The sequence below is a fragment of the Tachysurus vachellii genome, chromosome 16 (genome assembly GCF_030014155.1).
Source record: "Tachysurus vachellii isolate PV-2020 chromosome 16, HZAU_Pvac_v1, whole genome shotgun sequence".
Lineage (NCBI taxonomy): Eukaryota > Metazoa > Chordata > Actinopteri > Siluriformes > Bagridae > Tachysurus > Tachysurus vachellii.
In genome coordinates this window covers 12,549,134-12,779,192 of record NC_083475.1, presented here as the reverse complement: position 1 = coordinate 12,779,192, position 230,059 = coordinate 12,549,134, and the positions used below count along the sequence as shown (strand labels likewise).

Genomic DNA, 230,059 nt, shown 5'->3' with positions numbered 1-230,059 from the left:
TGTCTATTTGTGCGTAGTTACGTTCTGCTGCCGTTAGTGATCTCGATGCAAAGGCTATCGGTTTTTCTGTGCCTTCTGGAAACTTGTGTGACAGCACAGCGCCAATTCCATACGGCGATGCGTCACATGCCAGCCTGATGGGTATGGATGGATCGAAATGAGTCAGCACTATATCAGAAGTTATGAGCATCTTGGTCTTCTGAAAAGCTTGTTCGCAACTGTCTGACCATTTCCACTGTGTTCTTGTTTGCAACAGTGTATTCAATGGGTGTAGCACGGTCGAGAGGTTTGGAAGAAATTTGTGATAATAGTTCACAAGTCCGAGATATGATCGGAGTTGAGACACATTCTGTGGGTGTGGTGCATTTAACACAGCTTCGATTTTGTCCTGTGACTTGTGTAGACCATCTTTGTCTATCACATGACCACAATAAGAAATCCGAGACTTGAAGAACTCACATTTCTCTTTGTTAGCTCTTAGTCCATACTCACACAGTCGAGTCAGCACACGTTGTAAGTTTTGGAGGTGATCTGCATCGTCCTTCCCTGTTACAATGATATCGTCCAGGTAACACTGCGTTCCTGGAATACCCTGCAGCACCTGGTCCATCGCTCTCTGCCACAAGGCAGGGGCTGATGCAATTCCAAAAACAAGACGGTTGTACTGATAGAGCCCTTTATGTGTGTTGATGGTCAAGAATTTCTTGGATTGCTCATCCATCTCCATCTGGAGGTATGCTTTGGCCAGGTCAATTTTTGAGAAGTGTTCTCCCCTGGACAAGGATGCGAAAATATCTTCAATGCGTGGCAGGGGATACTGTACTACATGAAGAGCTGGATTAACGGTCACTTTAAAGTCCCCACAAATACGCACATCCCCTGTCTTACCCTTTTTGATCACAGGAACTATGGGCGTTGCCCATTCACTCCGTTCAATTTTAGTCAGGATTCCTGTTCTTTCCAAATGATCCAGCTCTGCCTCCACCTTGGGACGAATTGCATATGGGACTGGGCGGGCTTTAAAGAATTTTGGAGAAGTGTCTTCTTTTAACTCCAGAGTCCCTTTTATTCCTTTAAGTGTTCCTATCCCTTTCCGAAACACAGCTTCTGCATTTTGTACAATTTGCGTTAAAGTAATTTGTGTCTCTTTGTTTGTAATTTGCTGGGACATATCCAAGTTTTTTATTGCGTGCCAGTCCAGAGGTATTTTCCTCAGCCATTCACGTCCGAACAATGCAGGCCCTCCATTTTCCAGTACATACAGGTTGAGCTGTTGCTGATTTTCTTTGTAATTCACAGTTACTGGTAATTTTCCTTTTGGAGACACTTTTTCACCAGTATAAGTCTTTAATATCACTGATGTCTGTTGCAGTGGTATTTTTGAAAACAGTCGTTTGTAATCAGCTGCTGAGATGACCGATAAGGCAGATCCAGTGTCTAACTCCATCTTGAGTTTAACACCTGATACTTCTGGCGTAAGCCAAATAACTCTTCGATCTGTCTCTTTAATACTGTACAGTTCCAGGCATGAGAGATCATCAGTATCTGAACTTGTGTTCGCTTCATTTTCAGTTACTTGATGTACAGTGGCAGATTTACGTTTCACTTTGTACATTCTGTCTTTCTGTACCTTCTGTTTATCCATTTTGCATGCTCTCTCGATGTGCCCCTTTTTATGGCATCTTCTACACTCTTTATCCTTGAACCAGCAGTCATTTGCATCATGAGACATTTTTCCACAGCGATAGCATTTTTGTTTTCTTTCCGATTTCAGTGCCAGTTTATTTGTTGCACATTCTATTGATTTTTGTTGCAATTCTAATGCATCTTTTGCTGCAGTCTCCATGGATATTGCAATGTTCAATGCACGATCGAGCGTCAAATCTTTTTCTGTCAGCAGTCTTTTTTGTGTACTTTCATTATGCATACCACAAACAAGTCTGTCTCTTAATGCATCTGCCAGCCCAGCTCCGAACTGACAATGCTCTGACAATCGGCGTAACTCAGCTATGTATTCGGAAACACTTTCTCCTTTAGCTTGGTTCCGCTTGTGGAATCTGAATCTTTCCGCAATTAGTAAAGGTTTGGGGCTCAAATGTTCATTTAAAATGTCCACTACTTGCTGGAACGATTTATCCGCTGGCCTTTCAGGGGTTAACAGACTACGAAGTAGTCCATAAGTTTTCGCTCCCATCACGCTCAGCAAAACAGCCACTTTCTTATCATTCTCAATGTCATTGGCCTCACAGTATAGCTCCACCCTTTCCACATAAGTTCCCCAATCCTCAGCATTACTATCAAATGCGGTGATAGTTCCAATCATTGACATTTTCGCTGGTTTGCAGTTTCACATGAGACATTAATTGGCTTCTCTTTCTGTTCAATGTAACTCACGCGCTCTTATCATGAATATTCCTTTCCGTTTCCAGACCATTCAGGTCTTTTTGTTGCATCCGTGTTTGTCGGTCCGAAAACTCGTCGCCAATTCTGTTGTGTCTGCAGTCAGATAAATAATAACACGACACCATCGCTTGCGGTGCAACTCAGTTATTTTCTATTTACTGAACCGGAACTGAATGGTAAAATAATACATCATTATATAGATCACCACTAGGGGGCAGGCTTATCACAAAACTATGACTCGCGTTATATAGTACATACATTACAACTTGCATTGTCAAAGCCAACATCAAAGTTTGTCGCGACGAACTTTACAAATCTAGTTTTATTTTGCGTTTTTTTTTCACTATCTATGTTTGAGTAACTGATTATTACGTTCAGTAGTTTTATTGATTTCTTATTAAACCTTAAACAAGAAAACAATAAGTCAGCACACACAACATACATTCAAACATATTAATAACAATATAACAACGATGTATTATTAATATGAGTGACTATTGAAAAGCTAAGGTCAAATCAAAACAAGTCAGGGTTGGGGTCTCACTTGTTCAAGTAAATCCCACAAAGTTGCCCATGTCCACCAGAGTAATTCGGATTTGTTCTGTAAGTCATGTGTAAGGGATGTGGTAGCCTAGTGGTTAAGGTGTTGGGCTACCAATCGGAAGGTTGTGAGTTTGATTCCTACATCCACCAAGCTGCCACTGCAGGGCCCCTGAGCAAGGCCCTTAACCCTCAATTGCTGTTGTATAAAAAAAAATGAGATAAAATGTAAGTTGCTTTGGATAAGGGCTGCTGTAAATGTGTAAATTTTTCCAAAGGGAGAAGATTAGCCACTTGTGCCAAACACATCTCCAATGTTAGAACCTGTGGTGATGTGAATTAAATTTTAACGTCATGGTGTAAATCCATGGCTCCCAATAGCGGACCCTTGGCTACGCCAATAAAATGTAATTTACATCATACTAATAAAACACAGAGATGTTTGAGAACTGTGTAACATTATTAATTGAATAATAAAGTTCACTGGTGGAAGATAAACAGGATTCATTTTATTGTCTTACTCAATCATCAAACAAAGTATATTTATGTGATGATTTCCATTGAAGGAATGAACATCAAGTGTATGTTCTGCTGTGTTCATTCTTTAATGACTTGCACCCCAATATCTGAGACTTGAGGTCTAGCTAACACATCATTAGTCCACTAAGAGTGATGACACTAAAATATACAATTGGAAATGAAAAAATATACATCATTCAAGTATTCCCATAATTTAAACAATCATAAAAAAAAATATTAAGCAAGTACTTTTAATAAGTTATGTTTAACAAAAAAAAAGTAACGGAAATAATGCCATTTTATAACCTCATAATTGAGCAGAAATATCTTGGTAACAAAATCTCATGCACATTAAAATCACAAATAATACAAAATAACAGCAGATCAGTAATATATATAAACCACTCTCACAGCAGGTGTAACAAGTTTCCATCACGACCATTTTCATGCAAATGCTTTATTTTAGTATTTTTCGCCATTGTTTTTGATGCAACAGTATGTGGCCACTATTAGTTTTTGCAGGCTTACCAAAATAAACACCAAAAGCTGCTGTTTCATGTTTTCTGATCAGAGGATATGCACATGCTGCGTTTGTCTGACTGAAACCTCGCTGCTCTTGCTTTACCCATTTTGCCACAATATGAAACAGAATGTTGGAGTGCTAAGAAAATTAACTAAAAAAAGTTGTTATGACTGACAAGGTGACACAAATCCTCTACCATCACTAAAAAGAAATGAAAAGTCCCATCACTTAGCTTGTAGGTGCCTTAGACAACTATTTATCTTTTAACATTAATGTAATGCAAAAAAAAAATTAAGAGATTAATGCACATATGACATCTATTCATATTGCATTGAATATGGCTCAGATTATGATCTTTTGTTTCTTAATATAAATAATTCACTGTCACAATAACTGTCACTGCACGCAAAACAAAAAAAAAAAAATCAGATGTCAGAATATAGTTAAATCCTATGTACTGTATGTACATAAATAATGTTAACAGGTTTTCCCCACACACTGAATGACTGTCAAACATTAACTTGTTCTGATATGGAATAACTGACTTATTTTTATTTCAGATGAGGCAACCACTTTTTAAATGAAGAAATGCAAAGACATTTCTAGAATAAGAGGCACATCATTGCATCATTTTTATGTTAAAACAGAACAAAATAGGAGGTGTATAGGTCCGGGGCAATCACAAGTGGTAGCTCAGTGGTTATGCTGTTGGACCGCTAATTGTGGGTTCAACCATTGCCAATCGTCCACTGTTGGGCCCTTGAGCAAGGCCCCTAACCCTCAACTGCTCTGTTGTATAAATGAGATCAATGTAAGTTGCTCTGGATAAGTTGGTCTGACTAATGGTGTAAGTACTTACTGTAATATGTACTGACAATTAGTGCCAATAGTGCATTTGGTTAAGGTGGCAAACTCCTCATGCCTGAGAGGAAGCTTGTGGCCTTCACCTGCCTGTGTTGGCAGTTCAATTGTAATAATGAATGAAAATACACAACTACACATACACAACATGGTGTATGGGAGAGATAGCTGGCTTAGGCAGCAGTGTCTTGTGTGCCTGATACTCCTCTCTATAGCGCCGTCATGGTGCCATGGCCACATTCATTTCCGGAAACTGCACTGTGCTATTTGCATTGTATCTAATACCTCATACCACTATACCAGTACACAGGCTTCATAAAAGGAAAACAATGTGTATTAAAGTAAGTACAATCAGTCTTTCAATAAATAAATCAATAAATAAGCAATAAATAAATACCAATGCAAATCTGCCCAAACTCATTCTAACCCCACAGTGATCCCCAGGAAGCACCAACTTTTTTCTCTCTCCTTAAGGGTTTCTGCTCTAGAAAGGGCTCCCATCTGTGTCTCTATGAGGCCTCTTTAGGTCATTAATGTGACCTTCTCACCTCTCTTTCTCAGTTTCCTTCTCTTTCACTCTCACTCTATCTCTCTCTTTCTCTCTCTCTCTCTCTCTCTACATGTGAGAAAGTGGACTCCAGTACTTTCATGAGCTGTGAAAGCCGGCGTCTGCGGAAGGATCCAAGTTTCCTAGTGTCTCTTCACACAGCCGTCTCTAAATCCTCACGTGTGGCTGGCTGTTCAGACTCCTTGCTCTCCAGATAGGAGGCCAAATCAGTGTCTCCAGCTTCCTGAGCACAGTCTTTGGGAGTTTTCCCCTGAAAAGACAGGAAGGATATAGAAGTATCTGTGTGACAAACATGAACCTATTTAACAGTAAATTTCTGGAGAGAGATTATGATCGTAGGACATCTTTATGTGAGCCATTTAAAATGCTGTGTTTGAATAATAATCACATTTACCCATTTAGTATGATACAGATGGTAAAAAATGCAATATCAGCTTTATCTCTGTTGCTTTATTGTTATCTCTAAATCAGGTGCTTTATGACAGAGTCACAAGGTACAGGTTGAAAGAGAAATGACTCACCATGAAGTTTGTTTTGTTGCGTGAAGCCCCAGCCTCCAGCAACAGTTTACAGACGTCATAATGTCTACCACAGGCCGCTTTGTGAAGTGCTGTATCACCGCTGTAAAAAAAAAAACAACAACAACTACTTTGAGACAACTTTCCTGCTAAAGAATTAGCAATTCTTAGCAAGTGATTAGTTGGAACTTACGTCTCTTTGTCGGTTAGATCCAGGATCAACTTAGAAACTAAAAAACAAAAACAGTAAATATTTAAAAATCATATATGATGATCAGAAAAGCAACAGAATACTTCTCAGTTGTCAGTTCATTCTTTTGTTCATTTCATTTCAGGTATGAGAATTATGTCACAAGGACTATAAGATGTCTGGCATTCAAAAAGACGGTATAGCCAAGAATAATTTTCAGTGGAGGATGAGGAAATTGATTTGAGGCATAAAATACTGTCACCCAATCTTGCCATATTAATAAGTATAGCATTGACATTATAACTGCATTATTGAGTCAACTGAAATTATTAAAATAAGATTTGAAAATTGTCTCCTACCTCTATGCTATGAGTATTTTCGATCGGAACTGACACAGAGTAAAATTGATTCACAGTGACTGTACAATAATCATGGTTATTAAAAAAGTATATACTATATAATGATGCTTGTTTGATGTATGTGTGTTAAGTATGCAGGAATATGCATTGGAATCTGGAACATATCTGAAGGGTGGCTCAGACCCAATCTCCAATTCTCTAGCTATACCTCGGGCACACACAGGTCAAAGCTGGAATGGTACCTTAAAATCCAAAGATGAATATCCTAGCAGGCAGAGAGCAGAAACCAAGCCGAGATGTGTGACACTTAGCAGTGAGAACTACAGAGGGTCTGATGTAACCAATATTTATTAATTAGCATTTCCTCTACTTTTTTATTGAATTTCCTTTTCGCTTGCTTCCTGTTGAAGTTCTGTGATGACCTGGTTGATGACATTTCACCTAGGTAAAATGGTTGCAAAGCAAAAGCAATTGCTACCTGAAACAAATGCATGTCTTTCCCATCCCGGATCATTTCCCTTTGTATGAACTGGCTTTTGTGTTGGGAGAATTTTATTTAAGATGGTTTTAATCACTGCATAATTTTGAAAAAGCAGTCATCTAGCTCTCTGTCAAAAATCATATAGCATATCTAAACCATAGATATTAGCACCTATTCCCTGCTATTCCATATAAGTACACAGGAAAGGATCTTATGACTTTTTAAACTTATGAAGTCAGCTATGACAGATATATCAGGTGACTGTATAAGTTGGGTGAAACTAATGTTAATGTATTTATATCTATTTTTGAAACTCTATTTATGAACAACAGCCAAATAGCACTGCTTTTCTCACACCCGGTCTTCTTAGTGTATGAATTTTTTTTCTCAATTCACACTCACAACTATTGTAGGATACGGCAAAACTGCCCTGGGAAGCTGTGCCTAAAAATAAGTTCAATAATCAGCTGATTTGACAGTTCGGTTGTGTAAAACGTAACATATAAACTTGTATAAACTTGTATAAACCTGTTATCATCAAGACTGTAACTAACGATGATATCCACAGATATGACTCTTTATAGGAACTATAAAGATCCTTTCAAATTTTCCATCACCTCCTAATGAAGTGCACTGATGTAGTGCAAAACAGGCATGTTATATACTAAACTTTACCGTGTTGCAGGATAAAGCTCACAACGTCAGCATGGCCATTCTGAGAGGCGAGGTGCAGAGCCGAATGTCCTCCTGTGTCCCTAACCAAAAAGCTGAGACCACTACTGCATGAGCTAGACAACTGAGAGACAGAAAAGTGTAGTTAAATGAAGAAGAAGGAATAATTAAGACAGAAAAATACTAATTGTGAATGTGTGTATAAATATAAATATATATATATATATATATATATATATATATATATATATATATATATATATATATATATAGTGGTGTAAAAAAGTGTTGGCCCCCTTCCTGACTTTTTTATTTTTTTGCACATTTGTCACACTATATGCACAACATGCAGTTTTTAAATGAAGGTTTTTATTATTAAGGGAAACAAAATCCAAACCAAAATCCAAAAGGTGTTTGCCCGCTAAACCTAATAACTGGTTGGGCCACCCTTAGCAGCAAGAACTGTAATCAAGTGTTTGCGATAACTTGCAGTGAGTCTGTTACAGCGCTGTGGAGGAATTTTGTTCCAATTCTTTGCAGAATTGTTGTAATTCAGCCACATTGGAGGGTTTTTGAGCATGAACCACCTTTTTAAAGTCATGCCACAGCATCTCAATAGGATTCAGGTCAGGACTTTGACTAGACCACTCTAAAGTCTTCATTTTGTTTTTCTTCAGCCATTCAGAGGTGGACTTGCTGGTGTGTTTTGTATCAGTGTCCTGCTGCAGAACCCAAGTTTGCTTCAGCTTTGAGGTCACGAACAGATTTTTCACTCAGGGCCATGTGGGTTTGTATTTTGTTTTCCCTTAATAATAAAAACCTTCATTTAAAAACTTGCATGTTGTGTTTTATTATATATATATTTATAGGGGATTTTTTTTTTGTCACACTGTTACATCATAACGAGGTACGAGTTTCAGTTTCATTTCCGTTTGTGACTCACCATGGGCAGGTCACCTGAGCTTGCAGCAGTCAGTAAAGCTGTAACATTCACAACAACACAGGGAAATGTGTCACGTAATTTCATTGCAGTCATGAACATGCACATTGCAGTCATGTGTCAATTAAATGAAAGACAACTGTGTGTGGAAATGACACAGAAATCAAGGTTTTTGGTTATAAACACCACTGGCGTGTTTGGTGCCAGGGCTGGTGTCTATAATATAATATTTAAGGGTGGCTATTAATAAATATCCTACAGTTTACTCTGTAATTTCCTCCTCCTACTTAGTCATGCAGACTTTCTGGAAACATTAGGCCCTAACCACTAGGAATAGTTATGAGAAACACATCTTCCAACACGTGTTAATCACTACTGTGTGAATAAATAGAAGTGTTATCTGCAATGTAGATTGTAAAACAAGATTATACCATTTTTCTATGATGAATAAGCTTGACCTTATATTGTACTTTGTTCCTCTGCAATTTAGTATGTAATACAATTTTGCAATTCTACTGTACCTTGTTCTTCTGTTGTCAGTGAAACCCTGCAAAGAGCAATAAGTAACAGAAACAGAATCAGAGTCTGGTCCCATAAGCAGATTAACTTTAGTAGAAAGAGGTCATATGCATATTCTCCTGTACATTAACTAGCCCATGAGGCAAGAGAAATCCCCACTGTGCTTGACTAATCATGTTAAATTTGGCCAGAAGTCCAATTAGTCTAGACTAAAAAGCAGCAAACAGTGTAGTTTAACTCAAATGTATGACAAGCTAACTATGTGCATTAATACAGACTAAGAAGAAGAAGAAGTGAGTACGTGAATCCCTGGGAGGAATGAGTTTGTGTAGTTTTATCCATGCCTGATGTTTCTGCTGATGAACCATTGTATCTGTGCCCAGGACAAATTCTGTACTGGCCAGCATTTTGGCTATGAGCTGTGGTACAGTCATACAGCTGTGGTACAGTCATAGCCACATGTTAACTTATTCATTTAGACTTGATAGAAAAAATGTTGTGTAACTAAATGTTGTGTGTGCATTGTAGTTACCTAACAGTTTTTATGCTGCACTGCAATGTTTTTTTTGTATTCCTAATTATGGAAATATATGAGTAAAAATAGTTCCTACCAACTTCTAGACCATGTTTTGTACACAGTGCAATAGGTTGCATTATTTAAAAAAATCAATAAAGATATCTACTCTTGTTGCTTTGGTTGTCTGGGCTACTGATTTGTCCAGCACTGTATCTGATGACATTCTCACCCTGAGCTGGGCTCCACCACAACGTCTGGCATTTCAGGGACTCTGGTCTGGCTCATTGCTGGTACATGGTCCAGGATGAACAGATCATCCTGGCAAATCTCTGTCACAAAATGCAGATGGTCCTACACACACACACACACACATACACACAAATGAACTGTATAATACATAACTATTAACTCTAATAACTAAGCATAACTCACTATCAAATCATCTAAAACCCACCTGAGCCTTATCTATACGGTAAAAGCGGTCAGCTGATGTAGCTAGAAAAGAAAACATTGTTAGGGTGTGTTATTATTATCATAAATTAGCATAGAATACAGAAAGAGTCATCAGCCCTGACTCACAGTCTAAAAAACTCCAGTTAGTGGAGAGTCTGTGTGCAGAAGCAGGCCAGGAAAAACCTCCGCTCTCATCCTGGGAAACATGGGAATTTTTGGGAAAACATTATACAAATGTCTAAAATTCTTTTAAAAATCTCAAAATATTTCCATTAAGAGCAATACAACAATAACAATAATACTGCATTGGTTAGTGACTAAGAAGCAAATAAGTGGAATTAAACAACAGCTGAATGAAAATCTTATAATTGTTAGCATTATAAAAAAAAAACTTACAAGACATAAGAAAAACAAGACATAAGATTTTTGTTTGTTTGTTTGCTTTTACTTTACAAAGTACTCTAAGCCTTCGGTGTCCAGTCTTATCCACAACGGCCCGGTGTGGGTGCAGGTTTCCATTCCAACCAAGCAGAAGCCACACCTGATTCCACCTGTTTAATCCGTTGTTCTTGGATTTTAGCAGACTCAGGTGTGGCTTCTGCTTGGTTGGAATGAAAACCTGCACCCACACCGGCCCTTTCCGGATATGATTGGATACCGCTGCTCTAAGCTCTTGTTGAAGAACGATAGCATTTGTGTGATTACCATGAATACTAGAAATGTATACAGATGAATCACAAGATGCTAGAAATGTCACATTTATAGCTCTAGATTTTTACAGCCATGTATTTTTATCATGTAGCCTACATATAATATTGAAATTCAGTAACTACCCTTAAGAGTTCTCCCAAAAGTGTGTGTTTTATTTGCTCTGTATAGAAACCTGTGTTAAAATTAATGTCAGTGCTCATGCACTATAGATACAATGAATGTAATGACAGAACTCCACCCGACACAGTTGCATCACTTTAGTGAATCACTGAAACATTTTAGTATACAGTATCTACCTGATAATGCACTCTATGGCCAACAGAAAGCGTCTGATGCAGATCCTATGAATGCAGGTGTTACACATAAAGGTTAATAGCATTTAAGGGAAAGCATGCAGTACACAATTAACTGTCACCTAATGTCAGTGTGCCTTGTGTGTTCAGAGCTTAAAGAGGTCATCTGGCAACACTCAATGATGGGAATAGTAGATCATACGCAATAAGGCTTGATGATTCACATGAGGTTTTATGCTTGTATTTTCCCATTAGACCTTTGAATCAGAAACCAGGTCTGGCTTTTGCAATGGCTTTTGCAAGAAATAAAATTGACATTTAAATGAATCTTCTATTATGACACATACGCCATTTGCATCCTGACTAACATCAGACCACACACATGAGAGTTTATGTGCCATTTATAAGTTAGGTAGAGACACATAATAAGTTAGCTAAAGTTACTTTTAGCTATGTTATGCAATCTATATCATATAATAATCAATATTACACCTGTGTATGTTAGAACAGTAATTTTTAGTTTTTTCAAATTTGACTTTAAAACACCTGCCAAATTCACTGCCTATTTGATTTTTCTGGTCCGTCAAAGCAGAATTTTTCCTGATTATTTTAGCTAAACAATATTACAGTGACTAAAACTCATGTGTTCGAATGAAGAATGTAAAGCATGTGTGTCTTCGAGTGGTTTGTCTTACACAGAGCGTTCAAAGGGTCCTCACAACTTGAACATTTACAATTAAAACTTTAATTTGAACTTATGTTTGCTAGCTGGATATTAAAATCTGTGAATGTACAGGTGCATACATGGTAGCCTGAGTTCATTCACAGCTACATCAGATGGGTTTTCCCAGATCACTACATATATCAGTGCCAATAATTTCCTGATTTAAAACTTTTATGCAAGATAGGTCACATTTTCTTCTATGACCTACAAGGCAGCACATTCTTCATTCCACTTATTTCAATATTAATGATGGCCAGTTGGTGAACGAATCGTTCTTTTGAACCGGTTCTTTTTAGTGAACTGGATGAACCAGTTCTCCAAATTGGACTGATTCGTTCTAAACAGTTCGCATCTTGAGTCCACAAGTTACTAAAGTTACTCACTTTCAGTCATGCCTGACAGCCCCTCCGACTCTAAATAAACTAATATCCCGGAGTATATGTAAACTCCTGTACACTGAACTGAGACATGTTGTGCTGAGAGAACTGTGAGCGCGAGCTGTTGATACTGCGCATGAATCACTGAACCGATACAGCGAATCATAGGTACAGAACTGAGAACTGTTTCTTTCAGACGTGTCCGAGAACCGATGAGCTGTTGATACTGCGCATGCTTGAATCAATGAACTGATACAGCGAATCATCAGTACACTGAACTGAGAACTGTTTCTTTCGGACGCGTCCGACATACCGAGAACCGATGAGCTGTTGTTACTGCGCATGCGTAAATCACTGAACTGATACAGCAACAAATGTAAATGGTTATGATTTAATGTCTTATCAACGTATGAGTGTTTAACTCAGTTGCATTAGTTTTTGAAACAACTGATGGAGCGAAAGAAACATTTCAAAATTATGCTTTTTTTGTAAGTTTTTGTAAGTTAAGTTTTTAATCCTTGAGTTGCATTTGTAGTTTTCTTTGTAAAAAAAAAGTTGTGTTAAAAAATTACTGACTTACTAACAAACATTATGCATTAGATCATTTAGATTCATATATCTTTCCTGTTTTTACTAGCAGGTGTAAAGCTATCCTGTTAATGTATAGAAACTGAGAATGGTAATAACTGTTCATTTACAGGCAGTGCAACATCATCCTGATTGTAGCTTTAGTTCAGTTTTCTCTGCCAAGAGACTCTGCTAATTGCTGCATGTCTTTGTTGATAGTGAGTCTGCCTTATAATGAGGCGAGTTAAAGTGCCTCAGAGGACACACTGCCCTAGTATTCATCAGCACTGAAGGCAGAACAGCTGCTCTGGATGAATATACACCCTCTGTGGAGAAAGATTCTCACCTCCTGCAGTCTGTCAATGTAGAGTCGACATGTTTCTAGGTCACAGTCTCCTCTTACCACCACGATGCCAACAGGGGTCGCTGTGCACACACACAAGCACACAATTAATATTGGTCACTAATGTGCAGTACAATCAGATCCGTAAGTATTTGGACAATGACCATTTTTGTACTTTTGTGTCCCTACAACATAACAATAAATCTAGAATGAAGCAGTGATTGACATGATTTCAAATTTAAATCAAAGTATTTAATGTAAAATGAAAAATTACAGCCGTGTTGTACATAGTCTCTCTATTGTCACAGGCACAAAATATCCATACAGTAAGACATCACCAAATGCTGAGATTCCTCTCTTGAGATGCTTGTTTGTGGATTTTTTTGCCCCTTTAGTAAATGAAATGCATGCTCATTTGGGTTCAGGTGACTGATTTGGTCATTTAATAACATTCAGTTTCTTTACTTTAACCTGTTCAACTCTAGGCCTATTTTTGAGCCTCTTGCTCAAATGAAAATGAGTATCACAAGCAATGTGTATTTGAAGAATTCTGTTACTTTTAGTATATTATATATATATATATATATATATATATATATATATATATATATATATATATATATATATATATATACACACACACACACACACACACATATACAGGTGAGGGTGAGAGAAGATGGAACAAAAATTATTTTTAAAGTTGTTTTTTTGTTTGGTCACAGAGAGCTCATCTTTATACTTTCAGTGTACATTTTGTCTGTGTGTTAAACAACTATGTAACCATAAGAACTACAGTAAAGTGCACGTTCCCGTTCATTACACCTTAATCATTATTGCTTCGGAAGATACATTACCCGTCAAAATAAAGGTTCCGCTTTAAACAAGCGGGCTCAATCCTTATAAATCTTTAAACTTAAAAATAGCAAATGAGTACAAAACAAATAATGCAAGTGAGGACAATTAAGTACGTTACACTACTATCACACTTCTATCAGCAGTCACATCACCAATAAACACCAGTGACACAGTTCCACTGGCAACCATACTGTAAATGCCCATGCCATAACCTTGCCACTGCCGTCTCTGACAAAGGATGTGGTATGCTTTGTGGAATTGATATGCTTGTCCATGTAGTATGAGCCCTTCCTTTCCTACCCTATACTCTTCTCTTCACATAATTCGGCTACAAGTTCATCTTGGATCCATCTTTCCAAAGAATCTTTTCCTAGAAGAGGAAAGGCTTTTTAGGTGTTTTCTAGCCTTTCAGTGCTTGAGTGTTACCACTGGTTTGCATCTTGAGGTAAAACCTCTGCAGACTTTGACAGTCACAGTCATACGCCTACCCTCTCGTGGCTGCGCTTGGCTTGGTGTGGATGTTGAGAAGGGGTTTGTATTCAGCAAGGAAAGAATCCGATATATCAGATATGCTTTTATATGCCACGTCAGCTACAAAGTCATTTTTTTAAATATATCTTAGTGGCCCAATATTATACTTAACAATTCATTTATTTAATTTTTTTCAGAATTTCCAGGGTATCTTTCATGACTGGAACACTGCAGGCTGTAAGTGAGGAAATGGTAAGTAGGCACTTACAGACTTCTCGCAGTCGCTCCTTGTCCAACTGCAAGCATTCGTATTCATGCCAGCCAATGCGATTGACACGCAGTCGTAGGCGTTCAGGCACTGCATGAGGGCTGCGCAGACACAAACACAAGCAAAAAGAATATGTATTCACAAATATTCTGGGGAAGAAAATAAATACTTCAAAAAACAGCATTGTTTACCCTCTCGATTTATCTGATTTACTGAGTTAGCCATAGCCACTTAAAACTAGCTTTAGTTTTACAATAAGCAGAAGATTCTTTTAAAATAATAGCGTTTGGACGATGTTTCATTACAACTGACATTCAGCTGCCACTGGAAAAATGTTTATCCAGTCATACAAGAAATAAACTGTAAAAAAAAAACTGTAAAACTGCAAATTAAGGTGAAGATGCTAAAAGAATGCTTAAACAATAAGTGGTCAAGTAACCCAAATGTTTTATTCTGTTATAATTAACACAAAACATGACTCTTTCATAAAGGGGAAGTCATTTAAACACCATGTACAGAAAGAGTTCATAAAATCTGTGGCTCTGTGGCTTATGTAAGTATGTAAGTAACCTAAACTGTTCAAATTTGTCTGTGTTAAAAATACTAAACACTAAACACAAACGTCGAGTACTTGATGAAAACACGCTTCATAACCACACAAAACACAGCACTAAATCACACTATGTGTAGCTGAATGAAATGTATATTAACACAAACACAAGAACACACATACGGTATTTTCTAGACAATAAGTCAGAAGTGACACATTCTATTCTGAATATTTCAGATTTCAAGTGATTTCCACAGAAACTTGTAATTGCTTGTGTATTAAATCAGTGCCAGTGTATCAGCAATGTAGAATTGGCTGCAGTTTGCACTTCTCACAGCTAAATATCGCTGACTATTATTTCACTACATGTGTCAGAAATAACCTAGTGTAAATGCTGGAGCATAACTTCTACCACAACCACATTTATAACTGGCATCTTCGAATTAAGCTCATGCAAAAATGACACCATTGCACTATAAATTGCTATAAAGTGATATAAAAATACAAGTTTTATAGTCTGGAAAATACAAGGTACAGAAAAACTTACACAAATGAATATGTGAATCTTGTGTGTGCAGTTTGTGCAATCACACAAGCAATCCTCCTTCCACCCTCACACAATGGTGCACACACAAATACACACACACACTCTCTCTGCATGGCTGAGGAGTGTGATGCAGGGTGTGTGAGCATGTGTGCGGTGAGGACCAGAGCAATACTTACACTGAGAAGGAGTCAGGGGGAGCAGAGAGGCGGCGCAGATCAGCTGCGCACACTTTCTGAATGCTGCACCAGCACAGGCAACACAGGAGCAAGCGAGAGAGAGAGAGAGAGAGAGAGAGAGAGAGAGAGAGAGAGAGAGAGAGAGAGAGAGAGAGAGAGCAGAGGTGGGGGGTGAGGGGGGTTGATGGGACACAAACATGGATAAGGAAGTTTTGTCATTAGCAAGGAAAGTGATGTGGAGAATTACAGACAGGTTAAAACACAGGAGAGAAAGAAACACTGCAGAGTGAAGGAGTGAAGAAAGGGATGGATATCAATACTGTTTAGAAAGCTCTTCACACAGGACACACAGAGGCAGGGAGCAGAGCTTAAGTCAGGGTACAAGCTTCAAATCACACAGGTTAGTTACACAACCTGAACCAGCCACTCAAGTGTATGAATGTGTGTGTAAAATAAATGTTCCAACAATACAAAACATGCAGTAGAACTGTAGAAATGAATTTTAATAATATTCACATTTTCATCAATTAGTCAACTGAAATGTTCTTTTATCTTGTCTCGTTCAACCCAAATAATCATTTATACCAGGAATAGTGTACATTTTAAAGAAATGTTTTTTATTTTTTTATTAATGTTTCAGGTGTCTGAAGAGAGTCTACCTGGAACATGATGTGGAAGGGAAACTTTCTGCTCTACCTAAGACCAGATGAAAAGCTCACTTTAGTGTACAACGTAGCCTACACTGTAGTTGTAGTACAGATTGAGATTTTCTGTGTTGAATACTGGGGCACTTACTCCTTATGGTGTAAAATAAAGCTAATAATAATTTTGAAAGATGGCCGCTGTATAAGCAGTTTTTGAACATGTTTCACTAGCTGCCTCGGCTACTTCATGCATAAAATGTCAATGATGTAAAATCATGTATCTAACCAACAAAGCTGAATGAAACAGCTGTGTCATTAGAGTGACAGTTTACAGTTATATATATATCACGTTGCAAATGGCATGCTTATTAGGCATATAATGTGTAGTGTACGTAGCACCCTAATGACTTGATCTGTTTCTCTTACACAGGGAACACCGATAGTGTTCCATGTAGAAAACTATGACAAAAAGTTTACTTTTCAGAAAACAATTATGTTAGTAAACATATGATTTACAGTAGTTTTATAGTTTGTATTAAAATTATGATGCGCCCATGTTTTTCTTTTTGCTTACAAGAGCAACAGAAGCATGCAATATAAATACTCAATGACATTTTTTTGACAGCCCTATTGTCTTTATGTGTGTGTGTCTCACTCATTGAGCAGTGGAACAGATGTGCGTCTCTTGCTCTTCTGCACCATGTTGGCTTGGTTACGGAGCGATATACGGAGTGTGGATGGTGCCAAGCGACATGGCTCTCCATCCACCTGCACAGGCACTGTTTTGTAGGTGGTGAGAATCACTTCTCTGCACTGATGCAGTCGCTCGCCATGACCTCCGACCTGAAGTGCTGCCTGGTGCACCAGGAGGATCAATGATTACACAGTCATATGATTATCAGCAAGACATATCCAGCCCTTTCATGACACATCCAGCACATAAAGTAGCCACTCACCAGGGAGGCCATAGTAAAGCCGATGACCTCAATACAGCCGTCATCGTGCCGCTGAGGTTCGAAGTCTCTGTGGTCACCTGTGTTACCCCAGGGCATGGTCCCTGCACAGTACCTGTAGAGGTGATGTCAAGAAATGTGACAAACAGTACAGGTTCTCAAAGCATTTGCAGTCAGACAAGCCAATTTTTATTCCACAGACCACCAAGACAATATTTTTAAACCTAATCCATCCATCCTTCCATTTTCTGTAGACAGGGTCATGGAGAACCTGGAGCCTAGGGATAGACATAATCCAACTAGTCAAGTAAATTAATGTGTACAGTAATATTCTGCTTATTTATTGAAACTATAGTATTTTGATTTCCAGACCTTTCCACTAAAAGAACACATTTTATATTTATTTCATAAGCCTTATATTTTGTGTCACTGATTAATTCGATTAAGCATTCAAATAGGCTAATAGCTTTAAAAACCTAATAATAAATACATTAACTATGATAATGGTTGTGATTCCCACAAAAATAAACAAAAATCTGAAACTCCACTTTGAGAAACACTGACATGTACAAACAGGCCAATTAGCATTAAGTCACATGACTGGATTTGTGGTATAAGTTTGTGACCCCATGTTTCATGACATCATAGATCACACCGCAGCAAGAAAATGCATCAAAACTAATTCAGCTTGCTGTCATGGTGAACTACATTACCCATCAGCATGTCACATGTTCTAATCACTATGACCTGTGTCTTGTCTTACTCTGATTTAACACCCCTGTATAAGTCTAGTTTATAGGCACTTCAGTGTCAAGCTTTTGCAGTTTCTGCATTTGTGTGTTGCATTTTCTCTCACTCATAATCTGCATGGTTTGCCTTGCATTCCCTAGATTTTTTGTATTTTTTCCTTCTTGTTTTCAGTAACTCTATTTGTTGGCACCGTTCACTAATAAACCTGCACTTGCATCCAACGCTGCTGACTCCATGTCCCTGACCGTGCATGACACCCACCAGATGGATGATGTACCAAAATTAAGGTTACACCACTACTGTGTCATTCTGCTACTTCACTAATAAATCAAGGACTAAAGTGACGCATTGTTCAAAATAATACATCTGTCCCAAAAGGTTTCCTGAGCTCTTCAGTCCACAGTCCACTCCAGTGAACCTTGAGTCCACCAGTCCTCAAGGTCATAGGTTACAGACTTGGCATCTCATTATTCACTATGCTTGTGCAAGTGCTTTTCAATAACTGATGAAACATTTTTAATGTTCCATACAAAGATCAAGATCACAGTTCAATTTATTCAGTCCTTTCGCTCAAACAGAATTTGGACAAGGTTTGAACATCGTGATTGTATACATAAGCTGTATATAAAGGGATTTTACAGTCGCTATTAGTTAGTGTCGCTATATCTGCTGTCTCCTACTGCTCTGTTATAACTGGTCCTGTTTTTGGTCAAGGTTCTGAATAGGAGGCTGTTGTTAAATCAGCACTAATGTACGCTTTGCCAAAGTGCACATTAATCATTTATATAGTGTGCTTATGAAAAATACTTTGTAAAATGTTAAGTCAAATGAATTGTTTGGGATAGAAACACTATACTTAGGAAAAATGGCTGCTCCAAGATTCTTTGGGTTTCAGGATGTTTAAAGAGGTTCTACATTATGAGAGCCTGTTTCGAGAGGAAAACCATCCATTATAGGCTTCAATATAAAACCTACATAACAGCATAGAAGCACAACATGGAGACCCTTTTAGTCTGCTAGGACATTTTATCCAGCATGTAATCTACAGAATGAGATTTTTGGGTGTTTTGAAGTATTGAGCAAACTCACTCCTAATGCTGGATCTTGAGGGTCTTATGAACAGAACACTAAATAAATCAATAGCACAGTAGCTGCTTCTTAAATCCATACACAAACCTGGGAATGTTTAAGAAGACAATGCACTGGAACTTCAGCTCCTGGATCTTGGCTGTGAGATCTGTTCCATCACACTTTAGGGGCCAATCAGTAGTAGACAGAAAGAAACATAGTGGGAAAAGGGGAACACAAAAGTGAAATTTGTGGTAGTAACAGGCAGAATTGTTTAAGCAAGAATGTCACACTTGGGTAAGATTAGCAGTGTGGCATGTGGGTGGTCTCCACTGCCACAAGGCTTAATGGATTGGACAGGGCACGTCAAACACCCGTGTCAAGGCCTCCTCACTAGCAAACTTTTCAGAAGACATGGGCCACTCACCACCACTCTGACGTGCTTGGACAGGTCCCTGGAGCTCCTCTGTAGGAAGTCAGAAAAGGCAGCCTGAGGACACACACACACACACACACACACACACACACACACACACACACACACACTCAGTTCCTTTTTCTCCCACTCTCTCTTATTACTCTGTCTCTGTGCAGTCCAGAGTCTCTCAGTTCTGGCACTCACCCCTGCATAGAACATCTTGTTGCGGAAACGGCTGTTGAATTTCTCAGGGTTGGCCTCTGCAGGAGAGACAAAAATGGCTGAGCTGCAAAAGAGCTATAAAATGAATTTCAATGCATTTGTAATTTTTGTTACATTCCACTGACCTCTAGATTCATGGAACTCGAGAGTGACATGAGCATCAAAGCCAAGACTGAAGTAGTTATTGAATACGTTCAGAGGAAGCTGGAGAAAGAGATAAAACGTGCAAATTTAAAGATGAATAGATTCTTTTCCCCCTACATCTACTTTATGTATGTGTCAAAAAAGAATTTTCACGTTCAAATAATAATTCGATTTTTCATATTATTTATTTAAAATCCGTTACATATTTGCCTCTAATATGAGTTCTCTGACTGTTTATGACAGTTAACAGTTCTCTCACCTTCTGTGTCCCCTCCTCAGGCTGTGCAGGTGAACACTCCACCTGCAGATTCCATCGGTCGAGTTGGACGACGGTTCCATCCTCAACATGACACAGGATCTTAGACACCGGTTCATCCGTGTAACCCTTAAGAAGCAAAGCAAGAGAGCGTGAGAGGGAGAGGGACAGAGATAGAGAAAGAGGATGACGGAGAGAGAGTGTCTGTATTAAGTGTGATGTCACTCTAAATCCCTTAGAAAGTCATTACCTGCCATTATGGTGACCCTAAAGGGATAAATAGAGCCCTTGAACACATCAATAAAGATGATTAAAGCATCTATTCTAATGTACAACAAGAGAGCGGCTGCAGGTGCCCTACTGCTATTATGGTGCCAATAACACTATTTCACCTGTAACAGTAGAGAGAAAGAGAAGAACTCCAGACTTGTCAAGGTCACGGCTTGCTAGTTTCCAGCTCCCGCTGGCAGCGTTAATAACAGCACATACTTAAGAATAAGGGCTTTTATATTTAGAGAATAATCACTCAGTTAGCCCTCTTCATAATCAAGCCTACTTCACCAGCCAAGCTATGTTTGGAAGGCCAACAAATCAAATTATACCATAAGCGTTTTTTGTTTCTATACCTAATATCCAAGCACACAAGTAAACAAAGCCTAGCTTGTTATGCCATGCTGTCTCATTTATGCAATTTGTAGAGAAACAATAATTGTGTTATTGTTACTGTGTACTGTATAGTCATCATGAGAATATAATTGCCACACAGATTTAATGCAGCATAACATTAATAAATATAATTATTACTGACAACCCTGTGCCTCCCCTCACCCAGGCTCCACTTCTCATCCCTTCTGTCTGCTTTGAAGCTGCCTGCCTCTAGAGAAGCTTCAAAGATGGTACACAGAAACCCGTCTCTCATTAGAAGAGGTGATAATTAGCATCAGAAACACACTTTCATTATACCCTTGCTCAAAGCTTCAGTCGCTGATTGTGAAGCAGAGCGAGCTGACGTGTGAAGGTTTTAATAGTTGCCCCTTATATTAAGCAATCCACAATAATAGTACAGACAGGGCTTTAACACATTACATCATGTGCAAGAACCATTATCACCCGAAAACCAGAAACACTTTAAACCTTCCAATCAACAACCCTGGGCCTGAACCAGTTGAGCTACCCCTTTAATACAATTACAGGACAAGAAGTACCATGGTTCAAGCTTGCAGCATTATTGGCTTCTAATTATTGGCTATGCAGGCTGCATTATACAGTGTAAAAACAAACACACACAATAGTCTACTCCACAGGTGTTGCTTATAAAACTGAAATAATGTTCTCCAATTTTATTTCTTACACATTATAAAATAATCTCTAAAGCTTCCAGGACCCATCAGTGAGCCTATTCATCATCACTCTCATTAATATATTACTACTGCTTTATTACTGTATATCTTTCCTATTTAATTCTTTGTAGTTACTGAATAATTCACGTCAGTTAGTGATTGATATGTACTATAATAAATAACTGAATAATAAGCAGAGATAACAAACACTAACAAACAGTAGTAGCACAAGCAAACCTCAAAGCACAAACTCTGTCTGATTTGAGATTTTTAATGAGTTGAAAGTCTACAACATTATTTCTATTTTGTCATATTGTCACCCAAAACAGGTTGAATTGACTGTAATTGTGAATTTCGTTTTTATGTTATTGTCGATTTAAGTTCTGTTTTGTCAACCATTTTTCCACGGCTACTAATGGCCAGATGCACACTTTCCACGTTAGACATTGCACACTAGAACAATGATGCGGCTGCTTTTGCAGTCGTCCAAGAAAAGAAACTAATACTAGAACTCCAAGTTTATTTTGTTCCGTCTTTGGCCCGTTCTTGTTTTGAGTGCACACGTATTCTGAACGGCAATGATTCTAGCATCAGCGCCAACTGAGTGCTCTCTGAAAGAAGCCAGGCTGCACACTGTTTATTAATCAATAGTTTTCAGTTCATGAATCATTCATATATATCTTTTTGCTAACTACAGTGTGAGGTCAGGAAGAAGATGACTCACTCCCCCCCAGTTGAGTGTCCTGGCGAGGTCATTTCCTGTGCCAAGAGGAAGAACAGCCACGGGAGGCTGTGGGTTCATCTGTAGTTCGTCCAGCACAGATAGGATCCAGCCCACCTGCAGCAATCGGCACACAGGCACATGCTGGATTCAGTGTGATCTGTATAACAACTACACATTTTGTACTAGGTGTTCGATAATATATGACACTAAAATTCAGGCGATTGAATAGATTGGAGTGGGCAAAGAGTATAAGTATAACTTATAGCAGTGTTACTCCATACTGGTCCTGAATTACCTTCCTCACATCACTCCAGATCAGGCTTGCTCTTTAGTTAATGAGTTTAATCTAGAAAGCTGAGAGCAGAGAATACACCTATAGTTGTTGAAATAGGATTGTCATGTGGTAAAGTATCACATGACCAGAGTATTAATGATTTCCCTATAACAGTATGCCCCATGCAGGGTTTCCTCCAGCTTCTCTTATATTCTCTCATCTCCTGAAATGGAGTCTGTTAAAAGTTTAATATTATTATATGTTTTTTATTATTAAGTTTAAATTATATGGAGTGTCTGCCCTATAATGTCACATGAATGATGACATTAATACATTAGAACGAGTGCATTAATATAATCAGCCACGCTGTTACAGACAATTAATCAACTCCTCCAGAATCATGAGATTTGAGAATTAAACAGTGTTGTGGTATCATAAGGGATATTTCTAGCTTGCTGTTCTGCACATCTCTCACCAGGGGGAGGTCTAATTTTAAAGTCAAAACTTACCGTCCCGTCACCTCCACAGGCAAGGATGCGAAGATTTGGCACTTTCCTGTACAATTCCAACCTGAGTCATAAAGGAAAAAGTCAAATAATATAGTTAAATCTGTGATTCTCTTACTCTATTTTCCTAAACAGGCACAGACCGATCAGTGTTTTGGTATCTGCTCCTGGCTAAAGACGCATGTTTTGGCAGGGAGGCTTTAATCACAGATCTGTCAGGCTAAGCTCAGCAGTAGGCACCACCAGCTGGGTCCTGCCCTCTTTTGCACTCTTTTTCTCTCTTTGTTTCCTCGTTTTTTCAGTATAGTCTCATGTGTGTTTGCATGCCACTTTCTCACTCCTTCTTTGTGTGTTGCTCTTTCTGCCTCTGTCTAACTTCATCCCTCCATGGCTCTCTTTCTGTTTCTTTTCCTTAAGCCCCTCTGTCAGCTCAGAACAAACAGCAGAGTCCCTCTGAGCACTGGGATGAGCGTCACTGCCCACAGAAAACAGCTCAATTTGGAGGCAAACCCAAGTGGGAACCTGGCATGATCTGAGACTAGATAGAAACTTCTGGAACATTGAACTCTCTCTCTCTCTCTCTCTCTCTCTCTCTCTCTCTCTCTCTCTCTCTCTATATATATATATATATATAAATATATATATATATATATATATATATATATAGATAGATAGATAGATAGATAGATAGATAGATAGATAGATAGATAGATAGATAGATAGATAGATAGATAGATAGATAGATGCTACTAATATTGTCTTTTAAAGCCTTTCAAAGATTGCATTCAAATTTTTCGACTTAGTATTTAAATGCATTTGAGGATTAAAGTAAAGTCTTGCATATTAATCTTTAGAATTATAAGGTGGTTCAAGTTTATTCTGTAATGACACTGAGTTGATGTTGGTCTACTTTTGCTTTGGTTAATGGTTTTCTACATTACATTAAATGCCTCTGATTACCTGCAGAGGTTTGCCACTGATATTTAGCCATGCTTTATCTTAACCAAAAATAAAAGACTGATGCAACTGTGCAACAACACATAACACTACCATGCATGACAGGAATCACAACCCAGCACTAGAATTATTAAACAAATCCATGTTTGCACAGTCTGTGGGTTTTCAGTAAAAAAAAAAAAAGAAAAGAAAAAGGAGGTAACACCAACATTTTTATCAAAGGGTGGGCAATATGACAATTTATGACAATATATTTACATATGACTGAAATCAGTTAAAATGAACTAAAACTAACTAAATAAAAAATCCAATAATTAATAATAGCAATAGTAATAAAATATTGACAATGCCTGAAATACATTAGATACTTACAACATTATGCTTTCATATTGCCCAGGCCTGATAAACATTGTAGTTTTAGACTCAACTTTGTTTAAAAAGTCTCGTCACTGATACGTAGCTAGGTTTTCCTTTTTAGGCAACCTACACAGTCCACAACACTGAAGCCATTTAAGATGTAGCCACAATAAAAACTTTAAAAACACCTGCTGAATATTATTAGCTACGTAGGATGTAAGCGTTGTTGGGTTTTTTACAATGATTTACAAGGTAGATACATCTTTCATTAACCTTTTTTTGCCTTTAAATGAACAGCTATGTAGATAACTTGACACCTTTACATGTTTTAGTGTGAAGGATTTAAGAACAGAATAATAGAAATCTAACAGGGCAAACAAGGCAATATAGTGGAGTTTTAGACATACGCATCTCTAGGCCCTCCCTGGGAGAGATCAAACACCTGCCGAGGATTCAGACTCCACATGAACATCTGCAGTAACTTGTTCCCCTAAAGGTAAGACAGCAGACATGAGAGGAAGAATAAGACAAACACAACATGTATTCCTCCTCTGTCAGTCTTGTCTAGAAGGTAAATATTTTCCCACCTGATTTCCCCCACTCTTAGGGTTAACGAATACCAGCACAGGCTTCATTAGTGGGGAAGGCACAGGCTTCAACATAAACGGTCGCCATTTCGCCTCCTGCAGAAACAGGAGGGTTATAAACAAAACACAAATACCTACACACACACACACTCACAGACACACAAGGTTGCTGTAAGGTGCTTCAACAGATGTCTCAGAGTAGGAGTTAGGGGAAGGGAAACGGAGAGGATAGAGAAAGATATTTTTTACAGGCACTAATCTTGTCCTCCAGTTTTAAAGGAAGTGTAAACTTTCCTTTTATGACATAAAGTATCTGTCCATGTCCAGCATTCCTAGGGATGTCATCGCATTGAGAGATGTAGTGGCTACTCACATCTGTGCCCTTTTTGCTGGTTCTTCGTTTGAAAGAGGTCCGTTTTTTCCTCCGAGCGGAGTTTTTGAACGAGCTCTGAGAGACAGGAGAAAGACGGGACTCATGTCTACATGTCTAATAGCACGTTCAGAGATACAAACTAGCCTAAAACCTAACAGTACTGAGAGAGGAAACGAGTGACCTCTGGTGCACTCCTGTTTTTGTACCTATATAAGGAAACATGATCAGATTCATTAGCTTCACTAACTCTCTTTCCCAGGAAGAGGTGTTCTATGAGAAGGCCATTCCCTGTAAATTACATCATGACCCTTTACATACTAGGTAAAAGCAGAATAAGCTAATCGTCCTTAAAAGAACAAAAAACACTCTTAAAACACCTCCTAAAATCAATCTTTACCGTACATGTATAAAAGGGGAGAAATATTCAAGTTGTCCTTTTTGGTAGAATAATATAGTGTGAGAGGCTTCCCTTCTATTAACCCCTGAATTGATTAATCAAAACACTGCCACACCCCCTCACACATCAGCCAATCATAGGTCAGAGCCTGGAAAGTCAAACGCTGTGATACTAAATTCAACGGCTTTAATAAAAGCTACATTTAAACTGCGAGAAAAAGTGATCTAAATCTGATGTTTTTTTCTTCATGTGTTACACAAATTAGTTTTCTGACATTTGTTGAATCTGACATTTTTAAATTCCAGTTACAAAACTGTGATACAGATGTTATATGTGGTAATCTAACCTCAGCCTGAACAGTCTGAACTAAAGTCAAGCAACTTTTAAGGTAATCCATCATTCATCATAACTTCGTTTCGTCAGGATTTAAATGCAGCGTTTAAATTAGACCTTTTTTGCACATATTGGTCAATTCAGAACTGTGTTCAGACTAGTGCCACATTACTAAAAAAAGTGTTTAGCCCTGCAGTGTGAATGTAACATGAGGGTGTGAGACAGTTGTTTGATCAATTCTATAAGCTTTAATGGAACAGATAAAATTCATGTTAAAAGTGCGGCAAATGCAACAAGCCTTTTTAACAGGTAGCATGTAATGGTAAAGACTGCATACAGTACATATAAATGGTTTTGTTATATCGAACAGTAGCACATTGAGAACAAGCTGCAGAAGACAAGACCATGCAGTCGAGCTCTTAACAGACCTTAATCTCAGTCTCACTTTTCCTTTACATGCAGGTGCATCAGGCTTTTTTTTTTTTTTTATACAACATCTCCTACAAATACATGTCTTAAAAACACAAGGCTTCTCTCTGTCTCAAAACAAACAATGTAGAGGCTCTCAGTTACTCAAGGCCTGCCGTACCTGTGGCTTCCTGACTTTAATAATCCAAGAAGGAGGTACAATGACCCCGGCATGTGCGCCCAGAGAGCAAGGTTCCTCGATCTGTTGCAGCATGAAACACGTCACCTTGTTGTGGAACTGAGAAGGAGAGCATCAGACACAGGAGTCAGCACCCGGTACACACATGAGCCACGGAGTCTGTAACAGTGTCACCTTCCACCTCAAACAACACTCACAGCCTGCTTGCACCACGAGCAGCTAATGGCGATAATCTCCTTACTGTGGAAGAACTTCTGCTGGAAACTCTGCAGATCAAACAGAATAGAAATGGAAGAATTCATATCTGGGGTGTGACTCATTTTCATAAGCCATTTTCTGAGTCTAAAGACAGCGATTCTGCTGATGAGGACAGATGAAGAAAATGAGTGTGTTCACATTTTATACCATCTGGATAGGAACTGCCTACTTTTACAGGAAGAGGAACGTTAACTAACACGGCAGATAAACAAACACAGATGCGGCTAGTAAACAAGCAAGATGATCTCAATTCTCTGCTTTATTACTGCTTCTAACAAAGCTCTTTAATAAATCTGCATACATTTTTTGCCTAAATAAACATATACACAGAATGATTTGTTTTGCTGCTGCCTCATTTGTTGACTGAAAAAAATTTTATATTCTGGCAAAGTGTATTGATTTTCCTTTAATCTGTCATCCATCTGTACATGTGCCTCTATTAGAGCCATCATGGTTTTTTTTAATCCTCCAATTTTATCCCCTATTATTCACCCACCAGTCAGCTCTCATTTATCACACAACAGCTACCAACTGCAGACACTGCAGACTAAAATCTTCTGAGATATCTGAAGCCAGCCACTGCACATTTTCCTACTGCTGCCCATGCAGTCAAAAGCAGCCTCTGCTTTATACACGATTCACACACACCCACAGTTAACTAGTGTTGCTGTAAGAACAGAGGATTCAAACATCCTTGCAATCTCTTGGTGATTTGGTGAATGCTAAGAAGCCGTAAATGGTCATTTTGATACCATTTAATAGCATTGATGAGGTTAGTGGTATAATGTTATTAATTGTGTTGATCTTGCAGGGTCACTCGTGTGACCTACCTTGCCACATTGACGGCATTTTCCCTCTTGCCGCCGTCGATGGACCCAGTGATGTCTTAACACGTTCTGTTCTCCCAAACACACAGAAACAATGACGTCAGTGAGCACATGGGAAGGTATATGCTTTTGTACATACACATATACTTTTCATTCGTCTAGTTGGAAGGTACTACGTACATCTCGGATGTTTCGAGAGTTTCCCTCTCTAAACGTAGGCTTACAGCGGAAATTGATCTGCAGGCAAAGAAACAACAAAACTGGATTAGGAGACTTTATGCTTGAGAGAAATGCCAGTAAATTAGGACATTTGTTCACTGTTGTATTCCCTTGATTGACTTTTCCGTAGGCTGGTAGTAAAATGACTCCCAGCGATAGAAATTAGGTGATTATATGTCTACCTTGTCCAGCTGCTCGATGCATGCTGTGTGAACGACGATCTTACACGCTGCACATTTCCTCCGGGGAGCCGACTTCTTAAGAGAACCAAACAGCACATGACACATTGCACATAAACCTACATTCACTTTCAAGCAGAGTTTAATATTAACACCAGCTTGAGATTTTACTGTTTAATGTACCAGGCAATTTGCCAATTTGCAAAGCATGAGTACATTATATAATATTTTATAGTTTCTGCATATAAAAAACTTCTTCTTTACTCAGCTTGTTCATGCTTCTGTAAGGTATACAGGTCACAGGATCTTCTCAATTTGTGTGAAATGAGCAAGTTAAATAATGTCAAAACAGACAGTGGCTTAGAATTGAATTGAGTAATGAGAGGAAAATAATAATAATAAATGGTTGATGATTTTCGTATTTATAATGTGCTCACTGGCGTCTGATTTAACACCAGTTAGGCCAAAGACAGTTGACAACAAAGGGACAGAAATAATTTATTATATCTCAGTGAGCGATACTTGTCCTCTAAAACTAATAGCAGGATGACACATGATTACATAAAATGCAGAATAGACAGAAAGCAATCATATAAAATACTGACTTGCTCAGTTATACCAGACTGTATAACAAGCTCTGTGTATAGTGAGGTGCAAAGTGAGGTGAGGTGCACACATGCTAATGGACAGAAAAAATGGCCTAATTACTGTCAGGTCATCTATGTCTGTAAACTGGAACACATGCTGACCTGCAAGAATGACAGACTACACTTCCCAAAGCACACAAACTCTGTCACCGGACATCTGACTACACTCATCTGTTGCCTATCTTGCACACACAAACACACACACAAAAGCATTCACTGTATGTGACTATTAGCAAACCTTATATTACTGTGATTGTTAGTCTGTGGTGGTTGTTTCTTTTTAATTTGCTAGATTCCTGCTTGGTTGGGTTTTTTTAAGTTCTTGCCTAGTTTGTCCAGTTTGAACCTTTCCTGACCTCCAGCAATTTTGATTCTGATTTTGCCTAAAGTTTTTATAAACCTGCCTTTAATATATCACACTCAACTGTATTCGATTCAGGCTCCTTTGATAGACAGTTATCTCAAGAGTATTATGTCCTTTAACCAGGCATAGACATAACATAACATTATTTAGACATAACATTGCTACTATTCTAAATAAAGCTTGTGAGTTTCTATGAGCCCATTTTCTGCATGAGCTCAGGACACCTTGATTGATGATGAAGGCAGTATGCAGTAATTTTCCTAATTGCCGGTCTACCATCAAAGGATCCTCATCATATGATCTGACACGGAGTTCACACATCTGTTACAGAATGCTGACAGGATTTATTGGGATGGTTTTGTACAGAGTGATAATATGTCGCGATATTAAAAAGACGGCTGAAACTGCACAGTGTATAACCGGTCATCTCAGTCATCTCAGTTTGTCTCATTATATTTATTTCCTCATTCATAGTTTCCTTTGTACTATAATCACCGTCTCTTCCTTCCTGTTGCCTGCAATAAAAAGCTTGTTTTGAGGCAAAATATACAGTATGCCAACTTGCCTGGAGAGGTAATCAAAGAGTTCTTTAACACTTCATAGTGCCGTGCTCAGTGCAAACAAAAGCCTGACAGAGCGCGAGCGTGGATTCACATGCCTGCCTTTATCCTCTTCAGACTAATCGCAGTCTCTGGCTTTCAGCACAAGCACTCGAATGACACATCTATTCATCTGTGGCGTTCACTTATCTGACTCCTCACTGCAGTTCATCTTCAAATAAGATTGTTTGCTCCAAACTCAGGCAAACACATCTAGAAATTCTAGACTATTATCAACACTCATTAGGCAAATCCTACCTTTGCACTGATGACCAAGTGAGTTGTTGTTTTGATCTCTTTATGTACAGTAGTCTTATGTACTCACTGTAATCTTCACCATGCATGTCTCCTCACCCAGGTAACACATCTCTCCAGAGCAGTTGGTCTCCAGCCACAGGTGCTCCCCATTTACTGCATTCTCCTAAACACACACACACCTCAGCTTTACAGGTTATACACACTTCATGGACACAGGTCCAACATCCTGTACAGAAAGAGAAATCCTGTACAGGTTATACACACTCCTACATAAAAAATGTTCTCCTTCCTGAGCGGTGCAACTGTACACACTGATTAGGTTTCAAACAATCGCCTCTGCTCTCCCGTTTCCAGTGTCCTCTATCAAACAGTGTGACACTCACCAATCACTGCTGTCTGTTTGTTCAACACAGAATAAAACAGGTAATGCTTGGTCTCAGTTTAGAAAAAGTGCATGATGGATATCAGATGCTCCAAAACCCGAAGTTCATAAGTTTCAGTATGCTGAAGGTGACAATCTGTTCTGTGAGCATTCATGCTGTGCTAAACTTATAAAAATATCCAAAAATAAAATATATTGGCTGAGGGCCATTTAAAGCTGATCACATACTCAGAAAACTCTTTACTTTCTTGTTCGAAAAACAACAGAAAAAGATAAATAAACCTTAGCAGAAATGTTTAATTAGGCAAATATCTGGACATGGTTTTGTGTGTTTCGGCTGTTTGGGTCTTTGCGCTCAGTCTGAACCTCACAGATCAGTTTAACATCCCATGTCTATAACAAACGTCCTCCCACAACCCAAAATACACAGCATGAATAGCTGACATTCTGCGGTTGATTCGATTCACTTTCTCACTGAAACTGACCCATGCTAGAGCTGATGGGCTGTGGTTAGTTTGCAATGTTGATCAAATTGCCTTTTTATGTAAAAGGAGGCCGTTCTTGGGCACAAGAGGTCGGGGTTGTGAAACTAGGTGTATGACTGTAGGCACTAACATCATTTTGTACCCTCCAAAGCCCAATCTTCCATCATTTGAAACAACTCATGATATAGGTAGGTATCTCAGGATGTAGCTATAGGTTTAAGTGATTTAAAGTAAAGTGCTCAAAAGATGTTTTATTTGCATTAGCATTAACTCATTCAGACAGGACTGCAATACTAATTCCTCAGACTCACTGAATGATCATTTTAATAACAAGTTACATTACATTTTTTGCTTTTATTTAAAGTCAGTTTAATAACTTGAGTTGCTTATGCTGTTGTCATGGCAATAAAATGATGCTGCCCTCTCGACATCAAGTCCATGGCTCCAGATCAGCAACATTTCGATGCTGGAACTAAACCAATCATCCGAAGGCTGGCTTTTTTCAAATAAAAAAAAATTCTGGAGACATTCCATATTAGGCTATACTGAAAATAGCACCAGCAGCTTGTTAGTGGAAAAATGCTAGATTTATCAGATAAAAACTGTCTCTTCTCTCATACTTAATGTATTTCACATGTTCACTGACATCTAAGCAGCAGAAACTCACATGAACTGATTCGAGTGTTACAGCATGAATATGATCTCTCACACACAGGAACATAAAGAGAAACACTATACAAAGGCTCCAAGCACTCACCCTGGAGAATAAACAAAATATATAATATTTAACTCAATTCTTCTGACACGATACACTGCTCAGTGAGATCAACAAATGGAAAATGTATACTTCATTTAAAATGACAAGCACACACCCACATACACATGATAGCAAAACCCCAGCATTGAATTAACACCTACAGTACTAAATTATCCCTAATGACTGTAGATGTTAATTCAATCCTAGAGATTTTGCCTTGTACACACAAACGCATGCAAACACACGTTCACGTTGAGGGTTGTGGTAGCCTAGTGGTTACATGTTAGACTACTGATCGGATGGTTATGTGTTCAAATCCCAGGTCCATCAAACAGCCACTGCTGGGCCTCTGAACAAGGCCCTTAACCTTCAACTGCTCAGTTGTATAAACTGAAATAAAAAGTCACTCTGGATAAGGGGGATAAATTCCAGAAATGTAAATATAATGCTGGCTCTGGTCATATTATGAGGAGAGAAAGCCTAGCAGGAATGAGTAGCCCACTGACTCCACCCATTTCCCATGCCTGTCATCTCTAAGAGACATGACTGAGAACAGAATGCTAAATATGCAAATCATGCAAACAAACAGAGAGAGAGATCCTCCCCACTTATACAAAAGGAAAATAAATCTGCATTTGTTTGTAAAACGTTCCAGTTAACACGTACATGCGCCGTCCCCTTTATTATAAACATCTACATAACTTGAAACTGATCTAATCAGACAATTAAGTCTCAGGAACAGAGTGCATAACAATCCTAGAGGTACAGATCAAGAGTTTGAGTTCTACAAGGAGCTAAAACACAATGTTGTGCATTTCAGGCTTGGAACAGAGTTATATTTGTGTAGGATGAGGAGGCATGAAATACAGAGTGTATGACTCACACTCCAGTCGATGGTGGCACGCAGCTCCTTGGCTGGTCCGTTGGTCACAGCAGGGAGAGGTTTCTGGACTGAGGCCAGGTGCTGCAGGCCTGAGCGAGATATGGCTTTCCTGCATCACACACAAAAGAAAGAACACACACATTTAACTAGGCACTCTCTGAGACCACCATATGTGCTTCGTGCATTTTAAGATATATCTTAATCAAAAGCTACTATCACTAAATATGGGTTTAGTTGTATGAAGAAAGAGCCATGATTAAACATAAGAGGTGGAGAAAGTGCTGACTTGAGATCAGGTTACATTTAATGCATTAAAACTTCTTGATATTTCAGATAAACAGATAGCAAAAAGACACACACACACACACACATACACACACACACTCACACGATCTTCTAGCATCTTTAGCTTCTGCCAAAATCAGAAAGATTTGCACCAATCTGTTGGCCAGTCTGTTTGGACAGCAAACTCTCATCATTCAGTGCATGTAAGAGAGACTCTGCCTCATATGGTATTGAACAACAGACATCAGTAGAGCTGTTTCTGTTCTGGGCCACCATGTGTGTGTGTGTGTGTGTGTGTGTGAGTCAGCATCATGTGGTTAATGTTTTTTGCTGGTCTTTTTGTCATGGCTGCCACCCCACAGCATCATCACACAAACTGTTGCCTTTTCAAAAAGCTGCATATTCTAGCACTCATATATGAACTCTAGTTAGAGCTGCACTAATCCCATGTTTCTATTTTAGATACACTTCCATATTAGGTCCGTGATATTGGGTGTGTTACCAATGTGTGAGAAATGTCTCAGGCTAATTTTAAGACATTTTGTGTCTTGTTCATACACACAGTTTTGTATTAATCAAAATCACATGCATTCAAAACATGAACTTCATCAGTGGATACTGCTCCAGTGTTTAAGGTCAACATCAGACCCAGTACCAATACTCGTCACAGACTGAAGCATGAAATATAATACAGAATGTTTCTGAATGTACTAAACCTAACAATCTGTACACTGATATTCTCAGTATCTCCCAAAAACATGTAAACACACGAAATATTTTATTTCTATACTGATATACAGCAAACAAAAAGTGCATGTCTTCACATGTGGATGTCCAGGTTCAATAAGGAAGTTTGCTCATCTCAGTGCTCATCTGAAACAGCCATCAGCTGCTCTTTATAACCAGTTATGTACGATTGAACCACATATGAAACAATCAGAGGAAGGATAGAGAGAGAAGACAAAAACATACACAGCACACACACGGGATGGTGGGCTAGACACCCGACACCCTGCTGAAATGTCCAACTGCTTGTCTAAAATTATCCCGCTCGAAGAGAACAGAGGAGAGTCCAGTTACAGGACTGTACAAAGACACACACACACACACACACACACACACACACCTTCAGCATCAGAGTTAAAAATAGCAGCACAGGGGTTGACAGACATGCTGGAAAAATGCCATTGTGACGACAACTAATCATTGTGTGCACATACACAGAAAACCCCCCTCACACACACAAATAGCTTTGTCAGTGGCTGATATGGTTAAAACATTTGATTATATTGATTACATTTTGAAAATCTAAAGCATTTTAAACAATTTTTTAGATTCCTATCTCTTAGAAACTGTTTCTGTGTGTCGATTCGATGGCATGCAGTTAATCAGATGAACTTTGAGTTTACTTAAACACTTAAACACACCATATATATAAACAGTAGCTGTACATTGGGCAGCCATGCTTTTTATCCCAGCTCCTCCACTGATAGTCTACATTGTCCCAAATAAGACAAAGTATGTAGCAAACAAGCAAAATGCCTAGTCAATACTGAGAAACACTGATCACTGAACACACTGAGTGGCAAAAAGATATACTAGAATAGACTAAATCAGTAAACATGGTTTAAGATCAGTAAACATAAAGGCATAAGGAGTTCTCCTATGAGAGAGCAGTGATCCAGGACATCCCCTGCAGGAAACCGGCAGCCTTCCACCAGGTCACAGGCTTCCCAGTCGTACTGATATAGTGACAATGAACAAAAAGACCATTGAAAAGGAAAAAAGGAGCAAAGATAGTCAGCTATAATTAATGTTCAATGTGTCACACAGGTTTATATACACACAAACAATCAAACACAAGCAGTACAGAGGATGTGGATGTGGTTGTGGTGGCTTTCCACTGCTAACCCGTGTATTATCCTAAGCTTTAATATGTACGTATTTAAGCTTTTCTACACACACATCCACCTGCTTATGAGTGTGTTGCTCTGCTGAAAAGTCTGCATTACGCTAAACTGGTTACAGGCAGCACTAGTTATGCTGATGTTGGCTGTGTGAACATCTGCACATGTAGGAGGACTCATTTCCACTCCTGACTGACTGAATGAGTGTCTCGAAAGCAGCAGAGACAAATGCAAGTGCAGGTGAGAGTATATTAAGTATTTAGGTACACAATCCAAAACAAAAATCCAATATGGAGGTCTGAAGGTCAGCAGATCAGCAGACTGACCAGACAAGACAAAAACAAGAATCAAAGTCAAAACTACTGCACTGGATTAAAGACTTGGAATTGTCACTAGGCGTGTGCATGGAGCACAATGGTTTTGGATTTGGTCTTGTTGTTGGTCTTGATGCCTCCTTCAAATTTTGGTAAACGAGTTAATTTAGTTTGAGCTGAAGCCCTGAATGAATCTGCTATAAGTGTGCAAACCCCAGAAGCCTCTAAAATTCCTTCACAGTGCATGGAATCGGCCAGTCTTTCAATCATAGTCAATAATATGATGTTAAAAATGATCTGTATATTTAATTATCTATATATAAGTTTGCAGCGAATATCAATTCTACAATTTGAAGCTCATCAGTTGTGGTTCACATGTATTACTGGGTGTATTCCACACTTTTTGTGTATATGCTCCTGTGAAAGAATCACCAAGAAATTCCTTCATATCCAGCTTGATAAATGTGGTACCAAGCTCCTAAATTGGCTGCCAAATAGTGGTAAGTAATAATGATTCTAATATGAGCACGGTAATTGGGATAATCGTACAGTCTTACACACTTGTCAAGAAAAGCTTTGTGAAAAGGTTTTGGTGTAGGTCACAATGCAAAGCTCATTAGAACCAGCTACTATATAGTTCAACCCAATCATACAACCAAGTGCAAGACAGGAGGTCAAATGGAAAGCAAGTGCAGAAGAGAGATGTCACATAGATGCTGAGAGAGAAAATGAGAAAAAGAGAGAGAGGGAGGGCGAGTGTAAAGGAAGGACAGTGATCAGGAAGAGCTCTTTTAACTAAATTAGATCCAGTAATATAATGCCTGATGCTGGTCTCACTTCTCAGATGGATATTACAATCAGAATGTGCCTGTGCCTGTATACAAAGTTTCTACACAGCCTTATACAGTAAGACTTGCAAAAAGACTCAAATGAAGGAGAGCAGAGAGAGAGAAGTAAAAAAAGTAAAAAAGTAAACGTATGAAGCTATGAGTTCAATTTAGAAGCTATTGTGTTTTATCCCCCTCCACTTCCCATCATACCTTGCAGTAATGCTACCCCTCCTGAGTTACCATAGCAACAGTCAGACACAGCAGGCCCAGCGGTGTATTTAAGGCCAGCTTGCTGTGAGCATGGTAATCTCTGTCCTTGCGCGCATTGTCTCAGGCAATTAGGGAGCGTTGCTCTGTGTGGGCTGTGAACGCGTCCGGTTCTTTTATGTCAATCGTCTGCCCACGTTCTGCAATATGATCTGATCCCTCTCTTCCTCCCTCGACAGTCTGTGCGCTCAGTGGAAACTGGTCTTTTCGGTCCTGTTTTTTTATTTATGTATTGTTTATTACAGTTTTGATTGCTACTTATGTACTGATTGCCATTTGAACACATATGCTTTATAATTTGCATCACCAATTTTATGTGAAAAGTTATCTACATATAAATCTGTTATATCCATCTGTATGTATGTTGCTATTAAGCTATCTAGACTACCATATTGTATGTTTGTATGTTTGTATGTTACTATCATTGCTGTGTTTGTGTTGTTTATGTTTTTTTTTGTGTCTTCTATGTTTGTAATGTTGTTGGATGTTAATGTGGCTTCCTTGAGTGCAAAACAAATTCCCTTCGGGGCAATAAAGGTTTCAATCAATCAATCTACAGTATGCTTATAATCATGTTTTATACATCTATTCATTTATATCTACCCTATATGTCACATTCATCCATGTGTTGGTTATGTTTATCACTTATCAATCCATTATACATCTATCGCTCAAGTTAATAATATGTCTGTTCCACTGTTATATCTAGGTCTGTGACAGTGGTACAACAAAAAAACCTTCATAAGATCCCCTTATCCAGGGTGACTTATGGTAGTCTCTATCACTGGATACATTGATCTTGGTTCACTAGGTGACGGAGTATGAATACTATTAGTCTAAAACAAACTGTTGGGAGGAAATACAGCAAGAAAAGCACACAGGCAACTATCTCTTTTATTTTATTTCTTATTTTTCATTTTTGAAGTCGCTTTGGATAAAAACATCTGCTAAAATGAATAAATGTAAATATAATACCACTGCAAGCAGAAAAAAGTAGCTGTTTAAATCAAAGTTATGTGGATTAGTACCGTATGCCCGTTAACTAGATAGCTAAGTTAGTAAACCAAAAGCAGTTTTAGATTGAATTATCTCTGTATTTGTTGGGATTGTATTTTTTGTTTGTTTGTTTTTTTTATGGTAATTGGTATACAAGTCAGCATTTTTTTTTTACTGCTGCTTACAAACAGTGGTTTACCAATAGAAGAAAATGTGTTTTATAGGGTCTGTCCAAAGCAAAGCAGCATTAGCGTAATTCACTACTTTTACTTAATGGCTTTTAGTGTAGCTAGTTACTTTATGAAAATGCTAGTTTGGCTGTAGCTTAGCAATTTTTAATGACAAGGACCTTGCAGGTTGACAAGATACAACCGCAAAATAACTCCACACTCTCATCTGAATTGTACTGTATGATCTATTCCCTATCTATCTTCATAAAGTCAGTGAACTACAGCTGCCTCACCGTGGAACACTGTGTATGATCAGGGCTCCAGGGATCAGTTTCAGATACTGACTCCTGAACCACAATCATTAAAGCAGACAATTGACACTTAGCTACCAGCAACATTGTGTAGTACAGCAGTGACTCACCACCACAGAACGTGCCGTGTTCTCCTTGATACTGAGGGTCTTCCCCTCTCTGCACTTTGCTGATTCGTTCCAGAGATGAATGCAACAGCCATAACCAACACTGAGCTAAGCCCTGAGTATAGGAGAACCAACATCAAACATTCACTCGAGCATAACTGCACACGTACTTCATATCCCACCATGTAGGTGACACCTGATGCCGGATACCTGGGAGCGTGGAGGCTGATAGTGGGTGTCACAGGAGCTCGGGATAATCTCTCAACCCCATCAGCGGTACGTCACTCACCGAAAGGCAACCTGCAGGATCAATTCCTGCATCGTGCTGAGGCTATTTTGAGACTCATTATGCAACCCAGTTAACTTTCTTCAAGACAATCCTACATGGTACAATGATACACTTCCTAAATTAGGCACTATTTCCAGGCATGCGATACTGCCTATAATTTAAGCATAAACCTGAGACGTACACTTATTTCTGTGACCTTTAAATAAGTGATGAAAAAGTCTGGTGTAAACGCTAATAATGAATAATAAGCCTTTTCACACTTTTGTCCTCTTGTTGTCCAAACCATATAAACAGACCTATTATTTTCTACAGAAGACCAGAGCTTGTGTATTTGTGGTTCACCTAGATAAAGCAAACTGGATAACCCTACGTGATACAGGCACATACTGGAGTAGCTGACTCTTAAGAACAACAGCACTTTTGTAGTTTTACAAAGTCATCCCACAATTCCCATTATCAAAATATTCAACTGAATTTTGCTGAATGATCCCATAACAAGTCATGTATTACCAAAAACAGTCTAAGACAGATGACATCTTTGGCTGAGATGATAATCTCAAAGAATTTTTGTAATGAGCTAACTTGCAGCTTTCTACTTGAATGTTTACAAATGAGCAAGGGAGTAACATTTACCAGGTTGAGCCCAGCTACAAGATATGTATGAGAGAGAATTGTTAATATCGAAAGAGCAGTGAGCTCAGCCAAACTAAAACATTTCACACTGTCAGAAGACTATGAAACGAGTGTGACCGATAAGGCCAGAGGGAATTTTTTCCCAGTCTATAACTCACTACAGCTCATTTGTTGTGATGTCACCCCAGCAACACACACACAATCCACGCCAATACAACCAAATCTTCATCGTCACTGGCTTCGTAAAATTACTATTCCACATTTCCGAGGCGGTGAGCTTACCTTTTTCTGAATTCTAAAGTAGGCCAGTGTGTTCACAGTGACAGGGTTTGCCTTCAGCAGAATGAAAAGGAAAGCCTCATCTTCAGGATCTGCTCATACTACACATGCTACACCACATGTTACAACCTTATAAAACCCTTATCTTAGCCCATTAGTCCCGAAAGTTCTCTCAGCTCCTTATTGTACACTCCTACACACTACACAAGTAAACTCTGCAGATAAAGTTCCATATTTAGTATGTATGTATGTTTGTATATATACATATACATACATATAGACTTTTTTTCTGCAACTTGCTGTGCATATGTGAAACATCTGTCGTGACCTAACATTGGACACTGGTAACAAGCAGCACAGGAGGTGAAGGAAAGCAAGAGCTACAGGCGATCCTTTATTAAACAACACTGAGAAGGCAGTAGCACACACTCTCACATGAGCCTTCATCTACTTTAGCACCAGAGGCAGATTTGTGACTTGTGCCAATTCAATTACCGCTCTTTTATCGAATGTTATCTGCCTGAAGATATACAAACAGAGACAGTCTATGAAGCAGCACACCAAGCATCAGTGCTACACTGTTAAGCCTAATAAATGTTTCTGTGGGAAGGTTGGTTGTGGTTTATAATAATACACAGTAGCACATCATAGACTTCAGAATAAATAGTGCTACATTAAAGTGCTCATTTTACTTTAACATAAATTGCATAATCAAGAAATAACAAGGCAATATAAGCGCACATTGTAGTTTTTTGTTAATTTAAAGAAAATGGACTGAGATGAGAATAGTGCAGTTTTCTGCTACAGTTTCATCTAATAATACAGAAGATCATACAGCATCGCATCGTTTTTATGAAAGCATGCCTCAAGGTTTTTGAACTGTTCTCAGAGCTTTGTTAAACCTGAAAGACTGTAACATTTCTCCAAATTTGCCTAACTGTAATTTAAACTCGAATGGCCAAGGTCGTTTTTAAAATGCAGCCTAAGCTGTATAAACATCTCCGCTAACCTGACAGAAAAAAGCAAACAATTGCTATTAAGCAAACTATTTTAATAATAGATAAAGACCTCTTATTCTACCCCTGTCCATCAGTTTATAAATAGAAGTTAATATACAATAAAGAACAGTGTAAACTAATGTATATGTACAGTGTATAATGTATCATGTACAGTGTATTGTGTATGTGTACAGTGTGTAATGTTTCCATTATCAAAAGCCTGTGATGTTGGTCAGGGTATAAAGATATAATTGTGCTTGTGCTCACTCTGAGGAAGTTTAGCACTGAAATACGTTGGTAAAACTGCAAACTCCAATAAATTGCAGGAAGATAAACAGACAAAAGCTCTGCTAAACCAAGTTGGTTGCTAACAAGCTACTACTTTTGAGCAAGAACTGCCCCCGGGGGTGGACTGTAAACAGAATTGAACTGTCCATTAAACAGTAGTTGTACCCAGATTAGTAATCATTTTTCAGGAACTTTTCCAAAGATTTTTTTTATACCATTGCACTTAAGTGTCCATAACACAGGTACAAAATAATTTAAAACACCAATTCAACTGAATTTCCAATTTAGCCTTAAATCAGTTAGTGTTTATGAAAATACTGTAATTACCTGGTCTGTGCCCCTCACGTGGTCAACATGGTGGAAGGGTTTAAAAATTGAAAAAGTTTACATGTTGGGAAAGAAAAAGTTTCAGGCACAGTGATGAAGAGAAGTGCATTATTGAAGCACTCCCACACAAGCTGTCTGGAAGAGATGCGTTGCTGACATCAGCATTGTAGCAGCAGTCTCAGAGATCTCGCAGTCACCTTTTTAAAAGCATGTTGGCATTTACCTCAGCGCTATCTCACCAGCCAGCAGCGCCAATCTATAAAATTTACTGCGTCAATGCAAGACTAAGAAAATAAGAGTGCAGCGTAAGCTGATGCTCACCGAGCTGAACCTGAGTCATTGTGTGGAGGAAGTTACGGGCATATATTTGAGCGTGGGTACACTGTGCTACAGTGCAGTTTCATACAGTTACATACAGACTTTTAGCTGAACTGTTAGTCAAAGTGACTTACATTAACCACCCGCTGACTGCCTAAAGCAGGACAAGGATAAGTGCTTTACTTAAAAGCTGTGATCAAACCCATAATTTGACATGCTGTTCAAACGCAGTACTCAGTAATCAGGACTGGACACTGCAATTAGATTCACAAAATCAGCAGCCCAAAAGGTTAGTAATGCCTTTCATTTCCTAAGACACTGACATCACTGTGAGAAATAACAGATTAAACCTAAAACTTAGAATTGTTCTGTATGAGCAACTTTTTTATGCAACAAACCCTTGAGGAAGCCTTTTCCCAGTTCTATGTAATACTTTTTTTTTTTAAATTCATGTAAAATATTGCTATCTCCTGTATAGCTATATAGAAGTTACCTCATATCTTCAGGGTCCCTGATTTAATCCTGAGCTCAGGTCTGTGTGTGTGTTCTTCCTGTGTCCATGTGGTTTTCCTCTGAGTTCCCAGGTTTACTCCTTTAACCCAAAATTATCGGTGGATGTAAATCTGTGTGCCCTGCAATGAACCGGCATTCCATCCAGGGTGTATTCCCACTCACACACACAGTGTTTCCAGAGTAGCTCCATCAATACCCTAAGCAGGATAAAGTGACTGAAGCAGGATAGAGTGTGTGAGATTTTTCTGGTGTGAAAGAAGGGTTATGAATTCTGTGGTACATACAAAATAACAATTTTTTGGGCCTTATGTCTTTATTCAAAATATTGAGATCGTTAATAGTGCAAAAAATTGATCAAAGATGCAATTGCAATACGTTTATTCTGAAAAACATACACTAATGATTGAAAAATAAACCTGCCTGTATATGGTTTTAATTGCCATATTAGCCTTAGTACAAGCCACGTCATTACAGTCAAAAGAATGTACTCATACTTTGTGTGTTATTAATAATATTCTATGTAGCCATATTGTAAGCCAGTAAAATAGAACAGCAGGACATTGTGAGTGAGCACAAAAGGTGCTTAAGTAGTCTACAGGGGGTAATCAATAGGACAGAGAAGCTGAACGCTGGTAATTGTTCCCAAATTGTGAAGCCTGACACCGACAGGCGTAGTAGCGCACTACTAGTCAACATCTTGTCACTGGAACACTTATCACTTAGAATTCCCACCAGATAAGTCACATAAAAAGGCGTATAGCGACCACCTGAGCAATTTACATCACACATTGCATGCTTAAGAAAACAAACACTCAAAAGTATACCAGTGTCCATGAAACATGAGGGGTAGGACAGCTGGTGTTGGTTTTACGCTGTATTTACAACACTTACAACTGTGTTACAAGGTAAAGAACCAGTGAATATAATGCATATTTGTTTATTGTAATGACCCATACTCATACTGTAGAACAAAACACAGTCATGACATCATTATATACAGTATAATAATTTCACAGAGTTGGAAAAGTCTAAGTGTAGAATTTGAATGAATGGACTTATACAGAGATGGAATGCAAAAGAAGTGAAACAGGACGGAGACATGGACCATTGAGGATAGGGTGATAATTATCATAGGCTGAAAAATAGTTATGCTTCAATACGACTCTCCTTAATTAAATAAGAGAATGCCTTCAGAAATGCCATTGTGTATAATGCAGAAATTATGTCTTTAACAACTCTGTTCAAAACAAGCAGTAGAGTTAATGTCTGATACAAATCTTGTGTGCGTGTGTGTGCGTGTGTGTGTTTGTGTGTGGGTCAGGGATATGCTTGGTGAATGTACATGGGATTTCTGCCTGTACCGGCCGGAGACATATTTCTCTCTCTTTTGCCCATGGAAGGTGTCACTGCAATCTGATATACACCCACTCACAATGGCAGGAAAAACACACACACAGCCAGAAACTACACACACACACATATATCAGCCAACTTGTCACCAGGTCACAGAGAAAGAATGGGGAAAAGGGATTTGTGTAAAGACCTTGTGGAGAAAATTCTACTTTATATATATTTCCACTTTTAAAACTAGCATGTCTTGGTTGAGTCTGACATTTTACTTATACAGACCGTTTGAGGGAGTCAGACAAAGCAATTGCACAAGAAACACATTAGTACGCACAAAAGATGTTCCACACACTCTAAAATTCCATGTCATCCTATCTTTCCTAACACTTCCACTCTCTGAGCTTAGATAGCATCTGTAGTATAGTGATGAGCAGCTTCATGAGCAACTAAAAATGGTAATTACATCTTCACTGCATGCCATTATTCCTGCTTAATGAAGTTTAGTGTATGCAGGCCTCTCTAACATAGAGATGGAGCGTGATAATCACAAAACCCAGGGAAACCGAGAGCAGATGCCTTTCAGCCTCTCTGCTGGGCTTCACGCATCATATTTAAGCTTTTTGTTGCATACTGAGGATTTTTTTTGCTGGCAGGTACATTTAATAATGTCGCTTTCGTATTTACTGCTGCACAGAAGCTGTGTCATTCATTCATTCGTTCATTCATTCAATCTTCAGTAAATGCCTTATTTTGATCAGGGTTATGGTGGCTCCAGTAATGCTGGGCACAAGGTGCTAACTCACTTTATCTCAAGGCAAAACACAGGGTGTGGGTGTACAGTACAGCTAGCAGTAGTCCAGTACTGTCTATTGTTTTCAATTGTGCAGCTAGAGATGTACAGATGGTGTAATTATGCCAAATTAATTGGATGGATCTGTACTAAAAGTCAAAATTCTATGTAGTGGGAATTAAGATACAGTACATACATACAGAGTCAGCATATAGGTGTGTGTGTGTGTGTGTGTGTGTGTGTGTGTGTGTGTGTGTGTGTGTGTGTGCATGCTACCTTCGTGATGGTCTGGTGTGTGCAGACAGGAAGCTTGGGCTTTTCCCCAACCTCCCAAAACACCACACACAGATATTTATAGCCAGACTACACAGTGCCACACATTCATTCTCCACTCACCTAGCTCTCCCCTCTTCCTTTCCTCAATCCTTCACCTTCTCCTGCATATCCTAATGAATGACACAATAGGAGTGTTTGCATGTCTTATCTTTCTCATCTTTAAATCCGGCTATAAATTAAAAACTCACTATCAACTAATGAATTAAAAAAAATGAGTACAATTTGTTTTTCCATTTTTACTGGATTTTCCACTAGATTTATTTCACCTTCACTGTTATGTTAGGCATATTTTCCATGTTGTGGTGAACTATGTTCGAAGCTTACCACATGTATTTGTGTGAATTTCCATCTCACTGTGTTCAATAAAAGCCTGAGGTTTAATAGACAGATCTGAGCAACAAAAACCTGTCATTAATGTTACCTTTAATTAGATGTCAGGGTTAGTGACCAAGTCATTGGACAAATCATTACGCTTCAACCTTTAAACCAGCGGTGTCCAATCATATCCACAAAGGGCCGGTGTGGGTGCAGGTTTTCATTTAAACCAAGCAGAAGCCACACCTGATTCCACCTGTTTAATCCGTTGTTCTTGGCTTTTAGTAGACTCTGGTGTGGCTTCTGCTTGGTTTGAATGAAAACCTGCACCATAACGGCCCTTTCCGGATAAGATTGGACACTGCTGCCTTAAACAGTAGCATCAGTATTACTTTGTAAAGTAAAACATAAGCAAAATATATTTTTCTTTCTACTCTTTGTGGTTACCTGATCTATGCATGTATGAATATATATATATATATATATATATATATATATATATATATATATATTCCTTAAGCAAAACCCAGGACTACATACAAAATTAGATCGTTCTTGACCTTTTTGGCTTCCCATTTTCCGTACACAGACATTGCATCCACATTTCAATTCATTGTTCACATTCTCTGGTCAGTAGGGTCACCTGCTCCCAATTTGTAGTTTCAGGATATTTATACTCCTTTGTTTACAGCGTTCTTTGGTGATCTTAATTTATAGCATGAGCCACTTTACTTTCAGTGTATGGGTTTGTTTTTTCCAACTCATTCCCTCTGTCTCCTTTTTTACTAGAATATAAAAGAATGTTTATATTTTTTCATAGTACACAATGTTTCCAAACAGCTTCACAGACATCATTGCTTTAACCCCAAGGATACAGCGCAGAAGAAATAACATATTTGGATCTCAGCTGGAGAGGTGTTCCCCCTTTGTCTGCCAGTGGGAATCAGGAGATATTTTTGTATCAGTTAGTCTAGGAAAATGAGTTATAGATGCCAAAATCCAAACCAACTCATCTGATCATCAAATCAGCATCTTTTACTGGGCTAGTGATAATAATAAACTTGGGTCTACACAACAATATCAGCTACACAGTTACACAGAATAATAAAGATGTCATGGATTAAAAATCAAAACTTTTAAAAAGAACTATTTGAACTTAACTGGTTTTGGTAATTATTGAGACATACACTAGACTTGGTAGATTTACATCACATCAATTTTCAGAGTCAAGCAAAAATACAGAAATTAGAAATCTAAATTTAAATATCTAAAAGGCTCTAAATCAAAGTTGGCAAAGATTAATGGTCCAAACTGCAAAATAATTTTTCTTAAAAATGACTGCCACTTCCTTATTATATATTTGAGAAGAAATTTGAACCTAATCCATCATGATTTTAAAATATGAACATTCTGAGACAGGAAACTGAGACTTAGCTATGCGACAGTCAAATAACTATCATTTCCTGCCTCTAGTTAGTTCCTAGCTAACAATATGGAACATCATTCGGTCACACACAGACACGGTAGAGATACACACACATACACACATACAAAGCCATGGAGTCACGAGTAAGAGTTTGATGTTGGATGGATGTTGTGTGGATGTTAATAATTAAAAAGTTGACAGGATGTGAGACGTCTCTTTATCACTATCTCCCTTAGGAACGTCTCACATCCGTAGCCTTTAACCCTCTGCTGTCTTTTTCGACAGCTCGAACCCTTTCGACAGCTCGAGTAGCCTTTAACCCTCTGCTGTCTTTTTCGTCTTTTTCAACCCTCCAAGTCTTTCGCTCGCTGTCCTAATTATCTCGGATTCAAGCACAGTTGTTTCTTCATTCCTCAGCAGGCTGCATGCTGTGCCTTACAGGAGTTCTGTCCTTCAGTGAGCGAGAGGATTCCAGCTACACTGAGCCCCCACTGTCTCACATTCCTCAGAGCAAATGGGAAGGGGTTGTGGGGGTTTCTGGCTCTGCAACCATCAACCACATGCTTGTAAATGCTGCCTGGCTCTAACACTGTTCTATCAATTTCATGATTGTCAGTGCCTGTAATAGCTATAACTGTTGTATTGTTTATGTGTTTGAAGGCAGCTTGAATATTAGGTGTAAATGATATGTTGATGATGATGATGATGATGATGATGATGTAAATCATAATTGGTTATCAAAGATCTGATGTGTAAATACAATTTGACACTATCATTTAGCGTTGTACAGGATAATATAGCTATGTACAATGAGACACCATATTATTCATTACAGTATTAAGTGGCTTTCTAACTGAGAAACAAAAATTCCACGCCTGCTTTCTTGGGACTGACAAGAGCAAATGTTATGGCTCCTTCACTGGGACTACTAGGCACAGAGGCTACACCACCTTCATTAGGATTGACAAGAAAAAGGCCACACCTCCATCGTTAGAACTAATTAGCAAAGAGACCCCTGAGCAGCGCATAGGCCACACCTCCTTTGCAGGAACTGATGAGTTTAGAGACCACGTCTCCTTTACTGGGAATAACAAGTTTAGAAGCCATTCCTCCATTACTCGATGAAGACCAATATAATAGTTGCTGAGAGTCTCTTCTAAATGCTGTAAACGTAAACGATTCAGATAAACACAAACACAATTTGTACTGATTCTGTCACTGTATCCTTTAAAATTGCTTGACACACACTGTTGCAAATCATGCACACATATCTGCAGTGTAAAGTTTGATGCACTGATAATATTTCACATGTGTTATTTTGTTCGAGGTATGGTGGCACAGTGGGTGCTGCCAACATACACTTCCAAATCCTGGCTCAGGGTAGTGTTCAATGCTGGTAGGTTGGGTGACTACCATAGATTGCTTCTAAGTGTGAATGTGATGTGCGTGCTGCTCCAGGTTTTTTTTTACCAGTACCAAATTTTGTAGCACAATAACTGATAAAAAGATAATAATATGCCAAAAATGATGATTTACTGATCAGTCATTATCTGTTTATTACACTGATTTACAAAACTTATCATCATTTATAAATTTACATTCATTAATTAATATTAATAATATTAATGTTCACAATAGACTGACTTAATTTTGCTTAACTAACTGTTGAGTCCACAGTGTGTTTTAAGTTGCTGGCAAGATCATTGCTGTAGAGATCTACAGAAGCTCTCTCTCTTCTGTTTACATATAAACATCTATATATACAGAGACAGAGAGATGATGATGATGATGACGATGAAAAAAACAATGAGAGGAAGTCAGCAGGTCAGTCCCTTTAAGAGGTAGACATAACAAAATACAGTGCACACACACGTCATGAATTGTTATCAGTTATGTTATTAACATATATTAGATAATAATACAGTGTAAATATCTATGGGTGAAGTTATCTAATTGAAGTGTCTGTTGCATGTAGAGAAATGTGATAATATCTTGTACTGCATGTGACAGAATCCTGTATGTGTGTGTGTGTGTGTGTGTGTATGTGTGTGTGTGTGTGTGTTTGTGTGTGTTGGCTGTTGTGCGGCTGTGTATCAGTGAGCGCAATGTCAAGCGAGTGGGAGAGTGTGGGAACGGCGTGTAAAATTACATCTATCTGTGAAGGCCTGTGCTTTTGTGTGTGTGTGTGTGTGTGTGAGAGAGAGAGAGAGAGAGTGAGAGAAAGAGAGAGAGAGAGAGCGAGAGAGCGAGAGAGAAAGAGAGGGAAAGTGAAAAAGTGAGAAAGAAAGAGAGTGAGAGATTAGGCGCATCATTTGCAGTTTACGTAGGAAGCTGCCTGTAGAACAACCATCTCTCTCTCTCACTTTCTCTCCATCTATCTTTCTTTCCTGTATCCTCCTATTTTCTGACTGCTGACACCTCCATAATTAACCTTGTTGGGTGCTGTGTGCGTGGGAGGCATCGGAAGCACACATCTCTCCCGTATCTGACCTCTCCATCTGCTCAAAATAGTTGCGCCACCGTGACAGGAGAAGAGTGTAGCTCAGGTCTTGGATGATCCCCAGTGAAGAGCCATTTTTGAAGCTGCTCTGCAAACCTGCATAACCACAAGCTTGACTCCAACACTCCCAAACATCAAACAAAATTCTGTGCTAAATAAAGCTTGACCCCCTGACCAAGTCATACATCCGCATTCAGTATTTCTCCTTATCCGTATGCAGTAACCACTTCCTTTTCCTTATTAATACTTAAACTCCGAGCTTATTATTCAGATATTCGACTTAAAGCATTCTGTTAGTAACTAAAATGCATTATTCAGTAACTACAGTGAAATAGGAAAGAGAGGATTGAAAGTCTAAACCAACAGGTCTGCGGATTTAATAGATTAATACAGTAGCGAAATGACTAGTAGAATTCTCTCTAATATATATGAAGCCCTAAGCTGCATATGTTATGAGTTCAGTCCGGTACAAGTTTATATTCCTTGCAGAAGGAATTTCATTCAAAGATTTATGTTTAATGTTTTAACATGCCATTAAATTACAGTATATGTCGTGATCATATATGCTGTAGCATATATAGTGAAGAAAAGTTTTACAGAAAGGCAGATGCAGTTGTTTAATCTCTTTTGTACAGGACACACATGTTCCCAGGTGCACCAATGGGATAGATTATTCATATTTTTAGAGCTGATGAGAGCTTTAGAGTTGACTAATGATTACTAATGCTCCAAAACAAAATAATAATAATAATAATAATAATAATACTAATAATAATAACTGGCTTTGTTTGTGATATAGTCAGTTATAACCAAGTTCACAGTCCTCTGTTGCTGAAAATAATCTCCAGCACATACATTGGAAACCAGAAAAAAGCACCTTTAAACAAGCAGTTACTTAGCAACAAGCCTGACCAATCAGAATTTGAGTTTAACTTTACCTCAGGCAACAGCAGTATAGCGCTTTTATTTAAAGCATTTTCACTTTTGAATTGTATTTCAAGCCTCCGCAACCCAGCCAAGTGCCTGGTAAAGCAGCAAACGACAGAAAGAAAGAAAGAAAGAAAGAAAGAAAGAAAGAAAGAAAGAAAGAAAGAAAGAAAGAAAGAAAGAAAGAAAGAAAATCACAGTATTAAAAAGAGATTAAATTAATCACTATCTATAGGGATGCATTAAATGGGTGCAATATGATAAAAAAGCCAGAGTTGTAGTTTAGTTGTAAAAACTAACTGACTAAAGCTAGACTATGTTTTGTGACTTGGTTACGAAACATAGTGATCATAGTGAAAATGATTTACAGGTATAAAAAAACATGCACTGTTGCTAACATCATTAACACTGAAGCAATGGCAGCTAGCTACATTGGTTATTAAGTCCTATTTTTACTAGGTCAAACCATCTTCCTGTACTGGTATCATAGTGCTGTATTTACGCCACCTTCACATAATTTGCCAAATTCTAAGGTCACGTTCCCAGCTACATCATTAGTGTACGTTTACTTGTCTTACTTGTTAACTTGTCTAATTTTAGCTAACATAGAAACAGAAACTTTGACACGATGTTTGATCATCACATCTTAAAGCAAGAGTGAATTTAAACCAACTTGTTAAACAAATAGGAAAGAAGTTAATTTATTTATTTTTTTGTCAAAGTGAAAAATATTCCTCTATTACGGCGCATGTTCATTGGTCAAGCAGACAAGAGCCTTCAGGCATATTCAGGCAATACACATCTGTCTTCTGCATATGGGGCAAAAAAATCAAATGCACCAGCTGGAGTTCAATGAGTGAAAAAAAATGGTGCAGGAAAAAATGAAGAATATTTTACACCACTACTGAAAAAGGTACACCACTCTCTGCAGGCAACTGACCTGGACAAGAGAATGACATGTAATTGACTTGTCTGAAGAATGACAAAATGACAATGGTTAACTCCAAATTACAGACAGTAATACTACAGACAGGCTGAGGTTTAGATGTATAATGACTGTGACCAGAAAACAGAGTATAAATATAAAACTCAATATTCAAACCTAGCTGTAGATGAGATCACACAGTTTATGACCAACAATCCATGTTTTGCTCTTATGATCAGAAGAAATTAGATACTGGATCAGTCAGTGGAGAAAATGACTAATTCAGTGAAAAAATGCATCAGTCCATATTAAAGTTCATTCTTCAGTCCATATTAAAGTTACATGATAAAATGTTCAAATATTAAGAAAAATGATTCACTTCTGCTTCACTGATGCACCTATTTGTCTTAAATTTTGCTTAGTTAATTACAGACCAAAAAATGATCAAGATTTCAGCTTGCAGCAAAAATGTCACATGGCCAGTAGCCATTCATTTCAGTAAAAATCTTTCTTCTGAATCCAGAGCCTAAGGGCAACACACACTCTCACACACTCATACAACCTTGAAGGACATTCACTGCCACCCTTCCATTAACCAGTATGAGATTAGACTCTAAAAAAAGAGAGAACCCAAAAGAAACCCCAGCCACTTTATAAAAACTTAGATGTTTAAAGATTTTATTGAAGTACAGATAGTGCCTGGTAGAACCAAAAAAACAATGCTGATTTTTTTCCAGTGTTGATCGTCTGTCATAATGTCCGCTGTTTGTGTTTGTCTAAATGCTGACAGTGCTGTGAATACCCTGGCAGTGTAGATCAGATCCCTGCACCATGAAGCTTCTAATTATTTTGCTCCTGAGGCCTTCTCTGATCCTTAGAGAGCGACGTGACACTCTCCTTTTACATCTTTTCCACCTGAGGTCCAAGCTGCCTAAATGAATTAATCATCTATTAAATGAGGCTACCATAACCCTGTGCTGTCTGTCGAGCAGGTTAAGCCTATGATCCCACCCACCCACAGTCACACATACACACACACTCAGACCACAGCTGGAGAGCATAAGGGACGTGCTATAATTAGTGCTGAGAGAGAATGACAGTGGGATGATGTGTACCAGTGGAAACACACACAGAAGCTGTGTGCTCAGTCAGATTAGTCCTGTCTACAGAAACCTCATCGCTACTGAGCTCCCCAGCTTTACCATCCAACTAGTAGGCTTTTCAATTGTTGCACAAACTCAGAGGCAGAAATCATATATCTTTTTCAGAGCTTTTAGAGGAGCCACTTCCACAACGCCGTCTAGACTGTCAAAATACAACAATGCTGCCAATGTATAAATGTAACGACATGATTGAGAATTTTACTATAGTATGAATAGGCATGAAGCCGCACTTCCTTTTCGGCAGGTCAGATTACCTGCCGTTCTTCTAGAAATCAGTTAAACTACGCCGCACTCTAGGATACGGCCAGGCTTCAATGTTAAAATCATGAATAATTCTCCGGCCGTCTACTAACGAGAACCTTTCATTAATAGTTATACTGTGTTCAGGGTGTGTGTGTGTGTGTGTGTCCGTGCATCATTGTGTGCACAGCAGGACACCTGGCTGAGGTTTGTTTGAAGGTGTGTGCACTGACTGATGGCTTTATTAATTTGGAAAAGAATAAAAACTGTCATAAAATACTGCGGCTGTGACGTCTTTTTATCGATTACATGATTTTTATCGCCACAAGCTGCTAATCAAATCAGGTTTAGGTTCAATATTGAGGACCTTTTTGGAGTTTTGTGATTATGTTAACCTTTACAGAAGGCACTGATCTTGTTCATGATATTTACTACAGTGTACTGTGTACCCTCATATTTTAAAGTTAGTATAGGATAACTGTATTAGGACCATAGTTTTCCTATGGTGCTTTAATATAACTCAGAAAACTATTAAAAATATTAAATATAGCCTTTGTCATACATTATCATAGCCTTATGAATGCATGCATACCCAATATGACACTACAATGGTTTTATAATATTATCACAATAGTATGATAATATATGTAGTATAATACTATACAATAGTACAATGGCTTATGTTAAAAAAAGCTTAAAAAACTTGCAAATAATGTAAATGAGCCTAACACTTAATTGGAATGTATTCATTAAATAAATCTTTAATCTGGAAATCAGGAATTTATGTCACAGTTAAACGGGACTTAACACTGCACAACATAGCTGCACAAGGTTGAGTTGTCCCAGATGTTAATGGGTAGGTATTTACTTCACTGGGTATTCACATACATAAAGTAGGCTAACCTGAAATAAAATTTTGATATAGAAATGAAAAACTGTATAGACAGGCTGGCAACCCAGAAAAGAAAACTGTGACACTAGCAACAGTTAAAAACTAATATTTAACAGAATTGGCTTCTGTACAACATTCAGTGACAACAAAAAAATAGAGGTACTGCAGAGTTGCACAAAAAGAAGCTATTTAGACAAATTCTTTACCAATGAGTATTAAAATGTTAAAAATGAAATACTGTGCAAAATATATTTTTCGAGCATGAGCTCAATCCTGGATAGCAGCTATTTCCAGAGTGTTTTCAACCCCACAATTGACATATATGAGAGGAGGGATGTAAAATAGTTTCATTTTTATGTCATCGAATATCTCACTTTATTTTTTCTGTCTCTATTTTCTCTCTCTTTGAGTTTTCACTTTGCACTGAGATTAGTAGTGTGATTATCCAGAATCACATCCAACAAAATCAGCCTCCATTTTGCCTCTGACACCTTCCCTGTTTGCCTTAGATGAACACAGCACTTTAACACAATCCAGAGGCCATCTGCTGCTGAAGGGGAAAAAAAATAGCTCTCATTTTCAAAATGCAGCACATTTATGGAGCAAGAGGATAATGTGAGGCCAGACACTGCCGTCGCATAGTCAAGGCACAATAACAATAATATAAACAAGTGCTTTCCATCCTGTGTGACATTTCACAGCACTGTTAAAGCGCTAAGTGATGCTGAGCAGAGCTGCTGTCCCAGAACTGTGGGATACGTGAGCAGCACATGCAGAGAGGGGAGACAGAAGAAGTGAGGGAGAGATGAATGGGATTGAGTGGCTTGCACCTCCAGTAGGGCTGCTGTCTGCAGGTGATCTGCTGCCAGAACACCAGGTGCAGGATTTGAGTTCCTGCATTTGAGCCAAGATGAATTTGCCTAGGCAAACAGAGGGAGAGAGAGGACACAGGGAGAGAAAGGCACACAAACATGTGCATAAATGTATAGAGCTAGACTGGTTGAGCATTACTGGTAGTCAGTTACCCTGCAGGAAAGACACACAAAGGATGGATCATTGCCTGAAGAAGAGTAGAGACCTCTGAAATTAAAGCAGGAGGGGAGCAAGTCTAAAATCTCTTACAGTATTAAGCCTAATAAGAAAAGATCCAATCCTTTTAATGTGTCTCATCAGGGTGCCTTACGAAGTCCCAGTACAAAAGAAAAAAAAAGTGCTGGAGCTGTGCTGTTTTTTTAAAGGTGCTCAGCCGCTCTGTTATCCATCTTCAGGGGACAGATTATAGCTATTTAAATAACACCTTCATGTGTGTGTGTGTGTGTGTGTGTGTGTGTATGTGTGTGTCATCAGAAGGTGCTATAGTGGCCCTTCTTCTATCTGCAAAAGAGATCCTCGTCATCCAAAGTCATTTAGAAACGTGTGAGAGAGTGAAAGAGAAAAAAAAGAAACAAAGAGAAAGGATAGAGAGAATTAATAATATTTATCCCTAGCCTTAACCTGACAAAATGAAATGACAATTTTTGCTCTATTTTTAGGCACATTTGGACCTTACCATGAAAGAAACACACAGAGTAATGATACCTTGTAAGTGAAACATCTAGACTCAGTACTGTAAGAATGAAATTCACTGAATAGCGTCAATGCCATATGAATTATTTTTAAAGGGGAATAAAATCAAACAGAGACCTTAGCTTCATTCTGTTCCTCAATAAATAAAAAGGGGATGTCAGTTATGGCTTAATATTTTAAATTATGCACTAAAAGTATTATTACTTTATAAGTAGCTCACTGTTGGACTTCGTCTGGACTCTTCATCATAGAGTGCAATACATTATGGGTTATAACACAGAGTGATGTCATGTAATGAGAACTATTTTGGGTTCAGTTATATTGCATCCTGGAGGCTTAAAATACAAACAACTTAAAAGATACAGCCTAATAGTCACTCTCTGCTATACATACTTTAATCATGCCAGTACAAAAATAACACCACAAAGCCTAAGGGAGCAAACATTCAAAAGAAATTAAGATTTGCGACCAAATCCAAGTGGAGTGGCCACTAGTGCGCCCACAGGAAGGAGCTCCACATTTCTGCAGACAAATAGCAAATAAAATCAGTGCCAAAGTGAGCACTGTGGTCGATTTAAGAGATGCCAAAATGCACTGGGGGCCTCATTAAACTTGGACTGATAAGAGACAACACTTGTAAGTAATAAATTATTAAACCCACTTTCCTGTGCTGCAGTGTGCTGTGGAGGACCAGCCTTCAGGATGCAACCTCTCCTCACACACACTGCCTCATAGTACGGTCATCACCAGAAGCTTACCAATTCAATACAAGGTGACATTTAGGAGATATTAAATTCTCTCTACAAGGAAACACATATACTAAACCTAAAACACTGCTTGAATGCAGAGTTACCTCAATTGAAGTACTACTTAACAATCATCTCCTGCAGTCTTTATACCTGTTGCCATACCCCGGTGTTCAAACTTTATTGACTCTTTATTTTACATTTACAGCATTTGGCAGACAGCCTTATACAGCACAGCTTACATTTATCTCATTTATACAACTGAGCAGTTGAGAGTTAAGGCCCTTGTTCAAGGGTCTATCAGTGGTGGGTGATTTAAACTCACAACCTTCCCCGATCAGTAGTCCAACACCTTAAAACCTATATAGTTATAATAATCTGTACGGTATAAATGACTTGCAGGTTATCAGGTTATGTCTGTCAGAAAAAATAATTATTCTAAAATACACACTGTTTTTTTCTGTTTTTGTATATTTATAGCCTTCTGAGAAACCTCCCACCACTAGCTGACCTGTTAAACTATACACCCACAAAGCCTGACATTCAGTGATCTCTCACTGCTGTAGAATTGGTAGATATCTAGCATAATCCACAATGTTGTGGGGTTTTTTCCACTAATAATGGAAAATGAATAAAGCATAATATAGTTTAATAATCCTGGAATTTGATCTTTTGTTATTCACTGGAGCTCCAGTTCTTTGGAGCACTTTAAAGGTGTGGTCAGTACTTACTGATCGAAAGGTTGTGAGTTTGAATCCGAGGACCACCAAGGCCTTTAACGCTCAATTGCTCAGTTGTATGAACGTAAGTTGCTCTGAATAAGGGTGCCTGCCAAATGCTATAAATGGAAATATTGAGCTAATGAGTTGGAGCTTGTATGTTGAGTTAGTAACTTTGGAGCTGTTGTAGGGCAATGGGTCTTCTGAACTGAAGTCGAGAAATACTACATCCAAACGTTCAACTTATTCTTAAATGCAGTAGCAACAACATTAAACATGTAATATGCTCTGCTTTTAGACACACTGTGTTGTTTCATACTTTAAATTGATCAGAAAATGTTACACGGTCTGTAAAATATTCATGCTGTGATGTCAGCGGTTGAGATGGATTGAGCCGACACTGAACGCTTCTCTACAATGAAGCTAATCCATGTTTAACGACCTGTTATCTTGAGAGAATCTGTACTGAAGGTGTCAAAATCTACAAACAAGACTGCAGTCTACCTAATGATGCAAATGCAGCCACACCTTTATATTTCTGTTTTGGACATTCCACACATCTTACCCTGACTAATGAGAGTTAGTCAGTTAGAGTTAGAAAGGAATTCTTTAATCCCAAAATCATAAAAATCTAATTAACAGCTTTCTTTTAAGGCTGCAAAAAAAAAAAAGTGTCTTCTATGTTCAAAGTGTCCTCTGTTCTGCTCAGGTTTAGACAGGGCTAACTAAAATGAACAATGTGGTGTAATCAGAGACATAGCATGTATAAAGCTGTTCTGGTGTTGTCTTCTTTCTTGCACGTTGTTTGCTTGTGATTTTTGCATCTGGTATCTAATCTGAATTGAAAATCGAGAGGTGAAGATGGCTTTGATCATTTGCACTCGAAAAAGACTGCGGGAAAGAAAGCAAGGCTGATCTGGTCAAGTGCTGGATATGACAGACTGTTGACTGCTACTCTCTATGACAGTCGGTAACAAAAGTGGAGGACGGCTCAAAGGCAGGGGGTCTCTAAGAATAGATGGGAATAGATGTTTGCTATTTGAGATAAGGCTATTAGTTCCTGTTTATTACAACAGCCAAAACAACTGCTTAAAACAACTGCTAGTCTTCTGTACTGCTTTTTTCACTGAAGACTAATCATCAAGCTTGATTAAACACAGCAAACTTCCTTTTATTTAGAATCTTAGATGTTTGATTGAAATCTCAGAACTGTAAGCTGAACTGTAAACAAGTTACTTTTAAAAGCTGTTTGTACCCATTTTGATGAAGAAATCTAGTCACTGATCAACTGAACAAAGAAAATCAAGCAAAATCTAGGTCTGGTTCATCTACCAACAGAAACCATAACTTTGATGGCTGTAGAAAGACCATTACCATTACAGTGCTCACTGATGTCACATAACATGTTGTGGTGTACGTAATTGTTAATTCCATTATGAAGAAAAAAAAATCACTGATTCATTGATTGTCTGATTAACAACAGTTCTGTGGTCCCATGAATTTATTGTCAGGCAATACAAAATGCTGTCTTCTGAAATTCTGTTTAAAAATACAAACTCATCTGTATACATAATCAATGAGGATCCTCAACCACCTTCTATAAACCATTAGGTCCGATTTAAAGCATAAACCAAAAAACATGTTTAAAAAATCTCGGTTTCTGGACTATGGCCAATGGGAATAAAGCACAGTTCCGTTTTTCTCTTGGTACCACCGATACTGCTATATTCGGCACTGGAAAAAGCCTTGAAAGTCACTCAAATGGAATTCAGGGATTAGCCAGCTGACTCTGAGAGCAACAGGATTCATGCATGTCCTCTAGGATTGTTCTGGTCAGATGAACAGGTGTGTGCAACTAAAGTGAGGGCCAAAACATCATCACTATAGCTTGCAGTAGGAGATGAGAACAAAGAGAGTATTGTAGGTGGTGGTTCAGTATGCTTGTCAATAGGCTGTGAAGTCTTCAATCCTTCCCATGGACTGAATCGGTGAACCATATCGATTTAATCCACATAAACACATGCTTTAAATCATTTCTGCTGCAGACTGCCCACACCAGAGCACAGAATCAGTCGTACTCTACAAACACATGAAACATTTTTTATTGGTAAATGTGAAGCAAAATTTTCTTCCAGGGTTGTAAATTCTTCTGTGGAGCCAGAATGTCCTCCAGTATGTCAAAGACATCAGTTAAAGACCCACAAGCTTCTGACAGAGACAACACACTACACTAACACAATGAGACTGTAGCATACATGACCTGCTGAAGAGCACACATACTAAACCACCAGAGTAACCTCTAAATACATGATCCTGTATTATAAAAGCTATAACCTTATTTACCACTGTATAATTAACACAGTACAAACATATTAGTCCAATATAGATTCTACTATCATGCATTTTATAACTAAAGCCCGAATCAGACTGGAAAAGACTGACATGGAGAGGATGTGTAATATAAATAGAATTATAACTAGGATATTTGTAGAATTTTAGTCCCATCAAATCTGTCACATTATTCATTTTTGATGCAGACGGAGCGTGCACACGTCAGGAAAGATTTGGAACAATTACAACAATAACACAGATGACATTTGAAGGATGTGTCAGAAAATAAACTCTTCCAAGAATTTTAAGCAAATTACTGAATTCCAAGTACAAGTCTACATACCATTACATGCTATTGGTATCTAATGTATGGACGCCTAACAAACAAACAAGTGCTTTGAATAAAAGTCATCAATCAGCAGTGGTTGAGTTGGATAAAGTACAAATGTCACTTTTTTTGGGATACACGTGCACATTTCAGATGGATCATAACTACTATAGACATCCTCATCCTCAAGCAACTGTGTTTCATGGATATATATATGGAAAGCTTGGTAAAGCCATCTTGTGTGTGTGTATATATATATATATATATATATATATATATATATATATATATATATATATATATATATATATATATATACATATATATATGTATATATAATCTGTCTCTTGCTATCTCTCTCTCTGTCTCTCTCTTTATCTGTCTCTCTCCCCATCTCTCTCTCTCTCTCTCTCTCTCTCTCTCTCTATATATATATATATATATATATATATATATAGATAGATAGATAGATAGATAGATAGATAGATAGATAGATAGATATACCACATTTCTGAGGTATTGTCATTTCTTATAAGAAACTCCTTTTTTCTTATAAATTATTTATTTATGTTGGATGTTTCATTGATGCTGCAATTTTTTATAGGATTTTTTATGTTCCTTGTCAGTTTCGGTAACAAGCATTAATATTATGATACATATTGTGCACTGTGCAAATGGCTTTAACTATAGTGATGTGTAAATACATATAATTAGTTATTAATATATTAATACAGCCAATTAGTGTAGATCATGTTCTACTACCATAACCGAATACCTGATAAACAGCAAATGATCTACAGTACAGCAGAGGGTTGAAGTTTGCCTGTTGTGTTTTTTCCTAATGCCTAATGACAATGTGGTCAAAAAAGGAAATACACACACGCACACACACACACACACACACACACACACTAAGAGAGAGAGAGACTGGGTGAAATCAATATTCAGAAAACACCTCTATTTGTACACGACGCGATAAAGCGCTGCAATAAAAGCAACATTCACATCGAGTGTAATGGTGCATTAAAGCCTTTAAAGCCTTACTTTTATTATAGTTTCATATTATTTATTACTTAGCCTTGATCCAGACGCTTTCACGTGCCTTCTGTCCTACAGCGCACTAGTGTTTGTTGTGTGCTGCGGTCTGCGCCTGGGATAATGCACCTGTCTCTCTCTTTATCTGTCTCTCTCTCTCTCTTTATCTGTCTCTCTCTCTCTTTATCTGTCTCTCTCTCTTTATCTGTCTCTCTCTCACTATCTCTCTCTCTCTGTCTCTCTCTCTCTTTATCTGTCTCTCTTTCTCTCTCTGTCTCTCTCTCTCTATAGCTGTCTGTCTCTGTCTGTCTGTCTCTCTCTCTATCTGTCTCTCTCTCTCTCTTTATCTGTCTCTCTCTCTCTTTATCTGTCTCTCTCTCTTGATCTGTCTCTCTCTCACTATCTCTCTCTCTCTGTCTCTCTTTATCTGTCTCTCTTTCTCTCTCTGTCTCTCTCTCTCTCTCTTTATCTGTCTCTCTTTCTCTCTCTGTCTCTCTCTCTCTATAGCTGTCTGTCTCTGTCTGTCTGTCTCTCTCTCTATCTGTCTCTCTCTCTTTATCTGTCTCTCTCTCACTATCTCTCTGTCTCTCTTTATCTGTCTCTCCTTGTCTCTCTCTCTTTATCTGTCTCTCTCTCTGTCTCTCTCTCTAGCTGTCTGTCTCTGTCTGTCTGTCTCTCTCTCGCTATCTGTCTGTCTCTCTCTCTATATCTGTCTGTCTCTCTCCCTCTGTCTCTTACTCTCTCTCCCTCTATCTGTCTCTCTCTTTATCTATATGTCTCTATGTCTCTCTCTGTCTCTCTCTCTATCTGTCTCTGTCTTTATCTGTCTCTCTCTCTCTCTCTCTCACTATACCATTTTAAACACTCACCTGTATGAAGTCTGTTTCCTGAAAGCCAGACCTTTCATTTTTTCCTCCAGCGGCTCCTCTCTGTCCCCCGCGGCCGCCTCGTCCCTCGCGCAGTCCGGCTTTTGCTCTCCCGCTTCCCCGCCGCTGGCTCCGAGGCGACCGCTAAAGGTCTCGCTTCTCTCCTCCTGCGTGCACGTTAGGGCGATAAGGGGGTCCATGCTCCGTCCGGCGGTGGACCCCCTACCTGTCTGTCTGGTCCAAGCGAAGGTCTTATCCTGCCGCGCGCGCACGCCCTCCACTCCACTCGGTCACCTCCACGAGCGCCTGGTCGAACGCTGGAAATGTCAGCGCGCGCGCTGCAACGATGCTAACCGGCTAACAGCAGCACAGAGGCAGCATCCTGCCCCAGTCGCTGTCTCCACGGGGCATTCTGGGAGATTCCTACCAACCCTCTCAACGCAGCATCGCTCCACTATGAAAGTAGGGCACAGCACAGCTCTCCGAGCCTTCACTCATTATGGCAAGCCATATGGTTCATAGAGACGTCATTTAGAGTCATCTGCTCAAGAGCAGTGACTCATGCCAGAGAAGGCAGTTATCAGTTGTGTGGTGGGAGAATATAAGGAAAATACAAAAAGTTACAAGTTACAACTAGACTACTTTCACAAAAATACCAAAATTTGAACAATGAACAAGAAAGCATGACACAAAGGAAAGCACTTGCTGTCCTCTTCAACATACATGAACTCACAGATGACCACTTCTGCCTAGTGTCACTGTGATTGACAAGTGCAGACAAGTTAGATAAATATGTAAACATATGTACAGCATGTAATATAAATAGATATATATATGTAAACATATGTACAGCACTTATATATAAACACACACACACACACACACACACACACATATATATATATATATATATATATATATATATATATATATATATATATATATATATATATATATATATATATATAAACATGTACAGAGATGTGTGGACATTGTTGAAAAGTACAAGTAAATTGTTCTAAGACTATGGCATATATATATATATATATATATATATATATATATATATATATATATATATATATATATATATATATATATATATATATATATATGAATGTGAAATATTAGGCAGAATGTACATTTAGGTGTATATAGATATACATGAATAAAATAGTGCAGAGGTATGTAAGGCACAATATGTGTAGAGAATAAATAGTATAAAAAATACAATATGTAATATGTACATATTTGATATACTGTACATGTATATATATATATATATATATATATATATATATATATATATATATATATATATATATATATATATATACAGTATATCAAATATGTACATAACTGTATATAACATCTGTACCTGTATATAACTTCTGTACATATATATATATATATATATATATATATATATATATATATATATATATATATATATATATATATATATATATATATATATATATGTACAGAAGTTATATACAGGTACAGATGTTATATATGTTATATGTTATATATGTATATATGTATAGATGTTATATTATATATATATGTATAACATACAGATGTTATAACATCTGTACCTGTATATAACTTCTGTACATATATATATATATATATATATATATATATATATATATATATATATATATATATATATTTGTACAGAAGTTATATACAGGTACAGATGTTATATACAGTTATATAATTATTAATAATAATAATAATACATTATAGTGTGTGTGTGCCCTGCGATGGGTTGGCACTCCGTCCAGGGTGTATCCTGCCTTGATGCCCGATGACGCCTGAGATAGGCACAGGCTCCACGTGACCCGAGGTAGTTCGGATAAGCGGTAGAAGATGAATGAATGAATAATACATTATTCATAATAAAACCCAGTAATTTTAATAAACATTAATGATGAATAAATGTTAAAGGGGTTGGCTAAACAAAAATCATTGTATTAGAATTTTTTTTGCATACATCAACAAGAAATTGATTTCAAAGAACAACATAAAAATCTTTAATTACCTCCCCCAAATATATCTGCTATCTTATTAGAGTCCTTGTTTTCCATTTTCTGGTTTGTGATTTGTTATTTAGTATTTTCATTAGAGTTTTTTCCCTAATATTGTCCCGTGTCTATTAGTTTAGTTAATTTCCTAATGAAACCACTGTCCCCCATTTTATCTGATATTTGGGTCTGAACTTAAGCTCGGTTCTTTTGGAGAACATGCCAATAAAACCATGATATGTTGTACTCACATTTAACATTTATACATTTTCCAATTATATGTAATTGTCAGAAATCCTAATTTATATGACAACAGCCCAAATTCTATATCACTGACGCACATTTGTCGTGACAAATCAATCACTGTGTCTGCGTGTATTAAAAGGACAACGTTTATGAACTGTTTGGCTTTCCATAAGCTGAAACCTCACATCCTCTCCGCAGCGCGTCAGTACAAGGAGAAATAGCTGAAAAAAGTAAAATCTAAGCACAATTTCCACTTACATCCGAGGTTATTAATAAACAGTCCAGTAATTTATCGTTCACAAATGATTCTTAATTATTCTACCAAATTAGCGCAAAAATCTGCACCCATCCTATGTAATCTACAAATCACTGCTGTATTGAATTACAGCAATAAATGACATCAGGGTAATTTGCATGATGCTCTCATGTTGCTATTTTGAATGATAATATGCATGTTATGGGTTGGGCATAGCTCTTCTTTCGTTTGACAGTATTTTACATATGAAAAAAAAAATTATTGAGGTTATAGTTTTATTTATTTTAAATCTCTCTATGAAATCATTGCAAATCACTGCAAGATATTCTCTCTCTCTCTCTCTCTCTCTCTCTCTCATGTTCTTCACTATACTGTACTGTATCAATGCCACACAGCTTTTCGAGTGAACCTTAGGGTCCAATTATGTATATAATAGATGTACCTTTATTGATACCATGTAAACAAAAAAGGAAAAGAGGTTTTCAGTACCATTATTTCTGAGTGTAAACAGCAATGTATGGCAGTGCATGTAGACACATCACCAAACAGTATTCACGACACACCTCAGTGCTCAGTAAAGTTGTTCACTTTTTCTGTGTTATAGATATTTTAGCATGCATATTTTACCTAGTCTGATCTTCTCTTCTTACAGAGCTACTTCATCAATCCTGATGTTCTACCCCTGGTTGGAGTCTCGTCACACGGTGGTCACCCTGCCAGGGATTGATCTGCTGTTATGCCTTCTTTTGAACCAGTGTTGTGTCAGTCAGCTGTATAGTCTGGTCTTTATCAGCAGTCAGGTCTGTGCTGAAACTCAGAGTTTATGATGACCCATTAGTTCCTCAGGAGCTCTTGGTTGCACTATTATAAACTGTTGTAGATAGGACATTATTTACTTTTGCACTATTTACTGTAGAGTGTCTGTCAGGGATGTGGGGATAAAACAGACCAGGGGATTCAAATGCAGAATAGCTAAAAAATAAACTGGGTTTAATAACTTAAAAAACATGAAACAGAGACACAGACTAGACAAGACGACGACAACAAAAGACAAGGATTCCGCGCTGCTTAAGGCAACGCGGCTCAACTAAATACTAATAACAATTAGACACATGAGGAACAGGTGTGCAGAGACAGGGAGGAAGAGATAAGGGCGGGGCAGACATGTGACACAAAACATAAACAAAAGCACGTGGCCACTGTCCGGGCTGAGTCCTGACAGTGTCACCCAAATGAGGATGAGGTTTCCTTCTGAGTCTGGTTCCACTCAGGGTTTCTTCCTCTTATCATCTCAGGGAGTTTTTCCTTGCCACCATCGCCTCCGGCTTGCTCATTAGGGATAGGGATAGATATATAGTATTATATGTTTTAAGTTAATATTAATATTAAATTCATTTTAAACTTTAATTGTATATATTAATTTATTTACTTTTATCCTTTTTTAAATTATTATTATTATTATTATTATTATTATTATTATTATTATTATTATTATTATTATTATTATTATTATTATATTTATTTCTTTTTTCTCTCTCTTCTGTTTCCATACTTCTGTAAAGCTGCTTTTATACAATGGGAAATTGTTAAAAGTGCTATACAAAATAAACTGAATTTGAATTTGAATCGTGAATTTTATGCTTTCCTTAAAAGTGCATCAGGTGGCAAAACCAGTGCAAGAGTCCAAAACTGATTTGTATGTCATGTTCCAGCGGAGAGTCTTTCCATCTCTACCTTTAACATCGTTATGGGGTGCTTGAGATGGACTGCAGACAGCTGAACATAAAAGCAAGAAGATCATTCACAAGTTAATTCTGACAGCAAATACAGTGTAAATAAATAGACTGGTACACAAATGCTTGTTTCCAAATTGTTTCCAAAAAGGGCAAATACAAAAATTGCAAGCATTGTAAAAATAAATAAATAAATAAATAAAAACAGGCACTGCTCTGGAATTCAAGTGAGATTTTGAGACCTGTGTAGTGTTTACTGGACTTCTGCTTGTCATAAACATTAACGTCTAAAGCACCGCAGAATGCCTGGATTGTCACATAGCATCCTTCAGCCAATAACACTGAAGACAGCTCCTGGATGCTTCCCAGCTTAGGACAAAAGGCCCCATCTGTCTGTTAAAGTTCTCAGCCAGATAAAAGAGAACAGCACTAAAGGGGCTTACTGAGGATGGTATGTTCCAGTGTTGATTTAAATGAGTTTTTCCCCTTCATAGGACAAAGTCTCTTCCCATTACAGTTCTCCCTGACAGTGTCTATTCTGATAAGGATCAATGGAATATTATTTTAGAAAAAAAAAGGTGAATCTTTACCCTAGAGTCAAATGAGCACTAGAGATCATTTCCCTGATAAATTTGTTAGTAGAGAAATGTCAGCTGATTGAAGTAAAATGGTAACTCGGTGGTAAAGGGTTTGTAGTGTTGATCATGTATGTTTTTATTCAGATTTCATAATGACACTGTTTAACTGATGGCAAACATAACCTTTAGCATTATCATATTCAGGTTTGTGTTTGTATTGATTTCTGACTCACCTGAAGGAGTCTAGTGATAGAAGCAGTTACCAAATGTATAAAACTAAATGTACATTAGTAGTAGTAGTAATCGCTGCTCTGCTACTGTTGTTGTTGTTGTTGTTGTTGATAAATAATGCAGATATTTAAAAAAGTCAGGATGGTATGCTTTGTGTGCAGTTTAGATAGATAGATAGATAGATAGATAGATAGATAGATAGATAGATAGATAGATAGATAGATAGAGAAATATATACATTAAAGAACAAAAGTAAAAACTACCTGTTTTTATTAGGCTTGTATTATGTCCCTGTGAATTAGCTGATTACTGAAACAGTGAATTATTAGAAGGTTTAACCTTTTGGCCAATCATGTACAAAAAAATCAGTGCTATGGTATAGAAGTTACAAAAATGTACATAGAGGGAGAATTAAAGTGCAAAACAAAATTAAATTATAGAGATTGTAGGGACTCATAGTACAAAATAATTAGTGTCTTTTTTGTCTTGAAATGTTATATATTTGTGAATATAATATATTTGTGAATTTGTATTCTATTTTTCAGGACATTATTTCCCTTAAAAAAACAACTGTTTCTTACTGAAACAACACATCACAGCACTGCTGGCCGTTCTAGTCCGTACCATCTCAAAGTGACATCACTGTCAGCCTAGCATCATCAGACTTTTAAATTCAGGGAGCTCACAAACACCAGTGTGTTTGTGTAGGCAAAAGCTTCCTGAGTTTCATTGTCATTGTGTGAATACATCAGAATATATTACTTAGCTTCCGACTCACACCTCATTAAACATCAATTAAATGGTTCTTACCTACTGCTGATATAAAACAAATAGCAAAGTTAAACAATGCACCTTTATGAGGTGTATTTGCAATATGCTGTCATGCATCGTAGAGACAGCATGTGTGGGCTGAGCATGAGATGGAAATCAGAGGTCAGCTATGAGTACATATTTTCTCTGCTTTTATAGTCATGATAATGACTGTCTTTTAATGAATGATAATGAATTTCAAGTGCACACGTTTAAGTGTGTCATCTACCAACTACAGGCTGTTATGGACACTAATACATTGCTACAGACATTCATTTTTGTGGCAGAAAAGAATGAACCTACTGCAGAAGTCAGTGGGAAACAACAGAGGTCAAAATATGTGAAGAAAATATCCAGCTGTTCCAGTAAAATCAGTTTTGTCCCTGTAAAATAGCTTAATAAATAATTTAAGCATAGAGGTGTTGCTTCTCTATGTGGGAAGATGATATTTAAAGGTGAGAATTAGTTCTCATATAAACTGCAGGCTTCCGAACCATTGCTTTCATCCAGGACTGTGAGTCAGAAACAGCTTGGATTATCTCCAAGAGGATAGAGGGGAGCTCAAGCCCCAGCAGGGTCCAGGACTCTTCCTGCTTCTATCACACAGAGAGACAGCTGCTGCAGCACACACACATGGAAATGTAAAGATACACAGGAAAATTAATCAATAAATGCAAGGTGATTGCAACTGTCTCAATTTTAAAAACACACAGCTTTACTGCCATTTGACACTTCTAAGAATACATCATAAAGTTTTTCTCAGTTTGCTGCACATTACAGTGTGTGTATCAGTAAGAATACCCACATCATGGCTTTACAAGTAACATAACTGTATCCAGTATTAATAAAGTCAAAAATTCGGTGATAGAGATACCATTTGTGTCCCACTCATATTTCAAATATGTTTCATTCATTCATCCATTCACTATCAGTACCACTTTACACTTGTCAAAGTTGAGCTGGATCCAGATAACACTGGACTCAGTGCAGGCAGATTCAACCCTGATGGGATGCTATTGCACATACACAATTTTTTTGTTGCCAGTTCACAGAGAATCTGGAGGATACCCATGCACTGAGCTGTAGGTCGTTTTTTGTTGGCTATGTACTACCTCTGCTCAGGCTGAGGACAGCAGCAGGCTGCAACCACATCTCTTCGTCTGTGTTGACGTGCTGTGTAGGCTGAGGGCGAGACGCTGATGGCTTCCTGTGACGTTGTTCCTGTTTTTGAAATGTTTTCCAGGATATTTTCACCTATATCAGCATTTAAATTTAAACCATTTTTATTATCATCCATTTCTGCTTTTTTATTTTTATCTGTTCTGCTTCTTCTAAACATTATCATTACTATCAATGTCCACAAACACTTTGAATGATTACATCCATAAGTAGCACTCCAATAAAAAATGCACTTACATCAGCCTTCAAAAACAATGAACTGACAGAAACCATAAAAAACTGAACCAAGAAAACCGACACATTTGATCCTTCAGAACATTGTTTTCATTTGTTTCCATTGTTTCAGAACGTCCTCATTCATTTAGCGTTGATCTTATTTACCAAATTTTGTGGTTTTGCTAATTCTGTGCTACAAATATAACTCTAATTAACACTGGAATTATTGGCAGCTTGCTGTGGTATTAATGAATACCGCTCAGGACTGCATAGTTATACAACAATAATACACATGGAGGTGATAACAGACCTCTGAGTTGAGCATTTTCTTGTGTTAGTAAAGCAGAATTGTGGAATCACCATAAAAATGAATCAGGCTGATTCGACTCAGTCACAGTATTTACTGAACTAAGATTGCACTAAACAATCATTGTAGAAACATTAGTTTCATATCTATTCTGACAACTAACATGTCTGTCAGTCTGAGAGAGGAGTTCAAATCTGTTACCAAGCCAGTAAATAGCTGTCAGGTTAGTAACAACATTACAGACATATAATGATGATGTTTTGAGTCTATAAAATGTAATAACACTGTATTTTAAAAGCAATGATGAAATTACTTTAAAGTCAAAATACAGAGCACGATTTTCCACTTTAACAGCTTCTCCTTTAGCTTTGCTTGTTGTATTTTCCAGAGTTCACTAGCTAATGTGTCCACCATGTGGACAGGATGAGTATTTCAATGGAACCTACAGACATAAGGTCCCAAGCAGGGATAAAATGGGTAGGTTGCATCAGGAAGGGCATCCAGGATAAAAACCTGTGCCAATTAAAAATATGTGGACCAATTGATGCGCTGTGGTGACCAGGAACAGGGGACAGAATAACAACATATCAGGACCTTGCACCATCATCTATGAAATTCTACAACACCAATCAGGAATAATTAAGAGATTACCTGTGACTTTAACCGACTGACTCTCCACAATGTGAACTGTTTATATGATTATTTAATCTTATTTGTCTCTGCTAGTTTTCTGTGGCATCATTGGATCCATCTGTTTAGTTTCTACGAACTGTCACAGAATACCTACCCATTCCTGTCCTGACTAATTGTACCATGTCCCAAGACTCAATCCTACTTTTTGTGTTCATGCGATGGCCTGATGTGGTGGTGTAAAGTGGATAAATGGAGTCAGAGCAATTTGTGAAAGAATTGAAGTATAACATTGCAATGTTATACTTTGTATATTAAATATTAAGTGGGCAACTTTTCGGCATCCACACTAAACATTTGATTCTGGTTACAGTGGTTCTGGTTAATGTAGAATATACTGTAAATGACTATTCTAGAATATGTTGTGTATTTGAGTATTTCATTGATGCCAATCACTTGTGAGTCCTAACTAGGTTGATGGCTATGAAACATGATTAATAAATAATAAATAATGATAAACATACGTTAAAAGGTATAGCTAAACTTTCAAATTAAAATATCTTTGTGTGCATTAAAAGGCTACGACCATTCATTAGACAACACTAGTCAGGAGACACAGGCAAACTGGCAGCGAAAACAGAAATAATTCCTGATTAATATGCATACAGGACACACCAGTATAGCTTCAGACGAATAGCTTCAAATAAATAATCTGAATTACATCCAACTACATTTAAGAAACAGCCCTCATTTTTTTACCAAATAGACAGAAATTCCTCAAATCTTGTGTTAAACATTATTCTGCTAATCATTTAAAGCATATGATTCAGTAACTACATTTAAACTAATAAGAAATGTATACAGTTAGTGAGAGTGAGGACTCATTGACAGATGCTGGGAGATTAAATATAAGTTTAATTATTCATTTATTAGTCATCACAAAATGTCAAATGTCAATCGCCTTGCCTTTCAAAGCTGTGAAAAAACTGACTGCATTCAAAGAAATGATTTTAAAGATTAAATATTTCAGTGTTCTGCTCTTGAGAACCAGGAAGCGATGGAGCCCAACATCCACTGCTACTGAGTGGAGACACTTTTGACCTTGTCAGAGAGTTGAGCAAAGCCAACCCGGTCCTCACCTCTGTCATAGATACTGTAAACCTCTGAGAGGAAAATGTCCCCAAGAATCCAGACAGGTCCAAATGGAGACGAGATATCTGTCCCTTGAAAGCCGCTTATGCAAATTTCTTTTCCATTTATTGTATCCTAAACATGGAATTGAGAATTGTAATATTAAATGTATGTACCATGTATTTAAGTATGTGTACAGTATATACACTGAGTGTGTATGTGTGTGTGTTACACTCACTCTGCGGATGTATGTATCTGCAGAAAAGACATACTCTACTCTGTTAAGTACAAAAGACACCACAGGCAAACTGCTGATCCTGGAGCAATCAACCAGATACTGTAATCCAAAACATGATTTCATTAATGTGAGTGATATGTTAGCTCCACAAGGAATAAAACACCATGGGTTGTGCTGTCATAAGAAAATAATTGACATGCATGGCATATATGATGACCCTGTTGCCAAAGTGATTTTTCTATACCAGCATGCCCCAAAGTGTTTTACTGGTGTCTATTACCACAGTGGTTTGTCAACATTTCGTGATTTTGTATTAATTAAAGAATGACACGTCATACTTTTTATGCATCTATAATTACATTTGATGTTGTGGAATGTCCAACTTAAGCTAGGTTAAAGTAAATGTTTTCTGTAAATGTTAAATAAACATCTCTTTATTCAGATATATATAGAGTGTCCATGATATGAGTCACTATGAATGAGCTGTTACAATATAAACATGTTTACTAGAATGAGAGCATTAATACATACCTGTAATTATAGCCAGAATTATTGTCAAGGCTGTTGTTATAGGAAATTAATCAGCACCCTCTGTCTAGATTTGATCAACAGTGCAATGTTATAAATCTAATTAATAGAACAGTTCCTTAGTTATTTTACTTGTAATCTGTCGTGGATGTTGGTGTATTTTCTTTAGAGGGTGTTTGATTTTGCTGCTCAGAGATGTAGGAAATAATAAAAAGACACAATGCGGCATTGTAACCTGAAGGTCATGTGCTCATTCTCTCTCAAGGTGCCAGTACACAAAAAGAAACAAAAGGTCTGTTTATGCAAAGACAGCCCTGATGAAGTGCTGGCAGGAGAGAGTGTATTGTCAATGTAACATCACAGATCTATATTTTAAAATATTATTTTCAATGCAAACAACTTGTTAAGATAGATCCACAATGTTGAACCTTCCTCCACATTACCACACAGACTTACCTTCACAAAATGACCTGTTCTTCACAGTGGAGAAAGTAAAAAAAGTTGAACAGACTATAGATAATGACAGGCAGTTTTTTAACCACTTGTAAATGTCTTTCAAGTTCTTTCAAGTTTTCACATGGCATGGTGTTGTAAACAAAAATTTGTATCCTTTAATCCAAAGTAAATCTCACCTCTCCTATTGCAGTAGGTGTAGCTCCAATGAGCTGCTGAAGGATCAGGATGTACGCTGTTGGCCCGGTGAAGAGAGTCGTTCCCGTGTCAACAATCGCTTGGCAGCTGTGTGAGTGACAGAAGGTAGCACTTCCCTGAACCATGACTCTAAAAAGAAATGGGGGAAAATTAAGTGCTGATATATAGTGCCACATTGTGTGTGTGTGTGTGTGTGTGTGTGTGTGTGTGTGTGTGTGTGTGTGTGTGTGTGTGTGTGTGTGTGTGTGTGTGTGTGTGTGTGTGTGTTAGGTAAGGAATAAAACATGATGGAACATGCTGTCATAAGAAAATATCAATCCTGACAAAGGTGAATATTTTTCAATCTCAACCTGCTTTATGTCTCTTATACTACACAAATGAGTCTTTAATAATGATGCATCAAAGGTTTAACAATTTATCATTATAAAAAGATAAATTAATAATCCAATAATAAGACAAAAATGAAATGAAAATTCAGCTTGTCATATTACAAATCTCTGTGAGTTTTTTTTAATATCATAGAAACAGTAATACTTTAGAGAGAGTGCAATAAAAGAAGACTTTGTTATTTGTCTTGCAACTGCCAGAGATGCTGCTATAGAATATTAATCAGATTTGGAAACTATCAAATCTAACATTTATAAGCCATTTTTCCACTGTCATTTTATTTATATATCTTTGTAGTGTATGATTAAGCAATAAACTTACGCATCTATTTTGATCTGCCAATAGCCTTTTAGAGTGACTGGGAGCCAGTTAATGGGAGGAATAAAGAGCTCTTCATCCATACCTCCCAGCAACAGTTCACCTCCCAGACTGCTGCCATTCCTGCAAAACACAATCCATATCTTTGAGTCAGCTTGTGAGTCTGTGGGGTCTGAGGATTGATCTAAACATCTAGACATCTGTACCACTAACTTTAGTGTTTCCTTTCACTCATTTTTAGTAATGTTTTGGAACATCAAAGCATCACACTAATGCATTTGTTAATCTCTTACTGCAGTTCTTACTGCATTCTCACAGAATCAATGGATTTTTTAATCCATTTTTATTATAATGTGGCTACGATACGATAAGAGCCGTGTTGTTATTCTAAAATGAATCACCCAAACAAGACTGGAGAATGCAATGTCATTGTGGCAATGTAATGTGACTAATATCTAATATAGTATAGTATTAAAAAAGAAAAGAAAATAGAAAAGTAAGTCAGCAATTCTCAACCATTAGTATCATAGAAGTTAATATTAAAGAATCATCAAATCATATAAAAGCAATGCCATAGATTGTTACAAATAACCATATAGGAAATCTTTTACCAGTTTACCACTATTTGGCACGTGGAAATGGTCTCACTATTACACAGTCTCAGTTTCTCTCGTTACAGCATGTCCATGCTCACTTGCTGAGGTAGAAGGAAAACATGGGCTTTTCCACTTTGTTCTGCTTCATCATGTTGTCAAATACAGGTGCTCCCAGCTCCTCCCCCAGCAATGGATAACTAAGGCCCAAAACCCCATCGAACTTGGTCATGACGAAGGCCATGCCTGGCTCGTACACTGACTCCCCAAACATTTGATCCGGCAGAATCATAGAGCCCACCTACAAAACATGGCACCATTACACAATACACACTCAACAGAGGTACACAATATCCCTATAAACTGAACAACAAAACAAGCTGAACTAATAAATAAATAAATAAATAAATAAATAAATAAATAGAATAAAGCAAGTCTACCATGAATAAAATAATTTAGCATTTGTTGAGATTTTTTATAGTCAGTATCAGTCCACATTCCTAAATAACACATAATGGTCCCATTAGAATGCCTTATTAATACAGTTATTAACTTAAACCTCTATTGTCTTCTGTACAGTACAGCAGTGTTACCAGGCCTTATTTATTAGCGTCCTGTTTGCAGCATCTGTGGCTTTACCGTCAGCTTATCTTTAGCCATCACGCCCAGTAGGTGTCCAGAGCCATAGTGAATGCCAAAGATTCGACCATCATGAATGTAGGTGCTCGACTCCACTGCCTTGAACCTGTGATGTGTAGCTGTGCCAGGACAGAAACACAGTGACCGGTGACCCAAAATCAAAAGTCACTAGCATGAAAAAATATGAACTGATTTGGCTCAATGAGACACGAGCTCTCTCGCTGTGTACATATTACACATTGAAATTAAACAAATTCACAGTACAGAAAACGCTATCATTACCAGTACAAAAGCTCAACAATTGGGATAATCATTAAGGTAAACTTGAAGTGAAACATTAAAAATGTTTAGGAATCATTTTGAAACAAATAAAAATGTGTTCATTACCACATGCTTGACTGACACAGTAAGATGAAGGCACCCACAAATCAGCAGATCCAGTGTCAAAGATCACAGTGAAGTTCTGCTCTGGGGTTCCCAGGCTGATCTGTCCATAGTACTGTGCCTTCACAACATACCATTCAACATATGTGCTTAGTTATACTGGGCTGAAATAGACATCAGAATTACGCCAGTATGCAAAGCTTAAGAGAAGTATGAGTATTTGTAGCCCACTAATTCAAAGTGGATCTATTGCTGGAAGTCATGTATATGTTACAACAGAAGTAAATGGACTATCTGCTCCACTGTTTAAAAATATTTATTACGTCATGGTCTCAGCCAGTCATTAGAGCCAATAATAATTTCTGGAAAATGAGCCCATGATGACTTTGCGTTGTTTTAAAGCACTCACATCCATGAAGTTGAAGAGTCTCTCCGCTGCTTTTCCTGGTTTCAGAGATTCTAAGCTAGACGGATAACAGTGGGCATATCGGCGAGAGAAAGCATCCACCTGATGTTCCTTCAGAAAGTCCATCAGCTGGTTAGTCGCTCTTAAATGACTCCTCAGAGTGGACATCTTCATCAGTGGCACCCTTAGTTCCATATGTGTATCAACAATTATTCGATTAATATTGAACATTACCTATAACTTTGGGGATCACAGTTGTTTCTGTTTTTCCATGATCATAGACAAGTCCTTAACTCTTAAATCACTACACAACACATTTTGAATATTTTCTTACCTCACGAGGCCATAAACAGAGCACAGGGATAAGAGCAGCAGCAGTATTTGCTTCATCTTCATTATTTGTCAGTGTCTATTTCTCTTAGAAGGTCATATAACACTTTCATACAGAACAAGTGACCCAGAGGACATTAGCTCAGCTGAGAACCACTGGACTATGCCAGCCAGTCTCAACAGTGTTAAATAAACATTGGACTAATTTCAGGTGGTCATGACATTGAACACTGTATTCTGCATACTTAAACATGGCACACAAAGTAATTAATCAATAGATATTAAAAGGCAAATAATAATATGTTCTAACCAGCTCTAACAAATTAATGAGTCAGTGCTTTTGTTTACACACAAACTATCATAAGAGGCCCAGCATTATTTCTGAGGAGCAAAACGGTTTTATTAAGTAATGGCATTTATATTTTAATACTCGCACTCTTTTAAATATAATTCATACAGTACATTGTGATTTCAATGGATGCTGAAAAGCATTTGATAGGGTAGAGTGGGAGTATTTATTTGCTGAATTAAAAAAATTGTTTTTAGTAATAAATGTATTAGCTGGGTGAAATTACTTTATACATCACCTCAAGCCAGCATTCAAACAAACAATGTGCACACAGAGTATTTTCCATTGAAACGTGGGACACGTCAGGGCTGCCCTCTCTCTCCATCTTTATTTGCCTTGGCCATTGAACCATTGGCCATTTCATTACAATCCTCTACGTTATTTAAAGGTGTCATTAGGAACAGCATTGAACACAGATTATCATTGTATGCAGTTGATTTGTTGCTCTATGTATCTGACCCTGTATCTGGTCTGCCTGGTATCTTGTCCACTCTTGATACATTCAGCTCCTTCTCTGGATATAAATTACATTTTCAGAAGAGTGAATGCTATCCAGTCAACACAAATGCTTTGCAACTTAAGCATCTGGACATGCCCTTCAAAATCAGTCTCACTGGATTTAGTTACCTTGATATTAATGTGACACGTAAATTTTCAGGTCTTTTTTCTGCAAACTTTACTCCACTCGTAACTAAAATGAAGTCTGACCTTCATAGATGGAATAGTCTGCCTTTGTCTCTGATTGGGAAGATTAATGCTATTAAAATGAATGTTCTACCTAAATTTCTTTTTTTCTTTCTAACAATCCCACTGTTCTTACCTAAACATTTCTTTGACTCATTAGAAAAAAACGATTAATGCTTTCGTTTGGTCTGGGGGATCTCCCAGGGTGCGTAAGTCATTACTCCAGAGATGTAAGTCTAGCGGTGGTCTGGCACTACCAAATTTTAAGTTTTATTACTGGGCAGCACACATCCATAAGATACGGTACTGGGTTGAGTCACATCATTTAGTATGGTGTGAGTTAGAAGCCCAGTCATGTTCTTCCTCATCCTCTATATCCTCTCTTATATACTCTTCTCTTCCAATTATCTTCCAAACATCTTCGTATGTTAAAAATTCTGTTGTATTTAATACTTTAAAAATCTAGTATCAATTTAGGAAACGTTTCAAGTTTTTAACTGCTTCTCCTTTAGGCCTGTTATGTAGCAATCATCTTTTTCCCCCTTTGTATCTACATTCTTTTTTCTCAGTGTGGTATAGCAAAGGTATATACTGTTTTCTTGACTTATACTCAGAGGGATTTTTTAACAGTTTTGCTAATTTGTCGTCATTGTACGGGCTACCTGCCAGCCACCTCTTTAGATATGTTCAAGTTAGGCATTTTGTTCAAAAATGTTTTCCTGGCCTTAATCTTTCAGCTCCACCTCTCTGGAAAGGTTTGCTCACGTATAAATCACAACAAAAAGGTGGTGTTTCTGAGATCTATAAATGTATTCTGGATTTTTGTGACCAAACTACCTCCAAAACAAAGGCTGCTTGGGATGGAGAACTGGGACTTCAGCTTGGGGACGGGTGGTGGGATAGTGTTGTGAATGGCTTTGGTAATCTCATGTGCTCGTCTCACACTTATCCAGTTTAAGGTCATTTATAGGGTGCATTTTTCTAAATATAGATTGTCTCAAATTTACCCAGATTTTGAGGACAAATGTGACAGATGCTCTAACTCACAATGTCACCTGTCACATTTTTTTTTCTGGTCAGGTTATTTCAGTACGATGTCCACTATTCTGGGAGTACATCTGCAACCCTGCACATTGATTGCTATATTTGGACTTCCAGATAAAGCATCTCAGTTAAACTGTATGCAAAACGAAGTTATTAGCTTTACACCATTGTTGGCCAGACGTCGCCTTCTTCTTCAGTGGAAGTCCTCTGTCCCAGCCTCTCACTCACAATGGCTAAAGGATACAGTGGTTTTTATTAAGCTTGAGAAAATTATATGATAAGAGGTAATACCTCCAGATTTTTTCATAAATGGCAACCTTTTATTTCATAGGCCTTCAGGTTTTGCTGGATTAGGTTTTCTTTTGTAAATTTAAAATGACTTGTATTCGATAATTAAAGAGTGCCAGGACCCGGGCTGGGCGGTGGTTTGTTTTCTTCTTTCTCTTTTTACTTCCTTTCCATTATTGTTATAATTCTTTTACTTTACTATTTTATGTAAATCCACAATGGGATTCTGTATTGTTATTTGACTTTGTTTGCAACAAAAAAAAAAAAAAAAAGACTTCGCACAAAAAAAAAAAAAATCCTATCATAAGAGACAGGATTTCAATCAATATTACCACTTTATAAAGATTTTTGTCATCTCCTCTATACAGACGAGTAAATGACAGTTTATAAGAATACACTTGCACAGTGCATTCATATAGATGTAAAGGTTTGGCCAAATTGACATTACACATCTTATTTGACTTCGTTAAATAAGACATTGTGTTGTCTTATTTAACGAAGTTAACACATCAATACAGCCGAATTCAGTCATTTTCAGTATTTTCTGCATTATGTAATAAGCTAAAATGAGGGAAATAAAAGGCAAAAAAACAGTTTCTAAAGTTTTATTTGTAGGTAAACAAAGAATATCATGCAGTCACGTTTGAATAGTGGCAGGACACAGGCAGCCTCTGCAGTGCTAACTGTGCTATACACTGACATGAAACCTAAAGAAGAAGGAGGTCATTGCAGGTAATAAATACAAAGGCTGCTTTCCACGCTCTTCTGTTGTTCTAACATGGGTGGTGATCTGGTACTCGTTTTCTGAAAGAAAATATTGCAGTTTGTGAGTCATAACATATAGTCAGACACTCTCCGTGAACTCAGAACCTTTAACTAGCTGTGCAAGCCGCAACAAGTAAAACTGAATCTGGCTTCATACAAATAATTTGGAGCCAGCAAGAGCGAGATGTTTCCATAGTAGCAATCAGTGACTCAAGTACATGAGCACTATTCTAAGATTCACAGAGTGAGCAGTTTTAACGTACCTTGGTGCAGCCTTGATGATATCATCAACACGAAGAATCATCTCAGCTGCCTCTGCAGCACTTAGAAGCACCTGCCTCTTCACCTGGAAGCTCTCAGTGATGCCCAGCTCGGCCATGTCACCAGTTGTGCCTCGCGTCATGTCTGAAGCACAGCGAGATTAAAGATCAGAAGAAGCTTACAGTTATATTAAATATATAACTTTTATTAATACAAGAAAACAAACTGCTAACTAATTTTATTTGCTATTAAATCACAATGTGTGTTTGTGTTAATATTCCAGAACTCACCCAGACCAAAAGTGATCTTATTCTCTTGGTGAGCTGCTCTCAGCTGAGCCACGAGGTCTGCGCTGTCATAACCTGCATTATCCGCAATTATAGTCGGCAGCTAGGATACAAACATGTTTGTTAGACTAATCAGTAGTGGAAATTTGAAACACCACCACATTTCAAATCATATAATCTAATCATGTCTGGCACAAACATTCTCTAAACTCTGAACTTCCACCTTATAACTCTGTTAAATATCAGTAAAAAGATGAAGCAGCAACAAAGTATTTCAACTCTGGCATCTGAAAGTACAATAAAAAATGATTTCCTTATGGAACAAATAATACTTTATGAGCTAATATTCCTGAGCTGCTCTTCAGAGCTGTAGCTTGCATAAGAACTTCTATAACTGTACCATATACACTCACAATTACATCAGCTTGGTTAGAAGTAACCTCTCAAATAAAAATCTCTTATGTAATTTCATGTAGTAAATTTTATGCAAGGACACAAACCCCTGAGCATGTCTCTGTGGTAAAGAACCCAGTAGTAACTCGTAAAATCTCACCATTCTCAGAGCTTTGGCAAAAGACTCCATAGCCACAGCTTCTTTTCCTGGAGTTCTACTGGCCAAGTCAGACACCACTCTAGCCATTAACATCTCTGAACAACCTATCAGAAAGGTAAAGGGTTTTTTAGTAATTAATGAAAAACTTTACATAAAGCTTGAATTATAGTAACACATACATCTGATTAAATAATCATGTAATATGGACCTAAAACAGAAAAAAAGGTTCAAGATCTCCACCTACCTCCACCATAGACTGTGCGAGTCTCTTTAACGGTCTGAGCCAACACACACAATGCATCATGGAGAGAACGCTCAGCCTCGTCCAGAATCTGCTGTGTTGCTCCACGTAGAACAATAGTGCATGCCTCACCTTACAAGACACACACAGAATGCATCACCTATGTAGAAGGCTCAGAGTTTTTGATGATACCATTTATGGAGAGGTTGTTTAAGTGTATGCAAAGTGCGTACTAGCAATAAAGACATTTAATATAATGTCCAAGTGTTTCTAGACTATTAATTAAAATATATGAGGGAACACATTTAGAAACGTTGTTTGTTCACAGTTTTATGCCATGAAAAATAACTCCATACACAGCAGGATGAAAAGCTACCTTTCCTGAAAAGCCAATTAATGCATAAAACAGTTTTATTGGCATTTACAGCCATAAAGCATTACAGACTTCTCCTTCAATTTTTCACAGTAACAAAGCTCATAACCCTGAGATCTGTTCTTACGAATGACACGGTGCATCCTTTGTATAAGCCTTTCCAAGCAAAGCTGTCTTTAGCAATGTTCATGTTGAGTGTTAAATGACTGCAGACATCCAAACACTATTACAAACTACAAACAGACAAAGCATGACAACATAACAGCTGAAATGTGTGATTTAACAATTAAATAATGAAGAGAGAAAACAGAATCGTAATGTAAGTACTTACCCATTTGCACACCAGAGAAATGGATGAGCATGTCTTCTCCGATCATCACCTCCTCAATGAGTTTGCAGTGGCCCAGCTTTAGCAACTCAGGGTGGTCAAACGTGGATGCAATATCACCTCCTGAAAAGGAAGTAATCCAGTGTTAAACCAACAAAGCAGCAGACAATTAATAATCCCATTAAGAGGAAAAAAAAAACAGGGCACAGGAATTTTCACCTGTTTATTTTTTTTGACTAGATTTAGGACAGTGCATTTGCATTCGTAATTAAATATGAAGCTTTAAGCCATTTTGCTTTGCAGGAAATAATTGCAATCTCTATGATTATGAGATTGGATTTTGCCACCTGCTGTATTTCACTGAACCTACCTACAGTATAGTCTTATTTTTCCTTTCTGGCATGGTTTTATTTTTACAGTCTTTCACCTACATACCTGTGACCAATGCCAGTCGCTCCACTCCAGCAAAGTCAGCGTGTTCTATGGCCATGACACCAGCAGCAGCAAAGAGCTGCTCAGGGTAATTATAGATCAGCTGTCTGCAGACAAGAGAAAATTGTAGAAAAAAAAAAAGTTACTTGCCTCACATTCATAGTGTTTTCAAACTTCATAGAACTGAAACATTTTCGGTAAAAATGCTGAATCAACCTATTGAGGCACATTTTCCTCTTAGTTGTCAAAAGACATGTGAGTTGTGTGTGTCAAGTGTACACCTTGTACCTATTGATGAAGCAGTTAATTCCATGCTTTAAAATGCGCTCAACTTTCTCCTTCATCTTCTCTTTCTCTGCCAACTCAATTTCTGCCACTTTTGCTGTCGAGTCGACACGTACTCTGGAGCCAAAGATCTACAGAAACCAAACACCAACAAATGAATGTGAAAAAAAATAGCAGGAGGTGTGGGGGTGCCAAAAACTACAACAACAAACAAGGGATTTAAACAAACAGTGTGAGATTTAAAGATGTACCTTGATCTTGTCTGTGTCCATGCCAGTGTTAGCAATAAGGATGTTTGCGTTCTCGATCCTTTTGGGCTGATTAACACCAATCTTCTTGTCGAGTAGGAATCCTGTTTTGACCGACAGAATTAATGCATGTATTGAACAACGTATAAAAATCAGTCACGATTCCAAACTGAATATACATCATATACATTCAGGTTTCTCAAAAATAATTCAGATTCAGACCTTCATCCAGGTAAGAGTCTATAAGGCTGCCTCCCAGCTTCTTAATCACGTGGATGGCCTCTAGGTTACCAGAGCCCTTCAGACGGAGCACTGCCTGCACTGCCAGCTTGGCAAAGTGATCCTTATGATGAGTGAGCAGTTTGGATGACAGTGTGGTGCGGGAGATGTTCAACAAATCCTCCTGGAATTTTACCTCATCCTTTCTGTTATGAAGATGTAGATACCATAGGTTATGAGGGCTAGTGTTACAGCAATGTTTAATTATTTGTATGCAGAAAGCTTCAACACAAAGTTTGTATTGAGTTTTAACATTTTACATTATTATTATTATTATTAGCAGTAAAAGCAACCAAAGCTGCAGCAATGTAAAGCAAACATCAACACATTCATTCTTCTGCATTTATTGTCAAACTTATGAGATGGTTAATGCTGAGATGTTGATGTTACCCATGGTCCACTGCAGCCTCCCTCAAGGCATCACGAGCAACCTGGGTGGCCTTTCTCCAGCCTGAGATGATGATGTGAGGATGGATCTTCTTGGCAATTAGCAGCTCTGCTTCCTAGTGCATAATGAATATAAAAGTCACCACTGAGTCACCTTGACATAAATAAGACTTTAAAAGAGGTGTTAGTGCATCCAAAAAAAAAAAAAAATTTAAACTATAAAAAGAGACACAGAATCTCCAGGCACCTTACAACCCAATTTTACAATGCTTTTGAAACAAGAAATCAGACTAATCCACTAGTGAGAGAATAATCCATGCAATATTAATATACATTCAAATAAATATTGTCAAGATTAACACAGATACAAATTGACCAGCCAACCATTAGGAAAAGATTCACCAGATGATAAATTGATTAAAGATTTCAGAGTTAATGCCTCACTCACCCTGAGCAGTTCGGCAGCCAACACAGTGACAGAAGTAGTGCCGTCTCCAACCTCATCATCCTGGACCTTAGACATATCTGAAAACAAGACAATGAAGAGAATCCTACAATGATACACTACTGAAAGTTTAACATTTATCTTCCCCCTCCCCCTGAAAAAATTACACTGAAAAAAATGTAAATTTGGATTTGTTGTATACACAGACAGCATACTCACCAACCAGCACTTTGGCAGCAGGGTTGTCCACACCAATGGCTTTCAGAATGGTTGCTCCATCATTGGTTACTGTAACAGATCCCTCACGTCCACCACTTAAGAGGATTTTGTCCTGCAAAAAAATATGAGCAGGTGATAAAGAACAATGAGATATAGTTACAAATACTAAGTTTGCAACAATAATTTTAACCATTTACATACCATTCCTTTTGGTCCGAGTGTACTTTTCACCAGATCGCCAATAGCAATGGCACCGATAAAAGAAGACTAGGAATGAAGAGGAATAGAATTAGCAAACCCTGCTAAAATACATCAACAATTTGATTTTCAGCAACTGTTATAAACAGAACAATAAAATCTATATCACTTTAAAGCTTTAGTTATAGCCACAGATCAGTTAGACTGTGTGTGTCAGATATACTGTGTAAGTGATCATCTCCTTTCTGTATGCTTGACATGCTTAAGACAGTTAAAGTGAATCAAACATAACTGAGATACACAGTAACAGTACATGCAATGAGTATATAAATACAAATATCAGACGGATATTTACATCTGCCATGGAACAATCATATAAGCTGTGGCTCAGTAAGTTAATATGATCCTAATGATTCTACTTTATGATCCAAACAACTACATAGGCAAACATTTATGGACACCTGAATGTCACACCCATATGTGGTTCTTCCCCAAACTGTTGCCACAAATTTGAAAACACAATTATAATTTACACCCGCATTTGCTGTAGTAGTATTGCAATTTCCTTGCACTGAAACTAAGAGGCTGTAAACCTGCTTCAGCATGACAAAGTCCTTGCGCAAAAAGCAGGATAAATGAAGACTTGGTTTGTCCAATTTGGAGTGAAAGCACTTGAGAGTCCACTGATGAAGTGGATTACTGACTGTCTGCTCACCAAACATCAGTACCTGAGCTCACAGATGCTCGTGTCCAAATGAACAAATCCCCACAGTGATAGTCAGGTGCTCATACACATTTGACCATAGTACATAGCTGTTCAGGTGGAAGAACTCACCAGGCGAGCGGTCTCGGCTTTTTCCTCATCAGCTCCATGTTTAAAGATGTTCATTGGGGCCATTGATATGGAGGCCTGTCAAATGACACGATCACATTTATGAGAGATACATGCAGGTTCTTCAATACCACAAAATTTAATTGTTATTAAAATTAAACTCAAACGTACATGAAAAGGTAACATGTTGTTGATATATATACACAGATAAAAAGATAAATAGATACACACACACTTCTGGATAATTTAGTCCTTTACTACACTTCAACCTGCAAAACATTTATTCCTTGTGGTTCAGCACTTTCTGTATTTTCCTCTATAAAGTCTTGTTGCTATACATCTATCTAATTACCTGGGTTGCTCAAAATAGACAAAAACAACTTCTGCACAGAGATGTGTGTGTTTATTTTCAGTTTTATCAGCTCAGGGGTCTCATTTATAAAACTGTGCGTAGGATCCCTACTAAAAGTTTACGTATGCCATGGCGTACGCAAAAAAAAAATTCCGATTTATAAAACCGTGCGTACGCACTCCTCTAAGCAATGTTCCCTTTATAAATCACAGATCACCCACAGATGTGCGCATGTGAACCAGCCACAAATCCCGCCCTGTACACACCCATTTTTAACCATAAATAGTCAATGCAAATCACTGCGCGGGTACGAGAGTGGACCTCGTTATAATGAGTTTCCTCAGGGGTAGCCACTGTCGCCTGCAGGTTATAATTATATTAAAAACAAAATTGTTACAGTTTCTACTTTTTAATATTGTTAAACTCACCAAGAAGCCAGCCATCATGTACTGCGCCTGCATTTAGTCTGTTCCCTACACTGCTATGTGTCAAGATAAAGGAATCATGTGTTGAACCAGGCCAGCGTGCCACAATGTTTGTGAGGGTCATGTTGGAGTCACATATGATTTGCACATTAATAGAATGCACATGCTTTCTATTAACATAAGCAAATTAATTTTCAGATGGTGCCCTTATAGCAACATGAGCGCAGTCAATTGCGCCGATTACATTTGGGAAACCAGACATTGCAGCAAATTGCATTTTAATTTCGGCCTGTTCTCGCACAGTGCAGGGGAACCTGACGTATCGACTACCCATATTAAGTATACCATTCAAAACGACAGATATTATGGCACTCAGGGACGGCTGTGATATACCAGACCTATAGGGTGATGGTAGATTCCAATAGAATTATTTCATATACAAAAAGGTCTTAGACACAAAGTTGAGGATTACTTATAGTTTTTTTTTAATATATAAATAATTTACCTGTCTGCTAATTCCCGCTGGAAACAACCGGTTGCCAAGAACCCCAGAGTGGTGAGGACTTGTATTTGGACTGGGATGGCATGGTTCCGGCGTGTTGCCCTCTCTAATACTGGACCCAATTCAACACACAGATCTAAGAGCACAGCTCTAGGGAATCTAAATCGGCTTATTAGCCAGTCATCATAATGGGCCAGGAAATCATCATGGTCCCTGAAAACTCGTTCTCTCCTTATTCTGCCATTGGCGCAATCCTCCAACAGTGCCAGCAGTGCCATCATGAAGCATTACATACCCGGGTCACCGGAGGATTTATATGTTTTTAGCAATTAGACTGATCGTTAACACCTTGACAAAATCACAGAATTAATTTGTGGGCGAAAATTTAAGACAAAAATGTTATAGTGAACACATGCTTCTTCATGACTGTTTTGTAATCCGCCATCTCCTCCTGTGACTAAGGCAGTACTGATTATTCATTCATTCATTCATCTTCTACCGCTTATCTGAACTACTGGGGTCACGGGGAGCCTGTGCCCATCCTCAGGCGTCATTGGGCATCAAGGCAGGATACACCCTGGATGGAGTAGCGCTGATTATATTATTATGGTTTTATTTTTAATACATTTTGAATTACGTTTGGATTTTACTAGATGTATATATCCATCCATCCATTTTCTACTGCTTATCCGGGGCCGGGTCGCGGGGGCAGCAGTCTAAGCAAGGACGCCCAGACTTCCCTCTCCCCAGACACTTCCTCCAGCTCTTCCGGGGGAATACCGAGGCGTTCCCAGGCCAGCCGAGAGACATAGTCCCTCCAGCGTGTCCTAGGTCTTCCCTGGGGCCTCCTCCCAGTTGGACATGCCCGGAACACCTCCCCAGGGAGGCGTCCAGAACAGATGCCCGAGCCACCTTAGCTGACTCCTCTCGATGTGGAGGAGCAGCGGCTCTACTCTGAGCTCCTCCCGGGTGACCGAGCTCCTCACCCTGTCTCTAAGGGAGCGCCCAGCCACCCTGCGGAGGAAACTCATTTCGGCTAGATGTATATAGCCTAAAACAATCGGCACAAATAACACTGTTGGATTTAATCTTCATGATAATGTGGATATAACGTATGAAATAGAGTGAAAATTAAATGTCATTAATTCTTATAATCGTTCTTCTCACATGTATTTTCTACAATCTAACTTCAGTTCACGACCTCACCATCTGTGTCGCCAATTCCCTTTGTCTCCAGAATGTGCGTACGCACGTCTCAAAGTTTGATCAAAGGTGCGCACATTTTCCCGTCAAGTTTGTTTTTTATAGATCACAACCTTTGCGCGAAACCTGGCGTACGCACGTACGTTTCCAGCCCCGTTTTGTGCGTACGCACGCTTTATAAGTGAGACCCCAGGTCTGTAGTGCTAGTCAAAAGCAATGGTGTGAAGAGCAGCATGAGATAAAATACTGTAAATCACCGTATATACAGAACCGTAATATTTGGTAACCTGAGATTATAAAGGAACATCTGTAGTCCCCAATAAACCGCTTTTATTTCGGTATGATTTAATTTATCCTTATGTACTTTACCTTCTTTCTTTATATGACTATCACAGCTCTGTGGCTCCATAGAAACCACTAGAATGTTCCGTTAACTCTGCTCACTATTTAGCTGCGTTGCTAATGCAGCTAATATCTCAAATCAAACAGACATTATGGCGCTAACGAGCCTGAAAAGCCTGTTTTTATTTTGTCGCTTGTTTGTTTTGCTTTTTATCTTCTCAAAACAGAACAAATCTTGATAACGTGTGAACTAAAACACGCTGCTTAGCTGACTAGCATTGTAGCTAGCAAGCTAAGCTAATCGGCTAACAAGCTAAGCTAATCGGCTAACGGGCTGCAGTATGAACACAATGGACACTGACAGCTAGCGATAGCAGCGATGCTAACCTTTTAGTACAGACGCTATTTTATGTAACATCAACACATGTTGATAAGAAACAAAATATGGAAATAACGAAACCTAAAAGTATGTTTATTAGCTCCTCGTTTTGCTTAGCACGCGCGAGCAGTTTGCGTTTCTTGGTAACGTTACTGTAAAGGCCGACATGTGCGCGTGAACGAATCAGGGTGTAGTCGGCTAGTTAAATCCCTACAAACCGTCACACTTTACACATCTCCGACATCTCACGTGTATTCCGCATCTTACTCCACTCTCCAACCGGCGAATATAACTTAGATATCTATATTTCTGCTTTTAATAGACACTTACCATGGCTGCTACAGGTTAGGCTTAGCTGCGCGCGCACACACCGGGAAGAAAGGAACTTGCAGCGCGTGAAACACTAAAGATGGTAAAAAGCGGTATGTTTTGGTTTTCCTACCTACATTCATCACCCCGCCCTCTACACTCCGATTGGGCAATACTTATAATAACTCACGAAATGTATTGGCTTGTAGTATTTAGTCTCAATTTTCATTGGACTAACAACCAATTGTAGCAATGAAGGCGGAATTTATCTGAATATAGGTGGGGGAAATAAAGTGACGCAGAAACTAACCGCTGGTCCGACTTTTCAGAATCAGAATCAGAATCAGAAAGATTTTTATTGCCAGGTATGTTTTCACATACGAGGAATTTGTTCTAGTACAGAACAAATTAAAGGCTTTAAGTTTAAAGCCAAAGTCAAAAGATGCCTGTAATTCTTAACATATACCAGCAAAACATAATTAGTGATTATATTTAGCCTTTATTTTCATATAGTAAGACACGAAGATGTTTTCATCAAAGAAATTTTGTTTATTTTTATTTTTTGCTTAACACTTAGCTGAAAAATATCTGAATGTCTTTAAATTTTTTTGGAGGTGTCATGATATAGTTAAGCCTAGAATAGATCTGCCCTTAAGATCTGCCCTAAATGTATTTATACATAAGTTAATAAAGGTATATTTACACAATAGGATGTTATCACGAATAACAACACAGCTGTGATTTGGCCTCAGGGACGAGCCAAAGCTGATAACACAACCTTGTGTGTTCTATTGCGTTTATACAACAGCTTACAAATAAAAAATGATAGTAAATCACAGAAACAATTATTCCAGTCGTATAGAATTATCTCTTTTTAATATTAGGTATTTCATTTAGCTAAAAAAAAAGTATACCACAAATGACTCCTTTTTTTACTTGACATGTTTCTATATTGTGATACTGTTTTAAATGGTAATGATTATTACCCTTCTTCTTCTTCTTCTTCTTCTTCTTCTTCTTCTTCTTCTTCTTCTTATTATTATTATTATTATTATTATTATTATTATTTCTTTTATTTATTTTATTATTATTATTCTTGTTAGTAGTAGTAGTAGTAGTAGTAGTATTGTTATTATTAGGATGGCACAGTGACACATCAGAAGCTCTGAGAGACCCTGAATTGATTCTGAGTTTGAGTTACTGTCAGTGTGGAGTTTCTCTCTACATCCGTTTGTGTGTGTGTGTGTGTGTGTGTATGTATGTATGTGTGTGTGTGTGTGTGTGTGTGTGTGTGTGTGTGTGTGTGTGTGTGTGTGTGTGTGTGTGTGTGTGAGAGATTATTCTATCCAAGGTGTATTCCGGCCCAGTGTTCACAGGATACACAGTTATTGTAGATTAACAAATCAGTGTTATATGATTTTTTTTTTAAATTACATTGGTACAGCTCAACTCTCAGTAATCGACATCACCCAACCTGTCTACAACTCTTTGTTTAGCAGCTCCTGTTTTGTTGTTAGAGCATAGTGCATTCTACAGGACATGTGGAGCATTACGTTACAATACCCCAGCAGGTCATGGGTGGAGCTTTGCTGGTGTCAACTGGGTGGGAACAACAACAGGTGAAATACAAGTATGGATGGAGATGGGTGGAGTGAAACAGAGGAAGAGAAAGCAGGAGCAGAGAGCACAAGTCAGTCAGGAGAAACAGGTAGATGTCGTAAAGTTTTCAACATAGTTTTGATCATCTCTGCAAAGGCATATTCTTCTTCAGACCTCCCCAGTATTTTTGAAGATGGCAAGGAACCTTGTTTTTACAGGTAGATTGCTTTGTGTTTGACACATAACTCTGAATTTACCGATAGAGAGCATCATAAACATTGCCTCCTCTACTATTCCAGCATCAACACTGAACATTGGACTGGATGTGCGAGTCTGACTGCACAGCCCGCTGGAATGGAGCAAGAAGACTGCTTCGATTTCTTGTTCAAGATTATTTTAATTGGAGACACAGATGTTGGAAAAACATCTGTGATTCAGAGATTTAAGACTGGGAACTTCTCTGAGAGGCAGCAGAGCACTATCGGAGTGGACTTCATTGTTCGAACCCTCAACATCCAAGGCAGAAAAATAAAGGTTAGTTTAATTCATTTAAGATGTGCTTGTTTTAATGGCACAATTTTTCTGGTGTTTAATTTTAAAGTTTAATCAAAAAGGGAACAACTTCAGTTGAGGAACTTGTTCTGCAAAGTTAGCCATTTATCACTATATAGGTGCGTCCATTCAAGGCAAAGTCATTTTTAGACCTTGAAACAAACTAGTCAAACCAGCAGCATAACCAACCTGCTCTACAGGTTTACTGTAAACCCACAGCTCACATTGTTCCCCTGCACACCTTAAGGTTTCTTAACTGACCATGCTTCAACCAGCCACTGAAATAGGCAGGATTTTGTGTGTTGGTTACATTCAGTAGTAAGACATCCGTCTGTGAGCAGCGTGAGTGACAGAGTTATCTAATGCTGAATATTTTCACCTGTTAGAGTTAAAAAAAACGTGTTAACATTCAGGAACTGAAACAGTGGAATCTTTGGTATGTTCAACCGTCACTTGCAGTACAAGATTACAGGCTCTGGATTCATTCAGACGTCAGTGAAATCTATAGCCATCAGAGGATAATGTTACAGATTATTCTTATAGAATACTGGACCGCCAGGATATATCACATTTCCAAACACCAAATAACCTAATGATAGAGTAAATGAAAGTTCACCATTTGTTTGGTACAGTTTAGTTCTCTTTGACTGCCATAAACCAGATTTTCAGTGCAGTCAGAGAGATAATTGTAGGGTGAAATACACACCCAGACTTAGAAACAATGTCTGACGTGTATGAGATAGGTTAGCTTATCAAGAAGGAAATTATTATACAATATCTAAAATGAATCTTTATTATCAGGTTGGGTGGCTTTCCCATCTAAAACAGCCTATTTATCGTATTAACAGACTAAATTAGATTCAACTGAGTTAGAGGAAATATCGTTCATTTAGTCATGCTGTAATGAACAGGGAATTATGCTAAACCCTCATTAGGCAGAACCGGTGATTTTCCATGTGGCATTCCTAACAGAAGTAAATAAAATAATATTTGATTATTTATGTTTTTTATTAATATTTAACTTTTTATTACCTTAAGGTGTCTTACTGAGGTGATTTAATGGCTTAGAAAGTAGAAGGAATAGAAGGTTGATCACAAAAGGCTAACATTAAAAAAATACTGATACAATATCACATCAAAGATTGAAAAGTAGCTCTATAGGAGAACACAGACAGGGAAGAATGGGACACGGTTTAGGATCGAGTATGGTGTGAAAGCTGCAGGTGTGTTAGGTTGCTATAGCACAGCAGGTCTTCAGAGAGCAGCAAACTCTCAGTGGGAAGTGAAGCACATGAAGCAGTAATTCACATCTATTCACCTTCAGACCCCTACAAAATGACAGGAATGCTATATGTACTTTCTATGAACCATTCAAAATGGCATAAATAATATAACATAGCATGTTATTGCATATTAACTACTATGGATAATTCAGTAAGTATATTGAAACTAATCTGAAATAATTATAATAAAAACAAATCTGATGCGTGGAGCAGCTGACAGGTTATTTGAGGTCTTTTTCTTACGCAGTTTTCTCACAATATCTAAATACCACTACAAACTACACAATCCATTTCTCCCCCTAATGTACAGAGGAAACTGTCCAGATGAATGCAGGTATTTGAAGCCAGACATCTTTGCACCAAACACATTTACAGGAAAGCACTTATTACCCTGCTCTGTTTACGTAAAAGTCCCTGACGTTCCACTAATTAACCGAAGCAACGCCAAATCTCCTGAGATGTCAGATGTGAAAATGACAACCCTGCTGAAAAATCAGGCTTGACCATGCCACAGTCTGATAGATCATTTAACTGTCTGTGAGCTGTGTGATAAATGAATTTCCCTACTGGAGATCAATAAAATTTATATCTTATCTTCTTATCTTATCTTATCTTACAGCTGTTATAGTGCTGGTAACTAGAAACTGAAGTAATGGTACTACATCATAATGCATACAGTAATGATGTTATTGTAGATCTCAGTATCACAATTATAAAAAAAAAGAACGATCACTCTAGTAAAATAACATTGGCACTGGTGAATATTAGGCTAGAAAATATTGCTTAACTTGGCAGATTATTAGACTAACCTGGATTACAGATATCCTCAACAAAGGGCAAAACCTTAGACAATGACACCACTCATGACCTAGAATCTCAGAACTGATTTCTCTCAGGAGCTTTTTCCTTCCTTACACTTGCACATGCAGATTCTCCTGGGACGTTCTCTTGGAAGAGTCTAACTTCATGTCCTTTGTCACAGATGCAGGTTTGGGACACAGCAGGACAGGAGCGTTTCCGCACCATCACACAGAGCTACTACCGCAGTGCTCATGCAGCTATGATCACCTACGATATCACTCGCAAATCCACGTTCGACTCTGTACCACAGTGGATCAAAGAGATGGAGCAGTATGGAGCTGCCAATGTCCTAATGGCCATCATAGGTAAGTTTAACAGCTAAGTTTAAAACAGCACAAACAGATTTTCCTTGGTCAATTGGGTTTAATTTACATTTACATGTATTCATCTTGAGAATTCTTATATCCAAAGTTTTACAAGTGATTAATTACAAATTAGCCTCATCATATCCGGTGCCATCTAGGCCTTAGGAAAACTGTACTCATCATAACCCATGTCTTGATAGTGTATATCTTCTGTAAAATGCACAAAATTAACCTATTTACATTTGCAGGTAACAAGTGTGATCTGGAGTCTGAGAGAGAGGTTGAGTTTAATGAAGTGTGCACACTAGCGAAGCAAAAAGGTATTGTAGTAGCACTGGAAACCTCAGCAAAGGAAGCCCAGAATGTGGATCAGGCCTTTATTGTGATGGCACGTGAGCTACTGGCGAGCAATGGACTGGCTGTAAAGGAGGACGGTTATTACATGGATTCTCCACACATTTTACTGCAATCCAACACCAAAACAATTAACAGTCCCACAAACACAGTGGAGAAAAAGACATGCGGGTGTTAACACTGGACTTTTAAGTTTACACTTTTTTTGATTACAATTTTTGTTCATTCCATACTAAAGCGAGTTCATTTTAATTACAAACTACTTTCGTCTCACTGTCTGACACCATTTTACTGTCGTTGGTGAAAACTAATACTACAAATATATATTTTCCACATCAGACTACAACAATAAATAAATAAATAAATAAATGAATGAATGAATAAAGCAAGGCAGACATAGTTAACAGGTTAACCTCTCAATAGCAGCACTTTTAGTAAGTTTATTCACACAGCTGACTGATATACATCAAGCACATTATAAACAGGGTATACTTTATGTAGTAACACCAGTAATATTACTCTGTAGCACGGTGCCAGACAAACAACTGGGGTTTACAAATAAAGGAAATGATAAAGCTGAACATGGAGGTATCTGATTGTCACTTCAGTTATTTATCCCTTGTACATTTTGACATAAGTAATGATTTTGTAGACACCACAAAGTGTTCCTGAGGTTGATGTCTATGTTCAGTTTGATTTGCTGACTGTGATATTAAACTAAGAGATTTTTAGCCAGTGGCTTTACTCTTACTACACAACAGTGCTCTCTGAATAAGTTTACTGTGTAAACCTTCACATTACAAGCCCTTAGAATCTGACAGAATTGAACAGTACATGCAGTCAGTGTTATACATGATTAGTTTTTAATCATATACTGTGGACCAAAAAAAAAAATCCAAGCATACAGCGAAGGGACAAAGACATGTAACTCCTTTCTAAAGGACTGCACTGTAAAACTTAGTCAAACACAGGTATTTATTCACAAAGTGCATTTATGCAAATGTATATAATCTCCAAGTTTAGATTACAGACAACTGAATCTAAAGAATTGTTGAACATAAGACAGGTCAAGAAACCTGCACTTGAACAGTCTTAGCTCCCTGACTGAGCATTTTATTTACATTACAATCATTTCAAATATATAGAAACACAGCCACTTTGTTACCTGGAGCACTTTGGGGTACATGTAAAATGCAGACCTAACTGGTACAGATTTTAGTCACAAACTGCTGAGGGAGGCAAATAAATAAATAAATAATAATTTAAAAAAAAAACACAACAAAATATATTTTGTACCCTAATGACATCAGCATAGTCTGTTTATTACCCAGCCTTCACACGACAGTGTACACAAAAACAAATATCTTCAAGTCCGTTAACATAAATGAGCTGTGGATATTGAGCTCATTAAATTCCAAAATACTGTCCACTTTACTGGGAGCATCTTTACACCATTGGGCAGCAACACAATGCAAGAAACTATGCAGATACAAGTTAAGTGCTTCAGTTAATGCTCATTTCAAACTCTTCAAAATCTTGGCACATCTGCATGATTTTTATGCACTGCGTCACTGTCACTGTCACTGCTGTCACATGGCTGGCTGTTCAGACAATTGCATGGATAAGAAGTTGGTGATACTTACAAAGGTGGGACGTGAAACTAATAAAGCACACAGTGAGTGCGCGTACAAAAATCTCTCTTAACATTTGTTTTATTTGCTTATTGTCTTATTTACAATTCTATACCATCTTTAATTTTAGCATGGTGCGCCAGCGGTCTTTGATGTTAACTGCTGTTCGTCCTTTAAAAGGAAACGCACTTCTAATCCTCTCCCATCGTCCTTCACCATAACGAGCCACTCCTTTTTTCACCCACTCAGACTCTTCATCGCTCCATTTCTGCAACAGAAACACATACGCCTGAGCAAATATCTCCTACATAACAGAAGGAAATTATACGGGTTTTGCACGTCTTACATCAGGTTCTGGGACTAAAATCGACATCAAGCATTTCATGGATTTCATGTGATAGTTTTTATTAGTTTAACTGTTATAAAATGAAATAAAAAAAAAAATATCCTGTATTTGAAAGAAAAAAAAAAAAAGCTATCTTAAAACTAAGAAAGCTGCTCATCTTTCCTTATTTGTACAGTAGTCCACTGCTCTGCTGCTGTTTTACCCAAATCTTGTTTTTCATGTTTTCAAAATGAAGTATTTTGGGCAACATAACTCATGAGTTTCACATGATCGCATACATACATTGCAATTTTGAATGGCCTGGGCTATAAAAAGGTTTACATTCCGATACAAATCTCTTTACACATACACCTTTAGAAGTCAAAAATCACTGAATGTGTAGGCATCACTTAGAAACGTCCCCTGAGCAAAAAAATAAATAAGTTAAATAAAGTTTAGATAAATTGATTATAAAATAAAGATTTTTTTATGAAGTATTTATGATTTTTTTTTAAACAGACATTTTTTGCATGAGAAAGCCTGCTTAATAAGACTTTAATGTGCCATTGCATGTAGAATGAAATTCACTCACCTTCCTTTTGGAATGGCCATTACTTGATCTTTTACCTTTAAAAAAAAGCAGAAGGCAAATTTACTCAACAAAGCCTCTTTTCCAAACGGTCACTGCGTTTCTTAACATTTTACTCCACTTTAAACTTTGATATTTTTATTTATTAGTTATTTATTTTAGTAAGAATCTTGTGCTTTTATAGCCTTTATCAGTCAAACCTAGAATTAATTGTGATTATACAACAGATCCTAGTCCAGCAACTGCATTATTACTTTGCTCATGAGAAGAAACATATGATCCTTTCCACAAGCAAGACAGAACATCCAAGAATTGTACATAATATTGGCCAAGACTTATAATAGTATTTTTTTAAACTTCAAGACATGTACCTTCAGTTGTTTTAGTGGAAACAGAGAACAGCGACTCTTCATCACTCCACTCTTCCTGGGCTCCAGACACATCCATCCAATGCTTCCTACAGCCCCAAACACATTTTATACTAATCACATATGAATACTCATTTTAGATGTTAAGTTTTAAACATTATTTTAGATCTCACTACAGCATTTGCAATGACACTAAATCATTAACTGACTGCATCAGCAGCAATTAGCTGCTTTTGGATGACACCAATGTCTCGAAATACACTGGAAAAATGTGTACATACAGATTGGAAGAAATACGAATGCAGTAAAGAGGAGACTGATGAAACAAATGCACACCGTTTAAATGTGGTCGCAACCTGTTTTCCTGATGATGGAGAGTCTGCCACAATGCTTTCTACACTTTCTTCACTTACGCTCCGTGTGTGTGGCCTGAAGTACAGAAATCTGTTACTAACACAACAACTCGACAAAGTCACCGATTAACACAAGCTCTAGAACTGGGTGAAACCTCTTATTTAATGTATTTTTAAATGAGACTCACCTCTTCTTTAGTTGTTTCTGACCTTCCTTATTAGGTGTGGATTGGGCAGGAGGGCTGTTCTGCGCTCTGCTGGGGGTGGAACATTTCTGAGGCTTGTCAAGCTGCTGGTGGGAAGCAGGCTGTGGCTCAATGAGAATACTTCTCCTGTGATAAGCCAAAATGTATTGTTTTACAACAATAGGTAGAATATGAGGGAGCTGATGCAAATGGGAAATCAGAATAACAAACCAACAATAAACAAACTCTAGCTGAAAAAAAAAAAAAATATATATATATATATATATATATATATATATATATATATATATATATATATAAATAAAATGTAATAATTAAGGACTCGATCTTCTTAAATTATGAAGTTACTTATGAAGGTACAAATTTGTTTTGGTCATGGCTTAAAATGCAATTACAGAATGATTCAATGGGCTTTAAATCTGGAGTTGTGAGCAGTGGAAAAAAGCAAAATGAACAAGGAGGTGGTATTCCAAAATCAAGACTGAGAACTACAGACCTAGGCTAAAAACAAAAGATGTTATTTAAAAAAAAATAAAAAAAATTGACAGTACAAATGGAAATACAAGCATGTATTTGTGGGTCACCTGCAAGAAGCTGGTCTGCGGTATTTCCGGACCGGTGGAGAGCTGACAGACTGCGAGCTGAGTGGATCCTCTCCATTAGAGTGCAGCTGCAGTGGACTGGGAGTCTGTTGAGAATCAGAGGCTTCGTGTTGATTTAGGACGCTGTCTTCCTCCATTACTAACTGTGCTACACTCACTGCAGATACAACACCAGAAGTCCTTCTCTTGCCATCCTCAGCAGAAGAAAGAGGTGGATGCTGGACATGTGTATCGATTAGTAAAGGTGTGTCCTTTGATCTTTCTTGCTCCTTTTCCACATGTTGGTTTGTGCAGTAATTTTGAGTCATATTAGTTTGATTGCTGCCATCAGACTGTACACAGTGTCCAACACATACGCTCTGCTCCTTTTCTTCCAAAAACTCAAGTGGAGTCTCTGTGAGTTTGAGACAAAACTCCATGTTACGATCCGTGGCATTGTCCTGCTGTGCTTCACACTCCACTTCATCTTCCAGCTGATTGAAGGGGACGGAGACAGAAAAGTGCTCAGCAAGCTGCGGATAGATGGCCTTCAGGTTGCCCTGGGTCAGGTGCACTGTTACCAAAAGAGCTGGGGAACAAGCACTGCAGAAAGAAGAAAATAAATAAAGAAGAAAAGATATTAAATCATTTTCAATCCAATGCTCATTAAAGAGTGGATTCTACACCAAAATTATGGTGACTCCGGAATGCCAGCAAACCAGCAGGGTCACCTTAATTTCTGTAAAACTAAATTTAACAAAAATATATTTTATCATCAAAATCAATTAAAGTAACAATCGTACATTTACTCAGGATATCTTATATTTGTTTACAGTAACATTCAGTTATTCAGATAGTAATTATTTACACACCTTAGGTTACTTTTGGCTGGTGTGCTCCGCTGCGAATTAGATGGAGAATTTTGCGCACTGTCTGTTTGCTCACTGTTCGCATGGTCCTGTGTACATGACTGCACGTTGGTAGTCCGAACAGCTTGAGGCTTATGTACAGCCCCACTGTCTACAGTCCTTCCTTGTCTCGACAGCTTGACCATCTTTTTTATATAAATAAATAAATAAATAAATAAAGGACCTAAATGTTGACCAGCATGACACTACAAAGAAAAACATTTAAACCCACAACAATGACACTGAAGGCTATGTATTATATGCATTGCTAGTTTTCACACTTATAATGATCAGGATGGTGATGCTACAGTCAGATGATCATCTTTTGTTTTAGGAATGTTGACAGACATTTTGTCATTTCCTCATGGAGCTCAACTAGTGCTGGAAGATCTGTCTTAAAATAATCATCATGATTATTTAGTATAATATTAAAATGATTCATTATAAATATAGTGATAAATATTACATTTGTTAAAAAACATTATGAAATTAAACTAAATGGTACAAACCACCATCAGGATATAAATTAAAAGGTTTCTTAGTTAATCCACCAGGCAAGTAAAAGCTTCAATGTACTTGTCCAGCCAGTCCTGTATTGCAAAAGTCAACAGCAAGCAGTCTGGAAGGCAACTATAGATAATTGCATAATTCTTTTCTTGTATAAGCTGCTCTTAATGTCACAGTGAGTTTCAACCCTTTAAACTTTAAATATAGACAAGACTCAAAAGAATAACCACATTTATTAAAAGCTTGTCATTTAACACAGCAGGAGAAAACATCATCTAACATTTGTCAGTGAGCTGAAGAACTAGATAGCCATCAAGCCTCAAAGTCATACCTTGACTAGGAAAGGCTCGGGAATGGGGTAGAGTTTCTCGATGAAATCCAGCATATCCTGTTTGAATTCACTGTATGAAATCACATTCAGTACAGAATGTGTGCTGCATCGCCTTTTCATCAGATCTATATACAGCTTTTTCTACAAAACAGGAAGATAAATGATGACATTATTATTCTTGAAATTAATATATTTGAAGAAAATACATCGTTTAAAAGTCCAAGAATGTCTGAGAAAACTCTCCCAAACTGGACATATATACTGACCTCAGTACAATGTCAGCATTTACAAAAACAATATTACAAGCAGTTATCTACCTTGCCAGCTGAATCCATTCCTTTGGGAAAGTGTTTAAGCAGCATCTCTCGAGCTTTTTCAAATTGTTTGCTCTTTATGCAAACAACAATAAGCTGGAATACAGACAGACACCTGTTTTGACGATGTATTCCAGCACGAAGTCAAGACACAACAATAACGCAACAACTAATTAACAAAACGTATTCAATTTGACGATAAAAGCTGGGAATTAAAGTCACTATAGGAGTCTGTATACGTCAAGGAGCATTCTAAGCAAAAACTGCAAAGCTAAACTTACATGAAATTCTTTGCTTATAAAAACGTTTTCTTTTAACACCTAAATAGAAGTGCTCATTTTTCTCACTTAAAATAAATCTCTATAAAAGACAACTTGAAGTCACACTATTCAATAAAATCGCATTGTAGTACTGTATTGAAGTTAGAGATTTGTTATTTAATTCAACCCTATTTAAGTAGCCTGTAGTAGAAGGTGATTGGAATGTTTTAAAAATGTATACATTTCCTATCTTTTTTTACTTAACTTAAAACTTAACTTAGTTTTCCTTGTCTCACATTTTTTTTAGAAAGTACTGAGGTCTCACCATTTCCCTGATTGAGGTGTGAACTTGTTCAAGTAAGTTTTGGGCGACATCCATTTCTGTACAGATAGACTCCAACACACCAAGTGCTGATTCTAAAGGTGTTAGAGGCTTCTGAAATGTAACATCTGCATAAAAAATAGCAATGAGAGAAGTGCCATAAATGAAATAAAATAAGATGCACTTTAAATAGTATATCACATTGAGAGACTTACCAAGATTGTCCCCGTCATTGATCCGTGAGAGGAACTGCATGAATCGCAGTTTGATAGTCATGTCAGAGTGTCCATCAATGGGTCTGACCACCAAACCTGTATTTATTTTAAACATAGTACACAAACACCGATGTGTTGAGCTGGACAGAGTAAAGCAGTGCAGCATTGCTCTGACACCTTTACTGGTAGGTAGTTAAACAGCATGGCGGGTAAAGTAGGAAGATGTTAAAGTAAAAACAGACGTGGTTCTTCCTCGAACGGTTTTAACAAAAGATAGAAACACACAATTGTATCAAATGTCTGTGTGTGCTGAGGCTGTATGATTTCCCCTCTAAGAGGCATAAACCTTTTCCAGTATGACACTAATCTTGTGTACAACGTGGACTGTCCTGCACAGAGACCTAACCTGTACCCGAATTAACCTGCGCGCCAAACATCACTGCCTCGACTTTTGTGCCTTAATCAACTCAAATCTCTTCACAGCCGCAATCCAAACTGTAGGCGAAAGTCTTCCCAGAGGATTTCAGGTCATTATAATAGAAAAGGGGGCTGCAGCTGGAAAAAAGATGTCTGACAATCACCTATGGAAGTCCTGGTCATGTCTCCATCAAACTTTTACCCATACAGTTCACATGTTGATGAAAGAGAACTTACAAAATGATCATAAATCATTATTATGGACAATGAAGATTACATTTGGAGTTTAATATTAATAATATTAATATTAATAATAATAATAATAATACATTCAGTATGGAGTTTTCCTTTAATACGCAAGAAGAATAGAAGAATTGTCTATATTATGTATGTGACTGTGTCTTGTCAATGTCATCCTGTGGAGCTTCTGTCACTAAAACAAATTCCCCGTATGTGAAAACATACCTGGCAATAAAGATCTTTCTGATTCTGATTCTAAGAGTCAATTCAATTTATTGGACTCACCTGATTATACTTGTAATGCAATTAAATGGGTTAGTGCTTGGAAACAAGTACATTGTTTTAAAAAAATTGGCAGATTTAAAAAGATTTAAATATTTTTTAACCAATTACAAGTCAGAATTATATCCAGTAACAAGAAACCAGGAGAGTTTACAGTTAAGCTGTTTATTTAAGCTTTTCTTGTTATTACTGACTAACTTTATATCCTAACTCTGCTGTATAACGCTTCTGTTTTATATTCGACTTCATAAACAGGAAACAAAAAGCAAAATAAAAAGTGAAGTTTACATGCTAACTACTTTAGCATTAACTAGTTTAGCATTAACTAGTTAACTAGCTAACTAGTTTAGCATTAGCTTCTGAACACAACTTACTTTCGATAAGGTTCCTGAGCTGGGAGAAGTTCTCATAGTCTTCATTTCTAAACGCCTCGAAAGCTTTAGAGACGTAAAAGTCGAAGCTCCAGCGGTTGATGATTTGCTCGTCACTAAGTTGTTTGTTTCCATTTCTGCTTGACGACGCCATGTTCTTGTTACTTCACAGCTTTTCACCTGGCGCGAATATTCTTCTTCTTCTGCATTTTTTATTTTCGGGGCTGCAAAACGAGAGCAGGTTTATAGCGCGCCCCCTGCAGGACTGTTTACTTTTAATTCACACCAGATAAATTAGACAAATGTATTTTGGACAAAAAAAAAAAGGTGTATTTTGGACATTTATTATTATTATTATTATTATTATTATTATTATTATTATTATTATTATTATTATTATTATTATTATAAATACGTCCAGTACACAGATGTAAAATAAATAAATAAAATAAATAATAATAATAATAAATTAAAAAATAAATAAACTGTATGTTCAGTTGTGATATAGATGGTAGAATGGAATGGAATAGAATAGAATGAGATGCAGGGATGCACTAGGATGGAGATGTGACAATTAAATGATTAATGTAAGGTTATTGCACATTGTTATTGCATAATGGTGGGAACATTTAACTGTTTATGAGGTAGATTGGCTGGGAGAAGAAGCTGTTCTTGTGCCTCTTTGTGTTGGTGTTTGGGGCTCTGTATCGTCAGCCAGATGGTAAAAGGTCAAAAAGTGGATGACTTGGATGTAAGGGATCCAGAATGATTTTATGAGCCCTTATCCTCACTCTGGATATATACAGTTCTTGAAGGATGGGCAGAGGAACGCCAATAATCCTGTCAGCGGTCCGAACCGTTCTCTGTAGTCTTGTGATGTCTGATTTTGTACCTGAGCCAAACCAGACAGTTATTGATGTGCAGAGAAGAGACTGGATGATGGCTGAGCAGAACTGTTTCTGCAGCTTCTGTGGCAGGTTAAACTTCCTTAACTGGATAAGAAAGTACATCCTTTTAAACAGTGGTGCCAATGTGAGTTTCCCACTTCAGGTCCTGGGAGATGGTGGAGCCCAGGAGCTTGTGGAAAGAAACTTACACAGTCCAGACATCAGGATGGTGAAGAGTGTGTGTGAGGGGTGTTTGGGGTCATCCACAATGCTATTGGCTTTGCGGATGCAGCGTGCTGTGTAAGTGTCCATGATAGAGGGAAGAGAGACTCCCAAACCAGACAGTGATGCAGCTGCTCAGAATGCTGTCAATGGTCCCTTCGTAAAACCTAGTCAGGGATGCGGGGAGGGAGATGGGCTTTTCTCAGCCTTTGTAAGAAGTAGGTGATAGTGTAGTAGGCTTTATTGGTGATGGAGCTGGTGTTGAGTGACCAGGTGAAGTCCTCTGCTTGACGATCTCTACAGATGATCCGTCGATGTTCAGCGGAAAGTGGTCGCTCTGTGCTCTCCTGAAGTCAATAACCATCTCTTTGGTTTTATCAACATTCAGAGACAGGTTGGTGGCTCTACACCAGGCGCTACACCAGTTTGTGCTTAAACATAAGCACAAACGAATTCCTTCTTTTTGATAACTGAATATTTACAATGTTTGGTGATGAGGCCTGGGATAAAGATGGTGTTCCACTGCATTTGAAAGGTGTTCAGTGGGGATGAGGACCGGGCTCAGGGCTGCTTCTTATATTCCCTTAAAAACCTAACAAACAATGTTTTGTGGATCTTTCTTTGTGCACAGGGGCATGCAAATGATCATTGTATTGTGTGTATTGTTGTTGTTTTTTTAAGATAGTGACCAAATTGAATAAATCAAACTTAAAAGAAAAAAGACAACTTCTTTACATATCACAACAAAGTAACACCATTGTAACATACAAAGCAATGACACGATAACACATGATAGATAAATAAGAGCATTTTATTAGGAACACTTGTAAACATGCTCATTCCTGCAATTCTTCAGTTTTTGGTAGCAGTGCAGTGTAAAGTAATGGCAGTTTCGGTTAATGTTCACATCAACCATCAGAAAGGGCAGAAAACGTGATCTTGGTGGCATGAGAAAATATGGTGTAAATATTTCTATAACTGCTGATCTGGGATTTGTACACACAACAGTCTGTAGAGTTTACTCAGAATGGTGAAATAAAAAAATATATTTGTTTCTATAATCTGAGCTGCTGCACATCTCCATGCTTTCATAGCCCCATGATTTCATACAGTGTTCAGTGGCACCGCTGTGTGAAATGTTGTTAGTGAACTTTCTTTAAGAAGATGATGGTGCAGTTCATCTGTGCAGGAATTTGCCACGTCAGAGGTGCAGAAAAACCTCACGAGCCAAACTGAGCTTGTTCTCAGCCCATATCCTGCACAAAAGCTTTTTCATTTACAACCATGCCACTACCTGATTCTTACAAGAAGCTCATTTCCTACGTTATGGTGACAAATAAATTATTATTATTATATTATTATTATTATTATTATTTATCTACAGACTTTCCTGTATGACTTGCCCTGTACCTCCTATAAATAACATAATAATAATTAATAAATAATTGTATCCTAACTTCTCCTTTTTCTTTGTCATCTTAAGATTTACAATAATTGACATCATCTATTTTAGATCTGTCTTTAATACTTAAGCGTTTCGGTGAAAAACATAAAAATGTGCAATATTTCCATACTGCAGCTCCGTTCTGAAGATTAGACCCACACTATATGAAAGAGATATGCTTTGATTATATTGTGTTTCCCGTGTAAACTTTTGAGATTCACAGATCATTTGTATAATCTTCATGGTTGGAAAAGTTTGCAGCTGCTCGCGCACATGGAACGCCCCTTTCTTTGCGTTTCATCACCAATGTTGCCAGATTGCGGAGTTTCAAATATAACAAGATATAGTAGACAGTATCTAGAAATTGGAGATGGTTAGTTCAACTCCCTAGATAAACTCTTTTGAGGTTATATATACATGTGCATTTGTTGTCATTTCTATCGTCATACTAGTTAAAAGTATTTATCTTTCTCATTTGTTCTGTTTTCACAGTTAATATGACAACACATACAATCACAGACAATTACAAAGCAACAGGTCACCATTCATCTTCTATCTGTGTGTGCAAAACAGATGCACCTGATCTGTGCAACTGATATATGCACAATTGTATATAAAGTATGTAAGTATGTTATGGTACCAAGTAACTAAACCAAAAGACTGGCTCAGAAGAATCACCGGACAAAATCCTATGGTACATTCAATCTGATGTTTCTTCATCCCAACTTTATCATCCCAAATCCATAACTGGTTTAATTTCATTAATTCATGTACTACTATTTATTACATGTGCAAAGATTAAAATAAACCTTATGAACTACTAGGAATAGCAGGTGCTTCTGGTGGGTCAATTGCACATAAAGTGCCAATCAAGTTAATAAGAAGCCTAGAACATAATATGTACTTCAAATGTAAACAAAAGTGTTGTAAATGCTGGACTATATGTGCTACATTTTGTCTAATGCAGTATCCTATTGGAAACTTTTGGCCATACAAGCAGTATGCACAATCCTTTACATTATCTCATGGACCTGCTGCTATAACACTGTGTTCATTCTAGCATGACTGACAAAATTGCACACGCAATATTGTTTGAACATACAGTATTTACACTGGTCGGCTTTGTTTCTGTTTATTGTCTTTTGCGTATTGTCTTTTTTTGTATTGTCTTGTCATTTTTTGTCTTCTTGTCTTTTGTCCTGCACTGTCTTGTTTGTCTTGTCCTGCACTGTTTACACCAGGTTACACAGATGCACTTTATGTATCTAGGACTAACTTACTAAGTCCTTATAGCTCTGTCTTTCTTCTATGTAGCTCCTTGATACTGGAGTCTCATTTCACTGTGTACTGTAACAGATATATGTGGTTAACATGACAATAAAAGCTTCTTGACTGATCAATACCTTTTAAAATGTATTCTTATATAACACATACTACGATACATAAAAAACGTCTTGAATAATTATTAAAACTTTGCTGAACTGTTGAATCTTAATATGTTTTGAAGAAAAAAATTATGTACTTAGAATTTTAAAGGGGTTCATTCAAAGCAAAGAAATACAGATATGTGCTTTTTTAAATAATATAGCCTACTTCAGTCCTATAGGGTTCTGAGATAGTATTCAGATTTAATTCAGTATTAAGTATTAAATTCAGATTGATTTTTACATTTCTTTTTTTCCATAACGTGTATGCTTTATTAAAAAGGAGCCTAACAACTGGACTGGTCTGCTGCACGTGATTTAAAACTCCCCTTCCAATCTGGCAACCCGGATTGTGTGCCACGGCTGCAGTAGCGGCCACGACGCGCTCCGTGATACGCTGCATCCACTCCATATAGACTCAGTGCAACAAGACGCACACAATACTGTAGTGTTCAGAGCAAACCGGACAAGAGATGCCGCCCAAGAACAAAAACAAGAGCGCAAACTCCAACGACAAACCAGCTGGTAACCCTCAGGATGATGCGTCGAAGAAAATCCCCAAACTCAGTAAAGCAGAAACTTCTCCAAACTCCAGATCGAGCTCAGGAAAGCTCACAAAACTTCTGTCTGCCCTGTCTTACTTGGTTTTAGTGTCCGGAGCCGCTTTCGCCTCCTTCTATCTCCAAAGGGTGCTGACTGAAGTGCACCAGATCCGCGCAGAGGGTGAAGAAGCTCTGCAGAAAAACTCCAAAGTGCTGCAGAAAGTAGAAAATGCTCTCCAACAGGTAGAGTAACCTTTGCTTTAACACTTCACTTTGGTTTATTATGAATATAAATTGTTAAAGTGCTTGTTAAAAATATCTCAGGATTTAGAGAAAGATCAAACACACCCCCTCCTCCATTTGGTCCCTGATGAGCTGGTGGGAAAGAACATTTTGTACAGATAAATTTAGGCTAAAAAGTGAAGAAAAAGTCATTATTAAAACACTTTTTATTATACATGAAACCCAAATACCATTCAAGATATGCAAGACTGAGATTGACCCAAAAAATGGAGAAATGCCTGAGCTCATTCATTCCCCAGGCCTGTGGAAACACCTCAGACCGGTTTACACTGGAGTAGACATTTTAACTACTCCCCCTTCCTTCTCTGTGTGCTGGTCACTGCCACATCAACAGTGTGTAATAATCAGTCGTTGTCAAAAACTATGGCAGTTTTTGCTGCTAAGGGTGGCCCAACCAGTTATTAGGTTCGGGGGCAAACACTTTTTCACACAGGGTCACGTAGGTTTGGATTTTATTTTTCCTTAATAATAAAAACCTTCATTTAAAAACGGCATGTTGTGTTTACTTTTGTTATCTTCGACTAATATTTAAATTAGTTTGATGATCTGAAAAAATAAAGTGTGACAAACGTGCAAAAAATTAAAAAAATCAGGAAGGGGGCCAACACTTTTTCACACCACTGTATGTGTAATTATTTTCAACGTGATACGCATCCTGTATCTCTTTTTTCAGGGTAATTCTATGAAGCCAATTCAAAAGCAATGGCAGTTTCCTGTCCAGTTTAAAGAGTGGTTTAGCCGAATGGTCTGCGTAGTTTCCCCCCAAATGCCAGCCTCCAGTTTAAACAGCCTAAACTGCACTTCTGCACCTTTATTTACAGATCATTTTAGGTTGCTAAACAGTCTTCAATATATCCTTGCACACGTTATGATCAGATGGAGATACTAAGCCAAACTATGTAACTTGTGGAGATGAGTAAGTATTTAGGCATGCTGTTTACACAAAGTGGAGGCTATAGGAGTTGGCTTTTTGTTAACATAATGTTATGCTCTGTAGTTAATAACCATATGCTCCACAGTCTTTAGTGCAAGAAATGTCAACACAAAACCAAAACAAATGGATATATGCATTTATACTGATGATATATGTGTAATTATTTTCAACATGACATGCGGCCTGAATCTCTTTTTTTCAGGTGAATACTATGCAGCTTTCTTTGGAGGGTCTGGAGGCTGCAGTGGGACGTACTCAGGCTGAACTGGAAAGCACTAATCGAGCATTAACTAAGGGAGAAACAGAGACACGAAGGGTTGAGGAAGTGCTCCAGAAACTCCAGAACGAAATACTTCGCGACCTCTCTGAGGGCATTCGGGAAGTGAAACAGGCACGGGAGCATGATTTCTCCTCCCTTGAGAAAACTCTGGAGGTACGCCTGGCTGAACTGAGCCGCTCTATCGCTGACAGTGTAGCCGAGTTCACTGGTGCTCAGGAAGAAGCTCAAGCCCAGCTCAGTAAACTGAAAATCCAATTGAAAGAACACAATGAGCCTGGTAATCTCAAAGATGAGCTTTTGTCCATTACTACTGCTGTGGCTGGCCTCCACACTGCAAACGAGGTGGCAGAGGGCAACATAGGTGTTCTCCGAGAACAGATCGTGTCAGTCAGTTCCGAGCTGCAGACGAGGAACAAGGAAATGGCATCCTTGTCTGAAGAAATTGAGTCAGTTCGGTCTCTAGTGCAGACCACTGCTGGCTCACTGAAGCAGGATGTATCTGCATCACAAGCCATTGTGCAGGCCATGTCTGACCGGATACAGAGTGTGGTGGATGAACAGCTTCACACCAGCCAGGCCCTTCAGAGCCTCCAGACAGTCCTGAGAGGAGAACTGTCTAAAACTGAGACAAGGGCAGATGACCTGGAGACCAAGCTGAAGGTCACAGAAGAAAGTATAGAAGCTTTAGCAAACTCGGCCACAGAGCAGGCAAGTCGGGTTGAGGCTTTTCTCTCCAAATATGATTCTCATGAGAGCTCATTAGCTTCCCAGAGCCAGGTGGCTGAGAAGGCGAGGCAGGCACTCAAAGAAGAGCTGGGGGGATTAAGAAGTAGCCTCGGGGAGCTCCAGGCCAGCATAGAAGCTTTGGCTGACACTAATACAAAGTTAGAAGCAGAAGAAAGGATGGATGATGATGTAGAAGCCGAGTCCTTGGAGGAAGCAATAATACAAACCGAGGAGCTACAAAATGACGAGCCGGAGAATGTTGGTCAGAAAGAAGACGAAGCAGCAGAAGAGGTAGCCTTGGAAGAGGCAGCTGCTGAGGAAGCAGTTGAGGAAGTGGCAGCAGAGGAGGCAGTTGAGGAAGAGGTAATAAGAGAGGAGGTAGCTGAGGAAGAGGAAGCAATCGAGGAGGTAGTTGAGGAAGAGGAAGCAAACGAGGAGGTAGTTGAGGAAGACTCAGTAACAGAAGAGACAGTTGAAGACAACTCCGTAACAGATGAGTTAGATCAGGAGAAGACTGGTGTTGAGGAAGTGTCACTTGAGGATGAGGACAGGCAGTGAGTAATGCAATCTATAGTTGAAACCTGTAGGGGGTAAAATATGATATAGGTAAAGGACAGTCAATAGACTGTAATTCTGTGAATCTAAAAATATACTTCCTGCACTGTTTTTTTCTCCATGGACTTATTTTCATATGGACGTTTTCCAATCCCAGCTGCTCTTAATGTTTTGAATGTGTCAAGAGTGTTCAGTTTTCCAGTAAAATATTTAAAACATAAAAACATTGTGAAGACATCTATTTTGTATGTATACAGCTCCTGTATTTTTATCAAGACTTGTCATGTCTCTTAATAATATTTTTCAGTGATCTCAGAGGCCATACATTTCACAAGGCATGAACATAGTGTTTGTTAATACCCACTTTCGGGGAAAGCAGGTTGTCACAGAGCGTGTGGCATCTGCAGCACTAAGCCTTTCATATAACAGATACCGTACTTTAGAGATGGAATGCAGTGTCACTTGCCATTGGTTTACAGCTTGTGTATGTAGCTTGTTATGTATTCTGGTGGCTTGGAATGATTGGCTGGTGGGGAAACTACACTGCAGAACCAACTCCCTCCATTTCCTCTGACTCGGGCTACTCAGTACACAGCAAATGGAGGCCAAAACTAGTAAAAAAAAACTGTTAAAAAAGAAACACGCACTGTAAAAAATAAATGTTATTAAAAGACTGAGTCAGTATGAGACTAAAGCAGTTTTGCTGCATTATTTGAAGAAATAAGAGTTGAGCTGAAAATATCACTATTTCATATGTCACAGACTAGAGTTACTACATCATATTACATATTACTATATCATATCATTATCATAAGCATTTCCCTGTGAAATGGGTTTAAAATTTCACAAAAATAAGATTGTCTTGGATGGATTTAAAATGACCAATTGCATAATTAAATATTTTATCCAGTTTATTAAGTATACCTGATATTGTCCTCCGCCCAAAGAATATATCCGTTCAGCGATTAATCAATTTTGATTGGGATGGACAAATGGTGCACGAGGACAGATGGTTTACATCTGTTTCTGGCTATAAGTTATATCTTTACTTAGTTTATAGGCACACTACGTGCACTGAATTATGACTAGAAGTGAAGTATAAGTTTTTTAAGGCATGATTGTAGCTTCAAGTGTACAAATATTGACCCTTCACTGTGAAGAAAAAGACTTCAAGCAAGAAAACCATCATTCACCTAGACATAAAATCACTTCAAAATGTTGAAGGTAAACTAAAGAAAAAACTGATACATTTGCAAATAATTCATAAACAGCGAGCGTCCACATTTATATTCCAGTCAAAATTACTGTTTTGATTGTTTTGCTCCAGACGTTTGATCCTGAGCTCAGGTTATTTCATGAGATGCACACACCTCCTAGAAACATACCAGAGCATGGATTTTCTACTTTAATTTTCCCTAGAGGTTAGCGTTTGTGACTGCGTGCATGCATACCATGTCATCCAGTGTTTATTGCCTTGAAGCCAGATGGTTTATATTGTAATAGCCACTGTAATAAAGCAGATCATGATAAAACAGTAAAGATGAATGGTTGTTTCATCATCACTGACTGTCCTAACACACTTTTAGCTTGTGAAACTGAAAACTTTAGTGAAACCTTGTTGGAAATAAGGGTGTGCAAACTATTTGCTAATTATTATATGTATTTGATAGATATGTGGTACACATGCATATTAATGGATTTAAAACGATGGTGGCAAATCAGTATATGTACAAAGACTTTCATGCCAAACCCCTGTTAAAGATACACTTTAATCCCAAACAGTTTTCCAGCATCTTAATTCACCAGAGTATTTTAAATAAACAATTTTAAAATGAAGTTCGCTTTTCAGTGCAGGTTACAGTTCTGTGTGATTCATCGTTTGACTGAGGTCATTCTGGTGTGGAACATCAGTAGTTACTTCCACTGTCAAGACTTCTTGAGCCTGTTTAAGGTCCTTCTTGACGGCTGCGATGTTTGCTAAACTCTCCTTGATCTGCGAAATATCTTCTTCCCTTTTCATGAGGTCTTCAGCCAAGTGGCCGATCCTCAGAGTCAAATCAACCAGCTGTGGTTCCAGCATGGCAAAGTCCCTCTTGATGGTGGAAACTTTGGGTCGGAGGTCGCTTGCGAACATCACTGTCCTTGCCAGCTTGGCTCGGCCGCTCTCCAGAGCCAGGATACGCTCTGTAAGCTTCGTGTCAGTGATGGAAAGTTCTGGAATGCGTTTGCGCATTTGTTCTAGGCTCTTTGTGTTTTTCTCCATAAGGCTCCTCAGGCCTGCAACACGACTAATGCTGTTTGCTAGCACCTCCCCGATGCGTTTGGCCATAAGTTTCTCGACTTGAGAGACCTTCTCCTCAAGCTCATTGGTCTGGGTCAGGAGACCTTCCACATCACCCTCCAGGCCCCCCATGCGCCTTACATCTGTTCGAACTGAGGCTACTTTGGCTGTCACATCACTGGAGATAGCAGTAGTGCGGTTCTCTATGCGCTCCACAGCCTGTGTAAGTTGGGCCAGGTTAGTGTGCAGCTGCTGTCGTCGTTCAGTGAGGCCTGAAGACCATTCCTTCAGCTGGGCCATTTCCTGTTTTAGGCTGCTCAGCTGGGACAGGGGCACCTGCACGTTCTCGTTGGCCAGTTGCACCTGGACATCCTCACACTATAGCAGGAGAGAGTATAGACAGAGGCTGAAACAATAAAACAGTCCAGAGCACGATATGTATATTTGTGTTTTCTGTCTAAGATTTCATATGGAGTTTAATCTATAGTTAAAATTTAGAGGAATGAAGCAATGCTGCATTAAAAAACCCCAATATGTTCATATCATACACACAGTAGTCACCACAGTATAGACAATTCAATAAACTTCTTTTTCTTATTCTTTTTTTATTTAAGTGGGAAATTATTTGTATGCATTGTACACTGCAACAATATCAATAAAAAAATACTTAAAACAGTAAATACTTTTTAGACATGTTTATCTTATTGGTCTATAAACCAGGTTGGCAGTTTGAGATTAGGACTCTTACTTTCCTCATCTGTGTCAACTTCTAGCCACTTAACCACCACAGAGAATAATCCACCAACCAAGCTGGTCCCTTTCCATTGTTAAATGAGTTCAAGAGAGTCCAAAAAAATATATGAGACATTATGAGATATTGTAATCTGTACTTCACTAGAATGAACACTACAGATAAATCATTGTGTCCAGTCAACACCAGTGTTTACCTCTTGAAGCCTATAATAGTTAGTAGAGCAAAATGAAATAAAATGGTAATGAACCATTAAAAACAATGTGAAAAGTGAATGCTGCAGTTATATTTAAAGAGCATTATGGCAACATACAATGACTTACATGACTTACAAGTCTATTATGACTTACAACATAGTGAGGTTGGCGTTTGAGGTTTACGTGAAATTCATTACTGTGATGTAATGGTTACTCAGTGCTTTATCAAAATAAATGTTTCAATAAAGGCATTCACCGACATACGTTTGTTAATCTTTATGCTTGCATCTGGCCACACGACCTAAATGTTAAAGACAACATGAAATTAAATCATAACTTTTTTTTTTTTCCTTTTGTAATGTGACAGATTTTCAAGTGAATCTTATCAGTGTTTTCACTTGATGATGGCTGAGTTTGGGGAAAGGAGAATGAAACATGACCTAATATTATTATGTTTATAGGTGGGTGTTTTAATGTAAAAGTCCATTATAAAAACACAAGTAATTTACATATAAAAGTGATCTACATCTTGGGCAGGTACATGAACAAACATAGTAAAGAAAAATGTCTATTTGATTGTTTTCTTTAGATAACATCAGTGCAGGTTATTTTACTCAGTCAAGGATATCTCCTCAGCTCTTGCACTCTTACTGGGATCTTCTGATGATTCTGGAAAACCTTTCACTTCCAAACCTTTTATATCATCATTTAATTGCTTAATATTCTATGCCTCAACGTTCTCCTAGTGTTCAGGATCCTCTCCTAGAAAGTCCAGATCTTCTTCTCTATGCACACGCTTAAGCTCCTTCATGGCATCCTTCACAACTCCAAGCTCATTTCTCACCTGCAGATCATCAAGGGTCTGCTGGAGCTGCAGAATCTCAGTCAGTACCTTAATCAAACTATCCTCAGTGCCCACCACTTGCAGTGTGAGATCCTCGAGCCTCCTTTCAGTGCCGCTTAGGTCAGCTCCTATCCTAAGGATGGACCTGACTGCATCCTCTACGACAGGAAGATGTGCTTGACATTTTTTGGCCTGTGGCTCCATTTCCACCAATTTTTCCTCAAGCTCCTCGTCTCTCTTAGAGAGCAACAGGAGCTGTTCCTGAAACCTGGCCACCTGCTTGGTGTTCCAGTCTAGCTGCTTTTGGATGTTCTTGGTATCTTCCTCCTCTGTGCGATCCAGCACACGCCCGTTCCTCTTCGTGCTGTCTTCTAGCTCCTCCAGACGTTTGACAAGAGAACGCAGATGCTCCTCAGCTTCGTTAACACGCTCTGTTACACGACCGTGAACTGAGTGGGACTCGTTCCTCAGCATCGTCAGGTCCTCGGTCACGTTGGCCAGTCCTCCCTGCCACGTCTCTGTCACGTTCAAAAAGCGATCGTTCACACTTTGGAGGCGACGTGATGATGCATGTTGGTCCTCGTGCATAGCTGTAACAATACCATTGAGGGAGTTGACTTCCTGTTGCAACTCAGTTAACGTAGTGAGAGAAGAGAGTGCCCCCTTCAGATGGTCTTCAGAGGCCTCCAACTGCACCCACAACACAAGACAGGGTGTTTTGGCTATGGTTCTGCTGTGTGTCACATTCACAATCACAGCACTATACATGCCAAACCAGCACCTCTGAACCTAACCACTTTGCATAGTGATTAATAACAGAATTCATACTAATCTGACTCAAAGACAGTAAAAAACACTACAGGGTGGTGCTTCATTAATGAATGGACAGAATTTTACTTCAATTATTTTAATATGTAAATTCTAATTTTATTATCATCATTTTTACATTTTGTTTTACAGGATTATATGTAATGTCTAGTGAGATGCATCAGTAGCTTGAATTAAAATTAATATTGAAGCCTTTAGTAGTGTAGATCATTTCGATTCTTGCACTACATTATGAACTAGATTCTACCCTGTATAAGCAGACTGTACTTAAAATCAGATACCAACCTTTCTGGAAGCTGCACTGAATTTCTTCTCCAGTGCTAGCAGATCAGCTGCTTTTTCATATAAATGATTGTATTTTTCCTCAACTTCGTTAAACCTGGCGTTCTGTTGAAGCATGGCCCTGAAGGGGAAACAAACAGAAATGTCACGTCATATATTGTGATCACAACATATTTTCCATTATACAATGCTTTTCTGCTTTTGTTTGGACAAAAATTATTATTATTATTTTTTTGTATCATGTGCCTGGCACCATGGATCAGTGGGTAATATCGCCAACTCCCAGATCCAGCGTCGCTGATTTGATTCTCTTGGTGTGTCTACATAGGTTTCCTCCGAGTTCTCTGGTTTCCTCCCACATCCCAACAACGTGTCAGTAGGTGGATTGGTGACTCTAAATTCTCTCAAGCTTGGAATGTGTGTAGAGTTCTGAAATGGACCAAATTGTACGTAGCTCAGAGCCCCCGAAATTATATGACATCCTGTGTAGTAAAAGTGGTTTAGAAACTGGATGGATGGATGAATGATTAGTTTTGGGTGTTGTGTATGTTGAATGTGTGCATGCCATTTTATTTAGGGACTTTTCCCAGGATAGTGTTAGATTTTTCTTGAATTTGGACGCACGGTCGTCGGGTGGCTCGCCGACGTACTAGAATGCTTCTAATGTGTAAAAGAAAAGTAAGCTGGACCAAGTTCAGGGGAAAGGTGCTTATTGAAGATGTTCGTGTAGCATAGCAGTCTTCTGGAACTTAACCCAAAGGTACTGACTGTGTGAACAGACTTTATACCTGGTAACAAATTGCCTCCAGACAATAATAAGATACAGTTAGGAGAACTAACAATAGACAGGAGAACTTACAATGGACAGGACAGAAGGGCCAACCTGTGTATTGATCAGGTGATTGCTTTACAGACAGGCCATTATGTTAACTACAGGTGGGGCACAGGAACATTAGACGTTGATTGCACATGAATGTCAGGTGTTGTTTACGCACGAAAGAACAAGACAAAAAATCCTTCAATAGGCAGCAGATCCTCCATGAGCACGATCAGGATAAAGCAGCATGGATGGATGGATGGATGGATGGATGGATGACATGAATGCCATTAGGCAGCAAACTGATACTAGCCCTTTGTCTATTTTGGGTGGATATGTTGGCCTTCTATATACGACGTTGTTCCAACATGTTGAGCAAACGTGAATCTAATGTTTTCTAAAAGTCTCTCAAACAATCTCGTTCGCACAACGTCTGATTAAAATTTCCACCAAAACTCTTCCTAGAGCATCATTTAGTGTTTAACTATTGGATTCATTTTCATACTTTTAGATTTTCCTGCATGTTTTCTATCTTTATATTAAGAGAACAATTTACAACTTCATCTAGTTATTCTGTTTTGCTTATTCTTCTTAGACAAAAATTTATCAAGAGTAACTCCTCCTAGGGCTTTCTGGCCACAGATATGTTGTAGATCCTGGTCTCAAGTTTGTTGCTATTACTTTTCTAAGCGTTCCGAGTACCGGTACTTATGGTACTTTAGAGGTTTATAATTCGCAAGCTTTCGAGCTGACTACACCAAACTCGGCCAGGTTCTTTAGGGTGATACTCTGGACAAATGTCCAGATTTGTTGATTGGTGTACTGACCAGTACTGACCGCCTCTAAAAGTATTGGCACCCCAGTATACCGGGCTTTGGGAATACCTGCTCCTACAAGCCAACATCAGAGTTTGTCACGATAAATCTAGTAGAGTAACTGTAGACTTACCAGGCGAGGAGAAAGCAGGCACTCAAAGACAACAAACTCACTACAGTCCTGAGATCTACTGAAGAACACTGAGAAGTTTTTCCAGATGGAGATGTGTCTGCATCTCCGTTCTGTGCTTTCCCTTTCCTCTGTTTTACTCCGTCGCTCGGCATTTTGCTGAAGTATTTTCCTTCAGAAAGGTCGAACTGCACTTTAGATGTTGGACGCAGCCGCCATGCAGCCACGTAGAAGCCTTTTACAGCTGCTCGCGGGGTCGCGCACGGCTCCTCGCGTGCAAGCGCGTTAATAGCAGTGACGTCAACGCCCCCCATTAAAATTCTCTCATTGGTATAATAATGTTTTTCTGCCTCCAGTAACAGTTTAATAAAAACAGGCCTAATGAAATGTAATGCCCAATTTGTGTGTGTGTGTTTGTGAAATGTTTACAAATGTGTAGCGTTTTTGTCTGGAGGCCAACTGAAATGCAATGCCCAAAGCTACAAACAGTGTTCGACTGTGTGTATGTGTACGTGTGTGTGTGTGTGTGTGTGTGTGTAGCATCATTTCGGGAGATCATATTCTGCCCTCTGCTAGGCAAAGGCATATTAAAAGTGTGAAATATTTACAAATGTGTGGCTTTTTTTTCTGGAGGCCTAATGAAATGCAATGCCCAATTTGTGTGTGTGTGTGTGTGTATTTTACGAACACATAGTTCAACGAAAATAGACAAAATTAATTTTACTTGCAAAGTTCATAATTTGGAACAATCCTGGTAAATTTCAGGCAAATATGTGAAAGGAAACCCAAGTTATGACACATTAAACTTTCCAGATGAGTCAAATAAACCCCAGGTCTGCAGAAGGGTTAATTCAGTCAATGGTTCTTTCAGCAGAGATTTATTTCATGAACAATATTTAACATTGTCTATCTACAGTCACTCAATAATAAATCTAATCATTGGTTAATAGTTTGTTCTGATTTCCGACTCTGTAAATAAATAAAAATAATATATCAGACATCCTAAGCTTCTTAGACCCCGTTTTAAGAACCACTCCCCCATAGTACACTTTTCCCTTAACATGAGCAAGACTGAAACATCTAAAGTGCAATACGGAAAATTGCATATAAATGCATTTGAACAGAACACAACTCTCAAAAATGATCTCGGTGCTCATACAGCAACGTTAAAATGTTTCTAGCCTGTGCAAAGTAACACACTGTTTGCTTATGTGAAGCCGATTCCCTTCTTCCCCTGGAACTCAAACTACACAAGGAGGGTTTGCACAAAAGTTTAACTTTTATTGATCAAAGCACAGTTCAAATAATCCATTATTATAATTGCAATGGCATGAATAGTTTTTGCACTCTATAAGCAAATGTTCACCCCATGTAGTGCAAATGCTGTTTACCAGCTTACTTTGGCTAAAGCATAAAGCTACACACTGCTTCTAAATGATAACTTCCACACATCTGCTAGTCTTTCTTCTTAGAAGAAATTGTGTGTATGCAGCATTCACTGTATTTAGGATTTCCCCAGCATAAAGTGTTCACAATTTAGCCTTTTACATTTCTTGATAATTTGTAGTACATAAACTAGCTTATAAATCAAGCAAATAAAAATGCCCATGCAACTAATAACTGAATATATCAGTATAAACAAAAGATAGTAAGGCAAACAAAAGCGGAAACAATCACCACTTTTAAAACAATGGCAGATGACAGTCAATAAAAGAGCGCATTTACACTTGGTTATTTCACTCAGCTGAAGTATCAAACTTATATTCCTGATTGGTATTTTTTACATGCAAATGTAAAAGTTTTTTACATTAAATGTACCATAAATGTGTCTAAATAAGATTTGTTCAAAAAAAATTCTGAGATGTATTTAAGTTAGATATTGTGCAATTGTAAATGTATCTGCCTCCACAAATTAAATTTGACAAACAAAACCCTTTCTAATCCACTGCAATACATTTCTAATACAAAACAGAAGTGATCAATAGCTGCCAATTGTGGGGCTGAAAAAAAGCTCACAAAATTATGATTTGCAAACAGCAGATATCTTTTGGCTGAAAGAACTAAAATAGGAAATGACACATGAAGCTGGTGGACAAGTGTAAGTGAACTGATATAACATTGCATGACATCGCAAACGGGATAATTGAAAATCGGGCAATGTGTGAATCACGTGAATATGTTACAACCCATTTACAAAATGCAAGGAAAAAAGCAGGTGTAAATAGGCTTCGTTATGTCAATTTGTGTTATCTTAAATCAAAATAAATCCATAAACAGAGTACCCAACTCTGGTCCTGCATATCTGATCTTAGTGGATTTGGGCTTTCACCAAGCAAATCACCGAACTTGTGACTTGACAGGACCACAGTTGGATTCCTTGGTCTCTGAGCCATAAATAGACATTATATATTGGAACACGTATATCCAATCATATTTAGCACTGTGTTTATCGCTGTTATGCACAGATATAGGAACACCTACAAAAATAAAGCTGTTTAATCCCAAAGCTCCATTCTGATCAGCTTTCTTTTTAAAAATGACAAATCTGGTATAATCGTTGTGTAACAGTGTCAAAAGCAATTTGTAAACAATACAAAAATATTTACAAAAAGCAAAAAAAAATTGTCTTATCATTTAACAAAAAGTGCCCAAAAAGCGATGCCAATTTTGTTAAAAAAAAAAACCCTGAAGCTCTTCGAGTTGCCCCTCACTTTGCTTCCCAATAGAGCTAGGGGTTTAACTCTATGGATAGTTGACCACCTACATATCTACTCAATAAAGCTACATACAATAATATGCATTATATCTGATTGTAGTGTGTATATGCTCATGTGTTGTAGCGATCCTGCAACAGAGAACATAAACATCATCAGTACAAAATGAACAATAATAAACAAACGACATCGACATCGAACGAAAATGTTAGTGGTAAATAAGCGATTGTTGATTGACCCCTGATTGTGTGATATTGCTTAAGTCAACACTGCCACTAAGAACATTAAATGGAATATCACATGATTACACTAAAATAGTTTATATTATTTACTTTAGATCAATCAACATACACAATAGTAAGAGTTAGAAATTTAACCAACCGATAAATTCACTGTTTTGGGAAAGTCAGTACATAACAAATAGCTGGTTATATACATGTATATATACACACATGTATATATGTAATAATATACATGCTTTCATGCAAGCATCCATGGTTTATCTCCTCTTAGCTCATAGCTTAAAGGTTACATAATGCCAGGTTCAGATTTCCTACCCCTTTGTTATTGTATGATGAACATTACAATGTTCTGTGCTAAAAGGTTGTGAGAATAAAAAAAAAACAGGACTAACACAAAGCCACCGACAGACCTGGATCTTCAACTGCTTAATGTTAAGTTTTTCTGAAAATTTTTTCCAAAATGTTTATTGATAAATGGTAGAGTGCAGATTACATTAAACACTCCCTCTATTCATTTAACAATGATCTTTGGACAACGATGCTTTCAGGAATTTCTGCATTAAGCAGTCATGATCTGCCAGAGACTCTTATAGTAGTCCTGGGATTAATAAGTGTAATTTGAAGGGAACAGACCTGTATAGTTGAAACCACTCCACTGGCCATGACGGACAGCTTGCCAGCCACAGAGCGGACACCCATCTTCAGCTGGGCCATATCCGGAGCACTGGGCAGCACGTTGCTCAGGCTGTATGAAGTACCTGGAAGATGACAGAGACATCCAGTCTGAGCTGTGCTATGTTCAGTTTATCTCTATTAGTTTATCTCAGACAAGATGGGTTTAAGCTGAAACGGTAAGATCGCAAACTAATGTGATAATTTGTAACACTGCCAAATGCATTTTTACAGGGGTATTGAAAGTCTGTTAATATAGCGCAGTGCTAATGTTTAACTGCAGTTTGAGCTTTTCAGTTGCAATCCACTAACCAAATTTCCTCCATCATACTAGAGTTACCAGCTAAGAAGGCGCAATCATGTGCTTCCTCCAAAAAGCATGAAGCCATCTTCTAGATTTAAAAAAAAAACTATGCCTTCTGCATACATGATGTGGGCTAGTGTTGGTCTAAATGTCAGGGTAGAGAGAGTAATACCAGCCCTCCCACCCTGAGAGCATGTCAGTTTTGTTCTCCTGACATTCTGTGGCATAACTGGGATTCTAATGAGCTCAGGGATATTTTCTAATTATGAATATATCCTGTTGTTTGTGTTATTCCACTCACTAGTTTGTTTCTTCTGCTCATCAAACAGATCTGCTGAACTAATGGCTGAGTTGTTGGAGAAACGCTCTAGTCGAGTTCTTGCTTCATACTGAACAAGACAGGATGTTCATTATTAATACATAACATTGCGGCAACTTTCCAGTGACCCATTGTCACAAACACACAGAGTGACTTGTAATTTGATGTTACCTCAGCGTCGTCTTGTTTACCAAAATACATGTCAGAGGAGATGGCTTTTGCACCACCAAATTTCTTCTGGGCATCATCAGAGACAGGTATTTGCCCTGTCTCTGCTTTTCTCCTTGCTGTAGTCCTGTGATTAAAATAAAAGCACACATGATTGTTTCACTAAAGCATGAAAATTCCTTACAGTGGCCATATTGAAGAAAGCGCTAACCTGTCTTCGAATGATGAAGTCTTGGAGCTCAAATAAATATCAGGCTCTGGTTTCTTTCTTTCTTTCTTTTTGATGTCCTCCCACTGGGAGAAGAACTGATCAGTTGACTGGGGCTCAACATTATTATATTTGGGGGAGGTCCTACGGGAAAAGATCACAGTGGAGATCATCACAATTATAAATGATAATGTAATGAGTAATGTATCTACAGCATCAAACTATTCATTTAACTGTTCAAAAGGAGAATAATCCTGTTACTTTTATTGGGAAGATTATACATCCTGCTTAATTAGACAGACATTTTATTGAGACTGGACTCAGTTCATTTAATTCTGAATTAGATGTACAAATAAAGGTTTGCTGATTAAGCCATCAGTCTGAGTATCACTAGGTAGATATCTAAAAAAACAGCTTTTACAAAGCTTGGATCCTAAAACTGTCATCCAAATCAGATGTAGAAGCATATAAACGGGCAATATTACTGAGCAGCTATTTTCAATTGAATCCTGCCATGAATCATAATTCTGTCACATGTTACACAGCTACAAATGTGATGTAGAAAATTAAACCTCAGTTCAAGTTCATGGGACTTTTTTTTTGTGACTCAAGTGACTCAAATATCACCTAATGAAGAAGTAGCCCTCTTCCTCCTCCTCCTCCTCACTGTACTTCCTGGAACGGGAGGAGGACTGGGAAATAGTGGGAGTCTCCTGCTGAATTGTCTGCATGTCCGCAAGAACAGAGTGAGATACTCCACTGGAAAAAGGAAAGAAATTCAGAAAAAAAAATACATACATATAAATAACAAGGTACTGCTGTTCAACTCCTCGTTAAGTGATCCTGAAAAAAAACTCTTGTTGAGAGATCAGTAACCTGTCTAGAGATCAGTAAATTGCAAATAAATTGCAAAAAAATAAGAAAAAGAAAAAACCCTCCAGTAGTACAGAATTTAAAAACAACACACATCTGTTGCATGACAATCTATACCAAATTTAAGGATGATTGCTTGAACAAAAATCCCTGACCTCCTGTTGGAGAACCCCATTCCAAGCCTCTCTGCCTGCTCCTTCTTCTTGTCGTCAAGCCCACACAGCTTCTTCTCATCCTTCTTTCTCTGGAGCTCCAGATCCTGATAGGCCAGACTCAGAGATGTCACACTACAATTTGTCCAGACCAGACAGATAAGATATTAGAATTGGAGCATCATTAGTATGAAACTAATGATTTTGATTTTGCCATGATGTGATTTATGTCTCTTGAAGTATCTCAATTTCTGATTTATCTGACCTACATGCTTATCAAACACTAGGTTGTTTTTTTTTTCCCACTTTTGAGAAAAGGCTAAATGCACATGCACATGGATTCCTAAATCTGTTCCGAAGGCTGTTCCTAAAATCAATAAAAATGAGGGAATACAGGTACAGTCCATCAAACCCAAGTATGGGTTTGTAGTTTAATTCTAAATGTACTGATTTAGAATTAAACAAGCAAAAACAAACAAAAAAAATCCAACTGTTTCTTGAAAGGACAACAGACTGAAGGTTCCTGGCTTCTAAAGAGTTAGACCTTGATTCGTTTGACTGTAAATATTTATTCAGTTTTATGAATAAATAAAACGTTATCATGTAACAGTTATCTATTTAGCAGCAGCAGTTAAATCTCCTGCGTCCAACACACTCCCATATTTATGAATATGGACTTTTTTGTATCCCTCTACTGATCTAATAGTCCACATCTGCCTGCGTAAGGCTGAAAACCACCTGCTTTCACTATACCGTTGGATGGCATTACTTCATCTGCCATACAGAAACAAGCCTGTTTCTCTCTCACTGATTGGACTGATATGAACATCATATATCAGCTTCTGTGAGGATTTGTGTATTCCTACCAGGACTCACTTAACTCACAACAATGATAAACCATGGTTCACTGCAAAACTCAGCCAGCTCCGTCAGGCCAAAGAAGATGCTCACAGAAATGGGGATAGAGTCTTGTACAAATAGGTCAAATACACACTGGAAAAGGAGATCAGAGTGGCAAAGAGGAATTATTCTGAAAAGCTACGGATTCAGTTTTCCGCTTCATCTACTGAAATCTACTGCTTTCCGCTTCCGGATTTCAGCTTCAGTGGGGAAAGCCTTCACCAACTACACGACACCATCCCCCCGCACTGTGGTGAATTAACAACTGGCAGACGACCTGAACGAGTTCTATTGCAGGTTTGAAAAAGCCCAATTCTCACCTCCTGTAACCCCGAATGCGCCACACCTAAAATTCAGTTCTGTGAGGTTGATGTGTGCCAGGTCTTCAGGAAGAACAAGAGAAGAAAAGTACCAGGCCCAGACAGCGTTTCACCAGCCTGTCTGAAAACCTGTGCTGATCAGCTGGCCCCCATCTTCACACGGATCTTCAACAGATCACTGGAGCTGTGTGAAGTCCACTCATGCTTCAAAAGCTCCACCATCATTCCCATCCCAAAGAAACCCAAAATTACCAGACTAAATTACTACAGACCTGTGGCTCTAACTTCTGTTGTCATGAAATCATTTGAAAGACTGGTTCTGGCTTATCTAAAGGACATCACTGGACCCTTACTGGATCCTCTGCAGTTCTACAGCATCTGGACAGACCAGGGACTTATGTGAGGATCCTGTTTGTGGACTTCAGCTCTGCCTTTAACACCATCATCCCATCACTCCTCCAGCCCAAATTAACCCAGCTCTCCGTGCCCTCCTCTGTCTGTCAATGGATCACCAGCTTTCTGAAAGACAGGCAGCAGCTAGTGCGACTGGGGAAACTCAAATCCAGTACCTGCACTATCAGCACTGGCGCCCCTCAGGGTTGTGTCCTCTCCCCACTGCTCTTCTCCCTGTACACAAATGACTGCACCTCTAATGACCCCTTTGTCAAGCTCCTGAAGTTTGCAGACGACACCACACTGATTGGCCTCATCCAGGACGGTGACGAGTCTGCTTACAGACTGGAGGTTGAACAGCTGGCTGTCTGGTGCAGTCTTAACAACCTGGTCCTGAACATGCTCAAGACAGTGGAGATGATCGTGGACTTCAGGAGAATCCACCCCCCCCTGCTCTCTCCCACTCACCATCATGGACAGCATTGTGACAGCAGTGGAGTCATTCAGATTCCTGGGAACCACAATCTCCCAGGACCTGAAGTGGAACATTCACATACACTCCATTGTGAAAAAGGCTCAGCAGAGGTTGTACTTCCTTTGCCAGCTGAGGAAGTTCAACCTGCCACCGGATCTGCTGAAACAGTTCTACACTGCCATCATCGAATCCATCCTCTGCACTTCAATTTCTGTTTGGTTCAGCTCAGCTACCAAATCTGACCTCAGAAGATTACAGAGGGTCCGGACTGCTGAGCGAACCATTAGCACAACACTCCCCACTCTCCAAGATCTGTACTTCTCCAGAGTGAGCAAAAGGGCAAAGACAATCACTCTGGACCCCTCACATCCAGCACACTCACTCTTTTTATACATGGAACACAACACTATTCTTACATTATTTACTTAAAACACATACTTACTTATTTATAAAATCAATTGCATATTTTTCCACTGTACATACAAACTGTCTATATTATATGTGTTCGTGTCTTGTCAGTGTCATCCTGTTACACTGTGGAGCTTCTGTCACTGAAACAAATTCCTCGTATGTGAAAATATACCTGGCAATAAAGATCTTTCTTATTCTGATTTTGATTCAGATGTTTGATTCAAATTTTTTTAATTCCTTTTTTATTTACAATATTGCAGATAACATAACCACTTAAATAATCTTTTCACTGCCTGAACAAGACACTGTCTGTATTATTTATGTGCATGTGAAGCCGTGCATGGATGGATACTCACACTGGCTCTTCAGGCTTGGCAGTCTTCTCAGCGGTTGACTCTTCACGCAGTTTGTCCACAGCCTGAGCTCTCTTCTCCTGTGCTGAGAAACTCTGGCTGCTCACTTTTTGAGCCCCCAGACCTCCTTTTTTAGCACCCAGCTACTCAAAAACACAAGGGAAATAAACACTGTACAATGAATACAATATTTAATTAAATATTAAAAAATAAATAAATATTAAAAAAGGGACATCCTCACAGATTTTTTGGCTGCTGTGGGCTTCTTTTTTAGAAGAGAAGTCTCTGAAAAAGGAATAAAACCATAAATGTCTGCATCTTCATCAATTAAAGCCATTTTGTAATATGTTAGTTTACCTGGAACAGCTTTTGGAGAAACACTGAGAAGCTCAACAGAAGGGCCTTCTTGATTGTCTACAGTTAGCGAGGAAGAGTTAGAGATACATTTAGTACAATCACACACACACACACACACACACACACACACACACACACACACACACACACACACACACACACACACACACACACACTCACACATACACAGTTTTTGTTATACCATTATTATTTTTGTCTTCCAAGGTTGTTTCCTGTGGTTGATAAAGATTTTGCTGAAAGGAGCTTCCATCATTCTGTATTTAAAGATGAGGGAAAAAATATGAAAACAGTTTTAATACACAGAAATTAAACCTAGTGGATGAGGTAAAAAAAATTGGAGACAAGCTAACTTTGGCAAAAAAAAACAACAATTTATCCACAGTAGTTAACCAGAAGATTACAAAAAATATGTACACTGACTTATAATAACTCTGTACATCTGTCACTGCCTAATGCTGGTCATGGCCATCATACCCTGTTTTGTCTACAAATCTTGTTTAAGTTACAGAGAGTTTGCTTTGCTTTTTATTAAGGCTGACAGCACAATGTGTTACACCACTGCAAAACCAAATTAAAGCGTGGATTTGCCTCAATTACTGGTTGAGAATCAGTATGTATGCCATTAAATTATTGTTGATTTTTATCGATCATAAGGTGGTGAGATGGATTGTACGGTGGACACATCGACGGATTTAAATGGTTGTGAAGTTTTCTGTAAAAAGATTTCTTCAACATTTGAAGAAGTTTAAAGTGTTAGTGCTCTGACAGCAGTACAGCTGTTACAACATGGGAAAGTCTTCAGGTGACAAACAGACGTATCGGTTGGTCTTATTAACTTATGAACTATATTTTGCTGCAAAGGTAAAAAAAAACAGACGGTGTGTTGTTCTTTAATGAATAAAAAAATGTATAAAGTAAAATAAAAACAGTAAACGCAACTCAACCCCGTTCTTGATTAGCTTAATATAACAGCACAACATGTGTTTTATACTGAACATAACATACATACATGATATAAAGTTATTAATATCATCAAGTGAGATAGAAAAAAAAAAAGACGAATGCAATATTATAAGGGGGATTTGTTTTGTTCACCAGCAAAAACAAACAAACAAATAAATAAATAAAACAGTTTATGCACATCAATACCTGTGTGTGCTGGCTGAAGAAGTCTTCCTGCTTGTCCACAGGAGATGTAGGGGAGAGAGGAGCCTGACTGTCCAGCCAGAGCTAATGAGAAATAGAGCGAAAGAGAGAGAGAGAGAGAAGAATGATAGGTGATAAAAAAATGCTAAATAATTCACCTATAAGGGGTTACATAGGATATCTTGCAAAGGCGTGTGTAGAAAGTTTCACGTATTTGGTGTCTAACCTCAGTGCCATGCTGTCTTGTGGCCTGAGTAGCCAATGTCTTAATCTTCTCTCTATAACGCTGGGCTGCACGGCTGTTATATTTGACATTGGTTTCAGTGGCAGTGCAACCATGCTGGTTAAAAAAGGCAGACTGTAGGGAGGAAAGAGAAATTTATATTATTTAATAAAGATCTACTGACCACGTGATTAGAAATATTTAAGGGAGAATTGTTTCAACATATTTATCATTATACATATTAATATTGATCGTTAGTTTACTACTGGGATGTGTAACCACTGTGTCAATGACAGATCAGTGACATTATATGTTCACTTCTAAAGCTTGGGTCAGTCTAAATCCTGCATTCTCAAACTATATAAAGAAAAGAAAAAAAACTCACAGCGCTGGCATTCCCTCCAACTTGCATGCATCGCAGCTGAAACCAGGACCAGTTGGAATCCAGTTCAGTGGACCTGCTCAACAAGTAATTTATTAAATTACTCCTAATTTCTGTGAGCACAATAGATAAGTACAGTACTACAGTAGAATGTGTTATTTATGCTACCTGATAAAGGACAGATGCACCCCTAGAGAACGGTGTGTCCCTGAGCAGTCAATACACAGGAACACACCATAGGTGATGCTAGCCCAGCTGGGGTTCTTCGCAAAGCAGTCAAAACATGCCTGAGCATAATGAGATACATATTGCACAATTAATCAGTGTATTGTATACAATAAAATTAACATGCATTCATTCATCTTCAGGAACTGCTTATTCTGCTCAGGGTTGTGGTTTTTCCAGAAACACTGAGTGGGACTCAAGAATACACAGTAGATTTCACACCATTGCAGGAGAGTATGGACAATATGTTTTTTGGGATTTAGAAGGACACATAAGCACCTCGAAAAACAACCCACACAGACAAAAGGAGACCATACACAGAATCTCCAGACACAGACAGGAATAGGAGTTTTAAATCCACTGCTATTCCAGATTTAATAACAGTGTGCATATAGGTTTTATGCAATATGCAAGGCCTTCAGGATAATGTAGAGGAAATTAATATTTCCAGTCGGGTAGAAAACCATATTCAGTTCATAAACAGCACTGGACAAAATCACTTTAAATTACACGACATAATGATAAAATTGGATCGGCACCATCTAAGCTTTGGAGAAGACACTTTCTCCCAATGAGATGTGGGCTATAAATTCAAAGAGGCATAAAACACACCGAAGTTATAACTCCAACCTGCAAATGAATTGAACGAGAAAGAAAAAGAATTTGACTTTTTGGACAGTTGATGAGACTCCTACAGAAAGTGTCAATAATCCTCAGATGTTACTGGGGTAATTGTAGCATTTCACTTCTTCCACTTTTGGGTGGATTCACATGAACCAAGAGTTTGGACAAAGTTCAGATTGGAGCAGAAATGTGCATGTTGCTCATATAGAAGTGTTGGATCACTTCAGTTTGGGGAAACATGAGCATTAATAAACACATCTGGCATTCAGACTTACTGGATTAATTGACATGATCTAATGAGGCCTGTTAGTTCTGTGTGTGTGAAATTAAAGCTGCAGTCACAATGTGGAGAGAAATAAAAATAAATATAGAACAACAATTCTATAAATAAATATAAACGGTTTACCCGTAAAAGATGATAAAACAAAGCTAGTTAAAAGTTGTTTATGAACAAAAAAAAGGCTTAAAGCTTCCCAAGAGCAGGCTGAGAAACTCCTGCCATATGTTTCACTAATGTATCACTAGCACTAAGTGACGTGTCAGACATCCCGTCCGCTTCCTTATAAAAAAACAAACATCACAACGCTAACAGTCGGTCTCACTTACTCACCTTATTCGTAGCAATTGCGCGTAGACGCTTAAAAATGGCAGAAATGTCCTGTTTCGTGGGTTCAGTCATGTTTGTCACCTGTTGACGAAGGTTTCAGCTGACAGGAAAGAAGAAGGAAAACACTGCAACACTGAAACACTTCGCTTCCGTATTCGACGTCAAAAAGGCTGCATCCTAAACTGCTCACTACTGTAGTGAACACAGGGGGATGTGTTTCATTTTGTGCTCTACACCGAACCACACAAGGCCAATTACTTTAGCAAGGGCACTTGGTATTGTATAAATCCCTCCCAGTTACACAGCAGCGCGCTTTAAACGTCACCAAGTGCCTTTTATTATTTACTGCGTAATTGTGTTTACAGCCGAACGCAAGCCCTTTACGCCACTGTATGACGTCACAGTGCGTGTTCTCACGTCTCACCTCATTTTATTTCATTTGAAAAAAAATGTTATTTTTTATATTATTCACGTTAGAGAGAGAGAGAGAGAGAGGGAAAAAAAAACACGTTCTCATAAACAGGAGTGAAAGCTGCAGCATGTTGAAATGATTATATTAAATTAAAATAAAAAAAAATTCTCGACATTTTTTTTTAAATAATTAGAATGAAAAAAGAATTAGAATTAATACATAGCATTAGGAATATTTTATTTCTAGCATCTATTTCCGAAATGTAAATCTATTCACAGAAGGACTGTAAATCCAAGCTGTGTAGCATAGTGTTATGTGCCACAGTGCTTTTTAATAATTTATTGTGAGTAGTCAGAAGGTGGTGACTCATTTTCAGGAGAAGGACATCTGACAATAATTGTGGCTGCAAGGTTTATATTAACGCAGTCGTTATAACGCGTTATTATCTTAGGGACGAGGTCAGAGAGGATAGGCTGAAATGGTTTGGACATATTGGAAGATGGAGCTGTTGGGTAAGTGGTCAAGAGGAAGGACAAAGAGGAGATATATGAATGTGTTAAAGGAGGACATGAAGGTCACTGGTGCGAGAGTAGAGGATGCTGAGGATAGGGTTAGGTGGAAACTGATGATTCGCTGTGGCTGACGGGAAAAGCAGAAAGATCTTTACTATAGTAACAACTTACACATGGACTTGCATAGCAGACACTCCACATCACCAGATTTTAATATTATTAGATTTACTGTGAAGTGGCATTTATTTTAGTCTCCAGTGTCAGAGCGTCAAAAGACAAAAGTAAAGTTGTAACTGAACTGTAGGTTTTCAGATGGGAAAGACTTTGTGGGTACTCGAACATAGAAAATTGTGCTTTTTGGCTTAGAGAGAGGAAGATAAGAGTGTCTGATTATTTATCTCCAACACTATAACAGCTATTAAATTGTTTGGCGGACATTAAACAGTAAACTTAACTTGTGTATTGCTTTTCTTTAATTATTAAACATTTGTAATTTTTGCCAAACTGCTGTAGTACAAGACGGCTAAACAAGGTAGTGAGCTAAATATCTGATGCTCCCCTGAAGGAGATTGCTGCACTTTCATTGAACAAATACAAGCTGGAATTACATCCTTCAATATCAAACTAAAAAAGGTGAAATTCTCATTTTAAATCATTTATTTGCCAACTGCCAAGGTGACATTTAACAAGGTGTACAGTGGAAGCACACTTGCTGTTTTACATACTAAAACCCCAAAATAAAACTCTTACGCCATTTCTCAATAATTGCAGCAAACCTCTGATACATTCAAAATTAATTTGCTCCTGCTCTTATAAGATGGTGTTAATAGAGCACATCCATTAATGAGCATGGGTCTTTATAATAATACCAATTACAAACTCTCAAACTCAAAAGAAAGTCAATTCAATCAGTTTATAACAATGTATGTCTAAATACCTCAATATGACCATCTGAAAAATGAAATAAAATCCATATAATAATAATACAGGTAAGAAAATAATAAAATCATATTCAAATTACATACATGCTTAATATACATTCTGATTCTGAATCACAGCATTTATTCAGGAGCAACTTATGGCATTTTATAAATTAGTCTCAAAAAATGTCTACATTTTAAACTTATACTGTCTGTCGAAAAATTTAAAAATGCTCATCCTGTTCATTATAATGTACATGCACAAATAGTATCATGTTTCGGCATCTTTTCCTAACATTGCTCAATCTTGACAGGTTTGTAACAGGTTTAAACAAAAAGTATTCCAATTTATCTTCTGTGTATTTGCTGTGAACTTTCCAGTGCAGGTTAAAATGAAGCTAAAATAAAACTTCAAGTGAGAGACCTTCCCCAAGAACAAAAACTACTTGAAACAAAACCAAATGATGCTCAAAAACAGCACAATAAACTGTTTTCATGAAAAAAGTGAAAAGTTCCTGACTTGACCAGCAATGAAGGTGAACAGCACAAAGGTCACCTGGGACTCAACGATCACACTTCAACTCTTCCCTGAAAAACTAATCCAGCGATCAACCTGGCTTAGCTTAGCCGGTCTAGTTTAGATCAGGGTCTGACTTAATTTCCACCAAAAAAATACAAATAAAAATTTTCATCCATCCACACACACACTTAAAATTTGGTTGGAAAATAAAACCTCTAGACTTTCTCTGATGCATTGCTGCTGGAAACAGTGTTTAAAAAATAATGGAAATACTCTGAAGATATTTACATGGTGACAACTTTGCCATGTTCTGAAAGTTAGTCTCCATGTCTTTGTAATAAGGTAATTACCAAAATATAGCTTTTATGTAACATGTATGGAAACATACTATTGATCATAGAACATTAAATAACCTTTTTTATTAACAGAGCAGGTTTCCCTGACTTATAGCAATATAAGAGCAACAGAGAAGACGGTAACCTGTGAAACGCTCCACCTCAAGATGCTCCATGTTGCTGTTCACAGAATCCAGACCAGACGGTATGAGAAAACAGATACTGCATTTAGAACTTTAAAAATGGATCAAATATCAAATGATATTTTGTTCTATGTAATTAAAACACAGCATGTCTTTCTGCCCTTTTGTGCAGATCTGTTGTTTACAGCTTTTGTTAAAAAAAACATTTGTAATGAGATCATAGCATGGTATCTGCTCCTAAATCTCCAAAAAAGGCCAGCATCAATAAGAAAATTTGGGTGGAAAGACATTTTGGATTATTGCAGCAGTTGGTCCATCCTCCACCACAAGGGGGGGATTAACGAGCAGCCTCTCATCATCAGAAATCACTCCCTTCCTCCTTTCTTCTCTTAGTCTCACTTTCTTCCTCTCCACTGCTCTTATTTCCTCTGGTTACTGAATGTCCTCCACATAATTAGCTGGGTAGAGTCCAACTTTGCCATCATTCAGACGTCCTTTGCACCACCCCTGCTCATCCTCCTCTCCGACCTTAATAAATTCGTCACCTTTCAGATAGAATGATGGAATTTGAGACAGAGGCACAAAATAGACATGACCACATTACATTCAACAAGAACTGTTTCAAAGGCAATAAATTTGCAGAGTGACACAAATAACAAGTATTTGTTGGTTTGTTTTCGTGCTTTATTTGTACCATGTCACCACCTACTGGCAAAAGTCTGCTGTTGTAGCCCATAAGCCTTAAAGGTGGGGTCTCCGTTGTTTGAAAGCCGATGTTGACATTTGATATCACCAAAACAAACAAGCCCCTAACCCAAATGGGTCCCACCCCTGTTTTGATTGCTCCGCCCCACACATTCACCAGACAAGTATAACCCAGACAAGTATTATGGCAGAACCTGTTGGTGCAGCTGACCGAGAGTATATTTTTATAAATAAATGAACTCAATAAGTAATACTATGGTAATACAAATGTGTTTTTGTAGTACTGTGTGTTGTACCGTGAAAGGTTTATCTCCGTTTCACGCGGAAGATGTTCAGTTCTCTCCAGTGCTGGAAAGCTGATTCCATATTAACACTGCTTCTTGTCCTGCTTCTTGCCTTATCGTAAGTCTTTCTTTGCTTTCTTTCTTTGTTTTTATCTGCCATGTCAATGTTAAAACCGTTTTCTACTGATGTCACACATGAGCACTGAACACTCTCTCCACCCATATTGACAAGACCCGCCCCTTTCTGCTCATTGGATACACGTTAGTTTTATTTGGCAGCCCAACACAGTTTTCTGAAGCATTTCTCAAACAACGGAGACCCCACCTTTAAGGTTCCCTGTGTTGTGAATGGTGAGATGCTTTTCTGCTCACAGCCGCTCTAAACAGTGGTTATTTGTACCATAAACTTCCCCTCACCTCGCTCATCAAAAAGATCTTTCAACCCACAGATCTTCTGTTTGCTGGATGTTTTTCCACACACATTATACTGTTGTGTAAAAATCCCAGATCAGCAGTTTCTGAAATTTTCATGCCACAGTCAAAGTCAATAAGCTCAAATGTTTCCTTATTCTGATGGTATCTGCATGACTTTATGCACTGCTCTACTGCCACATGATTAGGTTACTGGATAATCAAGAGTAGGTGTAACGGTGTTCCTAATAATGTGGTTGATAAGTCTATATTAAGCTTTTGCATTCTTTCACTTCAGTAAAATGCCTTTTTCAGCTGGGCAAATAGTTGTGTTTAGTCTGACTGCTTCTTTGCAAGCAGTTTAAAACAAACAAACAAACAAACAAAAAAAAGTTTCCCCCTGTATCTCTGTAAATCCAAAGATGCAATCACTAATGTATAAGATTTTTAATCATGGTGAGTGGTGTTATCTAAACTGAGCTGTGCTGCTTGACCCAGTATTTAGTACCATTAGGCCCTATTGGTGCCAATCTTGAGCAGACACCATGGAATCAAGTGAAAATATACAGTTCCAATTTTATTGTGACAAAAATGTAGTCTTCCATGTAGTTCAGAAAAACATTTCTCTGTATTTTCAACCTGATGCTCATGTACCTGCTTTGAAGCTCAGCTCATCCTGCTCCTGGCTTTCATAGTCATAAAGAGCTCGTACAGGAACCGAAATCTTAGGAGAACCTGGTTCGTCCTCAAACGGATTCCCGTTTCCATTTGTGTCTGCTGCAAAAGGGTTCCCGGTCTCTTCATCTGATGAATCTCGTGTCTTCTCCTCATTGTTGGTACTATGAGAAAAGACACCAGCATTAAACCACAAACAATTAGCAGCGGTCAGAACAGGATTTACAGACTGGCAGAATGAAATCTCGGACAACATCAACAGAAGATGTCGACATTGTCAATGTAACATGTGAAAGGAGCAGTAAAAGAACCAAAGAAACACAAACACAAACACAAACAAACCCAAGCAAAAGCCCATGCACATGCCACAGTACCGCCACACAAAAGCTCAGGCTATTACTTCATGAACAGCAATACCTGTTTATCATTATGAAATTTACAAGTTTGAAAGAGCAAGACAGATTACATCAGAATACAGCGAACAAGGACGGTTCAAAACCGTAAGGCACGCATTAGGGAAAGGCTCCACTTAAAGGCCAGGAACTATCTGCATTCGATTAAATGTCCACAGAGGAAAGAGAAAGAACATAAGCTCCAAACTGAGAAAAGTAATCAGACAAAACACAGTCAGATCATCTTGCACCAAATACAACTGATTTGCACATTTTCTAAAAGTAAATTAAAAGTACTAATTAAACTTAAGGTATGAGAAATGTCTCATTCAGTTTTATCTACAAAGCCCTACTCAGTTAATCATTCCACAATGCTTTTCAAATATTACAATTTAAATGTTCCATAAAATCCCCACTCTGCATTCAGATATTTAAAATGCAGAACAGCAGAAATTTGTTTCTAAATTTATTTTTGGGGTAAATAACCCTTGTGTCACCTCATAAGGCCTCTACTTGAATCTCAAATAGCGTTTAAATGGGAATATACTGCACTGTATAATACAAAGTGTCCATAAGTAGTGAACAAAAGTAAAATCTAGCTAAACAGAAGGTGAAACATTACTATGCATAAACAAATTAAAAAGAACATTTAAGTTTCTCATACATTAATGGTACTACAGCTATGTTATTTACTTTTGCTTTATTTACTGTTTATGTTCCTTTTCTCAGTGGGTGGCTAAATAAATACATTATTTTTAATATTTGAAAATTAAAACTATTTAAAACTTTCTTTTTTTTTTTCCAAGTGCAATCTTTAGTACTGATGAAAGAAGGTCTGACAACCGTTGCATGGCTTATAACCAGGTTACACTGTAGAAGAACCACAACGTGTGCATGTGTGTTTATTAACACATGATCTACACTGCAATCATGCAGAAAAGTAACAGGCACCTGAAAGAGATAACTGAGGAAAAATCACAGTAAACGGAAACAAATGTGAAGGGTATAAGACAACAGCAGAAGAAAGTAGATATGCAGTAAACAAGATCACAACAGTAGCAGGTGCTTTCTGTTCACCAACATTTTGGCAACAACTTCGTCTTTTTTCACATTGGCTGGGCTGCTGTTGGGCTGCACTGCTGGCGTCTGCTCTTCATCATCCTCATCGTCAAATGGGTTTGAGCCCACTGCTTCTGTACTACTGGGCACAGTCAAGCTAATAACATGAAGAAAAGCAGGAATGTGATACATATAACCACATCGTTTTTTTGTACACTGTAACAACATAATATAGCTTTTACAGCAAGTACGGCATCAAAAGACACCAAAACAATAAAATAGAGCAGACTCAAACAACAGTGTGATGATTGTAATGAGGAAAACATTACACAATAAGACTTTTTGACTTATGACCAAAGTCTGCCCACTTATAGACCATGTTGGCAGCATTTCCAGACTCCCTATAGAGACCCATATAAAAAAAGAAAATATTTCAAACACCAGTTTGATAGAGCTATGAACTTTGATAGAGCTTTGATAGAGCTTTGTTAACCAAACAAATAAAATAACTTATGGAGCAAAACTCCTTCCATTTTTGAAAACGTCAGTAAGAATCTGACAGGCCAGGAGTTTTAAAACATCTTTACCAAAAGACAGAGGAAAAATTCTTAAAAAGCTGCAAACATTGCATTCTGCCCCCTTCATATTTCAAACAGTCTACTGAATCTACTCATATCATTGGACCAGCTGATCTGCTTCAAAGACACGTGCCTGTGTGATCAGACTGCGGCCATTTGTGACACATAGCCACAGAGAATTACAATGACTTAGTTACTGAAGATGAGTGAGCTTATACCAACAATACTATTGTAGTGTAAATGACCTGGCATGTTCATGTAAGCTGTTTCATGTCATCTGTGTGTTTTCTTGTGGATTATTTTTTTTTGGAAAACAGAGAGGCAACTACTATCCTTTTAAAATAATTCATATACATGTGAACAGAGCCCAAGACCAAGCTTAGCCTTTAGTAAATAAAGGGTAAGCACTCCTGGCATTCTTCACATTCTTATAGGTACCTCCCTCTGCACACACACACTCATACACAAAGTTTCATCTGTTGTATAATTAACAATTAGAGAGGGAAAATGCTATTTTACATCAAACCTGCAACCTTTGTCTAAGTTAGTATATATGAAGTCCACATTTCCTGCTCCATCTGATATGAGTCAGTGCTTTCAGGGAAACACTAGTCATATCTAAAATATCCAGTTCAGCCATTTTTTTTTTTTTTAAACCTGTACTCACACTATTTTAAGGATAAATGAGAATACTCATAGGACTTTTCATCTCAGTTGTCACAGACTAATATGTCACATTTCTATATATGGCAAAAGCAAATAAATAAATAAATAAAATAAAAAACCCCACACAAATCCTTATTAAATAATTCAGGTAGGTATTTGCAAACAAAGCTTAAAATGTGTATAAGAATAATGTGGCTTTAGATAACTAGTTTTTAAGAAACAAAATTGGAAATTGTGTGTTAACAGAAAAACAAGAATAACAAAGTATTTTAAACAACACGTGCAATAACAGAAATGTTAAAACCGTGCAATATTACCTGTGTGCAATATGTTTTTAACATAACTACTTACTTGTGGTCCCTCTTTTTTTCTTTGTATTTATACATTGTGTTGTGTATATACTGTATACTATATTATGTCTAATTGTTTTTATATATTTGCATTTCTTTTTCTTTGCTGCTGTAACAGAGAAATTTCCCCATTGTGGGACGAATAAAGGTATGTCTTATCTTATCTTAAGGTGTTGCTGTTTCTATCTCCTGGCACACAAAACACTAAACCTTTATTTTAAACACATAATGGAGTTGTGTGGAGTTGTGTTATAGTTGTATAATTTAAAAATGTTTATAGGTAATGTTCAACAACTGCCGTGGTGTTTCCATTGTAAAGCAAATTATAACAGTTTAATATATTAGATTTTCCTATGAGGCCAGATTACACAGCTGTGTAGCTCTAAGCAGGTGACAGTACTTGGGGCATCCAAAATTCTAAAATATACATACGCTTTGTGTAACCAGCCATTCACTCACACTTGTATTGAGAATAGATGAAGATACTCCAAGGCAAAACAACTCTCTTTCAATGAGAGCGCAGAATACACTGCTTACCTGTTACTGGTCTTGGCTGCTCGTTCTACTGTTTGACTGATGCCTGTAAGTGTTACTTCATCACTTGGCTTCTTTTTTTCTCTCCGACTCAGCGACCGATTAAAGTCTATAGACCAGTCCTAATAACACACAGACACACACAGTCAGTAATAAAGCAGAAAAGAAGGCTGCTCTGCCTGCATAGCAACTTACAACTCCCAATCACTACAACTGAATGCGCACACACACTGCGCACGCACACACACTGCGCACGCACACACACTGCGCACGCACACACACTGCGCACGCACACACTGCGCACGCACACACTGCACACACACTGCACACACACTGCACACACACTGCACACACACTGCACACACACACACACAGAGAAAATAGTGCAATACAGCCCAGATGAAAACAGAACATCAGTCAAATGCAAAAGCCACATTCACCAGCTGCTGTGAGTCCAAACACATGGATGAAAATGTTCACCCGACACTAAAACTGCATTTGAGAAATACATCAGTGGTCTAGGCTAGGTCAACATTAAGTGAATTTAAACTGAACAGATAGTATGTTCAATAATTCTGCACTAATCTCTTGAATACTCACTCGTTTGCAATATAGTCATTATATGTTGACTTCTTTTTATATGCGATACAGACCAGCACAAAAAACCTGCTTCCTATGTGTGAGAGCACTGCTGAAATGCTGTACCCACCGATACCAATGTGAATACACAAACTGACTTTGGGTGGTAATTTAAAGCATACATAGAGTAAAGTCATGCATTTTAAAAATAATAACAAAAAATAAAAACAAAAAATAAAAACAAAAAATATCAGTGACTGGAATCCGAATGAACATTTTCATAATTTTTTTATGCTGCTTATTGTATTGTGACATATAGCAGGTTTAATGAATTGAAATCATTTAACCCCACAAAATAAGACTAGTGTACACAACACATACTGTTGCTATCGCATTAGAACTTGCATGACACTTAAAACCTTATCTGTGTTAAATTTGAACAGATAAAATTCTATAAATCTAAACACAGCAAATGTAAACCACACAAAGATAAAAGCTACAAAGATCCCAGAAACACTTTTGACAGCAGCCATGGAAAACTCACTATAATGGACCTTCTCTTATGGAAACGTGACTCTGATAAGTCCTCCTTCTGGATTAGAGCAAAGAGGGAGTGGGTCAGTCAGAAAAACACCAGACCACCTGGGAAATTAACACCATTTACCAGCTCGCCACATGCTGATTTGTAATCTTTAATAAAAGCCGTTTCTTTATTAAAGATTGATCCTGAAGGTTGAATAGAAGGCTAGAAGAGCTGAATGGTTTTTTTTTTTGTTTCTTTTTTAATTAAATAAAACTCAACTTTTGGCTTAGACCTCGAATGTGACACTATATATAAAAAGAGGTATTGATGAATTGGTAAGAAAGAGCCATGGCACACAATTCATTTAACAATTTCAGGTCATTTGCACACTGTAACTTGGGAATATATTATTCTTGTATCTAAACTATACAAGTTTATGATTTTTTTTTTTATTTTACTGCTAGCCGTGCTTTTGGTCCATTCGAATATTCACTCAGGGCTTAAATCTTCATTCACCGATTCTCCCTTTCTCCTTCTGTAGGACTCACAGACTTCATAAGGTCTGAAGTCCCTGGCTACAACAAATACAGGTGAATCATAAGGTTTGTATGATCACACACCTGCAGAAACCATGTTGTTTGTGTCTCATATTTTAGCACATTTTTGTACAGTGCTAGATAAAATTACAAAGAATTTATTAAAACTGATCTCCAGAAGCCATTGAAGAATTTCAATGAGTCAAAGTGTGACACAGCCAGTGTTACTGTGGAACTTCTATAATGATCGGATTAGGAGAAGGATCTGGCACAGACCTATTTCTCGGATATAAAATGTTTATGTCCTGTGGTTTTTCCTTTAGACTATTAAGGATGCAAGTGTGGAAAAAAGAAAAAGAAACAGAGGAAGAAAGAAACAAAAAGACTGATTCATTAAGCACTCAAGAAAAACAGATGCAAATTCTGGCTCAATGTGCACAACCGGGCAAATCCTGACAGACTGGTTCTCTCTCTTCCTACTGAAACCGAGACAGAAAGATAAAATGACTCGGAACAAAAGGATTACAGATTGTTTTATAATGGAACAAAGTTTCCTAAATGTAATTACTTCTTAGAGATTAGAGACATTCGTGTGTCTCACACATACTAATCTGACCACATTAGTGGTTTTACTACAGTGTCTTATAGTGTGTTTGTGTGAGGCAGGAATTTACCTCAAACTGAGGCCAGTTCATAGGCATGCCTGGGCCATGGTTGGAACGGAACCATTTCAGATCTTCCTCTGTGTCAGCTGCCTGGATCGTGTCCTCCAATGTCTGGTACACGTCCTGGAACCTAAGTGATCAAAACTACACTTTCAGACACCACATAGTGCAACAAGGTGGAGTTTATATTCTGGTCTCATGATAAAATGACAAGTTATGCTTTTTGAAAGCTAAAGGAAGAGAGAGATTGATACCCAGCATTTCCTGCAGTCATCTGAAAATTTTATACCTTTTAAATCTTAACCGTAAGTATAACATAACTTTAAAGTGGCTATGGTGTTTCACAGTGACACTCTAATGTCCCCTGCTGTATTCACTGGTATTGTCTGACATTACTATCTGTTATGTGCAGTAACTGTCAATGTATTTCTGTTCTATTATATTTATTCTGCTTTCCAGCGACAAACAGTTACCGTTAAACAGGGCTTATCTCTTACTTGTGATTGGTAGAGAGGTCAAGGTGTTGTTTGACATCCAGCAAAAGCTCTTTGAAGAAGTGCAGTCTCTTGTCTTCAAACTGCTGCCACTGCTCAAACACCTGCTCCATGTTCTCCATGTACTGAGGTGTTACCTTATCCAACTCCTCCAGGGCCTTCTCATAGCGCTCCTTAGACTAATGCGCACACATTCACAGGAGTACGTTACATAATTGCCTTCTATTCTTGTTTTAACATATGTAGCAAAGTGTAAAATATGGATATCAGAGTGATTATTATCCAAAAAAAAATCGAACTAATTAGTGCTTAAGAAATGTGACTACCCACAAAACCAACAAAAAACATTCAGGATAACATTACACTATCAATTTTCTCCTTACAAATGTACAGTGTAGCACAATTGGTAATATTCACTTTCTTTGATTATAAATCTAAATGTATTCAAATGGTATATTGATATATAACATTTAGTTAATTGCATCCAAGTTTGAATGCAACAAGTAATAAATAAAAAGTAATATTAAGTATAGAGGGAAGTGGTGGCTCAATTGGTTAAGGCTCTGGGTTGTTAATTAGAAGATCAAAATTCAAGCCCCAGCACTGACAAGCTGCACTGCTGGGCCCTTTGGCAAGGCCCTTTACCCTCTCTGCTCCATGGGCACTGCATTATATCTGCCCTTGACCTCTGAAACCAACTTTGTCAGCTCTGATTTGCATAGAAAAGCAATCCACTGTGCTGCAATGAAATGTGTGGCAATAATACAGTGTGCTTTTTATTCTTTAAATGGCACAATGTGTAAGCGACATCTAAAATACAAGAATTTACTAAACTACAGTCCACCGGAATGCCTTAAAAACATATCTGATATATACCTGCACATGCACACACAAGCACACACCTTTTGCACATCCTGCTGGCACTTCTCTACTTTGTCTTGGAGCTTTTTCTGGGCCTCCGGATTGTTGCTCTCCAGCTTACTGTTGCTCTCCCTGGTGGTGGCCAACTTTTCTTCCTTACAGGCTGTGTGGTATGCCTTCTTCATTATGTCCACCTGAGGAAATAGGGACAGGGTGATCATTAAAACAAAATCCACTCAAAGTGTGTCTTCTGCAGTGCTTTTACACTGACACATATCTGGTATATATCAAAAGAGGTAAGTTTAAATACAAAAGTGTCTGCTGGAATGCCCAGAACAATGTAACAGTCTGACAGCAAAACAGGACTCAGGAAGTCACCACCTGTAAATCAGTACATAAAAACCCACTAACGTTTGAAAACAACAAAAGAGGGTCACATGAACAGTTTCAGGCCATGAAATCACATGGCCTGAAACTGTTAGAACAAAACAAATGTAGGTTTTTATCTCATGTGAGGAGACACACAGCCTGCCACACTCTTGCTTAATATTTAAATAGCTTAGAAAACCCACTATTTTAGACACTGGTGTTGAGCAAACCGCCCAGACATCCAGACACACAAGTCAAACTTTTCTACTTGAGGAAATAACTGCTAGTCTGGTCGTGCCTTACCTCTTTAAGTTTCTTAGCCCATGGTTTTTGAGCTTTGCGAAAGCCATCTTCAGCCTCTTTGGTTTCCTTCAACCCTCCGATCATCTGCTTGTGGTAGGCATCTTTCTGCCAGTTTTTCACTTTTTCAAAGTCCTCACTCATGAGAACACCCTTTATTTCCATGTGGAGATCACTGACCTTCTCTGATTCGGTCATCAGGGCACACCAGGCCCGCTCCACCGTCCCGTGCTGAGGCCCTGCAATACAACAGCACAGCACACAAATCAGCCCAACCTGATCATACATTCCAGCCCCGAAGTTTCTAATTCGTCATACAAGGACTCAGGGTACACAAAGAGGACAAAACAGTCTGTTGCCAAAATTCACTTTCCAAACCACAATGAAGTACACAAATCAATTCAGGAACGTGAACAATGCTACCAATACAAAGGTCAGTGACACTTAATGCAGGAGAATAAAAAACAACAAGTAATCTGAAGAACAGCTTCTTCAAAAAAAAAACAAACAAACAAAAAAAAAAAAACCGAAAACAAACAAAAAAAAAAAACAAGTGTCACTGAAAATAATTGCTTTCTGCATGGAATGATCCAACCATTCATTATAACTTCAAAAAGATCCTCACCTTTGTCTATAAGTTGTCTCCAGCGCTTGGCCCATTCAGTCAATTGCAGTGCATATGCTTTTTCAATGCGAGCTCGCTCATGAATGCAGTTCATCAAGTCATTACACAGACGATTCCCATCATCCACCCGTTTTACAGCTCGTTTGTAATTCCCAACCTAGGCAGAGAAGAAAGAGACAAAACTAAGTGTCATGTCAACATTCTAACTACAAATGAACAGTGCAACATGTATACGAGTTTAAATTACCTCCCAAAAACTGTCACTGGAGACATCAGTCAAAGAATCAGTGTAGTCAGACATGGTTGCCTTTTTTGATTATCTGAAAAAGAAACAATACATTCTATTTTGTTTGTGTATACTTTAGGTACACTTGTAGTGGCTTGACATTATAAATTACTTGTCATATCCATGCCGGCCTATAAAACAATAGTGATTTCACAGTTTCAAACAATGCAAACAATATACTCATGTAAAAAAATGTATCATGTAGAAAAGTAACTGTGCAATGAGACCTGGCTAGAGTTTGCTCAGCCTGTGCTGTCCTTGAAATCTCACACAAGGTGTCACTGAGAGCTACAGTCCGATCAGCATTTGTAGGGTAGGATTTCACAGTAGCTGAAAGTTGTGCTGTCAAAACCAGTGTACAATGACAAAGATAACATCTGCTCCTAATGTTTCACTTGAGAGTGTAATAGTGATAGTCACATGAACATGAAGAAGCACTGGCTTGAAGAGCAACATTTTTTCCAGAGGAAGTGATGAAAAATCCTGCTATTCTTACAGCACCGCTTGCCCCTTCAATGATACAACTCTGGTCTTACCTTCACAAATATTTGCAGGCATTGCTTGCGCACACACACAATTTCCTGCATACCCTCTGATGACCTTATCAGAGTAGCAGCAGGGAAATTCATACTTTCCATGATTTTACAAAGCAGTATTACACAAAGCCAGGTATTAGAGAAGCAAGTGAAAAAAAAGTGTAAGGAGGAAAGATTCTTTCTATAACCTTAATTATGCAATCAGTCACATGGGCCCAGTGTGTTTACGGGCTTAGCAACCATCACCACAGCATGACTTTGATGAGGTGTATAGTCTTCACACATATACACTGACACACACCCCACTCAAAGATTTTTATAAATATCCTGGAAAATGAGCCCTAGAGACTTGATTTGTCATAGACTTCCAAATGGGTCGACCAAAGCAAGAAACTTCTAGCCTATGGGCCCCTAATAAAAACATGCTTGGTCGGCTAAAAATTTGAGTACAGAAATTTGGCAGAGACGAAAGGAGGATGTCTTTTGGACTAAATAAGCAAATCAATTAACAGCAGTGTGTAAGTTTACAAGAAAGAATAAAGAAACTTGTGGGTAGGTATTCCATGCCAGTGTGCCTAATACCAGATGCACTAATTCAGCTGAAAGTATATGCACACACATACACAGATTTTATAAGTCAGAGCACGCCCATTGGGAAGCTTTTCCATTGCTTGGACGAACAGTGCAGCGGAACACTGCTGACAGAGACTCCTCTGTCACACTCATCCACCCCCATTCAAGCACCATTTCCTCTCTTCCCCAGATGCACTCTGGCATCTAAAGCAGTGTCAGCTCCCAGCAGGTCTCTCCCCGGACTAAGCGTTTCACAGCCTTTAGTCTTTTACTTCAACTGGTGTCGTCAAAAATAAAAAAATTAATTTGGCCAGAGGTCTCAGTGCTGAAAATATACAAGTAAAAATATAGCATAAAAAAGTATACACAAAAGTAATTTTATATACGAGTTGGGCTTGTATTTAAAAATTAGCTTAAAATGTTGTGTTACATTTATTAGAATTTCACTCAGTATCCTGAATTTCTGCAGCATTTAGCTCTATTCTAAGGAGCTACATTTCTGAGGTGAATCTCTTTCAATTTTCAATCATACTTGAGTTCATTTGGAACTGAGACCACTTTGCTCAGACAGCTGCTTTGGTGCACCACAGAGGGTAAATCGCCTGAGGCAAGAATATAAAACATTTACTCAGTCATCCATAAAACATTTACTCTTAGGATGCTTTGACACCTTTTAGTTTGGTTTAATTTCACACTGAACAAAAAAGAAAAAAAGGAAATGGAGGGTGGGGGGACTTTGAAAAAGTTTGTTTTTGCTAGGTGTGCACAGAGATCGATGAAATTAACAGAGTATAAAGAATGCAGTGCCAGTATTAAATAAACAATGTGATGATTACATAAATAACTAGCTCTGTGCTTGCATTTTGTTTTTGCTGGTATAAAAACCATGACAGTATCATATTGGTGCAGTGCTACAGCCCAATGCTTTAGCTCATTTAGCACTTTGTGGTTTAGAGTCCTATGTACATGGTCCAGTATATGGCAGCTGTGCTCAAAAGGCACGTAGTATGCTCTTTCATTAATTTCTGTTTGCAGGATTTTGCTGATTTGTGCATTAATTGTGCTTGTCGGTGGTAGCAGTAATTTTAAAAATACTTGCACAGTTGAATATAAATGGCTACACCAGTTGATTCACCTATAAAAGTCATTCCATCTAAATGGAAGATTAGCTAAAATATTTTATTTACCGTTTCATTATCTGGTGTTTGCTCACACCCTCAGAACAGAATATGTTTAGTGATATATGACAAGATAAGATGAGTGCACCTGGCCAATGTTATTTCAGTGTTGGTCTATATCAAGTTATTGTTACTACAAAAATAGTACCAAGAATATTGAACACAGAGAGAGGGAGAGAGGGAGAGAGAGAGAGAGAGAGAGAGAGAGACAGACAGACACACACAGAGAGAGAGAAAGAGAGAGAGAGAGACACACAGACACAGAGAGAGACACAGAGAGAGAGAGAGAGAGAGAGAGACACACACACACACACAGAGAGAGAGAGACAGACAGACACACACACAGAGAGAGAGAGAGAGAGAGACACAGACACAGAGAGAGACACACAGAGAGAGAGGGAAAGAGAGAGAGACAGAGAGACAGAGAGAGAGAGGGAAAGAGAGAGAGACAGAGAGACACAGAGAGACACAGAGAGAGAGAGAGAGAGAGAGAGAGAGAGAGAGAGAGAGACGACACAGAGAGACCCACACACACACACACACACACAGAGAGAGAGAGAGAGAGAGAGAGAGAGAGAGAGAGAGAGACGACACAGAGAGAGAGAGACCCACACACACACAGAGAGAGAGAGAGAGACAGAGAGAGAGAGAGAGAGAGAGAGACAGACAGAGACAGAGGGCTACACACGTCCGTGCACACACACACACAAATAGACTGGTTGTTAAAGGTGATCCTATATTTATCACAGTCAGGAGTTCCCCTAACAGCAAAAAAAATAATAAAATGTAATGAAGTCAGGTCTTCTCATAAGCAAAAGACTGATGATTATGAGTGTGTGTCTGCTTTGGCTGATTCATCACCTCCCTTAGCAATAGTATCTTGAATCAGCAGCTTCTTGAAGTTCCCTCCTACTAAACACAAACACACATTTACATCCTTGGCAACAAGAAACAGTGACTGTTACAAAAACACAGCAGCAGATCCTCAAAATACTGGCAGACCAGTTACATTTGACACTACATTTGAATATTGCACTTGACAGGTAGCACTAGAACGTTTACAAACCCAACAAGTCGATCGACAGTTGCTTATTTGGTTTTTAATAATATCGACATGACCTTCAATATTTCACTGCAAATTTGTCTTTGGACCAACAATTCATTCTCTAGAATTAAAAATAACCCGAGCAGATCAGTCATTTCAATTACGTTCAATTACAATGTTCTCGCCTGTACAAAGAAACCACACTGAGGAGGAAAATATTCCAGGGTATTCCACTTAGACATGCTAAAATCCAATCAGAACATAACCAAAACAGAGTAAAACTTTACTGCACTTTCATTCTCTTCTTGCTGCAGGTTTGAAAACATTGGGCTGCATGTAAACATAGCTTTCGATATGTAATCTGAATGGATGAAAAATATGATTCAATATTAGTCCAGGAATCTAACTGACAAACACTTTGATTTGGGTTGTGACCGTTTTGTGATTTACACCCTGTGTGCAAAATGGAGACTTTCACATAAAACAAAAGTTTCAGTCTTAAACTTCGGGTCAGTTTTCTTCCTCACTTGTGCATTTAAGCAGTGGTTGACCATAAAACAATCTCAAACTCATTCATAAACTCATTAGTGCAGTCCACTGCACAAGTACAAGCTCCAGTATGCTTGCCCTCTTACTCTGTATTATTCTCTACTAATAATGTTAAGTAGTACATCAACAAAAATGAATATGCCTAGTAAAAATAGTTCTACCAAAGACCAGATCACCTCCAATAACATACATACTACATTAAAACTTATGTTTTGTTAGTAAGTAGTATAGTCATTACTTTTTGCCAGGAAAACAACTGCCCAGACACAAAACTATTTATTGCTGCTGATTTGTCTCTGCCTCTGTTGCAAACTGAAAAGCAAACGCTGCAGCACTGGTGCAGATTGTTCATTACATAAACTTAAAAAAAGAAGTGAGGTTGTATCTTTTAAACAAGGTCAAAGCATTTGGAGGTCAGAACTAAAACTGGAGGTAAAACTGTACTGCAGTGCACATACATCTCTCACTGACAACTTTATTAGACACACTATATTAAACTGTTTGGCCTCTCTGCACTCTCGAAACAGCTTAAATTCTTCACCGAATTGACCGTCAAAACCAGCTCGTCCAGCATCGCATTTATCCCTCCAACCAACGGGTGACGTGAACATTACCTGAAGCTACCGTTCTGTATCTGCATGAATTTATGCATTGCACTGCTGCACATGACAGGCTGATTAGGTAATCACATAAATGAGCCTACTGAAGTGCCTACTGTAGTGCTCTGTCTGTGTATTACAGATACGACCTTTCTAAACACGTCATCATGCTGTGAGAAAAGAAGAACAGAAACACGCATCAATTCAAGTAAATATGTATGACTTGAACAGGCATGACACTCACAGGTAGATTTCAGAAAAAAGTGACCGTGAATGCTTCATGAAAACGTAGCAATCACGCTGCGGGCTATTACATCAAAAAGACTACACCGATAGTCTTTTATTGTGAAGAACAATAAGAACTCAAGGACACAACTCTCAGTAAGGCATTAGTTCTCCTTACGAAGCAGGATTCCTAAGAAATTATGACATGGAAAGCAAACACAAGCCCTTACATAGAGCATGTAATCATGTGAACAGTGTTTAAATGACCTGAGGGCAAAAGCCCTCTGATAAACACTGAAGTCATAGAGATTTGGCGTAATGCAGGTTTTTTGTGTGTTATTCAAACCCATTTAAAGTGCAGATTCCACACACACAATTTCATTTATCACATACATACATACATACTCCACACTCTGAGGTCTGATTTATGCTTTAGAGCCTCTGTGGAGCCTCAAGAGTCTCGGAACTTATCACAAAGTAATGCATATTTGATGGGAGTTTCCCAGAAAGCATGTTACGGCTGAGATTTGAGTACTTGGTGATGTTAGTTGATCATAGGCTTATTCGAGTTACTGTTCTACATATTTTTGGGTGGAGGAAAGAGTGATTTGCATGTTATTTCCTTCAAGAAACTTATCAAGCTTAAAAATATGTTTAGCCAATGCGACCACATATGTCTGCGAATGACAGTAAGCAAAAGAAAAGGAGAGATAAAGGTTTTATCTGGATGTCTGGAAGTCATACTTACACAAAAAATAATTACTCTTTGTCAATTAATTACTGTCTTTAATGGGCTGAGAAATGGAAATGTCTTTAAAAGATACTAGTCTGAGTGAGCCAAGCCTGGGCATCCTGTATCCCTGTCTCTAACCTAGTCCACCTAAAAAGCAAATTTACCAACTCAGCTACAATTACAGCAAACCTAGACCTTTTCTGTGGTGAATAACAAACCACACTAAACTTAATTTTACGGAAATAGCTAATTATTATTATTCTGTATTCTGGTCATACTTTACAATCCTTCAAGAAAGAAACAGTGCATACAGCTATAGTGGTACATGAAGAATACTTGAGAGAGATTATATGCATTTCTATTAGATAAAGCAACCAGCACAAATGTAAGACTACTGGCTTATGTCCAATATAATACTTTCCTTGAAAAATGTATCACACTGGAATCCCTAATACAGTCCAACAAAAACACACTTGTCTATGAGTCAAGAGCTTATAAACGCTGAATATCTGTGGTAACCAAATTACAGTGCATGTCAACAGGGAGCAGGCAAACAAACTGGGAATAATGTTAATGAGAAAGGCTAAACAAAACCTATGACAATGAGTCAGAGCCACCCAGATATTCAGAAATGTTTAAAACCAGTTCCATTGGCTTCAGGGGCTCTTTCACACAATCAACCAGCAGATTCCACAATGCAGCAGAACCCAGTACCTCCTACTCCACTAACTCACACGAGGGCTAACTATTAATCCAGAGATAGTGCACATTATTTATTATAAAATAATATTATTTTGCATGTTATTTTTAGCTTTTCTACTATTATTATTATATTATTTATATTATTTCAATAAATATTCATCTGATCTCTCATCTCATCGCTCTAGGATTTTATTGTGCAAGACGTTGAGCTCAGAAAATCTTTCCCAATAACAACCTACACTATACATCACATCAGAATCAGAATCAGAATCAGATTTATTGGCCAAGTGTGTTGACACACAAGGAATTTGGTTCCAGCAGTTTGTGACTCTAAAAAGTACAGACATAAATAACACTGTACTATACAAACTGTGCAAATTGCAGCATGATACATAGAAAGATTGGAGTCATAACGGTGTCTAATGCAGTGGATTTATAACAGCGCTATGTCTGAACACTTGTGTAATGCTTGTAATATCAATAACAAAACCCAACAGGGCACTCCCATGAGTTGACACCTTTTTTTTTTTTTTTTTTTTTTTTTTTTTAAATATTACTGGGAATTTTCTCCTCCATTCCTGTGGAGAAACAATTCGGCCAAGGTTCAATGACCCTACATGACCCCTCAATTCCCTCGTGCAATTCTGAATAAGTGTCCCTTGTGCAGCTGTACTGTCAGTTACATGCCGTTGACATCTGTGGGAACATCATCAGAGATTCACCAAAATACTGTAGCCTGTGCTACAAATATTTCCCTGGGTTTCTTTCTGCACCCCAGCTGCTGCAGCTGCCACAGCACAGAACCAAAATAACAGGCTGTATAGCTTGCTTGGTGCATTAGGTCACAGGCTGTTGACTTATGACTTCATTACAAAATATTTAGATACCTCTCGTTTCCCCAAATTACAAAGCCTTAGATATACCACACACACACACTATCCACTATCATTCTACTGTTTAAATGGCCAAATGGATTATACAGCTTTGATACAGCTCATCATTAAGCCCTATATAAGACGTCTATATGATGGAATGACAACTGTTGTGTGATGATGATAAAATGATGGCATGGTTGCAGCTGTGTCAAATGATGAACAGTGGTAGCTGTGCGATTGCTGATGGAATGATGGAAGCTGTGCGATTGCTGATGGAATGATGGAAGCTGTGCGATTGCTGATGGAATGATGGAAGCTGTGCGATTGCTGATGGAATGATGGAAGCTGTGCGATTGCTGATAGAATGATGGAAGCTGTGCGATTGCTGATGGAAGCTGTGCGATTGCTGATGGAATGATGGAAGCTGTGCGATTGCTGATGGAATGATGGAAGCTGTGCGATTTCTGATGGAATGATGGAAGCTGTGCGATTGCTGATGGAATGATGGAAGCTGTGCGATTGCTGATGGAATGATGGAAGCTGTGCGATTGCTGATGGAATGATGGAAGCTGTGCGATTGCTGATGGAATGATGGAAGCTGTGCGATTGCTGATGGAATGATGGAAGCTGTGCGATTGCTGATGGAATGATCAGCTGATCGGTATAACGGTACATCTGTGTTTGGTGAGATATGACGGAATGACGTAGTTTTAATATGCTAGGAATTGTTGATAAAGGAGTAAGTGTAGACCTGTGAGAACAGATCTGTCCTTCTCTCACCTCTTTGGCATTTTAGTACCGATGGAAAGAATAAGACGTCATAATGAAGGGAAACACTATAAATAACAAAGAGGGGAAAAGTCGACCATCATCATGGCGGTGGGCTTTTCCAGCTTACTTCCTGATTCCCCGTTACTCTAAGCCTGACGCTTTTATGCTCAACAAAAGCAGGAACCACTGTGGCACAAGGGTGCTTTCACTTCTTCTTAATATATTTCATTGTTCCCTAGATGGAAGATACTTATTATCACAGAAGTATCAAACCTAAACTGTTTGTCTTGAATGATAAATCATGACCTTGGCTAGACACAAAGTCAAGATTAACAAGTTAACAAATATAGGCTTAGAGTGACAGCTGATTCACATCATTCAAGGTTCCCTCAAGGTTCCTATATGTAAACTATTACAATCTGACCATCTACACAGTTAAACAACTGTTTGAGATTGATATAAACACCTTTAAAACACATTGTCAATGAACTTTTGACAGCCGACCTGAAACGACTCAATTCTTTCTCCCTTTATAGTGCACTACATATCCAGCAGGAGGTGATTTGGTATTAAACCCATGAAGACGACTTTAACGTTGTCCTGCCCCGCCTTTCTAATCCAAGCTTAGTGAGTTATACGTTTGGTTAGATAGTTACAGCTGGTGTAAGTAGTTTCGTTAGATTCCTATACACCTTTTTGATGATTTAACGAGTTAACCTCTAGCTAAGCCTGGACTAGTTAGCTAAGGCACGTCTCCTGTCGAGAAACAGTGACATGTTATAACCTTTTCAAACTTTTTATACGGTGCTATATCGTGTCATATAGCTGTCAGAGCATATATAACATCTTCAAACAACCAACGTGATTAATGATAAAAAAGGTTATGGAGAAATCTTAAACAGAAGAACCGTTGAATCACGTAGCTTAACACAGCTAACAGGCTAACTAACGTTAGCTGGATATTCACAGCCTTTCATAATAGCGACAAAAACGGCTGTTAGCGACAAAAACGGCTCCAGACACACCGTAAACACGGTGTTAAACTGCCTTACCTTGATTTAAGCAGAACAAGAAATTGTGTGGAAACACAGAGCCTTCCTTGTTAGATAGTTCGTGCGCCTCTTCCCCCTTTTTCATAGCCGCTCCACGGCCGAATGCCTGGAGAGATAGCAGGAGGCAGCAGTGATGGCTCGCGACTCGCTAACGAATCGATTCCATTTTAAATGACTCTTTTTAAAGGAAGTCGCGAGAATCGATTCATTAGTACGAACAAATACATAATTTTCATCAAACGTTTATTTATTTATTAATAATGATAATAATAATACGTAAGTATAATAATAGGTTATTATATTACATCACAGTCTACAGATTATTCCTGCATCTGGGTGCTCGAGGAAACGAATCAAATAGTTCAAAACGCAAATGAATGAAGTGAATCATAATGCTCGGTTCCTGCTGGACGGCAGGGTTGCCAGATTTCATAAAGATCCTGTGTCATAATTTGTATACACAAAAACAGAATATAGAACATATAGAAGAAAACTCTGATTTCATTTTGAAATTGTTTGTTGCCAGGAAGGTCAGGGGAATCCCTGAAACAATTTCAACAGAGCTCAGCTCAAACAAAGGGCCGTGGATAGAGATGTGAGGAGGTAACACCAAAAACATGTTCCCAATAAGCATCATAAATAATACAAATACAAACAAATCCATGTGGATAGTTAGTTAAATGTCTATCCAAGCTGTAATTTCACATTCCCTGAGTGTGTCATCATTGACATCATTAACAATAGCTACTGATCCCAGATGAAAGGTTATAATCTAAAACTCATTGATGCAGTGCCATACTTAATGTGGATGTTTGCATGTACATAATCAATCCCTCCCATTTATTTGAATGTATGTTCATGTCATCTGTTAAAAACACTACTGTTCAAAAACATCCTTTAGTCATTTGGCCTGATACTGGCTTATGTGGGTTCCAAAACTTTGTCTCATGCTTTTGAGGAAGTTTTTCACAAAGTCATCTTAGTGTTAAATAAAAACAGGTGTAGCACTGGATGGTGTTAAAAATAGCAGCAGTTGTGTTACATTTGTCATTGTCTCTCTGTCTCATAATTAAAATCAGGCATGTCTAATAGTGGATAGTCATTTTAGATTGAGCCCATGCAGTGAAAATTATTTCATAACAATTTCAATAGGTTACAATAACCATTGACTGGGTTGCTGTCAATGTGGCATTGGTCAGTATTATGCAATTAAACAATTCAAGACACCATTTTGAACAGTTTATTCCATCTCCTCCTTCAAAAACAATTTTCAGGCAAAGCACTTTGTTTTTTAAAGGATGTTGCATTACTGGCCAGATGTAAGAAATGTGGTCAGATTGTACATCATGTTTTGCAAAGTTTCTCTACTGTCTACATACTAAGAAGACACCATAGTTAAGACACTTTTTTTTAAATATCAGTATATATTTTTGCATTACCAATAAATAAGTGACTTAAAAAAGTGACTAAGTGACACTTCATACAAAATACCAAAAAACAATGATTCCATGACAGTTTTTCTAGCTTTATGTGAAAGTGTGTGTGCCTTAAAGTAAGGGCATTTTCCTGCATTTTATCACTTTTACTTTTGATTTTTACTTCTCACTTTCTTTTCGTTTGTGGAAATTGTTAAAAATCCCCAAATTTCTCATGCAACAAAAGGGACTCTTCTGTCTCTCTTGGTCTTTACTTGAAGTCTTAAAATCATGCAGGAATGTGCAGGTAAATTCTCTCATATTTCTCATTTAAAGCTTCCATGATCCCACATTCCATCTCTGCTTCACGGTGATGAAAAGTCAACTCTGTAGTCAGGATTGTGAACTCACTTCCAGGTGGCTGTGACTGGACGTACATTGGCAGATTTTGTGCTCTTTGACCCGAGGGACTGACCCGAGCGACTCCGGAGATCACGTACAGTATTCTCACTCATGGCCTGTTCCTCATCATACCTGAGAGAAAAAGAGAAGTGTAAATAGATGTGAACAGCTTGTGGCATACAAAACATTTCACATAGACCTATTTTTATATATGGATGGGTTAGCGGGAAACTTTATGGCTCCATGATGATGTAGGATTTTGCTGGCATGGTTTCAGTCCACTTGTACTCTTAGAAATAATGGTCACTGGAAATGAAGACAGAATTCTTATTGATCAATTTTTATCGTTCTATGATGAAAGTGTACGTCTTGGGGCTCTACAGACGAAATTAAAATTTTTATTTGTCATTTACTCAATCACATTCACACCATCATTCTCACCTAGAGAATGGTTTTGAGAAATGAGAAGAACTGGAGACCCCAAAGAAAACCCACATAAACAACAACTTAAACTCACGATACAACCATGGGCCACGACGGCTCTCCAAGTATGGACCTTCTGGTATTTATTTATGTATGAATCACATCTACGGATCGAAATAATCTCTCAAAAGGATATTATGTAATTATAAACATATACATATGCTACATTTTATGCTTTCTGTAGTCTATAATTTTACTGATGGTTGCTAGTAACTGACCCTAGCACATGCTGTGTTTCCTTAGCGGTAGAAGTAGCAAGCACTTACAGGACTTGGTAATTGCCAAGAGCCTCTTTAGGTGGGCTGCGATTCCATCGGCAGTCTGGGATCTCACCATTCGGGGCAACGATGTTGAGTGTGTCATTCATGAGATTGTATTTCAGAATGCGGTCATTTGCCGTGCTGGATGTAAGTGAAGGAGAGGCATTTACCTGCCGCACACACACACACAAACACACACACACACACCTGTATAAGTCTTGATAGGCAGGGTTTATAAGCATAGTGATTAGAGGCGTTTTCTAGTGTTCTCTTTAGAACCAGCACGTTATCTACAGGAAATGTATTACTTATCATTGTGCTGCAGTGGTGGGTGTAGTCTACATGCTTGAATACACACACCCTATTTCTTCATATGGTCTAAACCAAACCATTAGCTTTGAAGCAAAGAACCTCAGAATTTAGTCACTACAACTGATTTAGTTAGAGATAGACTGACATAATTACTATATACACTTGGACAAATACTTGTACAATTACTAGAAACACTTAGAAAATACTATACATTTTCCTGAATTAATGCCCAAAATTTAATTAACTAAGCAAGAACTACATATGAAGTGACTCTTATTTCCTAATCTGGCATCACACGTGGATTATATGAGAATGACATTATAGAAAGTGAAAGTATCTTATTTTGTATATATTAAAGTTATTCTAGTATTTCATATTACAAGATTAAATGTTCATTTGATCATTTGTCAAATATTATTTTTAAAAAGAAGACATATTTTGTAAATTACTGATGTTTTTCTAGATGGTATTAAAATGTTCAGATCACTCTTAGCATTTTCACTAATGCACTTAGAGTCTGGAGCCCACTGTAGCAAAAACTAGATAATTGTGATGGAAAATATCATTGCTCTTGTAGATGAAAATAAAGCTACCGAGAAACAAAAATATATAAAGACAAGTAACCCACTTGAGATGTAAATCTAACGCCATATAAACAGAACATCATAATAATTTTAGTGACCATATTAATGAGAAAATTCAAAATCAAATCGCAGTGGAACAAACATGCATTGCATTTCTTTATGTGTCAAAAAATTTGTGATTACTTTTCCTTTCCTACACAAGTCTGAAGAGTTTTGGCACATGTGCAAACAATTCAAACAACTCTTTGGGCGAGTATATTTTAGGAAATCATGAATTCAGGCTTGGTTACAATACTCACCTCAATGAGCCACGGCTTCAGCTTGTCATCGATAATGATGTCATAGCCGTAGCACTCAAAGCAGTGTTTGTCGTTGATCATAACAGGCTGTGAGAGACAGGAAATAAAGGTAGCCTTAGGTAAAGTGTGCTTTGTGGTTAGAAATCCCATTAACATTATAATGCTGTGCATGTGTCAACATAGCCCTTTATTTTACAGTTATCACAAAGATCAAAATTCATTATAAAAATATTTCATTCCACACGTGACTGACAGTTCATATCAGGTGTGCATAGTCTAAATCAGAATTTGGACCCTGTTATTGAGTGCTCTTTGTGCTTGTATAAACACTACAACACATGACACAGACCTAGACATTTACATAAATAGTTTTATATGCAAACGTGCTATGCACAGATGTGGACGTGTGGACATGCATACTATTGTGCCACCGTGCACAAAAAAATACTATTTTAAATAGTAAACCACTGAGCTGCAATATACTGAGATTTGACAAATGCCTTTGTTTTATGAAAAAATATTTTCTTTGTTTAAGTTACCAATGGGAGAGCAGCTGTGAAAGCAGAGAGAAACGGGGAAATATATAAATATATGTTCAGAGTGTATTTGGGCATGATGCTTTTTTTGCGGCTTCAGTTCACACTGGTCTATAAATTAAGGCAAGAATTATTAGATTAAGGTAGAGAGCATCAGAAATAAGTTGAAAATCTTTACAACTAGTAATGAAATCAAACATCTGTTCATAAGACTGAAATCATGCAAACATTTTCCAACCTAAAATAGCATCTGGCTGATAAAATCTGAAATTAGGGATCTGAGGGGTTGGATAAAAACCTCACAGATGAAGCAGTGACTGTTTCCCCTTTCAATATTTTGATAGAAAACTTTTCACAAACTTTATTTAATTAATGGTCAAATGTGTGTTTGAGAGAGATACACTCACAGCCACAGCTTTGAGGGACTGTACCACAATCCAGTGGATCTGGTCGAAGAGATGGTTAGTGACTTCCTTTCCTCTGGTGCTCTCTAGGTACAGGCGCAAGTTATTCACTGTCCATTTACCTCCGTGAACAGGGTTATAATCATCCTGCACAACACACAGAGGTCTTCCTGTTACATGAACGCATTTCAATAAAGAAAATAACACAATGCAAGCAATCCCTTACCCCACTTGCCCATATGATCTGATTTAGTTCCAGAGTGTTTGTTTTCAACACTTTTTTCGGTATCGTCAGTGAAAAAATTTTTCAAAAAGTTTTATCATCTGCATAGCTTTTATTTTCCTGCTGCCGAGTGGATTGATTCTGCTTAATTGCCCCGTATGTGCTACAGTCTTTTAGAAGGCTCCAAGTTCGGTGTTATGTGATGATGTTGCATTGTAACGTTATGTTAAAAATCAGTAACAGTTGAAGTGGGATGAACTGACGATACCTGATATTGTCCATGATTTTCATATTATTACTTTTATATACACACATACATACATTATTATTTGGATGGTTGATGGCTGCATAAAATAAATAAATAAATAAATAAAAATACAATGGAGCATGCGGTGTGATGAGACTGAATACAAAGCGAATTTGATCATTTTCCGAAAAGATTTGTGATATTGTGGCATTAGCAAAAATATACTGAGTCTTTAACATATCTCTTACCTGTTTATTAGTGTATGTTTAAAATAACTAAATGAATCGTTCAGCATCATGCTTGACTGACAGACTGTACTCTTTTCTGTTTTTCCCCTTTAAAGGTAGCATGGAGATAATACAACCCATACAAGCTAACGTTTAGCGATTTTTCCAACAAGTACATCATTATAGGATAGATGAAAATATTTTAACTTCATCTCTTGGATGATTTACTCTATAATAACTGAAATATTCTCTGGTCAGGCACACACAAAGGACCCCACAGGAGTGAAAATATACACATAGAAACTCACCCCATGTTTCTGGATTGCGACATTTGTCAGATGCACAAACATGTTGTCCAGTTCACTAGTACTGGGGGTGTACTTAACTGTGCAAAACCGACAAAAACCAAGCTTATACCTGAAAAAAACAAGAACAGTGTCATAAATAAATATGTCTAGTTCTTTTTTTAAAAAAAAAAAATTATTTATTTATTTTTTTTATAGATAATTGCTATAAAACACCAGTTACAGATATATAAGGCTCCTGGTCAATACTCACATGTAACACTTCAGGGGCCGGTAAGTAGTGACCAAAACATACAGTCGCAAATCAAACTTTTTCCCACCAATCAACAAGGGATTATCGATATACAGTGAGATCACATAAGCCTCCTTGCCACTGTTAGCTACCATGAACCTAAAGACAACAAACAATAGGACATTCTCACATCTGAGTGCTGATACCAAGATGATTTCAGGGCACAGAGTATTTGTAGGCAGGATTGAACAACGTTCCAATTCAAAGCAAATATTCAAATAAGTAGGAAAAATTAAGTAATGATTAAATGATTGAATTATGTACTTATAATTATCCACATTTACACAAAAGAGCAATTCTATAGTCTGCAACCCATCCATTTTCTGTACAGCTTATCCTACGCTGGGTGGAAGGAAGCCTGGAATCTACCCCAGGGGACAGTGCACAGACAGGGACACCCTGGACGGGGTGCCAGTGCATCACAGGGCACAATCATACACAAAGTCACACGCTATGGACAACTTAGAGATGCCATGTCTCGCTATTTGCATGTATATACACATGTGAAAGAATAGATTGATTGATGGACAGAGAGATGGATAGATGGAATATGGATGGACACAGATAGATGCATGCCATATGACTTGTTTTTTACCTCCCCTATTGTATCTTACGTGGAGGTGCGGCTGTCCCTTGACCACTTCTTAATCTGTGAGAGTTTGTTGATAAGGAAGATGCCTTTGCCTTGAGCTTTCCCACATGGCTTCATAATCCATGTGCTGGATGGACTCTTACGGAATTCTTCCACAAAAAGATTGTAGTCTGCTGGGAGCATGAACGTCACTGGCACAAAATCTGTCCACAGACAGTGGGCAAAAAAACAGACAGATAAGATAAAGCAGAGTACCCAATTGATAAATGCGAGGTGTGGGCCGACAGGCTGTTAAGAGTACCCAGGTAAAGATATTTCCCATTTTCATCTTTCTCAGCAAGAGGGCTGCTCTCCTTTTCCAACTCCTTCCTGTAGCGCTTAATGTTCTTGATCATTAGATCCTTTCTTGTCAGCTCATAGTGGTTTGGGAAATGGTTAACCATCTGATCATCTGACAGGCGGTAACCCGTGTCTACACTGAACACGTTGCGAATAGTTTGGATGCTCATCCTGCAGAGGACACATTCAATCATGACTAAGGTGAGCTTAGGAGGAAAATCAAACATAAATCATTTTACAATGCAAAACAGCCTAAAGGAAAAATCCGCTATGAACATCTTGCATATCTGTATTTATAATCAATGTTATTTCAAGTTTTGCAAAAGATTTATACGTTTAATTCTACCTAAAGAGTGCGATGCAGCAGCACTTTAGTCCTTCACTCAGTCTGGCTTCCTAAGCCATGCTCAAACAGATCAGGTTCCAAAGCTTCAACTTTCATGCTAATAGCTCTACACACATGCTCATCATTGCTCATGCCGCTATTTGTATGTAGGATTTCTCATTAATATGATGTTGTTGGTAAATGGTAAGTGAGAAGAGAAGCTCTTTTCTTTTCAGAAGCTAAAAACAGAATCTGATCCTTATCACTTTTGTATTAAATTGCTGATTTTCTTTCTTTCAGCACTATAAATATCTCACTGTGACAGCAGGGAAGGCAAACAATGCTAACCTCTTACTGAAACAACAAAAATACATCATCATCCAACAGAATAACACCAGAATCACTAGACACAACAAATCCATTTAAATATATGTAATGCATTTCAGGGTGGACTTTTCCTTTAAGTCTTATAGATGCTTATATTTATTAAAAAATTACAACTGATATCTTGCCAGTAAAAGTTCCAGTCTTCGGTGACGGTCACTTGGATCCATCCCCTCTTCTCAAAGTTGTTGACGAGCACAGACTTCTCTATGTCGGTCACCCATTTCACCTTACCAGCCATCACGCCTTGTGGAGGGATGGACAGGACCTTCTCGTCATAGCAGGGGGCAGAGAGATAGCTTGCCTCCACTCATCAAATACCAATCCTGAAAACCATAAAAAACTTAAGTGCAGCACGCACACACACGCACTCACACACACACACACATACATACATACAGTACACACACACATACATACATACATACAGTACACACACACATACATACATACATACAGTACACACACATACATACAGTACACACACATACATACATACATACATATACACACACATACATACATACATATACACACACATACACACATACACACACACACACACACACTCCAGTCTTCTAGGATGTAGCTTAATCTCGACACTTACCGCTCAAGGCCAATGTAGCATCCCAGCTAACGAGCTGCAGCACCAGTACACGGAATAAGCTGGATTTAAAATATCAGCACTTATAGTTATTGTTGTCTTAAACAGCAGTTAATTAAAAATTCTCAGTTCCTTTTTTCATTGTCCGGTTGTCTCCTAAACGCACTGTTCTGTTCTCTACGTGTTCAGAGACATAACAACACTCATGGAGGATGTCCATGGCAACGAACCTGGCATGTGTATTTTCCAAGAAATCCCGCCTACCGAGGCTTGTGATTAGCTGTGAAGAAAACCTCCTCTGTAATGATTGGCTAGTCAAGTGCATTCTCACAGGGAGGAACCAGAGCAGGGTAGCACTGAGTGCAGTTTGATTAACAACAAAAAATATCAAAATAAAAGTAGCATACTCATCAATTGGCACATATGGAGTAAACATAAATGTTCTGCTTCATTAAAGCCTTCATTAGGGTAAAACCCTTCTACATACTCAGATGTGCACCTCTACCCCATTAACAAATGTGAATTATTAAGTTTTTTTTAATTGCACCAAAATGCATAAAATTGTATTCCACGGTTTAATTTTGTTCATGACTTCAAATTCAATTTTATAAAAAAAAAAAAAAAAAAAAAATCAAATATTGAAAAATTCAAATGAATTTTGACAAACGTCGCATATGACTAACTTTATGCCAAAATAAATTGTCAACAGCCGAGTATTCTAAAACCATGCACACAAATTCTAACCACAGAATACAACGTTAATTCGATATAAACTTCATTTGAAAAAGACACATATACTACTGCAAAGAAAAGCCAAATAAAAATTCACATAAAAATGTATCGATTCATCTTCCGTAACTGCTTTATTCAGGTCAGGGTGAATCCATAGCCTCTCTTGGTAGCATGAGTGAAAGACTGATATCTCAGGATATGACATCTATTTCTGGTCAAAACAATATTCCACAACAACCCAAACTAAGGACTGAACCCAGGACTCTGAATCTGTGAAGCAATGATATCTGCTGCACCAGTGGACCAGCATAAACATTCAGATATGTACATTATATACTCTGACTCTCAGTGACACATTTTTATTTCCATAAGTATAAGTCTTAATCCAAGCAGCAAGGCGGTGAGCCGAAGCAGTTCCTCAAGGCTCCAGGGTGTAATACTGTCTGTGAAGTTGTCCATATGGGATTCCTGCAACTACTCAGAGTTCCCAAAAACATACAGTGACGTGAAAAAGTGTTGGCCCCCTTCCTGATTGTTTCAGTTTTTGCACGGTTTTCACACTTTAATGTTTCAGATCATCAAACAAATTTAAATATTAGTTAAAGATAACACAAATGAAGGTTTTTATTATTAAGGGAAAACAAAATCCAACCTACATGACCCTGTGTGAAAAAGTGTTTGCCCCCTAAACCTAATAACTGGTTGGGCCACCCTTAGAACTGTTACAGCACTGTAGAGGAATTTTGTTCCACTCATCTTTGCAGAATTGTTGTAATTCAGCCACATAGGAGGGTTTTGAACCGCCTTTTTGAAGTCATGCCACAGCATCTCAATAGGATTCAGGTCAGGACTTTGACTAATATTTAAATTTGTTTGATGATCTGAAACAAACATAAAAAAACAAAAAAAAAAAAAAAATCAGGAAGGGGTCCAACACTTTTTCACACCACCTTACATGTAAGAAAATTGGCTGCTATAATTTGCCCCTAGAGGAGGATGGATTCCTGCCTTTATGCTCAATGCTCCTGGTATAGACTGCACTTCACTGTGCAGAGTGAAAGATTAGCGTTCACCTAATGTACCATAGCAGATACACAAATCCCATAATGAATTTTGGTGTTCAAAGGATTACAGTTCGATTACTGGCAAATTCATATATGTATAATGTGATCGTTATATGGTTTGCAAATATTAGAATTTTAATATTAAGATTAAAACGTAATATTTTATGAAGTTATAAAACTGCTAAGATTATATAACTGTAAACATAATGCACATTCTGCTTAGACAAAATTCTGTCCTGTTCAACAGTTATTCATATTAATATAAAGATGTTATTGTGAAAATACATTCGAAGCTACAAGATCCAGAATAGAGCAAATAGACATTTTATTTGACATTCAATACAACTTAAATCCATAGTTTTTTTTCACAGTTTGAGAATAGTGTGGTGTAACTAAGCGCTGTATGATTCAAACTTTATGTAAATACAGTACAGTCCTGATAGTATGTGTAAGACAAAATATCTTTTGTGTGTGTGTGTTGGGGTTCCAACTGATTTGCACCGAGAAGTAAACATTGAATTTATAAACTGCATTTCAACTTCTCTCATTATCTTGAGGACTAATAATTTTTCCTCCTCTGCATCCTTAAAGCATCTAATATATATCTAACATCCTAATATAGAATAATTCAGATATGAAGAAAACCGAGCAAAAAGCTGAGGCTGTATGGCTGTAGATCTTTAAAGGGCTTAGTGTATCTGTGAAAGATAAATCAGAAACCAAGATTTAATTAAAGCTATTTCTTTCGTAAGAGACACTGACTTCTCTGATGCACTTTTAAAGAATGTGCCTGATTAAAAGCCTTTCCACAGTCACAGCTGAATGGCCTTTCCTGTGTATGCACTAACATGTGTCTTTTCAAGTGTGTGTTGCAAACAAAAGCTCTTTTACAAATGCTGCACTTGTAAGGCCGCTCTCCCGTGTGTATCCGCATGTGGACGCTCAGGTAGCACGTCTGTGTGAAGGTCTTGGAGCAGAGCGTACATTGGAAGGGCCGCTCTCCTGTATGATAGCGCATGTGTTTCGCAACCTCGCCCTTGGTCAGGAACGTCTTGGTGCATTTAGGGCAGTTGTACGGTCTCTCTCCTGTGTGGGTCCGGTGGTGTCTGTTCAGTGCGGATGCTCGGAAGAACATCTTACCGCAGAACTCGCAGGGTATGCTCGCTCCTGTCGTATGCTTCAGCAAATGGCTACGGAGTGCGTATCGTGTTTTAAAGCGATGCTTGCACTGAGGGCATGTGTACGGTCTTTCTGTTTTGTGGGACACAGAGTGCCTCTGCAGACTGATGTTGCTGCTAAAGCATTTCCCACACTCCTCACAGAGGAAAGGCTTGTCCCCGGAGTGAATTTTTGCATGTACATTGAGTGCACCACGCTGTTTGAAGCTCTTTGAGCAATGAGAACACTGGTAAGGCCGCTCCTCAGTATGCGTCTTCATGTGTTTAACTGTAGCCTTGAGGTCCGTGTGAGTTTTATCGCACTTGGAACACTGGTAGGGTCCTCTGAAATCATGGACATTGAGGTAGTGCTCCCTCAGCGAGTCAAGCCTCTCGAAAGTCTCTGAGCATAAAAAGCAGGGATGCTTGCTCCCTTTCTCGTGTGCCAAAGCATGCCTCGCTAGTTCACTTTGGCTCAGGCAGTACTTACCACACTGAGAACACTGCAGTGGGTCCTCACCCCAATGAACCTGAACATGCTTCTGGACCTCAAGCACTGTATTGAACAAAGTATCACATTTCACACACTTAAAGCATCGCTCACTACTGGCACGAATCTGCTCATGCTTCATTAGCAATCCAGCATCTTTACATCTCTTTACATTTCTTCTCACACTGACTGCAGGAAACGAATCACACTTTATGGATTGAGCTGCATTCCCCTGTTGTTCTTGCTCATTCATACATAAAGATTCTTGAAGTAAAGCATCCGGAGAGACACCAGTTCCAGGTTCAGATGCGTCAGACTCTCGCTCTGTAGAAAGGCACTGTATTGAACCCGTGCACTGACTTTTCCCTTCACAAACATCCTCATGTTTTTTGAGGTTGTAGGAATACTTGAAGCCTTTGTCACACTGAGAGCACTTATGAGGATGGTTGGATGAAGGGGACCTTAAGTGCCGTTTTGAGTGCGAGTTGATTGGGATTGAGCTTGAACCATGTGTCTGCTCTGATTCATCACTTACTGACATCACAGATCTGGGCTGAATTCCAGACCCAGGACTTATGACAGAGTCTGAACTTAAACATTCTGCTTTCTCACTAGATATAATAGAGTTGTGGGGGTCCTGGCATGTTGCTCCTGAATCATCCACCTTGATTTCTTCATTTCCATCCTCTGTGACTTCACCATTTCTCCGGTACACCACCACATAATCTTTATGTGCACACACAGTCTGCTGATGTCTCCTCAAATCAAAGGGGTACCTGAAGGTCTTACCACAATTCCGGCATAGGAAAGGACGATCAGCTGTATGAGACACTTGATGTCTTCTCATATCTGAGCTTCGGGTAAACGTTTTGCCGCAAGTGGGGCATGTTTTACAGACTGATACGCCTCTGTAGAACCGAATTTTACCGACAGAGTTATTCTGGTTTTCTGATTGATGAGGTACGCTCACGTCGTCCTGATGCTCCTCACCATTTTCTGCCACACAAAGCTGCTTGTATTCTTCTGGATGATGAACGATGAGGTGGTGGTGCAGCTGGATCTCTTCACCATCCCGGAAGGAGCACAGCGAGCAGGCATATTCCCCAGATGCCCCATTTACTAGTGTATCTAGCAAAATGGCAAAGATGATAAACACAATTATTGGACTTGGTGATCTAACTCATACTCATACAGTGCAGAGATTGAAAATCAACAGGCTTTTATTCATCATAACTCCTTTATTTTGAATGGAATAGAAGCCTTTATTTTGTTACATATATATTACAGCACAGTGAAATTCTTTCTTCACATAGCGCAGAGCCCTACGGAGCCCCTGACAACAGTGTCAGCTTGGCAGTGCTGGGGCTTTAACCCCCGATCAACAACCCAGAGCCTTTACCGCTTAAACCATCACCATTGCAAGACTTTACATCTTGCCAGTTAAGCAGAGAAACAAATGTTAATCTGACATGTCAGATTGTTAGCACAGGAATTCAAATAGAGTGAAAAGGCATGTATCCATATAATTAATATGCAGCTGAATTGAAACTAATTATAGAGTGAACAAAGACATGAGGAAGAACATTTACTTGCCTGGTGGCTTTATGTCATTTATATAATGAAGGGAGTTTAAACTGAAAAGCACAATGGGGTCTAACAGCAGCGCTGTACAGTTGAGGCCAAAAATATTAGCCCCCCAGGAATTTTGGAACATTTTCCTAAAGATCTTTCCAATGTTTGCAGCATTGATAAAACTTGATATAATCAAACATTCGCCAGTGCTATTTAGTAGCTTTTGGTACATTTTGGAATATAAAATACATTTTTAGGCTTGCTTTATAATCAAATATAGTGAAAATGGGGTGGTCAAAAATATTAGCCCCTTGTGAATATTTGCTTTCAAAACACACCCAATTAATCAATCAGCTTTCAAAACACACCTAATTAATCAATCAGCTTTCAAACCACACCTGTGCAGTCAATTGGCTTCCTAACAACACCTGGGCATTCAATCAGCATTAAAGGACTCCAAGGAACAGGGCACTTGAACACATTATTGGGAGAGACTACTTTTACTCACCATGCCAAAGACAAAGGAAATCAGTCTTGAGCTCAGAAAGAAGATAGTGGAGGCTCATGATAAGGGGGAAGGCTATACTGCCATTTCCAAGCTTTTCACAGTGTCTAGAACCGCCGTACGTTGCATCATTGCCAAGTACAAGGAGACAAATTCTGTAAGAAACAAACCTGGGCGTGGTCGTAAGCGCAAGATTTCAAGAACCCTGGAGAGGAAAATAGTCAGAGATATCAGCAAGATGCCCCAGACATCTGCCAAGATGATTGTTGCTGACCTGGCCTCTTCTGGAGTTGATGTTTCAAGGAACACAGTTGTGAGGGCTCTTCATCGTGGTGGGCTTCAGGGCCATCGTCCCAGAAGAACCCCTTTACTCAAACAGCGGCACATCACAGCTAGACTGAGGTTTGCCCGTGAACATTTGAAAGGTAAAGATGAGTTTTGGGAGTCTGTGCTTTGGTCTGATGAGACTAAACTGGAACTGTTTGGGCACATGGATGTTGCTTATGTTTGGCGAAGAAAGGGTGAGGCCTTCAACCCTAAGAACACAGTTCCCACAGTTAAACATGGTGGTGGGAGCATCATGCTGTGGGGCTGTTTTGCAGCTTCAGGCACAGGGAGCCTTGTTCGGGTGCATGGCATCATGAAAAAAGAAAATTATGTTGACATTTTGAGGGATAATATGCAGAAATCTGCTCGTAGTCTAGCCTTAGGTCGTCGCTGGGTCTTCCAACAAGACAATGACCCAAAGCATACATCGAAATTGGTCCAACAGTTCCTGAAGGATACCAAAACAAAGGTCCTGGAGTGGCCCGCACAGAGCCCAGACCTCAATCCTATTGAGAATCTGTGGCGAGTGCTCAAAGTGAATGTCCATGCTCGGAAACCACGTAATTTGGACCAGCTGGAGCAATTTGCAATGGAAGAATGGGCTAAAATCCCTCAGGAAACCTGTGCCAACCTAGTAAAGAACTACTCTAAGAGGTTGTTGTCAGTTGTGGCTCAGAAAGGGTTCACTATTGACTATTAATGACCGGGGGCTAATAATTTTGGACGTTTCATTTTTGCCCTTTCTTGTTTCAACTCACTATTTCAATTAAATATCCTAATCAAACTTAGTGGAGATTTTGTCTTTGTTATTTTGGAAACAAACACACTATAAAACACTTGTTGTTAATGGTCATTTCCATGGAGAAATCAAGAGTTTTGTCTAATTTCATAAGGGGGCTAATAATTTTGGCCTCAACTGTATGTATGAAGGCTTCTCATGAGCTCAGGCTGCTTTCACCCTAGACGTTTTTTCCTAAACTGCCAGCACATGTAATCTCAAGGGAAAGGAGTATTTTTCCAAAATAGAAATTCTAATCTTTGTTGTTCATAACTCTTGACAGACAAGCCAGCTGCTACATTTGGCAAGATTATGTAAGAGTAATAAGATTAGTATGGTTACAACATGCAAGTTATTTGAGACAGCCTTTTTATTAACATAAAAGGGTTTTAGAAGCAAGCTCAAGATTTCTTTCTTAACTGAACGGCAAACTTATGACCTAACGGTTAGTGTAATAAGCATGAATAGAGACCGAATACTTACATTTCTTCTTTAGCGCTGGAACAATGCTGGAGACACCATTTTTGAGTCCTGTAAGCCTAGAATACAAATCAGTGCAGTCACAATAAAAGTATATTAAAGTCTACAAAAGTATATTTAAAAAATAAAAAAGTGAAGGGACTCAAAAAAGTTCAAAATCATTTTAAAAACTGAAGCATTTTCTGATCTACAGATGGTGTGAAAAATCACGTTATTAGTACAGACATACTTGTTAATTGATGCACACTGAACCATAACATTTTTCTCTTCTTTCTTCTTCCTGCATGGTGTTTTATTCTGAGGATTCTTCTTTGGCCGGCCATGACCTCGTTTTTGTGGTCCGGGGTTAAAAGTCTTAGAAAATTGTGTACGAGAAAGATCAAGCATATCTAGTTTAACAAAAGATTGTTTAATCTTGTACAAGCTGAATGACTCTGTTGCCTCCTTCTGATTCTTCACCATTCTCTTCTCTTCTTGAGGAGTTAGGGATTCCTCTTTGCCATCAGCAGTTTCCACGTCCACAAGACTGACATTGACAGGATCTTGCTTTTCAGATCTTTCGACCACCTCAGTGTCCACAGTGTGCAGGTCCACGGACTCGATGTCTTCATAAACAACTTCTGTAGAATTTTTAGTGTTTGCTGGATCACAATCTTTAGATTCTTGTGCATCACACTGTATGCTGTCATCATTTCCCTCAGATATGCTCGTCTCCAGTTCATTCTGAATGTACTGCGTAATGAAAACTGATTCTACCTGGACCTCTTGGCAATATGAAGGAACGTAATCAAGCCCCAACTCGGCCTGGGTGTCTAAAGGCGTCTGTTCTCTGAGAAGAATTTGTATTAATTGAGGACTGCTGAGACAGGAGAGGATGCAGTCATCAGGAGAGGTGGACCATGATGGTGTAGTGTCTGAAAAGGGAATTAAAGATAAAACATTAAACATGTGGAATAACCTCAGTAACAGCTTTTTAAAAACAAACATTTAACCCAATTTACTCTTGCTCTCTATATACAGTATATAGAGCAGGGGTGGCCAACCTGTGGCTATGAGCCACATGCGGCTCTTTGCCTGGTTTCATGCGGCTCTTACGTACATTTCGAAGTTTGTATTTGTGTCTTTTTAATATGCGTGTTCGCTTCGCTTGAGTTCAATACGGTATTTTCTTCAAACGCGCATGTGAGTGGGATGAAAATACCTCAAAGTTTCCCAGTAGGAGCAAGATCATTTAAGTAAACAATTTGTGTCAAGTTCGCTCTCAAAATGGCAGGGAAAAAAGGTGATGTTCAAGTGTGCCTATGTTTATGATGTGGCTCTTTGCGGTAACACAGTAAAAAATGTGGCTCTTGGTCTCTGACTGGCTGGCCACCCCTGATAGAGTCTTGTCCAACAAAGGAAACGGTCAGTTACAGGTTAAAAAAAATAAATAAAATAAATGATAACCTTTAATTTCTACATTGGCTTCTCTTTGGTATTTAAGAACGTTTCTCATTTGCTGAGGTTGTGAAAGAGACTGAACACATTCCTCCATGACTGTAGGGGCAGTGCTGAGCAAATGGGCAACCTGAAAAAAAAAAAAAACATCAACAGAAAACAATGAAAATATTTTCAAACCCAACCAAGCTTCTTAATCAACTGGGCTTTGGTCAGCCTTTTTAATTGATTTCCAGTAATTCGTTTTTACTATGAATGATTGCAGTTCACTTCGCATGCTATTAATTTGCTGTCAATCTTCACTTTAATCTCATTGTCTTTGTTTCACTCAAATTCCAATGAGTCAAGGTACAGAGAGAAACAATGGTCATTGTGTCGCTATCAATTTATTTATTATTTAACGTTACATTCTACTTCAGAAAACTCGACGTTCATCTCATTCCCAGGCTATAAGCAGGTGGGCATGAATACAATCAGTACAATTAGATATTAGATATTGCAGTTTACCGCTGATGAAAATATCCACAATGATTGGTGAAGAAACAGAGTGTTTAACACCTGATACATCCATGTTGGCACTATTTATAAGCTATATATTATATAAGCTATATATTTATAAGCATATATATTTATATGCTCTTAAAATACTGAAGTTTGGATTTTATTCAAGAGATCAGTCAAATAGGTCTTAATAATAAATGTAGTATATTTACTGTATAAAAAAAAAAAAACAGACCCCACTTTAAAAACCACTAATCTAACCTACACTGTCTTATATAACTATTCACAAAGCATTATGTTTGGCAGAAATGACAAACCCTGCTCACCACCCAGAAGCGAAACATGGTGGTGGTTGCATCCTGTTGTACTAATGCAATTCATCAGAAGGCACAGGGAAATAAGTCAGGGTTGAGGCCCGTGCCTCAAGTCTTTTCTAACAGGACCCAGAGAATACTGCTAAAGCTACAGTAAAATTGTTCACAACTGAGGTTTTGAATGAGCATTATTCTTTCAAGCCAATTCTTTTTCTAAAACCAAGACAAATGACAGAGCCCTTGTCTAAAAAAAGCTCCCAGAAGATGGTTCATTCCCTGTAGCTGAGATTTAATCTCGGCTGATTGTTTAAATAGTGCTGCTGACATAATACAGTGTGATGCAACAAAATTGATCGAATTTTTTTACCCGATTAACCAAAGAGTTTTGTGATAAAATGGAAGCAGAATAAAGATATGTATAAAAAAACTTCCATATTATCTTCATACCTCCTCTAGAGTAGGCTGGGGAAGAGCATTTTCTAGTCTAGACAGGAACAGCCACATCAGCTTCTGTAACGCTGTATTGAACTTCACACCATACTGTGTGGGATACACATCCTTTGAAAAGGAAATAAATGATTCAAGATTCAAAAATGCACATTCAATAAGCAGCATCCAAGTCTTTAATAGAACAGACTGTAAATAGTAAATAGAAGACTCTGTGAAAGATACAAATATTTCTAATGCTGAAATAATGCACCTCTCACCTTAAAGAAGATGCTTCTCTCAGCTGGATCCTTCATTAAAAACTGCACCAGAGCCACAAAGTTATTTCCAGATTCTTCCACATGTGTATCACCTGCCTATAACAGAGCAACTATCAGGATAAAACATGGACTCATGGCTCAAACATTAATAACTTGTACAATTCTACACTGGTAGCAAGTAGCTTTCCCTTGTAGCTCCATTGAAACACTAAGGGGACTTCAGACAATAACTGTATTTCATGTGATTAACTACATTTTGTGTAAAAGTTTGGGTATTTCTTGGCTTAAACACTAAATGTCTATTTCCAAGAGTCATTTCACATGAAATTATCAAAATATATGAAGTGACTAGAAGCCTGAATCACAGATGTCTGACCGCCAGTTCCTTGTGAAGTGCAACAAGGGTCTCAATCCGCTGTAAATCGGCCTGAACTGTAACCGGATCAGCTGGAGGCTCCATGCCACATAACTCCAGAACATGCTGAAAGAGAGAGAGAGAGAGAGAGAGAGAGAGAGAGAGAGAGAGAGAGATCAGGGTTTTAATACCCCCCCCCATAATATCACACGACTGTGTAACTCACAATTCTGATTAGTCAAAAGCTATTAATTGTTGACAGCTGTACAATCCACAAAAACTTTAGGTTTTCAATATGGGGAAGTCAGCTTGGTTAAATACCTCATAATAATGTTGATATTACAAATTGATTCATATTCCATTGAAGAACTTTAGACCAGATTCAACCCTGATATTAAAAATAAGAAGAGAATATCTACGATGATAACAGACGGGGGATGTGGAAGCCTAGTGGTTAAGGTGCTGGACTACCAATCGGAAGGTTGTGAGTTTGATTCCAATGTCCACCAGGTTGCCACTGCTGGGCCCCTGAGCAAGGCCGCTTAACCCTCAATTGCTCAGTTGTATAAAAATGAGATAAAAATGTAAGTCGCTCTGGATAAGGGCGTCTACTAAATGCTGTAAACGTAAATGTCTACGATAATTAAAATAATCACTCTTTGCAACTCTGGTGAGCAGAAAAGCATTTCAGAACACACATCACGAAAAAAGTGAACTGGATATTAAGTGATATTAAGTAGATTTTGCTAGTTTGATGTTCATACCTTTGCTCTGAGCCCCATGGTGAGCTGAGTCTTCTGTCTGTAGCTCAGCAGATCAGGGAGTGTGTCTGTGATGAGAGACACAAACTCCTCCAGCATGCCATAGTGTATGACTGCTTCCTGCTGGATCAGGTGCCATACAGCAGCACAGAGCAGCCTGAGAGGAGGCAGCACACAGCGTACAAACAGCACACTACCTAAACACATAGAGAAAGTGGAGACATTGTACAGATTACACACACACACACACACACACACACACACACACACACACACACACACACACACACACACACACACACACACACACACACACACACACACACACACACACCACCAGACTCACTACTGATGATCAGTAAACACTGAAATTAAACACAACCCAATTGTTCTTCCAGGGCCTGCATCTGTAATCCGTTTAGTTTAGTCTGTCAGTCGAACCTTCATCCAGATGCAGGAACTTCTTATAAACACAGTAAGAAGATACTTTCGATAGTGTTCATTGATAATGTTCGGCTCTGCTCTGTTTATTACATCCTTCTGTGTTTCTGAATTGTGCGCTTGTTATGGGTTTCAGTCTGTACACAGCGCCCCCTGTAGCTGTGGAGCAAAATCAGAAACTACACAAGTCAAGTCAAGAAGCTTTTATTGTCATTTTAACCACATATAGCTGCTACAGTACACAGTGAAATGAGACGTTTCTCCAGGATCAGGGTGCTACATAGAACAAAGACAGAGCTAAGGAATTAGTACGTTAGTCCTAGATACATAAAGTGCATCTGTGTAACCTGGTGCAAACAGTGCAGGACAAGACAAACAAGACAGTGCAGGACAGTGCAAGACAAAAGACAGACAAAACAAGACAGTGCAGGACAAAACAAACAAGACAAAAAGACAGTGCAGGACAAGACAAACAAGACAGAAAGACATTGCAGGACAAAAGACAGTGCAAACAAGAATACAAGACAATACACAAAAACAGCACAGACCAGTGTAAATATGGTATGTTCAACAATGTTACATGTGCAGAAATACTGGAATGAACACATTAGTATTATAGCAGCAGTTACATGAGGTATTGTAAAGTAATTGTGCAAAACAACATTTCGACTGAAATGTGAGACAGCATGTGCAAAGAACTAAAATTGGGAAACTGAATTTTGTACGTCAATTAGAAATTCATAAACTTTTAGATAAATCCAAAAGTTTGAACGTTTCAAAACTTGAATGAATGTATGTGGATTACACACATTCAGTCAATTCACAATTGTATATTCGCTTTTAGTATATTTGGTTGATAATGTTTTGGTCTTGCCTTTTTGCCCCAAGCAATTTTACTATACTATGTTTTACTTTACATTTCCTCAAAATCCTTCACAGTTGGACCCAACTCCACATTTGTGTTTTTCACTGCATTGACACAAAAGGCTTTCAGTAAACAAAATTCTTGCACACATTCTTCATTCGGTTTATATGACCTGCAAAATCCACATGTCGTTACAGCTTAATCTTAAAATTATTTGTATGATTTTGCCTGAGCAAGAGTGCTGTTATATTCAGTATCAGCATGCCAATGATTCGGTTCATAGATTTACGGCAATGCTGAGTGCTGATATTCATAACAGCAGCATGACTTGAAGTGCGATACTGCTTTTATATGACAGTTCTCTAAAAAAGGAAATAATACTGACCGGGACTTCAGACACACTTTGGCCTAATATTTTACTTTTGGTCCATCAACTAAAATAGTTGAACAGTTAACACAAATAAATAGAGTGACACAAACAGTGAAATGTATTTTAAAGGTGATTACATCAGTTGCTCTGACCAAGTCAGAGTGGCTCTAGTCTATCCCAGGTACACTGGGACCCCCAGATTTATACACATATCCACACCCATAGTGTGACATAACCAGTCCACCTACATGAATGTTTTTGGAGGATGAATAAAACTGGAGAGTAAAACCATGCGGACACAGGAACTCACTGAAGAGAACCTCAGTGCAAGACAGAACCCTAGAGATGTGAGGCAGCAACTCTACACCCCTACACCATCCAGAATGCAAGGCATTTCAAAATATTAGAAGTGAATTATGTACATATATTTTCACATATATTTTATATAGTTTATACTTTTATTTATCTACCTCCTTTTGGTTTTATTTTTATCTTTAATTCCATTCCTTTTTATGTGTGAATACCAGACAGACATAAAAAGCATTTCACTGCATGTCGTACTCTGTATATATGTGTATGTGACAAATAAAATTTGACTTGATTGGAAATTGATTTGAATGTCCTTATTGTTCTCAAACCATTAACATGGGTGCTAGGCACTTGGCAGAAGCTCTTATACAAAGAGATAGGGGAAAGTAGTGGCTCAGTGGTTAAGGTGTTGGAAAGTTGGAAGTTTGATCCCTTGGCCACCACAAGATGCCACTTCTGGGCCCTTGAGCAAGGGCCCTTAACCCTCAAATGATCAGCTATATAAATGAGATAAATGTAAGTCACTCTGGATATAAGGGTGTCTGCTAAATGCCGGTTGTGGTAGCCTAGTGGTTAATGCATTGGACTACTGATGTACTTTTGTGTAATGTCTCGTGTAACAGATATATACGGTTAAAATGACAATAAAAGCTTCTTGACTTGACTCGATCGGAAGGTCATGAGTTCGAATCCTACTCCTTGGCCCTCGAGTCAAGACCCTTAAACCCTCAATTGCTCTGCTGTATAAAAGAGATAAATGTAAGTCGCTCTGTATATAAGGGTGTCTTGCTAAATACCATAAATATAATATATAAACACTATAAAAGTAAACTAATTAACCACTGAGCTACCAATTCCTTTATTTCTTTCAGTAAATAAACTTGTAGGACAAAATTTTCTTATTAAACAAAATAATAATATAGTGTTTTTTGTTTTTTTACTAAACAATTAAGTGTCAAGAGTTGAAGCAAACTGTGTAAATCTCACCAGCTTCATTTACATATCTAGCATATAATTTAGTCTCAGGTACAAAAAAATAAATCAATAAAACACTTTATTGAGGATTTTGAGGCCTCGTCTCAAAAGACTTTGCAGCACTCCACCTTCCCCGGAGTCTGCATTCGCCATGTTGTCTTGTGGCTACGTCCGAAACCACACCCTAGTCACTATATAGTGCGCTGCTTCTCAGGCCGCCATTTTGTAGTCCAATCACAAATTCGTTAGGAAGTGCGCTACTTGGTGCCCCAGGGCGCATGCGCAGTAGGTATCATCTGTTGGCCGTACAACAATCTACTGCAACGACTCCTAGTAAAACAAGCCGTTGTAGCAGAAACTCAGCGGTGGTTCTTCAGCATCATGATGGGTATTATGAGTTATTACGTTCTTAGAAAGCTGTATACGTGTCTGCAGTGTAAACAGGACGTTTTTAAATCCGGTTCTGCGTCGGTCGGACACTTGACTTGACTTGACGGTTAGTTAGCTATAGCAATTAAGCTAACTGTGTAATGCATCGAAGCGGTTTGGTCATTAGGCTCGTTTTTCCCCCCGATGTGTTCATACCAAACGACTGCAGATATCAGCTCGGGTTTTTATATTATAAGAAATCTTTTAGAAGAAAAAGCGTTAACGAGCTACAGACGGTTTTGGGCACTAAATCTGATCCGTTGCCTGTAAATAACGGACAAAACGAACAGAGCGCGAGCCGAGGAGCTTCTCAATCTGTCGCTGCTAAAATCACTTTATCGGTCGGTTCTTTTCGGCGGTGAAACCTAAAAGTAGTGTCCCTTGTAACGAAGGCGAACTTGGTTTGAGACAGGGCCTACTTACTACTTTAAACATTGTGCTCTCGGCTTGTTTTAATACTATATAAACATTGCGTTAACTTTTCTATTAGTCTAACGTGTTATATGATTTATTACGTAATTATAACGTATAAAAAATCTTATATTATATAAAAATGTGTTAATTGTTACCGACGTTTTCTGTTCTCACCCGTTTTCTGTCAAATTCTTCCTTCGGGTTCGGACTGTTTTGTCATACTCGATTATGATTGGCTCATAGAGTTGGTTCTCCTCGCCAGCGTGAGTGTTTTAGCGAATCGTAGCGCAGGAAGATGAGTTTGCAGAATACGGGTAGGAAATAAAATGTAACGCTGTCGGTTGGTTACGCGCATGCGCACTTGGTGTCTGCTAGCACGGCAACCGCAGTCCTCTTTCAGCAGAAAGTTCACCTAAATTATTAATGCACATTATGGGTGAATCTATGTTTTTGCTTCACTCAAATGTATTTGTGTTATTAACATTTGAGTTTTGTACCTCATTTTTTGTACTTTTTACGTTTAACCTGTTACATCTTCCATCCAGTATCCCGCCGACCCGTGTTGTCCAATCAGCGAGCTGCTCCTCAATACGAACTAGTGATTTATCCAATTATAGATAAGTAGGCGGGATTTCATTGGAATATGCATACACGTGCAATAACGCGGTTTTAGGTCCATCCAGGCAGCGCATGCGCATCATAATCTCTAGTTAATTTAGACGGATATTTAGTTGAAGTTTTTGTTGACAGACATTGAGGAAGCCACAAAAACAGCATGGTGATGTCTGTGGCCCTGTGATCTGTCTGAGAGCTAGTTTGTAGGGGCAATAACATTCCTTTACAATTATACCTGTATATGTATATACTATTACTGTGTATATATATATATATATATTATGTTTATATATTGTTTTGTGCTCTTCTTAGGTTCTGTCCCACCGATTTCCTCACTGCGCTTACTGGTTCCACCTTTACGGTTAATGTCTGCCTTTATGTGGAAAATTGCCCAACAGCAACATCTGGAACATTATGGAAAACTAGAAGAATTTGTCTCCTTAGTCACAAGGCTCGTCCCAGAGGTGTTAACCAGCAGACAGAAGGCCACGCTGGTAATGGGGCTCAGAGCAAAGGTGAGCAGAGAAACGGAGACCACGAGCGCATAGATTATTGCGCAGAAAGGTGACAGAGATCAGGTGTGGTGTTTGAGAAGAGACGGATATTATAACGTGTTGTTTTTCCCCTCAGATGATTCTTGAGATGTGCCGAGGTGAACTACCGGCAGACCTTGAGACCGTGAAGTCACATATCAAGAGAATTCAATCTTCTCATTCGTCAAAGGTAAGCATGTTTTAAAAAAGTGTGCGGTAAGATGTTTTAGTTGTAGTTTAACTTATGTGATGACTGAGTAATGTTGATAGACATTATTGCCTTTGTTCGACTCCTCTTAATAAAAGGCTTTTTGTGTACTCAGGGAATTGATACAGAGGCAGACATCTTGCAGGCAAACCTTCTAACTCTTGTACTGGGTCTGCTGGAAGATCCTGCCAAAAAGGAGTACTTCTTTCAGGTCAGAGCATGTCACATTATCACACTTGATTATTCACAGTTAAACAGTTAAAGTAATACTGTCCATGGGAGAAAGAAAGAAAACACATTTACATAACATTTCACATACTCTGTTAGAAGCCATAAGCAAGATATATTTATAAGAAGAGTTAAAATATGGTGAGCCTGAATTATTTGACATCATAGCCTAAGCTGAATGATTTTTGTAATGAGTTACAAAATCTTGTCTCTGGTCATTTATACAAAGTAACCTAGATAATATTTGGTACGTTTTGTTCTGTCCGATAAAGAGGAAGGAGCAAGACATAGCACTATTTATTTTCAGTGGGTCTCTTCTTGGATTATTGAATTCTCTGGCTACTAATTACTTCCTTCCCTGTTTGTTGTGTGTGTGTGTGTGTGTGTATATATATATATATATATATATATATATATATATATATATATATATATATATATATATATATATATATATATATATATATAAAACAAATAAACTTTTGAACAGAGTTTTAGACTCATGGTATCTTAAGGCTGTAACCTAGTGAACCAGAGTTAATGTATTTAAAGATAGAGACTTACGCACTTTTGTACGTTGCTCTGGATAAGGGCGTCTGCCAAATGCTGTAAATGTATTATTAAAAGATAAGATGAGTAGTAGTACATAACAGATTGCCGGTAGCTTGCTGCTGATGTTTGAGCCGTGTGGTCTTGCTTCTCTCTGCTATTAAGCATTGGAGGAATTAGAGGGCCATAAATGATCTAATTGTGTGTTAATTTGGAAATTGCTAAATCAGTATCTAATGTTTGAATTGCTTTTTTGAAACATGAATGTATCTGTGTATTTTTCCTCTTTACTTCCACTTTGAGGGATCTGTTTTAAGACTCGTAACTGTTAACTATTTGCAGCTCTTACTCTCTTTCTCTCTATTTGCAGCTCTTACTCTTATTACTGTTAATTGTTACTTCTATTCTCATACAAGAACCACAGGGTTGACCTTTGTGTTGAAATTGACTTGTAAATCATATGCCAAAGCTGGGAACTGCCACATGGTACATTGCAGGTTTCACTGGGTTCTGGAAAGTGAGTGCATCAGTAGCAGTGAGTGGTGTGTCTGCACACTCCATGTCTAGGCAGAATGTAGTACAAGGGTCAATTCAGTGACACTTTATATACATATTCACTTGCTCACAATCACTTGAAACTAAAAAGCTCCAATGTTCTGATGCACACCACCGCTCCGCAGACTTAGTGTAGTTATTCACCATAAGAGATGTCCACAATGACCGAATTTCAGTATAGAAACTTATTCACTCTGACCCTGAGTCTACCATCCACTTTGTGTAGGTACACAGTTTTAGAAAGACTGACGTCATTGTACTGTATTATATCATGTGTTTTCTAGGAGGTGTTCCCACATGAGTATGGTCCAGAATTTGATCAAGCACTGCAAGTCCTGGTTGGCCATTTTCTTTCTAGACTGGAACAGCTGCTTCCAGTACCCAGTTTTAAACAGGTATAACCATGTTCACAACCTTCCCTGTAGGTTTGTGCAATACGCCACATTACTGTCATGCTTCAAATGTGTGAAACCTACATTATTTTTCCCCCCCCAGACTTCATCGTGGCTCAGTGCCTGTCCCTGGGAGTGGAATGAGTACCTGGAGTCTGTGTGCAGGACAGAGAGTTTATCACCCTTGATGCAAATTGGCATTTGTGGGACTTTGGAGGATAATGGTAAGATTTACTATGTCTATTATAATTATCCTGAATATGAATTATTCATCTGTCATGCTTTAGTAATAAATTCTTATGTGTATACTGTATATAGCACATCATTAATGCTCTTTGTGTTTACCACTTTAGCACTCCCATCGATTGTGGAGGACAGAATCCTCTCCTCATTGTCCCTAACCGACATGGTGATAACTACCCAAACCCAGCCTTCCTCCCAGGGGCCTCAGGATGTGGACAGGGAGAGTGGCCCAGAAGATGGTGTCCAGGATGAAGATGTCAGTTCAGGTCTTGATGGAGCTGTAGCTGTAGAATACATAGCCAATGATGGTGCAATGGAGGAAGATTCTGAGAGGCAGACCTTTGAGAGAGAGATCAAGGAGGCTATTAAACATTTGGAAAAGGAGAGCGATTTGTCAGCGGAGGTGGCTGGGAGTCTTCAGAGCACAGGGGAGCCAGCAGTTGACTCAGAATTGAAGACTACTGATGAAACAGCAGGTGAAATAACTGAAGCAGAACCTGCAGAAGGAGATATTGTAGCTGAACAGCAGACTGTGATTCCCAGAGTTGCGCACACAAAGATCACTCAACCACTGGAGGTTTCACACACTGCAGCAAACAGAGGGAGTGATGAGGATGGAACTGAACAATGTGATCCGCAGCAGTAAGTCACTGAAACTCTAAACCTCTCTTATAGTAATTTTATTAAACATATCATTTTTATCATCATCAATATTGAGTCCAATGTTTGTCTTTTTGCAGGATTCTTTTGAACGAAGCCACTCCAGGAGGTGGGTGCTATAATGTACTTTTTGAGGCTTTTTATATTTTTTGAACGCAAACATTCCATTAACTTTAGCTTTAATGCTAATGTTGGTTAAACATTAAGTAAAGTGCATAAATTGTAGGGATTTTCTTGTAGTTAAATATAGAACAGAAATCTTAGCAAATCAAATTAAAATAGTGAAAGAAATATATTTAAAGGCCGTGCTAGAAGACAATCTCCTATAATAGCAGAATAATGTCTAACTGACAACCTTTTATGCTTGTGTTCTGGGTCAGGCTACATTACACCACCTGATTGTTAGTTATTTTCCCATATTAACATACACTGTCATCTTTTATTCCTTGTGTAATCACTAATCTGGGCTTCCGCTAAGCCTAAAAATGAAATTACCTACTGTACCTAAAGTCTTAACTACTGGAATATAATTGATTAATCTTTTGGCTATACATTAGACCCCACACTGAGAATGTATGTATATGTGCCGATTTTATTTGTGTTTTGTACGTTTTGTTTTGAGACCTGCCTTGTGTTTTTCAGAAGTAGCTGCTGAAGCACCAGGATCAGAGCAGTCTCCCAGCAATCCATTGGCAGCTGATGCCCCAAAGATAGCTATTAAGAGTTCTTACGTCGTTGGCAGGCTTTTACACAAGTGTCTAAAATGTGGCAAGCGTTTTGCTTTTCGTTCCGAGCTCCATAAACACCAGGAGAGTCACCGACTTGCAGCATCCATCAAGTGCTGTGAATGTGGGCAGATTTTCAGAGATACGAAACTCCTGGCTCTGCACCGGCAGAGAGGCTGTCGTATGAGGACGTACAAATGCATCAAGTGTGGGGCAGCCTTCCGGTCTCTGTCAAACTGGTACAAACACCAGCAGGCCCACAAAGTGGTGTGCACACACAAATGCCCGGAGTGTGGGAAGGTGTTTCAGAGTCTTACAGGTTTAGTGGCTCACAGACGAGAGCACATGGGTCCTGCAGTAAACGGTGTTTACACCTGTGACAAGTGCGACATGACTTTTGGCTCATATCGAGGCAGGGTGCTGCACCAGAGGGTCCATACAGATAAATCCAAGCAGCCTTCTCGAAAGGAACGTGAACCGGGAAAGTGCCGCTTCTGCGATGAGTCGTTTGTCCTGCTCAGCGATTTGAGAGTCCATCTGAAAACTCACCCCGAGTACAGACCACATCAGTGCGACCAGTGTGGGAAGTGCTTCGCGCTGCACCACAGTCTGCTTGCACATCTCTCAAACCACACAGGAGACAAGCCATACCTCTGTACGCAGTGCGGCAAGCGCTTCTTCAGCAAGGTCCAGCTGAAATCGCACATGAGATGTCACTCAGGTGAGCGGCCACACATGTGCCCTCACTGCGGGAAATGTTTCTCACTGCTGGGCAACCTGAACATACACGTACGGATCCATACTGGCGAGAAGCCCTACTTGTGCCGTCATTGCGGAAAAGGCTTTATCTCTGCCGGAGAGCTGCAGGTGCATGAGCGTAGTCACACTGGTGAGAAGCCCTACTGCTGCAGCATTTGTGATAAAAGATTTGTGGTGTCGAGCCACCTGACGGCTCACAAGCGCGTCCACACAGGGGAGCGCCCATACTCCTGCACTCAGTGTAGCAAGACCTTCATACGGCGATATGACTGGAATAAACACATGTATACTCACTCAGGAGTGAAGCCCTTCCCCTGTACTATCTGCCAAAAGAGCTACACACGTCGCACACACTTGAACAGACACATGCAGAGCCACGGCGCAGGCCATTAGTAACATCAGTCTGAATGACCGGAAAAGATGTTGGTTGATGTACGAAAGTACATAATTTGAATAAGGACATTCCAGTGCAAAATTTCAGAAGCACATTGCTTATATGTTTTGTTTGACCAAATGCAGATATAATTAATCAATAAATGTTGGCATTCTAGTTTATCAAAATACTGTGTATGTGTGTATGAATATGGTTTGAATGATGATGCTATAAATATCATGACTCTGAGATAGAAACGTATAGATTTTTCCCTATTTTTCAACCATTTCCATTTGTTTTGCCAGACATGATGATTTTTTTTTAATTGACAGTTTATACAATTTAAGTTTTAAATTTGCAGTAAACTCACACACACACACACACACACACACACACACTCTCTCTCTCTCTCTCTCAAAAAAGCTTTTATTTGCTTTTATTGGCATAGGTTTAACGCCGGATGTTCTTCCTGATGCAACCCTTCAATTTTGCAATGAGGTAATACTTCAGTGACTCATGAAGTGATTGAATTAATCAGCAAATATTATCAGTAGAATAAAGACATGACGAGGCGGTGGAATATAGATATGTTGAGGCAGTAGAATAAATACATGAAGAGGCAATAAAATGTAGATATGTTGAGGCAGTACAATAAAGACATGTTGCAGTAATGTTCACACCAACACAGATTGGGTTCATCTCCAGCCCAGTAGATGGCGCTAATCTATAGTTAAACTAGTTTTATTGTAACATTCAGTCAGGGGAAGCAAAAAAGGGAAACACAGCAGGCGTAGTTGTGTTTCTGCAGTGATTAAAGTTTTCAGACAGCAGCTATACACTGACAACAACAGCATGGGTATGCACTAAAACACCTTACACGGTTTAGTTAATCGTATGTTACAGTACATTATGCTCTTTTGCTTGCTCTTGCTGTATAGCGTCAGTTTAGCTTTAGCACAACAACAACGGAGAAGTTTGGTTAGCATGTAGGGACATTATAAACACAATATTCTTTAGACTGCCTGCTAGTTTTGGATGTTTCTCCCTTGTTTGTGAGTTTAGTGCAGCTTATTTTAGCGAGATAAACTACCAACACACGGGCATTTCATGACAGCTCAGATTGGCTGTGCAGGTTTGGGGATTTTAATATTTCCTGTAAGAAGAGCAATTGTGTGATGAGAAAATTTAGAGCTGCCATTTTGTTAAACCTGTACCTGTTTGTTAAACAACAACACAACCTTAGGTTAGTCAAAGATGGTTTGTTGGTCTTTTCTGGGTTCAGGATGATCTATGTGGCGTTGGGGTGGTCTATGTGGCGTTGGGGTGGTCTATGTGGCTTTGGGGTGGTCTATGTGGCTTTGGGGTGGTCTATGTGGCGTTGGGGTGGTCTAGATGGCGTTGGGGTGGTCTATGTGGCGTTGGGGTGGTCTAGGTGGCGTTGGGGTGGTCTAGGTGGCGTTGGGGTGGTCTAGGTGGCGTTGGGATGGTCTAGTTGGCGTTGGGATGGTCTAGGTGGCGTTGGGGTGGTCTAGGTGGCGTTGGGGTGGTCTAGGTGGCGTTGGGGTGGTCTAGGTGGCGTTGGGGTGGTCTAGGTGGCGTTGGGATGGTCTAGGTGGCGTTGGGGTGGTCTAGGTGGCGTTGGGGTGGTCTAGGTGGCGTTGGGGTGGTCTAGGTGGCGTTGGGGTGGTCTAGGTGGCGTTGGGGTGGTCTAGGTGGCGTTGGGGTGGTCTAGGTGGCGTTGGGATGGTCTAGGTGGTGTTGGGGTGGTCTATATGGCGTTGGCTTTGTGAAATTGCTTGGCCAATTTGCCTCCCAGGATGACGGATGATGGTCAACTTGACTATCTAGAACCAGTCAGACCAACAAAGCTGACTGTCTAGAACCAGCATGTAAATGTTTAAAGTCTTCAGTTAAACAACTAAACAGTTAAAATGCCAGCCACCTGACCCAGCTCACTGGCCTAGCAGGGTAGTCATACATTTAGTATCCTGATTATTACATTCTGGCTTAGCAATACCCATCACAAACCACTATCTTTTCTGTGTTTTATGATGAACTTTGAAGTTTGCAGTGTAAATGCATGTTGCAGGCTCTCTCCCTCTGTGCTCTGTGCGGATGCTGGTGCCTCCACTGCGTCTCATGTCCGCCTTCATGTGGCGAGTTGTCCAGCAGCAGAACCTGGAGTATTTTGACAAGCTTGAAGAGTACATCCTCTGTATAACAAGATTGGTCCCTGATATTCTGAGCGAAAGACAGAGGAGTGTGCTTATTATGGGACTACGAGCAAAGGTGGGATACATGAGGTGCTTCTCATATCTATAATTGATGCCTTCTTGGTTTCTCTATATTACCTTTTTCAGCCTGTAACTTGGAAATTGTTACAAAATCAAAGGATGTAACAGTTCCTAAAATGCAGAAGAATTAAGGAGAGACATGATCTTTGTTGGAGAAGCAGTTTGTTATTCCAAAGCAGAAGTATTTTATTGTTGTAGCACCTGACAAACTACTATAAATGTTATATCAATAATAATTAGAAAAAAAACCCAAAATGCTACAATGCAAATAAAATAAAAAGGACCAAGAAAATTAACATGCCTTGTATTAAAAAGAAAAATATAAACAGAGAAGTCATTTGGTAAAATATTATTATATATATAATATTAATATATAAGCATGTGATGAAATGTGCAATATTGTATTAAGCATGTAATAATTGTTCTTGTAAATGCAGATCTGTCTGTCTGTCTATCTATCTATCTATCTATCTATCTATCTATCTATCTATCTATCTATCTATCTATCTATCTATTTGTCTGTCTATCTATCTATCTATCTATCTCTCTCTCTCTCTCTCTCTCTCTCTCTCTCTCTCTCTCTCTCTCTCTCTCTCTCTCTCTCTCTCTCTCTCTCTCTCTCTCTCTCTCTCTCTCTCTCTACCCCCAACCAAATAACTAACACCGCTCATCATTAAGTCAGTTCTCTTTAGTCAGTTTAACATAACACTTCAGCAAACAAGAACGTCTCATTCAGTACATATGTGTCTTTCTCGAATCCTTAACCTCCTTGGTTCCTTTGCTAACATCTTTTCTCTGCTTCATCGGAGGGCGGAACTAAGAATAAAGGAAGGAAAACATGGAGGCATTGTAAAGAATTGAGAAGTAGCAATGATAACACTCTAAAATGAATTGTTGGTCTGTCATCATTCCATATGTTACTGGGCTACAATATATCTTTTTTTTTTTTTCCGCCCTTTCTCCACACAGATGATTCTTGAAATGTGCAAAGATGAGATCCCGACTGACCTAAAGAGTGTCAGGATGCGTCTTCACACTGCTGAGTCATTCAATATGTCTAAGGTGAGGATGATCAGTGAAAATGCTGCTTCTTATCCATAATGAGAGATGATGTACTTTTTCACTAGACTGCTTTTCTCTGCCATTTGTAATACTCCAAGTCTAGTGTTTTTGTACTATGGTACATTTGGTATATAAGTGTCAAAACAAATTAACACACAGATAATTTATTTCCTCCATTTTTCCTAGAGCACTGGTTCAGAGGTTGAAGTGTTACAGGGCAGATTGTTAAAGCTGGTCATAAGCCTTCTTGAGGACCCAGTTAAAAAGGAACATTTCTTTCAGGTAAGACTTTTGTATTAAAGAGGAGAATTATAGAGGAAGTAAAACATAACACCTTGTTATTCAGCTATACTCTGAAACCAGTTTATGGTTCAGAAGAAAAAACTATAAACTTTACAGCTAATAGCACAAAGTGTTCATGATTAATTGACACATTGTAAAAACCAGTACCAAACAAGCCGGTTTTTTCTTTTCTTTCTTCTTCCTTCTATACCAAACAGGGAAGAAATGTTCTGCCGATGTATGGCGGAAAGTAAAAATCTTTCACTTCATGCCGTAGAAATAGAGTTATGCTACAGTGTGACACAGCATTCAGCATTTATTTATTTAGTTATTTATTTATTTTTGCTGAAGTCAAGTGTAGTTTGTCTCCAGTGTAAATTAATGAAAATGTCTGACATTCATAACTGAAAAAATCACATCACAATGGAATACTGATCACAACTATTCGCCGATTTCGGAAACAAATGCTTGTTTTGTTCTTTCAAACGAACAGAAAAATTGAATAGTTTTCCTCTGGTTTTCTTTTCAAGCCATGTATCTCTTTACATTGGTGGTTATCATGTCTGTGACTCAAAACAAAGATTCTACTTTGTCATGTTAACTGTACTAATTGTACTTAAATTTATAAACTCATAAACACGTTCGCCTAAACGTGTGTTTGCTTGTGTTTTAGCTAGCAAATTCAACAAATATCTGATATACATTAATTAGTTATCTTCAGCTAAGCGTATCATAATATATCAGTAATTTATAGCAGTTATTTGTGTGTAATTAACTGAGGACACAATTTAAATACTCCTCGTGAATGACTGTAATCAGACTAGCATTTTATTTGTTTGGAAACAAAAATTCAAACGAACCGATACTAGATAATGACTGCAAATTCATTTTGAATGTTAGAGACCAATATGCTATGTCCTATGCTATGTTTCTCCAGGAGGTTTTCCCACATGAGTACGGTCCTGAATTTGACAAAGCACTGCAGGTTCTAGTTGGCCATTTTCTCTCCAGACTGGAACAGCTGCTGCCAGTTCCCAGCTTCAAACAGGTATTCTGGGAGAACTCTTAAGTAAAGTGTAGATTTTTGTTGCTTGGGTGAGTTCTGTTCCTTTTCTGGTAAAATAAGCTCACTGTACTGCACCATTCTGTCTCAGACATCTCCATATATATAAGAAATCTCATTTTATTTACATGATTTGCCACTTTTGAGGACTACAGACCTTCTGAACAGAACTGTTTGTTAGTTGGTTACCCACCAGAAGGGAAAAAGAACTTTTAACTTTCCTACGTTTTTTTTATTTTAAATGGACAGATTTCAGCATATTGAGCCTTTCATTCTTACTTTTTATCCCTTCTCTTTTTGATAGCCTACAGTTATTTTATAGCTGTGTTTGATAAACTGGCTCTTACGTCATTCTTGTGGAAAGTATTTCTGCGTCATTTAGGTCAATTTTCTTAAAATTCAGTTAATTTAGTTTTCCAGAATTCAGCCTCAGTGACTGATGGGTTTTCCCCAAATCACCGGGCCTTTTTACACCTGTTCACAATTTTCTCTGATCCGACAGCTATCTGATTTGTTAAAACTGTTCCATTTACATTAGGCCACATAAATGCGTCTTGGCGAATCGGATATTAATCCGATCTTTCTACTCCCGCCCAAAATGCAAATGTATGTTACCTCATTTCCGGGGTAATTGAAATGGAACACGCTTTGGTGTATGATGTTTTCAGCATGCAATCAAAAAGAAAACGGAAAAACTTGTTACGACAGTTATGCTACATAAAACAGCATTTACTGTTTGCTGCATTTTCGCTGGCAGCAGCAGTGCATTTTAAGACCCAACGAGACACCTGGGTGAAAGATCATCTGCGAGTGACGTACTTCCGTTTGGGAAGAGTATAGCGCTGAAGTATGTGGCTTGAACAACCACATTTATTTACACCTGTCCAGTTTCATCTGAAATGCGTCCCAGACCACCTCCTGAAGTGGTTTGAACGGTCAGATTTATATCCGTCTTGAAACCGTTGCATGCGTACGCACAAAACGGGGCTGGAAACGTGCGTACACCAGTTCACACGCAAAGGTTGTGATCTATAAAAAACAAACTTGACGGGAAAATGTGCGCACCTTTAAGCTAAATTTGAGCTGTGCATACGCACATTCTGGAGACAAAGGGAATTGGCGACACAGATGGTGAGGTCGTGAACTGAAGTTAGATTGTAGAAAATACATGTGAGAAGAACGATTATAAGAATGAATGACATTTAATTTTCACTCCATTTCATACGTTATATCCACATTATCATGAAGATTAAATCCAACAGTGTTATTTGTGCCGATTGTTTTAGGCTATATACATCTAGTAAAATCCATCGTAATTCAAAATGTATTAAAAATAAAATAATAATAATATAATCAGCACTACTCCGTCCAGGGTGTATCCTGCCTTGATGCCCAATGACGCCTGAGGATGGGCACAGGCTCCCCGTGACCCGAGTAGTTCGGATAAGTGGTAGAAGATGAATGAATGAATGAATAATCAGCGCTGCCTTACAGTCACATTGTCCACAACGGGAGCGCAGGAGGAGATGGCGCGACTACATGTGATACAGAATAGCATGAAATACCCTTTTATTAGAGAACTGCAGAGCACAGTGTAAAAACGAAATATTTTCCTTAATGTACATATATCATAAAATGCAAATATATCAAAAGTCTGCAAATACAGTCATGAAGCACAATCGCTACTCATCATCGGTACTAACTATTACGGTGTTCATTACAAAACCGTCATGAAGAAGCATGTGTTCACTATAACATTTTCGCCCACATATTAATTCTGTGATTTTGTCAAGGTGTTAACGATCAGTCTAATTGCTAGAAACATATAAATCCTCCGGTGACCCGGGTATGTAATGCTTCATGATGGCACTGCTGGCACTGTTGGAGGATTACGCCAATGGCAGAATAAGGAGAGAACGAGTTTTCAGGGACCATGATGATTTCCTGGCCCATTATGATGACTGGCTAATAAGCCGATTTAGACTCCCTAGAGCTGTGCTCTTAGATCTGTGTGTTGAATTGGGTCCAGTATTAGAGAGGGCAACACGCCGGAACCATGCCATCCCAGTCCTCACCACTCTGGGGTTCTTGGCAACCGGCTGTTTCCAGCGGGAATTAGCAGACAGGTAAAAAAAAACCTGTAAGTAATCTATACAAAAACTATAAGTAATCCTCAACTTTGTGTCTAAGACCTTTTTGTATATGAAATAATTCTGTTGTAATCTACCATCTCACCCTATAGGTCTGGTATGTCACAGCCGTCCCTGAGTGCCATAATATCTGTCGTTTTGAATGGTATACTTAATATGGGTAGTCGATACTTCAGGTTCCCATACACTGTGCGAGAACAGGCCGAAATTAAAATGCAATTTGCTGCAATGTCTGGTTTCCCAAATGTAATCAGCGCAATTGACTGCGCTCATGTTGCTATAAGGGCACCATCTGAAAATGAATTTGCTTATGTTAATAGAAAGCATGTGCATTCTATTAATGTGCAAATCATATGTGACTCCAACATGACCCTCACAAACATTGTGGCACGCTGGCCTGGTTCAACACATGATTCCTTTATCTTGACACATAGCAGTGTAGGGAACAGACTAAATGCAGGCGCAGTACATGATGGCTGGCTTCTTGGTGAGTTTAACAATATTAAAAAGTAGAAACTAACAATTTTGTTTTTAATATAATTATAACCTGCAGGCGACAGTGGCTACCCCTGAGACGCTGGCTCCTCAACCCATTTATAACTCGCAGAGCGCAGAGGAAACTCATTATAACGAGGTCCACATCTCGTGCCCGCGCAGTGATTTGCATTGACTATTTATGGTTAAAAATGGGTGTGTACAGGGCGGGATTTGTGGCTGGTTCACATACGCACATCTGTGGGTGATCTGTGATTTATAAAGGGAACATTGCTTAGAGGTGTGCGTACACACGGTTTTATAAAAATTTTTTGGCGTACGCCATTTTTGGCTTTTGGGCGTACGTAAACTTTTAGTAGGGATCCTACGCACAGTTTTATAAATGAGACCCCTGATCTTTTTACAATCGGATGGCTTTCTGATCACAGAAAACGCATGAAGTGACCAGGTGTAAAAAGCCCCACCATGAAATTTATTCTGATTGATTTGACTTTTGTGAAAGAAAATGTGATTCTTGAGAATATTTCTGATTTTTTTTTGTTTGTTTGTTTGTTTGTTTTCAGGCTGCCCAGTGGCTAGATACTGAATCAACAGGGTGGGAGGATTTAATACAGATGAGCTGTGATCCCACCCTCCTGCTTCCCCTGCTACAAAGTGACTATCATGGAAACTTGGATAGAAATGGTAAGGCACTTTTGAAATCTGGGGCAAGGCTACACAGGGAAAAATATCAAACTAGCAAGTGTAACTAGTCATACATATTGTTTGTGATTCTCTTCTGAAGGTGTGTAGTGTGTACTATCAAGTTGTTGCTTCTTGGTCTGCACTGTCCAGTTCTAATAAGATACAACTGGAAACAAAAGAACTAAATTATGTACTATTCAGTGTGAAAAACAGTTTGATAAATGCTGTTGGAAACTAGCTTTGTTGGAAGAATTCTTAGTGTTAAGTACAATTAAAGTTTGGTGTTCTGTAATGAACGTAATATATTTTCTGCTTGACACCTTTTACTGTCAGGACTCCCATCTGTCGTGGAGGAAAGAATCATCTCATCTTTGTCTCTTGCTTCTTTGACCGAGGAGGACGTCTCAAGCGAGAGCAAGGCAGATGATCGATCTGAACCATCCGGCAGCATGGACTGTGCCTCACAGACAGACCAGGATGTGATTCAGGACAGTAAGATAGATGTTTCAGGCAACGTCGTTGTCACTTCAGAACAAGCCGTGTGTCATACCGAGACTGCTTGTGAAGACCTGGAATTACTTTCAAACAACACACAAGAAGAATGGGATTTAAATGAGAATGGTGTTGATGAAAACAGAGAGGAGATGAAGAAATCCTCTCAGACAGTAAGTGAGGATGACGCAACAGCAGAGGTTGAAAGCTCTGAGCCAAATGCAGTGATCACTGGATCTGAGGGAAACGGTGGACAGATGCTTAAAGTGATTGTTCCAAAGCATCTGTTACCTGCAATTAAACAGATCAGCCTGCCGTCTGTTTTACTCTCACGCTGTCCAAGCAGTGAACCAGTTCCACTTAAGTGAGTGCATCTAAAGCTTTGCGTTTCTGTACAGAGTATGACCATTATTCTGACACGTTTTTTTGTCAAACGTGAATAAATAACCTGTTCTGTGCCACGTTCCTTGGCAGAGTTGTTCCTCCTTCAGACGCCTCGTCCTCCCTGAATTCAAGTGTTTCAGGTATGTACCATGCAGCATAGATGGAGTTACAGGTGATAGAAATTTTGTGACCTCTTACAGAACTGGGCAAAGGGTAAACTTGCTTACTTGTAGATCAGTTATAATGTATGCATCTGTTAACCTCCGTCAGTAAGTTTAAAATATGTCAACTTGTTGTATATCCTGATTGTCATGACTTTCTGTAGACTCAGGTGTGGTTTCTGCTTGCTCGGAATAAAAACCTGTGCCCACACCGGCCCGTTGCAGGATATGACCGGACACCTCTTAGGAATAAATGTATTTTATAAGTATTAGTTTTTGGGAAACTTCAGGTATAGACAAACCATAATTTTATGTAAAAATATGAGGTAGTAATGTATAGTGAGTTCACTAGCTGGTTAATGGCATTAATCCAGACTACAGTTAGATGGCTTTGTGTTATTTATTTTAATTAGTTTCATTAGTACATGTGCATTAAGTTTCAACATGCACACAAAAAGTCAGTAAGTAGTAGAGTTTTTTTCTTCTTTTTTTACTGGTTGATTAGTTCACTTGTCTGTTTGGTAACTATGATTTAAAAAACCCACAACAATATAAGGGACAAAACACAAGAAAGACACTTTGAGCTTTACAGCTATAAACAGTTTTACTGAAGAAAACATGAAAGCATTTTACAATTAAAAAAAAATAAAATAAATATATATATATATATATATTATTTTAATTAATCATTTTTAATTAGATGTGTATTAGCATATTCCACTAGGCTTCAGTTTTAAGCGTGTTTAGAGTAAAGAGCTTTTTGTCTGTGGTATTCTCATACATACACTCCAGATATATAACGGAGAGCATGTTGGGAAAAACAAAATGGTACATGTGTTAAAATGTTCATTAACGGTTTTACCATGACTGTTTCCCCCCTTTACCGTCTCCTTTAGAAAATACCAGAAAGTTGCAGCGGAGGCAGCCAAGAGCACAGCATACTAGTACAGGCAGCTACAAATGTGTGCCCTGTAAAATGAGCTTTAAAACACATTTCCAGGCTTCTGTGCACCAGCGTAAAAGGCACAGGAAGTTAATTTATTCCTGCCCCAACTGTGAAAAGAGTTTTGAGTCTATGAAGGCTTGGACGAGACACCGAACAGAACACAAAGAAGAAAAGCCCCAGCGGTGCACTGACTGTGGGGAAGAATGTGTGAGTCTGCAGGCTCTAGTGGCCCATTCCAAAACCCATAACCATGTGGTGAGCGAGAGCATGCAGACTTCTGAGAAAGCGGCACCTCCTCCAAAACCAGCACCAGGAGAGTGTAAATTTTGCGGGGAGACGTTTTCTCCGATAGAGCTTAGAACCCACTTAAAAACTCATCCAGAGTTCCGACCTCACCAGTGTGACCACTGCGGGAGGTGTTTTGCCAACCTGAGCAACTTGTTAGCTCACATTTCCAACCACACAGGAGAAAAGCCTCACGTCTGCTTAAACTGCGGCAAGAAGTTCTTCAGCAAGTCGCAGCTAAAGTCCCACATGAAGTCTCATTCGAAAGAGCGACCATACTGCTGCTCTTACTGCGGGAAATGCTTCCACACTGCTGGGAACCTTAACATCCACACCAGGATACACACCGGAGAGAAACCCTACACCTGCATTGAGTGCGGGAAAGCCTTCTGCTCGGCTGGCCGTCTGCAGGTTCACCGCCGATGCCACACTGGAGAGAAACCTTATCAATGCGATGTGTGCGGAAGAGGATTCATCGTGTCCAGTCATCGCACCATACACATGAGGTCACATACTGGGGTGCGACCTTTCACGTGTGAAATCTGCGGCAAAACCTTTTCAAGGAGGAACTGCTGGAGCGAACATATGTACAGTCACACAGACTTAAAACCGTTTCCTTGCCCCGTTTGCTCGAAGAGCTTTATACGGCGTAGCCATTTGAAGAGACACATGCAGAGTCATAGTGGTGACCAAAGCAAAGCTGTTTAGAATGATCACTCTATAAAAGTCTACAAACTGCTGTATAATTGATAGCTATGGAGACTGTTAGCTTTCGGATTAACATGAAAGTACTACTTTATAGCAATAAATCTATTTCTTCTTTAGAATAACCTTGCCTCACACCTTTGCTACTTTGTGTAGAATAAAGTAGTGGTGTTCGACTGCATCGGGCTCTTCTAAGTGATGCAGGTTTCAGCGGTTTGTCTCCAATCGCGTGTCTGTTGTAGCAGATTTTCATCATTCTATCACACAGTGAACTTGCATTTTACACCCTGTTACAGAATGTAGCAAGATTTGAATGTTACAGTCTCATAGGGTGTGAGGGAACGATCCTAAGACTGCTGAAATTGCAGTGGAGTGGAATTCACTGTTCCTTCACTGCTCATAGAGTGACATCAAAACAACATATTTGCTCACAAAAGCTTCTATGCTTTGCATTAGGTCAATCAGCATGTACACGTAATTGTCTCTTAAATCTAAATCATCACTCAATCACACTTAGCAACAAAGTATGAACACGAGGCATCCATCTTTTCCCCCTATTTTGTATGTTGATTTTTCTGAGGTCAAAAAATGACATTTGCGACCTACAGGTTACAATTTATGAGACAATCATTCAGCATTAGCCTGCACTCGTTTCGAGGATATAACCGCAAACCCTTCATTCCTTATGTTTGACATCGTTGAGTACTTTAACATAATAAACACCATTGTAACTAGACTGGAAAGTCTCCCTGTGACGTCAGCATGGCACACGACTGCTAATTCCTCGTAGGAATAACAAAAGCGCAGCTTTAAAACCGACAGATTATAATCAGAATCGCCAAGTTCATCACAAATATTTAAAGTTAAAACATTTTCAGTTTAAGACTTTTCCCTTTTAATGTTGTTTATGTCCACAACATGTTTATATCTTATATACAGTTATAAAGCAGACAGTTTGTCTACATAACACGTTTAATATGGTTTGTGTGTGTATATATGTATATATATATATATATATATATATATATATATATATATATATATATATATATATATATATATATATCAACACAATAACGTTACAAATGTTTTGTGTAAACACGAGCGTCGTGCTGAAGGGCAAAACAGTGACGTCACTTCCGGACATATTTTGTTCAACAGCTGGTACCAGAAACATCGCACAGAGAAAATACAGGTAACTGCTGCGTGTTTATATGGCAATGTTCTGCTTATTCATTAAACAAGGCTTCAGGTGGTGAATACACTACCACCCTGAGAGTACAAACCTGATAGAAAAATACACTGATTCTTAACTAGACATAAATAATGTCTTTCGGAGCGGGATGCTAACTCCACTAGCCGAGCTAATGCTAATTGTATTCTTATAAGCCCCGCCTCCGTTGCTATGATTGGCTGGTTATTCTACCGTATCTTAGTTACGATTGGCTAATAGCGAACGTACGTGGTGAATATTTTAACTACAAGCCAATGGAAGTAGAGAAGGCTGGAGTTCATGGAATTAGAATGAGCTATCTAATTGTAGGTTTAATTCTAATAGTAATAATAAATCAGATCTCAAAAAATTATTGTTTCCTATATGAATGAATGTCTATTAAATGGCAACTTAAAATTAAATATACTTGCATGCAATGTTTTAAAGCTCTTGTGGTTTGACCAATAAAGTTGTGTCCTTTATTATTATTATTATTATTATTATTATTATTATTATTATTATTAGTGCTGTGTGTCTGTAGCTCCAGATGATCCATTGCTGGAGAGTCAGAGTGAGCTGTGCTCCCTCCCTCTACTGAACACTTCCCTTCCCTCTCGCGTCTCCTTTTTCCTCCTCTACATCCATCAGTGATGCTTCCCTGCTGTTCCTGCCTCTCACGCTACACACACCATCACCTGGTTGCCTTCCTCCTCACCTTCTGTAGGTAGGCTGAATGCTCTCCATTGCTCTGTTACTGAATCATGCAGCTCATTTTATTGGGTAAAACATAACACTTGATATGTGTCGCAGCTTCTAGTTAAGATGAATATTTAAAATACACAGCATGAAAATGTTCTATTTAGGAAAGTCTTAACACTAGAACGTATTTATCCTGGAAAGGCACGATCGAAAATCTGCATGAAAGTGTTTTAAATGTTTGTAAAGCTTTAGTGTCAGGTGATTCCTTTCAGTTCCTTTCTGAACTGAAGTTACAGTTTACAGAATGGTTTGTTTTCTGTTTATGTCTATTTCCCCACTGAAAGATTGGAGTGAAAATTTAAAATTTGCACAATATTCCTTCAGTAAACATTTCTGAATCATGTAAAAATATCAAGATGTTTCCTCTGTTCTCGACTACAGTGTTTTAAATTGGATGCCTTAAACGTTGTCAGAGTGTCAAAGCGTACACTGCAAATCTTTTCTGGTAATGGCTTCCATTCGCACATGTCCATACATGAGTCTTGATGTTATATCATCATATGGATTTGTTCAGACAGAAATTCTATTGATCATACTCATGAAATGTTTTCTTTTTTGTTGTTTATTTCTCACACAGCTATGTGTTGCTGCATGCTTCACGTAAGACTTTCAGCAATGTGAAAGTGAGCATTTCTGCACAATGGACCCCTTCAGTGCAGAATGGCAGCTCTTCTGAGTTTTCCCCTGGAGAGGTAGGCACACACTGCAGCTTTCTGTCTCAGCTTTTACCTACTGAGGAACTAAGACCACATTTGGCTCATGCAGAAATAAGGAGTTTTACAGACATTAATTCCTGGATTATGCTTCATGTGATCAGAAAACACTAACTAAGTTTTTTTCAAAGCTATGTTAAAACAAAATCATAGTGCCTTAAATGACCTTGTTGTCAGGACTTGTCAGTGGCTATGTCTAGGCAAAAAATAAAACAACCTTCACTAGAAAGAGATTAGATAAAAAAAACTGAACCACTTTTATCAAGCTAGTTTCAAGAAGCAGGTTTTAACAACAAACCATAAATATTACAAAACTGACAAATGTTGGAGAATTTTTTTCTTCTTCTTTTAAAGCTAGTGTAAAAATGAGTGAATGCATTGAAACAGAGCAGAATCAAGTGTTGATAAAAAGTTAATAATTGGGACCTGGACATATATTGCATAAGTATATGCTGCAAATATTCAGTACATGCAGCAGTCGTACAGAGTCAAAGTAAATTGTGTGCATTTCTTTCTTGTGTAAATGCTAACAGACATGGGAAGATAATCGGCTGTTTGCAAATGCTGATCAGGCCACACTGTTTCTGGGTGTCCTGGACACTGTATTTCTCTTCTCTTATGCTGTGGTGAGTGACACTATATAAGTAAATTTCGATGATGTTGGGTTTAAAATGTTTTGCTGACCTTAAACATTGATATTTAGTATAAAGTATAAAAAAGAGTAGGTACATGGCTGCACAATTTATAACATTTTATTTTGCAATTACTTTGAATTACATGACAATTTGTACTGTTATTGAAAAAGAATCAGTAATGGGTCATAGTTGGGTTATCACTGTAATAGTTACATTTAATGCTATGGAAAATGGGTTAGTTTCTGTTTAATCATAATAAAATAAATGCAGCTTGTCACAAAGTTCTCCATCCTAAAGCCTAGACTTAGTTACAGCTTGTACCTCTGACTGTTGCACAGTAATGACACTGATGTATTCTTAAAAAAGAATAAATGAACAAACTTCACAATTATACATGCTTTTTAAATTGTTAATATAGATCATTCTTTGTAAATGTCCTTTTTGTAAGTTGATACTATAGAGCCGTTAGAACCAGTCTATTAATAAACCTACTCCAAGCTGCTGTAGTCAGAGTCTTCTGATCAATCAGCGTTGACAATTCAATGGTGCTGTGATATAATTATATAACAGTAATGAGCCATTGATTGTGACACCTCTGACAGGACATAACGTATAGTTAACAGGGTTATAATGTACCATGTAAAAGAAGGTCCTGTTCATTCAGCTGCGATTAACATATATTCTGAAATTGAATTAATAGTAGCACTGTTGTGCAGCTCTGTGTGTGAAATACAGAGTAGTAAATATACACCCCCCCCCCACACACACACACATACATACATACATATACAGACATCCCTCACTTACTGTTACTTGCATACAGCATTACAACATGCAACACGCAGTGAATGTATTTCCCTAATGAATGGACACACACTCATACACACTAACAGATATTGTAGCATGCTGATTCAGTACTCTTTTAATCATGTTGTTAAACAAGGCACTATTGTGCAATTCTACTTTAAAAAGTGTTTGGTTCTAAAAATGTGTCATTTTTATCTAACAGGGTTTGTACATTAGTGGCATCGTAGGTGACCGTCTGGACCTTCGTTATGTTCTCTCCTTTGGGCTGTGTGGCTCGGCTGTGGTGGTATGATAATGTACTCCTGATGTTGTTTTCGAAGAGTTGTTAATTATTAATAGAAAGCCATTATGAAGTCCAAGGTTAATGAGATGAAAAGTTATAAAATGCAGATATGGACCTGTGTCTGTTTTTTTCCCCCTCTCTATAGGAGTTTGTTTTTGGCACTCTGACAGAATGGCTGCAGTTTTATAATGTGTATTTCTACTGCTGTCTGTGGGTGTTGAATGGCTTGTTGCAGTCTGCAGTTTGGCCCTGTGTGGTGGCCGTCATGGGCAACTGGTTTGGCAAATCTGGGTGTGTGTCAGTGTAACATGATTTCTTATTTTTACTATTTATAGAGAGATTACGTAAACATGACATGGTCTAGCAACAAGGGCAAGCTTTAAAATGTTGCGCAACATTCTGAGGTCACAAATTTTATACGTGATTCCATAATGTTTAATTAATATCTCATTTTAAATTATAGTGTAACATTCTACATTAATATATTAAGTTCCACGTTCATGACATCTGACTAAAAGCTTATTTATACTGAATGTGGTACGACTGAACACGACAAAAACAAAATCACACCTGCTAAGTTTTTTTATACATTTTAAAGCGTTACATGCTAGAATTGAAAATGGGGTTGAATATTTTGAATTATAGCATCTCCTGTTTCTGTGTTAAACATATTTATTAAAATAAACTAACTCAAAATTGTATTTGCTACACTCTGAGAAATAATTAGTATACCACAGATTGCTGTAAAGCATGCTTTTTGTTGTTGATGGTGATAGCAGTAATGTCAGAGTGTTGTGCTTGGCCTAACCTCTTCTGTCTGGAGTCTGATTCTGATTATGGCTTTAATAACATCCTCTCTCTGTTTCTTTACCTTGGGCATTAACTTTGCTTTTAAAGAAGCTCAAAATAAAGGGCTCTGTCCTGCCTTTAAATATTTTATGATGAAAATACACGTTTAAAATGTAATTTATTCACAGCAGTATATTTCTTGCTTACTGTATATTCTGCGGGTGGCACGGTGGCTTAGTGGTTAGCACGTTCGCCTCACACCTCCAGGGTTGGGGGTTCGATTCCCGCCTCCGCCTTGTGTGTGTGGAGTTTGCATGTTCTCCCCGTGCCTCGGGGGTTTCCTCCGGGTACTCCGGTTTCCTCCCCCGGTCCAAAGACATGCATGGTAGGTTGATTGGCATCTCTGGAAAATTGTCCGTAGTGTGTGATTGCGTGAGTGAATGACAGTGTGTGTGTGCCCTGCGATGGGTTGGCACTCCGTCCAGGGTGTATCCTGCCTTGATGCCCGATGACGCCTGAGATAGGCACAGGCTCCCCGTGACCCGAGGTAGTTCGGATAAGCGGTAGAAAATGAGTGAGATGAGAGATGAGTGTATATTCTGCTGAATTTCATCAGAGAATCTTACTTAGACTGATCTTATAGATCTTTTAGTTCATTGTCTGACATGTTTGTTTGTGTGCGTGTGTTAGGCGAGGCTTTGTGTTCGGCTTATGGAGCGCTTGTGCATCAGTGGGGAATATTCTAGGAGCATTTCTGGCATCCAGTGTTCTGAAGTATGGCTATGAGGTTAGTGAATTTTGGCACATTCTTCATTCTCACACCAGGAAAAGCCTTTTTCCCCCTAATCTTTTCCTATCCAGTTAAAATATCTGTCTTGTTAGTCCACATCAGTATGTCCATTTTCTTCTGTCCTCTACTATCAACAAGGTGTTTTCCCCTGACAACAAAATAGTCACTCACTAAGTGTTTTTTTATTTTTCACACCATTCTGTGTAAACTCTAGAGAATGTGTTTTTGTGTGTGAAAATATCAGGAGCTCAGCAGTTTCTGAAATACTCTCTGCAGCCAATCTGGCACCCATGCCACAGTTAAAGTAACAGAAATCACACTGTTTTCCATTCTGATGTAAGACAGGAACATTAACTGAAGCCCGTAGCTGCATGATTTTATGCGTTGTACTGTATGCGTACATTTATGTATGTACTGTATGCGTTGTATGGATTTACTATTTGGAGATCTGCATAAATAAGGTGGGTGTTTTTATTTAAGTGGAATGTGAATGTATGTAGACACCGTTCACTTTGGGTAGATATGTACAACTGCACATTCACGCAATTATCCATCAGCTAATTATGTAGCAGCAGTGTAATTCATAAAAACAGGCAGATACAGGCCAAGAGCTTCACTTTTATCTTCACATTAAACATCAGTATTGGGGAAAGTCTGGGAGAAATGTACTTAGACAATAGGCTCTAGATGTGGATGGGTCAAAAAAACACAAACATGCAGTGATTGGAAGATCTGCAGGTGGAAAAGCCGTCTTTATGGTAGCCAGTTAGCTACGTCAAGAAGTCAGAAGACGAATCCGATGCTACAGCAGGCACAGACCAGAGGTGAAACTGGACAGACTTCAAAAAGACCTGGAAATATTTTGTCTTCAGCTGTTCAGTTTCTTCCTGATTTTATGGATTACTCTGCTGTGACACAATTGGCTGACTGGATAATTGCACGAATGAGAAAGGGTAAAGATATTCCCCTTAAAGTGGCTGCTAATTGTGTATATACATTGTGTATAAACAAGTCATTCTCTCACCTTGTTTATGTATTACTTAAGCAACAAGCCTACAGTTGATGCAGGAAATCACTTGCGAAACAGAAAGAATGTGTATGTGTATGTGTATGTGTCTTTCTTGTCAGTATGCTTTCCTGGTGACATCAGTGGTGCAGTTTGCAGGCGGAGTAGTCGTGTTTTTCGGTTTGCTCACCTCCCCAAAGGAAGTGGGTGAGTTTCAGAAAGAGGCTGAGCCTTTTTCGCTTTCTGTCCATGTACTATATAATTTATCTATATCTATATACATACATACAGTATATACATATCTAAATAAATATGAATATATATATATATATATATATATATATATACATATATATATATATATATAAAACTATTGAAAATGTTTGTTGTTTTGAAAATAAATGCACCAAGGAGATCTTTCAAGTGATTATTTCTTCAAGAATTACTTTAATACAAGTTTAACCTTACGTCAATAGTAGACGATCAGCCAAGGCAAACAAGCTGTTTTCGATTATTTAGGATTATAAGAAAATAAGTAAATTTCAAACCTAAAGATGCTTTGAATGATGCAACACATTTGGGTTTTCATATCAAAAGGAAACTATTGATTTTATATTTATTTAAAATGCCTTTATTACTGTGTTATATATACTTTGTTTTTCAGGTTTGTGCGAAGGCACTGTAACAGGTCTAACAACAGTGGAGAGAGATGCAGACAGTCATCAGCCACTCATGAGTGACAATGAAGAGGATGAGGATGAAGTGGTGTGTGATGGAGGATACTATTCCATACAAAAGCAGGATGATGAGCCGGAGCCCCAAATCAAAGCCATTGGCTTCTTCCAGGCCTTCCTTTTACCAGGAGTCATACCTGTGGGTCAAATTCTTTGTGTTCTTTGTGACAATCAGTAAACCTTTATTGATACGACAGTTTAAAAAGGTTGCTAAGTTATCTGTTAATGACATGAAGAGCAACCACATGCTTTATTTTTAAGTTTTCTGGCAACTTCTCAACCTTTGAGTGCCAACATATACAAACATGATTATGACAGAACAAACAGTGTATTGATGAGTTTTAGTTACTCATAGGTGTAATGAGTATCACTGCTGCATACTTGCTTTGCTTTGTAGTTACAGGATGGAAATTTATCATTGTTTTAAAAGATAAATTTACATCTAGTTGAATAGTGATTTGAATAATTTTCAATTAAAATACATTTGTTTAACTACAGACATTGACCCAAAGCAGCTTTACAGAAATCTGGATGTATATTTTGACCCTTTAGCAGTGAGCAAGCCAGGGCTCAGCAGGGCAAAGAAAAACTCCCTCAGAAGAAGGTAACCTTGAGAGGAAGACTTAAAATAAAGCCCTTGTCCTCTGGGTGATAGCAGATACTGAAATTATAACAGTGACAGTCACAGTGTTGAAAGTTTCATGAGAGGGACGACTAAAAGATGCTTCAGGAATTGAATTGACTTTCTGAACTGCCTTTTACTAAGTGTTTAGTCAATTGCTGTGCTTCAGTCTGTGTTGAAACCAGTTCTGATTATTCTTCTTTCTCTGCTCTGGCAGTACTCGCTTTCCTACGCTTGCCTGAAACTGGTCAACTACTCTTTCTTCTTTTGGCTGCCATTTTATCTAAGCAACAACTTTGGCTGGAAGGAGGCAGAAGCAGACCGGTTGTCTGTGTGGTATGATGTAGGCGGGATTGTTGGTGAGTGGCAGTGTGGATATGCTTTGAAAGGATTTTATCCACTGTATATGTGACATAGGACTGCATACTATACAGAATCATTTTGACAGTGAATTTCCCTGTGCTGAGAAAAGAAAAGAAAACCTCTTCACTTTAATACTTACTTGAGAGAATGTCTAAGGACAGTTGAACTGGCAAACCAGTTTAAAGACAGCGAGTCACCTGCACAACAGATTTAAATAAGGGTTTAGGATAGGATACACGTGAGGTAATGTACAAACTCTTGATCAATACAGTAAAAATGTAATATTGGCTACTTACATTGCCTTGCAATAGTATTCATACCCACTGAACTTTTCCATATTTTGTCACATTACAACCACAACAAAAATATTTTATGTGATGGACGCACACATAATGGTACAAATTTGTGAAGTGGAAGGAAAATGATAAACGCTGTCCAAAATCTTTTACTGAAAAGTCTGAAAAGTGTGCCATTCATTTGAATTCCGCACCCCCGAGTCAATACTTTGTAGAACCACCTTTCTCTGCAATTACAATTGCAGTGTCTTAAAATAAAGTCTTTTGAGGTAAGTCTCTACCAGCTTTGCACATTTTTCTTTGCAAAATAGCTCAAGCTCAGATTGGATGGAGAGCATCTGTGAACAGCAGTTTTCAAGTTTCACCATAGATTCTCAATTATATATAAGTCAGGACTTTGACTGGGCCATTCTTACACATGGATATTCTATGATCTAAACCATTTTATTGTAGCTCTGGCTGTATGTTTATGGTCTTTTTCCTGCTGAAAAGCGACCTTCCACCCCAGTCTCAATTTTTTTGCAGTTTAACAGGTTTTCATCTAAGATTGCCCAGTATTTGGCTCCATCCACCTGCCTATCAACTTTGAACAACACGTACCATACTCTTTCCATTTTAGGATGATGGATTGTACAGTGCTATGGAAATATTTTTATAACCTAATCCTGCTTTAAAAGTCTTCACAACTGTATCCCTGATCTCTCTGATGATTTCCTTGGTCTTCATGATGCTGTTTGTTCACTAATGCCTTCTACAAACCTCTGAGGGCTTCACAGGACTTCTAAAGCCAATTGGTTCCCATGGATTTTAGTTAGGGGTATCAGTATAAAGGGGGCCGAATACAAACGGACAGCCCACGTTTCAGATATTTATTTGTAAATAATGTTGTCCACCATTTATCATGTTTCTTTCACTTCTCAATTACGTGCCACTTTGTGATGGTCTATCACATAAAATCCCAATAAAATCTATTTTTGTTTGTGGTTGTAAAGTGAGAAAATGTGAAAAGGTTCAGTGAGAATGAATACTTTTGAAAGGCACTGTAACACTTTTCCTAAGGACTGACGGTGACCAGTTCCACATGACTGTGCTGGTACCACACGATCACAGATTCTCCTCTCTGTAAATGTAGTCCCATCCCTGAAAGGACTAATTATTCATATTTAAATAGTTACAAATGCAAAAGATTTAACAAAAATATATATTTTGCATGGACTTTTATTGACTGCAATCAACAACTTGCACTTGAATGTCTATAATAGTCAAGTTAAAGTCAAGTCGACTTTAGCACATTACATTACATACATTACTTTGAGATTAAATTATTATTCTTTTTTATTGTATTCATCTTCCATAACCCTTTGTGATCTTAAAAATGTTGTATTGTTTGCATACTCTTTATCTCAGGAGGAACAGTGCAGGGTTTGATCTCTGATTTCCTGGGAAAAAGAGCTCCTGTCTTGTGCGTTAGTTTGCTGCTAGCCATGGGAGCTCTAGTGGGATACAGCCGTGAGTGTAGACTACAGGACACATACATAAGAGTCATATTTTTTAAATTAATCTATATATTCCTTGACTGTTATAGACATGTTCCTCACTTAATTTATTTTCTTCTTTAGACTCTCCAAACGACCAAATTGTGAATGGAGTGCTTTTAGCAACTACAGGTAAGAGATAAGTATTGTCTTTAATAAATCCAGCTCATTCTTACCTCAGAACACCAGAAATTGAATATATCTTTTGTTTATTTAACTCCTCATCAATACAACCTTTGTCGGACTGTATATTAAATTAGTGTATATTTATAATCACACCCTCCAACATCACTCAAATGAGGGTGGGTTCCCCTATGAGTCTGGCTCCTCTCAAGGATTCTTCCGTCACCTCAGACTTGTTCATTGGGGATAAATACAAACATTTAAATATATCTAATATTACTCACTCACTCATTCTCTCACTCACACTCACTCATTTTCTACCACTTATCCGAACTACCCCGGGTCACGGGGAGCCTCAGGCGTCATCAGGCATCAAGGCAGGATACACCCTGGATGGAGTGCCAACCCATCGCAGGGCACACACACACTCTCATTCACTCACGCAATCACACACTAGGGACAATTTTCCAGAGATGCCAATCAACCTACCATGCATGTCTTTGGACCGGGGGAGGAAACCGGAGTACCCGGAGGAAACCCCAGAGGCACGGGGAGAACATGCAAACTCCACACACACAAGGTGGAGGCAGGAATCGAACCCCCAACCCTGGAGGTGTGAGGCGAACGAGCTAACCACTAAGCCACCGTGCCCCCATATCTAATATTAATCTTGAATTATATTATTCTTTATATTAACTTTTTATATTATGTTTATGTTCTGTAACATAATGTAATATAACGTTTATGTCCATTGTTAAAAACGCTACAAATAAATGTATTTATTTATTTATTAATTAGAGTGAGAGGAAGTTAAAAACATTTCTTTAGGTTGTTAGTGTGGAGGCTGGTGGGGTGTCTTTCAGTTGCATAACTGAAACCAGCGTAACCACACGCAAAAATATTGGGTTGTGATTGAGGTACATGAAAAAATGAAACACAGTTCAGGAACTGATGTATATAGAACTATATATAGTACAAAGGTTTGACTGTGTGAAGGGTATCCAGACGACCACACATACGTATGCATATGCTTCACTCAAAAAAACCCCCCAAAAGACTTCATTTGTGACCATTACTTTGCTTGTTATATTTACGCTTTAAAAGCCCAAGTTAGAGGCAGACTATCTGGATGAATATTTTTTAACTGTAGCTTTCTTCTTTTCAGGTTTTTTTATTGGTGGTCCATCCAACATGATAAGCTCAGCAATTTCAGCAGACCTGGGTCGCCAGGAAGCTTTGCAGGGAAGTCAGGAGGCTTTAGCCACTGTCACGGGCATTGTGGATGGAACGGGCAGCATCGGAGCTGCTGGAGGGCAGGTGAGAAACTAAAGTGCCTATTTTTCAACCTACTCCATTTCAGTGGATTGTCTCAGCATAGAAAATTTACCTAGTGCATCTTTCTAACTCTTTTGAGAACAATCAGAAAGCCATATTTTTATGTCAGTCAACTTTCCTTTCTTTGCTAAAGTGGACACTGATACTTTATTGTGCACATCACAGCTACCTTCATATTAAACTTTCACCATCTTTATTATCTTTTAGTACCTGGTATCACTCATTGAGAGCAAATTAGGATGGATGTGTGTCTTCTACTTCTTCATTGTCATGGTAAGCCTTATCTTAATGACTCATGCTCTGATTGTCTAAACTGTCATTTTTGGAGCTACTTGTTTGATTTCTTGGTTGTGTTTCTTCTCCACAGACAGGATTCAGCATCGTGTTCATCATCTCTCTTCTTGTTAATGATATACGCTCCATGTGCAGAGACAGTCAGGCAAGGACACATCAGCTGTGAGAATGCCTCTCTGTTCATAACCTCTAATCTGGAGCTAATGTGGAGAAGCATGTCAACACGTTCAGCAAGATGCTCGGTTTACGACTGTCTTCTTTTTAAAGCTGCTTTTACTTACAATAGTGATATTGTTTTAAATCTTTTATGCTTGATTCCATCTATGTCACTGGCATTAATATTAATATAATGCCAATGACAGCAACTGGTAAAATATCATCTGGACAGTCACCATAACTAATCTGTTAACAGACTGAAGTATTTATCATTGTTTGAATTTTAGGGGGAAAAAACAATGCTTAATGTAGCCCAGTGCATGTCAGACTGCACAAGCAATTTGATCATTATCTGATCATTATTTAAGTTCAGCGTAGACAGTAATTATATCTGATAAAATGTTTGTTCATCCTGATGCTGCCAATGGCACATTAGCCTAACAGTAATAACTATAAATTAGACTGTAGAAATCCAGCTGTAATTATTTATCACTATGTGTTTGTGTGTTCTTTCATCCCAAACCAGTTTGAGGAATGAAAATGAACGCTATTTAGCTAGGAACAAAAACACTACCAAAAATGTAATCATGGTAACGTTTGAGAACAGAGCGGCTGCAAACCCAAGGATTTTTTACAATTCCGTCAAAGCCAGGATTGTGTGTTTATAGCTAATATAAGGATCAGGTAGCAAATTTAACTGACATAAATACAAAAAACCAACAAATAGAAAACCATTAGAACATATGTGTAAAGTGCCTTTATTTCCACTTGTATTTTGATTTTGAAGAAATTTCTGCATTTTGGTCTTATAGATTATTTCTCTAAGAGTACAGAGGACTTGGCCTATAGACACATTTATTTAGCTTATACAATATTTTTTCAATCAATGTAAAGTGAGATTACTGGGAACAAAGAAAGATAATTAATTGGTAATGCTGATCTATGCTGTACTTTGATTTATTGGCTGCTATAGCAATAAATCCCATAGATCTGCTTAAGGTTCATTCCACTTTTTAAATGGTGTCCTCTTGAATATTTGTATTTCTGTACTGTTACTTGATACCTGTGACAATTTTATCGAAAGGGATTTTGTTCAGTTTTTTAACCGGAATTGTAGTGTTAAAGTTAATGGCAAGGCTTTGACCACTTATTTGTCTGCTTCATAAATTATCAGAAATTATCTAGAGAGTTGCTTTCAGCCACTTAATAAGATTGTCCTATGTTATATCTAGAGTAAATGCTAATTTTATAAAGTATACCTACTATGTAAGTCAAACTGAATGTGTAAAATTACTGACTGTAGACAATATGTCACTATAGCACATCATTCCCCAGAGGAAACACTCCTCCACAGGACCTCTGGTGCTCACATATTAGCTGGGTGGTGCAACATTCTCAGCACATCTCGATAATTTTGTTTGACCAAACCCAACAACGAGGTGTTTAAAAACTTCACCATTCAATTATATTAGTGCTAGTCTCATGGTGGGCTCTGGTCACTCACAATATGCACATGTATGGTTGGTTTACTTGATAAACTGGCAAATATTTGCATAATTATTTGTGACATTGTATGTTGTACAAGGTGATAAGTGTTTTTAAGGTTTAATTTTAATGTGTAACTGTAACATATGTGACACAACATTCTGTCTACTATATTATGACCAAAATATTCAGACTTTATATTTACTTACTTTTTGGTGTGAACGTTTGGAAATGTTAAATGCAGGATGATATTGAACGCAACATGCCGTCCCTGGCATGGAAAACCAATCTTTTGGAAACAAGAAATAGTTGATTTACTGCACATTTGATTTTATTTATTTATTTTCTTTTTATCATTTTCATAGTGCATGCTTTCAGATTTGTTTCTGCTGAATGAAACAAAAATGGAAACACTATCTCAGAGTGTAGATCTAATGGAAACTCAACTTGGTGTCATGGATATAATGAAATCAAGCTCAGGTTCATTGGTTAATGTTGTGATACAGGATCAGAGCTACAGTTTTATGGTAGTCATTTTATCTTCTTTTCTTTGAATTGAAAGATTTAATTTTTGTATGAATGCTTCACATTTGCACTTCTGGAACATTTCTGATTTATGTGCCTGATGTTTACATGCTATTTCTGTTCTATAATGAATGCCGATCCTGTTTTAGCTAAACTGCTTTTAAACTGCAAACACTTTGTATATAAAACTTGCAGACAAATGTATCATGTCATGATACCGAATTTTATCACTATCTATCCAGATCCTTGTTTACATTATAGTAAAAATAATTACGTTACAGAGATTGTAGTACAAATGAGTGATTTCTGTAGTTTCTTTATGGGATTTCCTTTACTTTCAAAGCTCCTTCAGTATAATGAAAGACAGCTGTCTTCATGCTGCCTCTTGAAAGAGCACCTATCTTGGTATTGTCCACAATAAAAAAATAAACGTTCCTATATCCTTAAATGATGACAAAATGAAAACTATAATCGTACACTAAGTTTATTTTTCTCCTTCCTTTAAATTCCTCCATCTGTTTCTTGAAGTTCCACCAAAAACAGGTATTACCGTTAGAAATTTTTTATTATTTTAAATATTATTGTAGTGGGGGGGGCACGGTGGCTTAGTGGTTAGCACGTTCGCCTCACACCTCCAGGGTCGGGGTTCGATTCCCGCCTCCACCTTGTGTGTGTGGAGTTTGCATGTTCTCTCCGGGTACTCCGGTTTCCTCCCCCAGTCCAAAGACATGCATGGTAGGTTGATTGGCATCTCTGGAAAATTGTCCCTAGTGTGTGATTGCGTGAGTGAATGAGAGTGTGTGTGTGTGCCCTGCGATGGGTTGGCACTCCGTCCAGGGTGTATCCTGCCTTGATGCCCGATGGCGCCTGGGATGGGCACAGGCTCCCCGTGACCCGAGGTAGTTCGGATAAGCGGTAGAAGATGAATGAATGAATGAATGAATTATTGTAGTGGTAGAATTAATAATGAATACTACATATTTAAAAAATATATATAATACTATTATATAAAGCGCATAAAATTATACTAAATTATTTTAAAAACAAAAGTTTTGTGAGCATTCTTATAGATGATTTTTCTGTGTTTTGCCTTTCCAAAGAAAAACAAACAACTTACAAGTTACAATTTACATAAACATGGATATCTTTTATTATAATTTGTGATTTAAACATGGCAACATATTCACAATGTGAGATACACTATGCAAGAAAAGGAGAAACATTTGGTGGAACTGAGAAGAATTAAACAAAATTCCACATTTTTGATTTGGAAACGAAACACTTTTCAATATCAATCCGTTCAAATAAAAATAACAAAAATACAATTAAATTAGGTATTTTAGATATTCCATGTATACATGGCTGCTTTTCACTTATAAATACAGGGTACTGATTTACTTTCATAATTATAAGTACTTTTTTGTGTCATACCCCACAAAAATAAACCAAATGAATGTTTGTATTTAAGAATAAAAATTCACACTTCTCACTCAGACCTGGCCTATGTTAATTCCTATTAATGCACCTCTTAACACGCTGGAGATTATAACACACTGCAATAATAATATTTAATAGTGCAAAGCTAATACAATTAAAAATTAGTTAAGTAATCCTTAAATGTAATTATCTTCCAATAAGTTAAACATTTAAGGTTGCTCTGAAACAAAAATGATGAGTACAATGAAAACAAGCATGGCACAGAACACTCAGAAAGTCTATGGTAAAAAATGGGAAAAAAATACGGTCAAACCATTTCAAAGTGAGGTGAACGATCCTTCAGCGAACGAATAACTACTCTGTCTTTAAACAAAAAGTTTATTTGGAAGACAATGATGCCTTTAAGCATCTGGATGTGGCAGTGTGCAGTCTCAGATGTCCTGTGTGGGGTAAATTTAGGCTTTGGCCAGTTCAATTAGTGTAGAGTCATTTCTGAGTATTTCCTGGAAAGCAGAGAAAAATTAGCCCCAATTCAAACAGGACTTGATTAGCTTAAGGCTCAAAAGTGAGGTGAATAAATCCCCTGTTTTATCTACATCTGTGAGGTGATGGGATCAGGAGGGTTTCTGATAATACAATAAACACTTCATTGCTTGTGAGGTAGTTGACCCTCTTCAATAATATTTACAAATACAAAAAAAGCTGAGCTGCTGTAGGACATACTGACTGTCAAAAAATGTATGTGTATATATTTATATATGTGTTTTATTTAAAAGCTGTGCCACTGCCACAAGGCCAAACGAGTGTTTTGTGAGCTTTTACAGCTGGTTAAAACTAGTGGCTTTGTCCCTTTTCTTTTACAGCAGTTGGTCGTTGCTTATATTTGATACTATTTGGAGCAAATCTTTGGCTATTTTCTTAAGCTGCCTTTTCAAAATCAATGAATGTGGTGGAATGAAACAATTACATACAAACACTCAGCAAACACTGTGAACAAACAATTGAAGATTCTTCCCTGCTATTTATATGTTAAGCATTGCTTTATAAGTCTGTTATAAAGAGTTATAAACAGTTCTACATCCTCTTACAATTCAATCCACTGCGATCAAAACCATGGTTTCTTGAAATAGATTCTGAACCAAAAGTGTTATAACAGAACTAAAAACTGAGCTAAAATGCTACATGATTAAATCTCAAAAATAAATGTATACAGTCCGAATAAGGTTTGTGCGTTATTGCTGTTAATACAACAGATATTATTCTTTGTCTATACAACTATACATTTCGAGCTAACTAAAGGCAAAAAGGCACAACTAATGTTTGTACACTGTTAATAAAAGAAGGCCATATTGATAAAATGCACAATAAAAGAATTAAAAAAAAAAAAAAAGTCTTGCCATTTTACCCAATGCCTTCAAAACTATGTAGTTTAGAAGAACTGGTATAATGGATAATACAAGGCAACTCTTCCCATGTAGGCAGTATTGATTTCTTATGTAGTCAGTGAGGTAACTGGTAACTTGTGTAGTTAAATACAGTCTGTTTGAGAGTCTTAAACAAATTTTGCACTGAACAGTGAAGTAGTAAAATGTTTACAAAGTGGAACTCAGGTATGCACCAGGGATCAGAGGTCGGGTCACATGCCTTCTAAAATCAGCTCAGTGACCATGTTGAGGTAAGAGTGATTATTACTTGACACAACTTTTTCCCCCATGAACAATTCTTTAAATCACATACAAAATAAGGCCATGGCTCAGATATACGTCAGATATACGTCTATATGTTCAGCTTTTTCTCAGGTGTTCTATTGATATGTTTTCTTACATGAAAAAGAATAAATAAGTAGTAAGTAATATTTATCTATAGAATACACACAGTAAGGCGCTCATTGTTTTTTTTTTCACCCAAACAAGTACAAGATGCATAAATCAAGTTTCATAACAGCAAGACTAACCGTTTTAAGTCTCTGGACGTAATATTTATCCTTGGTTGTTTTATAACCAAATGAGCCATAAGGCTTTATTCACAAAAGTACTCAAAATGACCCAAATGATACTGGAATTTAGTACACAGGGTGGGACATAAAACTGTTGCAACTTGACTGTTGTCAAGTTATTAATGAAAGTGTTCTTTCTGGAGTGCATTTCTGTACCTTCACAGTATACTTTAAGCGTCTTAATTTGTTGAAACCCCATAGACCAATAATATCTATAACTGCTGATATTGTATGTACATTTACATACACAGTGAGGAGTTGAGATGATCTTCAGCTGCGTAAGTGTCTACTCTCTTCTTGCTGCCTTGCTGAGACTTTAGAATGAAGAAACCTCCTCTTCTTCACGGTAAAGAAGTCTAGAAGAAAAAAATGTATGTTAGAAAAGAGTTTTTTTTGGTAAAAACCCCCAAGAAATCCAGCTAGGCCACATTTTTCTGTTTTGTTCATTTTTTTTTTTGCTCTGCCACAACTGACCCAGATATACAGCATTCAACAGCTCCTGACTCCCTGGTATAATTGTATTAGGAAGGAGAATAGAAAAGATTAAGTCGACTAGTTTGGTGACCCCGAGGGGTGGAATGAAAACCTATGCAGTATAGCAAGTCTTATTCAAGCTTAGTGCAGGTTTAAAAACACACACACTTTGAAGTGTATACACATTTAGGAGATTCTGGCTCTGGTCTCACCTGTGATAGAAGCTTGTCTGTATTTGACTACTCTCTTTTTCAAATCATCTCCTCTGTATGCCAAAGTTCCACCAGCACTGATGGGAACCTCCAGACTGCGTTTACCCGTCCTCACCACACAACTGTGGTAGAAGGCTGGCACATCCTGGCACTGCATCTCCTCCCACTCCACTGAGCCAGGGATAGGACGCTCGCTCTCGAAGTCAAAGTTCCAGCGCTGCTTGGCCACCTCCATACTCATGCACAAGAGCCTGTGGAAGTCCTGCTGAAGCAGCTGGTGGTCCACCGGGCCGAAGAGGTTCCGCCGCACAGTCATGCCCCGTGGTTTAACTCCCTCCTCAACTACTTCAAGCTCCATGTGGTCGTACTGAGTTGAAGTCGTAGCCATTTCACTGTGGACAAAACATACAAATTAGTTTGGGGTCTGTCTTGAATTTTACTACATTGGGAGATATTCGTATTATGAATATAATTTGCCATGGAATTTGAATCAATGTACATGTCCATCTGTAGAAGACAATGTAAACAAGAAGATGCACAAGTCTAGCAGATTTCTCTCTTGAACTCAACATTTCAGCACTAATTATAAAACATACATTATATGTGAATAGACTCTTGACAGAGTGGTCAAAATCTACCCCAAATTTTTTTCCTGAAAATCTTTACCATTTTATATGTAGACAGAATATGGACTTTGTTTCTCCTGATATGGTCATCTATTTGGGTACATTGTAATTCTACATATAATTAATACATAATTTGATCCAGACTAAACTAGCTTATCAAGCTGAACTATATTGTGGCTCTACATTTTATGTTCTAAATGATCAAATTGAATTATAAAGCAATACCTAAACTTGTGTCTAAAGTCTAAAACTCAGCCACCCAACAGCAGTTCTCTAACAGCAACTCATCCTCAATCCACTGTCTATTCATTGTGTGAATGAAAAGTTCAGTTGCTTTTGTAGTAATCTTATCTAAACTAGATTATTTTAGATGGATTCTGATTTGCCTCCCTGAGGTTTACTTTTGCCCGGCAGTGCAACAATTACCTCTTATCAGCAAACGGGTGGTAAGTGCTATAAAAATGCTTATACAACACGTGATGTGATGTGAATGTGATTATAGCCCAAAATCGAACAAACTGTATAGATGAAAATGTACATAGACCCAATTAAAAATTTATTAATTACTACATATAAATTTAAATTCACACAAAAATAAAAATTAGTTTGGTCACAGTCTTTTTGGATAATTTACATTTACAGCACATCTGTTCTTAGTGATAAAATGACAAAACTCAGCAGTAATATGTTTTTCCACTCTTTGTGTCCACTTGCAACCACTGCGTCATGTATGTGACAATATTATTCAAGAGAATTTACAGTATGACATGTCAATTTAATTCACGTTCTGATCCTAATGTGGAAATATAGAAAATAATTTTCATTTTGTCTCAAAATATTTTTCTTTCCTCAGACCTAAAAAGCTCTAATTTCTAGACAACCTGTATTCATGCAATTTAAACATGTTTGTTCTTTTTTTATTTTTTATTTTAGTGTTTTCACAGTAAAACGGTCATTTTAATTATAATAGCATTTAAAGCCCAGATTTGTGATTTTAGTAAATGTTCAGATTTATGGGTGGTCTGTTGTATTTTATTTTAAGCTCCAGTTGTAAAAAATAAAGTCCATATATTGGCAAAAAAAAGTTCAGGAACTTTTTGAAGTGAGAGACACTTTCCTGAATGTAACTGGTGCTGGAGTAAAAGGATGTTAGTGTTGGGGCGAGTGGGCGTGGCCTACAATATGCACACTGGATTACTACGAAAAAGCGGCGTGGCCTAAAGTATGCGTACTGTATTTACTACGGAAAATGGGGCGTGGCCTAAAGTATGCATACTGAGTTACTACGGGGAAATGGGCGTGACCTAATGTATAAATATTGAATTACTACGGAAAAACGGGCGTGGAGGTGCGCAGCAGCTTACTACGAGGAAACAGGTGGGGTTTGTAATTCTACGAAAATGGGCGTGATGTGCATAACAACATGCACCACGATTCCCTTATAAACACTAAACCTACGAGTTACTTTAATACTATTACTACTGCAAATAACGTATTTAATTAAATAAATAAAAAAAAATGAATGCAAAAGTGATGTTAATGGAAGTTCTGCGAGAAAAAAACACACAAACTATCAAAATTATTAAATTAAACGCGTAAAAAAAAGCACTCACCCGGAGCAGTGGATTCAAATCTGGTGTTTTAGAACAAAAAATTACTTTTCAACAAGCTGCCGTTACGGTGTCTGTCATCCAGACAAGCTGTAAGAAAGTGAACACGTCGCCTTCTGGTTTGTTTGTTATTGAGCTGAGCGCGTTAAGAACCGACCCACCGTGACGTCATCTTCACGCGCCACAGCTCGGCGTAATCAGACCTAATACACCGTAATACATTCGTTTTAAGTGTGTCGGTGCGGTATGAGTTCGTTTTAAATTCGATATATATTTATATACGTATTCATTTAAAGAAGTAGGTAGCCTTGGTGACTAGAATAGCTAATAAACAAACAGAAAAAAGCATTAACGTTCTTAAAACTCGATAAGTGTTTACTATTAATGGAGATTTCACTCCTTATTCATCTTGCAGAAGTATTTTCGGCTTTGTTGTGTTTGTTTGGTTTGCTGGTTGGTCTCAGCCTCACACTGAGGTTATAACTGACTGAATGTTGACTCCAAACCGCCACCATCTTGTTTTCTTCTCGCACGCGCGCGTGACCCACATTTTGGTGTTTTGATTGCGTCACGGCTTTGGCAACTGGCCAGCAGCTTCAGTCACGTTGTCCGGCAACGTGACCTGAAAAGCGCGGGATTCCCGTCCAATCACATTCAAAGTTTTTCTCTGGGAAATTAACATTACAGCATGTTTTTTATTTATTTATGCCAATTTACAGTAAATCTGAAGGGACCCACATATTTATTCATATATATAGACGTCTTTACAGGACACCACACGGAATTAAAGAATATTAAATACATTTAATTAGTTTGACAAACATTAATAAGTTCTCAGGCATTACATTAAACTGTATTTATTCCCCTTTTCATTGCAATTTATAACCAGAGAGTTGAAAAAATAAATAATAAATCAATCAATTTCATATATATATATGATATATATCTCATGATATCTCAAATTTTGTGAGTGTTGATTTTAGTTCACTTGATTTTCTAGCATACATACAAATCTTTGCTTAGACTGTTTCTATGTTCCGTATGTGTTTGGAAATACAGTTTCTTCTGTGTTGTCTTTCTCAATTTAATGTATTTTCATTTATTGTGAAGGCATGTGGTAATGTGAAATCTGAGGGTGGTTACATCCACTGCATAAAAGCTTCTTCTTGACTCAATCTTGACTCAAAGAATGCATAATATGCATACTCAAAAATTAAGTGTGCATGCTTAAAAAATAAGTATGCATACTCAAAAATTAAGTATGCAGACTTACAAATTAAGTTTTATATATTTATACACACACACACACACACACACACACACAAAATAGTGTATAATTAGGGGCAATTTCCGTATCTAAACACTGGACAGACTGAATCAAGACAGACTGGATTTTTTACCTCTCCAGAAAAATGTTATATGCATTTAAAGGGTGGCTTCATGGTTAGATTAAAGTATAAAATACAACCTGAGAGCAATCAATTTAGACTTGTTTATGGTGACTACATATGAGCATTGGGCTTCAGGTCATATTTAGCATGAAAATAAACATTGGTGTACCTCAGACAAAGTAGAAGAAGGAAGTCCAGCCATTGGGCTAAAAAGAAGGATGACATGAGCGTCTATACTGCACAGTTTTACTTCTGGGATCATCAGTTTGAGCTGAGCCAGGTCATCCATGTCCCTACAAAGGGACTGCAGTTGATTTCTTGGTTTTCTATGCTCTTTACTAGGTGTTTAAGGCTCTCGTGTATGAAGCTGCAGTATCTGTATCAGGATCTCTTCACAGTCAGCACAGGAGATGACTGAATCAGACACTCCTTTATGGTCAATGCAATCTGGTGCCTGTCTGTATCATTCAGAGTACTCTTTTAAATAAGCTGTAATCTGTTTTTTAGTCAATGATGTTTCCTCAAAACACGTCTACCACTATTCGCAGGGGAACACTGTGGGACATAGAAGAGGTGAGGAGCATTTCTGTACATAATAGAACCAAAAGAAAGAAAGAATCAAATGAGTCTGAAACCTGACTAATGCTACATACTCATACATACTCATACATACTCAGTAGGAAGAGCAATGGAAACACATCTGTCTCCACAGTGTCTGTGACTGTATTATGAAGTTCTGCTTGATGCCTTCTCTTAAAGCAGCAGTGTGTCGTTTTAGAGCCCCCTGCTGCTTGTGAGATGAACTGCAATCACAAAGAAAAATAAAAGCCATCATTCTCATCATTTAGAAAGATCTATTGCAGGGTAAAATTACAAATCATTACAAATTAGCTCTTTATAAATCTGTAGGTCTAGAAATATATAAATGACTCTGTGTGAGTGACCTGGTAAGAAACCACATGGATAAGACATTACGTTATATCACAATATATAGTGTATAATTGATTAAAATACATTTTCCTTTCACCGACTTACCAAAATTTGATGTGAAGGTGTGCAGTTTATTGTTACTTTCACAGCCTGGCAAGGAGTATTATTTTCTATGTCAAAATGTTCCTAATTTTGTGGCAGCTTTAGTGCACACTTTACTGACTGTTTTAATTTTACTATCTTTCCCTTCTCCTTTATCATTATTATTAAAAATATGTCCTTTCTGGAAGATTCAATAATAAATGCTCAGTGAATGCTAAATGGCTCTCTTTTTTCTTTTTTTACTGTGATAAACACTCAATATTCAATCAGAGAACTGTCTGTTTTCCAATAGGGAGATTACAACATAATCTCACATGGCTTGTACCAGCAGCAATAACAAGTCTACAGAAGTTTATCTATTTGCAAACCCTTTTCTGTGGTTACAAATGACTTGATATGTGAAATGTTCCTGTTTTGAATAGCGGAAAGTAAAATGCTGAACCCTGATGGCTTGTGATATTTTATTTGTATAATTATGATTCCTGTTTGCAAGAAAAAGTGTCTCATAATTTTAACACATGCATTTATATAGGATACAGCATGAAGGGCTGCCAGATATGTGATCTGTTTCTTTACACCATGACCGCTCAGGTTATCTAGCATTTTCTCTAATAATCCTGTGTTTATTATCTTGTAATTCTCTGGATAATTAATCTAGGAGGTTAGTGTGCAACACACCAAGTCAAAACCATGTGTAATTTATATGGCAACATAAACAGTTTCTAATGTGTTCATGCTAAAATCATGCAATTATATGCATGCATGTGTGCATACAGAGGTGAGGCCCACTGAGGAAAACATACAGGGAACCTACACCACAATAACCGCAGCAGTCTGCAACACATATTTCAGGGCCTCATCTAACTTTGTCTATTTGAATAATTCAGGCTTTCCCATTTACAGTACCACTTATGATCTTATTCATAAACTGTATTTATTCCCTTTTCATTGCAATTGATAATGAAACAGTTTAAGTAAACTCTTTCAGAGAGTTGAAAAAATAAATAATAAATAAATAAATTTCATATATATATCTCATGATATCTCAAATTTTGTGAGTGTTGATTTTAGTTCACTTGATTTTCTAGCATACATACAAATCTTTGCTTAGACTGTTTCTATGCTCCGTATGTGTTTGGAAATACAGTTTCTTCTGTGTTGTCTTTCTCAATTTAATGTATTTTCATTTATTTTGAATGTTGTAATGTGCAATCTGAGGGTGGTTACATCCACTGGATAAAAGCTTCTTCTTGACTCAAAGAATGCATAGTATGCATACTCAAAAATTAAGTATGCATACTTAAAAAATAAGTATGCATACTTAAAAAATAAGTATGCATACTCAAAAATTAAGTATGCATACTTAAAAATTAAGTATGCATACTTAAAAAATAAGTATGCATACTCAAAAATTAAGTATGCATACTTAAAAAATAAGTTTTATATTTATATATATATATATATATATATACACACACACACACACACACACACACACACACACACACACACACACACACAATAGTGTACAATTGGGGCAATTCTGTACCTAAACACTGGACAGACTGAATCAAGACAGACTGCATTTTTTACCTCTCCAGAAAAATGTTATATGCATTTCAAAGGTGGCTTCATGGTTAGATTAAAGTATAAAATACAACCTGAGAGCAATCAATTTAGACTTGTTTATGGTGACTACATATGAGCATTGGGCTTCAGGTCATATTTAGCATGAAAATAAACATTGGTGTACCTCAGACAAAGTAGAAGAAGGAAGTCCAGCCATTAGGCTAAAAAGAAGGATGACATGAGCGTCTATACTGCACAATTTTACTTCTGGGATCATCAGTTTGAGCTGAGCCAGGTCATCCATGTCCCTACAAAGGGACTGCAGTTGATTTCTTGGTTTTCTATGCTCTTTACTAGGTGTTTAAGGCTCTCGTGTATGAAGCTGCAGTATCTGTATCAGGATCTCTTCACAGTCAGCACAGGAGATGACTGAATCAGACACTCCTTTATGGTCAATGCAATCTGGTGCCTGTCTGTATCATTCAGAGTACTCTTTTAAATAAGCTGTAATCTGTTTTTTAGTCAATGATGTTTCCTCAAAACACGTCTACCACGATTCGCAGGGGAACACTGTGGGACATAGAAGAGGTGAGGAGCATTTCTGTACATAATAGAACCAAAAGAAAGAAAGAATCAAATGAGTCTTATTCATCTTAAGAAATTGCATTATTAAAAAATTTAATTGCTAAATTAGATCTTAAAAAAGGTCACTTTGAAAATGTCTATTTCAATTGATTTTGGAGTGTGAGGTGCTCTGAAAGTTAACCATGCCCACCACATTAAATGTAGAGGATTCTATGACATGGTGGAACGTACAAAGCCGAGTGTTTAGGAAAACAGGAAACAGGAAAATTTATTGTAGTGCCATCAAACACTATGAGTAGCTGCTGAATTGTTTGCAAATGCGTTCACGTTTATTTCTTCATTATACACATCATTCTCTTCAGTTAGACTTTGAACGGACACCTTAGGTGCTATTATTTAGATTGTCCGTACCATTTAAAACGTCAAGGTCGTACAAGCTCATGCCTATAGATGGCACCAAGAACTCCATATAAGACCGTTGCACTGACCCGGGGTCACTAATATTCATTCATTCATTCATCTTCTACCGCTTATCCGAACTACCTCGGGTCACGGGGAGCCTGTGCCTATCTCAGGCGTCATCGGGCATCAAGGCAGGATACACCCTGGACGGAGTGCCAACCCATCGCAGGGCACACACACACACTCTCATTCTCTCACACAATCACACACTAGGGACAATTTTCCAGAGATGCCAATCAACCTACCATGCATGTCTTTGGACCGGGGGAGGAAACCGGAGAACCCGGAGGAAACCCCCGAGGCACGGGGAGAACATGCAAACTCCACACACACAAGGCGGAGGCGGGAATCGAACCCCGACTCTGGAGGTGTGAGGCGAACGTGCTAACCACTAAGCCACCGTGCCCCCCTCACTAATATTTTTGTTAAAATTAATAGAAAAACAGATAGTATAAAACAAAGGAAATATAGAGTTGAGGCCCACTGAGGAAAACATACAGGGAACCTACACCACAATAACCGCAGCAGTCTGCAACACATATTTCAGGGCCTCATCTAACTTTGTCTATTTGAATAATTCAGGCTTTCCCATTTACAGTACCACTTATGATCTTATTCATAAACTGTATTTATTCCCTTTTCATTGCAATTGATAATGAAACAGTTTAAGTAAACTCTTTCAGAGAGTTGAAAAAATAAATAATAAATAAATAAATTTCATATATATATCTCATGATATCTCAAATTTTGTGAGTGTTGATTTTAGTTCACTTGATTTTCTAGCATACATACAAATCTTTGCTTAGACTGTTTCTATGCTCCGTATGTGTTTGGAAATACAGTTTCTTCTGTGTTGTCTTTCTCAATTTAATGTATTTTCATTTATTTTGAATGTTGTAATGTGCAATCTGAGGGTGGTTACATCCACTGGATAAAAGCTTCTTCTTGACTCAAAGAATGCATAGTATGCATACTCAAAAATTAAGTATGCATACTTAAAAAATAAGTATATATAAATATATATATAGTATATATATATATATATATATATATATATATATATATATATACATATATATATATATGTATATATATATATATATATATATACACACAGTAGTGTATAATTAGGGGCAATTTTCATTCTGTATCTAAACACTGGACAGACTGAATCAAGACAGACTGGATTTTTTACCTCTCCAGAAAAATGTTATATGCATTTAAAGGGTGGCTTCATGGTTAGATTAAAGTATAAAATACAACCTGAGACCAATCAATTTAGATTATTTATATTACAAAATTAATAGAAAAACAGATAGTATAAAACAAATGAAATGTAGAGAGAAGTGTCCTTTGCTGCTTCAGTGTATTGTTGTCGACTGTTACAGTACAAATTTAAATGATACTGTACATGCTAGTTAATGCAATGTAAAATCGTTTTGGTACATCATTATCTGTCAGTACTGTAAAGGCTTTTCCATAATACCAATAAACACATTTAATGTTTAATAATTCTGTGAACAAGCTATTTTCTTGAGGAAATTACAGAGACACAAATAACCAAATAATATGCCAGCAATGGGGTTAATAAGGGGTTAATAAATTACTGCACACAAAGAATTTTGGATATGTGAATTTGACCAGCAGGGTATCAGGCACCCCTGAGAGGACAGAGAAGCAGAAGGAAGAAAACAAAATTCTTTCAGTGCTAGAGGCACTGGAGTAGGAAACCGTGTGGGTGCAATTACACAGGAGGCCCCAAGCAGCTGAGCTTTGTCAGCATGGTACAGAGTGAGAGAGAAGAACTCCAGGATAAAAAAGTATACAAGACCTGACACCCCCCTGCACACATACACACCATCATACTAAGGTTTGACTCAAACTTACATAAACATTTAATTAACTTTGTTTTCTTCTCCGATTAGCCTGCTCTTTTTAGATCGTCCCAGTGTTGATATTTTTAAGCAGTTTAAATGTATCAGCATTTGCATACAACGCATTGGCCAACATATTCATCTAGAACTATCCTTTAAGGCATGCATGTGTAATTTGTGGGAACAGTTTAGGCTGTGCATGTTTAGAATGTACAAACATTTAGTGTACGTGTGCAGGCATATGTGGTTGTACAACACAGCTGCAAACCTAAACTGTGTTTCTGGATTTCCATATAGAGAGGTGCGAGTGCCTACAGATGGAACAGGAGGCCACTGTATACGTATGTGTGTAGAATTATGTCTGTGTGTATGGAGTAGTGGGAGTGTATGGTGTGCATGGTGCCCAAACTTGAGGGTTCCAGCCAGCTGATTATTCTTCTTTCGCATGACTCCAAGTTGACCGTGAACCTTTGTTCTACCAAGGCCACATTTCGCAATATACCTCAGACTTGAGAAGATTGATAAACACACATGCCAGTCATTATTTTCCCTTAAATGTTGTTTTCCTGACCCTCTTTCTGACTCTGCAAAGCTGTGTAAATAATGTGCACTGTATAGTGAACATTAAACAGTTATTTTACATAATGTGCACTGTATAGTGAACATTAAACAGGTATTTCAGTACAATACTGAAATACCACAGTGCTTCATAAAGATGTGAAACAGCTGATCCAAAGACCCAGATTTACATTCTGTTGTTTTGTTGCTCTAGTATATTGTGAGGAAAGTGAAAAACATGATGACTTGGTACGTAAGTAAAGTGTTACTAAGTATGTAAAACTCTACAATGTCAAATATTAAAAATAGCTTATTACTAATTAATTAATTTATTTTACACTTTATACTTCCATTCATTCAATAATCATGTATAGAACCTGTGGAAGAAATGTCTTGTTTTTTGTTCCGTTTGCAATGTGTGTATTTACAATACTATACATGTGTACATGATCTCACTCTCTTGGTAATTTTCAGTGTTTGTAAAAGTTGGGCAGGAAGTTGGGGCCCACTGAGTCTGAGGTCAGAGGGGCTTCAGTTTCAAGAGCAAGACATTGACACACATAAGGCAGAGACTTAGTTTTGTATGTACATGAGCATGGGAGATGTATTTGCAAGAGACCTGTTATTGACACATGTTGTTGTCCCTGGAAAATGTGCATAATTTATAATGTATCACTAAGAAATATTTCCTTTTTCAGCGAATCATTTGAATAGTTTTGTGTAGATTAGAAAAACATTGGGGGGGGGGGGGTCTGGGGTTGAAGCATATTAAGTGTCATAGTGCGCTGCCTCTGAACAGTGTAGCACAACAGCAAATCTGAACTTAAGTGCATATGTCAATTTCCAACAGACATTGGAACAGACTGATCAGAAGGTTTTGGGTTCAAATCGCAGGCCCACTAAGCTGCCACTGCTGGGAACTCTTGAGCAAGGCCCTTAACCCTCAACTGCTCACTAGTATAAACCAGATAAATGCAAGTCACTCTTGGATAAGGACTTCTGCCAAATGGCATAAATATAATGTAGCTTTTTGGTTAAAGATGTATTCTTATTATTCTAAAAGGGGTTCTTCATGTTATCCTTTCTAAAAGATAAACACTCTGTTATAGGTTTTCTTACAGAGATACAAAGAGATGCCAAAACTCTTTGCATGCATGTAGCCAGAGGTAAAACAAAAAAAGTGTACACTGATCTATTTCTGCTTAAAAGACCTGTTTTGTCAGTTTTTTCAGCAAAATGTCATAAAAATATTTCAATACTTTTCTGGCAAAGATACCTAATGCATTCAAGACAATAAAACAAGACATTTTATTTTATCTGACTTAACTACCAGTGTGACAGTTATCCAAATATCACACATTCACCACCCGATAAAATCAGGAAGTAAAGAGTACAATAGTTGCGATAACTGTTGCTGTTATAGAGTCATCTTACTTTTCTTCTCACTTCTTTTTTCTTCTCACCTCATATACCTCAGAACTCATATACACACTAAATGAATACAGAGATGTACATATCCTACCCCTATAGCTGGTGATTGATTGCTCTTATCTCATATCTTGCAGTAAATGTATTTTAATACATTGCAAGTGTTTTTCTAGTGATGCACTGTTGAGCCTAGTATTCCATGTTTCTTGCAAAAACATTCTAGAAACTTCAAATTGTAAGGGCATCTCCTGTGCATATTCTCTTCAAGACACTCCATAGATTTTTAGTGCACAGTAAAATGTTTTTTTGGATTCGGGTCTGGCCTCTGAATAGTACATTTAAAAACACTGATCTTCTTTTTGTTAAGCTTTTCCTTAGTTGATTTGGATATACGCTTTGGATCATTGTCATGCGGAAAGTGTGAAATTACTTTAGATATATAAAGTAATATAAGTTACTGCATTACATAAAATACAAGCAATGTTTCATAATTTATACATTACACAACATACAAGTTTACTTACAGCTCTACTTTAAGTCATTTGAGGCTTTTTACTGCCACCAGGTGATAACATAGAATAACTGTTTGCACACCATTCATCATGAAACTAAAAGCTCCAAAAATAGTCCTATCCACTAGTCTTTTTACCTACAGTGTCATACAAAAGTACTAGCATTGAATCAATTCTGCAGAGAATGTTTGGCTTCAGTTGATACAACCAGTTATGTTTAGTGGGTTAATTACTTTTTCACAGGGATGAATAAGGGATAGGATTGCAGAACATTTTTCCTTTATCAAATGAAAGGATTATTTAAAATTGATTAAAGACTTAAATTTCAGTGTGTTTTCCCTTGTCTAATATTACATTTTGTATGAGCATATGAAACCATTTAGTCTGACAAATATGCAAAAATAGTAAAGTACTTTTTCCATGGCACTGTACACCCTGTGGTCTAACAAATAACATGTTTTTGTATCTGTTTGTCTCCAAACTTAATGGAAGACACACCTCTTCCGTCAGTTTGAGTTTTATTATTCCAGTCCAGGTTTAGTCACATTCCAAAACATGTTAGGACAGAAAGTAAGTAAGTTAAATAGAGAGAGAGAGAGAGAGAGAGAGAGAGAGAGAGAGAGAGAGAGAGAGAGAGAGAGAGAGAGAGAGAGAGAGAGAGAGAGAGAGAGAGAGAGAGAGTTGTCTGTTCCCCCTGCACCATATGGTTGCACACATGGAAACAGCTAGTATTTTTGGGACACTGTCTTTCCCATCACTTCTCTCTCCTGTCCCTACATAATCTGCTCTACATCTCACTTCTTACTTACTCACTACTGCATTTGTCCCCATTAAAGTTCAATCTGCTGTCTCTGGGTTAATAAAGCAGCAGTCACACTGGACTGTGGAATTCTTCACTGGCTTTGCTCCAGGTTGCTGTTTCTCCTGTCTCATACACTCCCAAACTCTGTCCCTCCCCTTTGCTCTGAGCGAAACATTGCCTGCTGAGTCGATTGTGCTGTCACAGGATTTCTTGTGCTCTCTCTGGTCTATTCTGTGTGTCACTGTGCTTTCTCTCTTGTGTAACGGGAGTGCAGTGTGGACGTGGCGTCCCTGTGTGTATGCGCATATGGCATGTAATGGCTCCTACACAGTGGTTATCTTCCCTCTGCAGAACAGTCTGTACAGCTCGGACGCCCTGCGATTCTTCCAATGGGTGAGGCTGTCTGTGTTTGCGTCTGTAAAAATCAAGGGTATGATATATAAGACAGAAAGTTACAGATCTAACTACATATAGCATGTGTGGGAAGCTCTTTTATACAAATAGTAGTCTGCTCATCTAATTTACATACACTGGCATCAGTACACCTGCTCACATGCTCTTCAAGTGTCTGCTGAAAAAACAAAATTTGTCTTCTAACCCAACTTTTATTAGCACAGTTGCTGACTTTTCTACCATGTAACACTTTACACCATATAATATAACCATTCTTCTCAACCCATATGTCTTGAATGTTGTTGGAATGGATGATAGTTATCAGTGTATCTCTAACAGCTGAAGAAACTGCATGCTCTAGAAAGAGAGAAGGACAGTCTATGGATTGGACTGCAGGTCCTGGAACGGGCTCGGTTCTGGTATCAACAGCAGCTCGATCAAAACTCCCAGAGAAATGCAAGGATTGGCACAAGAGAACATGACGAGCAAGAAGTGCGTAAATCTCTCTCATCCCTCAGTATGTGATTATAAGCCTTATAAGTGTGCTAATAACTACAGGAATTAAGCACATCTTTGGATGCATACCTAAATCAATGTACTTTACTGCTGTAGTGTGGTTTAATTAGGCACCATAGGTTACACTTATTGTCCCCTGGTGGTCCAGTGGCAGAGACGCTGTCTTTGCTATGGCCTGGTTTTGATTCCTTGGCAGGGAGCCAAATAAGATGAGTACTTAGAAAAAACTCATCATGCCAAAGACTTATAATATGTCACAGAGCAAAAATAGAATAAACACCGGTAATGATTTTCTAAGATGGAGAAATGAATAACTGGTCATTGGAGCGGGGTTGGAGCCACAATTATTAATTTTGCTCTCTCTTCTGATTGGTCACCATAGAGTCCTTTATGCATAAATACTGTTTGATGTATCTGAGCTAGCCTATGACACATGGATTAATTTTTCCTGCAATTCTGAGCCATCACCCCTGACACAGTACTGACTGAATTACAAATACAGGACTCTCATAACTGCAGAGGAAAAACATACTCCTGCTGATTTTGACTGAACTGTGAACCATTTGAATTAATCCAGTGATCAAAAAGTATTGTAGTTCTAGTAATTGCAAACAAAAAAATAATCATTTTCCTTTGAAAGCCTAATTGTAATGGGAAAAGAGTTTGGCCTGTTAACAGGACCATTACATGTAATAAAATTCTATCAGTGGCCGAATTTAAATCGAGTCACTGGGTGTTTGTGTGTGTGTGCGTGTGTAGGATGGCTGGTCATGTGCATTGCGCTCCTCTATGCAGCGTGTGAACGGAAGTCTGGGAAGTTTGCTGAACAATGCATATGTGTGTAGAGCAGCACCAGATGACAAGGACGGCTCAGACTGGTGTCTGCGCTGGTCAAATGCTATACTCACCCAGGTGAGAGATACACACCGCAAAGCACCGGGCTCAGATCTGGAACAAAATATATTGCACTTGTGTATTGTGTAGAGTTTAGTGCTAACTAGAATTAGAGAATTAGGTGCTCAATTCTGCCCAGTCAATTCTGCTTCATTCAAAGAATCTGACACTGTAACTGTGTGATAAAAAATATAGCCGCTCTGAGGGTCCTAGAGGACAGCATTGGAAAACATTGATTCAGTTCACTTTAATTCACCACAGATCTGGGGCATCATGTTTATTGAGTTTCATGAAACCAATGTTGCCTATTTATTTATTTATTTATTTAGTTATTTATTTATTTATTTATTTATTTAACAATTCAATTCCAGTTCAAAGAACTGATGTGCCAGCCTGTGTGTATGAACAGATTAAAGAAATGTTGAAAACATATACTTAGTAAGGAATAATGCATGTTGGCATTTAAAAATACTGTAACAAAAGACAGGTGTTAAGAAGATTTTGACGCTGTCTGCTGTTCTTTATTATACAGGAAGTGAGTCAAAAGAATGACAGGATTTCTATGTTGGAGTTTGAGAAAGAAATGCTCATTCAACAACAGGATGGAATACACTACTTCTGAGGCCACATGCATGTACACACCCACACCCACACCCACACCCACACACACACACACACACACTGCTCCATCTATATCATTGTGAAATGATTTGTGAATAGTCTTACTGACTTACTGTAGCTTTTTGTATATATATTTAATTACACATAAGAGTACACTTGTCACTTAATATGATATTGTTTGGTGTGTATGGTGTCCCTCAACTACAAATGTAAGTTGTGAATTTTTATGGTTGTTCAGACTTTATTAAATCAACTGTTTGATCTTTCCTTGGGAAAAAGATTACCCATTTTTAAAACTTATATAGGAACCTTACTATTTCTTTTTTTAATTATATATTTTTTGTCATAATATAACTTTATATGCTTGGCATATTTATACCATAAAATATTTAAACATGAAAAAAGGACAAAGCCCAATTCATATGAAATATTTCACAGTCCATATCTGGGTCATAGTGAAAGGAGATTAAAATAAAATGAGGCCAACTGAATTATAACACAAAAATCACAAACAAACAAGCAACAATAAACCAACAAAACAACTGCTGATATCCCCAAGCATGACTGTTCCCTAAAAACATAGACAAATTACAGTTTGGTCAATTTAAATAATTTTCTTCTCTGTCTCGGCTGCCTACAGTTAGTATAATCTCTGAAATGTATATTAATTTAAGTAGTGAAGGGAACACAAGTGTTGTATAAAACTCTTAAGCTTCTGCACTGCAACCCTTCAGCTTCACACTAGAGTGCACCAGAGTATATAAAAGAAAAGAAGCTACAGCACTTTCAACACATACATACAATGTGCTGTAATTATGTTTTATATAGTTTAACATTTTATTCCAGTTTCCAATTCTGCTGCAAGTACATCCATTAACTTTGCTGCAATATCATATATGAAAAAATGAAAATTTATTTCTCATCACTTTTCACATGTACCGGTCTGTTCTATAGCTGCCCTGTTCTACAGTTTAATGAAGTTATTTATTTACAGAAAAAAATAGACTGTACAGACTAAAAAAAATTTCAAGTATAAAAATTATTCATATTAATAATTTAATATAATGATAAACAATCATATTGATATTTATTTATTTATTTATTTTTTAAAATTGTGTAATATTAAACTAAAATTATTACTAAAAGTATATGTATTACTAAACTGAAATTATTATCATTTATACTCCTACCTGTGCACAGGCAGCTTCCATCTTTAAAAATCTAAAGAGAAAACGAGGGTACAAAATACTATTTATTTTGATAACATAGAGAAAAAAGCTTACGTATTACCAACAAATTTATTCAGATTGTCCAGTTAAGCCAATGATAAGCCAGTAATGTGACAGCAGTGCAATGAATAATTAAATGCAGGTACAGTGCAAAAGCTTCAAGCATCAGAATGGGCAACAACTATGGCATGGTTGATGCTTCCAGATGGGCTGGTTTGTTTATTTTACAATATGATAATGATGTCTATATGAAACAATCTCAAGTAAGAAATGTTTGCACACAATTGTGTGAAACACATCGTATATATTTGAGAGGTCTGAGAAGAATGTTTAGATTAGTTCAAACTTACAGGAAAACCCTTTTTATAATTTTTTTACACAGAGATTTTCGCAGTTCACTGAACATTTATGAAAACTAAAGTATCATAACAAAACTCTAGGGCTAAAATAATGGAGTGAAAGAAATTTGGTATATTACAAAAATCTTTTTGTTTTGCCTGCCAGTGACTTAAACAGACTAAGATGAAAGTTCTTCTAATGTCTGTTGTTCATTCTAAGATTTAAATGTCATGTATTACTGGCAGCAGTGCTTTGGGTTGCTCCTGTGCTGCTTATGTCTCATTTGCGTTTGCTGACGAAGAAAATCGTGTCACTACATGTTACAGTTCCTACCCTGGTGGTCCCCCATTGATCTCTGTGCAGTTGATAAGAACTATCTTCACATCTTACACACACACAGTCTTCTATCCATCAAAAGCATAAACACACTTGCAAAGGTGTGCTGAGACTAAACACAAGTGCGCTTTAAGCAGAGCATGTGGCTACAGGTTGCAAAAACGGATAAATCTCACCATGCAGTTTAGACACAAGATGATCATTGTGAACACTGATATGACATTTATTTATTGGAGGTAGGTATATCTGATGGTCTTTACCATTTTATGCTGGTGAGATGGGAAATGAAAGCTTCATTTGCCCTTCCCTGGTAACTATTTCCCAGGCATTCAATTTTGTATAAGTTTAAGTTATATGAATTGCATCTTCCAGCTATAGACTAAAATCACTCATGTTAAGGTTTTAATATCCCAGGAGCTATGCAATCCTAGGGTCTTAGAATTACATTCCTTACTCACAACATATTTCCTATTAGTTTCCTGGCAGTTTTTGAATAATTCATAATGTACTTCATGATAAATAACTGAACAAGAAAGCATCAGAATAAACAGTCAATTTATTCAATGTATTTTCATGTCTTTAGCAAAAAAACAAAACAAAAAAAAAACAAAAACCACACATATCTGGGTAAATTATACATGATTACATGTAAAAATAAAACATGTGAAAATGCATTTCAATATTTTATGCCCTGAAATTGCAAATGTGCAAAAATAAACGAATAATGTATAAATAAAATCTTATGTGGAAATAAACAAATCACGCATGAAATACATGAAATACATGTAAATGTAAGCCTACGTGTTTGTGAAACCTAATACAGTATGCTTAAAAAACAAATCTCTAAATTTAACATGTGAATTGTGATTATTAATATGCAATGTTTGGTTAACTGTTCTATAAGGCTTTTTACCTCAAATTCAAATGTACCTAATTATAACCAAATGCAGATCCTTTAGTTGCTCTTCTATGGTGTAAGCTGAATATAATTGATACCCTGCAGACATTTGCATAGTTGATTATGACATTGTGTTTGCAAATGTAATGCATAATTATTTCCTGTAATCTCATATGGAAGACATCAGTTACACAATTTAATTTAATGACATCTAGTATTATTATTTTTTTAAAATATTATTTTTGTTTAATTTATAATTATTTTTTCCAGCCTTTGTGATTAATTCCAGCGATGTACCCAGCATAATCATTGCCGGCTCCTGAACTGTTTAATATTAGAAATGTTCCTTTTTTGATTGTCCTTACAATGCCATTTTCAGCATGACTTAAACTTTCCAAAGTAAGACACAGACAACAGCTGCTGATTAATGCTTGTTGATGTTATTTGTATTTGCAGTTGAAACTTGTGCGGCTTCATTGCTTCACACTGCAAAAAGAAACCGCAGAACCCTACTGAGGAATTCAGAAGGCTTTTCTAGCCGATAACGATCTTGTTCTGAAGCATATTGCCATCCTAATGCATACTTTAATGTGCGTAAGTCCCTGCAGGCCTGCCGCTGAACCGTCAAGGCCAGAGTACCAGCAACACCATTAATTACAGCCTCTTATTCACAAGGATGCAGTAAACAGCTTTTGTTGGATCTGTCACACTTCTGTGAGAGTTAAGATCATTCTTCCGTCCCGTAATGGTTCGCTGGCGCTGAACTCTGCTGGTGCAACTTCCCTCCCTCCCATAATTCCCAGTCAACTTGGGGCTTTAGTGGATGGGCGATAGATTTGCAATAGGAAATGCAAACCACATCCATGCAGGTCTGCTAAAGCGTGAAGGATAAACAGGTAGTGGAGTTAAGGAGGATGTGTGTGTGGGTGTGTGTGCATTTTTGTGGCTTGCATTAGTTTATTCCCCCACTTCCTCTGCTCAGAAGAGATGCTTACTGTACTTAACAAGTATACCAACAGCTATTACTGAACTTCTTGTGATGAGCACTTAGAGGGAAGTGGAAATGAGAAGGTGAATGTGATATAGCCATATCAAAATGTTGCAGAGACACAAAGTTACAGTAAATCTGTCTTTTAATCAAATACTTATAAATTCTGTTCCATATTATATTGATATTAAATACTATGTCCAAGTGTGACAAAATATTTTATAATATCCATTGCCTACAGGAATCATTAACTAATTAGCTTTATCTGGTTGATGGAGTTTTTGAATCTTCAGTCCATGTCTTTTATAATACAAACTATATTTACACAACGCTTTACGACGAACATATATTATACACGTACACACCACTGACATTTTAAATACTAATAAGTGGACTAGATATTAATCACTTGGTTAACAAGATGTTTATGATTTAATTATTCTAACTAACTTTATTGTAGTTAATGACTGCAATTTAATTTAACATTAGCTGTAATAACCTCATCTCATTGGGGCTCTGGCAGCTATTTGCTATACAATAACAATTCAAAATATCACACTGGAAAATCAATGATAAATATAATTATTAAAGCACACATGTGAGGACAAAATGCTCTGCAGTACTTTGCTACATTACAGTATGTTTTATTGATTTTTAATTGTATGTCCGTAGTTAACCCCTTGAACTACAGGATTAACTACTATGAATTATTTAGTAACTACATTAAAAAGAATGCGTATGATTTGTATTTAAGAGATCAAGGAATATAAGTCTGAATGCACCAATGAATGTAAGGTGTTCAAATGAATAAAATGCACCTGATGTAGCAGACTGCCATTGTGGTCAAGCTTATAAGAATGTATTATGAAAAGCAAAACTGTTTTTTCTCTGGTGTTAAATCATATCCCAGTAAGAACCTCATGTGGCGTTGAATAAAGGCGTGATGAACAGATACACAGTAGGAATATGAAAATTCAAAAGTCATAGCCTTAAGTTAATAGAAATATGAGATGAAACACTTTTTCCCCTCTGATACATTTCTCATTAACACATTAATGCTGTCATGGCTGTTTCTCACTTTGAAGTAAAATGAACATGGTGTTCATCACACTAGAGGAGCTTAACTAGAATTAGATACAACTGATAACCTGACACAGCTAACATGAATCATGGTGCTCCCATTTTTTAAAGAATAAAGTCATTATTATTATTATTATTATTATTATTATTATTATTATTATCATCAGTGTTCTCAGTAATAGTGTTCCAATGGAATGGAAGCAACAGAGAATACTATCAGAAAATCTGGAAAAAGCAGGTGATAATTAGTGTACAAATGTGTACAAACATTTAGTGTTCAAACGTTGAAATTTGGTGTTAGGAAAGTGCTGTGTACATCTTTGCTGTTATGTGCTATAGCCACATGTTTGTTTTTTTTATGTATATATTAATGAGGTTTACCTTCCAGCAGAAATATGGTGAGTTTTGTTATCCCTCGTTGTCTTTCATGCTAGTTAACATTTGCTGTTAACCACAAAGCCTGAACAGTGTGGTATTTTTTGTTAAACAAAAAACAAACAAACAAAATAATTAATATTGCAATGCTCTGATTACATCATGTAATAAAAAGGTTTGCTTTACAACATTCCTAGGACCATAACATTTTTTAGAAAATATTCTCATAAACTAAAGTTTATTAACTGGAAAAGGACATGGAGAGGATGGATGGAGAGGACAGGGGCATTGCTAGGCATAAGCGTCTACTGGGACACAAGCTATATCAATAAATTTGGTCCTGAATGTATGAACTCTGTGTTCCACAAATATAACAAACAACAATGTAAGGATAAACTAAAGAACATTTTTTTGGGTCAACAATGTCGAATGTATATAATAAAAAGTATTCTTCTGTAGGTCGAGTGCCTCCCAAGTCCAACGCTTGGAGTGTTAAATTGTACCGTCGTTATTTTAATTTCTCAAAACAGTCAATCAGTTTACTGTGGCTCAATTTACAACACTCACTCTTGCCCCATTGTGCACTTCAGCCACATGTGGAGCCGTCTCAGCAAACTGAATGTTCACAACTACACAGTACTGCAACATGCAAGTTTATTACACGCTAATTGCTCCTTCATTTAGCTTTAATAATTATCATTAAAAATACATTTACATAAAATGGAGTAAGGAAAAGTTTCCTTAACTCCCATATCTGTTTCTTGTCTCAAGTAAGGAGTGTCAAAGTTAAAGGGAAAACCTAGTCATATTTTGCAACCATCCACAGACCTACAAAATTGTGAACAAACTTGTGAATGTTTGATAACTTGCTTTATGAACCTGACATCTTACCTTTCTCACTCTAATCTTGGCTCTTTGTTTTTCTACCTCTGCTTGGTTAAAAGAACTTTCTACAGGATTCAGTAATAAAGTATGAATAAAAATAGTTTGACTTGTTATTTACATGCCGATGCACTGATTGCAGGTAGCTGGGTGCATGTGGAGTGCTCTAGTTATGACATAAACAGTTCACCTGCGTGGTCGCTATGATAATTGCACCACAATGAGAGTGACTCAAAGCTTGTTTTCAGAGAGGTAGTGTAAGTGAAGGTAGTGCTGCTTTGACAAATTTGGAATGTACAGTATTAAAACTCAAATAGAGATTTTATCTTAATTGGCTACAGCAGATCATTATTGGGACACATGCCCCAGTAAAATTGGTCTAGCGATGCCCTGGTCATCAGGTTCTTGTGTTCTCTCATTTGGGCTATCAGACCTATAACCTGATCTAACTGAATTCCATACCATGTGCCTTCAGTTTAGTGAAACAGCCTGACCTTCCACCTAGTTTAGTTAATTATAAACATTCTCATTAATGTTGAGCGAAACAACAGCAGCAAAAACTACCCTGACTTTTTTCATAACTGATAAGCAATGAAAAGTTTGACACTCATGAGCTTGTGTGTTCTTGATTGTAAACTAGCACTTTCTCCTCTGTTAGTCATAAGTGTGTATTTTAAAAACAAACAAACAAAAAAAAATACCCTTTGAACAGTGTTTTAGGCTCATGGTATCTTAAGGCTGTAACCTAGTTAACCATAGTTAAGGTATCCAATGATAGAGACTTAAGCACTTTTGTACGTCGCTCTGGATAACGGTGTCTACCAAATGCTAATGTAAACGTAAATGTAAATGTAAATGATTGTGGATACATGCATGCTTTACTACAAAGAAAGAAAAATTTAAATGAAATGGAACTCACAGAAAGTTGACTGTAAATAAGTTTAACTCTGGTTTGAATCCCATTGTTTAATTATTTTTCTGCATTGTGAATGTGACCCACAAAGTGCATCTCAGTCTTGGTCATTTTATTTACTTCTCCAGATTTCCCCCAAGATTTACTTACATGGTACTAATGCAACAACAAAGTGCATGTTAAAAAAGAACAAAATAATTAAAAATTGGATTTTCATATTATTCTAATTTTGATACAATCCACAGTAACTGCATAACATTATCAGGAAAATATATTATAAGAGCCATTATGCCCCACAGATTTTTATTTGTGTGCTGTAACAAAAGAATAGTCTATCATTATGGGCTTCATATGGACCATGCTGCTATTTGTGCTCACTGTATGATGGAGTCTGTTCAGTAGCATGGTTCCCCGTTGTCACTCAGGCTGTGTTTAGACTCTCCATCACTGTTACACTCTGTGAGCTGCCTTACAGCTTCACTTCCTCTTGTGCTCCCAGGTGACAGCTCCATCATGGCATCTGGCAGTCGGAGCTCCAGGAGATTCTGCAGATGTTTGATGTAACTGATGGCTGCCCGTAACGTCTCCACCTTACTCAGTCTTTTATCCTCAAACTCTTGAGGCAGGTGCTCTCTGAGCCGTGCATAGCCCTCGTTCACACAACGGACCCTCTGCCTTTCGCGCTCGTTGCGTTTACGGATGAATGCAGGTTCAAAGGAGCAGTCGTACATGCTCAGGTGTGTCGGGAAGTGCATGTAGGAGAAGCACCCACTGTATCTGTGGCTGTAGACCGGCTCTAAGTAAGTTTGCTCAAAGTGGAGGCTTAGAGCATCTCTGAACGAAGCATGCTGGTGCATGCACAGGCCAAAAGATAAAGGCTGCACATAGGACCCTTGCTCTGCAATCTCTTGCAAATGGTCAGCAGCCATTTATCTGCTAAGAGAAATATTATACCTTTTGAAATAAAGATACTTTCACAAATTTCACCAAAAGCTAATTAAATCACACCACCACCACTGACAAGAAAAGTTTATCTTACTTTGCAACAATCTGCTATCCAATTCTTGCAATTGTTCTTGGATTTGATGTAAATCATAGATACATGATCTCCAGACTCCTTAGTCTCCAAGCTAACAAGTTGTTCCGCTCTTCTGGAATTTTACATAACGGGATACTATGTAGCAGTGGGTGTGGTCTTAAAAATAAGACACATCTTTATGGCGTAACCTGCTCATGTCTGGGTACAGATGATATGATGACTTGATAAGTGAAATACCTGCACTACAGTGGGAGGAGTCTATCTCATTTCTGCAGGCTTACTTGCATAAATCTCCTGAAATGTCACACTTCTCCTGAATGTTCTATTTTCAAGCACACACAGAAGCATTTCTGATACAGATTAATGCAAAAACAATGCCAGGGGGCATTTTGAGAGAAGCCACACTGTGCCCTATGCAGAGAGAGAAATTTATTGCCTTTGGCAAACTGGTGAATAATCTAGAACTGGAAGATTTCTATACACAGATTTGAATACTTGTTCATGTTACATATCTAACAAACAGATTCAGAAATTTGTA

General features: G+C 38.0%; 17 protein-coding genes across 30 annotated transcripts; 6 read left to right on the top strand and 11 right to left on the bottom strand.

The window, feature by feature from the left end:
- Positions 1–3,446: 3,446 nt before the first annotated feature.
- dgki (diacylglycerol kinase, iota) lies at positions 3,447–60,506 on the bottom strand. 4 transcript variants are annotated; one of them, XM_060889726.1, is made up of 33 exons: positions 60,004–60,506; positions 32,717–32,825; positions 30,277–30,372; positions 28,345–28,419; positions 28,124–28,180; positions 27,947–28,012; positions 27,056–27,124; positions 26,841–26,957; positions 25,522–25,596; positions 25,149–25,244; positions 24,969–25,051; positions 23,251–23,311; positions 22,468–22,581; positions 20,407–20,532; positions 20,129–20,207; positions 19,986–20,041; positions 19,791–19,853; positions 19,472–19,545; positions 17,549–17,660; positions 17,248–17,447; positions 15,949–16,011; positions 14,676–14,776; positions 13,082–13,161; positions 11,071–11,115; positions 10,190–10,259; positions 10,065–10,105; positions 9,840–9,961; positions 9,096–9,121; positions 8,578–8,615; positions 7,638–7,758; positions 6,126–6,162; positions 5,936–6,035; positions 3,447–5,664 (listed from the first exon to the last, which is right to left on the bottom strand). In XM_060889726.1, exons 1-33 carry the CDS (start codon positions 60,198–60,200, stop codon positions 5,548–5,550), a joined length of 2,886 nt encoding a protein of 961 aa, XP_060745709.1. In that variant the 5' UTR covers positions 60,201–60,506; the 3' UTR covers positions 3,447–5,547. The 4 variants fall into 4 exon arrangements, with proteins under 4 accessions (XP_060745709.1, XP_060745711.1, XP_060745712.1 ...); XM_060889728.1 differs by having other exon boundaries at positions 28,345–28,416; XM_060889729.1 differs by lacking the exon at positions 15,949–16,011 and having other exon boundaries at positions 60,004–60,505.
- An 8,612-nt stretch (positions 60,507–69,118) lies between these two features.
- nots (nothepsin) lies at positions 69,119–73,963 on the bottom strand. Its single transcript, XM_060889604.1, has 9 exons — positions 73,826–73,963; positions 73,495–73,675; positions 73,089–73,206; positions 72,702–72,820; positions 72,164–72,363; positions 71,473–71,592; positions 70,746–70,893; positions 69,586–69,684; positions 69,119–69,482 (listed from the first exon to the last, which is right to left on the bottom strand). The coding sequence occupies exons 1-9, from the start codon at positions 73,885–73,887 to the stop codon at positions 69,294–69,296; spliced, it is 1,236 nt and encodes a 411-aa protein (XP_060745587.1). The 5' UTR covers positions 73,888–73,963; the 3' UTR covers positions 69,119–69,293.
- A 2,812-nt stretch (positions 73,964–76,775) lies between these two features.
- On the bottom strand, positions 76,776–85,975 carry cct2 (chaperonin containing TCP1, subunit 2 (beta)). Its single transcript, XM_060889758.1, has 16 exons — positions 85,853–85,975; positions 82,323–82,397; positions 81,491–81,556; positions 81,290–81,401; positions 81,074–81,150; positions 80,629–80,741; positions 80,182–80,384; positions 79,963–80,063; positions 79,715–79,842; positions 79,430–79,533; positions 78,998–79,117; positions 78,297–78,425; positions 78,053–78,156; positions 77,503–77,602; positions 77,215–77,356; positions 76,776–76,990 (listed from the first exon to the last, which is right to left on the bottom strand). The coding sequence occupies exons 1-16, from the start codon at positions 85,853–85,855 to the stop codon at positions 76,960–76,962; spliced, it is 1,608 nt and encodes a 535-aa protein (XP_060745741.1). The 5' UTR covers positions 85,856–85,975; the 3' UTR covers positions 76,776–76,959.
- Positions 85,976–87,361: 1,386 nt separating this feature from the next.
- LOC132858814 (ras-related protein Rab-19-like) lies at positions 87,362–91,366 on the top strand. The gene is made up of 4 exons (XM_060889290.1): positions 87,362–87,648; positions 87,730–87,964; positions 90,248–90,431; positions 90,680–91,366. Exons 1-4 carry the CDS (start codon positions 87,464–87,466, stop codon positions 90,961–90,963), a joined length of 888 nt encoding a protein of 295 aa, XP_060745273.1. The 5' UTR covers positions 87,362–87,463; the 3' UTR covers positions 90,964–91,366.
- A 376-nt stretch (positions 91,367–91,742) lies between these two features.
- On the bottom strand, positions 91,743–99,213 carry terfa (telomeric repeat binding factor a). 2 transcript variants are annotated; one of them, XM_060889288.1, is made up of 12 exons: positions 99,009–99,213; positions 97,696–97,791; positions 97,484–97,608; positions 96,902–96,994; positions 96,585–96,725; positions 95,711–95,892; positions 94,842–95,441; positions 94,240–94,383; positions 94,035–94,127; positions 93,702–93,787; positions 93,334–93,368; positions 91,743–92,684 (listed from the first exon to the last, which is right to left on the bottom strand). In XM_060889288.1, the coding sequence occupies exons 1-12, from the start codon at positions 99,157–99,159 to the stop codon at positions 92,526–92,528; spliced, it is 1,905 nt and encodes a 634-aa protein (XP_060745271.1). In that variant the 5' UTR covers positions 99,160–99,213; the 3' UTR covers positions 91,743–92,525. The 2 variants fall into 2 exon arrangements, with proteins under 2 accessions (XP_060745271.1, XP_060745272.1); XM_060889289.1 differs by having other exon boundaries at positions 97,696–97,808; positions 99,009–99,138.
- Positions 99,214–103,334: 4,121 nt separating this feature from the next.
- Positions 103,335–106,546, top strand: ckap4 (cytoskeleton associated protein 4). The gene is made up of 2 exons (XM_060890033.1): positions 103,335–103,767; positions 104,964–106,546. The coding sequence occupies exons 1-2, from the start codon at positions 103,456–103,458 to the stop codon at positions 106,323–106,325; spliced, it is 1,674 nt and encodes a 557-aa protein (XP_060746016.1). The 5' UTR covers positions 103,335–103,455; the 3' UTR covers positions 106,326–106,546.
- A 1,429-nt stretch (positions 106,547–107,975) lies between these two features.
- On the bottom strand, positions 107,976–113,583 carry ikbip (IKBKB interacting protein). 2 transcript variants are annotated; one of them, XM_060890037.1, is made up of 3 exons: positions 113,271–113,583; positions 111,509–111,626; positions 107,976–108,981 (listed from the first exon to the last, which is right to left on the bottom strand). In XM_060890037.1, the coding sequence occupies exons 1-3, from the start codon at positions 113,579–113,581 to the stop codon at positions 108,178–108,180; spliced, it is 1,233 nt and encodes a 410-aa protein (XP_060746020.1). In that variant the 5' UTR covers positions 113,582–113,583; the 3' UTR covers positions 107,976–108,177. The 2 variants fall into 2 exon arrangements, with proteins under 2 accessions (XP_060746020.1, XP_060746021.1); XM_060890038.1 differs by lacking the exon at positions 107,976–108,981 and adding an exon at positions 109,703–111,085.
- Positions 113,584–114,527: 944 nt separating this feature from the next.
- Positions 114,528–125,627, bottom strand: arfgap3 (ADP-ribosylation factor GTPase activating protein 3). Of its 2 annotated transcripts, XM_060889150.1 has the most exons (16): positions 125,360–125,618; positions 124,069–124,187; positions 123,904–123,976; positions 123,522–123,653; positions 123,299–123,379; positions 122,331–122,403; positions 122,129–122,185; positions 122,013–122,056; positions 121,775–121,914; positions 118,923–119,054; positions 118,522–118,653; positions 117,898–118,038; positions 117,690–117,813; positions 117,501–117,588; positions 116,857–116,981; positions 114,528–116,112 (listed from the first exon to the last, which is right to left on the bottom strand). In XM_060889150.1, exons 1-16 carry the CDS (start codon positions 125,426–125,428, stop codon positions 116,095–116,097), a joined length of 1,548 nt encoding a protein of 515 aa, XP_060745133.1. In that variant the 5' UTR covers positions 125,429–125,618; the 3' UTR covers positions 114,528–116,094. The 2 variants fall into 2 exon arrangements, with proteins under 2 accessions (XP_060745133.1, XP_060745132.1); XM_060889149.1 differs by having other exon boundaries at positions 122,013–122,185; positions 125,360–125,627.
- Positions 125,628–126,919: 1,292 nt separating this feature from the next.
- pacsin2 (protein kinase C and casein kinase substrate in neurons 2) lies at positions 126,920–148,070 on the bottom strand. Of its 3 annotated transcripts, none has more exons than XM_060889155.1 (11): positions 147,929–148,070; positions 139,052–139,124; positions 138,805–138,961; positions 138,183–138,418; positions 137,552–137,704; positions 136,653–136,828; positions 136,165–136,285; positions 133,856–133,974; positions 131,747–131,881; positions 130,253–130,437; positions 126,920–128,743 (listed from the first exon to the last, which is right to left on the bottom strand). In XM_060889155.1, the coding sequence occupies exons 2-11, from the start codon at positions 139,103–139,105 to the stop codon at positions 128,631–128,633; spliced, it is 1,449 nt and encodes a 482-aa protein (XP_060745138.1). In that variant the 5' UTR covers positions 139,106–139,124; positions 147,929–148,070; the 3' UTR covers positions 126,920–128,630. The 3 variants fall into 3 exon arrangements, with proteins under 3 accessions (XP_060745138.1, XP_060745140.1, XP_060745141.1); XM_060889157.1 differs by lacking the exon at positions 147,929–148,070 and adding an exon at positions 139,318–139,613; XM_060889158.1 differs by lacking the exon at positions 131,747–131,881.
- A 1,083-nt stretch (positions 148,071–149,153) lies between these two features.
- Positions 149,154–156,371, bottom strand: ttll1 (tubulin tyrosine ligase-like family, member 1). Its single transcript, XM_060890070.1, has 10 exons — positions 156,165–156,371; positions 155,686–155,883; positions 154,811–155,019; positions 154,532–154,712; positions 153,879–154,016; positions 153,629–153,737; positions 152,627–152,770; positions 151,684–151,770; positions 150,495–150,658; positions 149,154–149,877 (listed from the first exon to the last, which is right to left on the bottom strand). The coding sequence occupies exons 2-10, from the start codon at positions 155,796–155,798 to the stop codon at positions 149,751–149,753; spliced, it is 1,272 nt and encodes a 423-aa protein (XP_060746053.1). The 5' UTR covers positions 155,799–155,883; positions 156,165–156,371; the 3' UTR covers positions 149,154–149,750.
- Positions 156,372–158,265: 1,894 nt separating this feature from the next.
- LOC132859094 (zinc finger protein 99-like) lies at positions 158,266–167,893 on the bottom strand. The gene is made up of 9 exons (XM_060889685.1): positions 167,724–167,893; positions 167,345–167,538; positions 166,602–166,706; positions 166,226–166,321; positions 165,966–166,076; positions 164,713–164,833; positions 163,496–164,180; positions 163,270–163,325; positions 158,266–160,732 (listed from the first exon to the last, which is right to left on the bottom strand). The coding sequence occupies exons 1-9, from the start codon at positions 167,746–167,748 to the stop codon at positions 158,694–158,696; spliced, it is 3,432 nt and encodes a 1,143-aa protein (XP_060745668.1). The 5' UTR covers positions 167,749–167,893; the 3' UTR covers positions 158,266–158,693.
- A 2,638-nt stretch (positions 167,894–170,531) lies between these two features.
- LOC132859029 (zinc finger protein 497-like) lies at positions 170,532–177,172 on the top strand. Its single transcript, XM_060889592.1, has 9 exons — positions 170,532–170,689; positions 172,072–172,274; positions 172,390–172,482; positions 172,616–172,711; positions 174,117–174,227; positions 174,328–174,448; positions 174,578–175,109; positions 175,208–175,236; positions 175,770–177,172. Exons 1-9 carry the CDS (start codon positions 170,683–170,685, stop codon positions 177,002–177,004), a joined length of 2,427 nt encoding a protein of 808 aa, XP_060745575.1. The 5' UTR covers positions 170,532–170,682; the 3' UTR covers positions 177,005–177,172.
- Positions 177,173–177,746: 574 nt separating this feature from the next.
- On the top strand, positions 177,747–188,112 carry LOC132859130 (zinc finger protein 37-like). The gene is made up of 9 exons (XM_060889737.1): positions 177,747–177,840; positions 179,074–179,273; positions 180,248–180,340; positions 180,527–180,622; positions 181,560–181,670; positions 184,894–185,014; positions 185,348–185,870; positions 185,981–186,030; positions 186,948–188,112. Exons 1-9 carry the CDS (start codon positions 177,837–177,839, stop codon positions 187,988–187,990), a joined length of 2,241 nt encoding a protein of 746 aa, XP_060745720.1. The 5' UTR covers positions 177,747–177,836; the 3' UTR covers positions 187,991–188,112.
- A 935-nt stretch (positions 188,113–189,047) lies between these two features.
- slc37a3 (solute carrier family 37 member 3) lies at positions 189,048–202,732 on the top strand. Of its 5 annotated transcripts, none has more exons than XM_060889733.1 (15): positions 189,048–189,182; positions 189,742–189,924; positions 190,537–190,651; positions 191,206–191,298; positions 192,317–192,400; positions 192,543–192,688; positions 193,877–193,973; positions 195,105–195,189; positions 195,647–195,855; positions 196,556–196,697; positions 198,405–198,506; positions 198,617–198,664; positions 199,821–199,972; positions 200,198–200,263; positions 200,358–202,732. In XM_060889733.1, the coding sequence occupies exons 2-15, from the start codon at positions 189,851–189,853 to the stop codon at positions 200,448–200,450; spliced, it is 1,506 nt and encodes a 501-aa protein (XP_060745716.1). In that variant the 5' UTR covers positions 189,048–189,182; positions 189,742–189,850; the 3' UTR covers positions 200,451–202,732. The 5 variants fall into 5 exon arrangements, with proteins under 5 accessions (XP_060745716.1, XP_060745714.1, XP_060745717.1 ...); XM_060889731.1 differs by having other exon boundaries at positions 189,058–189,182; positions 189,849–189,920; XM_060889734.1 differs by having other exon boundaries at positions 189,093–189,182; positions 189,748–189,924.
- An 844-nt stretch (positions 202,733–203,576) lies between these two features.
- On the bottom strand, positions 203,577–208,968 carry cdkn1d (cyclin-dependent kinase inhibitor 1D). Its single transcript, XM_060889736.1, has 3 exons — positions 208,809–208,968; positions 206,570–206,961; positions 203,577–206,239 (listed from the first exon to the last, which is right to left on the bottom strand). The coding sequence occupies exons 2-3, from the start codon at positions 206,955–206,957 to the stop codon at positions 206,154–206,156; spliced, it is 474 nt and encodes a 157-aa protein (XP_060745719.1). The 5' UTR covers positions 206,958–206,961; positions 208,809–208,968; the 3' UTR covers positions 203,577–206,153.
- A 10,225-nt stretch (positions 208,969–219,193) lies between these two features.
- Positions 219,194–222,468, top strand: sapcd1 (suppressor APC domain containing 1). Its single transcript, XM_060889607.1, has 4 exons — positions 219,194–219,411; positions 219,751–219,903; positions 220,687–220,839; positions 221,354–222,468. Exons 1-4 carry the CDS (start codon positions 219,325–219,327, stop codon positions 221,441–221,443), a joined length of 483 nt encoding a protein of 160 aa, XP_060745590.1. The 5' UTR covers positions 219,194–219,324; the 3' UTR covers positions 221,444–222,468.
- Positions 222,469–228,505: 6,037 nt separating this feature from the next.
- On the bottom strand, positions 228,506–229,645 carry LOC132859136 (achaete-scute homolog 4). 2 transcript variants are annotated; one of them, XM_060889744.1, is made up of 2 exons: positions 229,522–229,645; positions 228,506–229,418 (listed from the first exon to the last, which is right to left on the bottom strand). In XM_060889744.1, the coding sequence occupies exon 2, from the start codon at positions 229,409–229,411 to the stop codon at positions 228,878–228,880; it is 534 nt and encodes a 177-aa protein (XP_060745727.1). In that variant the 5' UTR covers positions 229,412–229,418; positions 229,522–229,645; the 3' UTR covers positions 228,506–228,877. The 2 variants fall into 2 exon arrangements, with proteins under 2 accessions (XP_060745727.1, XP_060745728.1); XM_060889745.1 differs by having other exon boundaries at positions 228,506–229,415.
- Between the last annotated feature and the right edge of the window lie 414 nt (positions 229,646–230,059).

Bases quoted from the DNA above. Each gene is read 5' to 3' on its own strand.
- LOC132859029 (XM_060889592.1), top strand. The intron at 172,483-172,615 runs GTAAGCATGTTT...TTGTGTACTCAG, and splicing joins AATCTTCTCATTCGTCAAAG to GGAATTGATACAGAGGCAGA. The intron at 174,228-174,327 runs GTATAACCATGT...TTCCCCCCCCAG, and splicing joins CAGTACCCAGTTTTAAACAG to ACTTCATCGTGGCTCAGTGC.
- LOC132859094 (XM_060889685.1), bottom strand. From the start codon at position 167,748: ATGCAGGCCCTGGAAGAACAATTGG. The intron at 164,181-164,712 runs GTTATCATTTAT...TTCCCTTTTCAG, and splicing joins AGCCAATGTAGAAATTAAAG to ACACTACACCATCATGGTCC. The intron at 160,733-163,269 runs GTAAGTATTCGG...CCATTTTGCTAG, and splicing joins TCCAGCGCTAAAGAAGAAAT to ATACACTAGTAAATGGGGCA.
- slc37a3 (XM_060889731.1), top strand. From the start codon at position 189,073: ATGTTTTGTGTAAACACGAGCGTCGTGCTGAAGGGCAAAACAGTGACG. The intron at 189,183-189,848 runs GTAACTGCTGCG...TACATCCATCAG, and splicing joins ATCGCACAGAGAAAATACAG to TGATGCTTCCCTGCTGTTCC. The intron at 195,856-196,555 runs GTGGGTCAAATT...CTGCTCTGGCAG, and splicing joins TTTTACCAGGAGTCATACCT to TACTCGCTTTCCTACGCTTG.
- arfgap3 (XM_060889149.1), bottom strand. From the start codon at position 125,428: ATGACTGAACCCACGAAACAGGACATTTCTGCCATTTTTAAGCGTCTA. The intron at 124,188-125,359 runs GTGAGTAAGTGA...CATTATGCTCAG, and splicing joins GCGCAATTGCTACGAATAAG to GCATGTTTTGACTGCTTTGC. The intron at 118,039-118,521 runs GTGATATTTGAG...CTTTTCCCGTAG, and splicing joins GAGGGCTACTTCTTCATTAG to GACCTCCCCCAAATATAATA.
- ttll1 (XM_060890070.1), bottom strand. From the start codon at position 155,798: ATGGCTGGTAAGGTGAAATGGGTGACCGACATAGAGAAGTCTGTGCTC. The intron at 154,017-154,531 runs GTAAGATACAAT...TGTTGTCTTTAG, and splicing joins AGGGACAGCCGCACCTCCAC to GTTCATGGTAGCTAACAGTG. The intron at 149,878-150,494 runs GTAAGTGCTTGC...TTTTTCTCTCAG, and splicing joins CTTGGCAATTACCAAGTCCT to GTATGATGAGGAACAGGCCA.
- dgki (XM_060889726.1), bottom strand. From the start codon at position 60,200: ATGGACCCCCTTATCGCCCTAACGTGCACGCAGGAGGAGAGAAGCGAG. The intron at 10,106-10,189 runs GTGAGTCAGGGC...TTTCTTTTCTAG, and splicing joins TAACTGGAGTTTTTTAGACT to CTACATCAGCTGACCGCTTT. The intron at 9,122-9,839 runs GTGAGAATGTCA...TGCTCTTTGCAG, and splicing joins GTGGTGGAGCCCAGCTCAGG to GGTTTCACTGACAACAGAAG.
- ckap4 (XM_060890033.1), top strand. From the start codon at position 103,456: ATGCCGCCCAAGAACAAAAACAAGAGCGCAAACTCCAACGACAAACCA. The intron at 103,768-104,963 runs GTAGAGTAACCT...TCTTTTTTTCAG, and splicing joins TAGAAAATGCTCTCCAACAG to GTGAATACTATGCAGCTTTC.
- cdkn1d (XM_060889736.1), bottom strand. From the start codon at position 206,957: ATGGCTACGACTTCAACTCAGTACGACCACATGGAGCTTGAAGTAGTT. The intron at 206,240-206,569 runs GTGAGACCAGAG...TTTTTCTTCTAG, and splicing joins CAGACAAGCTTCTATCACAG to ACTTCTTTACCGTGAAGAAG.
- ikbip (XM_060890037.1), bottom strand. From the start codon at position 113,581: ATGGGGGGCGTTGACGTCACTGCTATTAACGCGCTTGCACGCGAGGAG. The intron at 111,627-113,270 runs GTAAGTCTACAG...TTTCCCCTTCAG, and splicing joins GCCTGCTTTCTCCTCGCCTG to GGCCATGCTTCAACAGAACG. The intron at 108,982-111,508 runs GTTGGTATCTGA...CTCCTGCTATAG, and splicing joins TCAGTGCAGCTTCCAGAAAG to TGTGAGGATGTCCAGGTGCA.
- pacsin2 (XM_060889155.1), bottom strand. From the start codon at position 139,105: ATGTCTGACTACACTGATTCTTTGACTGATGTCTCCAGTGACAGTTTT. The intron at 133,975-136,164 runs GTAAATTCCTGC...GTGTGTTATTAG, and splicing joins TGAACTGGCCTCAGTTTGAG to GACTGGTCTATAGACTTTAA. The intron at 130,438-131,746 runs GTTGGTGAACAG...CTTTTCTCATAG, and splicing joins GACGAAGTTGTTGCCAAAAT to TACCAACAATGAGGAGAAGA.
- nots (XM_060889604.1), bottom strand. From the start codon at position 73,887: ATGAAGATGAAGCAAATACTGCTGCTGCTCTTATCCCTGTGCTCTGTT. The intron at 71,593-72,163 runs GTGAGCATGGAC...TGTGTTTTGCAG, and splicing joins TTTTCCTTCTACCTCAGCAA to GAATGGCAGCAGTCTGGGAG. The intron at 69,685-70,745 runs GTGAGATTTACT...TTTGGATTACAG, and splicing joins CACCTACTGCAATAGGAGAG to TATCTGGTTGATTGCTCCAG.
- LOC132859130 (XM_060889737.1), top strand. The intron at 180,341-180,526 runs GTGAGGATGATC...CATTTTTCCTAG, and splicing joins AGTCATTCAATATGTCTAAG to AGCACTGGTTCAGAGGTTGA. The intron at 180,623-181,559 runs GTAAGACTTTTG...ATGTTTCTCCAG, and splicing joins AAAAGGAACATTTCTTTCAG to GAGGTTTTCCCACATGAGTA.
- sapcd1 (XM_060889607.1), top strand. From the start codon at position 219,325: ATGGCATGTAATGGCTCCTACACAGTGGTTATCTTCCCTCTGCAGAAC. The intron at 219,904-220,686 runs GTGCGTAAATCT...GTGCGTGTGTAG, and splicing joins GAGAACATGACGAGCAAGAA to GATGGCTGGTCATGTGCATT. The intron at 220,840-221,353 runs GTGAGAGATACA...TTTATTATACAG, and splicing joins CAAATGCTATACTCACCCAG to GAAGTGAGTCAAAAGAATGA.
- LOC132858814 (XM_060889290.1), top strand. From the start codon at position 87,464: ATGGATGGAGATGGGTGGAGTGAAACAGAGGAAGAGAAAGCAGGAGCA. The intron at 87,649-87,729 runs GTAGATTGCTTT...CTACTATTCCAG, and splicing joins AAGGAACCTTGTTTTTACAG to CATCAACACTGAACATTGGA. The intron at 90,432-90,679 runs GTAAGTTTAACA...TTACATTTGCAG, and splicing joins TGTCCTAATGGCCATCATAG to GTAACAAGTGTGATCTGGAG.
- LOC132859136 (XM_060889744.1), bottom strand. From the start codon at position 229,411: ATGGCTGCTGACCATTTGCAAGAGATTGCAGAGCAAGGGTCCTATGTG.
- terfa (XM_060889288.1), bottom strand. From the start codon at position 99,159: ATGGCGTCGTCAAGCAGAAATGGAAACAAACAACTTAGTGACGAGCAA. The intron at 97,792-99,008 runs GTAAGTTGTGTT...AAATAAATACAG, and splicing joins GCTCAGGAACCTTATCGAAA to GTTTGGTGGTCAGACCCATT. The intron at 94,384-94,841 runs GTGACCCACAAA...GGCTTATCACAG, and splicing joins CGCAGACCAGCTTCTTGCAG to GAGAAGTATTCTCATTGAGC.
- cct2 (XM_060889758.1), bottom strand. The intron at 81,151-81,289 runs GTGAGTATGCTG...TCTTGTTTTCAG, and splicing joins TGCTGCCAAAGTGCTGGTTG to ATATGTCTAAGGTCCAGGAT. The intron at 78,426-78,997 runs GTAAGTACTTAC...GTGTCTTGTAAG, and splicing joins TTTCTCTGGTGTGCAAATGG to GTGAGGCATGCACTATTGTT.